Source organism: Homo sapiens, chromosome 20, assembly GCF_000001405.40.
Source record: "Homo sapiens chromosome 20, GRCh38.p14 Primary Assembly".
Taxonomy (NCBI): domain Eukaryota; kingdom Metazoa; phylum Chordata; class Mammalia; order Primates; family Hominidae; genus Homo; species Homo sapiens.
The window spans coordinates 62459471-62703263 of record NC_000020.11 but is presented as its reverse complement, the minus strand read 5'-3'; the positions used below and the strand labels follow the sequence as shown (position 1 = coordinate 62703263).

Genomic DNA, 243793 nt, shown 5'->3' with positions numbered 1-243793 from the left:
AGAAGCAGGCCTTCCCAGGCTCATCTCCTGTCCTTGCTCTGAGACCCCGCAAGAGGCTCTGTCTCCTCTCCCCAGGGCTGGCATGCACCTGGCAAAGAAGGCTGTGCCCAGCGGGGAGGGAGGAGGGCGTCCTCTGCCTGCCCCGCCATGCTTTGTGTTCTCTCTGCTTAGACGCACAGAGCGGTCTCCTGGCTGCAGCTCCGGGGAACGTCTCCTCCTGCTTGCAGTTGGTTTCTCAATGTGAATGAGACTCTGCTCCACCCGACCAGGCAGAGGGCTCGGGATCTGCAGTCCGACCCAGGGGCTTCAAATCTTGGCTCTGCCACCTCCAAAGTGAGCGACCTTAGGTGACCCTGAGCTTCAGTTTCCTCATCTGAAGTACGGGGATGTTAATTGTGCCTCACATTCATGGGTGTGGATGAGATGGGGCAGCCCACATGGTGGGCAGAGTAAGGACCCCAAGGATGTTCATGCCAGACTCCCCAGAACCTGTGAATTTGTTGGGGTGCCTGCCAAAGGGGATTAGGGGGCAGGCAATTAAGGCAGCTCATCAGCCATGAAATGGGGAGGCTGTGCTGGGCTGTCCTGGGCCCAGAGGAGTCACAAAGTTCCTTAAATGTGGAAGAGAGAGGCAGAAGGAGAACCAGAGTGATGGCAGCCTGAGAGGGTCTGGCACATTGGACACACAGGGAGCCGCAGTGCTGTCCTCACAGCAGGCCAGCTGTGAGCATCCCACACTGGCCGTGTCCAGAGAGCCTGGCTGAATGGTGAGTGAATGAAGGATGGCTGAAGTGGGCTGGGGAGGTGGGAAGAGGCTGCTGGGGCCCAGTCCCTGCCGTGCACCAGACCTCTCCCCTCCAAGACAGCACGAAGGGCCCAGGGTCCCCCAGGCTCCCTCTGCCCACCCTGGCACCAGACCTCTCCCCTCCAAGACAGCATGAAGGGCCCAGGGTCCCCCAGGCTCCCTCTGCCCACCCTGGCTGCACCCGTCCTGGCCTTCATCTCCAAGCAGAAGGCGCTCAGGACTAGAGCCCGGCTCCACACGGCTCGGAGACCACTCCCCTCCTGTCCAGCTCTGGTGTCTCAAGCTGTGCTTCGGGGAGTAAGGACAGACGGGGCCTCTTAGGACAGGCCAGCCCGGGATGAGGACAGAGCATGCAGAGGCCACAGTCCAGGTGGCTGCAGCTGCTCTGCACCTGGAGGTGGGTGTCCAGGAGACCGGGCCCGGAGAGCGGCTCTCCATGTGGAGCAGCGGGAGGCACAGTTAGGGAGAAACCTTGCCCACGAAGCTCCACGTCCCTCCCCAGCTTGCTGGACTGTGAACAGGGGCAAGGACTGGCGCCCTGCATCCCGGCTCCCTGCACCCTGGCATCCTGCACTGTAGTGCCCTGCACCCTGACGTCCCTGCCCTGCACCCCGACGTCCCTGCCCTGCACCCTGACGTCCCTGCTGGCGCCTTGCTGGCTCTTGGGACTCCTACCTGCCCAGCCCACTGGGTGCCTCCGTGCCAGGTGACAGGCAGGGCTGCTACAGCAAGCACGTTCACGAGGAGGGCACTGGATGTCTGGGGGAACTGGCAGAGGTGGGGCAGTTTGGGAAGACTTGTCCAAGGAGGACATGTTCACTGAGTCCTGGAATGTGGTGTGTGAGCAGGAAGGGTGGCAGGCAGGAGGGGGTTGGGCCAGTGTGTGGCCAGAGGCCAGAAGACAGCGGGGTTAGGGACGCGGCTCCCTCCTGGACCTCTGTGCCTGTGACATGGAGTTTTATTCCTGGAGCTGGTGGAAGATGCTGCTCATTCAACCTGCGTCCCGGGTCAGGGCTGGTGGCTCTGGGACCCTGCCTGAGACAGCAGGCATGGGGTGGTGGGGGGAGAGGAAGGAGGGGCACTCGTTGCCACAGCTCTGACTTGACTCCTCGCAGAAGCACAGGCCTGACTCCTGTCCACCCAGCAATCTCGCCGTGCGCCTTTCCAGGCCTGCTGAGGAGAACTGTGTGGAAGGGTGAAGCAGAGAAGGCCTGGAGTCACCTTGGATCGTGAAACCCATCAGCAACTTTAAAGAAATCAGCCAAGAGACACACAAAGAAAGCTGATGTTTTGGAGGAAACAGGGAATGAGGTAGATCATCTTCTGAGGAAAGAAGATCCATTTCCAAGACATGTTTCAATGCAGCCCAGTTTCCTAGAAATTATTCCTGGGAAGGGCTTGCTATGACACGCACCTCAGGCCGATGGACACAGAGCGTGTCCCTTAGAATTTCCTGTGATGTTCCCACCGATTTCTCTGGACCAGAAGGTTTGAAACTGATGAATAGCAGCCCCCAGCCCCCTAAGCCCATTCCCTTTTCTTCTCATTGCCCTCCCTGGCCCCACCTATACCCTCCTCTCTGCCTCCTTCTGCTGGAAGGAGGGTTCCTAATTGCTGGGCCCCCAGCAGAAAGCCATTTTCTTTTTGCAATTTGCTTTTGGGAAAAGACAACATACAGGCAACACACGCAATGCAGAGGGCCAAGCCAGCCCATCTGTTCCATCTGCAAAAAAGAAGTAGCATTTTGTCTGCTCTCACCCAGAAGCTGCGGGCTTATGGCTCTTATGAATGCACCAATTTGTGATGAACTTTCCAGGCGTGCTTGTGAGCATACCAGGCGATGTAAAGCTAAAAGGGTTGCATTTGGCTAATATTAGTCTCCCATTTATTGTCACGAGAGAAGGGACGGGTGGCTCTTGCATTCTCTTGAAGGCTCAGCAGCCCGGCCCCCGAGCCTGGAGGGGATGAGGAGACGCGTGAGGCAGGGTTGGAGTTGGAGCAGGAAGCTGAGGGTCTTGTCATGCCCGCCCTTCCTTCCACGTGGCTCCACCAGGCTGCCCTCTGGGAAAGGTAGGACTGGGCGCCGTGGCGCGGGCATCTCTTCCCTGTCTTCTAGGCTTCTTTCCTCCTTGGGCTAAGGATGGAGTTTGCATAAACATGATTTCTGCGTCTCCAGAGATCCAAAGCGTATGCCTTTATCTGCAGTCAGGAGTCCTCCCTGCTTAGAAATATTGAAATAGGAAAAATGTCTTCCATTTTGTAGTTGCTTCCTGGGAGTTCCAGAAGCAAAACCTTGAAACCGTTCCTCCTTTGTCATTCTTGCCTTGGAGCTGCAAAGGCCCGTTTGAGACGCTTTCTTTAACAACGTGAGGCCATGCCAAGGGGCAAGGAACTCCGGGGGCAAGAGGGGCTGAGGGCAGGTGCCCGGCTCACCGAGGGTGGCCCACTCCCTCCATGATCCTCAGAGAGAGCAGAGGGTCCACAGAGGTGCCAGCATGGGCCTGGCCAGCCTGGGGACCCCAAGCCCAGTCCACACAGCAAGTCTGGGCTCCCGTGAGCCACGGACACAGCCAGGGCCGGTCCACAGCCGCCTGTGGATCCTCCCTCCCTTTCACCCCAAGTCTCAGCTAAGGGCTCCATCTCCCACTTCCCCTGCAGCTAGACATGCCACAGAGTAAGTTCTGGCCGGGGGTGTGGAGAGAGGGCACCCTTGCCGGTCAGGCCGCATCTCCCTGGCTTCCTGGCTTCCCTCTGGCTGGGAGGTGAGGGTGGCGAGAGACGCAAGCTCCCGGGGAGACATCCCAGCAGCAAGAGAGAGGGAGCCTGTCCCGGTCCACTCGGGAGCCTGTCCCGGTCCACTCGGGAGCCTTTCCCGGTCCACTTGGGAGCCTGTCTCCAGTCCACTCGGGAGCCTGTCCCGGTCCACTCGGGAGCCTGTCTCAGTCCACTTGGGAGCCTGTCCCGGTCCACTCGGGGTGCTGACACACAACACCAGAGGCTGGGCGGAGCTCCTGAACAACAGAAATCCCTTCTCACAGCCTGGGAGTTGCAAGGCCAAGATCAAGGGAAGGTTCAGGGTCTGTGGAGGGCCTGCTTCCTGGCTCACGGAGGGCGCTTTCTTGCCGCGTCCTCCTGCGGTGGGAGGGGTGAGGGAGCTCCTTGGGGACTCTTGTGTAAGGGCACTAATCCCATTCATGAGGGCCCCACCTTCACCACCAAATCCCCTCCCAAAGGCCCCACCTCTCACATCTTTGCCTGGGGGGGCTGCGATTCCAGTGCAGGACCTTGGAGGAGCCACAGGCTGCATTTGATTACAGAGCCCTCTCTGGATCTGGACCCCAAGCCTTCCCGGGACTCCTGCCCTCCTGGGACCCCCACCCTCCTGGGCCCATTCCTGGAGTCAAATGGAGCCTGCAGGTTCCTGAGGACACCATTTGAGGCCCTGGCCAGCCCCTGCTGCCCCCTGGACTTCCTGAGGACACCATGTGAGGCCCTGGACAGCACCTGCTGTCCCCTGGACTTCCTGAGGACACCATTTGAGGCCCTGGCCAGCCCTGCTGCCCCCTGGGCTTCCTGAGGACACCATTTGAGGCCCTGGCCAGCCCTGCTGTCCCCTGGACTTCCTGAGGACACCATTTGAGGCCCTGGCCAGCCCCTGCTGCCCCCTGGACTTTCAGTCCCATGGAACCTTTATTCTCTTGAGCTGTTTGACTTGGGTTTTTGCCATGTGCCCCGATGTCCTGGGATAGTCATCTGTGAATTTAGGGGACACCTCCATCATTTATTCACCTCCTAGGGGATGAGGATACCTGGAGGGCAGGCCCTGATACCCTGCTCTCCTGTCAGGGGAAACTGAGTCCAGTGGGCAGAAGACCAGGGCACGGGCATCCGATCCAGGGCCCGACAGAGCAGAGCAGCCAAGCCCAGGAGAGAGGTCAGCCTCTCGGGCAGGCCTCTGAAGGACAGAGTGTGGGGTCTCCCCTCGGGGCCCCTCCGTGGCTGCTCCCCCTCCCCATATAAAGTCACCAGGCGCCTCTCCTCAGGCTGCGGGACCAGGAAGGAGCCCTTCGCTGTACCCAGTGTTGTACCCAGCGCCTTGCCGGTTGGACCCCGTGCTCCCCGAAGGCTGGGCCCAGCTCTCCCTCTCCACTCAATCACCCCCCAACCCCCGCACTTCTAAGTCTTCAGAACCTGCTCTTTCAACCCCCACCAGCTTAGCCTGGTCTCAGAGGACTTCTCTGGGAGAAGAAGCCCAGACCACGGGCCGGGATGCTTAACTGTTGCTCATTTTCTTTTCAGATAATGAATTATGTTGAGCTTGACGTGGATAATTGAATGTAAAACTTTTCTAAAAATAGCATACACAGGTGCTGGGCCCCGAGCACCTCCTCCCACTGTGCTTTCTAGATAGGGAATGAGAGATTGCTCCTCCTTGTTCTAGACACCAGTCCCTGTCCCCAGCTCCCTGATTTTTTCGGGTGTTCTTATTCTCTCTCACCCCCCGACTCCATCGGCAGGTGCTGAGACCACATGAGCTTTTATCCTCTCAGGTGTGTTCTGTGCTGCCTGTAAGACATGTCCCCACCACTGGCCAGGCATTCATCCCGCAGCAGCCCAGCCCCTTTGCCGGGTGAGGAAAGAAGCTATTGGAATAAAGAGCCCATTGTGGTAGGACCAGGGACCAAAAGCCTCCACACCCGGCACTGCAGGCAGCAGGCTTTGCCAGTCACTAGAAGACTATTATCTGTACAGTCCCCAAACATGGTTTATGACTATTTGGCTCATTAAATAGCCTGAATCCCTAGGGGAACAAATCAGACGAGTTCTATTTTTCCTTCAATCACTGCCTTACCCCCTGCAGCTCTGGTGTCCCCAAACCACCCTTAGACTCCGCGATTCTCCAGAAGGCTCACGCAGTGCCACAGACCTGCTGTGCTCACAGTTGACGTTCATTAGAGCGAAGGGGCACCGGCTAGAATCGGTGAAGGGAACTGGCAGAGTCCAGGAGGGTCCAGGCATGGGCTGCTGCTCTCCCCACTGGGCGGCCTGACAGCACTTGCTTCTCCCCGAGCCGATGGCCTGCCTTGGGGTTCAGGGCTTTGCTGGGGCTCAGTCCCACGGGCTCTGCCAAGCGACCACGTGTGGCAGCTTGGTCTCTGATCCCTCCAGAGGTGCAGCTGACACCATGTGGCCCAAAATGCCCACCACAAATCCCATCAATAGCACAGACCATCCAGCCTGGCCCAAGGTCCACAGGTAACCAGGACTGTCTTATCAGGCAGGACAGGCCAGGGCTCAGAGGCCGCCTCCCGTGAGGAGAGAAGTGGCCAGGACTTTCTCAGGGAAAGGAGAACCGTTCGCTGCACCATCGGTCAGTTTCTCTTCCCCTCAGTGACACTTAAGGCAAACCCCAGAAAGGGCAGGTCATGTTTGGACATTAAAGTACACGCAGGCCAGTTAAAAACTTGAGCACCACAACCAATTCCAGAAGCCTCACTGCATAGCTGTGCATAGCACAGCTGCAGTCCACGGCCCCACTCCACACCCCACCCCACACCCCACCCCACACCCCACCCACACCCCACCCCACCCCCCACCCCACCCCCCACCCCACACCCACTCCACACCCCACCCCACACCCCACCCCACACCCCACCCCACACCCCACACCCACTCCGCACTCACTCCACATCCTCACTCTACAGCTGTACCGCACAGCCTCACCGCATGTATTCGTCTGTTTTCACACTGCCACAAACACCTGCCTGAGGCTGGATAATGGGTAAGGAAAAGTGGTTTAATAGACACGGTTCCGCATGACTGGGGGGCCTCAGGTAATTTACAATCGTGGCGGAAGGCGAATGGACGCGAGGACGTGCCTCACAAGGCCGCAGCAAGGAGACGTGCTGAATGAAGGGGGAAGAGTTCCTTATCAAACCACCAGATCTTGTGAGAAAATCATGAGAACAGCATGGGGGTGACCGCCCCCAGGATCCAGTCACCTCCACCTGGTCTCTCACTTGGCACATGGGGATTGTGGGGATTGTAATTCAAGATAAGATTTGGGTGGGGACACAAAACCTAACCATGTCACTCCACAGCCCCACTGCACAGCCCCACTGCACGGGTGCACTCCACAGCCTCGCTGCACAGCCCCACTGCCTGGGCGCACTCCACAGCCCCATTGCATGAGTGCACTCCACAGCCTCACTCCACAGGCACACTGCACGGGTGCACTCCTCAGCCCCACTGCACAGCCCCACTACACAGGCGCACTCTACAGCCTCACCTGCACCATCCATGTAAGAGGCGCTGGAAGCCAGCGCTTCCCCTCAAACGATTGCCGGGTGAGATGCTGCAGCATTGTTAGATGACATGTTCCAATGTGTAGTCTTTTGACAGACAGGCGGGTGGAGGCCTGCCGTAAGCACAGGCCAGTGTGCGTTGCTGCAACGACATGTTGCCAAATGTTGGGAATTACCGTATTTATAAGTGTGCGTGTTGCTCCATTTGCACATTGCCTCATTTGTGTACTTGTGTGTTCCCAAGTGTTCCTGTTGTCCTCTTTGTGTTGCCCCACGTAGACGTTGCTGCATCTGCACGTGGCCCCGTTTGTGTGTGTGTGTGTTGCTGCGTGTGTGTGTCTAGAGAATGCAATGACAACTGAGAGTGGCCATCTCCCTTAGAATTGCTTTCCGAATGCGGACCTCCCAAGCCACCCTCTCCTCGCCCAGCCGCAGGATAGACTGCGGCCCTCCCGCTCTGGACAAGCCTTGATGGGAGTAAATGCTGCCCATCCGGAGCCTCCTGGGGGCCCTGGAGGACGCTGTCCCCGCCTCACAGCTGGTGCAGAGAGGTGGGGGTTTGACCCAGGGATTCAAGGCCCTTCTGACCAGGGCCTTGGGTAGGGAACGTGGCCCCTCCAAGTCTCAGTGCCTGGAATATGGTATGGTGAAGACCATGCTGGCTGCCTTGCCAGGTGGACGAGGGAAGATTAACGAGGCAATAGGGTGGTCTGGTAAACGTGTGTGGGATGGACTTACAAGGTGATAGGCACATGTGTGCCTCTGGGAAAGTGAATCTGCAGCTTAACCAAAAGCTTCCAGAAATTCAGCATGGAAAACGGACATTTTCTATCAAAGGAAACGCCTTGAGAGGCCATGTCCTTATTTCTCTGATTTTGCCGTTGCTCAAGGAGGCCCTGGAATGCCCGCAGCTTCACAGCAGGAAGAGAGCACGGTCCACGTTGCCCACAGGTTCCTGCTCAAATCCAGAGTGAGCCTGCAGGACAGCCAGAAAGCCCACCCAAGGTGCCTCAGCCTGGAGCTCACCCAGGACGCAGAGCAGGTGCAGGTGCAGGTGCAGGTGCAGACGGCAGACGGACGCATCAGGGGCGTGGTGTGAATAACGCCCCGCTTGAGAAGCTCAGGGCTGGATCCTACTGTTGATTTCTGTGGGAATGCCCCGTCCCTCCCGGCCCTGAGGCTTGGTGCCAGCACCACACTTCGCCACTGCATCTGATGCCAGGCAGAGGCGCTTCTCTGCTGTGGAGGACTTGTGATCGAATTGGCCCACCCAGATCATCCAGGATCAGCTTCTGCCATGTTGTGATATAAGAATAAATACGCATTTAAATGGTCTCTGACATAGAGCGACGATAGCCCTTGTAGTTTCTTGACCAATAGGGGTGCTAGGAGAATCTTTTGTTCTGATACTTGGTCTTTGGCCCCAGTTCCTAACAATGAACTCCTATAGCCTTTGCGATTTCCCGAGGAATAGCTGCGTCCACCCAGGGCTTCTCAATCCCTTGGAATTTCTGGGGTGATAGGAGCATTTTTCGAGCTGATGTGGTGGCTCTGGGGGGCTCCTGCACAGCTTCAGGATGGGGGCTGGTGGCCACAGGAACCAACCACATGATTAGAAGGTTCTGCCCCAACCTCTGATCTTCGGGAAAAAAAAAGGGGTTGAAGGTTGAGTTGATCACCGATGGTCAATGACGTAGTCGATCATGCCTGTGTGTTGAAGCCTCCATGAGTCCCAAGAAGGACTCAGTGCAGATGAGCTTTGGGGTTGCAGGACACGTCTGCCTGCCAGGAGGGCGGCCCCCACTGCAGAGGGACAGAGGCTCCTGCACCCGGGGCCTCCCGGACCTCCCCCAGGTATCCACCTGCTGGTCATCTGTGTCTCCTGCAATGTCCTTCATAATAAACCGGTGAGCCTGTGTCCCTACGTCCTGGGTGCTGCTGCAGCAAATCACTCCAGCCTGGGGAGGGGCTCACGGGACCTGGTTTATAGCTGTGTGGACAGAAGCCCCTGAGGCTTGCAGTTGACTTTGGAAGTGGGGGCAGCCCTGTGGGACTCAGCCCTCACTCTATGGGGTCTGACGCCATCTCTAGGTGGACAGTGTCAGAATTGAATTGAAGGACACCAGCTGGCATCTGCTGGAGAACTGCTTGGTGTTGGGAAAAAATCACCACTCTCCGGGTTGGGAGTGCTGTGTTCAGTGCTGTGAGGGTAGGAAGAACAATTTGTTTTTTTCCCATATCTTCTCAGACCTTCCCACCTTGAGGTCTGTACCTTGATCAAACTTGCACTTTACAGGATCAAGGACTGGGGCAGGGACATCTTGAGCCTAGCTCCAGCCAGGACCTTCGGGGACTGTCCTGAGAGCTGCCTTGCTCAACCCAGAGCACAGTGGAGATCAGCCAGGTGCTGCACCCCCGGGGCAGAGCGTGCTGCAGGACCACCCGGTCCCTGGAGGTGGGACAGCTTCTGAGCTGCACCTTGCTCCCTGGGGGCCTGGCTGAGGCGTGGCTGCATCCGGCACTTAACCCTGGGACTTCATCTCGGCCTTGGGGACACTTACCCGAGGGGCTGCTTCTGGGGAACCGGAGCTGAGACGGTGGCTCCTGGGGAGCCTGCCAGGAGGCATTCACTGGCAGAAACACCCCCAGTCCTTCAGGGAACAATGAGATGAGGAGATAGAAGAGCCCACAGATTTTAAGGGACTCTTGGCCAAGGGGGGGCCAGACGCAGACATGTTCCACATATTCAGGCCGATGGGAGGGGTGTCTCGGGCAGCACAGGCTGGCATTCGGCCAGAGTGGGCATAGCAGCGGCTTCCCCTGCGACTGCTGTTGGTGGACTGCGTGGTTTAAGACAACGGGAACTTATTCTCACTGTCACCAGCCACAGGGTATGGAGGAAGCCACCACCTTCTCCAGGGGCTCCACATGCAGCAGGTGTCAGCCCGAGTGGCTCTCGCCCCTGCTCACGGGTGTCCCTGAGGGTACCTTGGGGGTGACTCCTCCAGGACTAGGGACAGTGTGGACCCCCTTTTGGTCACAGTCCTGGGAAGCCTGGGGCGGGGCCTGCGGGATTCCTGTGCCTCCGGCCATGCGCTTCTGCAGGGACCCAAAAACGTTGGCACAGGAGGGCACCGGCTGGTTGGAATCTCTTTTAGCAACCAGCAAGGCTCTGCAATCTGGTTTTTAAAAATATCATTGGAGGGAAAAAAGGAGCATTAAATTAAGGAAAACGTGTTCTGGTAGAAATGAGCAGTTAGAATACAGACCCGCCCTGCAAACCCACAGGACCTGCCGAAATCACACCTTCTCTCTCATGTTCATAAATGACACATGCTCGGCCTGTGCACGCACACATGGGCATGGGGCTGGAGTCTGGTGCATGCCACATGCCTGCATTGCTCTGAATCCTGTTACACGCATTGCCCCTGTTGATACCCACCCTGTTCCTGCCTGCCCGGCCTCCCTCCCTCCCTCTTCCTCTACACACACACACACACACACACACACACACACACACACACACACGAGTCATACATGATATATTAAATATATGCCCATATGTAATGGGTTTGATGGCTAAGAGAGAAGACCTGTTGGCCTGTTATTTTATTTTTCTTTTGAAAAGGGCTGAGGCTGCCGGATATCGCCAAATGAAGAATCTTGCTGTCCACATCCTGAGCAGCCCTCACATCCCAGAGTCTGGCTCTGTAATCCTTTCCAAATGCCACTTCTGTTTCACAAGCATGTCCTCTGGAGGGGAATCTGGTGCCTCTTTGTTGGCCGTCACAGCCGGTCAGGCAGCCCTGCTCTGCAGTGGGCAGCTGGCACCCAGGCATAGGAGGGGCCTTGTGGTGGTTTAGCTTCCCAGACTCACGGGGGCCCCGCCCCAGCCCCGCACCTTCTGCGGGGTCACAGAGAGCCCATCCCTCATGGTCTGGGGGATGGGCTGCCCCCCCCCCAGCAACCAGAGGCCCCATTCCCGAGGCCCCAGGGGTGGGTCTTGGGATGGGGGCATCAGCCAGTGTGGAACCCAGAGCCCTTTCGCTGGGCTTGCTGGGAAGGGCGGCCCCACTCACCGGTTGCCAAGTGGGTTCCTGGTGGCCGTGGGCAGAGCTGGGGATGGAAGAGGCACAGAGGTCTGGGGGTGTTGCTCTAGCCCCTGAGTCCTGCCCTGGGCCCTGCCTTTCCTCAAGCTGGTTTGACTTGGATTTTGTCACCTGCAGCTAGACATCGTGAGCGTGGGCACTGGAACCCAGGTGGCCAGCGGGGCCCTCCAGATGCCCCCCGGGGGTCTCTCGCCAGTGGCTCCTGAGCCTCTTACTCCGCAAGTGAAGGCAGGAAATGGTGGGTCCAGCCCACGGTTTCATTTTCTGTAACCAGTTGGAAAATTCTAACAGCGTCGTGCATGAATAGGTTCTTGTCTTCTCTGGAAATTGCAAGGCTTGATAATAACGACATTAGTTCCTGAGATGCTTCAGTCTGAGAAGAGCCGACTGGAGATAATTTGCTGCTTCCTGTGACAGCTAATGATGAGCTTCATCACAGCAGCATGTCGCTGCCACAGACGGATTTGTCTACACAGCCCAGTCACTTCAGAAAACATGTTTGGGCCGAGGCGGGTGGCTCACGCCTGTAATCCAGCACTTTAGGAGGCCGAGCTGGTGGGATCATGAGGTCAGGAGATCGAGACCATCCTGACTAACACGGTGAAACCCTGTCTCTACTAAAAATACGAAAAATTAGCCGGGCGTGGTGGCGGGCGCCTGTAGTCCCAGCTGCTTGGGAGGTTGAGGTAGGAGAATGGCGTGAACCTGGGAGGCAGCGATTGCAGTGAGCCCAGATTATGCCACTGCACTCCAGCCTGGGCAACAGAGTGAGACTCTGTCTCAAAAAAAAAAAAAAAAAAAAAAAAGAAAACATGTTTGAGGAAATGTAATCCTAGGACCTTAGTATTACTTCTTTTAAAACATTCCGGGGCTGTGGTCCAGCTGGTTTCTACTCTGAATGCTCCTGAACAGCCCTGTATTCGGTTCCTTCCCCGGCCTGGGGTCTGCAGAGGCTGCGCTGAAGTCCTGGGGACTCTGTCATTCCCGGCGGGGTGTACTGGAGACCCCCAGGGGCCATCCCAGAGCTGGGGAGCTTCTCCTTTAACAGAAGCGCCGAGGGCAGCCCCCTGAGACCACTCCTCTCCACTGTCAATCGGCCAACGGATCACTGGGGAATTCTTGACTTTGCCACATAATATTAGAACTATAATTTGGGGAAGACTGTGCGCGGGCAGGTGGGTGAGATGTGGGGGCTGACAGTGGAAGCTGTGACGGCAGGCCCGGGAGGGCGGGTTCATGATCCAACCTCATTCCGTTTACCATGTTCGACATTTCCCACAACCAAGTTAACACAACAAAGTCAATAAAACAAAACAAATGAAAGCGCGTTTATTGAATTGCGGTTCTCTGCCTGGAATAGGATGAACTGTCAGGCCCCGAATTGGAAGCCAGTAGGGTGTTTCCTTTCCATTATTAAAGAATAAATCTCAGAATGCGTCCATGAAAGTATCTCGCTGCAGAGTATGGAAATGTTAATTTCCTTTTGCAGTTTCTCTCCTGGTAAAATGAATGGTAAATCTGAGATAATAGTGAGTAATAGCACAGCCAGGGCTCTGGCCTGCGGCTCGGTGGAGGGCGGGCGTGGAGTGAGAGCATGCAGCTCCCTCCTGTTCTGTGGCTGGGATTCCCGGGGCTCCTGCAGAGCCTTCCTTGGCTGCAGGGTCAGAGCCTATGGTGACCTTGTGCAGGTGACACCCTCTGTTGAGCTCCGTCCTCCCATGGAAAACTGTCAACCCCACTCCCCTGGAGTATCAAAGGACTTGATGAGACGTCGGACACCCAGAGGTTGTCTGTCTCCCTGTGGGCCCCTGAGACAGAGGGGAGACTGGGGTCAGGGGCAGGAGGTTTACTGGGAGGACACACAGGAAGCACCGCTGGAGCAGAGAGGTGGCCGATGCGAGGGAGGGGGCCAGGACCATCGCGGGCACCCGAGGCACCATGCAGCTGGGGAATCCACGGCAGACAGGCCCACTCACCAGGCAAGGGGGCTGGGGTCGTTCACCTGCCGCGCAGGCGCAAAGCAGGCACAGAGGCCAGGGAAGCCCATGTGAACAGGAGTGCAGGCGCTGGCTGCAGGCGTCGACTCAGCCCCTGGGGGTGAGGGTGGGGACGCGGGTCCCCCGCATCTGCTCCACCCCTTTCATGATTATTTCTGCAGGTAGGGGTTCCCTCAGGTCCACCCCCTTCCTCGGCCCCAGACATTCCTGGGTGCCCCGTCCCACACATGGAGTGGGGTGAGGATGATGTGGATCCCCCTGCCAGGAACACAAGGAATCGGGCAGCTTGGCAGGATCCCTACAGCTCTGCCTGAGCCCCCGCAAGTTATTAAGGCATGGCGGTCGCCTTCCGGAGGGTCTGGGGGTCTAAGATGACCAGGGCGTCTTTGGAAAGGGGCGGTCCCCAGGAGGGGCTCAATGCGGGGTGGAGACAGCTGCTCAGGTGAGTGCTGTGCTGGGCACCCGGCTCGCTGGGCCCTGCTGGGGCTGGGGTCCCCTCTGCCACGTCCCCCGTAGGGACCTGCTGCTCATCCAGCCTGGGAGGCCATGGGCCAGCACCTGAGGAGGCTGAGCATCTGTCCGTCTGTCCGTTCGGGCAGCTGGTATCCTCAGTGCCTAGGGTGATGTCTGCGAGCCCTGGCTTCTGCACGAGCACCGGTGTGATGGAGGAAGGACTGATGGAGAGAGGGAGCCACTCTGCCCAAGAGACAGGCCTGCGAGGCACGGGGCACAGCCGGGGACAGGCCTGCGAGGCACGGGGCACAGCCGGGGACAGGCCTGCGAGGAACGGGACACAGCCGGCCAGGGACAGGCCTGCGAGGCACGGGGCACAGCCAGGGACAAGCCTATGAGGCGCGGGGCACAGCCAGGGACAGGCCTACGAGGCGCGGGGCACAGCTGGCCACGTGCAGGCCAGGGAAAAATGGGATGAGGGTTTGGAGATGAGGGCCTGACTTGATTCCTTAGAGACCGTCCATTTATGGGAAAGAATGGGGCGCCTCCGGCCACCTGCTGGCTCCAAGACTAACCACAGGAGGAAATGTCAGAGGAAATTAACTGTGCTCGAGCTTTTGTGATGAGCCTGATTTTCCAGCTTCTAGAAAGCTGTGCTTCCATGCTGAGGCTTGTACTCGTTCGGTTTATTGGGAAGAATTAAAGGGCTTCTCGGAAAATGTTAATGTCTCCTTCCCACCAGCCTGGCCACCCCAGCTTCCCCCAGGCCCTGAAAGTTAGGTCTCCCCTGTGTTTGGTGCTTCTGACATTGCAGAGGGACTCCTTCCTCCTGGCAGCTCTGCCTTCAAGCCCAGAAAGCCATTGCTGGACACAACCCAAGTCAGGGGACCGGGTTTGCTGGAGTGGGTGGCAGGGGGCATGCATCCCCCACCCCAGCCATCTGCTGGCTCTGGAGCCCTGCTCTCACCCAGTTGGTGTCTCCTGGGCCCTGCGTCCATTCCATTTTGCCTTCAAAAGCCTGAGCTGCTGCTCTTACTCACTCAAGAGAGCCTCCAGTGTCCAATGTGAGCCCCAAACCCCGAGAAAATATAGGCAGAATTGTGTTTGCTGTGTGCACACAGACTGAGCTTTTGCTTAAGAACCTGGTGGGGCTACAGGTGAGCGGGGTTGGGGTGAGCAGGGTCAGGGGTGAGTGGGGTCATTGGTGCACGGGCAGGGTTGCACAGGGCTGGGGGGTGCATGGGTAAGTCCTAGCACTGAGTGGTGTAGGGGGCAGCCTCCCTCCCAAAGAGGCCTCGTGGGGGGCCGCGGGCAGGACCTGGGCGAGGTGTTCTCGTAGGGACCCCAGGGATCCTCCTTGCCCTCTGGGATGGGCTATCTCTGCTGCTCAGTGGACGCCCAGCTTCTGCGGCTTGCATATGGGGTGGCGTGTGAGTCAGCCCCTTCTATGTATGTGTGCACGTGTGTGTGTGTGTAGGTCTCTTATGCTGCTGAGAGCCTGGAAGGCAATGAAGTTGGTGGTGCTGGGACCTGGAAAGCAATGAAGCTGGTGGTGCTGGGACCTGGAAAGCAATGAAACTGGTGGTGCTGGGACCTGGAAGGCAATGAAGCTGGTGGGGGTGGGTAAGGCCCGGGGGTGGCTGCAGCGCGGCACTAGTGCCTGGTAGGACATGGCCGGGAGGTGAGTGGGGATCCCCTGGGGTACCTTTTCCTGCACTCCCATGTGCTCAGGGATACCCCTGAGGCTCGGAAGGCAGGTTGGGCCATGGCTGCCCTGGAGGCTGTGCTAGGCTGGCAGCCTAGTGGCCACGCTGACGACATGGGACCCGCGGCCCCAGCAGAGGTACAGGGAAGCCGGTGTCGTCCTTCCGTGTCCAGGAGCGGCCCCCCACAGCCCGTGCACCCCGAGGTGTGGCTTAGGCCCAGCCCTGCCCTTGGGGCGCAGAGTCTGGCTGGAGAGGCCCACCCAGAGCGGGGGATGGCAGGGGCCTCCCAAGGGACCTCCCCCTCTCTGGCTCAGAGGCTCTGCCCCGTGCGCTGCCTCCTGGCGTGGCCCTTGCCGGGCTCATTGTGTGGGTGCCAAGTGCTCCTCAGATGGTTGGTGGAAGGACGTGTCTCTGCATCCCGCCCGGATGACGCACCTGCCCTGCCCTGGACGCCACTGCGTGGTTTCTTCCGCCTCCTTGGCCTGCTGGCTCCTCCCCGGGCCTCGGCTCAGATGGCTCTTCCTCCACATGCCCTTGGCCTTCAGTGTAGACGCCCCAGGGTGGCCACTGTGTCTCCCGTGGCTGTGTGGCGTTTGGTCAACTTCATGGACCTTTGGAACAACGTGGGGCCAGGATTAGGAAGCTGCTGCCACTTGCCTTCAGAGGCCCCCGCTCCTGTTTGGGGGTGCCCTTTCCATCGCTCCTGTTTGGGGGCGCCCTTTCCATCGCTCCTGTTTGGGGGTGCCCCACCCATCGTGCCTGTTTGGGGGTGCCCTTTCCCATTGCTCCTGTTTGGGGGTGCCCTTCCCATCGTGCCTGTTTGGGGGTGCCCTTTCCCATTGCTCCTGTTTGGGGGTGCCCTTCCCATTGTGCCTGTTTGGGGGTGCCCTTCCCATCGTGCCTGTTTGGGGGTGCCGTTCCCATTGTGCCTGTTTGGGGGTGCCCTTTCCCATTGCTCCTGTTTGGGGGTGCCTTTCCCATTGCTCCTGTTTGGGGGTGCCCTTCCCATTGCTCCTGTTTGGGGGTGCCCTACCCATCGTGCCTGTTCGGGGGCACCCTTTTCATCTGCCTGCAATGGGCGCCCTGGCCAGCCACCCCTTCTCTGTGGTGCTGGGCACTCTGATACTCTCTTCCTGTCTCTGCACCGTCCAAACCTGCCCTTGGTAAAATAGCTGATATACTAATTCAGACTAAAGGGCCAACCATGGCTAAGACTTAGTGTACTCTCCTTTTCTTTTCACCTTATAATAAAATATTTTTAAAAGAAAGAAAACAAAACCAAGATCTGACTCTGGAATGGTGTTCAGCTGGCAGGGAAGGTGTCTGGGGTCAGAGGGCCCTCGGGGGCTCAGAAACAGCAGGAGGGCCTGCTCTTTAGGCAGCTGCCGGCCCCTCCCCTCTTCCCCGCTCCTGGCGCCAGTGTCTTCTCACTCTGTCCCCGGCCCTTGGTGGAGCGGAGTTGCATTCATCCTGAAGCTTTAGGACATGACACTCAGTCACAACTGTGACATGAGAAGAACTGCGAGCTCCACGCCGCTCTGCGGTTGACTGTTGTCCTCAGTAAACAGGGAAGTGCCTGTCACTTCTCAGCTGGGGGGAGGAAGGCTCGTTTCCACCCGGTGCTTGGAGATAATGTCCTTATGAATAGCTATTTAGACACCACCTGCCATCCTGTACCAGGAGCTCCGCACTGGGGCGGGAGCTACACGGAGACACTCAGCTCATTATTCTGAGCCGTCTCCATGGGCGGCTGCACTCCCCAGGTACAGAGATTGCCCTGCCCAGATGGGAAGTGGCCGCGATAAACAGGAATGGACGCAGGGGCTCTCGGAGTCCAGAAGCCCCCCAGTCCCCGGAGGGTACCTTCCCCACACTGTCTTGCTAATTCAGCGGCTCTCATCATGGTATGTTCTGTCATCAGAGATGGGAGTGGCCAGGGAGGACTTGCTCAGCCATGGATCCACACCGAGGCTGTGGGGGCGCCTGGCTACCTGTTTACCAGCCCTGTGTCTACAGCTTGGAGGAGGACGGAGGGCTTCCTGGAGGAAGAAGCCGGGAAGCAGCTCTGCAGGTTTCACACCCCTTGCAAGGGCAGAATTCTTAGGAGGGCAGAACCCTTTATTTCCTTAGAACGGGCGCATCTGCACACTTATTATAAGATCTTAATTCTATATGAGTGTGCCATGCTGGGTTTCCCAGGTAGAGAATCCACCCCCTCCACTTCCGTTGTTTCGTCCACCTCTTTCGTGCCCTGGGCATCGGAAGCAAATGCATTCTCTCCCAGGAGAACACAGGCAGTCCACCCTCTAGAGAAAGCCTGCTCTGGAAGACGTTGTCAGAAAGCCGAGACTCCACATCCATCACGGCCTTGGTGAAAATCCAATTCAAGGAGATCTATGTGTAAGGCTCAGATGGGGTTTACAGCCTTCTAAATTCATTCTCTTCTTCCTTAAGAAAAAAACAACAAACAAAGCAAGAAAACAGCCCGCTTGGTCAGGCCACAGCAGAGTGGAAGGGAGCGGGTGCAGTTGCCCCACGAACCCACCCTTGGGCACCGACCAGCTGGGGAAGGTGTCGGGGGGCAGCCAGGGCAGCCAGGGCCCAGCCCCGACCCAGCCCCCACTCCCCACCACCCCCCTCCTCCTGCCCCCACACCCCGCTGCCACCCTCCCCTGCCCGCCTGCTTCACTGCACCCAAGGCCTGCCCGTGCCTCCCCACCACCCCCCTCCTCGGCAGCTGAGTGCCCTGCTCTGACCATGTGTGTTTTATGACCCTGGCTGGTCACACGTGCCCCAACCTCCATGCACTCCATGCACTGTGGCCTCACCCCAGACCCTTGGCCCCTGCTAATCCGCCCCATTACTGGTCTCTCTGAGGTGCTGCAGGAGCCCCTGGCGTGGCTGCCTGTGCATGCTTTGGCCGGGCCTTTCTGGGGAAAGTGGAGAGTAGACAGTGCTGCCATTCTCGCAGCTCTCGTTGCCCAGCTGGTGTGGTCGGGTCGTTGCTGCAGACTAAACTCACCACGGCCATGGGGTGGGAGGTGGAGCACGGGCTAATGAGGTCTTAATGAGCGACTTCCAGGTGTGGGGATTGCTGGGGTGGGGGCTGCCCTGATGAGTTATGGGGACCCCTGATCGCCCTGGCGGGAATGAGTGTGTCCAGGGCAGTGGGGGGGTTTGCTTGCACACTCAGGAAACTTGAGGGAGGGAGTGGGGGGATGAATGAGCTCGTGTCAGTGGCCTAAACTTAAATGACAGCCCAGTCCCTGGGATGCCAGGGAAAGACCCTCCCTAGGGACTGAACTGGTGCCAGGGTGGCCGGCCCTGTGCTGACAAGCAGTCTCCCCTGTGATTGTGGTGGGGGCATTGGACAAATCTAACCCCAGTGGATAGATGTTCTGGGGAGACCGGAGGCTCCCAGAAGAGGCAGCGTAGCCTGGTGGGGGTTGGCTGATGAGCTCTGAGGCCATCACGGGCCAATCAGCTCCTTGTGCCTCGGTTTCCTCACCTGTCAGGCAAAGGTGCTGATGGTTTTAGTGATTTAACAAACACATGTACTGCACTTCCTATAATCCAGGCACCCCAGCTCATCACCCCAGTGAAACTGAGACTGTGGTATCAGCCCCATTTCAGAGGGGAGAAACTGAGGCACAGAAAGGTTAAGTAGAACACCCAGGACCCCTGGGGCTGCCACATGCCCCTGGACCTCCCACTGCTGTTGGGGGATGAGTGTGTGTGGGAAGCGCGTGGTCACGTGAGATCTTTGCGTGAGCGTGTGTGGGAAGCGCGTGGTCACGTGAGATCGTTGCGTGAGCGTGTGTGGGAAGCGCGTGGTCACGTGAGATCGTTGCGTGAGCGTGTGTGGGAAGCGCGTGGTCACGTGAGATCGTTGCGTGAGCGTGTGTGGGAAGCGCGTGGTCACGTGAGATCGTTGCGTGAGCGTGTGTGGGAAGCGCGTGGTCACGTGAGATCGTTGCGTGAGCGTGTGTGGGAAGCGCGTGGTCACGTGAGATCTTTGCATGTGTGGGGAGCGTGTGGTCACGTGATCTTGCATCCGGTGCAGCGTTGCATCACTTACTGATGGAGAGAGTTTTGAGAAAGTCGGTGTTTGGTTGCGAACACCGCAGAGTGCACTCACACAAACCCAGACGGTGTCGCCCACGACACTCCGAGGCCACATGGTGTCGCCCGTTGCTCCAAGGCTACAAACCCACACTGTGTGTTGCCGTGCTGAATACAAGAGGCAACTGTAACGCAACAGTGAGCATTTGTGTCTCTAAACACACCTGAACCTAGAAAAGGTGCACCAACAATAGGTCTCATATTGTACGGGACCCTGTGGTATTACAGGTTCATCACTGGCCTGAACATTGTTCCAGGGTACGTGACTGTATTCTTGCAGTCCTCACTGTCGCCGTCAACCTCAACATCAACTATTCCCGCAGCTTCCGTCCCGCCAAGCGCCCATGGAGCTGCCCCTGGAGCAGGTGCCCCCACCGAGAGTGATGGAAAAGCCCGTCCTCGCCACCTCCAGGCATGGCCAGCAGCGAGCGGCTGGCTCTGCAGGAGAAGTGCTGGGTCTGAGCTCCGTCACGGCCGCTCCCGAGAGCCCGAGGTCCAAGCCCAACACGACTTGGAATAAATGATCAAGTTATGAATTAAACACAAGAGAAATGTAATTACCACAGGAGCCAGCTGAGAATAAAATGGATTACGCACATCACAGTCATTAAACGGTGATCACATGCGCCTTTCTAATGTGCTGCCGATTAAAATCAATCTAAGTGCAAATTATGGTTCTGAGTAATCGCTCCCTATGGTTCATCTTTTGTGTTCCCCAAAGAGCTGACACTGAGAGGAAGCACCAGGGCGCCCTCACAGCCTGCGCAGCTTCAGGGTCCATCCGCGGCCTCGAGCCTCCAGCTCAGCACAGAAAGAGACCACTGTGTGGCCCTGGACTGGCGAGGATGCTGGCCGTCCTCATGCTGTGTCCAGCTGTGTCCCCAGAGCTCTGCACAGGTGCAGCGGTTAACCCTCGCCATGCCCTATGATGGGGGTCCCTGTATGGGCCCCATTCACAGATGGGGACACTAAGTCGGGGGTGACATGATCCACACAAGTTCAGACGACTTGGAAGTGGCACAGCCAGGATTCGACCCCCACTTCAGGATGGGCTAGGAGCCCCCATTCACCGGGACACTGCATGACAACTGTGTGTGTGTGTGTGTGTGTGTGTGTGGTCACATGGTCACATGCACACACATGCTGCTATCTGATGGGATGATGCCTGGACTTTGGCAGGTGCCCCAGATTTCTGCAGACTCATGGAATGTCCCACTATCCCCCTGAGTGGAGAGCCTCAGTCCCCTCCGTGGTCTCCATGCTCATCTGTCCCCTCAGCGGTCACCACGCTCATCTGTCCCCTCTGTGGTCTCCACACTCATGTGTCCAAATGCATGGGCATTTGGGGAAAGTGCCATCTGCCATAGTCGACTCTGTGGCCCCGGCAATTCACAATTCTCCCTCATGCAAAATAAATTCACCTTCTGCCCTGGCTCCCCTATGGTCTCTTTCCATGGTGACATCAAACTCTGACTCAAGCCCAGAGTCTTGTCCCGCAAGCCAGGTCCAGGTGTGGACAAGGTGCTGCAGGCGTACGGCTCCCAGGTGCACCCCCTTCTCCATCTGAAGAGCTGTGAACTGAAGAGTTATCTGCCCCTGACAAGCTAACACCAGTAGTGGGACAGACAGACCACACCGTCGGCTCCCCTTTCAAAGAGCAGGGAGGGAGAGGCACGCAGCAGTCTCCCGGGCATGCGGTCCTGAAATCTGGGTGAGTGAAGTTACGGGGCCCGGCTGAGGGCTCAGTCCTAGCTCAGGGGATGGCTCTCCAGGGCCGCCCTGCTGTCTGAGCTCTCAGTTCCATCCTCTGGGTCAACCTCCCTTTTCCATAAAATTAGTTCATCCTTGTAGCTGAAAAGTTTTTGCAAACTACCAAACTCACCCAAGAAGCAACAGATAAAGTGAATAGTCCTGTATTTATTAAAGAAACGGATTTTTTTTTCAGTGAGACCTTCTGAAAAAGAAATCTCCGGGCCTAGATGTCTTCACTGGTGAATTCTAAGTAACATCAATTTATGCAATCTCTTCTAACAAATATACAAAGGGATGGGGGCACTGCAACTACCACACAACCTGGTGATTTTACCCAGAGAGATAAGCTCTTGTTCACACAAAGCCCGTACATGGATATTCGAGCACAGTCAATACAAGAACCTGCACAGAAGATAAAACATCACACGGATTAACACACACACACACGAGTGTGTACACACGGTTTAATACACACACGAGTGTGTACACACGGCTTAATAAACACGCGCACACATGAGTGTGTACACACAGCTTAACACACACACGAGTGTGTACACACGGCTTAATACACACACACGAGTGTGTACACAAGGCTTAATAAACACGCACACAAGTGACACGGCTTAATACACACGCACACGAGTGAGTATAAGCAGAACCACGGAATCAGAATAAGGTTGATGGGCTGGCTGTTTGTGATATCAAAGTACAGTTTTGTAGAATGTTACCATTGGGGGAGACTGGGCAAAGTGTGCAAGGGATCTCTTTGTATTGTTTATTTCTTACAGGTGCATAGAAGTCTAACATTATTTCAACTTAAAGAAAAGAAGGCCAGGAAGGGTGGCTCATGCCTGTAATCCCAGCACTTTGGGAGGCCAAGGGATCAGTTGAGCCCAGGAGTTACAGACCAGCCTGGGCAACAAAATTTACACAAATTATCTGGGCGTGGTGACTTGTGCCTATAGTCCCAGCTACTCAGGATGCTGAAATGGGAGGATCAGCTGAGCCCTGAGCCTGGGGAGGTTGAGCCTACAGTGAGGCGTGTTCATGCCACCGTGATCCAGCCCAGGTGACAGAGTGAGACCCTGTCTGGAAAAACACAAAGAGGATGAGACATTTCCCAAGTTATTTTATGAAGCCAGCATTACCCATATACCAGAACCAGATAAAGACAGTACAAGAAAATAAAACTAGAGACCAATATCTTTCATGAACGTAGACACAAAAACCCTTAACTCAACACCAGCAAATTGAATCCAGCAACATTTGAAAGCATAGCCCATGATCAAGTGTATCCCAGGGGGTGGGGGGCAGGCTTAACATTCTGAAAGCGACCAGCGCAATCTACCACATCAACACTGAAGATCTACTGTGGGATTGTGTCAACAGACTCAGAAACGGCCATCAAAGCTCAACACCCATTTATGGTTAAAAAAAAAAAAAAACCATCAGCAAACTAGAAATAGAAGGGGAACCTCTTTAACAGATAAAGGGCTTCTATTAAAAAAATACATGCAGCTAACGTCACACTTCACATTGAGAGGCATTGAGAGGTGGACTGTTTTCTCCTAAGGCGAGGAACAGGTAAAGGATGCCTTCTCTCACCGTTCCCATTTGACATTGTACTGGAGGTTCCAGCCAGTGCAATAAGGCAAGAAAAAGAAATGAAAGGAATATAGGTCGGAGAGGAAGAAGAAATTAAAACTCTCCCTCTTCACAGATGACATGGCTGTTTATGTAGAAATCCCATGGCATCTGCACAAAAGTGGGCCTAGCAGGTTTCATGACACAGGGTCAGCACACGGGACTCAACCGTCATCTCTATACACCAGCAGAGGGCACTGGGAAATGAAATTTCAAATACAGCAGCAGTTTCTACGAACGTTGAACTCGATCATTATAAAAACACTGTGGGTCCTATGGCTCTTCCTTGGGTTCACCCCATCAGCCCAAATCTCGATCTAGAAATCTTGTCAAGACGAGCTCTCCTCTCCTGGGGGATTCCTGGGGGTAGCCCTGGAACAACTCCCCAAAGATTCTTAGAAACTCTCTGTTTCGTGTAGAGGGTCTTTAAGGTATACCCTCAAGATCCACTGCAGACCTTTCCTTTATTCGAGAGAGTCTATGAATAATCACCTGAAACTTTTCTGACGTTTTAACAGAGGAGTTTTGAGCCACATCCTTGACTCCCTCCTTAGACTCTCTGCTGCTGCTGTGGCCTGGGCCTGACGTCCTTTCATTAATTTAAGAATCCTTTACCACCTGGAGAATCTTGGAATGAGAAACAGTGTTTTTGATTTTATTTTTTAAGCTATTGTGCAGTAAAACTGGCTTGTAAAAAGTGATTCCATAAACCAGGCATGGTGGCTCACATCTGTAATCCCAGCACTTTGGGAGGCCAATGCAGGAGGATCGCTTGAACTCAGGAGTTCGAAACGAGCCTGGGCAACATAGCAAGACACCCTATCTACAAAAAATACAAAAATTAGCTGGGCGTGGTGGTTATGTGCCTGTACTTCCAGCTACCTGGGAGGCTGAGGTGGGAGGATCACTTGAGACCAGGAGGTCAAGGCTGCAGTCAGCCATGATTGTACCACTGCACTCCAAGCTGGGTGGCTGAGGGAGAATGTGTATCAGAAAAAAAAAAAAGGAATTTGATGAGTTTTGACACATGTATGGATTTGTGGAACCACGTCCACCGTCAGGACACAGATAGCTTCATGACCCAGAACCACGTCCACCATCAGGACACAGATAGCTTCGTGACCCAGAGCAGCTCTGCCATGCTACTTTTTTGTTGTTTGTTTGTCTGAGACAGAGTCTTGCTCTGTCGCCCAGGCTGGAGTGCAGTGGTGTGATTTCGGCTTGCTGCAGCCTTTGCCTCCCAGCTTCAAGCGATTCTCCTGCCTCAGCCTCTGCAGTAGCTGGGATTACAGGCATGCTAATTTTTGTATTTTCAGTAGAGATGGGGTTTCATCATGTTGGCCAGGCTGGTCTCGAACTCCTGACCTCAAGTGATCTGCCTGCCTCGGCCTCCCAAAGTGCTGGCATTATAGGCGCGAGCCACCTTGCCCAGCCCCATGCTACTTTTAAAAGCCACAGTTTCCTCTCCACCCCAGCCCCTGGCAACGGCTTGTCTCCTCTCCATCCCTGCAGCTTTGCCTTTTGGAAGCTGTTGTGTAAGTGAAACCACACACTACTAACCTCTGGGGTCTGGTTCTTTTGCTCAGCGTGGTGCCTCCCAGGTTCGTCCCTGTTGCATATTAACAGTGCCCCCCTCTCACGGCTGAGTCTATCGTGTGGCTGTACGACTATTTATCCTTTCACTTCCTAGAGGACATTTGGGTGGTTTCCAATTTTGTTGATGATTGTGAAAATTCGCTTGAACCCGGGAGTAAGAGGCTGCAGTGAGCTGAGATTGCACCACTGCACTCTAGCCTGGGTGACAGAGCAACACCCGGTCTCAAAAAAAAAAAAAAAAAGAATAGCGCTGTAAGAAACATTTGTGTACAAGATTTTGTGTGAACATAATTTTGCCTTTCTCTAGGAGTGGAATTTCTGTGTTATAAGAAGGTTCAGGTCTAACTTTATAGTAAACTGTCGAGCTGGGTTCCCGAGCGGCCGTATTGCTCTCCACGTCTACCGGCGACGGGTGAGTGTTCCAGCCACCAGAGTCCTCATCAGCACTTGGCATTGTCAACAGCTTTCTTTTAAATTCTGTTAAGTCCTGACTTCTTTAATTTTATCTAAATTTTGCTTGAAAACTGAAGTTAAACAAAACCCTCTCTTCTCCTTCTTATGCACAGCTGCAATAAAGCCTGCTGGCGTTTCTGCCTGGAGTCGCCGCTCGCCCAGGGCATCTGCACGTTTTCTGCCTCTGTGTCCCTGCAGGCCACAGCGCTGCATAACCTACTGTTCCTGTCTTCTGAGGTTTTCCCTTCCTCCAGCTTCCATCAACCTTTGCCTCACTTTCTTTCAAGCCTTTACTGACAGCAGAGGCCCTCAGGCTGAAAACAGCATCCTTACTTCTTTCCTTCCCAAATCTGCAGGTGTGGCTAGGTGGGAAGGGCTGATTCCCTCCCCTAAGGGGAAGTGGGGACAGAGAGCCCAGCTGGGGACTGGAGCACCCAAGACGGCACCCCCATCACGGCGGACTCGGCCTGGCTGACAGCTGGTGCCAGAGCGGGGGCTCCCATGACCTGGGCTTGCTCACAGCGTGGCGCTGGGTTCCCAAGTTGAGCGTTCCCAGAAGGCACTGCCAGTAGAAGCTGTGTCACCTCTGCCACGAGGCACTCCCAATCGCCTGCCAGGCTCAAAAAGAGGGTGCACAGACCCCACCTCCAGCAGAGGAAATGGGACATATTGTGGCCGTTGTTGGAAAATATCTGCCTCAGTGGGGTTGGAGTGCAGGTCTCTACGCCCCCTTCCTGCCTCCTGCCATCCTCTGCTCAGTGGGGTTGGAGTGTAGGTCTCAAGCCCCCTTTCTGCCTCCTGCCACCCTAAGGAAGTGAGCAGGGAGGGAGATTGTGGTACATCTGAACATGGGGCCCACACATGCTCTCCTGGCAGAGTTGCAGTTATGGAACAGACACCAGAAAGTTATGGAACAGACACAGATCCCCCAACAGATCTCCATGGTCTACAGGAGTGAAAGCACAGGGCAGGCAGTCAGCGATGAATGCATGGATGGATGTATTTAATAATAGCTTTACTGAGATATAAGTCACATCCCCAAATATTCACCCTTTAAAGTGTACAATTCGGTTTTTTAAGCATGTTCACAGAGTTGTGCAACCATCACCGTTATCTAACTCCAGAACATTTCATCACTGCACCAAAACGCCCTGCACCCATGACAGTCGCTCCCGCCTCACCTTCCCCCAGCCCCTGGCACCACTAGTCCATTTTCTGTCTCTACAGATTTGTCCATTCTGGACATTTCTTACAAAAGAATCACAAAACACGTGGCCTTTTGTGTCTGGCTTCTTTCACTGAGCATGTTTCAAGGTCCATGCGCACCTGCACACCATAGCGCAGGGCTTCATTCTTTCTGATTGACGGCCAAGCAAGACCCACTGTGTGGACAGCCCACGCTGATTTACCTACTCATCAGCCAGTTGACATTCGGGCTGGTGCACTTTTTGACTGTTATGAGCAACATTGCCGTGAACATTTGTATGCATGTCTTTATGTGGACATATGTCTTCATTTCTCTTGGGTAGATACTAGGTGTGGAATTGCTGGGTCATCTGCTAATTCCATGGTTAACTTTTTGATGAACCGCAAAACTGTTTTCCAAAGCGGCTGTGCCATTTTACCGTTTTACATTCCCACCCATAGTGTGTGAGGATTCCAAGTTCTCCACGACGTGTCGTTTTCTGGTTTTGTTTGTTTGTTGCTTTTGTTTTTGATACGGTCAGCGCTGTGGCTTTGGTTTGCACTTCCCTGAGTGGGAAAATCTTGAGCATCTTCTCCTGGGCTCGTTGGCCTTTTCTATGTCTTTTGTGATGAAATAAAAGTCAAATCCTTTGCCCATTTTTAAATTGGATCATCCTTTCATTGTTGGGTTGTAGGAATTCTTCTTATTATTATTTTGAGAAAGAGTCTCACTCTGCCACCCAGGCCAGAGTGCAGTGGCACATTCATGGCTCACGACAGCCTTGACCTCCCAGGCTTAGGCGATCCTCCCACCTCAGCCTCCCAAGTAGCTGGGACTACAGGCGCACGCCACCATGCCCGGCTAATGTTTTGTATTTTTTTTTTACAGAGACAGGGTTTCGCTACGTTGCCCAGTTTGGTCTCAAGCTCCTGGGCTCAAGCGATCTGCTTGCCTCAGCCTCCCAAAGTGCTGGGATTATAGGCGTGCGCTGGCGAGCCGGCCGAATTCAGTGATAATTTTTAAATGCACAGAAGAATAAGAGGAACTGGTCCAACAACCAGAAAATTTGACGTTTCCAGCTGCTCCTGGCGTCTGACTCTTGAAGAACATTTAGTGCACAGCACACAGGAGGCCCCCGCAGCCCTCATCCCAGCAGCCGTGGAAAATCTCTCGAGGGAAAACCAAGTGGGCTTGGAGGACTCCTGCCTGCCTCTCCCTCTCCCAGGATGCATGTCTTTCTCCTCCCCACAGGCAGCCGGGCCCTGTGGCCGGCACCTTCCTGGCTAATCCCAGGGGCTCCTCCCAGGACGTGGGAGGACAGGGGCTGGCTGTGGGAGGCATCCAGGACCCAGGCCAGCATGCAGCCGAGGGCGTATCCAGGGCCCATGTGCCCACCAGGCTGGGTGCGCCCGTGATCCCGGAGAAGCGGGGGGCCTGTGTGGGCATCTGCAGATGCCTTCTGGCCTCTGTGGCAGGGCCAGGAGCCACACGCTCCCTGCACTGAGTCACACAGAGGCTGGGTCATCAGGCCTGGGGGGCTGGGGCCGGGACCAGGCTGCAACCAGACTGCTTCCTCTCTGCCCCTGTGTCCCAACTGTCCCTGTCAGCCATCTGCTCCTGTCTCCTCCCTGGGCCTGAGTCAGAGCCAGGCGGATTGTCAATGGGGAAGGCAAGGGGAGCTTAGATCGAGGCGAGGGCAGCAGAGCTCAAGAGCTGCAGAGACCCCGCAGCTCTTGGGAGCTGCCTGAGGGGTGGCAGAGCCCGCGTGGGTGGCCGGCAGCCCGGGCTGCCCACTGGAGGGGCCCTCCTGGACCTGGGAAGGGAATCTGGGCTTGGTGGCCTCATCCATCACGCACCACGAAGTCTCACTGCCGGCAGGGAGATGGATGCCTTGCAATGCCGATGAGCAGCCCAGCATACACCCAGTCGCTTTGGGGGCCGCTCCCTGGAATACCTGCCCTCCATCCTGGGCGGGAGCCTCCACTGTGTGCCCTGTGCGAACATGCTGGTCCTCTTCCTTCCCTCTCTCTGTCCTCTCTGCAGCTCGGGGCGTTTCTCTTCCTTCCTGGCATCCAGGGTGGGGGCAGGGCATGGAGCGGGACAGTCCTTGGAGCCCCCAGACCGGAGTCGAAACTCTACAGCCTCCGTCAGCTCGGCGGCCATCACAGAACCATAGCTTGGCGGCTCAAACAACGGACGTGCCTTACCCACATTCTGGAGTCCCGAAGCCCACGAGCAAGGCTGGGCTCCCAGGGAGGGTCCTTTCCTTGGTCTGCAGACGGCTGTCTTCTAGTCGTGTCAGCACATAGAGGAGAGAGGAGCTTGGTCTCTTCCTCTGTTACAGGGCTACGAATCCCATCGGGGGGCCACCCTCACCCCCTCATCTCACCCTAGTCACCTCCCTGAGGTCCCAGCTCTTAACACCATCACACTGGGTGCTGGGGCTTCGACCTACGAACTGGGGGATGCTGTCAGTCCACAGCCCCTGCCTCTGCCCATTTGTCACTGTGAGACATCGGGGAACACACAGGGCCGCTCAGACCCTTGGAATCGTCATCTGTGAGTCAGAGACCATCTTGACCACTGGCAGCAGAGAGGGTGCACCACCCTTGGTGGCCAGACCGCGTGTGCCGCCTCCCTCTCATCCCTTCTCCACCCAGTGTCCCTGGGCTCTTCCCCCCTTTCCCTGATGTGAGGACGCAGCCTCTTCCACCTGCTCAGTCCTGAGGTCCCCGGGTTCCATTTGGATCTGCCCAGCCTTCCCGGATGAGCTCCCCTGACCAATCTCAGCTCAGCCCGCAGGCTGACAGCTCCCATGAGTCTCCCCGAGGGCCCCATGGACACCTCCACACGGATGCTCAGTGCCACACGCCTCTGACAGGTGCGGCCAGCTGTGCCCCAACACCCACACTCCGGTACCAGAACACCTCCTTCAGCTGGGAGCACGGCTGGTTCCTGCCTCGCCCACCACTCACTGGGACCACGGGACGTAGCTCTGAGCAGAGGGCTTGAGGGCAGGCATCCGCCGAAATGGTCTCGTGGGACTCTAGGAGGAGATGGCTGGCACCTTCCACCCTGATTCCCTCCTGCCCCAGCCCAGTGGCCAAGTGCCAGCCACTGCCATAGACGAGCCTGGGGGGTGAGGTCCATGCCCATGGAGAACAGGTGAGCGGCAAAGGACTGGCCCTTGTTTTGTGCTGTTGCCCAGTGTGTTGGTTAGCTATGGCTGCAGAACAAACTGCCCCAGAATTTAGTGACTTTTCGCAGCACACGTTGACTATGTCAAAGCCTTTGTGGGTCCAGAATTCAGGCACCACGGAGCTGGGTCTCTGATGTGTCTGCAGTCCAGGTGCTACAGGGTGTCGTCCCCTCTTGGTTGGCTCACGTGGCCCTTGGCAGGATTCCAGTCCTTGAAGGCCAGGGCTGAGCATCCGGTTTCTTGCCGACCGTAGGCAGAGGCCAGTTCCTGGCCATGCGGGGTTCCCGCCAGGGCAGCCCTTGAGAAGAGTGGCGAGAAGGTGGGCTGGGCAGTGTCGTGGTCTCTTATAACCTGGTCAGAAGGTGGGCTGGGCAGTGTCGTGGTCTCTAATAACCCGGTCAGGGATGTGGCATCTGCCCTGTGCTAAGTCCTGCTTGTTGGAAGTGTGTCCCAGTGACACCCGGAGGAGGCAGGTCACTGGAAGCCGGCACTGCCCAGCATGCCCGAGCCTCATCCTGACCCTAGCTCCACCCACCTCTGATGACTCCTGATGAACCGGACTCCTGATGAACATGGCAAAGGTGGGACCTGGTGAGGTTCCTCGTCCTCCCCACTCCCTTCTGAGTGGCGATCCACTTCCCTGGCTCCCCAGAGCCCCTGTACTCCCTCTAGGGTCTGTTCCTGCACTCCCTTCTGTCACCTCCCTCGGGAAGTTTCTCCCTGCACCCCCTGCTCCCCATCATTTCCCAACTTGGCCCTCTGTGCCCCCCCCATGCCCCTCCCTGGCCCAGCAGTCACAGCAGTGAGCTCCACACAAGCGTCCTGGTGAGCCCAGGTCCCCTCTCCTTATGGCTGTGTTTTATCTCCTTACTTAGCAAATCAAAATGTCACCAGCACCGGATTGTACCCTAATTTGGGGGGGATCTTGACCGACGCATTGGGTTTTGAGAACTCCTGGCAGGCGCTGCAGACTGTGAGCACCGGAGGGCGAGGGTGGCGTCCATCCTCAGTGCTGGGGACCACCCGGGGGTTCTGATCTGACCCACCTGAAACTAAGTCCTCAGAGAGGCCCTGGGGCTGCAGGGCTCAGCGAGTGGGAAGGGTTTGGCCATAAGGAGCTCCGGATGGCAGAGGTCTCTTAAGGACACCAGTCCTGTGGGACCTGCACCCACCCTTATGACCCCGCACATAATCATCTCCTAAAGGCCCTGCCTCCAAACACAGCCATCCTGGGGCCGGGGCTTCAACATATGGCTCTGGGGGACGCAAGGCAGTTGATACCAGCTGTTCACCCCATGAATAACGAGGGAAATGTAACGCAAGATGAGGAACAATTTTACTGTGACACGTTTATATAAGAACATATGTACACTCATGTATGTATATTTGTATGTGCAGTCAGCCCTCCGTACCCTCCAGTTCCATCTCCCACAAAAACTGCATTTTCCATCCAAGGTGGGATGAATCCTCAGCAGGGGAGCCTGTGGATAAGGAAGGCCGACTTACGGGGGAGCCTGTGGATAAGGAAGGCCAACTTTTCATATCCACGGATTCCACAGGGCTGACTACAGGACGTGGGCCAAGGATGGCGAGACCACCAAACTCTGCAAACTCATAGAAATAAAGCACGCGGTACGGGGACGCAGGCTTAAATAACAAAATATATTTCGATATGCACAGTTTTAACTGAGGACACACAAGCCTTCCTCAGGCTGCAGGCCCACCGCCCTCCCAGTGGGATTCACAGCCCCTGCGGAGTTTGTCCTCACGCACACCACACACGATCGGGTATAAAACACATTCTATAAACACGTTCTGATGCAAACTGTGTGTCCATAAATATATATTTATGCAAGTTCCTCCCACCCACTGCAGGGCCGTACAGCTCTGGGGACAGGAGGTCACAGCCGACTTTAAACCACAGGTTAAGTAGAAGGTTGCAGGTCAAATAGAAGTTCCCGTGTGATTGCATCACCCAACGGCACTGTTCTGTCATCAGGAAATGCTGAGTGCCCGCCGTGGCCGGGTGGGCGCGGGCGGTGGTCAGACGCTGCTCTGGAGCTGGCTATCTGTGGCACTGTCAGGGGCTGAGGACTGGCTGGGCAGACAAGTTTCCAGGCCATCTGAAGACTCCGACAGGGGCTTGTATAAGAAGCAGGCTATGGCAAAGAAGAGGACGCCCAGCACCTGGGGAGAGAGGAGCCCGCTGGACCTCGTGGGGAGCTCGGCCAGAGCCTTTGGATACTGGTGGGCCTGTCCCAGTCCTGTCCCTGCCCCAGCCTGCAGCACCCTCACCAGGTCCACGGAAACCCATCCTGCTCTGAGAGGGTATCTTTCCCATATAACCGGTTTGTAGAGCAGACGCCAATATTGTTAAAGAGGGAATGAAACACACCCTTTGACTAAAAACAGAGGCACAGGACTGAGGGGCTTGTCATGGGTTGAACAGTGCCAGACACCAGTGAATGGGACCTTTTTTGGAAATAGGGTCTTTGCAGATGTAATTAAGGATTTGAGATGAGACCATCCTGGATCTAAGGTGGGCCCCAAATCCAATGACTGGTGTCCTCATGAGAGAAAGGAGAGGAAGACTTGAGGCAGGGACAGAGGGAAAGGCCACATGCAGCTGCAGAGAGCCAGAGCGGCGGAAGGAGCCCGCCCTGCCCCCACCTGCAAGCGAATCTGGTTCTGCTACATCAGGCCACCCCGCTTGCGGTCCTTTGTCGTGGCGGCCACAGGAACCTCACACAGAGCCAGTCGCCGGTCACCACCACAGCCGGGGTTCAAGCCCCGGTGCCACCATCATGGGCAGTTCTGAACCTTCAGGGTCTTGGTTTCTTTGTCAACAATGAGGGGCTGCACCGACTTTGCAGGGCAAGAGGACGATGTGGCAGGAATCCCACGTGGGCCCCAAAGGCGGTGAGGTCCAAGCACGGATGCTGCCGCAATGCCCACGCAGAGTACATGTGCACCACTATGATTTCCACGCTGGGCGTGGACCAGAAACACCCACTGTGCCTCCTGGAGTGTCAGCCTGGCTGATGGCCCTGAGCCTGCATTCAGGGAGTGAGGCTGTTTTGACTCGGTGCAGGACAAAGTGGAATGCGAGGGTGTTTATAAGGAGACACCGTGTGCTCCCCCGCTACAATTAACATGGACGCATGCGCTGCTGAGGCCAACTCTGACCCTCTGGATACGGCTCCCGCTGGCTGTGCTGAGCCCAGGGGATGGCTGCGTGTGGAGGGCTCTCAGCCTGCTGCTCCCAGCTAAGGGATGCATCCAACACAGCAAAGAGAGAGTCTGGGGACGGCTCCCTGGGAAAGTACAGCAGCCCCCTCATCCGCAGACACTGAGACCCCTGTGGACGCGTGAGTCTAAGGGTAGTACTAAGCCCAGCCAAGGAACTACACCTTCTCGCTGAAGGAGGCGCCTCCGGCTTCCCATTGGCAGAGCTGAACGGCGGCGTGAGTGCTCCGGTGCTTTGGGGCCATGATTAGGTAAATAAGAGTGGCTTGAACATGGCACTGTGATATGGTGATGGGGGATGTGGGAACCACACCGGCTGCTAAGTGATCAACAGGTGGTGGCATGAATAGCCTGGACACGCTGGACAAAGGTTATGTCTTATGAAGTCAAATGGTCAATTTCCTGATGCTCATGTGCCTTTGGGCTTCCCCAAACACCACCACTCCCTGAGCAGAGACGCGCCTAACAGAGAGTCAACCGTTATTTTATGCCAAAGCGAAAGGCGTATCACAGAGGGCTTGGGCCTTAGTATCCAATATCCCCAAAGCTCCCTGCAGAATAAGTTCTGACCTTGCCTTCTTCCAAAGTTGGACAAAGGGAGAATCCGAGTCCTGGGCAGGACAGATCAAGATCTCACCAGACTGTGCAGAACGGCGCGTGCTTTAAAGGTTATGAACTGTTTGCTTCTGGAATTTCCTATTTAATACATTCAGACTGTGGTGGACCTCTGGTAACTGAAACTGTGGAAAGTGAAACCTCAGATGAGGGGGAAACCGAGGTGTATGTCTCCTTAACCCACTGCTTCTCTCCAGAGCCACACAAGGCCCTGCTCAGACTCGCCTCTTTTCTGCTAATCCGAGGGGAGGTGAACCAGCTGGGCTCCTTCCCTTTCTCTAACCTCCCTCCTGGAAAGCCTGAGGCCACGGGTTCCTGCAGGATGAACTCTCCTGGGTCCGTCACCCAAGGAAGAGCGTCAAGATCCTCTGAACAGCTGGCCGTGGGACCGCATTTTATTTAGAAGGCTTTGTGCTTTATCGTCTAATGGGGGCAAATTCCAAACACAAATACTGCGTTTCCTCCCAGGTAGCATACGCCAAAAGTCACAACAGAAAGTTTCTGTTAGCTTGAAAAATGAGGGCCAGACTAAGAGATCCAATGGAATCCAAGGCGCACTGATCACGGAGAGGCTGCAACCTGCCCGCCAGCCCCCCAGACTGAGGCCCGGAGTGGACCAGCTAGTCAAGCCGCTCTAACAGGAGCAGCCACTTCTTATTTCTGCAAAGCTTTTAGTTAACGGGCATCCCGGGTACGTGCAAGACCACACTGTGGAGGGGCAGTCCCAGGAGGTGGGAGAGGGAGCAGGGCCTGGGCCTGGGCTTTGCTGGAGCTGCTGGGGGCCTGGACAGTGAACCCCAGGAGGAGGCCCTGCAGCCCACCTGCCTCTCCCCACAACCAACTCATGAGGAATGTGGGAAGGGCCTTCTACAAACTGGCTGCAGGAACATCTGTGATGTACTAGGCTGTGGTCCAAGCTGCTGGAAGATCGCGGCATGTTCGGAGCCCCCAGCCACCCTCAGAGCAGACCCTCTGTCCCCTCCCTGGGCCTGCTTACCTTGTACAGGAGCCCCATGATGAGTATGTAGCGGCTCATGGCCGAATTCTGGTACACCAAGCAGGAGCCCTGCTGGCCACACTGGTCCTGCCACAGCAGACAGGCCTTGTCGATCACCCAGCCGAAGGCGATGGGCCCCGGGATGCCCCCTGCGGAGAGAAGCCCACTCAGCACCCACACTCCTGGTGGGTAGGGGCTAGGCAGGGGGCAGGCAGCCAAGAGGCCTGGAATGATGGGCTCTGGGAAGGTGATACTGGCCGTTGGAGTTCTCAGGGGGTGCAAAGAGGGCTTAAACGTTCCTTTCTTTGGGCATTCGGCATTGGGGCTGCGAGTTTCCCATGATCTCCCAGGGAAAGCCTTTGGGCAAATAAATGACGATGGGCCCCTCTAGTGGACAGTTAGGGAATGGACCCCTTCCCAGGCGGGAACAGCCTCCTGCTGGGAAGCACATCCCCTTGGTGGTTAGACACTTGCCCATGCCCTTGTGCAGTGAGCACACTGTGCAACTGACCATGGCTTCCTCACACTGCACAGTACCTAGTATTCTAACTACAATCCACTGGATTCCCAGGGCAAAGGATCTCTGAGGGTCACGGACACATCTGCAATAGAAAACCACAGCGTCAGCACCCACAGAAGTGGGGTTGCATGCCAAGTCACCCCCTAGGCCAGTGGCCTCCTGGACCAGTCCCCAGCCACATCATCACCCCCCCCCAAGTGGGAAGCCCCTCGTCAGAGATCAGAGACAGTGAGGTCTCTCCTGCCACCAGTGACAGACAGGCCCGCTTAGACCTGGGTGTTTCCTGGAGTGCTCCTGTCTCAGGATCTGCAGAGCTCCGCCTCAGGGTGCTGCAAGGAAAGCTCTGGACAAGCGCACACCCGACCCCAGCTTACCGTAGAGTTGCCGTTAGTGCAGGAATGCTGCTGAGGAATGTAAAGAAAATTACAACGAATATGAAAACCAGAAGGAGGGGCTTTCTCTGACAAGTTGAAGTGCATTTCCCTGCAGTGGCATGGCCAAAACCAGAGGAAAGATTCTGAGGGATACAGCTACAGTCTCGGTACACCTGGGAAGCCCAACAATAGCTCCGATTACAAGGGGAAGGCACGGGGGCCCCTTCCCAGGGTCCAGGGGAGGACAGGGGCGGTAGGCAGCGGCTCCACTCACCTTCTGGCCGTCCACATTCGTCTCCGTGGCTGCAGGGCACCCTGCGTGGCACAGTGAGAAGTACATGAGGCCGTCCGAGCCGCACACAGGGCTGTAGTGTTCTGGCTGGCAGCTGCAGGCAGCGTTGCAGGGAGCCGTTAGGTTCAGGTGGCCTTCGGGCAGGAGGCTGCAGAGGGGGGACAAGCGAGTGGTAGGGTCCAGGCCAGAGCCATGCTGGCGCCCAGCAGGCACAGGGTCAGCCATGGGGCTCGTCCCCATGCAGCCTGCATTTCGGGTCTACAAACTTGCCAAGCTTGCACCGCCCCCAGCACGCTGGGCACTCACACTGGGCACTGCCTTCTGGTGATAGAATGGTTTTTCCTCCTCACGCAAGGAAGGCACACCCATGCCCCCCAGCACCGTCCGCCTGATGCACAGCCCCTTTCCCTAGTTCATTTGTTTTTGGACAGGCAACACATTCATATGGATCAAATACAAACATTAGGAAAGAAAAAGCGCCAAGTACACAAAGGCAGCCTCGTGGCCCCAGCCCCACCCCAGTCCTCGGTTCTCCAGCCACAGGCCGGCTGTGCATTTGCAGGGGTCGTCTGCACGTACACGCCCCTCGGCAGTCACAAACATCTGCACTTCTCACTTGAATCAGAGCACACTGCGCCCATTGTCCAACTCCTTCCTTTTTCCCACTTCACAGTATGTCTTGGCAGTGGCCCAGGATGAGCTTCCTCCACTCCTTTGTGGGCAGGGCCTCTGTTGTGAGGACAGCGTAGTGACCCCGTCCACCCTGATGACTCTTAGGTTCCGATAATGCCACAACGGCTGCTTTGTGCTTCTCGGCCTTGCACGGCACCTGCAGGTGCACTCCCGGGGCCCGCAGGGCAGGGCCGAGGTGCAGGCTACCTACGTGTATTTTGGATATTCCCTAATTGCCACCTGACCAGCAGGTGTCCCTCCCACTCCCAGCACATGGCAACTCCAGGAGCACATCCTGGGACACTTTTTATGTCACCGAGAGACCAGCCTCAAGGACCCCGAACACTAGGGCTGTTGTTCCATTTGACACAGCTACAGAGCAGAGTGCTGAGGCCCAGAGAGGCATATGACTGCCCGGGGGCACAGCCGGGACCCAAGCGCAGGCACTGCTGGGGGCTGGCATGGTGCCTTTTCACGTGGATGCTGCCGGGTGCCCTGCTGAGCGGGTGTTGCCCTTGCCGCTGTCCTGTGACGTAGCCCTTTTCAAAACCACCTCTCCCAAGTGCTGCACCACTCCTCCTCCATGCCCAGGGACCGCGGGTGCTTGGGGCCCCGACGCGTACCCAGGTGCCATCTGGCCCTCACCTCCCGCCGTAGCTGGCTGTGACGCCCGCCATGGGCACACTGGGGCAGTGCAGTGAGAAGACGAGGATGCCCAGCAGGCTGACAACGGTGCAGAACAGGCAGAACTTGATGACCGCGGAGCCCCGGAGCCTGAGCTTGTTCACAAAGAAGCCGCCCAGGAAGGTGCCGCCACCACCCGCTGGCACCACCAGGTACCCTGGGGAGAGGGAGGGATTCAGCCAGGGACTCAGGCAGGGGGCCGTGGTGGGAGAGGGTGGTGGATCAGCCGGGTCCACTTTACAGGTGGGGAAACTGAGGCATAGAGGGATCAATTCCTGCCTGCATGGCAGCACTCAACACCACACCTGAGTGCTTAGCTGTTGCGCTGATAGAGCCCTAGGAGGGACCTCTGTCCAGAGCCCACAGCGGGGATGCCTCAGAGGGGAAGGGGAAGGGGAAGGGGAAGGGGAAGGGGGAGCGGGGGGGCGGGGCGGGGCGGGGGGAGGAGGAGAGCCCAGAGTGCTCCAAGGTCAGCGGCCCCTGCCCCAGTGGGAAGCCAATGACTCCTCCACTGACCCCCCTCCAGGGCAGCCACACCCCCTCCTCCCCCAGGGGCCTCTGCCGAGTCCCTGCAGGCTGTGACAAGGACATTTGTCGAAGCCTGAGTGGCCACCAACAGTAAAAAATTGCGATTAGCTGGCATCTAGCTTCTGGGCTGACAAGTGAGGAGGGCACAGGTGAGGGGACAGGTGGAGAGGGGACAGGTTTGGGGGGACAGGTGGGGAGGGGACAGATTTGGGGGGACAGGTGGGGAGGCTCTCCAAGGGGCAGTAGAGCTGACCTCTGGGGGGCTGTTGAGTGTGGGAATGTGGGCTTGTGAGGTCAGCCCAGAGGGGCCAGGCCAGGATGGGCCTGTGGGGGAGGGAGGGGAGCCCTCATCTGATGCCCTCTTCCTGTCCAGATAGTGGACCCTGGAAGGGTAGAGCGCGGTAGATTGGCGGTGGTGGCCCACATGCCTGGCACCTCTGCCATGGCCCAGGGTACTCTGTGAACGCTGGCAGGAGGAGCAGCTCTGAGGAGGGGTCCCCACTTTCTGCAGACCTGCCCAGCCTGGGAAGGCCAGCCTGCCTCTGGCACCGAGAAACCCCCAGCTGCACTGTTCCAGGAGGTCCTGAGGCACCAGTGCCTGGCTCATGGAACAGCCAGGTCCAAACCCTTCCTGCACCAAGTCACAGAAGCCAAGACTAGGTGGCTAGGGGGTGGAGCCCACCGTGGACCCTTCCACCTACGGAGCATGTCCCACAAAGAGGGCAGGACCACCACTCTCCCGGCCTGTGGACAGAGTCGCTCAGCCCCCGTGGCGCTCTCCACACCTGCTCTGGCAGCGGGGGTGGGAGGGCACTCACTGCCATGTGCCCTGTCTGGGTCTTTCTAGAAGATGCCCTTGAAGACTCTGTTTCTGAGAACTGACATAAAAGCAGAGGACCCCCAAGATTCAGTTTTCTCACCAAACAAGGTGGCAGCTTCTGAGGCACTCAGGCTGAACTGGGACTCCAAGAACTTGGGGCTGAACGTGGACATGCCGGTGATGAGAGTGGCCTCGGTGGCCCCGGCCAGGCAGAGCAGGATGAACGTGGGGTTCTTCAGCAGGAGCCAGATGGAGCTGGGCAGAGGTGGGGGTGTGGAGAAGAGACTGAGGGTCAGAGTGGTGGGCAGAGGTCGGGGTGTGGAGAAGAGACTGAGGGTCAGAGTGGTGGGCAGAGGTCGGGGTGTGGAGAAGAGACTGAGGGTCAGAGTGGGCCAGACCCAGGGTGGGAGGAACCTGCTGTTCCTGAGGCTGTCAGCTCCCCGGTCTGATTACAAAGGGCCCCTGTTCCGACAGGGAGTAGAGTGGGGTGCAGGCAGGTGGGGGACACCCACACTTATTCCAGAGAAACCCAGGGGGCGCCAGGCTGAGCCTATGCCTGTGGCCCACTTGTCCTGAAAGCTGCAGTCCCTGATTAGGGAAAAACCTTATCAGTGCCTTGGCCAGAGCTTCAGCTCAGGTGGGGAGAGACCCCAAGTGACCCAGGACCCTGTTCCGTCACTGGCCAGCAGCAGGGCCTGAAAAAGGGAACTGGCTGGGGCAGGCAGAGGCCACCAAGTCCAGGACCGGACAGGCCCTGGGATAGGGGAATGGAATCACGGGAATGGGGACTGTGGCCAGTCCCCAACCGCCAGCCCCTGGGAGAAGTGGGGCAGGAAGCCACTGGGATTCGAACCCTCCATGCAAGAAGCCCCTGGGTAGACGGACCTGGCTAGCTTGGTTTGCACTTGGGGGCCAGTGGCCCTGGGGGTGGTGAGGCCTCAACTGGGGCGAGTCCTTGGTGCATGGGCCTGGAGCCCTGGGGGGAACTGTGGGAACTCTGAGCCGTCTGGCCCTGAGGGCTCAGCCTCAGCCTCCACATCTGCCTGTTGCGGTCCTGGCTGTGGGGTCTCAGGATAAGGACATAGCCCCCTGGAAGCTGGGAAGGCCCCACATCAGGCCTTGCAGTTTCTAACCCAGGAGGTGGCCGACAGCAGTGCGTCGGGGCTGCCTGTCCCTGCACACGAGGCCCTGGGGGGTGAATGGAGGCTCTCCCTGTTTTTGTTAGCATTGGAGGCCTGAGCAGGGCTAACGCCCAACCGCTGCTTAAGCGCATAAGATGCTGAGATGGAAAACGTGTTGCATGGTGTAAACCACGCAAAGCCCTCCCAGCCAGTGCAGTGATCGAGGCAGACAGAAGGGAAACCGCCTCTGCAAAGAGAGGCTCGGCTCTCTCTGGGGTACACAGATCACCCAGACTGGGCAAAGCTCACATTCATCCCAGCTCACAGCTGCCTGCATCCTGTTCACAGCACGCTCCTGTGCGTGACCCTTCTCCCCCACTGAGTGGGGGGCTCTCGGCCTCAGGTGGGGGTGTTTGCAGACACAGCTATTGTCCTGTCCCTGGAACTCATAACATAGACCAGGGGCAGAGACTGTTCCTGAAGCCCCAGGTCATGGCACAATAGCCTCTCACATCAGCCCACAGTAATGCAAATTTTCACAATAAATGACATGTCCATGTCGCCTCTGCTCACACCGCAGTGTCGCTGACTTGAACCCCTGCGTCTGCAGCTTAGTGACATCCTGTAAACCTACACTTTCCAGCCTCTCACCAGAGCAGACTGTCGGCCTCACATCACCCCCACCTGCAGGAGGGCGGCTCTTTCCTCTCGGCCACACCTAGAGCCTGGTTCCGATGAACGCAACTCTGAATGCCTGGAACATTCAAATGCTCTTGTTTGAGGAGGTGGCCAAATGTAAATGGATTCTGAAGAATCAGGAACAGACGGTGCAGCCCTAGTTAGCCTCTGAGCCCCAACAGGCCCACAGGTGCCTTGCAGAGCTGATGTTGGCGTCAGAAACTCCGCTCCAGCCTCACAGGCACTCTGCCTGCTTGGAGGTGTTCGCTGGCTCGCTCAGACTGACCTCAGCAGCCATGAACATGGGTTCTTTCTGTCCCCTTCCCTGATTAAAATGGGAGAGCCCAGTTCTTTCAAAATTTATTTCCTGACTTGAGGATTGAAAAGCCTCTTCTTTCTGGTTAACTACTTGGGTCCCACGTCTTGAAAAAGGCAAGACGATGGAGGACAAAGGAGACCCCAGCCCATGCCCTCCCTTCCCCAGCCAGTTCTGGCATGTGGGGTGACAGACCTGGGGTGGGCACCCTGGGGGGGGTCCCGGCGTGTGGGGGGATGGGGCTGGGGTGGGCACCCTGGGGGGGTTCTGGCGTGTGGTGTGACGGGGCTGGAGTGGGCACCCTGGGGGGGTCCTGGCATATGGGGGGATGGGGCTGGGGTGGGCACCCTGGGGGAGTCCCTCCCTGGGGCTTTTCCCAGACCTGCCCAGGCTCCGGGGTGTGTGGCTGCGTTAGGAGGCCCTGACTCTCTGAAATGCTATGCAAACTTCATTTCTTAATCACTGATTGCTCGGCTGAAATTCTCGTGTTGAATTTGCCCAGAGAATTAGTCATGACTTTAATAAAGGGAACATGTCCCATGATTTATTTCTTCCCAGCAACTGGTTTAGGGAACTAACCCTGGACATAAACCTCCTTATCACCTGATGAACTGAAAGAGCCCCAGGGTTCCTAGGTCCACACTGGGGGCTCACAGCCACGCTGGGAACAGGGCGCCTGACCCTCAGCTCTAAGCCGCTCTGCTGCTGGGTGGAGGAGAGAGGGTGAGCCAGTGCCTACACGATGTTCCCAAGTCCTGGGAACGTGGCCCCGGGTCAGCTTGGCCCATGGGGTCACCCTCCTTAGCAGGCAGCTCCCAGCTCCTTTGGGGGGTCTATCAGGGTCCTAATGAGGCCTCTCTTTCCCATCTTCATCCAGCCCTGCTCCTCTCTGCCGTGGACAGCTTGGGGCTTTCTGAGGGGCCACCTTTGGCCCTGATGCCTTCCCTCCTATCCTGGTTGAGGGCAGGCAGCAGGGACTCACCCATTGCCCACACCCTCCACCCACTATGGCCAGTGAGACACAGCCATTTGTGAGCTCAGGGACCTGCTGCTACAAGGGCACAAGAGTCTCCCCGTGCTGGGGCCTCAGACGCTGAGGACTTGGGTGGTGGCCACCCTGAGGGCCACCTGTGCCCAGCCCTGGGGAGAGCCCCCCAGGGAAGGCATGATCCCCAGGAGAGGCCGGGAGGGCCCGGGCCCCTCTGTTGTCCCTCTAGGACCCCACCGGCTCAGGGCCCCGGGTTCACCCTAGCAGTGCAGCAAGACAGCAAAGCAAGGCCGGACCACACTCAGCAGAAAGGGAAGGCAGCCAAGGCAGACGGCAAAGCAAGCAACCTCCCCAGAGGGTGAGCGGGACACGCCGGGTAGAGGGGGGAGGTCCTCAGAGACTCTGAGGGAGGGAGGGAGATGGGGGGGCAGCATCCCAGGGCCCGGGGGGTACGGCACAGGTGACACCTGATGAAAGGGAATTAGAGTGTGGGGGGTCATGGTGAGGGAAGGGTCTCAAGTCAAATGCAGCTTCCCTGGGGACCCCGGGACACACAGGCCACGGGGAGACTTGCTGGTGTGGAAGGGATTTGCTCCGTGGCCACTGGGAGCCAGGCGCAGCCCACAGGAGTCTCCACACTGTATGAGTGAAGTGATGGCTCCCTGGGTGCGGGCCGAGGCCCCGGCCCCACTCTGGGACTCTCCCACGGCTCTGCAGCCCTGAGGCGGGGTCTGCGGCCCCTGGCCCAGAGGCTCTATCTGTTGCTCCTTAATCTCTTGGCCCAGGGTCACGACAGAGGTTAGGGGCTGCGTCCCCATCATGATCCCGGAGGGGTCTCAACGACTCCCCCAAGATGGGGACCATTAAAGGGTCTGAGGACACTAGGAACCCTCCCGACTCCGGTCCTTACAGAGGCAGGTCTCTGATGGTTTTCCCAAAGTCCGGGTTGCTCGCCTCCCCACGGCTGCTGTCCTTCAACTGGTGCATTTCCGCCGCTCTCATGACCGCGTAGCGCTGGGAGCCTGGAAGGGCACAGAGTGAGCTGGGGCTGGGGGCTGGGGGCTCCCGGAGGTGGACTTCTCCGAGAGAGGCTCTGCCCCCACTCCTCTGCCCCTCCCCGGTCTGGGAACGTCACTGTCTGACATCCCTGCAGCCCTCGCAGCCCCGGGGAGGCGGCACTGGAACAGAAACCACGTGAGAATGCAGCACAAGCCGGGTTTGGAGGTGTGGGAGAGCTGGGGCCCAAAGTGGGGCTGGGGGAAGGAGGGGATGGAGGCCCTGCCCTGATTGGGACAAGCCTGTTCCGTGGCCTGAGGGGGAGAAGCCGCTGGGGCAGAGGGGAGGCCACAGGACAGGATGGACACACAACCTGCCTTGTGCCACAGCCAGGAGGCGTCTCTCCACCCAGATGGGAAGAACACTGAGAATGAGGGTGTGCCGCAGACTTGATCATGGCGGGGAAAAAGACAGCAGAGGAAACGGGGTGCCCCCTTCGCGAAGACTAAGGGACAGTCTCCCAATGTGAAGGCTGGGCTGGGGAAGGGAAACCCACCTGGCAGCTGCCGAGGGTAACCAAGGATGGGAACGGCGGTGAAGAAAGCAGCGGCCCCAGAGCCCAGGAAGCCGACCCACCAGGCGCCGACCCACAGTGGGCTCTCGGTGGTCAGCTCCGTCCTGTGGAAGAGGCAGTGGCACCTGGGTCAGCGTGCAGCCCACCTGTGCCCTCCATGGCACACACACTGGGGGCTGCTGGCCCCTCCTCCGGGCAGACCTCCAGGGTCTGTCTGCACGCTGGTCAACACAGGCCCCTGGTGCTGCTGGCCACAGGTCCTGTCCCTTCCTTGCAGACTAAAGCAAACACCACCTTGGCTTAGCTGTCCCCCAAGACAGATGGCTCCATGCCTTGGCCCACGCTCCAGGGCTGGAGATGCCACCTGTGGCCTGGTCCTGAGACCACGGTGGGGTTGGGCACTAAGAGGAGCAGCCTCTCCAGGCAACAGCGGGAGGAGGCATCCCTCCCCACAGTGCAGAGGATGACAGATGGGGTTCCCAGGGACGCCAGAGGGCTCAGCTGGAGCTCACTGAGAGCTCCCCACGAAGGGACTGTTGTGCACGTGGCAATTTGCACATAAGTGCTTTCAAACGAAAAGGCGAGTGGAAAATAACCATGGGCTGAGGCGGCCGTGGAGTGGTAGAAGCCCATCCAAGCTCTGGGCATCCAGGGACGCGTCTTCACAGTGAGGACAAGCTCTGGGCTTTCGGGGATGTGTCTTCACAGTGAGGCAGCGGCGGGAGGGCAAAAGGCCAGCAAAGGCCGGGAGCAGAGCCGCAGAGACAGACAGAGGACACAGGGAGCGCCAACACCCTGCAAGGCTGCAGCCAGGCGGCACCTGCTTGCTCCAGCGCAGAAATGCTGCGGCCGCCTCCGGGGGCCAGACCCCGCTCTGCCTCCCCACTTTGTGCAAAGTGGGCCCAGATCCCGGAGCCAGAAGGGGCACAGAGACTGAGAGAAGCATCCAGACCCGGGACACGAGCTCCAGCCTACCTCCAGGCTCTGCCCAGAACGCACACACTTGACCCCACATTATCAATCCGAGGCCAGAGGGGCTTTTGTAAGAGGTCAGAGTGCTAGAGACCTCCAGGAGAGGCGCCATCTGCAGAAAGAGTCCCAAGGTGCAGCGGTGCCCAGGCCGAGTAACAGAGGACCTTGGAAACTTCACAAGTGCAGGATGGGCAAGGGATGAATGGGGGGCCCAAACCCACAGAGCACTGGCGGTCAGCAAGGACATGTCTCCTCTGCCTCCCCATCTCCATCTGTCTCTGTCTCTCTCTGCCTGTCGCTGTCTTCTTTCTGTCCCTCTGTATCTCTATCTCCATCTGTCTCTGTGAATTGGTCTGTCTCTACGTGTCTTTCCCTCTGTCTCTCTCTGCCTCTCCCTCCACCCCTCCTTGCTTTCTCCTGCTTACATTTACAGAAACTAGGGTCACACACACAAGATACAAAGAAAGGAAAAGAAACAGAAAAATCTCAGTTTCATTAGGGAACTAGTGGCCAGGGCTCGCTGGGCTTTGCAAGCGCTTAGGCCTCGGGCACTGCCTGCCTGCCCTGCCTCCTGCCCTGGGGCCGACTCCCAAGGCCCCTACAGATCCTCCGAGTCCTCCAGAGCCAAGGCCAGCCTTGACTCCCTCCAGCCCGGGGGGTGCCCAGCACCTGCGCCGCGCCCGGCCTGACTCAGAGTGGGCCCTGCTGACTCTGAACCCCCTTCCAGAGACACGTGGGCCTCTCCAGCGCAGGCAGCTGGGTGCGCGGCCACTCACCGTCGGCCCATTTCCGTGTAGATATTCAGCAGGGCACCTCCAATCAGGTAGCCGGCAGCTGGGCCCAGGATGGCCGCTGTGTAGAAGATGGCTGCGAGAGAGGCAGAGGCGTCAGGGCCGCTGTGCACCACCCAGGGGCTGCGGAGGGCCGTGTGGGGCCCCGTGCCTGGGAGAAGCCCCGCACCCGCCATTCTGCATCTCCGGCCCACTCCCCTCATGGGCCTCTTTAAGTTAGATGAGTCTGTGCAGTTGCCACTGGGCCTGATATGGGTCAGCATCAATCTTTAAAAATCCCCCTCAAAGCCAAGTGCACTGTCTTTCCCTTACGAAAGGGCAAAGGCCCTCGAAGCCCCGTTTGCAGGGCGTCTAAGTAGCCGCACAGATGGACACTGGCAGGAATTAGGGGCCCAGGGTGGGGAAAGGGACCAGAGAGGCCTGAGCCCCTCCGCCCAGCCACGCTCACTCTCCCACAGGCCGGGATTTGGAAGGCTCGGTGTGGTGGGACGTCCCCTCGCTGGAGTGAGGTGATCTCAACACCCGCCTGGGTTCTTGGGACGAGCACTGCCAGGTGACTGGGATGAGCAGAGCTCAAGGAGGACATGAGGAGGCTGAGGTCACTGCAGAGTCCGGCTGGGGCCAGCTGCTCCCCGTGACCATCCTACGATGCCCTTCCCGGGAGAGCCAAGCCAGGCAGGGGGACGCCGAGAAGTGGGGTCAGGCGGGCCGTGCACTGGGTCAACTCGGCCATGTCGGACGGGCCATGGGGCTTCCCTACATCTCAACAAACAGGAGCAGGAAGCCAGTGAGGGGCCCAGGGCTGCCCCAGGGCAGTGAGCTCAGCTGCCTAGCATAGAGTTATAACATAGATCTTTACTCTTAGATAGCTGTGAAGCAGCCATGAGCTGCTTCATGTTATTTTTCCCCTTAAAGTTCTGACTCTCCAGATTTGCTCGGTCTTTTCCACACCCCTATGTGGCTGCCGGAGCAGACACGGTGCTTACGGGCAGACGTGGGTGTGGTCTCAGGGCTCTGTCCCTCCACCTCTATGTGGCTGATGGAGCCAACATGGTGCTTTCAGGGAAACATGGGTGTGGCCTTGGGGCTCTGTCCCTCGTCACTTATCCCACATCAAACTCCTTCCCAGGCAAGTGCCAGGTTCCCAGCCGGAGCATGAGGTCTGCCGCCATTGGACCTGGTGCCACCCAGCGCCTAGTGACTGTGCCCCTTGGTCCTGGCAAGGTGGGCTGGACACCACGCAGGGGTTGCACTGAGGCTCCCGGGCACAGCGGCCTGGAGCCCTGAGCAGGGTCCACATGAGAAAGCCGGAGTCCCTTACATCAGCTTTGGGCCTCAGGGCGGACCCTCCTCCCCTGCCAACTCTTGCAGCAGCCCCAGGGCCATGCAGACAAGGGGTACACGAAGGCAGGGGGCGGGGCTGGCTCCGGCCAGTTACCCTCACTCCTGCAACACTGCCCTCAGCCACCCCTGCCAGCACTTACCCCGCCAGCCCCACTCACCAATGTAGACGGGCGAGCAGCTGGACTTGACGTTCTCATCCAGGTAGGTGACGCCCAGCGTGTAGAGGGGTGTGGCACCCACGCCATGCAGGAACTGGCCCAGCATGAAGACCAGCTGGTAGCGGGACAGGCCCGAGGTGCTGTCCGCACACACCGCGCCGGGGTTGGCAGGGCACGTCCTGACACCCGCGTCCAACTCCACCTCATAGCGGCCAGCCGTGAAGTGGGGCAGCGCGAACACCAGCGACCCCGTGCCCATAAGCAGCACGCCCCAGCCCAGCCAGCGCGGCTTGTGCCCTGAGCCCCCGAAGTAGCTGACGAAGGTGAGGCAGAGGCAGGCGGCAATGTCGTAGGAGCTGGCGATGAGCCCGCTCTGGTAGCTGTGCAGGTCATAGCGGCGCTCCAGGGAGGTGATGACTGTGTTGATGAAGCCATTCACAGTCATCCCCTGCAGGAATGCGGCCGCACACAGGAAGAACAGGATGCCCTTGGGCGTGTTGAGGACCTGCAGGCACGGCGGTGCGAAGGCCCACCAGCCGCACGCCACGCTCTGCCCGGCCGAGACGTACCGCACCTCATGGGTCCCCCGGGCGCCATGCTTCTCGGCCCAGAGCTGGCAGAGGGGCTGCTTGCTGGTGTCCAGGGGGCTATGGGCAGCGGAGCGGAGGGAGCCGGGGCTCAGGGGTGTGCCCGGGGATGCCCTCCTGCTGGGTGGGGTGTGGTCAAGCCCGTTTTCCATGGCTGAGTTGGGGCTGGGGAAGGTGAGCGGCTTGTCCCCCAGCTGATGCAGGGGCATCTCCGCGCCTCCGCCTGGTGACCTCGAGGCTTCAGCCACGCAGTGGGAGTGGCCTCAGCGGGAGTGGCCAAGTGGTATCCGAGGGGCTGGTGTGTCCTGTGAGAAGAATGTCTGGTTAGCAAGCTCACGTCTCTCCACGGGTACAGCACATCCAGGAGGGAACATTCCAGCACACCCATCACGGGGGTGGCTCAAAGCTCTGCCTGCCTTGTCTCAAGAGCCTCCCAAATCCAGGGTGGCGTCTGGCCAGGCCCACACCCAGGCACTGTGTCTCCCAGCCACAGCTCCGCTGCGGAAAGGTGGGGGGCTGTGCCCAGCTTGCTCACAGGGACTCAATTCCTGCCCTTTTTAGAACTGTTGGAAGGAGAAGCTGCCGCTTCAGCGGTGTGGCGTCAGGGCTGTGACGGGGGCAAGGCCTACTGAGATGGGGCCACGCGGTGGAGAGTGGAGCTGAGACGCAGAGGCCGAGTCAGACACTGGGGTCCCAGGTCACCCCGCCCTGGCCCCGCTCGCTGTGTCAGCCACGTCCCCTGCCATTTGCAGCCAAGTGGCCCTGATGGACTCCACCTTGGTCCTGGAGCCTGACCTTGTTCTTCCTTAAGTTCACACCCGGCAGCTCTCTGCACCCTTTGGCGTGAGGAAGGAGCTCCTCTCCGTGCAGAGTTTGGGAGGTGCAGGAATGAGCTGGAAGCAGCCTCCTGGGCCACGTGAGCCCCCAGCACCGGAAACACCCCCGGCCGCCAAGCTCCGGCCGCTGCTGGGTCAGCCTGTGGCTAACAGGAGTTGCAGTCGGCAGCCATGTAGACCAGTTACCAGGAGAACGTGCCCACGTGCCACCTTCCTTCTGAACCCTGCGCTGCCCCTGCCCCACTGCCCTCACCAGCCCTGTTCCCCACCATCCCGAGGCTCCACAGGGCACCGCCTCACTCCCCACACCAATTCCTGGAGCAACAGCTCCCCCCTACTGCCCAAGGCCTTCTGGGGAACCCAGGTGGCTGTAGCCTCTCTGCATCTTAAGGGCTTTCCCCGTCAGAAATAAACCGGCGAATAAACAGGGCTGCTATGATGCGGAACACCTGTGCCGCCCCCGCCCTGGGAGGGTCCTTCCCGGGGCTGCTGTGATACAGAACACCTGTGCCGCCCCCACCCTGGGAGGGTCCTTCCCGGGGCTGCTGTGATACAGAACACCTGTGCCGCCCCCACCCTGGGAGGGTCCTTCCCGGGGCTGCTGTGATACAGAACACCTGTGCCGCCCCCACCCTGGGAGGGTCTTTCTCGCAGACCTCAAGGTGCTTGCCATCTGGGGCACCTCCTGTTATGGCTGAATTGTGACCCCTAAAAGAAGCTGTCTTGGAGCCTTGACCCCAATACCTCCGAATATGACAGTTTTTGAAACTCAGGCCTTTAAAGAGGTGACTAAGGTTAAACAGGGACATTGGGTGGGCCCTGATCCAATCTGACCGGTGTCCATATTATAAAAAGGGAATGTGGATGTGCAGACCATTCCCCTGCCCGGGAGGGAGGCCGGAAGTAGCTCCTTCCCTCACAGCCTCCGAGGGGGGCCGGCCTTGCAGACACCATGATCCCTGATTTCTGGTCCTCAGCAGTAAGAGAGGGCCCGTTTCTGTTGTCTAAGTCCACAGTCTGGGGTCTTTTGTCTTCACTGTGGAGCTAAGGTGGGGTGGGCGGTGGCGTGTCCATATTGGGCCACATTGTATCACATTCAACAGGGACCCCGGCGCTTCTGGAAGCTTATTCAGCCCACGAAACATCACAACCTGGGAGGCTCCAAAACACAAAGCGTGAGAAATGCTGCCCACTGACATCAGGCTGAGGCCGGGGCCACATCAGCCATGCTCAGGGCTCTGCAGAGTCCGAAGCCCTAAGTATCCGGCCTTGGGGTCTCCTTCCAGCCACAGCCGGCGACGCGCAGAGATGCACGGAGATGCAGGGACAGCAGGCAGTCCCGTGGGGACCTGGGCTGGGTGATACCCCAGGATCCTCCTGGCAGCTCCTCACAGAGTCTGCTCACTGGGCCTGCGCTGGGGCTGGGGTGGGCGGACCGGTGCCCCCCGTGTTCCCCGGGCAGTCACGTTCACCTGGGACCTGAGCGCATGACCTTATTTGGAAAAAGCGTCTTTGCAGATGTGACAAGTGATCTGAGAAGAGATCATCCTGGATTAGGGTGGGCCCTAAACCCGGTGACAGGTGCATTTTTAGAGGAGAAGATGACACAGAGAAGGCCACCTGCAGACAGAGACAGAGACGGGCGTGGCGCTCTCAGGACCACCTGGAGCCCCGGGAGCCACTGGGGGCAGGAAGGACCCTCCTCAGAGCCCCAGGGGGAGCACAGCCTGTGTGGACTTTGGGTTCCTGGCCTCCGGAGCTGGTGGGAATAAACTATTTTTTTTTATTATTATACTTTAAGTTCTAGGGTACATGTGCACAACATGCAGGTTTGTTACATATGTATACATGTGCCATGTTGGTGTGCTGCACCCATTAACTCATCATTTACATTAGGTTTATCTCCTAATGCTATCCCTCCCCCCTCCCCCCACCCCATGGCAGGCCCCGGGGTGTGATGTTCCCTGCCCTGTGTCCAAGCGTTCTCATTGTTCAATTTCCACCTATGAGTGAGAACATGCAGTGTTTGGCTGGGAATAAACTATTTTTTAAGCCCTTTGGTGTGTGGTCATTTCTTACAGCAGCCCCCACGGAGGCAAACAGGTGTCACATATGCCCCCGAATTTGGGAGATGACAGAGGCCTGAGGAGGGCCCAGAGAGATGACCTTGGGGTTGAGGCAGAGTTAGAGCTTAACAGACACACTAACTCTAAGGTCAGCGTGGCGGGTGGGAGCGGAGGCGCAGCCGGTGATCCGCCATGGGGCTGCGAGGGGACACAGGGGCCTCAGTGAGAACCAGCCCCGGGACAGGCCTATGCTGACAGACACTACAGCATTTGGGGATGACAAATTGCTGGCTTTTTTTGTTTTGTTTTGTTTTTTAATAAAGGGGCAACTTCATCTGTGAAGGCAGATAAACCGGGCCCAGCATGGTCAGGCCGGGAGCAGGCCATGGGATCTCCCCCAGGTCCAGGCAAGGCTTGTTTTACGTCTGGAGAGATCTGGCGGTACCAGCACCCCTTCCCCAAGGCCACAGGGATCTCAGGATTGAGCCCCCAAAGCTGGGCTCTGGGTCCTCCCGCCACGTCCTCTGCCGAGGCGCGGTCCCCACAGGGCTCCTCTGTGGAATCGGAGGTCTCGCCCTCTCAGCGAATGGATGCCTCAGCCCCAGGCTCCTTGGGACGAAGGCGGGCAGCTGCTGTGAAGAATCCCGCTGGGTGGCAGGGTGCTAACACCCGCTGTGCACACTGAGCACCAGCTGTGTACCAGGCACCGTCCCAGGCCTCACAGTAGGGGAAGAAGGCCCAGGGGGGTCAGTCATTTGCTCGAGGCCACACAGCCCGCCGGTGGCAATGAGGATGCAGCCCCCGCAGTCTGGCCCCAGAGCCAAGCGTCTGCGTCACAGCTGCCTTCTGACACCTACTGAAAGAGCCGTGCACGCTCGTGTGGCACTCACGTGCAGCCGCTGTTGACCTTGGACACTGCCGGGAGGCTGTTTGAGGCCGTATTTGGAGGCCTCGGACAGCAGAGATTCCACAGCATTCATGCCTGGGGCCTGCTCCCTGGGTGCCCGCGGCCACACCCGGGGGTTTATTTACAATGCCAACACCTATCCACGAGCTGGCAGGCCAGGCTGGTTTGGGACCTGCTGCGTCAGAAAGGGAGTGTGCGTGGAAGGAGAGACATTCATATTGTAAGAGCAATGCTCCACGCCTCCCCAAGGGGCAGAGAGCCACCCACGGCCACCCACGAGCCACAGGCTTTCTACTGAAGCGAGCTGTCACAAGGATGACGTCCCAGGAGCATGTGTAACACAAGAACTCGAATGCCAGGAGTCAGCGGAAAAGCCGGAGGAGCAAGAGCCCCGGGGCGGGACTGACGAGGAGGCGCAAGGGCTCCACCGGCCGCCGGCCGCCGAAACAGAAAGCAACCTCAGAGGCCCGGAGGAGGACAGGCCAGGCTCAGAGCCACGCAGACTCCCCAGGCAGCCTGTGGGTGTGTTTCCCTCGCATTGTTTTTCTTAGTGCAGGAACACAGAGCCAAGAACTACCCTGAGGACTGCCTGGAGGTCAAGGTCCACCCACACACACAAACACGTGCACACGCACACACATAAATAGCAGAAACTTGACCTCATTTCCGGGCTGGGCCAGAACATGAAGGGAAGGAGCCTCAACAGGGCCAAGGAACAGCCTGACGCAGGCGGGAGAGTGCTCAGAGGTTCCGCCTAGCTGCACGTGCTGGCACGGGGAGGGGGGCCGAGCGGGGGTGGGGGGTGTGGGGCGGGGCAGGGTGGGGGAGGCGGGGGCAGGGGGAGTGGGTCGGATTCGGCAGCACTTCTGCAAAGGATCTGATGGGGTCCCTGGGATGCTCAATGGTGGGCAAGCCCACGTAAACCATTGCGAACCAAGACGCTGGCTGCCGTGAAACACCCGCTCAACGCCCGGGCACTGGGCTTGCCTCATACAGGCAGTTTGTTCAGCCCTGGCCTCAGGACCAGACGCTGGGGCCAAAGCAGGTAAGGGGGAAGGGGGAGGATCCCGTCTGCATAGCTTTGAGAGGAAGCCAGATTGCTAAGTTTCGTGACCAGCAATGGCCACAGAGAAACAGAAGGACTTCCTTCTTGAAAATGAAAGCCACAACTGAGAAAGAACAGGTAGTTGTAGGTGTCCAAACAGCTCCAAGCTGAAGGCTGTTTTACCTGAATTAAAAGCTCTGACATAAATATGTAAAGCTCAGCCGAAAGTTACCTATTATGCACATTTAAATCAGCAAATTTAAAATCCTCTTTTAAATATCAGCCATGTGGCTTCCGACAGATGCCCATCAGACGGCCGCAGACGATGAGAATTACATGGCACCACTCAGCTCACCAGCTGTGCACCTCCAGGGGCTTCCGTTGGGGCCTCGTTCTGACGTCTTTCTGAGATCCAGCAGCGACCTGGCTTCGGGCCAGCCTCCCTTATCTGAATCTCACGCAAGCAGCATGTGTGTGACAGTACCCATTCCATCTTCATCATGCCCAAGAGTTTCAGCTCCGGGTTCTCTTCTGAAGCTGGAAATCTTCTCTGGGAGGCCGTTTCCCCATTAAAACAGCGGTGTCTAGATTGGAAAGGGGAGGGTGGGCCTTCCATGACTCAGGGCTAAAGGACAACAGGAGCAAACATAAAAGCTGGCTATGATGGGGCGTCTGGCCTGGCTCCTGCCATCCAGGGGACAGATGGGTTGTGGAGTGACGCTGGGCAGGCAACACTCTGGACTCTCAGGGCGATGAGGAGGGTCCCACATTCATGCATTTCCCAAAGGAAGTTTCCAGGATTGTACCAAGACCTCACATGGATACGTCCTAAGCACTGGCATTTACTGAGCGTGCCGTTCTGAGCTGGTGAGCCAGAGGGATGAGAACTCTGCCTGGAGAAGTGGGTGCCCAGCATGTATGTCAAGGCTTGGCCCGGACCTGAGGGAGTCCTTGCTGAACGTGCGGTGCAGGACTTACATTTCAGGGCTAACGTTTGCCACGAAAACCAGCCCAACGTGGGACATGAAAGCATCTTAGCCGCAGCAGCCGAGTCCAGCAATGTGGACAGCCAGACGCATGCTTGGTGGAGGCAGCCAGCGCCCCCATCCTGGTCTCGGTCATCAGTTCCATCAATGACAAATGCTGCTGGGGCCCATGAGGACCACCCGCGCCACTCACATGTTGCTTTCCTTCTGCGATCTGCTAGCTTCCGAGATGGCCAAGGCAGATGCACTCATGGCTCAGTGAGAAGGTGAACGTCACCTCTGCGTTCACTGCTAATGGAGACTGGAGTAATGATGTCTGGTCCGCGTTAAGGCGGGCAGCTCGGCAGCCCACACCTTTGGTTTTCTGGTCTCAGGCCCATTATGGATAAGCTGGTGTGGGGTGGGGCAGGGGAGTTTCAGGGGCTGGAAGGGCCTCATGGCAGCCCCACGTAGAGGCTGCCTAGCCCCTGGACTGGCCCCACCAAGGGGAACAGGACATTGCAGCTGGGCTTGGGGAAGAAGGGAGGCCTGTCCTTTTGATTCTTCTTTCTGGCATCCTGTGTGTGCACGTCTGTGTAGGTGTGTGTACACATGCACACCTGCCTATAGTTTCTTTCCACTTGGAATTGGTTTTGACAAAAAGGTGCGTCAGCTTCCCAAGCTGGTCCCTGTAACAGTGAAGGATGGAGCCTCATCCTCATCCCAGAGCCACACCCTCAGCTTCCCCTGGAAAAGGCAGCGGCTTCTTCCGATCCACACCCTCAGCTTCCCCCGGAAAAGGCAGCAGCTTCTTCTGATGCATGGATACAGCCCCCACTACGGAGCTGGGGAGGGAGCTGCAGGCAGCCTTGACCCCAGACCAAATTCAAAGGACCTGCCTCTTCCAAAGGCCTCCCTCCAAGGGCCACGGGGACCCCATGACCGTCCTCTCATCCCAAGCTGGCTGCATGGGGTGGGCTGGTTTATACGCAGATAAGACTGCACCTGCTGATGAGGCCAGATGCAGGTGAACCCCGGTGCTGCAAATGAGGAGTCTGCAGATGGGGTGAGGCTGAAAGGCAGTTGTGGAAGGCCGGGCAGTGGCAGCCACGTGGCAGAGGAGGGGGTGGGAGACCCGGGGCAGGGATGGGACAGCCATGGGGTGCAGGAGACTGCACCCCCTGTGAAGGACAGGCCAGCGGCCAGCCCCCAGGCCACCCTGGCTCCTGTCAGCATCCCAGGTCGAGTCCACTGTCATCCTCATCTGAACACCCTGACTGCATCTAACACCAGGGCATCTGCTTCCTGGCCTCTGCAGGGCCCACTCTACAGCCTCTGACGCTATGTGCGATGGTCTCAGGGTCAGGGCCAAGAGCACTGTGATAGCGAATTTCATGTGTCAACCTGAGTGGGCCTTGGGTGCCTAGACATTTAGCCAAGCATCGTTCTGGGTGTGCTGTGGGTGTTTCCAGGTGAGATTAGCATGTGAAGGGTGGCCCTCCCCAGGGTGGTGGGCCTCGTCCAATCAGTTGGGGGCCTACATAGATCCAAAGGCTGAGTGAGAGGGCCTCCTCCTGTGACAGCTGCAGCTGGGACCTCGGTCTTTTCCTGCCTTTGGGCTTGGACTGAAATGCCAGCTCTTCTTGGGTCTTCAGCCTTCAGGCTGGAACCTGCAGCAGCATTTCTCTGGTTCTTGGGCCTTCAGACTCAGACTGGACCGAAACCATCAGCTCTCCTGGGCCTCCAGCTTGCCAACGACAGGTCTCGGGACTTGCCCCTTCCATAAGTGCTTGAGCCAGGTCTTCAGGATAAATCTCTTTCCACCTATCCTGTTGGTTGTGTTTCTCTGGATAACTCAGACTAATACAAGCCAGTCCTTCCATACTTTGGTACCGACTTCCTAACGCCTGCTATGTGGGAAACCTGGGCTTCAGGGACTCCCAGGACACTGTCGCACCCACGAGGAGCCCAGGGGCGGTCACTCGAGAGCTGGGTGCAAAAGCTGCCCATGGCTGCGAATCAGAACCGCCTGGCCGGTGGGGACAAGAGGCCCGGAGCCTGGAGTGAATTCCAGTCATCAGCCAAGGCCCTGGGAGCCAGGCTTAGGGAGGAGGCTCTGACAGCACACCACCACCATCGCTGCCCAGGAACCTTCTGGAGGCCTGAACCAGCTGAGCTCTCCTGTGCACACACAGTTACTGAAATCTGCCCCATCACGGGAGGAGGGTCCATCACCTCCATGGAGTAGGGTCCTCTCCCATGGCCTTGTACTCCTGACGGCTGCTCCAGAATGAGGGACAAGGTCTCCCCTGGGGCTCCGGCCACACGGCTCCCATGCAGCCGGCAGGTGGGAAGGAGCCCCTGGAAGCAGAGCCTGCCCATGTGCCCAGGCCCGGAGCCCTGACTGGTGGCCCCGCCCGTGAGCCACTTCAGGCCCCCTGTGGCTGCCCCGCCCCAGGGCACCCACTCACCTCTCGGCCCATCCTTTCCCCACTGCCCTGATGCCTCTGTCCATGGGAGAACATCTGAGGCGGAGCCTTAGGTGGCTCTCAGCCCGAGAGAAACGCAAACCACCCCGCCCCTCCGGTGCATCTAGAGAGCCAGCTGCCCTTTCCCTGGGAGCTTAGCCCCCTCAGGCCCTGTCCCTGCTCTAACCCACAACAACCCCGCAGGGGAGGAAGGGGGGATGTTGCTGCCAGAGGCCTTGGCAGCCAGGGTGTGAATTAGGCCAAGGCGATCAGCCGGGGGATAATGTGTCCCTGGAGCCTCCGGCTGGGGGCAGGCCTGGGGAGGGTGTATGCGTGCGTGTGCGCCTGTGTATGGGTCAGTGCCCGCTATTTTAGGAGGAGGCCATGGGGGCCAGAGTTCTCTTCCGATTTCCTCATGCTGGCCTGGTCAGTCAGCTGCATCTCCGGGATAGGAGGCCCTGACTCCTCTGCTAGGGTCTTTTAGAGGCGAATCCGGCTGACCTCTTCCTCCCCCTCCTCTCAAGCCAGGACAGTGACCTGGGAGGAGCTAGTGGCCACGTGCGGGTGGCTGGCACAGCCCAGACTGTGGGAACTGGGGTGCCAGCCTGTATCCCCGTGTGTGGGCAGCTGACACAGCCCGGCCTGTGCCACTTCTAGAAGCCCACCTACTTCCCTAGGCCCCATGCACTTACTTCCCAGCCTGGCTCCCTGCAAAGCGCTCTCAGCGCAGTGCGTGGAAAGGACGCAGGATCTCTGAGAAAACTATTTTAAGCTTGCCAGCCCCTGGGCCTGGCCTGGCTGACCTACTGTGGCCCAGCAAATGTCCCCAGGGAGGCCTGGAGCTGGGCTGGGTGGGTAGCACCCCTCCACATTAGGGGATGTCCCAGTCCCGGCTTCCAGGCCCCACTCAGAATTTGGAGGCCAGGCAGGACCATAGGGTCTCAGTTCTCCTTTCTCTTCAGATTCCAGCCCAGGCACTGCCTGGCAAAGCCGAGTCCCTCCTCCTGGCACCTGACGGCTCTGAGGCTGCCAGCCACAGCCACATGCCTGCCCTGCACCCAGCCCCGCCCTGAGCACCTGCCTGCTCCCCACACCATCTTCAGCTGCCTCCCCTGCCACACCAGCCCCCCAAGACACCTGGGACTCTCTCCTCTATCTCCAAATTCACTCCAGGGTCTCTTCCTCAAGCTGGATGAATGAATGAAAGGAGCTTTCACTTCTTTAGCTTGAGGCACAGACTCTGGGATCAGCATATGGGGGCCTCAGCTGTGCCTGGTACACCCCAATTTGCATACCTGGTGACCTCGCACAGGCGAGCAGGCAGGAAGCCATTGCTTTGTATGGGGCCGACAATGAAGGATTGTCTGAGCAAGAGGGAGCCAGGGTGCGGCAGCAGGGCCAGCCCAGAAGGACCTGTCCCTCAACCTGCTTGCACCCAGTCTCCACCCACTGAACCTGGGAGCGTGGGGAGGACGGGTGAAGCCACGGGTGTGTGCAGGTTTACTCTTCCTTCCGACTCATCATCCCATCCATGGAACTGAAAACTCTCCTGCCATTCAAGGGCATGTTTGAGAAGAAGACGGAGGCTGGCTCCAAGCCACGCAGGTCACGGGCCTCTCTCTGCCTCAGTTTCCACCCATAACAGAGACATCATGAGAATGAGAATGAGCCACTGAGCGTCCTACTCAAAGTGGGCCCAGTCAGCACTGGAGTTCATGGGAAACAGACTCAGAATGGAAATCCACCCTGTCCGGCCCCGGAGCCCTGCAGGCCCTGCCTGCCGCAGGTCCCCACTGCTGCCCTGGCCTCCTCAGCCTCCTTCCATGGCTGGGGTGGAAGTGGCTTGCCCTGCCCATGCTCAGGACCCCCGCTGTGCCTCGGCTACTGGTGAGTGAAGGCGTAAGTGATGCCACAACTCATGTTTTCCTGCATGTGGGGGGACCCCTTTACAGACCCGTGGTGTTCACAGCTCTCTTTGTCCTCTGGGGAAGAGGAAAGGACCTCCCCAGTTCTCAGGCTAGTCCTTGGGCACAGGGCCTGCTTCCCAGCCTGCTGTGCAGAGCAGCCAGGGCTCTGGGACTCCTGAGGGTGAAGGTGAGGAGGCAGGGGATGCCCAGGACCTCCCTCCTCCAGGAGAGCCCTGTGCACCACAGGAGGCAGGGCGGGTGGTGGGAGGGAAGGGCGGGCAGCTCAGAGGTCCGCCAGCAAAGGGGCTCAAACCTGACCCCCAATGTGTGGGAGAGACAAGACCCAGAAGGGCCCTCGGGGAGCTTGAGAGGCTGCAGGGAGCAGGTTCTGTCCAGATGAGGAACCTGCCTGGCACAGCTGGGCCACTCTCCTCCCAGGTGGCCTCCTAGGCCCATGGGTCCAAATCTCAGGTCCACAGCGCCTCCCGAAAGGCAGAGTCCAGTGGCAAATGCAAGGGCCCCAAGTGAGCCTGGGGCAGACTGGACGACACACGCCACCCAAAGCATCGCAAGCTCTCCCTGCGGCTTGGGCCAGAGGGGCAATGCCTCAGGTGCCCCCCAAGGCTTGCCAGATTAGAAAAACCACCAAGAAAAGGCAAGGTCCGTGGGCAGGAAGGGCCTGGCTGCGCGTGGGAGGGAGAGGAATCTGGGCTCTCTGGCACCCAAAAGCGACCCCAGCCACTGGTGCCAAGTCTCACCCTACGCTTGGGCTACGTGGGGAGCGGCTTCTGCAGAAGGCACGTGGTTTGAAAAAGCAGTCACCTTCCGCCAGAAATGTAGTCCCAGGGTCTAATTCTGTGTGATGCTGGTGGGAAGGAGGCTACTGAAAAGAACTGAAGGGTTGGAGACAGCCGGAGACCCCAGTGTCTGAGGACTGAGGGTGAGGCTGCGGGTGAGGATGAGGGTGAGGGTGCGGGTGTGGGTGGGTCCTCACCCGCACCCTCATCCTCACCCGCACCCTCACCCTCACCGTAGCCTGAAGGGCCAGCAGGGGCCAGAGAAGGCAGCAGGGTCCCCAGGACCAGGTTGTTCTTTGTAGTCCCAGTCTGCTTCCTCTGCAGAGGCCCACAGGAGGACACGCCCAGAGTCTGTTGTCCCAGCAGCAGGGCCAGTTTCCTCCTCACACCCCTGGCAGGGCCAAGGCTCAGAGTCACCCAGAACCTGTTAACCTAGCATGTGAGTTACTGGCACCTCCCTCCCTGTTCAAGGGGTGCAATCCCCACGTGCCCATTCCAACAAGTGGGCAAGACCCAGATCCTGCCTGAAGTCAGCTGACACTCAGCAAGCTCACTGGGGGGCCAGACAGTGGTCCATGTCCCAGAACGAAGGCAACAGCAAGGTCTGAGGACTGTCCCATGTCCTTGTCCAAAAGCCAACAGTGTGCACCTTGCCACTTGCAAATGAGGCAGTCATGTGGCTCGTGAGGGAACGTTTTGTGGCCTCTGTCCACAGCCCGCTTGAGGAAGCAGGAGGGCTGGCCTGGCGTGGCTCTCTCCCAGAGCTCCAAGGGCCCTGCTCCCTCCTGCCCCCAGCACCAGGCTGCACGTTGGCTTTTCTGTGGCTCATCTCTGACCACCTACAACCATCTGCTGGGGAGAGCACCAGGACCCAACACGTTCCAGTGGACGAGTCCAGGAAGCCAGGAATGTATATTGGCTCAGCAGTACCCACCCCAGAAATGGATTAACACTCATGGAGACATCCGGATCGAAGACCTTGTAGGCACAATACTAAGCTCGATGAGTTAACTTTTCATTCTACAATGGGCTGAGAAAAATTTTGCCATTTGGAAGTCAGACCGACCTGGAGCCAAAACTGCAATGGGGCTTGGTCAAGCCAAGGGGCCCATCAGAGCCCCGAGGAGAGCCGGCCTCTCTGGGCTTAGTCTAGCAAGGAGAGCATGTCCATCCACCTGGCCACCCTTCACCTGGCCCAGCCTGCCCTGCCTGCCACGTGCCCAGCCAGCTCTCCACCATGGGAGGGACTTGCCCAGCACCTGCTTTAGGGGCCACACCCAGTGAGCTACAGATTAGGTCACGGCCACTCGGGAGGGAAGCTCCCTCATGAAGAATTTTCCAGGCACCACCTGCTGACCTTGCCCAGCAGGAAGGCAGGACACAGCCTGCTGAGGGCGGTCAGGGCAGCCTGGCTGTGGTCAGCGTCCAGGTCTCACCGAGTGGCCGGCCTCTGCCCTGGCTCCCTCCAGCAGCACAGAGGGAAGTCGGGCTGTGTGGTCTCGGCCCGAGCAACATCCTACTGGTGTCCTGCGATCACTGACAACCCAGAACAGACACTCTGGCCCAGTAACCGCAGGCCCAGCTCTTGGGACGCTGTTCTGGGTCTCCGGCCTGACCCTGCAGTCGCCTTTTGCCTCTTTAAGAACAGAGTCGTAAAACAGGAGCCCAAGCCTGGATCAGACAAACCTGGAGTCAGACCTCTTCAGCACTTACAAGCTGTGTGGCCTAGAGTCAATCACTTAACCTCTTGGTGCCTCAGTTTACTCATCTATAAAGTGGGAGTGATAATGGCCACCTCGTGGGGTTGCTAGGGACTGAATGAGACGATGCTCAAAGCAGGGGTACCATGCCCGGCACATTCCAGCACTCAACACCTAACCCCTGCTGTCACTGTCCTTGTCATTATTACCAGATTCACAAGCGGAGCCGGCTAAGGCCAAGGAGCTGTCCTCTGAGATCCATTTGCTCCCGCTGCTGGGAATGAAAACGTCGCTGACACCGGGCTCTGCAGAGCCAGTTTCTGATTAGATGGAGGTAACCCAAGTTCCAAAAACCACAGCTGAGGAGCAGCAGCTGACAAGCTGGTTGCATGGATGTGGAAAACTACCGCGTTCCAGCCGCCTCCAGACAGAAACAGGACGCATAGCCAGGTCCCACGGCAGCTCCAAAGAGGGCCTTGCACGCCAAGCGGGGCACCCCCCAGCCTGAGGGTTCACCAACCACGCGGACCACGCGGAAACCTAGCTGGGCTTCTCTCTCCCCTCGGGGCGCCAGTGCGGGAGGCGGTTTCTCCCTTGGAAGTGGAAGTCAGATCTGCTTCCAGGTTCCCGGTCTAGGGCCGGTCTAGGGCAGCTAAGCCTGCCTGCTCCTTCCTTTCCATCCTCCCTGGTCAGGGGAGCCCAACAGCAACGCGAGGGCACCCGACCCTCTGCCTGCACCTGGAGGGCGCCCGGGTCCCCCCAAGCCACGGCCAGGACGTCGCGTGGTGGGGCAGGGAAAGGGGCGCCGCCGCTGCTGGAAACTAGCCCTGTGCGCTCCGCCCGCGCTCCCCTCCCGGAGATGTCTCGAGCGCCTCTGGCGCGAACAAAGCCCGGCCGCCCCCGAGAAACTTCCGTGCATGAAGGTTTCCTCCTTGACTCGGCAGCAGCGGCCGCCGCAGGTGGGTGACTCCGCAACTCTGGAGCTCCGCGGAGGCGCGTTCGTCCCCAGCTGGATCTGTGGGGCCTGCGCCTGCGCGCGCTCCGGGCCACCTGCCCAGGTCACCTGCCCCGGCCACTCCGACAGTCCCTGCCAGGGCCGCAGCCCCTGCTCACCCGCTTCCCCCCGGCACCCGCTGCAGCGTGGGGCCCCTTCGCCTCGGTCCTCCTGCGGGCGACTCGGGAGCTCCTACCTGCGCAGCCGGCGGCGGGAAGCGGCGAATTTGGCCTCCGATTCCGCTCGGTCCTGCCCTCCCCCGCGGAGAGGCTCGGGGCGCTCGGCCGGTGCCCAGGCCTCCCGCCCCCGCGCGCATCCCCCCGGCGCTCCAGCCCCTGCCCACGATGGCGGCACCTGCCGCGCTCCTACGCCAGCAGGTCGGGCCCTGTGCACCCGCGCCAGCTCCCCGCTCCCCGCGCACTCACCGTCCCCGTCTCGAGGGCCCGGCCGCCGCGCCGCGCAGCGCTCCACGCTCTGGCCTCCCCGGCAGCCACGCGCCGCTTCATTCATCCGCTGGGGCCGCCCCCGCCGCAGAGGGAGGGGCGGGGTTTCCTGCGCGGGGCCCGCCTCACCCCCCACGGCCAATGGCAGCGGCGACCGCCCCCTCCTCCCCCCCAGGGCACAGAGGCGGGAACGCGCGGCGGGGGACCAGGGCGTCTCTCTCCGGAGCGCTGCCGCCTCCTGGACTCCCCGCTCCAGCTCCAAGGACCGGCATCGCTGCCGCAGCCGGGAGGCCGAGAACGCGCGGTGGCGACGCCGCCCCAGGCCACGCGGCGAGGCGGTTCCGAACGGACTCGGGATTCGCTCCTGGGCGCTGTGGGGCCGAGTGGAGCCAAGCGGCCGTTTTTCAGCTCCGCCCTTCCGAAAGGCTGCCGCAGGGTCGGGGCCACGTGGGGCCCGCGGCAGAGGGGCTGGGGGAACGCCACGGGCGGCCCTGGTGAAGGTGCCCGCCGGTCTCGGCCTGACCCCCAGGCCCTGTTCTGGCACGCGCCCCACCTGCGCGCACAGTGAGACCGGCGCCCTAGCCTGGGAATCCGGGGAATCTCCAGCCCGTTGCCTTTTCCATAACCCCGTCTTCTTTTTCACACTAGCTCTGAGGGTGGAAGGCAGGGAGGTGCCAGCCACGTTCCCTTCCACAGAGGGAACTCCCTGTTGGAATTCCTACCCCGGCTTCCTGCCGTCTGTCCTGGAACACATTGCTCCAGGCCTCCGAGCCTCAGTTTCCTCGTTTGCAAAATGGGGGCGATAACAGAGCGTCCTCAAAGGGGATAAGACGGAAGAAGTTGGCTCATATCAGGGCTCATAATTGTTGCCAAGTATTAACAGGTAACCACAATCACACTCCACAAAGCTTCCCTTTTAGTGTCAGTGAAATTAATTTAAAAGAAGTTTCCGAAAGTCAAGTGTGTGTGTGTGAATCCTGAGATAAGTCAGGTAAGGGGGGAAATGACCACCTCACGGCCCCAGGCTGGTGAGGAAGTCCTAGCCACGGAGGCGGTGCTGCAGGACCTGGCCTGGTGGCATAGCGTGGCGGGCGGGTTCACCGTGGAGAGACGAAGGAGGTGCTGCGGCTTGTGAGAAAAGGCCCACAACCCCATGCAGTTATTTATGAAATGGTTTTCCTTCCTCCAGGGCTTGGGGCTCCTGCCCACTCGTATCAGGTCCCGGGACCCCCCCGGTGGTGTCCTCAGGGCTCCCGCCGTCCCAGGCCGCCCTCCACTTCTGGAAGCAGACACGAGGCCACGAGACCCACTGCTTTTGGGTATCTGCTTTCATTCCTGACACTGCCCTTTAAGAGAAAAAAGTACCCACATTGTTCCCAGATGGAGAGGGTCCCTCCCAGAGGGTGAGGCACTGCCACAGGGGCTCACGGCCCTGCCAGGAGTGGAAGGTGCACACCCAGAAGTATTTCTCCTGTGAAGGAAGGGGGCTGAGCTTCGCTGCAGACCTGGCCTCAGGTGTGGATGAGCTTCGCTGCAGACCTGGCCTCAGGTGCGGAGTCTGCGGGAGCAGCATTTCCAGGCAGACCTGACAGAAGGTGCCTTTGAGAGGTGGTGAGCTCCGTGTTACAGGAGGCTTGTGAGCACAGGTAGCCCATCTTCTGGTGATGATGCTGGAGAAGCAATTCAAATGTCAGAAGCAGGACTGGACTCTGTTTCCAAAACTCACGTCTGGATTCTACCCCCTGAAAACATTATTTACACAATGTTTTTCCTTTAAACAATTCACACATTTGATTAAAAGGGTAAGTTTATTTTTTAAAAAGTCAGTGTCAATTACCACAAAGAGGTCACCATAAAAATAGATAAAAAGAAACAAAATGGCATTAAATTCTAGCCAAATATTGCTGCCTGTGGAGGGCTCCCGGCCTGAGACCCGCCTCAGACCCCACCAGGCATTCTTTGGGATTCCTGCATAGGCACCATTGGAAAGGTAAATCCAGAGCAAACATTTCAGGTACATTCGTGCAAAATGCAGGCCCTCAGTCCTGTCCTCAAAGGCAAATGCTGGTGCCCAGGCTCCTCAAGAGGCCCCTAGGAGCACCAGGAGGCCTTGACCCAGGTGAAGGGTCCTGCCGCAGGCCATCAAGGGGGTCTGCAGGTCTGGCCCAACTCCAGGCCCTGCGTGGTGGGGTCCATCTGCACCAGCTTTCGGGAGCCGACTGTGTCCTTACTCTTGCCCTAGAGGACTCGGGGGTCAGCTACAGAGCACAGCAGTGTCTTGGAACAAGGGCAGCCTGATTATGTGCCCTGGAACATTCTGAACTCAATAAGTTCTATCCCAGCAGGGCTTTTTTTCTTTCTTTTCTTTTTTTTTTTTCTTTTTTGAGAGGAAATAATTAAAAGAAAAAGAAAGCGAGAACCCCCTGGCTCCCCTGTGGCCTTGCAGGGTCGTACTGCTGCCTGTCCGGGCGGCTTCAGGAGGCTCGGAACAGATGCTGCACATTTGTGGGCCACTTACTGTTCTCTGACATCATCTTTAGAGGCACCTCAAAGAGCTGAAATGTGACAGCCTGTATTTCCACCTCCCTCTCTCTTTATGGACATTGTCACTTGGAGGAAAATCGATCTAAAGATCAGAAGAGAAGTGTAGAGAGAGAAGAGAGAGAAACGCTGTCAGGTCAAGGGGCAGGTTAATGGCCAACCCAGAAACAGCGTGGGATCCCGGTGCCTCTGCCTGGAGGGTCCAGCCTGGAACACACATCATTCCTAGCTTTGACCAGGAATGGTATCCAAAAAATGACCTCACTTAGCTATTAGTACTTGATTGGGATAATACTTAAAATCCTGCTAATATTTCTGTGGTTGCTTCCATTCTGTAGTCATAGTTCATTTCTATTTTCTATGAATTTGGCGTATGTCTTAGCCAACTCATTTGAAACTGCCTGTCCTTCCTTGACTTATAAAAAAATGGCCATTTCAGCTTCGTGATAATGGGCAAGTCTCAGAAATGATGAAAACATCATTTAATTGTTTCATTATTTCAAAGTCTCAGGCTGTGGCCATGTGGTGGAGGCTCTAGAGAAAGTTTCTAAAAAATATTTTAAAAGTTACGACTGCACTGTTTTGCATGAGAAAGAGGATTTTGCTAAAGATTGAAGGCGATCGGGCTGCAGGCGAAATGTGGCTTGAAGTCCCCAGCTCCAGAGTGGCACGTTTCAGTCTGTTAAATGCTGTGTTCAGGTGAGGAGTTAGGATCATGGTACAACCCAGATGTGGGCTGGCGGCTGGCACACAGCTTAGCAAAGAAGAGACGCACAAGGCCAGAGTGGCCTTAGGAAAAACTCAGCCTGGAGTTGTCCAAATGTCCGCGATGGAGGAGTTTCATGGGGGAATTAAGATTGTCAGGTTAGGGAAGGGCACAGGTAGCTGGGAGGCTCTTTGGTAGCAAAATTCCATAGAAGATAAAAAGCATGTTCTCTCTTGGAAATCATCAGTCCATCCTGTCGGAGCCCCTTTGGAGCAGGGTGTGGCTGGAGGGCCTGGCTTGCTGGCCACGCCTCAGTCACAGCATTGGCTTTCCTGCGCTTCTGCTTCCTGCTCTTCCCGGTGATCTGCGTCCTGCGGGGCGCACAGCAAGCCCTCCGTGGGACGAAGATCTTCGTCTTCCATCCACGCTGCTTTGCTCACCTGCGACATGACCTGAGGCTCTGGCCCTGCTGAGCTGGGCCCTTGGCCAGTGCTGTACAAACGCCATCCACCATCTGGTGACAGCAGCCTAGCAATTGACCAACAGAGGCCTCCCACTGTCCTCCCTCCTGCCGCCCTCCCTCTGCATCTCCCAGAGCAGGACGACTCCAGGGAGACAGACTCAATTCAATCTTTTTCTGTTTCAGAGAATCTGTCACCATTAAAAGCAGCTACCAGGGAATCTGATTCCATTGCACCAGGTCTCAGGTCTCAGGTCTCAGGCGTTCTTCCAAAATGCTGGTGGATGGTGGGCTCTCGCCCTGGGATTATAGATGCCCAGATAAACCATATGTAAATAACACTGCATTTAACCCGCCGACAAAGGGTGGCCTTCTTGACGGTGGTGAAGGAAGTTTTGACCCAGGAGAACAGAGGTCGTCATTCACAAGCACTAGGGTCCGGTGAAAGCACAGGCTTCAGCGTCTGGACAGGCAGCTACATGACGGTATCATGTTCTCTTTAGAAGCCACCAACTGATTCCTGTGTGTTCAGAGCCTGCTGTTAGAGATTAGGTGTGGGGTAGAAAAAATTGGAATCTGGACTTCCCTGCCTGGCGAGATGGCCCTGAGCTCTGAGACATGACCTGAGGACACCTGGAGTGCCCTGAGTTCCAGGGGACACATAGCAGCCAAGTGGGGAAGAGGCCACTGAATGCCGGTGGCTCCGTGGCAAAGGCACATGGAGCTGTAGGAAGAGACATGCTGGGGCCCCCAGCACCTGGAGAGCAGCAGCCCTGTCCACACCTGGGGCCTTGGCTGCCCACAGCCTCTCTAGAAGGGTCATCTGAATTTCACTGGTGATCTGCTTGTGAGGTCTTCTGCATACACTCTTACTTACAAAGAGGCAAACGTCTGCCAGCCCAAGGGCTTCTGGAACTGCCTCGGTCTGCCTGGCTCCTGAGCCTCCCCGCGGGTCTGGGGGTGGAGGTGTTCACAGGGTTCACTTGGCTGAGACCTCACATTCTGGAAGGGCCTCGTGTTAGGTGAGTGATTATCTTAGCTTCCAATACAACTGTGCATGCAGTCCGGACCCGCCGAGGCACAGACCCATCAGGTCTTCTGCTAACTCTCATCCCGGCCCACCCAGCATGACTAGCAAGATTATATTGCATTGAGAGTGTTTACAGTAAAAGCGTTAAATGTAATCATTTACCTTGTTGGCGATTGTTTGCAGCCCTCTTTGAGCATTCATTCCCTCATGTTTCATTTGCTGAGACTTTGGCAAATGGAAGTGGGCAGTCCCTGTCCCCATCTCCAGGGCCCTGCCTTGGCACCTTCCCCACCAAGCTGACACCTCTGTGAGCTTCAGAGAAGCTAGAAGCTTTGGAGCTTTGTCCAAGGACATGGACACCCCATTGCAGCCTCACTCACTTGGGGGTGAAAGGAAGGTGACCTGCCCAGCCCTTTCAAAGTTCCCTGACAATGTGCAGAGCTCCCTGGCTGTGTGCAGAGCTCGCTGACCGTGTGCAGAGTTCCTGGCTGTGTGCAGAGATCCCTGATGGTGTGCAGAGTTCCTGGCCGTGTGCAGAGCTGGCTGACCATGTGCAGAGCTCCCTGGACGTGTGCAGAGATCCCTGGCCATGTGCAGAGCTCATTGTTGGGGGAAGTCAGGTGATAGAACCCAGAGGCACAAAAACAGGGATGCCCACAGGTCCCTGAGATTCCTTCTTGGGCGGTGTCTGCTGTCCCCAGGGTCCCGTGACCGTGGAAGGCACCATGACCATGTCCATCTTGTGCCAACCTGCTCTGCCCTGGAACATGTTGCCCAGGGCCTGGGTGGACTGTCAGAGCTAGTGAACGATATTTAAGCCTACACAGGGGCAAGGAATCTTCCAGAACTTTCTGTGTTTAGGTGCCACGCAGTCAGCATCCTGCAGGCAAGCCGGACCCTTTCCCACGTAGGAGACTCACAGAATTTTCATCTTCCCCATCACAAGGTAGAAATGGGCTTTTCTGGCTCACTGAGAGGCCTGGATGTTCTACTTAAACCCCAGGAACGTGGAGCTCTAGAGGAGATTAGAAGAGCCAGCTCAATTTCCTGACCCCAGATGGTTTGTTCCATCTGCAGGAAGGGGGTGGCTCCTGCGTACGGGGCCCAGGGCTGAGTCGGCGGCGCGTGCTGCACCTCCCTGGGGTGCCTTCCTGGGCTCTCTCATCCCCCGGCCACTCCTCTGGCTGGCGCTGGAGCCAGGCCTGCTGGGCCCCTTTGTGCCGTCACCCGTCACAGAGCCTCGATTCCCCCAGACATGCTCCCCGCAAATCCTTCCAGACGCTCTAGCCAAGCGGCTGAGGTTGTCAGAAAACCTGGGCACTCCCAGCGTCTGTGGGGCCACCTCCCCTCCCTACCCGCACTGCCCTCCCCTCCTCCGCTGCCCTCCTGGGCAGACGCCCACCCCGGCCCCTGAAGAGGCAGCCACATCCCCCTTTCCTTCCCAGGGCTTATCCTGTTCCCTGTCTTTCCATCCAAGCCCCCACACCAGGTCCCCCGTCCTAAAATGCCGTGAATTCAGTCTGTTCGCTCCATTCGCTCTGCTCCACTGAGGCACCCCTGGGAGAGCAGCTTCCTCTGGAAAAAGTGTCCCCTGCTTCTCAAGTCCTCACCCCACCGTCACCTACTCCGCCTCGGCAGCCTTCAGGGCAGGCCTAGCCCCGGCCACACCCTGGCTTCTGTGGCCGTCTGTGTCCTGCACAGCCCCCGGTCATGTCTGCAGCGAGGCATTCTCCACGTTCTGGGCTCAGAGAATCCCATGCCCCAGCCCCTCCTCAGGTCCAGCCCCATCTGCAGCCTTCCCCCTGCTGCCTGCAGGCGCCCTCCTCTTCCCCCACGGGCTGCGGGCTTCGGGCTGCGGGCTGCGGGCTGCGGGTGGACTGTGGGCTCTGTCTCTCCCTCTCTCTCTCTCTGCCTCTGTCTTTCTCTCTGCCTCCTCTTTTTGTCCCGGGAATTTTATTTTCGCAAAAGCAACATTACACAGTATTAAAGGAAATTTTTAAAGGAGAAAATTTGCTGAAGGCCCAAGGACATGAGTCCAGCAGCGATTTTCCTATTTTCCGTATTTTCTTCTGGCCTTGCCCGATGGTAGCCACATTGATGATGCCAGCTCTGGAGACGGCCTCGCCTCTGTACTGTGTGGTCTGCGTTTTCCACAGAGCTACAGCCTCACACCGACAGCCATGGCCACACTCCTGTGTGGGCACACGGCTCGCGGCCATCTTCCCGGTTTCATCCACGCAGGCTGACATGTTCGTGCTGTTCCTTGTCCTGGAGAAACGTCTCAGAGGTCCCCGGAGGGAGCTGGCAAAGGTGACATCAGCAAGGATTGGGTGTGGGGTAACCTGCCAGGGCCTTTTGGGAGAATAACCTGACATTGCCTGTCATCAGATGGAATGCACGCGACCCTGGCTCAGCAAACTGCAAACAGCCTGGAGTCTGCCTGTGGGGAGCGGTCGAGTGAGTGACAGGTTGGGAGTGGTGGGCATTATTGAGGGAGAAATGCTCAGCCTTGCTGCCATCCCAGAGAGCAGGCTGCACCGCAGCTTGGGGCCCTGAAACCGTGGTGCTCTTTCAGGGAGGGGGGCACCAGCCGACAGCCCAGTGGGGAGGGAGGGACACAGGGCAGCGGGACAAGGTGCCACCTTCTAAACGCTCCTCACTTGGTCCACTGAGCACCTATTTCTTTGTCTTAAAAAGTCCACCGAGAGAGAAGCGCTGTTTCTTTGGATGGGCCTGTCCTAAGGCAGGGTGCATTCCTCCCGAGTGGGTGCCGGCTCCCCGGGTGGCCCCTTACACCCAGCAGGAATCACCACAATCACAGCCCAGGGCACATCTGTCCCGAGCCAGGCCCCACCACACCAGGCATCTCCCAGGATGGTCCGTCAGGGGCTGGGAAGACGGGGCCTCCAACCCGCTGGTGCCTCCCACCCTCACTATCCGTCTCTGTCTCTGTCTCCCGCCCCTCCTCCACCTGACCAGAGGTGTCACCATCCAACACACAGCTCAGGCCCTCCCTCTCTGCCACCCCCCAAACCCCGCTGACCCCTGTCCAGGACTGCCCTTGGCCAGCATGCCCCTGGGTTCCCCCGCTCAGTCCAGGAGGCTCATGCCCCCAGCACCCCTACTACCACCAGCAGGAGGACGCCGCTGAACCCCAGGCCTGGAGCCCCCAGAGAAGCTGACCCACCCCTCACAACCCCGTGGCTCTGGGTAGGGCCTCTGGATGGGGGTGGGGTCCCAGGAGAGGGAGGCTCCCGGCAGGCAGGGCAGGCTAGGCCAGGTGACATGGGACAATTTCCGGGAGAAAATAAGGGGGTACGCTAGGAGCTTCAGGGAGACCGTCCCGGGGCCGGAGGCTGGGGGCCTTGGCTGGGCCTGGTTGTTCTCAGCCAACTTCCCCTTCTCCTGGGCTGGTTCTGAGTGTCAGACTGGGGCACTTGGCATTTGGTGGTGCCCCAGCCTTGCCTCTGCCCCCCCTCCCTTGAGGACCCCACTCCCCGAGCCTGGAAGCGCTTCCTGTGTCTGAGGAGCTGCAAGGGTCTTGGTTCATTCTCGCCTCCTGTACTGACGGCACATCCTCTTGATCTTAGCCAATGACGCCTGAGTGGCTGCTGCCTGCGCCAGAGCTGCAGGGGAGGCTCGGTGCTGGGAAGAATGCACGTTCCAGGGCCCTCTTTCAGCCTCTCTCAAGCCTGAATTTGGGAAGACTGCGGCCAGTAAGGGCAGCCAACAGGGCCGCCCCCGCCCCCCGCCTCACAGCCCCCGACTCCCTGCCTTCTGGGAACTTCAGGTTTCAAATTTTAATTAATTCATTTTTTAAAAATCCACAGGTAAAAATGCTCCATAAAATGTTCCACATGGTTTCCGGCGCGCGTGCGCTCTGTGAAATGGCTCGAGAAGCGATTAGCACGACCATCCCTCACATACTTACATTTTTTTGTGGTGAGAACATTTAAAGCCCACTCTTTCCAGTTCTTAAGTATGCATTAATAGCTGTAATCACCATGTTGTACATCAGAGCTCCAGAACTTACTCATCTTAGAGCTGAAACTTTGTGCTCTCTGGCCGGCGTCTCTGCTGCCCCCTCCAGCCCCTGGTAAACACCCTACCGCTCTGGATTTCATGAGTTCAACTTGAATTTTAGCGTCCACGTGTAAGTGAGAGCACGCAGTATCTGTCTGTCTGTGCCTGGCTTATTTCACTTGGCATAATGTCCTCCACGTTCATCCAGGTTGTTGCAAATGACTGAATCTCATTCTTTTTTGTTTTTTGAGACGGAGTCTTGCTCTGTCACCCAGGCACCATCTCAGCTCACTGCAACCTCCGCCTCCCGGGTTCAAGCGATTCTCCTGACTTAGCCTCTGAGTAGCTGGGATTACAGGCATGTGCCACCACGCCCGGCTGATTTTTGTACCTTTAGTAGAGATGGGGTCTCACCATGTTGGCTGGTCTCGAACTCCTGACCTCAGGTGATCTGCCCGCCTTGGCCTCCCAGAGTGCCGGGGTTACAAGCATGAGCCACCGCGCCTGGCCTGAATCTCATTCATTTCTATGGCTGAGTAGTACTCCGCTGTGTATCTACACTACATATGTAAAATTCACTCATCTGCCATCGGACTCTTCCATATCTTGGCAGTTGTGGGCAGTGCAGCAGTGAACACGGGGGTGCTGATGTCTCCCCGAGGTGCAGAGTCCACTTCCCTTGGGTGCCTCCCCAGCAGAGGGATTGCTGGATCCTAGGACAGTTGTATTTTTAATTTTTTGACGAACTGCCATAGTGTTTTCCATAATGGCTGTACTAATTTACATTTCCACCAACACTGCACCAGGGTTCCTCTTGTCCACATCCTCCCCAACGCTGGCTGGCTTTTGTGTTTTCATAATTGCCCTCCTAACAGGTGTGAGGCAATAGCCCATTTGGTTTTGATTTCCATTTCCCTGATGAGTGCTGATGGGACACTTTTGTCATATGCCTGTTTCCCATTATCCTGTCTTCTTCGGAGAAATCTCTGTGGAGGTCTTTGACCTGCCTTAAAATTGAGTTCCTTATTTTCTTGCTGGTGAGTCCCACATGTATCTGGATGTCCATTCCTTATCAATGTATGACTGGAAACATTTTCTCCTGCCCGGAGGAAATATTTGTTTTCCTCTGCTTGTTTCCTTTGCTGTGCTGAAGCTGTTTAATCTGATGCTGTCTCGCGTGTGTGCGTTTGTGCTGCCTTTGTTTTGATGTCATATTTCCAGGGATTTCTTAAAAGTGCACCTGCACTCACCGTTGATGGGAACGCATGACGGTGCGGCCACTGTGGAAAGCATTAGGGCTGTTTCTCAAAAAATTAAAAATTAAATTCCACTTCTGGGTATATACCTCCCAAAACTGAAAGCAAGGGCACGAAGAGATATTCGTCCATCCCTATTTGTAGCAGCCATATTCACAATCACCAAAGGTGGACACAACACGGTGTCTCCTGACAGATGCATGGTCCATCCACACAAGGGGATATCACTCAATCTTAAAACCAAAGGAAGCTCTGACACCTACTACAACATGGAAAGACCCTGGGGACATACTGCTCAGTGAAGTAAGCCAGTCACAAAGGGACAAGTACTGCATGATTCTACTTACAGGAGGTCCCTAGTCAAGTTCACTGAGCCAGACAGTAGGATGGGGGTTGTCAGAGGCTGGGGAGAGGAAAAAGGGGGAGTTACTGTTTACTGAGTATAGAGTTTCAGGTGTGCAAGATGGAAAGTGTTCTGGAAATGGATGGTGGTGATGAATTCACGTTGTGAATGGGCTCGGTGCCACTGAACTGTACCCTTCAACATGCCAAAGGCAGTGATGGCTGCAGCATGTGGAGTGTCTGGAGCGGCTGCTGCCATCACACCAGCTGCAGCAGGAAGGTGCCGGCAGTGGTGGCAGGAGTGGCTGCAGGAGCAGCAATGGCGGTGATGAGATCCCCGTGCCCCACGTCCCCGAGGCAGCCGACTGCACCACCCCCACCCTCACACAGCCGGGCAGGACCCACTCCCAGGCCCAGGGCCTCCACCACGGCCTCAACCTCACTCCCCACTGTGTCTCGGGAACCCCTGAGCACTTGGTGGAAGGCACAGCGGGACTTGCGGGGCCGGCCCCGAGTGTGTCGGGTTCATTTGTGCAAAGGTGGTTGAGACCACCTCGCCACCTGCACTTTGCCCACTGCCACTGCAGGGAAGACACGGAGAGGAGGCAGGCAGTCCCCACTCCTGGGACCCCCCACCCCACCGAGCCGGCTGCCCCTGGGAGCCACCGCAGTGGGGCTGGGCCAAGTCACCCACTGGCAGGAAAGCAGCATGGTTGGACATGGAGGGATGGGCAGAGAGGGGTCCTGAGGCACAGCTGGCCCCCAGGGTGGTGCCACACTCCACAGAGTTGGCCAGAGCTCCCCAGGCACAACTGCGGCCACCCAAACCGCAGCTGCAACCTGGTCACCCCGTGCTCTGGGAGCTGGGAGCAGGCAAGAGCTCCACCCTCCCGGGCATAGCTACGGCCTCCCAAGCCATGGCTGTGGACCCAGGCATCCCTGCACTCTTGGGAGCCCGGGAAGGCCCCCCTGTCCCCACAGGCCCAGAAGTGCTTCCCACTGTCTGACTTCCCACTGTCGGCACCAGCCCTGATCATGGAGGAAAGCTGAGGCTGAGCCTGGGCACTGTTGCAGCCTGGCCAGTTGTGCGTGCATTTGGGGCAGCGCTCACATGCCAGCCCCCTGCCACCTCAGCCCCCTCCAGATTTTGGGCGCCAATGAGCATGTGAGGGTGGTCGAGGGAGATGCTGAGGGCAGCTTGGTGCTGAGCTGCAGGTGCCCCTTGGCACAAACAGCCTGGGTGCAGTGAACAGCAGCAGACAAGCTCCCTGGTGGAAAGGGGTGAGTCCCTGGTGAAGACCCACCTTTAAGCAAGGGAGGGCCTGAAACCTGGGGGCTGGGCTGCTGGTTCCATGGACCAGACTGGGAACTTGTGGTGCTTTTTCCAGGCCCGTCCATGGCCACCCATGGACCAATCAGCATGCACTTCCTCCTCTTTGAGGCCCATAAAAAGTCCCAGACTCAGCCAGACCAGAAAAGATGATGGGACAACCAGCTGCAGAGAGGACCTGCCCACGGCGGGTCTCCTCTGAGCTGTGCTAACACTCAGTAAGGCTCCTCCTCATCTTGCTCACCCTCTACTTGTCTGCATACCTCATTCTTCCTGGTCGCAGGACAGGAACTTGAGACCCACCAAATGGCGGGGCTGAAAGAGCCGTAACACAAAACACCCCTGCTCAGCACGTTGAGGGTGACAAGAAGGAGAGAAGAGAGAAGGAGAGAAGAGCTGTGGCCTTCCGGGGAGCCCAGACCTAGGCGCTCCCGGAGCCAGGGCTGTGACACCCTCTTTAGGGCTCTGCAGTTCCTGGTAGCTCCAAGCTTCCAGGCACCACTGCGTTCCCTGGTGTCAGCCATGGAAGCTGATTATGGTCCGCCTGGTCCAGCTGCAGCCTCACAGGGAGCCGGTGCCCATGCTGGTGTCTGGAGCTGCCCGCCCCGCCACAGCTGGCATGGCTGGCTGTGAACAGTGGCCGGATCCCACGCTCACTCACACACCCCTTGCCACTCCATGCCCGGCTCACCCTCAGCAGGTGTGGGATCCAGGCTGGTAGCATGAGCCGAGTGCAGCCTGCCTGGCTGAGTGGATGGAACAAGCCTAGCAGGCCCCAGCAAAACTCGGGCAAAGTCACCAGCAGTCACAGAGGCTTCTAGCTGGCAAAGCGACACCCCAGGATCCCGTAACAGTAGGAACTTTTACGTGATGTGTTTTTAAAAAACATTTTATAGTTTTAAAAAATACGCCTGAAGACAGGGCTCCTCCACACTGCTGGTGGGATGCAGAAGGTGCTGTGTGCGGAAGTGTGGCAGCTTCCTCCCAAGTGGAACAGGCACCTGCTGTAGGATCCAGCAAACCGGCTCAAAGAAAAGTAAGACCTCACATCCACACAAAGCCTGAACAGAAATGTGTACAGAGGGGTTATTCGGAACTGCCCCAAACTGGAAACAACCACACGCCCTTTCCCCGGGCACGGATGGAGAAACAGGAGCATCCACACAACACAGCAAGACCCTGTTGCTCTGTCACTCACTTTGCTTACACATTTATTTGTTTATTTAGAGATGGAGTCTCACTGTGTCACCCAGGCTGGACTGCAGTGATGTGATCTCGGCTCTCTGCAACCTCTGCCTCTCGGGTTCAAGTGATTCTCCTGCCTCAGGCTCCCAAGTAGCTGGGACTACAGGCATGCACCACCATGCCTGGCTAATTTTTGTATTTTTAGTAGAGACGGGGTTTCACCATATTGGTCAGGCTGGTCTCAAACTCCTGACCTCAGGTAACACACCTGCCTCAGCCTCCCAAAGTGCTGGGATTACAGGCGTGAGCCACCGTACCTGGCCTTACACCTTAATTTAAATACCCTGTATATATATATAGCTTACTTTATATAATACCCTGTTTTTATATATATAAATAATATCCTATTTATATATATATACACACACATATAAGTATATTTGTGTGTGTGTGTGTATATACCTTACTTTAAAAATGATTTTTAAAAACTGCCTGCAATGGGCACTTGCTTTGTGTGGCACAGGCTGGAGCAGTGTGTGCAGCTGCTGAGATCACAGGCTTGGGATTAGCAGACTTGGATGGGATTATTGACTTTGAGAGATACCTGCTGTGTGACCTTGGGCAAGTGTATTAATTTCTCTGAGCCTCAGGATTTTCATCTTTAAAATGAAGTTAATAAGAACATCAAGCTCATAGGGCTGTTGGGAGCACCGATGCCACGACACATAGAAAGGGTTCTGCCTGGCAGGCTTGGGGCCAGGTAACCGTAGTGATCCATTCACTCCGCAAAGTGCATCAAGCCCTGCAGGGGGCTGGGTCTGGGCTCCAGGAATGTGGCTCTCCCAGGGCACTCGGGGAAGATGGATCAGAAAGATAAACATGCAAATAAACAAGCTGACTTTAAGTAGTGATGAGACATACAGGGAAATCTCACAGACCTACCTGGCCGGGGTGGGGGGTGGGTAGCACAGGCCTCTCCTAGGGGATGGCATTTAGGCAAAGACCCCAGTCATCAGTGGATGACTGGCCAAAGTATGCCCTAGGAGGGGGCAGCAAGAGCAGAGGCCCTGAAGGCAGGCACAGAGGCCACTGGAGTGGCCAGAACAGAGCAAGGAAGGGCTGAGGGGAGTTCCTGATCTCAGGGGCTACTGCGGATTTCGCTGGGGGGTCAAGTGGCCAAGAGGTTGTCTGTGCCTGGATCTTGGCCCTGGCCGGATGGCAGGTTTTACGCTTGGCTGAGTGAGGCAGGGGCCACTTCCTGGGCCTGGCTGACGCAGCTCCTAGTGGCAAATTATTCACAGCTGCATCAGATCAGGGAAATGGAAAAACCCCAAGAGTGCTAATAAACACTGTCATCATAACCCTCATTATTTATATCTCTAAATGGTCTGAGAGGTGTTAACTCGTGCAGTGGTTTGGATATGTCCCCCCATACGCTTGTGCTGGAAACTTAGGCCATGAGGGCAGAGCGAATGGATTAATGCCATTACCTTGGGAGTGGGTTCCTTATAAAAGGACGAGTTCAGCCTCCTCCTGCTTTCTCTCTCCTGCCTTCTCTTCTGACTTCCCCCATGGGGGGATGCAGCAAGAGGGCCCTTGCCAGACGCCAACCCTCAATCTTAGATTTTCCAGCCTCCAGAAGTGTGAGTCAATGCACTTCTGTTCTTTATAAATTATCCAGTCTGTGGTATTCTGTTATAGCAGCACAAAACAAATGTGGACAATTCCCTTTGAACAGGCCTCATTCCCAGTGATAGAGGCACTGTCTGGGGGTGTTCCTGCCTCCTGGGTCTTGGCTTGCCACTTCTAGGGGGTGAGCTTGGAGTATCAAAGCCTGTTTACACTGAGCCAAGACCCTCTCTTGCTTTGTAGGCAAACTACGATGATGATAGTGATGATGCTGGCAATGATGGTGATGGTATTGGTGGTGGTGATGGTTGTGATGATGATGGCTACCATGAGAATGGTGGTAGTGGTGGTGATGGTGATGATTGTGTTGAGGATGATGGTGGTAATGATGGTGGTGATGGTTGTAATGAGGGTGGTGGTGGTGGTATTGATGGTGGTGGTGATGGTTGAGATGATGGTGGTGGTGATGATGGTTGTGTTGAGGATGATGATGGGATTGGTGATGATGGTGATGGTTGAGATGATGGTGGTGGTGATGATGGTTGTGTTGAGGATGATGATGGGATTGGTGATGATGGTGATGGTTGAGATGATGGTGGTGGTGATGATGGTTGTGATGAGGGTGATGATGATGGGGTTGGTGATGGTGGTGATGGTTGAGATGATGATGGTTGTGGTGGTGGTGATGGTTGTCATGAGGATGGTGGTGGTGGTGATGATCATGGTGATGGTAATAGTTGAAATGATGAGGTTGGTGGTGGTAATGATGATGGTGGTAGTGATGGTGATAAGAGTTATGGTGATGATGACAATGACAATGATGTATGAAGGTCTTCCTCATGCCAGCCCTCCTCCCAACACATGGTAAAGAGCTCGAACTTTATCTAAAGAGCAACAGAGAACCGCAGAAATTTTAACTGCGTATGACATAATTTGATGTGTGTTCTTAGGAGATCTTGTGGCATGGAGAGGGACTGATGGAGACAGGAGACCAGGTAAGAGGTGATGGGCAGGAGGGGTGGCAAGGAGGCCACAGACTTGAGAAAAGTTTTGGAGCTAGGGCTCAGGACTCACTCTTAGGCCAGAGGTGGCAGACGAGGGAAAGAGGCCATTCTCGAGGTGAGGAGGACAGGTGGGGCAGGGAGAGCCAACTGGGGAAAAGCCGAAAAATTTCTGAGTTAGACAGGAAAACTCTGAGACACCTGCTGGGTGCCAGACGTGATAGTGGATCAGCAGCTGGACATGGAACTCTGGGTTTTGGGGGCAATTAGGCTTAGAGGTGAGAAATCCAGGGTCATCTGTGGAGGTGAGGTGGCATTTACCTAGACCAAGGCTGGTGCCCTCTGGGTGAGGCTGCTGGTGAAAGTGACCGTGGGCTGGAAGAGCAGGAGGGGGAGGGGGTGTTGGCACATTGCTTGTACCCTGGGGCTGCCAGCAGTGCCCAGGGAGCTTGAGGAGAGGCTATGACCTCTCCCTGGTGCCCCTCTGCCTGGGAGGTCAGTCCAGAGGCCAACACATGCTCAACGTCAGGAGGAAGCCCCTGGGTCCTGCCAACCCCACAGGCAGCCTGGGAGGCTGCACCCCGGGTGGTCCAGTGGATGAGGCAAGAGTGTGGGGGCGCCTCCTGCCCTGGGTTGGGACTGCGGTGGGGAAGGCCAGCTCGGTCTGGGAGCAGGCACAGCAGGCGGGAGCAGTGGCACCGCAGGGCAGGACTGTTCAGGAAGACGCCTGCCGGGTCACACCTCGAGGGCACCCGTCCCTGCCCTTCCTCTGGTTTCCCCCCTCAGAGCCTCAGCTTCCTAGCTCTGAAGGCAGCGGGACTGAACTGTGACCCAGAACCCCAGTAAGTAAGACACATATGAGCAGAACCACTGTGGTACACAACCCTGCCGGCCCCTTCCCCAGGCCCACAGACCCGCCCCAGGCACTGCAGGGCCAGTCTGGAATCCCTAAGGACCTGCACACCCAGTGTGAGGCCTTGGCGGGTCCTGAGGTGTCTGGAGCTGGAGGGAAGGTGCTGCGAAGGGAAAGGCACCCAGAGGGGGCTCCGGGGACAGAATGGGCTGCCTTGCAATTCACAGTGCCACCCACTCCATTGTCCGTCGGCTTGTCGCTCTGAACCAAGCAGCCCCTATGGGACCCTAGTGCGGCTCCACTGTGCCCTTGCTCATGCCTCGTTCCAGCTGAGATGCCCACGAGGGGCCGCCGCGCCTGCGGGACATGGGGTCCGGCCAAGTCAATGCTCCACCTGCCTCCAGAGGGTGAGACTTCCTGGGGATCCCGAGGCTGCTCCCATTTCATGGAGCCATGTTTTTCTTGTCTCTTCCGACGTCCCACATCACAACCCGTGTCCAGGCCCAGATGCCCCCGGCAGTGTGCGCACGTGCCCTGCTGAGGCTGGGGGCCGCTCCTCTCTCCGCGGCTTGGCATGGCTCTCCCGGGCTGACCACACCCTGGGCAGGGCCGGGCCCAGTGGTCGCCTGGCATGGCAGCTCACTCAGCCTGCAGCATGGTGCCCTGGCACAGCAGCTCAGCCTACAGCACGGTGCCCGCCACCCTCCATGGCCCCCTTGGCTGTGTCTTGTCTTGGTTCACGCAGCATTATCTTACAAGCTAAGGAATGAAAGGGTTGGAATTTCGCGGGGCTTGGTGGTGTGATGTGACTGTGATGATGAAGGAACATGCTCCTTGGCCACACGGAGGACACGGGAGAGCCACCTCTGGCCTGCGCCCACCCGCCCATCCTCGTGCAATGGCCCTGCTTGACTCAGCATTCGGAGGCCCGGGCCGCGTCGCTGCAGCCTCGTGCCAGTTCTTCCTCCACATCCCAGAGCATCACTGTGAACGGAAAAACCGAGCTCATCCCTGGGCCTTGGATTCACGTGTTTTTTTGCCGTCATTTGTGGGGAGGGAAAGCAAAGGCTGAGGTCTCTGTGTGCCTGAACCCGGAGCCCGTGCCTGGGCACACGCTCACCTGCCTGGTCCGGTCACTGCAGGCTCCGTCCAGGCCGACTCAGGTGACTCTCGGGAGCACAGGCTGCTGTTGTTCCCAGGACCCTGGCACTCCTTACAAAGACTTACTGAGTGGACAGCCTTGTTCCTCCCTCGAGTGGGGCGGACGTGCCCTTCCTCTCTGAGTAGACTAGGGGTTTGCTCTGTCCTTTTAAGCACCGAGTTCCGGCACAGTCTGCTCTTTCGGTAAAACTGGCAGAAGTGTGGTTGGATGGTCGTTTCCCTTTTTTGATGATGACATCTTTGGATAATAAAGAGCTTCTCCTAAAAATATCCAAATACAGAAGTACCTGGAAGCTGCTTAGGAGACAGGCTGGGCTCCTGGTCCTTCTGGGCCTCATCCTGGCTCTGAGGTGTGTCCATCAACACAGACAGATCAGGCCCCACAGCAGCCAGGGCCCTGGTCCCGCGTCCCTGCACGGGCCCCCGCGGGCACCACCTGGAGGCTGCAGGTGTCGCTGCCAGGGCCAGGGTGCACTGCACACTGGGTCCCAGGGGTCTCCACTAGAGGTGACACGCGGCCCTTCCAGCCACTTTCCATGGGCCCAAGCAGCCATGCGTGCCCCCCTACCCCTGGGGGAAGTCAAATCCTGCCCCTTGCTCTCAAGGAAGGGCAGGAATATAGGATCAATGTGGGAGGCTTTTGTCTTGGTTTGGGTCTGGTTTCATTTCAGGGGAAGCCACACTCCCTCTCATCTCCACAGTGGCTGGAGTCCTGCGACCTCAGGGCCGAGAGGAGACCCGGGCGGGATCATCACAGCTTCCCAGGTGCTCCTGCCAAGGTCAGCGGGGAGCGGGTGGCCTCCTGCAGCCCCTGCCCCTCTGGCGGGGATCCTGAGTCCTTGGCCTGTTGTGCTGCCTGCCCTGGAACGTTCTGTCCCTTGCAGATGCTGGTGGGGCGTGGCCAGACACACCCCTGATCTGCAGGTGGGAGGGGCCCCGACCACTGCTCCCCACAGCCCCGCCCCTGAGGCTGAGTGAAGTCATGCTCTGGGCGGTTGTGACTTCTGGTCCGGTAGAAACATTTCTGGTTGAGCTATCAGTGGCTGAAGGTCCTTCCTGCCCTGGAGAGGAAAATTTCAACCCTGGAAAATTACCAGGGCAGGCGGCCAGGGAAGTTTCTGCCCTGGGGCGGTGGTTTGAGAGTGAAGTTTCCTGGGCTGGTCTCAGCCTGCAGGGGAAGCACTGGCTCCCAGGAACTTTGACAAGCCCAACTCCCCTGGTTCTCTGGAGGCCAGGAAAGCTGTCCAAGGCTTTCCCGACGTGGGCAGGAACCAGTCATTGTCACAGGGAAGCATGGCCTTTGGGACAGGTGCAGGCTGTTAGCTGTGTGTTCAGAAGGCACGTAGACTCCTTCCAGCAAGCGTAGCCTCACCCACCTGACTCACGCCTTCATGGCGCCAGCTCCCCTCCCCCAGCCCCTTTAGGGAAACTTTTCAGAGCACCCGGAAGCCAGGCAAATACCAAGGGAGGGTTAAATACCCATTAAATCATTAAAGCAGAAAACACATCTCCTCCTTCGTCCCACCCCTCCTCTTCACGCACACCCCCTCTCTGTGGGTGGAGGGCACCTGACCCCCTCCGGGTCTCTCTGCCGCTGCTGGGACTCCCAGGCCTGTGCCACACGTGCCAGCACACACCTCAGGCTCCACGGGCCCTGGGAAGGCTCTGAAGTGCTCCAGAGGAGACACAATTAGGAAGCCATGCCCAGCTCCGCTCTGAGTGAACCACAGAAAACTTCACTGATGGAACCAAAACCACCCGGGCAGCCCTTTGGCTGTGGAGGACGGTGTGAACGTCCGCGGCCTCGGAGGCTGTGGAGGGAGGACGGTGTGTACGTCCGTGGCCTCGGAGGTCCCAGCTCAACCAGGTCAGGCTGCTCTTCCCGCCTGTTGGGACTGATGGGCCTGCCATAGGCCCTGGAGCCAAGGCCACCTCCGAGGCTGGGGAGCGTCACACGGCAGGCACTGTTGAGGCCGCCTCCCCTGGTGACCGAGTGGCGTCCCCGGGAGGTGACCGCCCAGGAGGCAGCACCAGCCTGCCTGGCACTTACATGGCCCCAACCCAACCAGTTGGGCCGTCGCAAGGGCCAGCACCCAGGCAGCACTGGGCCTCGGCTTGTTCACCTGTAAAGCGGGGGACACCAGGACTGTGAGGAGCAGGGGGACGACTCTATAGAGAGCCCAGAGCAGCGTGAGCCGTGGGCCAGGGCTGCCTCCGGGCCGGACTCCCACGGTGGCTTCTAAGTTAGAAACATGCAGGAGACCACGTCGTTTCCTGCTGGGAACCTCCCGAGGCTCCTGGGGCCTCAGAGTGAGACCTGCACTCCTTTTCTCGAAGGCCGGGTGAGTTTCGGGGGCTGCAGTAACAGCCCCAGCGAAGGGCCGACACAGCTCACAGGTCACCTTACAGTTCTGGAGGCAGAGGACTGAACTGGGGCACCAGGAGCCAGCAGGAATGAGCTCCTTCCGGAGGCTTTAAGGCAAAATCCATGTCCCTGTCTTTCCCACCTGCATTTCCTTGGCTCAAGCCCTTGCTTGCAGCCCTCAGACCTCTACGCCCCTCCTCTGCCTCGGACCTCTACGCCCCTCCTCTGCCTCGGACCTCTACGCCCCTCCTCTGCCTCGGACCTCTACTCCCCTCCTCTGCCTCGGACCTCTACTCCCCTCCTCTGCCTCCGACCCTCCTGCCTCCTTCCTAGATGGCCCTGGTGATTATACTGGGCTCACCCGGATAATTCAGGCTCCTCTCCCATTCTAAGGTTCTGAACTCCTTTGCCAAGTAAGGTGACAGTCACAGACTTGGGGGATTAGGACATGGTTGTCACGGGGGCTGCCATCCAACCTGCCTGGAGGGCATTCCTGCTCGGAGGACCTCCTCCCGTGCGTGGTCTCCCCTGATGCTGGCTTTTGCCCCCATGGTCTCTGCTTCCCAAAGCTTTCCCTCCGCCTCAGCCCCAGCTGTCCTCCCCACTCTCAGGGTCCTGGCCCCAGGTCCTTTCCCCAGAGGCCAGCCTGGCTGCCGGGACTGCTCCCATGAGCTCCTTGTCAATGCAGTGTCTGTTGGCCTGCAATCCACCCTTTCCCCATAGACTGAAGTGGCACCCAGGCAGGACAGCCCCCCTCATCCCCGAGGAGTGCCAGGGTTGGGGCACGTGTGCCAAGGAGCCCAGACCTGCCCAGAGCCAGACCGGCTCCTCTTCCTGCCCCTGGGTCACGGCTGCCCTGAGTTCTCCAGGCTGGGGTGAGCTCCGCGTCTCAGCCGTGCTCGGGAGCAGGGCACTCAAAGCTTTTGTCACAGTTTTCTGTCTGTGGATTCATTCTTTCATCTGGTTTCTTGGGCTTTGACTTCATCCTAGCACTGGGACGCGGTGCAGCCAGACAGGGTCCTTCCCGACGCCACAGATACCACGGGTGAGACAGCCACGGAGGCACAGCCACACAGGCGTGGTCGCAAGCCAGCATGGTGTGTGTTTGGGAGCATTTGGCTGTCACAGGCTCTGACCTCGGCAGGGCCAGGGGCTTCCTGGGAACATGACTCTGAGCCGGGATCTGAGGATTAGCAGGTCCTGCCCAGTCGAGGGAGGGCGGGGCATGGTGAGCGGCCGAGCAAGGGCCCCGTGGCAGGAAGGAGCTGGACACACACAGAAAAATGCCAGGGGGTAGTAGGAGGGCATCGGGGTGGGGAGGCGGACCGTGTGGGTGATGCCAGGCTGGCCGGCGGGGATCGGGGTGCGCAGGACCTGCCAGGCTGCGACCCCAGGGCAGCGGAGGCACGGGAGGGGTGGAGGGGGAGGCACGGGAGGGGTGGAGGGGGAGGCACGGGAGGGGTGGAGGGGGAGGCACGGGAGGGGTGGGGGAGGCACGGGAGGGGTGGAGGGGGAGGCACGGGAGGGGTGGGGGGAGGCATGGGAGGAGTGGAGGGGGAGGCACGGGAGGGGTGGGGGAGGCACGGGAGGGTAGGGGAGGCACAGGAGGGGTGAGGGAGGCACCGGAGGGGTGGGGGCACAGGGTCTGCCTCTTGCACTTGAGTGCTCTTCCCCCCACCCCCAGGCCTGGACGTGGGCGGTGACGGCTTTTGCATGGGTCCTCCGGGCAGCAGGCAGGGCTTGCACAGGGGTATGGGGCTTGGGAGGGGCATGGTGCTGCCATCTGTCCAGAAGAGGGGTCTAGGGCGAGCAGAGCCCCCCGCCCCCCGAGTGCTAACAGCCTCCTGGGGAGGAGACTCTGTGCCCACAAGGGCCTGGACGCCTGGGCTCAGTCAAGTCCGCCCCTCATGGTGGGGCTTCCCAGGCTCTTGTGCCCTCGGTGTGCAGTGCCCACCTGATCCTTCGCTCGCCCAACCTCAGAGCCCCTGCTTCTCCCACAGACACTGATAACACTCATCTCGTGGCTGTCAACCCAGAAGGGATGCCTGCAGGTGGGGGCCAGCAATGAGGCCTTCGAAACCCCAATGCCATGACTCTGTGGGGGATTTGGCACAGAGGGTTTTATTGTATTGTCTTAAAAATTTAAAACCAATACCCATTTCCATTATTAAAAACTTTCAAGTTTGTTTGAAACAATTTGGGTGACAATATACTTTTTTACTCTACATTTTATTAAATCTAAATACAATCAAGGATTTCTGATAAAAATTTAGTGTCTGATTGAGATGGTCTATAAGTGTAAAACAAACACTAGATTTTAAAGACTTAGTAGAAAAAAGGGAGAGTAAAATCACTCTTTAATAATTCTTTAGGCCAGGCATGGTGGGTCATGCCTGTGATTCCAGCACTCTGGGAGGCCAAGGCAGGTGGATCACCTGAGGTCAGGAGTTCGAAACCAGCCTGGCCAACATGGCGAAACCCCATCTCTACTAAAAATACAAAAATTAGCTGGGCATGGGGTGGCACACGCCTGCAATCCCAGCTACTCGGGAGGCTGAGGCAGGAGAATCACTTGAACCCGGGAGGCAGAGGTTGCAGTGAGCCGAGATTGCGCCACTGTGCCCCAGCGTGGGTGACAGAGCGAGACTCCATCCCTCAAAATAATAATTCTTTGTATTGATTATCCAAGTGATAATATTATGGCTCTATTGGATTTAAATAAAAATAGTATTGGCTGGGTGCCGTGGCTCATGCCTGTAATCCCAGCACTTTGGGAGGCCGAGGCGGGCGGATCACCTGAGGTTGGGAATTCGAGACCAGCCTGACCAGCATGGAGAAACCCTGTCTCTACTAAAAATACAAAATTAGCTGGGCGTGGTGGCGCATACCTGTAATCCCAGCTACTTGGGAGGCTGAGGCAGGAGAATAGCTTGAACCTGGGAGCTAAAGTTTGCAGTGAACCGAGATTGTGCCATTACACTGCAGCTGGGGCAACAAGAGCGAAACTCCGTATCAAAAAATAAATAAATAAATAAAAAAGTATTAAAATTAATCTCATTTGTTTATTTTCCCTTTTGTCAGTATGGCTGCCAGCACAGGTAAACTTACATGCGTGGCTTTGCTACATTTTTACTGGACTCTGCTCTTCTAGATGCTCAGAACTCTTCGAAGCCTGCAGGTTTGAACACACCACCTAGCAGAAGCTCGGAAAGGGCGGCTTGCAGCCACACAGCTCCGCAGCTCCATTATCTGGTGCCCAGCAGGGGAGGGGGTGTGGCGTGTGAGTGGGCATGAGCGTGCACAGGTTTGTCGGCGTGTGTGTCTCTGTTTGGGGGGACTGTGTGTGGGTGTCCATGTCACTCTTCTGAGGCAGGGACAGTCTGGGCCGTGGTTCCTAGGATGGGACCAGAGGCCTCTCATCTCGCGCCGAAGAAACCCTGCAGATGAACAATCTGGTCTGGCATTTCAGAGACAGAGTGGCCCATCCCCCGACTGGCCCAGCATTTTGGGGATAGAGTGGGCTGTCTCCACTGACCCCCCGCTTTGTGGAAGGAAGCTCTGCTCACCAGCCAGGGGGCAAGAGGAGACGCTGCTCCCCGTGCAGAACCGGGGGCTGCTTTAGGTTCTTGGGTAGTGGGGCCCAGCCTGGAAGCTTCCTCTTTCTCTGGCCCCACAGTCAGCCCACACAGGATGGAGCCTTCAGGGAGGTCCCTGGTGGTCCTCCAGCCCTGGTGAGTCAGGAGCGTTGGGCGGGAAGGTCGGTCTGTGTGGCTGACCTGACACCTCCACCTGGGTGCATTTACCCGGGGGAGAGAATTCCTCCCCTCAGAGCCCCGGGGAGGGGCTGGGCTCTGGGGTTGCTGGCTGCTCCTGGCCTTAGCTGCCCGTGTCAAATGCCACATCCTGGGACCTCGTGATCTCAAAATTACTCAGACCTGGGACCCCCTTGTACAGGAAACGGCAGGTCATGTGGGGTCACCGGGGTTTCACAGTGAACTGTCATGGGGAACCAGAGTGGAAATATTTGCAAAGCCATCATTCTTTTCTTAGACAAAATCTCCCATCTTCTGCATGGGTGGGGCAGTTTTCCAAGGCATGACCTACGGATGTGGAGGGGGTTGGGGTTGTGACCTTTGGCTGGGGGCAGGTGGGGGTCAGGTGTGAGGCCAGACCTAGGCCTGGCCTCGAGTCTCTGCCCTATGCCATCTGTAAAATGGGCCCACGGATCCCTCCAGCCTCCTGGTCTCTGGGGGAGAAACAGACGAACCCTGTGGGGCTCTCAGGGCTGGCCGTGCAGGAGACAGGTCCTAGTGGGGCACAAACAGGAAGCCTGCCTGGGGTAGTGTCGGCTGAGGAGCCGCCACCCCTTCCTCCTCGTGTCTCACAGTGGGCCTGGCAGGCCGATTCGGGGCCTTCCCGGAGCTGCAGAGCCCTGGCATTGCTGAGTCACATCCGAGAACAGGAGGGTGGAGAACTCCCAGGCGGGGACAAGTGTCCTCAGGGTCTGCTGTCCCGCTGTGTGCCCGGAATGGCCTGACCCACCCACCTCCGGCTTCTCTCCCGGTTGTCACGTGAGACTGTGAGACCCCAAGGAGGCGCCAATGGCTTTTATTTCATCAAAATCTCGTGGATTTCAAGAAAGCAGAAGACCTGGGCCACTGTGGGTGTCACCCCTCCGGGTGCCCAAATTGGCTTTTCCTGGAGCCCCTTCCAGCGCCTCAGCTGGGCTCTGGAGTGACACGCAGAGTCACAGGTGCCCCAGGCTCACATCTTCATTGCTCAGTGATGTCTTGGCCCCAGGCAAGGCTGGGCCCCTAGGTGGCCTTGGGGCAGGGGACCCCACTGACCTCACTGACCACTGCCTCCTGGGATCATCCCAGTATGTGCTGGTGACTTCTGCATATGCTGCGGGCATTTTTCTATGCATAGACATATTATATTTTTGAAAATATAAGAAGGAATAAAAGGAAACACTCACCCAGATCCAGATCTCTGTAACTGCTGCATAAGCTGCCCCAGGCACTGTGGGGGCCCACCTGGTTCCTGCTGCCCATGAGGGAAGGAGGTCACCTGCAGGCCCACCTGGCCATTTGTCAGTCTTGGGGGCAGAAAGCCAACACCCTCGGGGTCTCATGAGAGCAGGGAGGGCCTCTAGCAAAGCCGCAGCTGACCACGGCCACACTTGTGTCCCTCGGGGCTGGCTGGGATCCGCAGCCACTGCGTTGCCCCATGGGAGGGAAAGACTCTTGCGGGCCCCGCTCCAGGGACGATGTCTCCATAACTCGGTGTAACTGGGAACCATTGAATCAGAGCACTTCTTTTTAAACGGTTTTCAGTCATGCTTGAGGGAAGGAGCCTGTTCTTCCACCGGTAGGTACAGCTGCCAAAGCTGACATCTCAGGGTCTTTTTTTAAAAAGTCTTTCTCGTAACTCTAATCAGTTCTGCATGCAGGAAGTCCAATTGGGCCTCACGTCACCACCAAATGCGTGGGGTTCCGGGAGGCACAGAGGCCCCAACAGCCCAATCCCTGCGTGGGGTCCACTCCTCTCCCTGCGGGTGTGGACCTGTGAAGTCCCCGGGGCCTTCCCACTGGCCTCCCAGGCAGTGCCTCTCCTGGCCATGAGAGGGCAGCCTCGCCCCTGCTGAGCCCAGGCACCCAGCGACCCCAGCTGGAATCTGCTGCTGTGTGGATGTCCGTCGGCCCCTGCTGGGAGCCCTCCTGGGACTCCTCGGAAACCAGCATCTCTGAGGAGGAACAGGAAGGTCTCTGATGAGCTATAGTCCCCACGGCCCTTGATGGGCACCCTGAGCAGGGTGGAGCAGCGGGGTGGATAGATTTGGGATCCCAGAACACTAAGGTGCAGGGAAGCTCAACTTCAGCATCTACCTGCAAGCTCCAGGTGCAGAGGTCAGAGGAGGCCCCCAGCACACGGGTAGGGGAGGCCCAGGTGCCTCTAATCAGTTCTGCATGCAGGAAGTCCAACTGGGCCTCACATCGCCACCAAATGCATGGGGATTACAGACGTGTGCCACCACGCCCTGCTAATTTTTGTATTTTTAGTAGAGACAGAGTTTTGCCATGTTGGCCAAGCTGGTCTCAAACTCCTGACCTCGGGTGATCTGCCTGCCTCAGCCTCCCAAAGTGCTGGGATTACAGGCTTCAGCCACCACCGCGCCTGGCCGGAAATACATTTTCTTTCCTTTTAAAAAACCAACACAAGTTCATTATAGAAGTTTAGAAAATAAGAATAAGTCAAGAGGCTGGAATAAAAGTTGCTTCTAATCCCACAGACCCTGAAAGATGGGGGCACTGGTTACCCAGGTGAATGAACAGCCTTACCACCATTTGAAACCATGACAGCATGTTTAGATTCTACTCATCACTTTGCCCCCTACCCACCAAAGGCCAGGACCCCTAACCCAGGAGGGCAGGAGAAGGGGGACTCCCTGACCAACTGGAATCTTGGGGGTAAGGGGCAAATGAAAGCATTGTTCATGCCTTTCAGAATGGGGACCCCTCCTCACTCTTACCCACCACGATCCCCAAGAGATCCAAGCCCAGCCCCAGGCAACGTGCCGGGTCGGCTGGTCGGTCTCTACTCTGCAGCCCCCATGATGTGACAGCGACCTGAGCCCGCACAGTGCTCAACATGTGATCGAGTGAAAGATCATAAAACACGCACCACGTTGGCTCATTTGACAGACATGTGCAGCATGAACATTATAAACACACTGGCGTGATGCAGATTCATGGCCTACACAGACAACAACATGCAGGAACATGTACACAGACAACAACACACAGAAACAACATGTACACAGACAACAACATGCAGAAACATGTACACAGACAACAACACACAGAAACAACATGTACACAGACAACGACACACCAAAACATGTACATGGACAACAACACACAGAAACACGTACATGCAACCGCTACCACCACCCACCATCTGAACTTTCATCATCCCAAACGGAGGCTCTGTCCCCATGAAACAGCAACTCCCTGCCACTCCTACCCCCACTCTACTTTCTGTCTCTACGCGTGTGGCCACTCTAGGAACCTCGTACGAGTGGAGGCACGCAGGACCTGTCTTTCTGTGTCTGCTTATTTCACTCAGCACAGTGTCCTCCGGGGCCGTGCAGTTCGTAGCCGGTGTTAGCAGTCCCTTCTTTTTTAAGGCTGAGTAATATTCCGTTGTGTGAATAGACCACATTTTGTTCATCCACCGAGGGGCGCTTGGTGGCTTCTACCTTTGGGCTACTGTGACTAAGGCTACTGGGAACACAGGTGTACAAGTGCAGAGCCAGCTTTCAGGTCTTCGGCCACATACCCGGTTTCCAGAAGCGGCACTGCTGAATCCCAAGGTGATTCTACTTTTGATTTTTGAGGACGTGCCACGCCGTTTGCCAGTTTGGCCTGTTCTGTGCTTCCGCTGGGCAGAGTCACTCAGTTCGCGTCGTGCGTGCCAGGCTGTCTCACGAGACGTTAGGTTGCGAGATGCATCCAGGTTGTTGAGCACAGCTGAGGCTGCTCCTTCACGGGGCCATAGTGCATGGCAGATCCCACAGTGTATTTACTCACACGAAATGGTTGGCAGGCGTCTGGGCTGCTTTCAGCTTGAGATAATTATGACCGGGCGCTGTCAACTCTCTAGCACACACATTTTGGGAACGACGTATGTGCTTCTGATGGACTCGGTGGTGCAGGGCGTGCACGTGCCTCAGCTGGATGTTCATAATCTCCATCCAAGCCAAATGCTCTTGGAAAGAGGCCGTGTCTGCTTGGTTGTATGCAGTAACAATAACAAGGTTAACAATGGCCACGCGCATTTATCGGACGCTTCCTTCGTGAGCGGTGACCCTATGATAACTCGTATGAACCTCACACCAGACACTACCATGTCCCACATTCGAGATTAGGATAAAACAATGAGGAGCCGTGGCTGCCCGGGTCCCATCGCCAGTGAGCGTAGAGCTCGCACTCAAACGCAGGCAGACGCCAGCAACTGCTGCACACAGTCTTCCTCCACGTCTGAAAGGTGGCTGAGCGAGGCCGGCCACGCTCCTGCACCTCTCCGTCACTCGCACGACCTTTTTAACAAATCAGTTTTAGCTGAAAAAAAAAATGGTGATGGCAGCTGCCCCTGCCACCCTGCTGCTTCTGCCTCCTCCGCTGCACCCAGGGCTCACTGGGTCTGGTGGCCACTGGCAGAGCGTGCAGCCTTCCCCGGGCTCTGCACTTGCTTGTGAGTCCCAGGATACCCCTCCCACAGGATGCTTCGAAATTACTGTGGAGAGCGATCCACGGGACAAAATCAGTGGGGATGGAAGGTGGTGAGTCAGCATGTTAGATAAGAAACTGACCCGCTTCTCTAGTAATCTCTTCTGATTGACAGCAAGAAAGTTCACATGGTCCCTCAGTTCCCCAGAGAGTGTTTTTGGGGAGAACCAGGACTCGCATGCCCTTCATCACCTACTTCTTTAATTCTTCACCTTCTTTCTTACAGAATAGTACACACGTGATGTTCACCATTTGTGCAACTCTCTTTTATTCTACGTGTCAGCCTAGCCTGGACACCATTCCATGTCAGTGAATAACATGTCAATGAATATTCTACAACACTTTCAGTGGCTGCGTGCCTTTCTACCATGATTTATTTAACTTTTGAGACCGTTTCCAGCTTTTCGTATTATATGTAATGACTGTTCTTCCATGCAAATTTTTGTGCAGAGACTCATCCTCTTAGGACACATTTTAATGAGTTTTATTGGGATTGGGTACATTGTTCCAGAATGCACCATTGCCCCCACCCCCATCCCCAAGAAGATGTGCCCATTTATTTCTGCTAGCAGGTATTTTCCCAATTCTTAGGCCAGAATTGGTTTTACAATTTAAAATGGTATTTGCTAGTTTGACAGAAGATAAATTGAATATCACGGATGCTTTCATTGCATTTCTTTGATTCAAGAGAAGTCAGGCATTTGTCATAAGCTTATTGGTTAGAGTGTAATTGGCAAATATGCCTGTTCACGTCTTTTGCCCATTTTTCTAGGGGTGGGCTTGTCTTTTAAAAACTATATTGCTTTATGAGAACACAATTAACTCTTTGTCTGTAATGTCTATTGAAAATATGTTCTCTTAGTTTGCCATTTGCTTTTAATTTTGGTTTATGGTATCTCTAACTATACAGATGCTTTTAATTTTCATGTAGTCAAATATATCAATCTTTTCCTTTGTGATGCTTGGAAAGGCCTCACTCATTTCAGGGCCATAAAATGATCTATATTCATTCCAGTTATTAAACTGTCAGTAGATTTAGGTACGTGGTGACATAAGACTTCTCATCTCCACTTCAAATAGCTCATTTCAATAATTGGTCGAGTGAGTAGAGATCACAGATGGAATATAATTATATGGTTTGAAAATGGATAGAAGTGGATATTTCCTGTATATTTCCAAGGAACTCCCCTCATACAAACTTGTGAGTCTCCTGTCCGTGGGGAGGACTGTTTTTCCTCTATCAGTCACCTCTCCGTCCACTGGGACATGACTTCCTGAGGCCTGGGGCCAGTTTCAACCACTGCTGACCCCGGAGTACAGACTCCTGATCTTGCTGAGGATCTGCTGGACAAGCAAAAGTGATACCCAGGGAATATTACTCAGCCACAAAAAAAGAATAAAATCCTGTCATTTGCAGCAACACAGATGGAACTGGAGGCCATTATGTTAAGTGAAATAAGCCAGGCACACAAGGACAAATATCGCACCCTCTTACTCACACATGGGAGTGAAAAAAAGCGGGTCTTGCTGAGGCAGAGAGAAGACTGATGCTTACCAGAGGCTGGGAAGGGGAGGGGAAGGGGAGATGAAGAGAGGCTGATTCACGAGGGCAAACACCCAGTTCGATAGAAGAGAGAGGACCCAATGTTTGACAGATCACTAGGGTGACTATAATTACAATCAGCTATTGTCTATTTCAAAATAACTAGGAGAGAATCATTCTAAATTGGACAAATATTTAAGCTGATGGATATCCCAATTACACTGATTTAACCTTTACAAATTACATGACTGGATTAAATTATCACACGTACCCTGAAAATGTGTACATCTATTATGTATCAAAGATTTTTAATTAAAAAATTTAAAAAGCACAGAGAGAGTGTCCCCTAGATATGGGGGGTGCAGGTGTGATGATTCCTTTGGGAGACACCCCGTGCTTGTGTCTGCTCATGTTGCGTTTGGACGTCAGCACGCGAGGGGCCTGGGGTAGGGTGGGTGTCCCAGGGAGGATCTCCGACGAGGCTGCCCAAGGCCCCCTGTGCCTGGAGGTGCTGTTGAGGGGAGCGTACCTCTTCACTGCTCACAGCACACGGGCAATAGAGAGAAGATCTGACTTGTGGAATTTCATCAATCACGACTATTTTAGTTTCAAGGGTTGAAAATTGATTAAAGCTGGAGCCATCATGCATCGTATGGATCCAGGAGGCCCATCTCTCCTCTCTCTCAGGCGTGCTCCCTCCCAGACCCGCGTGTCAGCAGTTTTCCGGGAAAGCAATCTTTTTATGTGTAGCATTGCCGCGGTGGATTACTGTAATGACGCTGTCTGGCTGGTCTGCGGGCAGCTGCCAGCCTGGTGGGGCGGGAGCTGGAAGGAGGGCATCTGCAGGCCCCTCCGCCTGTGCTCTGCGACTCGGGCTGGGAATTCGGGAGTTCGTTCTCCCTCCTGAGCTCCTTCAGGGAGGCGGTGGTCCTTCCAGGGCCTCTTAGTTGGACGGCCGCTCAACCTGCCCATTTTCCCACCTGAACTGTTGATCTCGCCAGTATTTCTCCGTGTGTTTGGCCTAGGTTTGCACTGGCATTTGACACGCCCAGGGACAGGGGGCCTTTGAAAAAGATATTTTCTCCTTAATGGACATTTCACCCAAAATGATTCCCTGTCAAGGGCTCCACCTTTGTCAAAGTCTTCTTCCTTTTACCTGTAGTATAAGTTTTGTTGGCATGTTTCTCTCCACAGAGTCACTGGGAAACGAGAGCACACTCCCGGGTGGACTCTCAGCCACGGTTCTCCCCTCCCCACGGCAGCAGCATGTTCCCACACCCTCGCGTGGGACCTCAAGGCAAGAAGAGTCTTCTTCCACCTCCTGGACTTGAGCTCCACCACATAACTTCCATTGGCCAATGGGATCTTGGTGAACATGGCACAAGTGAAGGTTTGAATTGCACATGGGCAGTCAGGCTATGTTCTGGCACTTCCGTCCTCACCATGGCAGGAACTGGCCCCAGGCAGCCTGCTGGTCCCAGGAGGACAAGAAACAGCAAGCAGAGCAGACCCTTGCCCACAGCCAGAACCAGCTGGATCAGCCCGTGGACATGGGACTCAGAAAGAAATGTTGTCTACTGTCTGCAGCTGATTGTGGCTGTTTGTTACACAGCTGTAGCTGACTGATACAATAAGGAACTCAGGTGACAGTGTCTGGTGTTGATCTTATTGGTTGATCTCCCAAATATCTTTGGTGTTCTTCATTCCCCATCTCTGTCACCCTTCCCAGGTTCAAGCCATCACCTTATAGAACAGTAACAGCCTGATACTCCCTGCACCCTGGAGCATCCCTGCTTCCTTCCCAGCCAGCCCCTCCAATCCAGTCCCTTCTAGCATGGAGCCCCTTGATAGCTCTCTCCTGCTCTTAGAAACCGACCAGACCCCTCTCCAGGTCTCCAGCCTCCTGCCCCTCCCACCCCCGTACCATGTACGTTTTAACCACAGCAACATCCACGCCATGCTCTTCCCTCCCAGACAATCTCCAGTCATCCTCCAGTCTCAGCTAAAATGTCACCTCTTCCAGGAAGCCCTCTGGTTAAGCCCAGACTCTCTGTCATATTCTAAGCACTTATCATGTTGCATGTTCTGTTAGTGGGTGATCATCTGATTCAAGCTGGCCTCACCCACTGGACAGTGGCCCATGAGTGGGGACCCTGCCTTCTTGCTCATCTTCATATCCCCACACCCAGACAGGACCTGGCCTAGCACTGGCACCCCATGGAGAGCTGACAAATGGACAGACGGTCCAGATGGCCAGTGAGGGACAGCAGGGCAGCCCTGTGGCTCTCTGCTTTCAAGGGGTGTGGCAAAGAGTCCTGGGTGGAGCTCAGCCAGTAGCCTCTCCCATGAGGTCCTGGAAATTGCTAGAAGCCTGGCGGAGGCACATTCAGCACAATGGAGGGATGCTGCTGGAAGCCAGGGGGCAGCTCAGACTGGCGCACCCTCTGCCCCAATCTGTTCCATCTGCCCCAGCTGGGGTCCTGATGATTCTGGGGGTCTGTAGGATGCTGACCCTGAGCCCCCGTCATCTGACTCTGAGGGCCGTGCTTGGGAGATGAGCTCGAGAAATCTCAGCGGCCGCCTCTGAATTTAGCCTTGGAGGGTGCAGGGTGCTCCACGCCTCCCTCCTCTGCCAGGGCCCGTGGGCAGTGTTGCTGGCCAGCCACAGCCCGGGACATTCTTCCAGCAGGGCGGACAGCAGGCGGCCCCCACAGCAGGGCGGGCAGCAGGCGGCCTCCACAGCATTTCCATCCTGGTTTTCTGCTGATCCTGTTAGATCTTTCTGGGATTTCCAGGCTCCCTTCACACAGAGGAAGGAGCTGGCCTGGGACCTACGACAGGACCTCCTGGCACTGGGGCTGCACCGGCATCCCGGGCCCCTCGCTGGCCTGTGGCCCCTCACGCCAGCAGGCCTGTTCCTGCCGGGAGTTCATGCTCCTTCCAGCTTCTGTTTACCTGGAGAGACCTCTTAATGCCCCGGGGTGGGGAATGCCACCCCCCAAGTCCCCAGCCTCTGCATTTCCTCTCTGCCTGTCCCCTGTGGCTCTTCTGTACCTGGTGGGGCAGAAGAGGGACAGTTGTCCCCTGCGGGATGGGAACATTGCCTCCACAGTGGGCAGCTCCTTGTTGCTCAGCGTCTCCCCCACCAAGTCCGTCAGCGGTTCAAGGCCTTGGTTTCTCCCAATCCCGTATCTGCACCCAGGCTTGCCAGCATTATTGCTCAAAGCCAGGGCTGGGGGTGTCCCTGATGTCACACACATCCTCCCCCATGTCACTCCCACACAGCAGCTGCCAGGAGCCTCTGACTTTTAAAAAGCTCATCTTCATCATGGCTGCGGGGTCTTACATGGGGATTCTGAGCCCTTGCTGCCCGCGCAAAAACACCAGCGTCCACTCAGCCAGCAGGCCAGTTAAACCCAGGGCTGGGCGGGGCATTTTCCACTCTGGGACTTCATCATTGCCATCAACTGCTCTTGGCTCTCTAATAAAACCATGGAACCCAGGCACGGTGGCCACGTGCCTGTCAAACCTGCTTCCTCATCTCCTTCCAGGGTTCTGACCAAAATGTGAACAAGTAAATTAAATTAAAGTGCAGTTCGTTTCTGAAAAAACATTATTTTCCTCAATGAATGTTCAAATTGTGTTTTATTTTCCTCTTTTTAAAATACTTTTTTTAAAGAATTGTTTTAGGCCGGGCATGGTGGCTCATGCCTGTAATCCTAGCACTTTGGGAGGCTGAGGTGGGCGGATCACTTGAGGTCAGGAGTTTGAGACCACCTGACCAACATGGTGAAACCCCGTCTCTACTAAAAATACAAAAATTAGCCGGGTACTACTCAGGAGGCTGAGGCAAGAGAATCGCTTGAACCCGGGAGGCAGAGGTTGCAGTGAGCCGAGATCACACCACTGCACTCCAGCCTGGGTGACAGAGCGAGACTCTGTCTCAAAAAAAAAAAAAAAAGAAAAGAAAAAGAGAAAAAAAAGCCAGGTGCAGTGGCTCACGCCTGTAATCTCAGCACTTTGGGAGTCTGAGGCGGGTGGATCACCTGAGGTCAGGAGTTTGAGACCACACTGGCCAACATGGTGAAACCCCATCTCTACTAAAAATACAAAAATTAGCTGGGCGTGGTGGTGAGCGCCTGTAATCCCAGCTACTCGGGAGGCTGAGGCAGGAGAATCACTTGAACCCGGGAGGCGGAGGTTGCAGTGAGCTGAGATCGTGCCATTGCACTCCAGCCTGGGCTACAAGAGTGAAACTCCATCTCAAAATAAATAAATAAATAAATAAATTGTTTTAAATTTACGAGACAGTTGCAAAGATAGTTCAGAGAGCGCCACACACCCACGCCCAGCCCCCCGGGGTGCTAAGGTCTCACGTCACAGGCGACATTGGTCACGGCCAGAGTGCCAGCATTGTCCACGGCAAGGAGCCGGATGCTGCACTTCCCTGACGCCCTCCTGTCCCAGGGCCCCGTCCAGGACCCCAGGAAACATTTGCTCCTCACTCCGTGGGCTCCTCTAGGCTGTGGGTTTCTCAGACTCGCCTTGTTTTTCATGACCTTGGCGGTTTTGAGGACTGGTCAGGACCCTGGTGGAATGGCCCTGGGTCTTCCCAGTGTTGTGCCTTTTCAGCTGCCTGGTGGGAGCCTCCTGAGGGTCCCCTGCATGGCCATGCTGCCCCCCATGGAACCCGAACACCGGCAGGTCTCCAGGGCATGGTAGCTGGCCAAGGACTTAAGATTAGAAAGGTGTTGCCATGGCCTGATTTCTCCGAAGGGTCCCATCTAGTTTGCCTTGTCCTTGCAGGCTGGCCTCTCCCAGTGCCAGGACAGCAGCAGCAGGACAGCAAGCAGCAGGACTGGAAAGAACCGAGCCTACTCCTCACTTCCAGGCATGGACTCGCCCGCCTCACCGGGTCACGGGCCCGACCCCCGACCATTCACTGCAGCTGGGCAGCCTCATCCGGAACACAGAGGGATGGAACAGGGCAGGGCTGGGTCCCCAAGGCAGGACTGGGGCCACCACCTCAACAAGGGGTCCCTCCGCAGTGTCCCAACAGACACCATCTCCCTGCTGGCCTGAGGATTCTGGAACTCGGCTGGGAATGGCCCCAAGAGGAGGAGGTGTTCTTGAAACATCTTTTCGAGGTTTATGAGACATTCTATTAGCCCAGCCTCAGACAACTGTTCGTGGGAGATGCAGCATGTGCACCCCTGCGATAATTTTCTAGGCAAGAGGCAATAAAAAGAAGTGGACTCTAACACGAAGGCACTGCCGCCTTGGTTTGAAGGTTTAAGGCAGGCCCTATATTTGGGGGCCAAGAGACAGTGAGCACATAAGCATTTAATCGGCAACATGGGCAAGGATCATTTCAGAGCGTGCTATATAGACAAGACCCACTTTAATCTATTGGAAACTTGTTTCAGGAGGTGACAGTTTGCTCGTTCCCTTAAACGCTATTTAAAGAGGAAACCAAATTATCTAAAATCGGTGTGGACAGTGGTGGACACACAGCTGACCCTCTCTGTCCTCAGTTTGCAAATACATAGGATTCTGGCTGGGGCGCAGCTCGAGACTAGCCCACGATGGCGACGTGGCAAAGAGGTTTCCAGGTGCAGCCTTCACGGGGCGTGGGTCACATATGAGGGGGCCAGACTCTGGGTCAGCCATTCGTGCACAGGTGCTTTGATCTTCGCAGCTGGTGCAGATATTATCGCCCCGCCCCCGCCCCGTCTCCCAGTTTGGGATTCCAGATTCCCCAGGGAGCGAGAGCTGGCAGCCCGCCTCTGCAGCAGCCCCGTGGGCAGGGCCAGGTGGGGACAGTGTGTGCGCTGCAGGTGCAGAGTCCCCAGGGAGGCCCCGTGGTGTAGCAAGGAAGCTGCTGCATGTGGCTGTGTGGGGGCACTGGCTCTGTGGAAATGGGCACTGCCTGGCCTGGAGCCCAGCACCCCCTGCACCCCTCTAGCCACAGAGGCAGCCGTGCTGGGGCCCTGCCAGCAGCTGAGTAAAACTGCTAATGAAATAGCACCGTTAAAAATGGGCCTGCCGTCCACGCCAGAGTGCTTCGCTGGCCCCCAGCCCAGTGCTCCCTAGCACGGGGTCAGGGTGTGGGTCCCCAGGGAGCAGCTACAGCTGAACACTGCCCCCGCCTCGCCTGGAATGTGGTCCATTCGGCCTCGCGGCCGTTTGCTGTTTGCCTCGCGGCCGTTTGCTGTTTGCCTCGCGGCCGTTTGCTGTTTTCATGCTCTTTCTCCATCCAGGGGGTTTCTTGATGCCAGGAATTTCACCAGCTTTGGCCCCTTCCTCTCCTCCCTTCCTGCCTTCCTCTCCCTTCCTCCCACCTCCAGCAGCGTCTTTTTCTCCTTTCAGAATTTCAGATGGTGTCTTCCATTTGCATTAAAACCAAACAGTTTAATCATCATATTTAAATAAAGGCGTTGCCTGGAACTGCTCTCTTCCTTAATAATGAACCTTGGCATGAGGAAGGAGCCTCTATTTGTATTTTTAAAATTGCTTTTACAAGGTGTGGGGAGGGCCCTTCTGGAAGGAGAACTTTCTTTGCTATTTCTGAATGAGGAAGAGTTTGCATTTCTCTGGGTTGCCCGGCCCAGTTGTTCGTGTTGTCTTGGAGTAACACGGGGAACAGCTGTTCATGATAAATGTGTTGCTCACATGGCCTCAGTGGTCCCCACCAGTGGCTTCTGGGTATTTAGCATGGCCTGGAGGCCTTGAGTTACGAGGGCTCCCCTGTGGGCTCTGCTTTGTGCACCACTGAGCTTCAGGAAGCCGCTGTGAGGTGTCAAGCCATGCCCCCTGCTCCCCCCAGCTCAGCACGTCCTGAGCCCCTGAAAACTCTCACCTTCTCCAGACAGACAGGACTTGCTGGCTGCTTTAGATACTAGTACAATATTGTGGATGGTCGGGGGGGTCCCCAGGAATGGCCAAGGGAAGGGGGTGTCCTTTAAACCCCTGAAGCTGGGTAAGGAGGCCTTTTAAAAAATAGGGCTGTTTACAGGGGGCAGGGCCAGCTGAGGCCTTGGACCTCCAGAGACACTTCCTCCCCCAACTTCCTCCACCCCCAGCCCCATGCCACCCATCAGGCCTGCTCTGGCCAAGGCCCTGCCTTTCACCCAGCTCCCTCTCCATCAGCCAGAGAAAGGATGCTAGAGAAAAGTGCACCTTCCCTAGAGAGGCTACAGGAAGATTCCCGGTCCCGGTCAGGTGGGCAAGTCTGGTGGGCAGTGCCAGCGGATGCAGGGCTGAGCTGCGCCTGGCAAGGGCCAGCCAAGTTCACGGAGGGTTGAGCTCAGCAGGCGCACCACAGGCCTGCCTGCTAGAAGAGGTCATTGCGGTGGTTTCTGTGGGTCCCCAAGGCTACAGGGGTGTGGGTGAGGCAGGAGGGTTGGGGGAAGGGGCAGGCTCTGACCTGGGGCACCGGCTGGGAGGGTATAGCAGTAGGTCGGCTCTGCTAGGAGTGTGTGCACTTTCTACACCTTCAGGTTCTGAGCAGCGAGTCCTGAGCCAAATCTTGTCTCTCAGGAAAACCTTGGAGGTGTCTGTGTGTGCATGGAGGTGGGGTGCACCTGCTCCCACAGGTGTATGCTCCCGGGGGGTCAGGGTTGGTGGAGCATCCAACCCTTGCTGAATGCAGACCTGGGACACTGAATGGGGCAGGAAGCCCCCGGCTGACCGGACTGCAGCAGAACTCGGGGCTGTTCTGGGGCTTGCCTCCCTCCCCTGCAGCAGACAGGGCTCCAAAGCTATGGGGCAGGTCCTGGCAGGTGATGGGGCAGGTCCCGGCAGGTGATGGGGCAGGTCCCGGCAGGTGATGGGGCAGGTCCCGGCAGGTGGCATGCACGGGTGGGCTGTGCATGACTCGGGGCCTTGCTGGGTGGCCACACGAGTGACTGGAGGCATTTTCAAAAGATGCCCCATGGGTCTCCCAGCCCCAGGCTCTTCTCTAGCATGACCAAGGCTGCTCCCATGGAGGGGTCTCTGTCCCCTCTTCTGGAATCTGAGGGCCTCGTGACTGTCGGAAAGGATGCCAGGTGGCTCCGCGTCTCGGCTTCCACCTCTCTCTCAAGTGCTGGCCTCGGGAAGCCCACCCATGTCACATGTGGGGCTGCCGGAGAGGCCCAGCCCGAGATCCCGGCTGCAGGTCCCACTGATGGCGGCATCGTCTGTAGGAGACTCCCTCTGGAGTCTCCAGGCTCTGGCCCCAAGGCTTCCCCGAGGAGGCTGCAGACCTTGGGGAGGAGGCCTGGGCCATCCCAAGTGGCCTGTCGGAGTCTCTGACTCACAGGCGCTGTGAGCAGCAAGCATGGTCGTCCCGCAGCCTAGGCCTGGGCGCCTATTGTGCATCCCAGAAGCTGGAACGCGTGCTGGGCACAGACAGCTCCTCAGAGCAGAGTGGCCAAGCTGTGGCACGTCTGGGGGCCGATCCCCGTAGGGCTGAGTCTGCCAGGGGCACCAGCCACAATCCTGAGTACTGATTATGCACTGGCTGAACAAGCTGTCCCCAGCGGCTCTGCTGTGGTTCTTTGGTTGAAGCAAACGCTGGCGCTGGGTCTCACCTGCCTCCACACTTGCCCTGGCTCCTGGAGGCTCCAAGGGATGGGGCATCTCGTGAACAGGTGGGGCCTGGGTCTGGCCAACTGTGTTTGCCTCTGGCGGTGGCCAGGTCCAGCACCAGCACTTTGCTCACTCTGGTCCCCAGAGGGCTGGGCAGGTGCTGCGGCAGGAGGTGCCCCTGACCGCGTGGCCTGCTGGAAAGGAGCCTCCCAGCTCAGCGGCAGCCGGAGACAGTGTCCAGAGTGCCCGCAGTGCCACCCGAGCTCAGAGCCTCTCCCAGCGCCAGCACGATCAGAGGATGCTTTAACCGAAGCCATTAAGCTGTCACGGCCCATCCGCCTCCCGCCCCTTCCTGTCAGTTACTGCAGGCGGGGGGGACGCGGGGGGCAGCAGCAGCGGGGTGGGGGGAGCCCCTCCGCTTCCCTGAGTCACCGCCATCCGGCCAGACTGCCCACCACCGGCTCTGAGCTCATCGGCTCTGCGGTCAATCACTTCCCTCTGGAGCTGGGCAAGGCACTGGGGAAACGTGGGCCTGAGCAGGACTTTGCAGCCAAGGCCACTGGACTAGCTTGAGAGTCCTGGGCAGCATCCAGGCACGGGCTCCAGGCCTTCTGCCCCAGCTCGAGGTGCCATAGCAGGTGCCTCTCATGGGATTGGGGCAAGTGGCACAGTCTTGAGGCTCCCCCAGTCAGACCCTTCCCCCTTCTCCCCAGGCCATGGTGGGCAGGTGGCCACTTCCGTTGCTGCCTGTGTCTGAGGACATTGGCCCAGGGTTGGCAAGAAGAGGAAGGTGTTGCATCAACATGCAGCACATTCACCTGACAAGGAGCTGGCCGCAGCCTCCGCTGCCAAACGGTGACGGTGCTGGCTGGTGCCCCCAGGAGCTGTTCACCACCTCCCGGGCTAATGGCGCTTGCTGCCTGGCACACAGCAGGTGACTACACTGCATGGCTTATAAATGTGGCCTCTGCCAGGAAATCCTGGGAAAGAGCCAGGGAGGTGACGTTTTATCCACGAGCCTGCTATGGCTTAGCCTAGCCCTCCCCTAACTGTGACCAAGCTCTGGATGAGACACAGACAACTACTGAGGACCTGCAAAGTAAGGAGACTGCAGGGCGGAGGCGGAACTTGGAGGAGTGACCTGCCGTGGAGTTTCTGGTTTCCTCCTTGTGGCTTTGTCTGGAGGGCAAGCCCCACTCTCAGATCCACATGGCAACACAAGCAGCTAAAACGCAGATAGAAACCCCAACCTGGGAAAAGGAGTCCTACAGGTAAGAAAGGGGTGGAACCCCAGAATGGGGAGAGCCGGGGAAGAAGAGAGGGGTGGAACCCTGGAAGGGGGAGAGCCGGGGAAGAGAGGGGGCAGAACCCCAGAAGGGGGAGAGTGGGGGAAGAGAGGGGGCAGAACCCTGGAAGGAGGAGAGCAGGGGAAAAGAGGGGGCGGAACCCTAGAAGGGGGAGAGCCAGGGAAGAGAGGGGGCGGAACCCCGGAAGGGGGAGGGCTGGACACGGCAATTGCCTAATTCTGTGCATGAATCCGCATAAGTCTCACAGTGCCACCCAGCAGTGCCAACCCAGCAAAGGTCTTGAGAACCACACTGAGAGAGGTGGGGTTTGGGATGAACCTGGCTGCTAAAGTGGAAACAGCAACGTTCCCCGAGGGCTAGGACAGCACCCAGAGTCCACACGGTGTGCTCAGACGTAAAACAAAATTACTCAATAGACACAAAACTAGGAAGGTGTGATCATCCTCAAGAGAACAGACAATGCTCAGATGCCAGCCCCAACTGACACAGATGCCTACAGCAGCCGCGGTAACTGCTTTGCGAGTTGCACGCATACACAGCACACGCACACACACCTCAGAAAGGAGCATTAGATGAAATGAATAATAAACCTCACAGAGAGGTAGGAAAAAAAATAAACAAATGAGTATTTTTGAACTAAAAGAATAGAGTATCTGCAATTAAAATTGTACTGATGGACTCAATAGCAGAATGGAGACAAAGGAAAGCCAGCGAACGTGAAGACAGATAAATAGAAAATATCCACTCCGAAGAACGAAGATAAAGAGGAAAAACAAGAACAAGCATCACGGGCCAGCTGGGGTCGTATCGAAAGGCCCAGCACATACCTGGTTCCAGAAAGCAAGGAGGAGGTTGGGGCAGAAAGTTATTTGAAGGAATATTGGCTGAAACATCCCAAGTCTGGTGAAATACATAAATGTAAGCATTCAAGAAGCTCAGTGAACCCCAAAGAAGATAAACAGAAAGGAAAATAGACCCAGACATAGCATCATCAAATTGCTGAAAACTGAAGAAAACATCTGGAAAGCAGCTAGAGAAAAACAACACATTTCGTACACAAAAGCAGTGACTCCAGTGACTACAGAATTCTTGCCAGAAACCACGGCAGCCAGGAGACAGCAGAACGATGTCTTTAATGCATGAAAGGAAAGGTTTCTCCTTGCAAGGTGTTTGTTCATTTCTTCCAAGTTGTGGAATATATGGGCAGAAGATTGGACACCATCCCCCTCGACTCTTTTTTCCCATCTGTAGGGTCTGCGGTGATGTCCTTTTTAGCCTCCATGTTTGTAATGAGGGTCTCTTTGTTTTGGGGTCAGTCTGGCCAGCAGCTTATCAATTGTATTGATCTTTTCAAAGAATCAGCTTGGGTTTCATTTATTTTCTCTATTTTCTGTTTTTGTTTTTTGTTCAGCTGATTTCCACCCTGATCTTTATTACCTTCTACTTTCCGCATGCGTTTTGTAATTTATTTTTCCCTTACTAGTTTCTCCAGGTGAAAGCTCCTATCATAGTTGGCAAGGGTTTTCTGTAAAGGGCTAGAGAGTAAATATGTTTGGTTTTGTGAGCCACGTGGTGTCTGTTGCAACCACTCAACTGCTGTTGTAGCGTGAAAGCAGCAACAGAAAACACATAAAATACCAAGTTGTTCTCCAGCATAACTTTATTTTCAACAGCAAGAAGGGGCCAGACATGGCCGGTGGGCTGTAGCTTGCTGGCTCTTGGCTTAGAGTGATTTGTGATCTCTTCCTTTTTTATCGTTTCAGCAATTACTGCTGTAAAATCTATCCTAAACACCAGTCAATCTGCATCCCACAAATGTTGATATGTTGTTTTAATTTCCATTGAATTCAAAATAGTGTCTAATTACCTCTGCATTAACCCTGTGCTTCTGCGCTTTGACATCTGGGGTGACCCAGGAGGGGCTCCCCCTCCAAGGGCTTCCCAGCAAGATCACCCTTCATAAGCAAATCAAGGATTCCAGAGCCCACACCCCAACCGCTCCCCAACTGGGCCACACTCTGGGCCAACGTCCCCCTGCCCTAATCACCCCAGGGCCAGGAGCTACACCCAGACCAGCTGGCATTAATGCAACCAGCCAGTTCTCCACCTGTCCACCCCCTGGCCTGGTCCTTCCCACACCACGTTCCTCGCACCCTCTGCCTCCTGGCCTACCTGGTGCTTGCCCTGTGCCCCTTCACCGTGGTGATGCGGCCAGCTCTGTCCTCTTGGGACCCGTGACAAATCATCTTTTTGATGGTGGTTGTCTCCTGACCTGTGGGCCTCACCCTACCTGAATAACAATGAAAGTTACATTTTAAAAATACCAGGTCACCTCCTCTGTTGATATGTTGTTTTAATTAACAACTTCTAAACAACTCATGAGTTCTTTTGGTTTTTTTGAGATGGAGTCTTGCTCTGTCAGCCTGGCTGGAGTGCAGTGGCACAATCTCGGCTCACTGCAACCTCTGCCTCCTGGGTTCAAATGATTCTTGTGCCTCAGCCTCCCGAGTAGCTGGGATTACAGGTGTGGGCCACCATGACCAGCTAATTTTTGTATTTTTAGTAGAGACGGGATTTCACCATGTTGGTCAGGCTGGTCTCAAACTCCTAACCTCAAGTGATCTGCCTGCCTCAGCCTCCCAAAGTGCTGGGATTACAGGCGTGAGCCACGACGCCGGTCGCTCACGAGTTATTTAGAATTGAGTTGCTTAATGTTTCAGGATGTTCTGTATTGGGTTCTCCTTTCATTCTAATTCTGGGATAGTCAAGGAACACAAGTCTCAACAAATCTTGAGATTATTCTTACTTTGTTCTCTGCACGACTTGAGTCTTTTAAGATCTACTGAGACTTGTGCTGGGACCCAGCGCGGTCGGCCTTGGTCACTGCTCTGCGTGCCCTGGAGAAGCATGCACCGCTGCTGGGGTGCAGTGTCTGGCACGTGCCATGGTCCAGCTGGCCCCCGATGTTCTGTGGGGGCATTGCTCCCCAGCGTGTCCGGACAGGTTCTTGCTGAGCACCGGAACCCTGAACATCCAGGGAATGAGGCGTCAGACACAGTGGGGGAGCTCCAGCCAGCGAGCGCCTGCTCCCGCTCCGGGAAGCGCTCCTGGTCCATGGCATCACCGTCCTCAGGCGCAGTCAGGCCTGGGGATGTTTCCTGCCACCGGAAGTGCCCTGAAGGTGTCCTGGTGGCCGCCGTGTGAAGGGATGATGTGACTGTGCACCACAGTCCCCATTTCAGGAGCACGATTCACCCCGGGACGCGGTCCTGAGACCGTCCCACTCTTTAGGGGCTGTGGGGGATGGAGGAGGGGCTCATGAGAGTCACCCAGACCCACAGTTCACCCTGCATTTTCCCAGTGGTCCTGGGCAGGCCACACTCTCGGCCTCCAAGAACTCGCACCCCTCCCATGACAGAGGAGCCTGGGATCAGGGAGAGGGGATCGTGTGCTCGGGGGCACCAGCCCCATGAGAGGACCTGTGTGGGAGGTGTGTGGTCCTGGCACAGGGCCTGGAACTGCCAGGGCAAGGGAGGGGAAGGACACCCAGCACTACTCTGATGTGCAAACCCTAGAGCTGCCTCGTGGCCACCCCGGGAGGAGAAGGAGGGAGTGTGCAGGGCTGGAAGGGCTGACAGCGCTTTAGACACCGTAACTCCACATTTGTGTTTTTCATGCTTGGAGCTTCTGTAGGAAGATGGAGGTTGGCCAAAGTTTCAGTGACTAAAAGTGTGAAATTCATTTAAGTCCATCAAACTCAAACTTGTGCAGGCACCAGGCAGTCACCCTTGATGAAGGCAGCTGGCCAGGCATAAGGGACACAATCCGCAGAGCCAACGAGACCAGAAATGATGCTGGACCACAGAGCGCGTGGACAGTGAGGAGCGGTGAGGCCTGTGCAGAGGGCAGTAGCCAAGCCCAACACAGCTGAGTGCAGCCACGCACAGCCCAGCCACGCCACACCACGCCCAGTCACATCCAGCCCAACACAGCTGAGTGCAGCCATGCCCAGTCCAGCCACGCCACACCACACCCAGCCACACCCAGCCCAACATAGCCATGACCAACCACACCCAACCCAGCCCAGCCTAGCCACGCCCAGCCCAGCTCAGCCGTGTCCAGCCCAGCCACGCCCAACCCAACACAGCCACGCCCAGCCCTTGGAAGCCACACCCCACTCCCCACACCACACCTGAATACAGGCCTAGTGTTACCAGAACTTCTAATTTTCCAACAGAAATGTGCAATTGGGGTCATTATGTTCAGTTTCCCAGTTTTGAATATAGTTTCAACTATCTTGACCAGCTCTACTGAGGATTATTTGACACAATCAACTGCACATGTAAAAGTGATGATTTGGAAAGCTTCGACCTATGTGCACACCCACGAAACCCTTCCCATGGTCCACGGTGAACCTCGTCACCCACAGCATGTCCTCCTGCCTGTGTCCTCCCACCCCTGTCCCCAGGAACCACCGATGTCACTACAGACAACTGCATTTTGCAGAATTCCATATGAACGAAGTCACATGTATACACGCCTTCTTTCACGCAGCATAATTATTTTCACGTTTGATTTTGTCATGTGTTTCAAAATTCCACTCCTTTTTATTTCTGCGTTGTATGGATGCACCATGATTTGTTCATCCAATCACTTGTTGGTAGACATTTTGGTTTTTCCCCCAGGTTTTTGCTATCACAAATAAAACTGCTATGGACAGTCATGCATAAGTCCTTGTGTGAACGCGTTTTCATCCCTCTGGGAAGAATTCCTAGGAGTGGAACGGCTGAGTCTCTGGTAGGGGTGTGTCTAGCTTAAGAACCTGCAGGACAGTTTTACAGAGTGGCCGAACCATCTTCCATCCCCCCCAGCAGTGTACGGCAAACTTTCAACAGCACTGCACAGCCCTAAGACGCACATGCCTGTGGGTGCTGCCCAGCCGTGGCTGCCAGCTTGTCTCTGGTCCAGATCACTTCTTGTTCAACAGATGGGGAGGCCTAGGGAGACCACAGGCCATGCCAAAGGTCATGCAGCAGCTGTCAGCTGAGCAAGGCTGGCAGTGGCCCAGGCTGGTCATGCCCCCTCCATGCTGGCAACTGTCTCCACCAAGGCACACTCTGGTGGAAGCTGGAGGCAGGGGACACTACTCTAAGTGGAGTCATCTGAGAGATGCACCGACCACACCTCTTCTGTGTTTCTATCCCCGAGCTCCCAGGGGCCAGGACCACCTGCCCAGGGAGTGCTCATTGTGCCAAGAAGAACATGACCCAGCACAGGGTCACTGCAGGTCCCTAAGCAGAAGGGCTGGCCCGGGCAGGACCCCAAAGGCTCGGTAGCAAGGTGCTCCTCCCGAAAGCTGTGATTCCCGGAGTGATCCGGGCTCCGGGGTGGGACCTCCTGGTGCAGGGTCCTGAGCTTCGCCTATGCCAGGCTTTGGAAGCATCCTCTGAGGGCCCCTTCGGAAGGAGCATTGGGATGAATTAAACAGCAAGGCAGGGCTCGCCTAGTGCATGCTCTGCTGACAAATGCGGTCATTTTTCTCGATTCTGGGAAAGAAGGGATACGGACTTGTTTCGTCTTGCCATGTCTAGAACTCCTCTCGGAGTCTCCAGTTAGTAGGGAGAAGGGAGTGCCGTGGTCTCTGGGTCCTGCTGGCACGTGGAACCCAGTTCTGCAGGGTCTCACACCTGTCCTCTTCTTGTCACCCTCTCTGTCTTTCTCAGCAACTTTTCAGAAGCTTCAGAAGAAGGACGCCGGAGAATGCCCGCCCGGGACTCCGAGGTGCCCTGTGCTCATGGATTGGTCCTCCTGGCTCCATGAGTGTGAGTGAGTGTCTGCAGGTCCCTGGCACAAAAGCTGCAGTGCTGAGCAGGTGGCTAATGGCCCTGGCTGGGTGATTTTGGACAAGTCACCTTTGCCTCTCTGGCCTCCATTGTCCCTCTGTCAAACAGGCCCCACGACAGCAAGCGTTGGTTATTGTGTCTATGGTCAACATCCCACCTGCCTTTCTGGGCAGAGACGTTTGGGAGCAGTGGCTGTATCCCTGAGCACGTCGTAAGGGCACTTTCCTGCATGCCCTGGCTGGAGGGACCTGTTGCTGGGAAAACTCCCCAGAGTGTGAACCGGCGGCGGCTCCACCATCTGGGTGCCGTGGGCATGGTGCATGGCGGGAAGGAGGCCGGCACCACAGAAGGGTGGCAGCTGTCCCCGGAAGGCTCTCCCCTGAGGGCGCCCAGGGCTCCACCGCTAGCCAGCCATCTCCTTGCAGTAAGGCACGTTTCCTCCAGATCCTCTCGGAACTGCCGGGAGTGGCTGCCCCACCCGCCCAGCTCTCCCTGGGTCCTGCCAGGCAGGGAAGCGTGAACCGAGACGGGCTCGGGATGGCTCTCAGGCCCTCCCTGCTCTCAGCACCAAGGGAGGCACCCAGAGACTGATCTGTGGGGGCAACGGAGACTCCGGGTCCCCCCACCAGGATACGTCCCCTTTCTTTGCATCTGATGCTGACACACACATACGAGGAGCCCAGAGGCAGAAACGGGACTCAGAGCCTGACGCTGAGGCTGGTGTGTGGGGCTGCCTCTCCCAGTGCTGAGGCTGGCGTGTGGGGGCTTCCTCTCCCGACACTGAGGCTGGCGTGTGGGGCTGCTTCTCCCGACGCTGAGGCTGGCGTGTGGGGCTTCCTCTCCCGACGCTGAGGCTGGCGTGTGGGGCTTCCTCTCCCGACGCTGAGGCTGGTGTGTGGGGCGGCCTCTCCTGGTGCTGAGGCTGGCATGTGGGGCGGTCTCTCCCGACCTTGAGGCTGGCATGTGGGGCTTCCTCTCCCGACGCTGAGGCTGGCGTGTGGGGCTTCCTCTCCCAACCTTGAGGCTGGCATGTGGGGCTTCCTCTCCCGACGCTGAGGCTGGCATGTGGGGCGCCCTCTCCCGACCTTGAGGCTGGCATGTGGGGCTTCCTCTCCTGACCTTGAGGCTGGCATGTGGGGCTTCCTCTCCCGACGCTGAGGCTGGCGTGTGGGGCGGCCTCTCGGGAGCAGGCGGCCTCGGGGATCCTGGGGGTCAGCAGCCCCTCCACAGCTGCACCTCCCGGGACTGACCCTGCAGAACCCACCTCCCGCCAGCCCCTCCACAGCAGGACAGCACCCGCCTCCTTTTCCAAGGCCGCCTCGCCCAGTGGAGGCTGCAGCTCTACTGGGTGTGAGTCAGGAGGAAACGCTCGCAGCCAACACAGGCAGGACACGCCCACGTGACATCGGATCCCACGGGGAGGAGTCCACTGGGCAAATCTGAACAATGTGGGGGAAGATATTGATGAGATGTTAAACATAACCCATAGAAGAAGAATCTACAAGTCCGTACTGACGTAAATAAATAAACAGGCATTGGGGAGAGACAGCTTTTCCTTACCATAGAATTCCAACTCAGCCGCAGAATCCTGGTGGGAACCGTCATCAAAGTCAACGGGAGCAGACACCACCAAACCCCAGATCAAAGTCAGCATCGCCAGCAACGGGCACACGGACACCAGGAAACTCCATCAGCATTGCTTTTGCTGTATTCTTGACAAAATTGTACAGTTTAATTTTTTTTCTTTTTTCTTTCCTTTTTTTTTTTAGAGATGGGGTCTCACTGTGTTGCCCAGGCTAGAGTACAGTGGTGTGATCACAGCTCACTACAGCCTTCCGTGGCTGGGACTACAGGCACACACCACCACATCTGGCTTGTTTTTTTGTTGTTGTTCTTGTTTTACTGTTTACTTTGTAGAGATGGGGTGTAGCTATATTACCCAGTCTTGACTTCTGGCCTCAAGTGATCCTCCCACCTTGGCCTCCCAAAGTGTTGGGATTACAGATGTGAGCCACTGTGCCCAGCTGTATAAGTGGAATTTAATTATGAGGAAATCTACAGTGAATCCAAATTAAGGGATAGTCCACAAAATAACTGACAATATTCTTTAGAAGTGTCAATGTCATGAAAAAACAAAGACTGAGGATTCGTCCCAGATTGAGAGACTAAGGGGCCACGAGGACTAAACACAACATGGGACCCTGGACTAGGAAAGGGTGGTGAGTGGGACGGTCAGCAGGGGTGAGCGGGACGGTCAGCAGGGGTGAGTGGGATGGTCAGCAGGGCGTGCATGAGGGGTTTGCTGGGTGATCCTGTTGTATCAGTGGCCATTCTCTGATCATTGTACAATTGATCACTATCCTCAAAGCTAACTTTTTTTTTTTTTGAGACGGAGTTTCACTCTGCCACCCAGGCTGGAGTGCAGTGGCGCCATCTCAGCTCACTGCAGCCTCCGCCTCTTAGGTTCAAGTGATTCTCCTGTCTCAGCCTCCCAAGTAGCTGGGACTACAGGCACCTGCCACCACACTTGGGGAAATTTTTGTGTTTTTAATAGAAACGGGGTTTCACCATGTCGACCAGCCTGATCTCAAACTCCCGACCTCAGCTGATCCACCCACCTCGGTCTCCCAAAGTGCTGTGATGAGTGCCCGTGAGCCACCGCGCCCAGCCTCAAAGCTAACTTTTGGGGACGTTGGATGAAGAGTCCACAGGAACTTTTCTACTGTTTTTGCAACTTGTTAAAACCCTGTAATTACTTCAAAATGAAAAGTTAAAAAATGATCTTTTAAAAAAGAGTTAATACTTGCAGTATATAAAGGACTCTTGAAAATCAATGAGAAGATGAATGTCCTGTGGAGAGCACATGGGCCGCGATGCTCCGGGAAAGAATGGCACAGAGCACAAGAGAAACAGCTCACGGGCACCACTGATTAGAGAAATGCCAAGGCACTCAATGACGGCCAATGATGGCGTTTGAAAACATTAGACTGCAAACTAGTGTTTACACCGTAAGGGTGCTCTCGTGTTGCTGGGGAGAGGGGGACGAGCATAGCTCGCCTGCAGAGCAGTTTGGCAACTTATCAAAAGTCCAAGCTGTGACCTTTCTCTTTTTGACCCCTACGCTGGATGTCTCCACCCCAAAGCCCCCTCCCAGTTTGTACCTGGATACTGAACTGTAGGGACCCCCAGGACCTCTGGCTCTCAGCTGGTGCAGCCAAGGGGAGGCTGGGCAGGAGACCAGGTGGACGGCTCCCACCCAAAGGATGCCCCAGGTTGGGGGACAGGGCAGGACACCCCCTGATCTTGGAGGTAAAGTCATGTCTTACCCCAACCCCAAAGGTGCCCTACATGCCACCCATGGGGTGAGAGTAATATGGCAGCCACTGCCTGTCTCACTGATGTCCAGCCTGGACCATCTGAGGGGAGGGGAGGGAACTCAGGAAGCAGAGGTCGTGCTGCTCTCTGGATCCCCCCATCCTGTCTCCACCCCTGTGTCAGGGGGTTTCGGGTACCCTGGGGCCCTGACAGCCAATCCCACCAGGAGCAGGGCCATTTCCTGCCCATGAAACTCCTACTAGGACCTGTGGGACCCGAGGGTGACTAACAAAGCTGTCCCAGATAACACCACCATGGAAGGGGTTGGAGAGCAGGGCCGCCGCTTAGTCCAAAGGAACACAGACATCTGAAGGATGGATTCTAGGCTGTGTGGGCTCCGCGACCTGAAAGGCAGCGCATTGGATAGGCCTGATTCTGGTTCTGGTTAAAGGTGGAGAAGTCTCCCTGAGCCCAGGAGGCTGAGCGGATCACAGGGGCACCTTGAGAGGGAAGATCGATTTTTAGGGTATGGCCCAGCCTTCCCTCAGGGCTGAGCAGATCCACAGTTTTGAGAACACGGCTGAAAGGCGGGCACACACTCACACACGCATGCACACACACACCCCCATACATGCATGCACACACACACACATGCACGCACACACACCCATGCATGCACACACACACATGCACACACACCCATACATGCATGCACACACATGCATACACACACTCACACATGCACACACACGCATGCACACAACCCATACATGCATGCACACACCCATACATGCATGCACACACACACACCCATACACACACCCATACACACATGCGCACACACACCCATACACGCATGCACACCCACACACACCCATACATGCACGCACACACACACCCATACACGCATGCACACACTCACTGCCATGTGCACCATGAGGGCTCACTCTCCCCAGCCCCAGTGGGTGACCACATCCCCTGCCCCCTGAGCAGGATCCATGCCCCTTCCTCATGGCGAGGACCAGTGTCCTTTCTCCTTGGGGAGGATCACAACCCCATTCCCCTGGGGAGGATCACTCCCCTTCCCCCTGGGGAGCACCACCATCCCATCTGCTTTGAGCCCTGTGCGTCCAAAGCTCCTCCTCCCTGTGCAGGTGCCCATCACCCCTATTCCATCATTCCCATCCTCTCTGATGAAACCCAGACACCATTTCCACGTGCTCCTCCCAGGCACCTCCCACTAGAATGTGGGCCACCTGGGGGCAGTGGCCTCGTCTGTCTATTCTCTGAGCCCTCCTAGAGGCCAGGGCTGCCTATATCCTAGTGAGGAAACTGGGACACTAGGAGGCCAAGGTGAGTCCCAAGCACACAGTTGAGAGGGGTTGAGGGTGTCTGAACCCAGCCTCAGCAGACAGAGGGGCTGTGCTCCAGGCTGCCTGTGGACTGCTCACAGGGTGGAGTCTGCTGCCATGGGGTCCATGCCTGGCCCTGGGCAGGCATGGGGGCTGTCTGCACCAGCTGGGCTGCCCAGCTGCCAACTGGCCTGCGGACTCCACCAGAATGTGCCTCTCTGCCACCCAGCCCTGAAGTCAGCCCTCCCAGCTCACTCTCTGCAGGGCCACAGCGGGCAGACGGGGATGCCTGCATCTGAAGAGCACCTGGGGACGTGGTGGTCCCTGGCTCCAGAGGTGGGGGTGTTGCTGATCTTGGAGGGATCCTGAGGGCATCTCCTCAATAAGCCTGAGGCCAGGCCTGGGAGGCAGATAGAGACACTGTGGCCAGGGAAGAATGAAGTAACCCCCACACGCATTCCCAGCCTTTACTGCCATGGAAGAGCTCTGTTTAGAAACAAACACCACTCCTCCAACACAGCACCCACACACGCGTGCACACCCACACACACACAACCGTGAACACACACACACATGCACACCACTCTTCCAACACAACATACACACACACAACCGTGAACACACACACACACAGGCACACCACTCCTCCAACATGACACACACACGCACATGCAGACATGCACACATACACACACGTATGCAAATGCACACACACGTGCATATGCATGCGGGCAGACACACAAGCACACACGCACATATGTGGACACATGCACAAGCACTGTGCCCATGCTGGGTGCTGCTCCTCCTGGGGTGTGTCCCTCTCTGCCATGTGCATGGCCCCTGTGATGGAGCCGCTTCCACTGGGGCTCAGCTCTGGTGGGGGCCTGGGGCTGGTGCAGGTGCCTCTGTGGGCTTCCTCTGAGGGCCCCAGGATGCACCAAGGTCATAGCACAGAGCCCTCCTCATGTCCACCTGAGCCCCATCAAGACAGTGACGGTGGGGGCTGAAGTGGAGTTGGGCTCTCCCTGTAGCTCCCCCTCACCTCTCCCAGCGCTTCCCCCCAGCCCCCGTGTGGCCTCTCTGCCCAGCTTCCCAACATCCGCAGGGAGCTTCCCCAGCTTTTCTGAGTGGCAGGGCTGTGGGCTGCCCTCCTGCACCGGACCTTGCTTCAAATGCCGAATGCCACCAGTCCTGCAGAACCTAGATCCCAGCGGGGGCCTCGAGCACGTGCGCCTCGGGGTTCTGTGTGCAGTTGAGTTTGAGAAATGCCCTTGGAGGGTAAAGGATGGGACAGCAGGTCAGAAGGGGGTGGGGCGGCCTCTTCAGGGGTCTTCAGTATCTAAGGACAGCCACCTTCAGAGTGGTCACAGCCCAGAGCTCTGATGCACGCGGTGCAGGAAAGACAGCCACGTGGGTCTGGCTGCCAGTGTGCAATGCACTTGGGGACATGGGAACCCCAGCATGCAGGGGAAGAGGGGACGGGGTCCATGCCCCACACTTTGCTGACACCCCGGGCTGCTGCTCAGGGAACCAGAATGAGGGTCCTGCCCTGAGCTCCTGGGTGGGGAGACGTCACCCCTCCACATGCAGCCACCACACTCAGCCCCACAAGGGCCTGGGAGTGCCAGGCAGGGCACCCGCAGGATCAGGAGGCAGGGCCAGTGCGTGCAGGGAAAAGTGAGGGCATGCGGTCAGCAGGGGGTCAGCAGGTCCCTCCTCTCATTGGGGGACCCTCAGCAAGTCCCTGGGCCCCCAGGTCCTGGTTTCCACGGCTCTCCCCAAATCCATCAAGCAGAGGCGGCCACTCCGCCTACCTATGTCCTGCCTGCCCTTTGCCTGGCCTGAAGCCCGCCCTGCTCACTTCCTGTCTGGGTTGGCCTCTGCTGAATTATTCACCGGGCATTACTAGGGCAGGCCCTGCCGGAGGAGGCTGGGTGAGGCTCTCCTGGACCGCGTCCCATCCCTCCGCACTCCCTTAGTCATCTCTGGCTCCAGCTTGGAGATGGCTGCTAATGGAACCATGTGGCTGCCTCTCCCGTGGCTGCCACAGCCAGCCGGGACCCTCCCTCTCCCGCAGCCCCTCTCTCTGACTGGAGTCCTCATGCCCGCTGCCTGCTGGCTCTGGGGCCAGAGCTCCGTGGCACATGCGCTGTGTCCAGCAGTGCTTGGCACAGTGTTTGCAAACACAGACCCCAACCAGTCACCATGCTGATACCCAAACCCTGTCGTCAGTGGCATGAAACTGGGGGAGGTGGGGTGTGCTCCAAGACTCACCAGGCTCCAGCTGCTGACACTTTTGCTTTGCTTTCCCAAAAAGTGCTTCCCAGGGGCCAGCTTTGCTTTGGGCTTTGTGTGTACGTGTGTGTGTTTGTGCAAGTGGGTTTGCATTGGACCTGGAAGCGTGCATGCTTGTCTGCATGTGTTCACAGGCGTATGCATATGGGTGTGAGATGTGTACAAACACATTTCTGTTTGTGTATGCATGCGCTTGTGTGCACGTGTGTGTGCATCTGTGTACAACTGTGTCACATGTGCAGTACTTTACACCCAACACAGCTTCCACTGCCTTCTGACTCTTGTGCACGACCACACTCCCACATACCCACGTGTGCAGGCCCAGAAGATCAGGACTCGCAGTGCCGCAGGCCGGGGTCCGCCTCGTTGCTCCCAAACATGGTTTTTGGCTTGTCTTCGCTTGCCGCTTCCTGGCTTGTTCAGCCAGGGACCCTCTCCCCTGTATTAGGGTCCCCCCTAAATCTTTGATGCCAGTTCCTGTCGAGAGAAGGGCCCGTACATCCCCAGGTCTGTGCCAGCCCTGTCCTAACCCAGTTCCTGCTGGTAAAGCATAAGATGTCTCCCCCCGGACCTCCCCAGGCCAGGCCCTCAAACTTCAGCTGGCAGTGCACCGCCCCCCTTAAGTTCAGGCTGGCTTGGAAAAAAAGCGAGTAAAGGAGAAAGGCCGCCCACCCAGGGCATACCTCTGGGCTCCCAGCTCCAGGCCTCGGGGAAGACAGTGTGCCTGCCCCCTCGTGCCCTTGCCCTGCTGGGCAGACATTCGCTGTGGGTGCTGGGAAGCTTATGGGAGGAGCTGGCCTCTCCCCAGTGCGCCTCAGGTGGCAGGAGCTCACTGGTGGAAGTGCTGGGGAGGGGACTCCAGGCCGACTTGGAACACCCCGCTGAGGCTGAGGCTGAGCCTGTGAGGTCGGGACCACTGCACTCCCAGAGGGAGAGCTGCAGCTTCAGGGCCAGCTGCCTGAGCCCTCACCCCTACCATAGCCTCTGACCCTCTCCACCTCACACAGATACCTCTGGGCCTCCTGTCTGATCACCAAGGTTTTATTAAAAGAAACTTCATTTGGAAGCCCTGGGGAGCTGAGAGCTCTGCCGGGCGATCTTCCTCTGGCCTGTGAGTCAGGGTTTCCTTAAACAGAGCAGCTGAGAGGAAAGCCAGGTGGAGAGGAGACGCTGCAGCCTCTAGGCCTCCCCGGCACTGGGCCTCTCCTGGGAGGCAGCTCCAGGGGCTGCAGTGGAGGAACTTAGGGCCAGGGTGGGTCCTGTGTCTGATGCCTAGACAGAGGTCCGGGATCACCAGCCATAGCTGCTGCACAGGCCAGGGGTGGGCAGGTGCTGTGGTGGGGCTCAGCTCCTAGCCCTGTCCACGCCTCACCAGCCGCCCCAGGCACTCAATTATGTGGCAGATTTTCCTGATTTGGAGCCTTCTCCTGCCCTCAGATGGCCCCCGGCTACTGGCCATTTTCCCACAGGCTGAGTAATTCTCACGGGGATTTTATGGCTGGCATCGGCTGTCCACACATTTCTCTCCCCATTAGTGGTCAGAGGGACTCAAAGTCACAGGGACTCAGCCCCATCTGAACACGGGGCTTGTCCAGCACCCACCAAGATACCCCAGCAGAGGGCTGGGGTTTGAAGGGTTTGGCGAGTGTTGGAGCTGCCTGAGCCGGGGTCTGGAGACAGCCTGGTGGCCACACAGGTGTGGGCACTGCAGCAGGTTGTACTTCCCAGCTCCAGAGGGCCGGGCGCTGATCTCTAAGCAAGCTCACTCCAGTGACTGCCATGCTATAAACCCCACGACGCACTGGGGAGCTGAGAGTGTCCCATGAAAGGCCCCAGAAGATGGATTTGATTTGTTCATTCTTATTGGGAACCCTGATTCACAAACCCCGGCAGCTTTGAGGAAATTGGTTATTCATGCCCAGAATGAATCAGCAAAGCCTCCCCACGTCAGTCGCCGCCCGGGAAGCTGTCACCTCCATGGCCGCAGCACTCTCTGCCTTGGCAGGCAAGTGGCATAAAACACTGCCTTCAAAGTGATTCCCAGAACCAGGCCAGGCCAGCCCACTGCCTGCCTGGGATCCGTGCTTCCGGGAACAGGCACGGACCCCAGAATGGGACCAGCTGCAGGTCCAGAGAGCACACGGGCCCCCAGGAACACAGGAGCCCCTCAGCTGCTCTCCTTGGTGCTGAAAGAGCCTGGTGGCAGAGCTGCAGATACCTGCGGCAGAGACGGGGTCCCCACCCCGGCACCCCACAGGCCTCCTCAGTGCCTGCGCCCCCCACCCGAGGACATCTCTGGGTGTGAGTGTGTGGTGTGTGGGGCTGGCTAAGTGTTAGGACTTCACTCGCCCTGGAGAGACCCCCACCAAGAGGGGCAGGAGTTGGCACACTAATTCCCAGGGTTCTCAACACCCAGGGGGTCCCTCTGGATCTGAGCTCTGGTCCCCAAGTGGTCACCGGCTCCCTAACTTGCTCTCTGTCACCTTCCCTCCCCCGGGCCTTGTCTGCCTGTGCCCATGCTGCCCCGCAGCTGATGAACCCCAAAGCGGCCCACTCTGATCTTACACTCAGGAAACGTGGCTCGCTGGGCTGCAGCGTTCTAGGACATTCCGCTCTAGGAGGGGCTGGAGCAGAGCCCCGGGTGCTCCACATGCTCCTCTTTATCTCAGGGGCTTGTGCATCCAGCATATTCCAGTTATTCTTGAGAACTACAAGCAAGAAAGGAGGGAAGAGCCGGGCCTCCAGGGATCTGTTTTACAAGAGGGTCCTCAGGAAAATGACCCTCTTGCATGGCTCATGCAAGGAAAATGAAGCTGCGGTTGTTCAAAGTGGCCACCTGCCCCTCACTCACGCTACCCCTTCCCTGCCTCCCAGTCTCACCTCCCCACCACGCACCCTGCTTGCTGGAATCACCTCCCGCATAAACCCTGTGCCCCAAACCCTCTCCCAGGGTCTGCTTCTTTGGGGACCTTGAAGGAAGACACCAGCGTTCCCCACTTACAGCAGGCTTGGGGCCCAGACTCGGGATCAGCTTTGGAGATGATGTCACACCTGATTTTCTGTTGGGAGAATCCCTGCCTCTGCCCTCTGGCCTCACAGGTGTTGCTGGCTGCACCGGCCAGGGTCAACCCCAGCTGTCCTGTGTGAAAGTCTGGCTGAAGCAGATCTTTCCAGAGCACGTGTCCCCAGAACACTTGGCCCCACCAGATGCTCCAAGAGCCGTCTGGGCAGAGCCGTGCAGGCTGCCTCCCTGGCTGTCCTGAGGGCTGGGGTACGTGCTGCCTCCCTGGCTGTCCTGAGGGCTGGGGTACGTGCTGCCTCCCTGGCTGTCCTGAGGGCTGGGGTACGTGCTGCCTCCCTGGCTGTCCTGAGGGCTGAGGTGTGCACAGCCTGAGTGACCAGCTCGGGAGGCTGTGTGACTGGCACCAGGTGTCTCCAGGAAGAATTTACCAGAAACCCTTATTTACTTATTTTTTCTTTTTGTTTTTTTATAATTAGATACTGGGGCTAGACACGGTGGCTCATGCCTGTAATCCCAACACTTTGGGAGGCTGAGACAGGTAGATCTCCTGAGCCCAGGGGTTTGAGACCAGCCTAGGCGACATGGCAAAACCCACTCTCTACAAAAAATACAAAAATTAGCCAGGCATGGTGGTGTGTCTGTAGTACCAGCTACTTGGGAGGCTGAGGTGGGAGGATCACTTGAGCCCAGGAGGTGGAGGTTGCAGTGAGCCGAGATCACACCACTGCACTACAGCTTGGGCAACACAGTGAGACCCCATCTCAAAAAAAATTAGATACTGTGTCTCGCTATGTTGCCCAGGCTGGTCTCTAACTCCTGGGCTCAAGCAATCCTCCTGTGTTGGCCTCTCAAAGTGCTGGGATCACAGGCGTGAGCCACTGCACCCAGCCAGGAACCCTTATTTTTGCTAATGCCTGTGAGCTCGTGGCCCGAAACCTGTGCCCCTGAGGCCCCTGGTGTGAAGAGCTTCCTAGCAGCTCTGAGCTCACCTACGAGGCGATCAGATTTGCTCTCAGCAGCTGATCCCACCGTGCATCTAAGCAGCGTGAAGTTACCAAAGTCAGTTTCCACACTCCGTCCCAGGAACACAGACGTGACATCCTGGAAGCACAGGGGATTCAAGGTGTCCTCACTCGTAGTTCCAGAGCCCACAGCAACACAGGACATGCAGGCTGCAACTGTGAATTGTGTGTGAATTGCTTTCCTGAAAGAGGCCCTTCTGCAAAGCTGCCAGACCCGGGGGTGGGTCGGACCCGGGGCCCTGCGAGGCTCGGCCACCTCTCTGCCTGGGTCTGAGCTTGACCAGGCGGGTGTCAGTGGAACGTGCCTTTGCAGAGCGGCGCTCCAGGGCTCAGTGCACCACACTGGCTCTGCCGTCCCTATTCCATAGAGGAGAAAAATGAGGTCCCGAGAGGAGCAGCAGCTTGCCAGGGTCACATGCTGGAAATGAAGCCAGGCCTAGCCCCGTCCCCCCGCGCGTGTCCGGCTGAGCTTCCTGAGGAGCAGTGGCCACATCCACACTGCACCAAACCCTCCTGCAGCCGGTTCTCACCGGAGAGACAGTCCCCATGTCAGGGCGGGTGAGCAGCCACCCGCAGAGTGTGTGTGTGTGTGTGCACGCGTGGGGGATGTGTGTGTGTGTCATGTGAGGGACGTGTGTGGGTGTGTGTGTCACGTGAGGGATGTGTGTGTGTCATATAAAGTGTGTGTCACGTGAGGGATGTGTGTGTGTGTTATGTGAGGGATGTGTGTGTGTCATATAACGTGTGTGTGTGTTATGTGAGGGGTGTGTGTGTGTTATGTGAGGGATGTGTGTGTCACATGAGGGATGTGTATGTGTCACGTGAGGGATGTGTGTGTCACGTGAGGGGTGTGTGTGTCATATAACGTGTGTGTGTCACGTGAGGGGTGTGTGTGTCATATAACGTGTGTGTGTGTTATGTGAGGGATGTGTGTGTGTCACGTGAGGGATGTGTGTGTGTGTCATGAGGGACATGTGTGGGTGTGGGTGTGTCACATGAGGGATGTGTGTGTGTGTCATGTGAGGGATGTGTGTGTGTCACATAAGGGATGTGTGTGGGTGTGTGTGTCACATGAGGGATGTGTGTGGGTGTGTGTGGGTGCATGAAGGATGTCATCCCTGTTCCGTGGCCCAGACATGCCTCACCTCACGCAGCCCTGTGCTCCGGGAAGGTGGGTCTGGTCCCGTGGCCCTAGCTGGCACTCCTCTGTCCCCTCCCATCTTGGGGTTTAATCGCCTCCAACTGTCCAGGTCCAGCTGAGGAGCCGCCTCTCCCAGGGCCATTCCTGATCCCCAGGGACCACTCCCCTCTGACCTCCCTGAGCACACATCTTTGTTGGAGGCATTTGTCACCCTGTCATCTGGAGACAGTGACTTCCTCTCATGAGAAGGGGAGCTCCTCGAGGGCAAGGCCTCTCTGTCCATGCGCCCCGGGAGCTGTCTCACGCTGGACCCAGCACGCGGTGGGGGCTTGGTAAGAATGGACTGACCCGGGTCTCTGAATGAGTGAAATTTAAATGTCTGCCTTGTGAGTTGGGTTTTGAGTGTGGGGCTCCGGTTCACATCCCTGTTGGGTTAGCCCAGGGCAAAGCGAGGGTCACCCCCCAGGATCAGCTCCACGCTTGCCCTGAACACAAGAGCCACTGGTGTTCGGGAGAACACACTGTACCCCAGAGGGCACCCAAGTCCCAGGCAGCCAGCAGTTCTGGGGACAGCCTGGAAGGAATTCCCCTGCTCAAAGCTCCTTTCCATCATTTGGGCCTCATTTTACATGTTCCTTCCTCCAGGAAGTCCTCCCTGACCACCCACCAAACCAGGTAAGCAGCAAGTTACTTCTCCCCTCAAACTCAAAGCTGTCTCCGGCTTTCCAAGCCCCAGTTTCCTTGGGTCCCTCATGGCCAAGAAGCACAACATGAGATGTTCCCCATCGTGCCCCAACACTCGTGTGGACAGTCCAGGGTTGAGCTGACCTCTGCTGAACTGTGCGCGCTGGGGCAGGTGCTGCGCCTGAGCTGTGCGTGCCGGGGCAGGTGCTGGGTCTCCCGAAGCCTTGGGTTCCTGCCGTGTCTGAAGCTCACGATGCTGGGTCTTGGGCTTCCTTGCCAAATTGGACAGAAAATCTGTCCTAATTATTGGGAATAATAAGGCCCTTGGAATCTCTTTGCTGTGGAACTTGAAAGACCATCCCCCCCCACCCCCGCACCCATTGCCACGAGGGTGATGGTCACTTTATGTGTCCACTCGGCTGCACCACGGTGCCCAGCTGTTGGCCACACACCTGCCTCGGTGCTGCTGTGCAGGTGTTTTCTGGCAGGATGAACACTTAGCTCAGCAGGTTTTGAGGTAGGAAAGTGACGCTCCACCATGGGGGTGGGCCTCGTCCCAGCAGCTGAGGCCTTGAGAGCAAAGACCGAGGTTTCTGGAAGAAAACGGGATTCTCCTCCACAAGATGGCAATGTGGAAGCCGTGCTGAGTTCCCAGCCTGCCGCCCTGCGGAATTTGGACTCAGATGGCAGCATCAGCTTCCCTGGACTTCCAGCCAGCTGGCCTGCCCTGCAATTGCCAGTCCCCACAATCATGTGAGCCAATTCATTAAAACCAATCTCTCTTATTCTTGATAGATAGAAAGAAAGAGAGAGAGAGAGAGAAAGAAGAAAGAAAGAAAGAGAGGAAGGAAGGAAAAGAAAGATAGAAAGAAAGAGAAGGAAAGAGAGAGAGGAAAGAAAGAAAGAAGAAAGAAAGAAAGAAAGAAAGAAAGAAAGAAAGAAAGAAAGAAAGAAAGAAAGAAAGAAAGAAAGAAGATGGATAGCTAGCTAGCTAGCTGGATAGATGGATGGATGGATAGATAGATGAATAGATGGATAGATAGATGGACAGATACATAGATGGATGGATGGATGGATAGATGAATAGATGGATGGATGGATGGATAGACAGATGGATAGATGGATAGATACATAGATGGATGGATGGATACATAGAATCAATAGATTGATTCATAAAGACAGAGAGAGGTGGACATGGATCCTACTGGTTCTGTTTCTCTGGGGAGCCCTGACTGACGTGGCTGGTCCCCCACACTGACAAGTAGACTGGCTGTTCGGTCAGGATTGGATGTGGCAGGGTTTGGTGCAATGTGGATGTGGCTGGCTCCTTAGGAAGCTCAGCCAGACATGCACAGGGGGGTGGGGCTGGGCCTGGCACCATTTCCAGTATGTGACCCAGGCAAATTCCTTCTCTCAAACTCAAAGCCATCTCTGGCTTCCCAAGCCCCAGTTTCCGTGGGTCCCTCATGGCTGAGAAACACAACATGAATTCAGAGGGAAGAGAAGAGCTGAGAACTGGCTCAGAGGCAGAGGCCACCCCCCAGCCTCTCGTGTTCCACCCTGTCCTCAGCGATGGGGACACAGAGGCCAGAGAGGCCCCTGCCTTCTTCAAGGTCATGGCTTGGAACAATGAGCAGTTCCAAAATTCACATATGTCCTTCTCCAGGCTCCCCAGCTGCCCTTCAGAGTGCTGGATTTCTCCACCTTTCCACCGTCTTCACCGCCTTCCACTGCCTTTCCACTGCCTTTCACCCCACAGTCTCTCCCGTCGGGGCTCCTTCCTCTCCGTCCCTCCGAGGGTCCGCTGCCCTTCCGCGGGATGGGATGGATCCTTCCAGCCCGGGGGCGGCAAAAGGTGCAGGTGGGGGCGGGGCGCGGGGGCGGGGCGGGGGCTACAATTTGTTAGGCTCCATGTGACTGTGTGCTGAGCTCCTCTAAGAGGCCTGGGGGCTGGGCAGTGACTGGCGTGTGCCCCGGAGTGCGGGGGCAGGGGGCTTGCCTCTCACTCCACGCCCAAGTTCCTGGGTGAATGCGTTCTGGGCAGCCTGGGTTTGTGGGTCTGAATCACAGAACTTCAGATCACACCTAGGCTGGAGGCCAACCCCGGCTGCAGACTCGGGGGAACGTCCTGAGCGCTTTCTTTTTAAACAGCTTTGACATGTGCAGCAAATAAGAGTTGAGTGAGGGATCCGCAGTGCCCTTGTGACGTCCTCCTGGAGAAGGGGCATTCACCACCCTCGCGGGCTGGGTTCCTGGCCACGCCTGCCCACCTGCCGGCCCGCCTGGGGCAGCTCTGGCAAACCCGGGGTGACCTGGGGGGGCGTGGAGGAGTGGCCCGATTTCTCCCGACCTGGGATCTGTACCTCCTCGCCTGAGACTTTCTTTCCAAAATTTCTAAATAAGAGCAGCCCTCACAGCTAGTTTCACATTCCCACCATCAAGAAAAGTGTGGAATAAAACTAAACCTACTGACTCCTCCTGTCCCCACCCCCAAATAGCCTCATTCAGCAGTTTCTCCGAAGCCTTCAGAGCAGTTTTCATTCAAACTTGCATGTAATTGTTGCTGCTTTAAAGAGAATCGCCCACAGCACGTAACACACAGCCTCTGGGTGCACGCAGGCCCAGGGGACGCTCGCAGGCCCGGCATGGGGTGGGGGGCATGCAAGCCCGGGGGGTGCCCGCAGGCCGGGTGCGGGGGGGCGGTGGCGCACGCAGGCTCAGGGGACGCACACAGGCTGGGTGGTGGTGGTGGGGGGTGATGCACGCAGGCCCGGTGTGAGGTGGGGGGACCTGGCGTGGGGTGGGGGAGTACGCAAGCCCAGGGGGTGCGCGCAGGCTGGGGGGGTGCATGCAGTCCCAGCGTGGGGTGGGGGGCATGCAAGCCTGGAGGGTGCATGCAGGTCCAGCATGAGGTGGGGAGCATGCAAGCCTGGGGGGGTGCGCGCAGGCTGGGGGGGTGCATGCAGTCCCAGCATGGGGTGGGGGGCATGCAACCCCAAGGGGTTGCACGCAGACCCTCCGCAAGCGCTGCAGCTACTGCTGTCCCTGGTGTGGCTGTGCCAAGATTTACTCACCGGGTCCCCACTGTCATTGCGGACACCAGCCGAGGGAGCCTCCTCAGCCCAGGAGCTCCCTCCTAGGGATGCGTCCAGGCAGGGAGGGCATGCCCGTGAGGGGGAGGCAGCTGGGCCTGGGCATCCACAGGCCTCAGGGTCAGGGGTTGAGGAGGGACTAGGCTTCCCTGTCAGCCCCGTGCAGAGCTCCCCAGGTTGACTGGCCCATCTCTCCCTCCTGCAGGGAGCTGAGCGCCATCCTCCCTCCCCTGTGGACAGCCCGCGAGGGCGCCTTTCCCGCCCATGTTCTAGAGGTCACCTGCACAGCAGGGGTGCCGGGGCCCAGCCAGGCGCCAGGCTGCAGGGGTGCCACCCTCAACCCTGGTGGTACCACCCCTGCTCTCACCCCTGCTACCATGCCTTGCCCATTCCTGGAGGGCCTCCCCGCTCCCAGATCCCACCCGTCACTGGGATCCCCAGATGGCTCTCTTTGTCCTGAGCCCTCCCACCTCCCTGCTCCACAGCAAATTTGCCTGTTATATTCCCACCCCCACAAGGTGTGGAACCTCAAGGGCAGGTGCTGCCTCAGGGGCGCAGAGCCATGCTGCCCACCGCCCCATGGTGCCCACACAGCGTGAGTGAGGCACAGGGTTGCTGGGCAGGGGCTCTGCTGGTACTGGGATGAGCTGATGCTGCCCCAAGGCCCCTCCCACTGTGGCAGGACTGGCATGGAACTGGATCTGTGCAGAAGCCCCCCATGGGGGTGGGCCTGGCAGAAGCAGCCCCCTCCCCATGTTGACAGCATTAGCCTGAGGCTTAATTTCGTGGAAATCTCTGCCAAGGGCTGAGGTTAAAAGTGTCCTCCAGGGACAAGCCTCTCCTCTCTAAATGAGCCCAAGTCCTCCATGGTCCCTCCTTTCCCCAGCAAACCTCACTCATGGGACAAAGGCTGGCAGGGCCCACACCACTGCAGGGTCTTGCCGAGATTCCCGGGAGATGCGCTCAGGGGCGAGAGGCCCAGTTCTTGGAAGCTGCCAAAATGGAATAAAAGCAGCTCCAAAGACTTTTGTTCTCCAGCTCAGCTCGGGGCCAAGTCACGCCACCCAGGAGAGCCCCTGAAGGTCGAGGACATGAGGGTGTGCAGTAAGCCGGGGGCTCCGAGGGTGTCCCAGCGTGTGTGCAAGGGGGACAGGGCCCTGCAGATGTCCCAGAGAGGGACTGAGGCCATGTGCTCAGGGGCCTCCCAATAAATACCCGGGAGTCGCTGAGACAGAGACAGAGACAGAGACAGAGACAGAGGGAGACAGGGACAGAGGGAGAGGGAGACAGAGACAGAGACAGAGAGAGACAGATACAGAGGGAGAGGGAGACAGAGACAGACAGAGACAGAGGGAGAGGGAGACAGAGACAGAGACAGAGGGACGGAGACAGAGACAGACAGAGACAGAGAGACAGAGACAGACAGAGACAGAGAGACAGAGACAGAGGGAGACAGGACAGAGACAGAGAGAGAGACAGAGGGAGAGGGAGATGGAGACAGGGACAGAGGGAGAGGGAGACAGGGACAGAGGGAGAGGGAGACAGAGACAGAGACAGAGAGAGACAGAGACAGAGACAGAGGGAGAGGGAGACAGAGACAGAGGGAGAGGGAGACAGAGACAGACAGAGACAGAGGGATGGAGACAGAGACAGACAGAGACAGAGAGACAGAGACAGACGGAGACAGAGAGACAGAGACAGAGGGAGACAGGACAGAGACAGAGAGAGAGAGACAGAGGGAGAGGGAGATGGAGACAGGGACAGAGGGAGAGGGAGACAGAGACAGAGAGAGACAGAGACAGAGGGAAAGGGAGACAGAGACAGAGACAGAAGGAGAGGGAGACAGAGACAGAGGGAGACAGAGAGAGAGACAGAGGGAGAGGGAGATAGAGGGAGACAGGGACAGAGAGACAGAGACAGAGGGAGACAGGGACAGAAAGAGACAGAGACAGAGAGAGACAGAGGGAGAGGGAGACAGAGACAGAGGGAGACAGCAATAGAGGGAGAGGGAGACAGAGAGAGACAGAGGGAGAGGGAGACAGAGACAGACGGAGACAGAGAGACAGAGACAGAGGGAGGCAGGGACAGAGGGAGAGAGAGATAGACAGAGATAGACAGAGAGACAGGGACAGAGGCACAGGGAGACAGAGACAAGGAGACAGAAGGAGACAGAGACAGGGAGAGACAGAGACAGGGAAACAGAGACAGAGGGAAGCAGAGACAGCGACAGGAAGAGAAAGGAAGGGAAGGGAGCAGAGCTGGGGGGTCAGAGGTCTGGGCTGGTGAGGGCACTTAGAGGCCCATGTCCAGCCTCTCCGGCTGTCAGGTGGAGGCTGGCTGCCTGGTGGCTGTGTGCTGGTTCTGGAATCTTCTGCCTGAGTTTGAAGCCCAGCTTAGCCATTTCATGGCTACGTGACCTCAGAAGTCACGAAAGTTGCCGTAGCCTCAATATCCTACTCTGTACAATGGGCTAATAACAGTGACCTGCATGGAAGGGTCCCCGTGGAGGTGGAGTCTCACACATGTGGGGGGCTCTGGGCCACACGGCCGTGACGCCTGCCACTCCCCTGGGACCTCTTCTGCTGGGCTGTCACGGTGCGCTCCGAAAGACACCCCCTGCAGACCTTCACTTGTGCAGCAAGCTCATGGCCCGCCCCAGCAGGAGGCGGGGCTGCAGGTCAGGCTGTGGAGTGGCGGTCTTGCCTGAGCTGCCTGAACCCGCCTCGTGGACCTGCCCCGCTCTCCTGTCCCCCGGGGAGGCCCTTGGTGCTAATGGGCACCAGACACCAGAGGAGGTGCTAGAGAGACTTTTCAGGGCAGGTTGGGTGGAGATTCTTCCGGGTTTCTCAGAAAAAATTAATTCTCCCAAGCTCCACTGTGCGGTCTGCAGCTGGAGACCCGCTGACACCCCCCGTGGACGACTGCAGCCAGCGGGTGCAGTGCCAGGCTTCCTAGGGGTGCTGAATCCGCCTGGCTCAATGCAGCCCTCAGGCTGTGGAGTTGGGGCCGGGAGCGATGCTTGGGAACGCAGCAGTGTCTAGAATTTATTCCAGCACTTTCCAAGGAAAGAAATTAAGCAAAACCCTTAGGGGGCAATAATAATAACAGCTACTCTGGGTGCCTGCTTTTGCCAAGTGCTGTGTGCCTGCCCGTCCCAGCTCCCCTGCAAGGTGACGGGGCTGCCGCATCCATTCTGCAGATGACAAAACCAAGGCAGAGCCCAGGGCACAGAACAGCTCGGGGCCTGTCACCAGGAGAAGAGGACCAGCCTGAGCCGTGGCCCCTTTCCTGGGCTGCCACTGCTAGCGGCCCAGAGCTGTCCTGTGCTCTGTCACCGCGGGGACACCTCTGCACAAGGTCTATAGCCGCTTCTCTGCTCAGGTAGACGCCTGGCTGGGCCCAGCCCTCGTACTCCCTCCTCCACACACAGCAGGTGGGGGCGGGGCCTGCATCAGGTGCCACCGGGTGCTCAGGGCCTGCAGGGCGGAGGCACCTTCTTTGGCGAGTTGCACGTCACCCCAGTCCCCAGGGACCGGGCACCAGCCCCAGCCCTGCTGCCCTCCAGCTGCCCTTGGGCGAGTTGCTGTCCCTTGCTCCCCGAAGGCAGGACAATGCCACCTCCCGGGAGGACGTGTGTGAGCAGCAGTGACGTAGCCACAGGGCAATCATTAGCATATTGTTGTTAATTATTAACATATCAATACAATTAATATGATGCGGCATTAATAATTCATGTGTCGGAGCTCTAGTCTGTGGAGGGCATATTAGAAGCTTGGCAGCTCCATTTTCAGACCAGGGAGTTCCCGAATAGACCAAGTCTCTATGTTAACACCCTCATTCCAAATTGCACCCGGGACCATTAGCAAGTCAACATTTTAATGAACTTGCCGAGGCGCATGACTTAATTGCCCTCATCTTCTAGCTCCAGGTTCTTCAGATGTAGCTGATTCTGTCCTCGTGTGGCCAGAGACTCAATTCCTATGGACTCAGAAGCACGGAGGCGAGAGCCTTCCTGACCCCCAGCCGGGGTCTAGGGTCTCCTGGAAGCTTGCCATGCTGGGGTGCACCCACAGGATCGTCCCTGTACTTTGATCCAGCCCAGGGCTCACTGAGGGTCTGGGAGTCAGCTGGGGCTGGGAGTGAGCTGCAGCTGCTGGGAGCTGTCCACAAGCGGGGTCCTGGAAGGACCTCACAGCCACTGCGCTCTCGCCACTCTGCTTAATAAAAATGGTGTGTGCACTCTGCCTGGTGTGGGCCATGCTTCCTGGGCAGGTTTCCCATGGGTGCAGAAGGTAAATGTTGTGCCCAGGATCCCACATAAACCTGTACCCAGGCCTGAGAAAGATCGGCTGCCTTCCCAGACTGAGCTGTCATTGGGGGTCCTGTCCAGTCTCTTCCCAAACCAAGAGCTCCTTGCACAGGGTGAGAAGGACTTTCCTCTAGGGAACGGCGAGGAAGGAGAGGCAGCTATGGTGTTCGAAGCATCAGGGAGGCTGACGGTGGCCCCAGGCAGGCGGGACCCAGGCACACTCAGGAGGCCTCGGCCACACATCCAGGAGCGGGAGATCAGCACTCTCCCAGCATCTCAAGGGCACGGCCTCCTCCGGCACCCCCTGCCTCAGACTCCCCGCCCCACAACTACCCAGGCCAGGCTGGGAGAAGGAGCAGAGGTGGGGACTAGGGGCCTGCAGCCAGCCTCTGCCCAGGCCGCTTGTGCGGGTGGCGAATGTTGATGTCTTTCAACTGCATGGCCCCACCTGACCCTCCCATGAGGAGGTGAGAGCAGGCTTGAGACATTGGTGGCTTCTCCAAGGCCCCACACCAGGACTTTGCTGAAGGGCTTCGGACCTGAGCCCCGCCACCTGTGGCCTCCAGCTAAGGGTGTGGTGAGGGCTCACAGCGCTGTCCTGGACTCAGTTTTATTTGGTGTGAGCCATGACAGGGCCATCCCACACTTAGACTGGGTTCCGTGAAGGGGAGTGATCTGATGTGGCGCCCTGGCCCGCCCCTCGCGGAGCTCACCTCCCTGCAGCTAATGGAGTGGGTGCAGGGGCGGCGGGCTGCAGCCCCCACAGCATGAGCTCATCCAACTGGGCTGATTCACAACAGAGAGTGCCTGCTCTCCCAGGCTGACAGCGGCGTCTAACAAATGAGAAAATAAGACACTTCCTAGGGGCCATTTCCTCCCACTCTTGGTTCCGGGAATGAAAAGAACTCTCCGAGGGGCTGCGGGGCTTTGCTGCTACTGCTTTGCTGTCTGTCCTCAAGTCAGCTTTGCTCTCCTGAAAGACCCTACACATCCACAACCGCCCCGGGCCCGGTCAGGAGGTCCCTGTGTGCACAAGCCAGTGTGCGTGCAAGAGAGACTGTGAGAGAAGACCCAACACCTGAAACTGCAATTTGGCTCGTTCTGAAGGAGCCTTTGGCCGTGGATGTGATGGATTTATGGGTGACAGGCGCACTTTGCAAAAAAGAAGCGATGAGCAGATGTGCATGCATTATCCACAGAGTGCCACGTGCAGCCTCACGTCCAAAAGATGCAGATGATTTACTCACTGCTGCGTCCACCTGCTGGTGTGAAAAATATGGAAACGCTCCACCCAGAAATTCCCGTGTGGGACTGGGTCTCCCCACCCTGCCCCACCAGGTTCTTTTCCGGTGGGGAGAGCTGAGGAATGGGGTTCCCATAGCAGGAAAAGCCTTGTGATTTGTCAGTGAAACATTTTTATGAAATCACATTCGCCATTTGCTTTTCTCTCAGGTTTTGAGTTGGAGCTCCCTTTGTCTCCCTCATTGCCCCTGGCCATCTCCCGAGAAGCTTATTGACGAAGCTTCACTTAGGTACGGAGGCCCTGGAGGGGCCCTCCTCATGCCCCTGCCCACCTTCCTTGGAAAGCACCCCAGGTAGTCAGGCACCTGCCCCGAGTCACAGGAGGCACCCCCCAGCCCCCCACCTGGGTTCAGTCTCCACTGAACGCAGCATTTCTCCCAGGGGTCTCTTTCACTGTGTCCACAATGCAATCCTGGAAAATGTACAAAATTGACTGTGTACATTGACACACAGATGGTCACCCAGCGTGTCTTCTCCTCCAATGAGGAAACGTGTATTACAGCTGCTATAAAGATACACCCTCTATAGGAAAGTGGCCCCAAACGTCCCAGTCTGCAGTCCACAGCGCCATACCTGCCTCACGTGCCTGTCCCCCGGGCAGCTTGGGCAGTGCCAGCCTTGCCTCTGCGCTGTTCACAGAGCCTGCTTTCTGTCGCTGGCGTTGGCACTCACGTCTTTCTGTTTTCACTCTTAGAAATAAAGTAAGGTCAGAGCACAGGAAAGCAGCTCACCACCCACCCACCACTGTATCGAGACGGCGGGGCTGCGGGAGTCGGCCCACCAGGTGGGAGGGCAGTGCACGGTGGGTGACAGACGCTCACGCGGGGCCTGGCATCAGCACACTGTGGAGGCAACGGTGCAGGGTGGCCTCACTCTGCCTGCCCAGCGTCCCTCCTCCTTTCATTATCAGGTCCCTGGTTTCAATCCGGGGAGCCTGGGTAGTTCTAGGGGATGGCTTTCTCCCACCCCAAGTGGTCAAGTGACCCAAGCCTGGCCAGCGAGTGCCCATCTTGGGACCTTTGCTGGGTTTCTTGAAATGAATCTCTCTCGTGCTTGCTCTTTTGGTGTCTTTTTCCCTCTGTCTCTCTCTTTCTCTTTGTCTCTTTCCCTCCTCTCTGTCTCTTTCTCTCACTCTGTCTCTTTCTGTCTGTGCGTCTCTCACTCTCTGTCTCTTTCTCTCTGTCTCTCTCTGCATCTTTCTCTCCCCCTCCACCTCTCTCTCTCTCTCTCCCTCTCTCCTCCCTCTCTGTCCCACCGATTAGATATATAAGCCTGAAATCTCAGTGTCCATTTTGCTCCGCCTGCAGACAGCCTGCCAGGAGTGAAGCTAGCCCCAAGGAAAGTGGAGCTGAGCTATGGAGAAAGATTTCTGATGACATGGTTTGGGTTCTGGATCCAGCCCTATTTTCAGACCTCTTGGCCACATAAGCAAGTTGATTCATCTTCTGAGTTGAGTTTCTATCCCCAGCCAACCCAGCATGGCAGGAGTGACAGCAACCAGCCCCATGTGGCTCCTGCAGCCCTGCCTCTGCCCTCTGCACCCTGTGGAGGCTGAGACTCTCGAATGCCCATCAGCAGGCCAATGGTGTCGTCATAGAATGGAGCCCTTCTCAGCAAAGAAAAGGAACAAAACCTATGGAAACACACAACAGCGCAGAAGAGTCTTAAAATGATGTTGAAAGAGGCCAGGCACACAGCCCACACACTGCATGATTCCATTTAGAAAGTTCCAGCTGAAACAGATCTGATCCATGCTGGCTAGTCCATGATTGCTGGGACAGAGGAAGGGGATGACTGCCAAGGTATATGAGGGAAGTTTTTGAACTGATGGAATCTTCCAGATCTTGGTTGTGATGGTGGTTGCATGAGTGTAAAACTCAACATTTGTTAAAACTCTACAAACTTCACACTTAAAATCTGTGCATTTTTTTTGTATGTAAATTATATGACAACCAAGCTGACCCTGAGAGAGCACGCAGGACGTGGGGTCCACCCGATGAGACACACCTGGCCAGAGACAGGACGATCTGAGCTGCAAAGATGATAATAATTGCAGTGGACTGAGACCTACCAAACACGTTTCGGTTCATGAATCCATAATGATACATATTTCTTTTAAATTCAAAGGCAGTCACCATTTATTAACTTACCAGATTACAAAAATAATGATGTAGACCTGAGTTCATTCTGCTAGAAAGCCTGCTGGTCTGGTCTTCCTGGCTGCCAGCACCCCTACCTTCTACAAAACGAGTGGGCTTTTTCTTCATTTCACCTGGTGGAGAAGAGAACTTCAGCCCACAGGAGGTAGTCTGCTTCTTTGAAGTGTTTTCCAGCAGCGTAGATCTCATGCATCAGACCCTCCACGCAGACGATGCCGTATTGACCAGGAACTCCAGCAGTGGAAGAGCGCTCTCCAAGGTGGCCCGCTTCCTGTTGGTGTTGCCGGAGCCGTGCCTGGAGACCTGCTCCTCTACCGACTTCGTGTTCAGGCCCCCGACACAGTGCGGTGTCTGCTTCCACGTCCTGAAGGCACGTTCACTGAAGCCTTGCTGAGATGGACAGATGTGCCCCTGAAGACACAGTAAAGGTGAACAAGCTGCAAGCCCACACCGGGGACCCCCTGCTGCCAATGGCCAGGCCAGTCTGGGCTCCCAGGTGCGTACGACGAAGTGCCTCTGTCCCAGTGCCACAGTGACTCGGATCCCAGCTCTGGGCTCTGTATTCCTTGCGGTGGTGCAAAGCTTTCTCATAACTCAGCTTCCCCCTTGGCTTTCAAAGCATCTTTTTAAAAACTCCTGTCTCAGGCACCTGATCTTTAGTTCTGTGAAATCCTTCACTGCTCCATAAGGGGCTTCTGGTGCAGCAGGAACCTTCTCTTCCCTTCGATGCCGTCCACAGTTCCTGCTGGAAAGGGGCCTGCGCGCACAGTGGTATCGAGCAAGCCAATCCTCAGGAGGGCTTCGGGGACCTGGTGCATTTTCCTGAAAAGCGGCGGCTGCAGGAGAAGATTTGTGCCTTTATCCTGCTTCCTCTGGACAGTGGCACTGGGGATGAGACTGCGTGGAGGAGAAGAGTTTCCATAAAGGTATCCCGACAAATAAGTGAAAAAGAACTTCCAGACTCAGGACATCACCGTCTTGCAACCTTGATGGATTAGTGGCTTGAGGCACAGAGCAAGCCTGGCCACCATTCCAGGAGTGCACAGCCCTGACCTGTGTCCTCCTGATGGGGGGACAAAACAGAACCTGGGTTCCTGCTGCAGGGATGCAGCCTGAGTGGGAGGAGTCTCCGGGTCCAGCCACCAGCACACAGGAAGCTCAGAGGACAGAGGAACAGGCAGAACTGCACCAAGAGGGCGCCACCAGCAATCCTGATGCATGACACACCCCAGGCCAAACGACCTGGTCCTTCAGCAGACACATTATAAAAAAAAAAAGAGAGAGCAACAGGAGGGACCTACAGACTGAAACAGACTTGAAACATTTTTAAAATCAAGCTGTTATAAAAAGTTAGGCAAAGCTGGCAGGCTGTCGTGGCTCCCTGCCTCCCCACAGGCCCCACTTTCCCACAGGCCCTGCCTCCCCACAGACCCCGCCTTCCCACAGGCCCCACTTTCCCACAGGCCCCACCTTCTCACAGGCCCCGCCTCCCCACAGACCCCACCTTCCCACAGACCCCGCCTTCCCACAGACCCCGCCTTCCCACAGGCCCCGCCTTCTCACAGGCCCCACCTCCCCACAGGCCCCACCTCCCCACAGGTCCCATCCCACTTCCTGTCTACAGGAACTTCCACAGGGTCTCATTGAGGTGCCAGGGCAGAGGGGTGGTGAGGGGCCATAGCTTTGGGGAGGGGAACACAGAGGGAGAGGGAAGGGAAGGGGGAAGCACAGGGTTCACCTGGGAAAGCCCAAACAACCCCCCATGTGACTGCCTCATTCTGAGCTTCTCAGGGAAGCTCCCTCAGCCACCTCCCACCCATCCCCCTCCCCCACCTCAGGGACCCAACCTCCTCCCTCACTCAGCCTCCCCTGTCTGCCTTAGCTCACACCCAGCCCCTTCTCCAAACTGCCTGCGTCTGCTGCCGGAACCCTCTGTTGGCCCCTAATCCTACTGATGGGTGGTCTCACCTGCTGCGAGGCATTAGGCGTCTGTGTGATTGTGTGGTGGGGGGATGGGAGCGTGTGTGCATGTGAGTGTGTGCACATGTGTGCCTATGTGTGTGTGTTGTGCATGTGTGGGTGTGTGCATATATATGTTTGTGCACATGTGTGTGCCTGTGTGCATGCATGTGTACTCATGTATACATACATGAGTACCTGCATTGCTTTGTGTATCTGTGAGAAGCTGTGCATACATGTGCGTTTATGTGTGTGTGGAGGGGTGTGCCTGCATGTCCGTGTGTGGGAATGTGCAGGTAAGTGCATGTGTAAGCATGTGTCTGGGTGTGCACGTGTGTGCCTGTGTGTGCATCGTGCATGTGTGCATTGTGTGTGCCTGTGTGAGAATGTGCATGTGCCTCTGTGTGTGTGTTTGCACGTGTGTGTGTTTGCACATGTGTGGGTGTGTGCACATGTGAGCCTGTGCCAGTGTATGGGGTGTGTATGTGCTTGTGTGTGTTTCCCCAGCTGTAAGTGCTTGGCATTGGACTGAGCCAGAGGCGCACTGACGAGGAGAAGCACATGCCAATGCTGCTGGTGCTCGGTGGCATGACCGCTGTCATTCTGAAGTTTTTGTCTGACAGTGGAGGGATCTCCCCCAGAACACACTGGGGAGCTGGGGAGGATAAACAAGGTCTGAAACTGGGAATGAGCAGCTCATCTTTATTAAGGGTGGGCCTAGATACCCGTTCAGGGGCCATTGGTGGCATAGGTGCCAGGTGGAGTCCCTTCAGCAGTGGCTCCAGCCATAGCAGAGGAGGCGTTCCCAGCTGCACGGACTGGCATCGCCTCCAGCCCTGGTCAGCACAGATGTGCTGAACTTCCCCGTCAGCTGTTGCCCTTCACACACTGGAGCACTGTGGGGCTGGGGCTGAGAGAATGCCTCAGCATTGACAAAGAGAAGAATTTCTTTCAAATGAGCATTTTCCTTTTCTTTGTGAGTAATGGACATTTCAGGGCTGACCTACAGGAAAAAAAAAAACCCAGGGCAGGAGCCAGGACCAGAATTCTGTCCTAGAGCACCAGCCTCGCCCCCAGCACGCTGGGACAAGTGGACACAAAGTGAGGAAGCAGGAGACGGAGTGGCCGGGGTGGGAGCAGGGTCTCTTCTAAGGGCTCAAGATCCAGGACTGAAACACACAAACCCAGGTGGTCGGCCCAGGGGTCCTGGGGAGGGCGTGTGGGTGTTCCCACTGGAGGCAGCAGAGCAGGGATCTGGAATCCTTGGTCCAACCCAGGTCATTGCTCCTTGTCTTCAAGAGTTTCCAAAGCTTCCAGATCACGGGTTGTTCCTGAAACTTGGGAGGCCGCATTGGCCATTCTGCCTGGGACCCCGCCTCCTGTTCAGGCCCTCGGAGGCTTGTCCACACCCTGCCCCCGTTCTCTGGCTTCCTCCACAAATACACCTGGAGGAAGTCCCAGGCCACGGACACGGGAGCAAGGGGCTGGGAGAGACAACCTCGACAAGCGACCCCACAGCCTAGCGCTTGGTGGCCCGTGTGCCCTGCTGCAGACCAGAGGCCGCCCGGTCAGCAGGACCTGAGGAGGGACAGGGTGCTGGGGTGGGAGATGGACAGCGCCTGAGCGAGCTGCTGAGGAGAGGGAAGTAGGGCCCTGCAGAGGGACGGGAGCCACGGCAGGGGCGGCAGGTGTGGTGGGTGCAGGAGGTGCGGTGGGCGCAGCAGGTGCGGTGGGCGCAGCAGGCGTGGTGGGTGACCCACGGGAGGCTGCTCAGGCCTTTGCCTCCATCCCATGCTCAGGAGGAAGGAAGTCAGGATGTTTTTGGTGATGCCATGGAACCACAGGCATGTCAGAGCCAGCAGAGTTTGGACAACGTTGTGCCCAGGGCTTGGCACAGGAGCATTTGTGGACAGCAGTGAGGTTGCTCGCATTGGTCATGGATGGCGTGTTGGCACTGCATTGACCCCAGGACCTCGGGCAGGAAGGTGGACAGAGCCACTGATGATACAGGAGGGGGCCCAGGCACTGCTCTGCAGAAAGGGCTGTTTATCAGCCCTGTGGCCGCTGCCTTAGTGTGTGTGGTGGGAGGTGGGATGGGGATGAACTGAGCTACGTATGGAAAAAAAGTCTGGAAGGAAGTGCCTGGCATCTCACCAGGGGCTGCTTGGGGTCGCAGAATTTAACCTTCTTTCTGCTTGTTTGTGGTCAACACCACTTTCTCCCAGAACAAGGAGACGCACACACACACACTACGTTACTTCATCCCTTGACATCTGGGAAACTGCACACACCTCCCACCCTCCACCCAAGGCTGCGGGGAGAGGGGAGATTCCACAGTGACCCACTGCAGCCAACAGGGTCCCGAGTGTGATGGCGGCTGCTAGAGTATAGAGGAGAGAGACGTACTGCTGAGAGGCCGGGGGGCTTTCCAGAGGAGATGGCCCGCTGAGGGGTAGGGAGGAGAGGGAGGGGACCTGAGCAAGGTGTACGCAGGGCAGGTGCGGGGCCAGCAGGCATCAAGAGGACCAGGTTGATGTGGCTTGTTCATAAGACTCACCAAACACACTCGGTAAAAATTCAGGTTCCCAGGCCCTTGCTCTGGAGGCTCTGACTGGGGTAGGGGTGGGTACGGGGCCTGGAATCTGCATTTCTAATGAGCTCTTGGACTTGTCTTACAGTGATACAGGACCCAGGATCTGCAGATCCTCAGCCGAGGTTGGGATGGGCCAACTCCTGTCACCTTTGCACCTGGTGGGGAGAGGCTTTCCCACAGCACCGGACACTTAGACCCATCCTCTCGGTCACTGAGCTGGCAATGTCCACTGCTCACTCAGGTCCACATTCTCACCCCTCCCAGGGAGATGAAAAGACAGATGGCAGAGCGCCAGGAAACATAAAGCCCGTTCCCCAGCATGGGCCCCCCTTCTGCTGCCCCCTCTCCCCTTGAGCCCCTAAGGCAAGATGCTCCAGGGACCCCCCACGCAGCTAAACACACAGCAAAGCATGGAGACCAGGCGCGGGCACTGAAGGCAGGAGCCCCCAAACTCAGGGTCCCAAACTCAGCCCAGCCAAGTCCAGCCAAGTCCAGCCAAGGGCCGCTCATTCCTGAGGGGAAGACGCAGCCCTGGGGCAGACAGCCCTGTGTTCCCATTCTGCTCTGGGCTCGCCCAGGGCTGGCTGTGTGACTGTGGTGAGCTCCTCACCCTCTCTGATGCCCAGGCACTCCGCAGCATGCCCAGCCTGGCAGAGCTGGCTCCCGTGCACCCCAACCCGAGGTTGCTGGGATCCTGGGATCCGAAACTGCGGTCCTCCAGTGGGCTGTGTCCCATCCCTGACCCCACTTCCTTGACCCTGGGGAGTAGCCTTGGCTTGGCTGGGCCCTGTTCCCAGTGGGCACCTGCTCCAGAGATGGGCATCTGCTGGGGGCAAGTTCAGCCCAAAGCCAAGAGGCTGCGGGGGGGAGCAGGGGATGTGGCATGAGACAGCCCCACCCCAAACCTGGAGGCTCCAGGCTCTGTCCTGCCCCAGCTGCCTCCTCCTGGTTTTTCTCTCCTGCTGGGCAGGCTGGGGCTGTTCATAGCGGTCCCACCACTGTGAACACTAGGGCTGCCCTGGGGCCTCCACCTGCACACTGACCAAACATGCAGCAAGGAGCTGGGAGGAGCAGTGCCGCCCTCGGTGACCCTGTGTCCCCGGCCCTGTGTGCCCAGCACCTGTTGCTCATGTATCCTCTTAATCTAGCCTGGAGGTGGCAGCTGCAACCAGGGCCAAATCCCCCCTGCCACCTGCTTTCAGACAGCCCCGAGAGCTCAGGACAGCGTTCACCTTTTTAACGACTAGGAGGAAAAAATCAAAAGACCCATTTTGTGACCCATGAAAATGATACGTATTCAAATTCCCGCGTCCGCCAATAAAGTTTCACTGGGACACCCGGCCGCGGTCATGCATTGCCTGGGGCTGCTTAGGGTCAGCGCCCGTGTGGCCCCTCGTGCTTGGCCCGCCAGGCATGGGGGCTGCTTCCAAGTGTTCCCTCATCTCCATCCACATGCCCTGTCTGTCCACACTGTGCGTGGCCTTGTGCCGGGCTGCACTGTGATTTCAGTGGACGAGGCCCCGTCCTGGGGATGGCAAGGCGGGTGCAGTGGTTTTTACTGGGGACCCCATGAAGATGCCCCGGGTGGGTAGGCCAGGAAACAGCCACAGTGTCCTACAGTCATCTGGAGCTGATGTCCTGACCATGGTGGAGCACCGGAGATGGTCTTAGCCTCATCTCATCCTTTAATTTACAGGAGAGACGGGAGGCCGGGAGCAGGAGGCCCTGGCTCTCGGCTGGCTGGGACGGAGCCTTCATTCCCCTCCGTTCCTGCCACCCTCCTCGGTACCCCGAGGCCCTGCCTGGCAGGGCAGCTCCCACACAGCTGTGGGCTTTCTGCAGCTGCATCACTGCCCTCAGCAGGTGTCAGTGCCAGAGGGTCGGGCTGGCGGGGCCGTGGGTGGCGAGGAAGGGCCAGGCGGGCAACACGGAGCAGGCGTCCCTGTTCACGGCCGGCGTGGTGACCAACAGGAACCCCAGGCTGCACTGGAAGGGACTCCAGTGGCTCCAGCCTTCCCTGGCGGGTGCTGGGTCAACAACAGACACTGTTCTTGGCATGATGTTTGCACAAATCCCTCCCACAGGCCCGGGAGTGGTTCCCTGAGTCCTCACCCGGGTGATGTATTTGACAGAGGACCTCAAGCTGTTGCACCCCAGCCACCTCACCGCCCTCCAGGTAGGAGGGAAGGTTGAGGGCAGGCCGACCAGGTCCTCGGCTGCGTGGATGTCCAAAGTCTCCCCTCCAGGACAGGACCAGGCCTCACCCAATGGACAGATGTCCCTGGCAGGAGACCCCGGCACCACACAGCTTGGGGTTGGTGGGGTTGGGGTCAGGCCACCCTGAAAGGCACGGCCACACCCAGGCCATCCGGCTGCCCCCTGTAAAGGGCTCAGCAGTGGAAGCCCCCGGAGGCTCCCAGGAGGCGGCGCCTGGCCAGGACCCCCAGCAGGGGCTGACCACTCTGCCCTCCACTCAGAGAGGCTTGAATAAAGGCTGAGGCCATGCAGCCCTTCGGGAGCAGAGCCCATGGATCCCGCACACTCTGGTCTTCAAACTCCAGCCCCAGCCCTGTGCTGAAGACTGGGCTGCCGTCCACTACCCCAGCCTCTCGGCCACTCCCACTATCTGGGGACATAGCGACTCTGTGTGAAGAGGGGTGGTAACACGGTGCCAAGGTTAGGGTTAAGCTGACCCTAGGAATTAGAGGCACTAAAGCTGGGCAGGGTGTGAGGAGGGAGCCGTGGCTTCCTGAGCCAGGGCCACTGTCTTCAGACCTGGTCTTCTATCCGTCCATCAGTCCAGGGGGTGTCTGCCCTTCTGCCTACCATGCCCCTTCCCTCTGCTCATCCCTCCCAGGGTCCTGACCCTCGCCTCACCTGCCCTGGGGCCGGCAGCTGGTGGCCCCTGAGGGGAGGCCCCACGTCTGCAACTCTGGGCAGAAGTCAGGGGTCACTCCTGACAGGCCCTGGAACCCCAGGCCTAGAGATGCCCAGCAGGAGCCCCCGTGCCTGCCCAGGCCTCCAATCTGCTGGCGCCCAGCAGCCTGAGCCCCTTCATGCCAGCCCCTGCCAAGGGAAGGGCACATGGTCGGGGACCCCCACAATGGGTCCTGGGTGCCACCTGGCCTGCAGACCCCCTTGCAGATCTCTGCTCACTGCAGCTGTGCCCGTTGATGGCCCAGCTTCCCTGCACATGGGCGTCACTGCCTCCCGCAAGAGGGTGGGGAGATGGGGAGCCCCTGGGGGCCCCAGCAACCTTCACAGGCACCTCCCCAGCCACGGGCCATGCTGAGGGGCTCCTGTTTGGTAGTCTCCCTGCCAGGCCCAGCACCCCTCAGGCCATCTGGAGAGATGCCACCGGCCCAGGCCTCCCCACTGAGGACACAGACCCCCACAGGTCACCAGCGCAGCATCCGTGCTCACCCCTGTGGGTCCCTGGAGGTGCCTTAGAGTCCAGGCCATTTTAAAGGAGAAATCGAAGAAGGGTCCTTGGGAAGAGGACAGGGCGGGGCCAGCCCAGGCCCCCGGCAGGCCCAACCCACAGGGCCCAGCTCCTAAGCCCACATTTTCAAGCAAAGCTCTTGTGTGAGCAATGAACATTGGTTTCATGGTGCCCTGGCAAGGAGGAACAAGCAGGAGCACCCAGCTGTGGGGATGACCCCGTTCCTCAGCCACCCACTTTCAGGGGGAAGGGTCTCGGGCTCTGCACTGAAGTGTTCCGGGGGCGGGGGCGGCACTCAGGGCTTCACTTACTTGGAGCTGACCACGTGCCGAGCCGGGCTCTCCCCGCGCCACCTGCTGGGTCCTCTCCACGGCTGCGGGACCTGCGGCCGGGCCGCACGGCGCCATCAATGCACAGCTACAGCTGGTTGAAGGGGACCAAATCCATTGGACAGTCGATTTGGTTCCATTTTACCAGCTCTAGCAAAGCATTTGGCTCCCAGATCCGAGGAACAGCGACGTCGGTGAAGAAGGCGGCTCCACCAAGCAGTCCCGATGGAGATGGGGCTTCGCGGCCAGCATCAGGCCCTTACCCCAACTCCCGGAGGGCCCCCACCCCGTGGAGTTTCCCTCAAGCTCTGCAGGGACTGGTGTGAAGGGCCACACGCCCCAACACACACACACACTCAGACATACACAGACACACACACCCGCTCACACGCAACTCACCACCCTCTCGCTCTGCCCGGGCTCCCCCATCGGGGACCCGCAGGGGTCTGGGGAGGGTCGGGGGTGCCAGGCGGCCTCCATGCTCTGGAACTGACACTCACTGCTCTCTGCCTGTCACCGCCCGATTCCTCCACAGCCCTCGCTTCACCAAGTGCCCACTGCCCCCAGCACTAGCCTCAGCTGTGGGATACAGCTCAGACCATCGGGCCCCGCCCCAGGGGGCTCACATCTGTGGGCACAGTGATCTTGCAGGTTTGAGGCCCTTATTCCCCTGCAAACTCCTCCCAGACCATGCTCATAGCTGGAGCAGAGGCAGGACAGACCTCCCAGTGAGCCTTGGGCCCTGGCTAACCATGGGGCAGCCCACCCAGGACCCCGTCCTGCCTGGCTTGCCATGGCCTGGGTGGGACGGGATGGACTCTGACACCACATGGTATCTCTGGGTAGGCAGGACGGGAAGATTCCAGGGACGTCCACATTGCATGGTGGTGGGAGGACAGCCTGAGGGGGCCTTCGTGGCCTGACCCTGGGCCCCATGCCCCAGACCTGCAGCCCTGCCCGCATCTTGCTGAGGGGCATTTCCATGCCCAAGGGAACTGTGAGGATGGAGTGTCAGGACGGAGGTCCGAACGTGACATCACTCTTGCCTGGCTCCCGCGTCCCCCACACCAATGTCACCTTCAGTGCCTTGAGAGCAAGTTCCCTTTTATAAAATGAGTCTCCCTGCAGCCCCCGTTCATCAGGAGCCGTGACAGGTGAGGGAGAGTGTCTCCGGCAGTGCTGGGGATGTGGCACCCATGTGTGTGAGCTTCTATCCGGGAGCACAGGCCGTCCTGGGCAGCACAGGTGAACGCACCTGCTCCTCGCCCACCAGGTTGGCAGAGTGGGCGCTGCGCACTAGGGCCTGTGCCACCTGCCTGCCCGTTGCACACCTGGGGCTGCCCTGCCTGCCTGTCCTCTGGCCTTTCTGTCCCCCTCCTGACATTGCAGGGACAGAAGCTCAGGCCCCTCAGGCAAAAGGGACGGTCGCACAGCACCATGCCCACGCTCCAAGTCCCCTCTGGGAGTGACTGAGCTGGACGACCCCCCACCCCAGCCTCTGCCAGGCCTGCTCTGACCCGTCCGTAGCTGCCTTCCCTGACTGTCCCTGCCACGGTGCCCTCCAGAAAGATCTGTGCCGTGTAGGAGGACCACCTCCTCAAAGTCCCCTATAAGTCGGGGCTGGGCCCCAGCCTTCTCAGCCTCGCGCCCCAAAACAGAGAGGCTTCCGGGCCATCAGCCCACACTCTGCAAACCTCTCTCCTCCTTACTCCAGTAGCACAGAGGGTGCAGGGCAGACCTCAAGGCTCCCAGAGTCCACCCCTCCCTGGCCCTGGAGTGAGGACGGCTCAAAGACCTCGAAGCCGGCACACACTTGTCCATTTATCGCCTGTCAATATTCCTAATGGAGCAGAAGATTTGACAAGATCAAGCCGGGGATTCGAGTCCCAGCCGCGATTCTATCCCATCAGGAGCTGGGAGGTCTGGCATTTGCCAATCAACATAGCAAACAAACTGGTCATTTCACCCGAAAGGCAGCAGAGCACTGGGGCAGGCTGCAAAACCCCCACGGGGAGGCCACTGCGGCCTTGGATGAGGCATCAAGCTTGGCGTTGCAGCCGCCACGGTGGTGGGCGTGAGCTGTGAATAGACACCGAGCGGCCAAGTGCCAGGTGCGGCCCTGAGCACCGACAGCCACCGTCTTCTCCCATACACCCCACTGTACCTCAAGGCCAGTCCTGTGCTGCCCCTCAGGAGGACACTGGGGCTCACAGCAGCGTCCCCTGCCCCGGGGCCCAGGCCCTTCTCTCTTCATGCTGCCCCATGAGGTGGCAGCCAGCCTCCAGGTACCCTCACCCCAATGTGGCCTGGCTTAGGGAGGTTCCCAGTCATTCTTTGCCAAGGGTGTGATCAACACCTTTTCTTGCAAATGTGAAGGAACAGGCCCACAATTCGTGTTCTTGGGACGTGCCGGAACTAGGTCCATCCTTCGGGCAGGACGTCGGGGACCCCTGTGGACCCGGGCACCCCCCTGTTCTGCTCTGCTCCCTCAGGCAGCAGCTCCCACTCACTGGCAGATCCTCTAGCCCCTTCCCCTCTGAACCCTGGGGTCTCACCAGCATGGGGCGAGGGCTGACAAGGGAGGTCCCTGAGGCTCCTCAACTTCCTTGTAAGTATTTTTTTCTTTTCTCTCTAAAAAGGCCAAGAAACCAACACCCCACAAGCCCCAAAACCTCCCCAAGGGCCCCATGGCTCAAAGGTCAGGTGCTTCACAGAGCTCACCCTTCCTAGACCCCCGCACCCCACGCTCTCCGGCCTTGGAGCTTGCCTTCCCCAAACTGAGCTGTGCTGCCTCCCGCCTCCCAGGCATGGGCTGCCTTCCTGCCAAGACCCATCCCCTCACCACAGCGACCGCCCCTAGCTCCTGGGGCCTCAGATCCCCGGGCCCCGAGGGCTCCAGCAGCCTCCGGGTAGGGGAGGGCCAGCCCTGCCTGGCCTTCTCTGGGGCCAGCTGCCACTGTGGTTTCCTCATCGAGTGAGGAGTCCCTGCGCCCCCCGAGTAAAGGCAAGCTCGCCAAGGGAGGGGCAGCTCCTGGCTGGTCCCCTCTGTGTCCCCGGCTGGGTGCCCAGACCTGGCAGAGAGGTGGCCCAGGCGTTTCTGGTGACTTTACCGTTCACCAGGACAGCAGAACTGGGGTTGGAGCCTGGGATGTGGATTCTCCGGAAAACCCACTCTGGGTCCTCCTGCCCCTCTCTTGACTCCAGTGCTACAGAGAACAAGGCTGCAGCTCCTACCGCTAGTGCACTTTATGAACCAAACAATTAAACAGGTTTTAAAACATCTGCTGATGGAGTTGTCCCACACAGGGAAGTACACTCAGCATTTTTAAGCAGCGACGGATACTAGTTGCAGGCAATCTCTGCCGAAAGCACCGGCAGCCCTGTTAAAATCAATACAAAATTAGATGCCATGAAGATACAGTACGTGTCCAATTAGTTATAATTGGAGCAAATAGTGGTGTAGATAAAGACCTGGTAGGAAGTGTCACTGAGACTCACGGCTGCAGCAGCCTCACCCACGGACCCCCGAGGGGTGAGGACACAGGGGAGCAGGAGGGCCAGAGCCACGCCTGCCATCTTATCCCGGAAGCCCCTCCTACCTTTGGTAGGGCCCCAGCCCCTGCGCTGGACCCTAGAGGGGAGGCAGCCCCACAGCCCTGGAAGGCGGAAGTAGGAGCAAGTGTGAAACGCACCGCCGGGCCCTCCCCTGCAGCCGCAGCCGTCCCCAGGTCGACATCTGGTGGGGCAGAGGGGGACCCCGGGCACAGAGTGCCACACACCTAGCCAGGGGTTCTTGGGGACTTCTGCAGCCCCTCTGCGCCTCAGGTCCTCCATGTGGGAGTGTGAATGACCATGTGTAAGCACCAGCCCCGTGTGGCCTGAATCTTGGTCATGCCATGGCCGGGTCTGAGCTTGGCCCGGGGTCCCTGGGCACTTGCCCCTCAAGGGCGGTGGAAGCCAACAGTCCCTCCTGCTGCACCCAAAAGCCCTCACCCAGGACCTCGGGGAACGGTGGCCATTTTGGGCAGAAACCACACAGGACCCCCAGGGGAAGGTGTCTCTTGCCCCAGCACAGGGGACACTACAACCAGCGTCCTTGGTGAAGATGCGGCACCAAACGACTTCCCCTCAAGGACAACCAACACCAGGTCACACCCGCAGCAAAGACACTGCCCTCAGAGACTGCAGAGCACAGCCCTGCCCCTGCCAAAGCCCCCACAGAGACTCAGGGACCCAAGATGAAGGCAAGGGTGGCCCCTCTCCTTCTCCCCCACAATCTCAGGCACTCACCGGGGGGCAGGACAGGGGCCCCTCCCCTCCTCCCCCCTCAACCCCAGTTGCACTCACAGTGGGGCAGGACAGGGGCCCCTCCCCTCCCACCAGGGGAGGACATTGCTAACTCCCATCTGGATGCTTTTTTTGTTTCTTGCTATGAAGCTTTTAAAATTTAAATGTCAATAACCTAATATTTCTCCATGCAGCACCATTACCTATTAGCACTCAGATTCACCACTGAATTAAATTTTAATTCCAGATTTTGGTTAATTATTAAAATAGATAGCAAAGAATTACAGTGAGCCTGGTGTGTGTGGGCAGCCCCCGTTGGGGTTTCTGCAGGAGCCTTTGGGGTTCTGGCTCTCACAGGGCAGTCTGCAGAGAGACCCCTAATTAAAAGGCAAGAGGAAACCCTGCACCCCAAAACGGCTTGTTTCTTATCATCAGCAACGCTGACTCAGCCAAATGCTGAACAAGACCCGCTCAGCCCAAATCCATAACTTTTCTATCTATTCAAAAAAAGAAATGTATTATTTCTCAACACTGATAAAAGTTTAATACAGAGTTGCCCGGGTTTTTAATAAACTTGTCAACAAAAGAGCAAGGCAAATTGATGGGTCCCTTCCTAGAGATAAATTTCGCCTCAAATAGACCCACAGAGCAGGGGGCAGGCTGGGGGGAGGCAGGGCGGGAGGGGACACATGATTATTTAGCTGTTCTTTGCAAAAATGGCAAGATAGACTTTTGTGTCTTATGATCTCAAAAATAGGGCCGCGGTAAAAGCTGGTTTAATTTGAAGAAGGCTGTTGGCTGAGAACAGGATCAGAGAGACCCGAGGTCAAGAGAGAGGGCTTGGCAGCTCGGGGACAAATGAACGGCCACGTGTCCCAGGATAAGGAAAAGCCATTTGGTGCACAGAGTCTGATTGGAGCCCCCTCCTGTGGGTGGGAGGGCACCTGCCCACCGCTCCTGCCCACCTGCAGAAACAGATCCCTAAGCCAGGACCTCAGGGATGGCCACAGATGAAATGACAGGGGCATCCATGTGGCCACCGCAGGCCTTGGGACACCAAGGAAGGCCCCAGCTCCACGCACAAGTGTGTGTCGGGCTCTCGATTCTGCCGGTGTTCCCTGCCCTCCCTCTGGCTCAGTGAGGCCACCCAGTGTGCAGAGACATTGCGGGACATGTCCTCATCAGTCCTCAGGTGGGGTGCAGCACCCCATGTCTAAGGAACACAGGATGGGCCTTTCCTGCCCACACTCAAGGGCATCAGCTCCACAGGCCTTGGAGGTGTTTGAAATTCTACCATTAGAGAGTCACTTCTTGAGTTAAGGGTGGAGGGAAAGCCAGTTCCCCTGGGAAGGGGCCTGGCAAGCTGGTGCTCGGGCCTGCAAGGCCTCTGGAGTGTGTTGCTACAGCTGATGTGGGAGGAGGGCCGGGACAGGTGAGGAGGTACCCGAGGGAGGGGCAGCAGGGACCCCAGCGACAGTCTCGCCTGCTGCAGGCCTGAGCCCGAGGCCAGGGAACCAAGCAGCTCCCTGCACCCACTCCCAGGGTGGGGATTCTTGTCCCTCTTCACTCTCAGTGGGCAAAGTCCCCGCCATGCCCTGGGGAAGGGACGACAGAAGGTAGCTGGGTCCCTCCTGGACTTGACACCCTCCAAGGGGGCAGGTGAGGAGGGAGAGACAGAGGCAGAGCCCAAGAGCCCAGAGCCTCACCCGGCCTCTGTCCCGCTACAGCTGCTGGCCTCAGGCACTTAGGCAGTGGGCGGGGTCGGGGGCACTCCTAGAGCTCCGGCAGAGTCATCCGAGTTCAGCCTCTCCATGGGACAGCTGAGAACGCGGACTATTTATACTGGCGTGGTGGGCGGGCGGGCAGCTGGGGAGACACATGCAGCCCTGGAGCCATATCTGGGCATGACAGAGGGCATCGGCTTGCCAGGACAACAAGCGCCACACGGTGCAACTGTCCTGGGCGTCCTTCAACCTCAAAACATCCCCACGGGGCCCCCCGGGGACAGGTTCCAGGGACAGCTGCCTTCTACCCCCTCTCCTGCCGCTGTTAAAAATATTCTGGGTCATTGTCCCAGTCATCCCAGAAATCGTCCTCCGTGCATGCCCATGCAAACACACACACACACACACACCTGCCTCCAGTCCCAGCCAAGGAGTCGCTCGACCCTGTGAGGAGTGGACCCCAGTCTCCCACCGCCAAGGCTTCTGGGTGACCACCTCCTGGCCAGGGAGCAGCCAGTGACCTCTGCACCCAGCACTCCTGAAACAGGGCTCTTTCTCCCATGTTCTCTCCCTGGGGTAGACACAGGAGGCCTGAGAGGCCCAGTGTCCCCCCCAGCATCTCTGTCCTTCAGCATCACACACTTGCACCCCAATGGGGCAGCCCGCCTGGTGCAGGGAGCAGACCTGGCCTGAGGCTTAGTGGTGCCTCTGAAACCTGGGTGAATCAGTCGAGCTCACAGTGCCTTTGCAGTGACCGCTGTGTGGGAACCTCGGCCCTGTGTCCCTCTATCTAAGGGAGCCAGCGGTGGAGCTGCCAGAGGTGGCCCTCTGATCCCTGCCCTTGAGACGCGCAGCCCTGCATGCTTCCTGCGGTGTTCTGCAGCATCCCAGGCGGCAGCTCGGCAGCAGCCTGCCCCACTCCTCTGCTGCAGTCACCGCCCCTCCCCACTCAGCAGGACGGGCTTCCAGGGGTCAGAGCCGGCTGGGGACTCTGAGCACTAAAGGCAGAGTCCTCCCCAAAGGCAGAGTCCTCCCTGGGCACCCAGGGGCCTCCGGGGAGGGCCCTCCCAGCCCCAAGCTCTGGCCAGCTGGGCCTGGGACCTCAGGAAGGAGCAGACAGCACGAGGCTCTGGGAGCTGCTGATACTGTCTGCGGGTGCCTTCCCTTCCCAAAAGCCATGCCCAGCTCTTCCTGGGTGCGATGCCTCCAGTTCACAGGGACAGAGGCTGCTGGTTGGCCAAGGACAGTGGGCAAGGCCAGGGCCCCTCACAAAGCCCTGTGCTCCTGTCCAAGAGCCTCCCTTGCTGGGGCCCAAGCCCAGCCACCCCGAGGTCAGCATCCTGCCCGGGGGCATCAAAGGCAGGAGCAGGGCTGCAGAGAGCACGGGAGGCCTCTGCAGTCGGACGTGCACGGCGGGGCTGAGTCAGCACAAAATCCCTCAGGTTGCTGGGTTACCCTTCATGCGAAGGTGGCAGCGACTCACGGCATTGCACCGCCCCGCCCACCTCTGGCCATCCCTGCCCAGAAACCCTTCAGGCCAGCACTGCCCAGCCACGCCCTGGCCCTGAAGATGGCTCGGGCCACTCAGGTTCTCTCATTTTTACTTTAGAGCATTTTTTGGGTAAAATTTGCAATTCGAGTGATGTTCATTTTGATTGACTCCGGCTGCGGCATCTAAAATATCTGTCCTGTGGGTCAATCTAATCATGCTTGATAGCAGTTTATTCTTCGACGCAACGTTCCCCATGTGAGCCCGACAGTTTCACAGAGACTGCCGACGCACCTCTCGCGAATGCTCTCACCAGCCGCTGCGCCTGCTTTGAATGCTTGTGCAATAAAACACTGTATTGCACTTGAATGCACTACTAAGCCAGAATCACCAAAGGCCCCCTCTTTAGAAGGGGGTGCCACTATGTCCTCGGCCCCCTGGCTGCAGAAATGCAAGACCACTCATCGTGACACACGCGTGCAGGCACAGCAGCGGGGCCGTCCCTTCCCAAAGACCGTCCTTCTCCTGCGTGCAAGCTCCAGGACCCAGAGCCGGTCTCACTCACGGGTGGAAACAGTGCCTGGAGCATAGCTAGCTTTTGTGAGCCATAGGATAGAAAAAGGTAACTAATTTGGTCCGCTGAATTTATGAGCTCCACAATTTCTGCAGCGGCTGTTTCCACGAGCGGGAGCCTGGCCCAGCCTCTGATCACCGTGGGGCAGTTTCCAGAGTGTTCTGGGAAACCCAGAAGCCTACACCTGGTGCTACCTGCTCTAGGGAGTGAGAGACACCGGCACTGGCCACCTCCTCATGGCCACACAAACCCACCTGGGTTCCCGAGCTGGCAGGCGAGGGGGTGGGTGTCCCATGTCCAGCCCCCTCAGCCCAGTCCAGGCTCATTTCCCTCTGAGAGTCCCGGCCCCCATGGTAGCGTGCCTAAGCCGTCTCAGGAGAGTCCCTGCGGGCAAGACATAGCCAGTGAGGGTCTGTGCCCCCGCCCTGCCTGCTCTCCCCTCCTTCAAACGGACAGGCACAAAGACCCCCACAGGGGAAAGTCCCAGCGTGTCCATGCCCCACGCCAGTTTGGGGTTCCCGTCCTGGCTGCTGCCCGGGAGCCAAGCTTTAGAGATTCACGCATGGGAGACTCCAGCCCCGGGTCCCAGTGTCTCCAGGAAAGCAGCAGGATCCCCAGGGAGCACCATCAGGCCACACGTGCAGGGGAGAGGGGCTCGGGCTGCCATGGGCGGTGTCCGTGCAATGCTCATTTTTAATTCAGCAGATCAGAGACTGGAGGTGATTTACCGCCAAGCAGGCCGCAGCTCTCTCCCTGTGAACTCTCCAGTTTTACTGCTCAGTCAAACCTAATTCCAAAACACTAATGCTTTTATTTAAACACCACATCCTGCAATAAAGCTTTAATGTACAACAGCCGCATCTAGGGGAAAAGAACGGTGTGTCTGTGGCCACCGGCAGCCTCGGTGGCCACACGCCCGGCTACTTCCCTCCCTGTGGCCGGAGCTGGGAGCAGGCAGGGAAGAGATGACGTCAGCGGATGCTGGGCACTGACCCTCCGGGTCCAGAGGCCGAGAGGAGGCTGTGCCCGAGGTCAACACCCGCCCCCTTGCTGCTACGCCAGATGGGGCTGAGGCTGGGAGAACGAAGTTTCCAGAAGGAAGACCTGAAGGCCAGGAGCCCTGACTGCCAGGCCCTCCCCTCCAGTCACCTCGAGGCTCCCTGAGGGGTGGGAGCCACCTGAAAGCTCAGAACGGCCCCCAATCCCTTTATCCAGCGCTCCCTATGCTGGCCCCAGCTGCTCAGGTGACCTGGCTGCCCCCAGACCCAAGGCCTCCAGCCGCTGCAGGAGGGGGCTGCCTGCCTGTCCCTTCCCGCCTCATTCCTGCCGAAGGCCAGGGTGCGGGAGGTAGGGCACAGGGGCACCGCTGTGGCTGGAGCAGTGCCAAGGCAGAGAGGACACACACCCCAGAAATTAATCCTGAGGCCTGTGGCAGGGTGGGGGTGCCCAGGCAGGGACCTGGCCTCATCCCAGGTGGCAAACGCCTCCAATCTGAGACTCAGAAACGAGCCGGGCAAACGCCCCTCACACAGCAGCCCAGCCGCTGCCTAAGACCCCAGAACCCGCCGCCCATCCTCTCCTTGAAGGACCAGCACTGGGGAAAAGGGTTTCACGGACGGATCCGGACCTGCCCTCATCCCCTGGGCCCCAGGACATCCTCCCAGTCCTTTCTCGGGTCAGGACTGGGATGGCGGCAGAGCAGATGGCTCTCAGGCCCCCGACAGGTGGGGCAAGGGGCCCTGGGCCACACGCTGCTTTCTGCCAAAGCCTCACCTGCATTCACAGCAAAACATGCCTCAGGTTGGATTCGGCGGAACAGAGAGAAAGCTGAACCGGGGCTTTGGTGGGGGTACAGGTTGGGGCGGCATGAACCAGACATTTGGCAAAATCGAACGGCTCCCAGGCCCCTGGGGTGGGCTGTGGGTTCAGGGCTGCACAGACTCAGCTCCTCTGACCCTGTCCCAGGTGCCCTCGGCAGAGGAGTGGGGCCTAAGGGCAGTGGTGGCCCTGACCCTGCCCGCGTCCCCAGCATCTCGTGTGGGCTGCGCCTTCCTTGGAGGCTACATGCCTCCGAGTTCCTCTGCCTTGCCCTACAGCCGGGAGGGCTGGATGCAGGTGCAGGAGGTGCCTTCCCTCCGCAGACTCTACCATGTGCTGCCCAGCCTCTCCCTCCTTTCTGCATCCAGCCACCTGCCCTTTTCCAAACTCGCTCTTGTCTTGTGCCTCTGAGCAGTTTCTGCCCTGGCCACACGTGGCCCTTTCTGCCGGCTGATGGCCTCTTCCAGGATGGCCATCAGTGGAGCCCCCAGAGCCGCCGCCACCACTCCGTGCTTTCCAGCCACGGCCCCGACCCCCCAGCCCTCACCAGCCCCGCGCTGGACCCCGCGCCTGCCGGAGGCCGCCTCCCCTCTGCCGCAGTCAGCAAGCTGAATATTTAATGTCTGGTGAGCACTTCCACCTGCTGACACAGGCAAAGTGACAGAACAATGCTGGCGGGGACACGACCGTCCACCAACGCCCAGGCAGCCTGCCGCCCCAGCCTCACCCCCACCACAGCCGCCTGGCTGGCTGTCGGCCGCGGCGGCCCCCGTGGTGTGGAGTGCCCCTCAGTGCGGCGAGAGAGGTCCCGGCCTGAGATACATACTTCTTTACATTCCATAGCTTAGCAGGTCCATATGGGCATATAAAGAAGTATGTTTCCCAAGCAGGCAGTCTGCATGCAGTTCCAAGACCCCGGGACGCCGCCCCGGTAGAAGCTGACCCCACTGCGATGTAGAGAAGGCAGCTCAGAGGCAGTGTAACTTCTTCCCTGGAGTCTACTGCCGGAGCCCTCTCTGTGTGAGCAGGACAGCCTTCCTGCCACTGCTGCCTGGTGTCCAGCCACCCCCAGGGGCCCAGGACTCCCTGCCCCCTTCTGACCTCGGCGCCCCTCCATCCCTGAATCCATCTCTCTCTGTCTGTCTCACACACTCACACGATCCAGAAAGGCAGAAGTGGACAGTGAGCCCCAGAAAGTCTCGAGCGCCTGTCCCTGGCCCCAGCAGTAGCTCGGTTTTGCGTCCATGGAAGAGACAGGCTGCCCCTCCACCCTCACCCCAGAGCAGGGAGGCATCATCCATGTCCCAAACTTTCAAAGCCAACACTTTCCTGTCCCCCTGGGTCACCTCATCCCAGCCAAGCCCAGAGAGGGCTGGGTGGAGAGAGGAACCTTGGGGGGCGCCCTGCCCAGCACCCCACTCGCAGGACCAGCCTCCTCCTTCTCCGGGAGCTGGACAACTCCTTGCTCCTGAGGCCAGACGAGGAACTGCAGACCAGAGACCCGAGAGGTGTCCTGGGGGCTTACCTGGGCATCTGCTGGTTTCCTGGGCAGGTCCCTGGTGAAGGCTGCCTCCCGGGACCCCGTATCCATGAGGAAGGGCTCAGCACCTCTCTCCGAAGATGCAGGCGAGAAAGACGATGCTTGGAGGAGTCCAGGTTCCCAGAGGGTGGTCAGGATCTCCTGAGAGGCCGTCCACTAGGGGGGCAACTCCCTAGGTGCCTCAGCCTGGCCACAGCAGACACCCAGTGGGCGAGGGAGCGTCGCTCCCCCGGTTCTCTCCCTCCTTCTCTCGCTCTTCTTCACCCTCTCCCCCGTCCCCGCCTCGCAGCGTCACCACCCTGAACCGCCGCGCAGTGCGGCCCACCTGAAGCGGCAGCTGCGCAGAGCCAGCAGCTTACATGGGCACCGGGGGTCAGCAGCCACCGTCACCTGCCCAGCGCCACTGCCGTGGCACCCCCGGGAGGCTGGTCCCACACCTGGCTCTTTGTGGCCAGCCGCCCAGCCTCCACCAGCCCCTGATCAATACCAATTTACAGTCAAATGCAGGGGGCCGCCTTCCTGTTAATGAATTTCCCGGTGCTCACCAGCTCCTAATGAGCCTGTTAAAGAGGGTTTAAGTAAACTTAGCGAGTGGCAAACTAAGCACTTTGGAATACTTAATTGTATCGATATGTTTTTCATTGCGTTTAAAAATGTCTCTGAGTGGGAAGCAGAGGCTGCCTCCTTCCCTGCCAACTTCTATGACCAGCCGTGAAGCCAGACTCTGAAAAATGTGGAGAAAGAGCCAGAAGGAGACCAATGGGACCTCAAGGTTAGGCCCTCACCAGCAGGAAGGGAAGCCGCCCCGAACCTGCTGGGAGCGGGGAGAGGAGGAGGAGGAGGAGGAGGAGGCCTGCAGGGTTTCGAGGCCTCGCAGTGGCCCAGGGCGAGCCTGGCACGTGCGGTGGTGAGAGGTGGAAAGAAGGCTTTGCAGGTGCCTGGGGGGGACGGGGGCCAGGGAGGCGCCAGTTGGGGGTGCAGGCCGGGCACAGACACAGGAGGCTTGCTAAGCGGTGGGGTCCAGCTGGGCCCTGGCCCCTGTCCTGCCACTGACCCTGGCGTGGGGTGGGACAGCAGCCCCGGGACATGAAAGGACCTCCCGTTGTCCTCATCAGGAAGAGAGGTCCAACATGACTCTGTTGCTCCTCCAGGCAGCCCGTCCATGCGAGGGGACAGCCCGGAGCGAGTTGGTTCTCTCTTACCACCCAGGGCAGGGCAATGTCTCCGCAGAGCCTGCAGTGTGCAGAGGCCACTGAGCATGCTGTGGCTGTGTGGCAGTGGGTCTGCAGCTGGGCATGGCTGGGTTGGAGTTTCACGTGGGGGTGGGTGGGGGCGGGGGGTGGGGGTTGTGCTTAAGGCTCTGGAGGCATCCCCTCTACAAAGGAAGGAGCAAATGGCAGACAGAAGCAGAAGCTGATGTCCCATTTCCACGTAGCTGCTGTGATTTATCATTTTCACGTAGCCAAGGATACAAAAAGGGCACCCGACACCGCAGCCTGAGCTTCAACTTCGGGGGCACCTGGGTTCCGCCGCTCATCTGTGCCCTCCCAAGACCTCCGCAATAACCGTCCCCGGAGTCCAGGGAAAAGGCCTCCTCAACGTCCCCAGCTCCCTGGCACATGAGCTCTCAGAGCCTGGGACACTCCCGCAGCCTGGCTCAAGCCCCCACGACCTGTGAGGCATTCATCTGGACGGGGTCTGGGGGTCAAGGGGAAAGCTGGGAGTCCCAAAGGGCAGGAGAGTCACCCCAGACCCAGCCAGAGTCCACAGGACTTCTGCCCACTCACAAATGAATTGTAGTCACTTTTCAAAAAGTTTCCCGTCTGCATAGAAAAAGAGCACCCAGCCGCCTCCAAGCAGACCCCACCGTGAGCCGAGCTGGCTCCTGTGCCCGGGGCCTCCTCCGGGGCTCTTCAGCGGTGAATACCGCCCGGCCCCCGGCATCAGCGCCGCGGGAGGCCACGCGGGAAGTCAAGCTCCCCAGCAGGGACCTGCACAGACGCCGACCACCAGGGCTGCTCTCCCCGAAGCCCCCCTAGTCTCCGCCCACATGTGCCCCCCGCCCCCCACCTCGCCGCCCTGCCCCTGTAAACGCCTCCTGACCCTGACGTGGCTGGGAGAGCTGCAGAAGTGCCGAGTCCCGGCCGGGGGCAGCCTCGCCGCCGCTCAGCTCGGGAATCCCTGCCCCCCACCAGCACCTCAGTGGGGGATACTGCAAGTTCAAGGTAAGTTTAGCCCCACGCCCGGCTGCCGGGGCTTTGTTGCGGAGCGGCAGGTGAATCGCGCCCCCAGCCCAGCCCCGAAGCCCCCATGCCATCCACTGCCCGCGTGGGGGGCCGCTGCTTTCTTGCAAAATGCCCGCAAGTCAAAGTTCCTGCCTCCCAGCTGGACGCGCCCTCCAGGCCCTGCCGGCTGCTGGCTCTGCAGTTTTCCAAATGTGGATGATGCCGCGAGCCAAGAGAAAACTCCACGGCACCCCCGCCGGAGCCGCACGGCGCCGGCACCCGCAGCACCCACCTCGCTGGCAGGCACACCCCCCACCGCGGTGCCCGGCAAGTTTGCAGGGGCCGTCCCGGCGGCCCAGCGGTGGTGATGGGCTGAGCAGGACTCACCGCGGAGCCCAGGGCACCCCTGGGGCCGGGCTGGTGACAGCGGCAGCGGCGGCGGGCGCAGGGTCGCGGCTCCCTAGGAGATGCTGCAGCGGCGGCAGCACCAGCCACCTCCTCCGGGAGCCAATCGCGAATGCAGGGGTGGGGGCCGAAGCTCGATGCGTCCGCACTTGGTGGGGGCAGAGAGAGAAAGAAGACACCAGGCACCCCCTCTCCACACCCCTGCCCTTCCCCCAGCCCTCCTGCAGCAGCGCAGACTTAGCAGGAGGGAGATCTTGAGAGAGAGAGAGAGAGAGAGAGAGAGAGAGAGAGAGAGAGAAGGCGCTGGTGCAGAGTTAGGGAGAGGCGGCCGAGCTGCACACCTTGAGCCCCGGCCTCCTCCGAAGGGAACCCCTGCACCCCAGCGGGGTCAGCACAAGGTAGAGAAGGTAGAGGTCAGGGTGGAACAAAAGGGAAGGTCCCGCGGGTGTGCACGCTCTCGCAGGCACACAGCCGGCTCGCGGAGACACAGGGGCGGGGGAGGGGAGGGGAGGGGAGGGGAGGGCCTGACCTGAGAGGCCAGAGCGGGCGTGGGGGCCCCCCTCGGGTCAGGAGCCGGCCTCACCTTTGCAGTTCTTATATACCCGGCCAAGCATCCCAAACACGCGGCCCTGGCCAAGTGGCCCCCTCGGGCTGCGCTCCCTGACCATATTTAGTCAAGCAGGGGAAAAAATAGCCTGTCAGCTGGGCCGCGGCTGGCCCGGCCACCGGGAACAGGGTGGGAGCACCCACGCCATTGACGGCGGGTCCCGGGCTCAGGCTGCTGTCCTGCCCCTCCCGGCCCCTCCCTGACAGGCCTCCCACCGGCTGTCCCTGCCCGAGATCCCCCCGCTATTTTTAGCCCAGCCAGTACAGAGGCGCCTCCTCAGTAGCCGGGCAGCAGCCTCCATGCCATGCCAGCCGGCTCCTAGGGTGCCCTGGGGAGACCCGGGCATCTCCCAGGCTGCAGGGCCGGGGGTGGGGGGGGCGGGCAGAATGGTACGGCCTCCTTCGCTGCTCTGAGCCTCCAGTGGGCTGAGCCCACCCAGGCCACCAGGAGTGGGTGGCCCCCTCCACAGTCCCATCGGCTCTGCCCTTTTGCCTAGAATTGGGGCCAGGATCAGGTGGTGACAGAGCCACCTGGGTTTCCGGAGACTCTCAAGCCAACCCCAAGTCATGACAAATGCCAGTCGCCTTGGACAGAGGCAAGGTCAACCTGCTTGCCGCCCCCAGCCAGGCCCTGCCACCAAGGGTGTGTGATGGGGAGACCCCAATCCCGGGTGCTGGACGGGCTCAGGAGCTCCCCCTTCCGGGATTTCACGCCCGAATTATGTAACAGACGAGGGCCTGGGACGGGGCCTGACGGGGATCTGTCCTTGCAGGGCCTGGACGCAGAGACCAGAGGCCTGAACTGGCAGACTGTCCTCACAGGCTGTGTGACGCTGGCTGGTCGTCCCATCTCTCTGGGGCCCCACAGGACTGGGGACCAGGTCGTGGAATGACAGTGGACCACAGTGGTCCGGGGACCCCGCTCGTTGGTGGCAGGCACAGGCCCGTGTGATGGGGACAATGAGCTTTGGTATTTGTGAGTCCTGTCCAGAGCATAGGTCCTCCTGTTCAGAAGCCACCTCATAAATGTCCCCAGTGCCTCCCGGACTTAGGAAGGCATCCCCTTGTGGTTCTGGCCAGTTAGGGACACAGGGCCGGGGAGTCTATGCCGCTCAGAACAGGCTCAGCTGCATCTAATCCCAGGGGAGCCCCTGAGGAGCCTGCACACCCCCCAGGCTGGCCCACAGGAGCTGAGGCAGGGCTCTCCTCCAGGTTCACCTCCTGGGCTCACGGCCCCTTCCCCACATCCCAAGGCCGGCTCTGCAGAGTCATGGGGAGAAGCCGGAGCCCCAGCCACACTCGCCACACACGCCGACACCCACTCTGGTGTCCTCCGGCCAGCGACAGCGAGGGACAGAGGGACGCCCCCTGCACCTGCCCAGTGCAGAGGCTTCTTGAGTGATGCCAGGCCCTTCTCCCAGCCCTGTACGCCCCGCTAAAGACCCCATGTCTCACCATAAAGGAGGCCAGGAGGTTTTAAGCTTCTACCTGGTCTGAGCACTTTTCTGGAAACTAAATAGCCACTCGGCTTCCCACTGGCAGCGGGAGAGCGTGGTGTGAGGTGTGGTGTCCAAACTCCCCCTGCAAGGCCCCTCCCCTGCAGCCCACTTCCTCCTGCCTGCCGTCTCCAGGCAGGGTTGAGGGGGGCAGGCCAGGCCTGCAGCTGGGGTCAGGGGCATAGACAGCCACAATGGGGGAGGTGGGGAGCAGTCTGCAGGCCTGGGCAGGCGGCTCTGTAAAGGATGCGGGTGCTTTGTGGTGGTGAGAGAGAGGGTATGCAGCAGACGTGGCCATAAATCACCCTCCTCACGGCAGCCCCACACCCACGGACCAGGGCACGGGCACAGGGCCATCTCCTTCCAGGAGAAGGGCTGGTGTGGGTGGCCAGATCTGACAGCCCCCAGGCCGTAGGACAGAGCCAGAAGACAGAGCAGTTCCCCCGTTTACCCATAGCACCAGCCTCACAGTAACAGCCGGCACACAGCACTTAGGCTGCCTGGTGTTCCAGAAGCTTCTGCAGGGGCTCTATGCTGCACTCAAGGCATCCCTAAGAGGAGAGCATTTTGCTGTCCCCACTTTACGGAGAAGGAACGTGGGCTCAGGGTGGGTGCCTCACTCTCCCAAGGTCCCATACCAAGCACTGATCGGAGCTGGGTGTGTTCTGGCCCCCACCATGTCCACGGCTGTCCTCGCCAGGGCAGTAAAGTCAGAGCCCATAGCCCTCGCCCCTGACGGCCCAGGGCCGTGCTGCCCGTGGCCCACTCCACCATGATTTGAAAGGGAGACCGCAGTGGGTAGGAGAGACGGGAGGGAGGGGAGAGGGGAGAGAAGGGGGAGACGGGGTAGAGGGGGCAGAAGGGGAAGAGAGGGGAGAAGGGCCTAGGCCCCCGAGACTTTCCCCTTGGTGTCTGCAGGTGGTTTAAGGCGTGAATGAATGAAGGAGCAAGCAGTAAGCCCCGACAGCAAGGCCACCACAGCCCTCGCCCCACAGGGACGCCTGAGCAAGGACCCAAGCAGGGGACAAGCAGGCTCACCCCGCCCTTGCGGGGCTGACCACGAGGCCCCGTCCGGTGGAACACGCCATGACGGTGAGTGCTCTGCCCTGTCTCACACGGCTCCCACTGGCCACGGTGGCTGCCAAGCTCTCAGAAACGGGGCTGGTGCCCCTGCAGACCTGGATTTTTTAGTCAGTGCAGCTTTGATTTGTTTCAGCTTCAGGAGGCTCATGTAGCTGGCGCCGTATGGGACAGCGGGGGAGAGAGAAAATGCACAGCCCAGGGAATGTGGAGACAGGCCCAGCGCCAGGCATGGGGGCCGGAAGGAGCAGCCGGGGAGCAGGGGGCAGGGCCTGGAGTCCCGCCTTGCAGGTCAGAGGTCAGAGGTCAGGGAAGGCCTGGGTGGGGGTGAATGAACAGGCCCCCCAGTGATGTCAGAGGGGCAGGCGGGGAAGGGTCCCGGAAGAGCACCCCGGGGAGTGTGTACAGGAAGGCAGGAGCCCGGAGGCGGGAAGGGGGGCCTGGTGTGTCCAGCGGGCAGCAGGAGGCCAGCATGGCTGCCACTGGGGCAGTGGCAGTGGATGGGTGGCCTGGGGCTGGGCTTCGGGCAGGGTCAGACCACGTCAGGCCTTGTAGGCCAGTGCCAGGGCTGCAGGTGTCCTGCTGAGGGGCACAGGCCTGGGCAGGCTGGCACGGCTATAGCAGGGTCCTTATGGCTTATCTGCTGAGGGTGAGGGTGGAGGGCAGAGGCTGGAGCATCAGGGGCCCTGCCCAGCTGCGGTGCCCTGGGGAGGGCTGCCCAGCTCTGGCTGTGCCTTGAAAGTTTGCCCGAAAGATTCACTGTTGGAGCAGATGTGGTCACAAGAGCAAGGGGGGATGTCAGATGGCCTGGGCCCTGAGGAACAGAGTGCATCCCTAGGAGGGGGACGGCCCGTCACCAGGGAGCCTTCTGAGACCATTTTGTAGGTGGGGAAACTGAGGCTCAGGAGGAAAAGCCAGTTGCCCAGCACGCGAAGACCCAGAGCCTATCTTCCTGCCCCTACATCCTTGTCTGTCCCCAGATCTGAACCTGCCCCAGCCCCAGGACTCTGAGTGCAGCAAGAGGGGAGCCGGGCTGGAGAGTGGGGAGCACGGAGACTGTGGCCTGGATGGTGCCAGAGCAAACAGGAGAGAGGCTGCCCAACGCAGAGGCTGCAGCACAGACCAGAGGGTCCCGGGGCTGACTGGGTGGGGGCAGCTCCCAGCGAGAGGCCCCTGGGATTTGGGTAAGTAGAGGCACATGCAGACTCTGGCCACAGGGCACCTCGCGCACGAGGGGAGTTCACCACACAAGCTGAGCGGAGGGCGGACGCAGGAGAGCAGCGGTTTCTCGGAAGCCAAGGGCGGTCATGGAGCCCCACGCCACAGCGCTTCCCACGGGGCCACACCATCCGGTCTGCGGAGGGGGCTGCATTGCCGGGAAGGACCATCTGATTCTGGATTCCAGCCTCACCCTGGGCCACCGCTGAGTGTCCCAAGTGGCCCCTTAGCCCCCAGGGCCAGGCGGCATCCCAATCCCCTAGGGATGTCTGTGCTCAGAATGTGGCACACACGCCCCGGCAGGGCCATCCTCCTCCTCCTGCACCCGCCACAGCCGTGGATTCGGGGTCTCTATCGTGGGCAGAAATTCACACAGTCAAGGTGAGGGTCCCAGGAGCAGCTGTGACCAGGCCCCGGCTGCCAGGGAGAGGGGGTCTTCAGCCGACGGGGCAGACACCCTGAGATGGACCCTTGTCCAGGGGAGGGCCCTGCCACCCACAATTCCTTGGCATTCCTGCACCAGCAGGACGGGCTGAGGGAGGCGCCTCACCAGTGCCAGCGCCCAGCATCACTGTGCCCCGGTGGAGGGGGAGGCCCTTCCGAGCCTGGGCCTGGGTGTGGATGAGGGCAGGTCTCTCACCTCTCTGACCTCAGCTTCCTCAACTGGGAAGGGGGGCCACAGCACCCCCTTAGGGGTGATGAGGAAGTGGGAGCTCAGGGAGGACCCCGGGCAGGGCTGCCTCCTCACCTCTCTTCGGCCTTTGGACACTGGAGCTCAGAGGACCAAGTGAATGAATGAATGACTCGATCAATCAACTGATCCATGAATCCATGGACCCCTGAACAGCTGGACAGCTGGGCTGTGGGCAGGACAGGGGACTCTGGCTGAAGCCGCGTTCATATGTGTTCAGCTTTGTGAGTGGGGCGAGGTTGAGGGCTTATTCAGTGGGGGAGGTGCACGGCAGGGCCAGTACCCTTGGAGGGTCAGGCCACAGGGGCGGGGACACCTGCCAGGATGCCCAACCCCAGAGGCAGTGGGAGCTGTTGGGGAGCCGTGGTCCCAGTCAGCGGTGGCTTGATGAGGGCTGCTCCCACTTCATCCGCAGGATTCCAGCCGCAGCTACCCCACACCCGAGCTGTCCCTAGTCGCCCACCGCGGCCGGACAAAGCCCCAGCAGCCAAGGTGCTCCGTGGGGAGGGTTTCTTGGGTTTCTTGAAGCCAGTATTTCCCATAGTATCTTACGTCCCAGCAGAGGCCTCCACTGTGCCCGGACCAGCGGCCCACTCAGTGAGTCGAGTGTGCACCTGGCACCCCTCTTTCTGGAAATCCACGAACAATGGGCTCCCAGCAGAGGACTGAGGCTGAGCAGGCCACTTCCCTGGAGCTGACCCCACAGCTGTGTAGGTACAGGGTGGCCGTGAACACTTAGGGCTCTCTCGGGCTGTGCGCTTCTTGTTCACTGCAAGGAGCAGGGTGTTGGCTCCTGACCAAGCCCTGTCACTGCTGCCCAGCCACACGTGGGGCCCCTTCACCCACCCCTGACCACCTCATGCAGGTGAAGCCACTGTGGAAACAGCCTGGCAGTCCCTTGAAAAATGAAGTCATAAACCCCAGCAATTGCACTCCTGGGCCTCTGACAGAGCTTGCACGTCCCCTCCAAAGCTCGTGTTAAGCTGTGAGCCCCAGTGCCGGAGGTGGGGCCTGGTGTGTTTGGGTTCTGGGGGTGGATCCCTCATGGCTGGGTGCCATGAACCCACTCACCACAGTGAGTTCTCACGAGATCTGGTTGTTGAGAAGTGTGTCATACCTCCCCCACAACTCTCTGTCTTTTGTTCCGGCTCTGGCAATGTAACAAGCCTGCTCCTCCTTCGCCTTCTGCCATGACTGTAAGCTTTCTGAGGGCTGACCAGAAGCCCAGCAGATGCCAGCACCATGCTTCCTATACAGCCTGCAGAACCGTGAGCCAGCTAAACCTCTCCTCATAAATCACCGAGCCCCAGGTTTATCTTTACAGCAATGCAAGACCTGACTAATACAGCACCAGCTCCCCAAAATAAAAAGAAATATTCAAACAAATAAGCGCACAGAAGTGTTCCCAGCAGCACTATTCACAGCAGCCAAAAGGCGGAGGAGCCACAGGCTTGTCAGCTGATGACAGATAAAGAAAGCATGGCCTGTCATCCCAGCACTTTGGGAGGCCGAGGTGGGTGGATCACCTGAGGTTGGGAGTTCAAGACCAGCCTGGCCAACATGGTGAAACCCAGTCTCTACTAAAAATATAAAAATTAGCTGGGTGTGATGATGAGCGCCTGTAGTCCCAGCTACTTGGAAGGCTGAGGAACAAGAATCGCTTGAACCCGGGAGGCAGAGGTCGCAGTGAACCGAGATCATGCCATTGCTCTCCAGCCTGGGTAACAGAGTGAGACTCTGTCTCTAAATAAATGAATAAATAAATGAAGTGCGGCATATCCATGTGAGGGAATAGCATTCAGCCCTAAAAAGGGATGACACGGGGACACGAGCGGTAACACGAAGTGCCTGAAAACCCTGCTCGGCGGGAGAAGCAGACACAGAGACCGCCGGTTGCAGGATTCCGCTGATAGGAGATGCACAGAGCGGGCAGCTCCATGGAGACAGAAAGCAGATTCCGCGGTGCGGGGGCGGGGAGAGGAACGGGAGTGACTGCTTAATGGGCTCCAGAGCTCCTCGGTGGGGGATGAAAGTGTCTGGGAAGTAGACAGAGGTGGCGGCTGCACAGTGTGGCAAATGTGCTACATGCCACCGAACCACACTTGTTAAAGTGGTCATTGTATGTCGTGTGAATTTCACCTCTGTTTAAAAAAAAAAAAAAAAAAAAGCCCAGCTCAGAGTCCAGCCCCAAACCTCTCTCAGTGACCTCTGCCCTGGGACACAGGGCCACCCAGACCGTGAGCTTGGGGCCCTTCAGGCTGCCCACTGAGGAGGGGCAGCTACTGCTGAGGTCTGACCTTGCCTCTCCTGATGCCCCAGCCACAGTTGGGAGAGAGGCAGGGTGGGGGGTGGCTGCCCTCCTGGCCAAGGACACTGTCCCGGGGCCAGTCACAGGTTTGCCAGGGAGGGCCGTAAGACAACTCAGCATTAGCACTGCCCAAGCCAGTCTGCTGCTGTCATATTCCCTGTGTGGGGACACAGTAATGCCCACTCCCCCTAAGGATGTACACGTCCCAGTCCAAGAACCCGTGGCCGTGCCACCTTATGTGGCAGCAGGGACTCTGCAGGAGGGACGGAGCAGGATCACACTGGATGCTCTCTGTGGGCCCAGTGTCCTCACAGGGTCCTTAGGAGAGGGGGTGGGAGGGTCAGAGTCAGGGGGAGCCTGGAAGACATAGCACAGATGGCTTTAAAGGAGGGGCCACGGGTGAAGGCGCGGGAACCTCCAGACCCCGGAGAGGGCAGGACCCGGATTCTCCCCAGGGCCTCCAGCAGCCAGCCCTTTCAACACATGGACTTTAGATTTATTTCACTTTTGGGACTGCAAGAGAATAAACTGTGACTTTTGTTACAGCAGCCATGGGAGACTCATGACCTCGCCCCTCCTTCACACATCTTTCCAGGAGACCCTCCCAGCCCAGACGAGCGTCGAGGGGGGACAAGCAGGGCTCCCCCGGGAGACTCCCTGTCACTGGCATGGAGGATGGGCCTCCTCAGAGCCTTTAAGAGGTCCCCGTGGACTCGTCCGAGCTCCCAGCAGGAGACGTAGCCTACAGTGGTCTGCCATCGTCCCCTCTGCCTGCCCCACACCCCAGCACACAGCTCACACAAACATGAGGTATCCTGGGAAGCTCCCAGGAGGCTGTGCACACCTGTGTGCCCCACAGACCAGAGCTGTGTGTGAAGTGCCCGTGGGCATCCAGCATGTCCCGCAACACTACAAAAAGGAACGGGACCTCACCGTCCTCCTGCACCGTGCCTGGGAGGCCGCCTCCTGCCCAACCTCAGGGTACACAGGTGCACACGGAGCCAAACAAATACACACGCACTACCTGAGGGGCAGTGGGCAAAGCCTCTCTGACAGCTCATAAAGTTCTATTTCATTGCCATGATGTTAGGGGAGAGCAATTTGCTTCCAGCCACAGACATCCCACTCAGAATGGTGACAGCTTTGCTGTCGCAGACTCCAACACTCCTTGAGGCCCACGTGGCACTGCTTGGAGCCTCCAGCACGGGTCACTCAGAGGCTCTGGGTCAGCGCAGGGCGGCCTCCGGTACAACTGCACCATCCTTGAGTCCAGCCAACCCAGAACCCCCCGGGATGTGGGGAGGACCCCAAGGGGCAGGGGACATACAACAGGGCCCTGGGGGCCCAGGCTGACCTCTGATCTCTCCATGTCCCCGCCCCAGGACGCCGAAGACTTGCTCCTCCCGCTCCGTCCCTCTGCTCGATGCCCCAGCTCAGTGTGGGTGTGTGCGTCGGGTGGGGGCGATAAGTGTTTCTGTGGGTCTGCCTGCTTCTCCTCTGTAGAGGACTCACACTGACCCATCCTAGAAGCAAATAGAAGTCATTTCGAGCCGGCAGAAGTGGGCAGCCTGGGCTCCTCTGAGCTGCCCGCCCCAGCCCCTTGGAGCTGCAACTTTGCTCATCTTTGCAGGGGGTGAGTGGAAGAGCAGGGTCAGGGTTGGGGAGCAGTGCTGGGGCTGAGGGAGGAGCCCCCCTCCATGGACATACCCATGGTGAGGACCCTCCCCAGTCCAGCACTGCTGGACAATCAGGAATGGTGCCCAGCCCCCAGCCACTCAGGGCCAGTCCTGCAGGGGACAAGGACCACAGGCAGGGAAGGGAGCTAGCAGGTCCCTCACCCCAGCGAGTTCACCAGCTCTTGCAGAGTATTTTTCTGGGTTGAGACAGATTTCCATTTCCAGGGAGAAAGAAGGGCCTGATCCTAGCCACCCACTTCTGTTCCCTGTGTCCTAGGCCACAGCGATGCTGCCAGCAAAGCCCCAAGGCTCAGAGGGGACCTCATCTCTGCAGATTTCACCAGCATCTCTTGCAGCTGCCTATAGCTCCAGAACCAAACGACGCCTGGTCCCACTCTGGGCACCTATTCCCTGCCCCTCTCCCAGGGACTGCACAGAAGGAGGTGGCTGGGGGAGAGCTCAGAGCTTCTGCTCTCCAGGGTGGACAGCAGGGGTCCTGGGCTGTCCTGTCCAAGACACCCAGATGGACGCCCACACTGGGTCTTGCCTCCTCATCATCCACCCCACCCGAAGCTTGTAACAGCTCCCAGCAGAGAAGGCCCAATGGCAGCGGCCGAATTCTCAGCTCCCGGCAGAGGAGGCCCGATGGCAGAGGCTGAATTCTCAGCTCCCAGCAGAGGAGGCCCAATGGCACTGGCCAAATTCTCAGATTCTCATTTTGCCCTTAGCCTTGGCCTCCCACCTCCTCCCAAGGGCCCTATTTCTAAGAACATCCCCAGCCCCTGATGCCCTTGGTCATGGCATTAGCCTATGATCTGCTAAGGGTTAGAGGGTTCCTTCTGGGTCTCCACCCTGCACCCGGAGCCCAGCCCTGAGCCCAGGGATGAAGGGAACAGCTTTAATCTCCTGTGCACATCCTCTGGGAGCCGAGGAGTGTTGATCCGGCAAGATCTCAGCCACAATTAGCCGGTTCCCTCATCCCTGCCCTATAAATATTCATTCTGGGATTGTTATAAAGGTGCTTTTTATAAAAAACGCCAAACTCATTTGGAAAGGAGCTGAACGCTGCGCAGTGCAGGCTGCCAAGCTGAGTCCTATTGCGGATGGGACGCCAAGATGGCTTTTTCTCGTGGGCCCAAGCAGGTGCTCTCTGGGGTTTTGTTTCATTTGGGCCGGGGACTTTTTGGTTCCCTGCGTGTAGCATTTACAAATATGGCAGCAGGCTCAGGGTACCCGTAGGGGGCGGTGTCCTCCTCCTCGGGGGTGCAGGCCACAATGGCCCCCTGGAGCTGGCAGCCCCAGGCAGGGTGTGACAATGGCCCATGGGAACGTGCCTCGGGCTGCTCACTGTGAAGCACCCCTTACCCCGAGGGCCCTGGGCTCCCAGCACCTTGGTCCGGAGTCATCCTGGTGCCAGCCTCCACCAGCCCTGCTGAGAATCAGGTGATCGAGACCCCTGGGCGGTCAGTGGATCTGGGACTGAGCTGGATGTCATCTGGTCCAGTAGCCCTCCTGTCACTGAAGCTGGATGCTTCGGTTAAATGCTTATGCAGGTGGGGAGCTCACTACCCCAGAGCAGCTGTAGGAGGATTCAGTGTACCCAGGCGTACCCAGGCGGTGTACCCAGGAATCTGCATTTTCACAAGCTTTGGTGGGGGGTGGTTCCCATTGCTACTGCTTTCGGAGATTCTGAGATGGTGGCCACAAAGCCACTTGACAGATTAAAACATGTGCCACACATGGGGGAGGTTGCCGTTCTGGCCCCCAGACCTGGCTCAAATGGTCAATTCTGGAAGAACCGTCTCCTACCCTCCTCCTCCTCCAGCCCTCGCTCCTGGGGCACAGCAGGAACGAGACCCCTCAGGCAGTTTCCTGATGTGAACCCCATTCCTGGGCCCAAGGAGGCTTTGGGCTCCATGGCAGATGCAGCCCTCACCCCACCTGGGAGCCCCAGAAGCCCTTGGCACAGTGCAGCACCCCCCACCCAGGGGCCCAGCGAGGTGCGGCTGCCTCTCTGCACAGCTCGCCTCGTGTCCCAACGCTGCAGGCGCCTCCTGGCTCTGCTGAGCCAGGCTCCAGCCAGCTCCGGGACGGGATGTTCAGAAGGCAAGGAAGCTGCTGTTCCTGCCTTATGATCTAACCCCCACATTCTGCAGCTGACGGGTGCCCACCACAGGCTGCAGATAGTAGGGAGGCTTGGGTGACCCTTTCTCCCCTCCAGGGTCAGGGCCCTGTGGGCCGAGTTTCCCTCCAGAAGAGGCCTGGTGGCTGGGATATGGGGGTGCTGCCCTGAGCAGGGAGGCCTCCGGCAGCTGCGTTTGGCTGCAGCTCAAGCCGGCCAGGGTTTCTTTGCTCACAGTTACTTGGCTGCAGCTCCCCACCTTCCCCTACCCCCCGGCACCCCCATGTGCCCCTGCCCTGGCTGAATTGCTAATCATCCCAAGAAACAAACTCTCAGGGGCCACACTCTGGTCCCTGGAGGACACGTGGCCTCCTGACAGCACCAACCTCCGTCCCAGCTTTGCTTTTGCCAGGAACCTCCCTCCCCGAAGGGCGCCCGCTGAACAGATGGAGCCGTCTGCCCTGACAAATGGCTCCTGCTCCTCGTAAAACTCCCGAGGAAGTCAAATTTGAGCTCTTCAAACCTTGGAGGGCTGCCTTGAATTTATGATGGGACCTGATAAATGATTGAATTGGAGTCTTCAGGTAGCTTAACTGAGACAGCCGGCCTCTCACGGCACTCGTCCCGTGGATCCGGGGCCTCAACGACCGGGGGCAAGGCTGCCACCAGAAATGCTCCCGCCAGGCACGTGGGCTGGGCATGGCTGCCTGGAGCGGGGCAGGGATGGGGGCTGGGCATGGCTGCCCAGAGCGGGGCAGGGGTGGGGGCTGGGCATGGCTGCCCGGAGCGGGGCAGGGGTGGGGGCTGGGCATGGCTGCCTGGAGCAGGGCAGGGGTGGGGGCTGGGCCTGGGCAGGGCTCATGGGCAAAGCTTCTGTCCCCTCAGCCCGGCATCTCAGGCATTTGCTGAGGGGGCGTCCATCTCAGGGGCCTCCCGGCTCTCCCTGTAGAGCGAGAGGCTCAGAGTCTCCCGACTTCCTTTGGAAGCCAAAGCCTGCGGAGGCAGAATCGGCCAATTCTGGCCGTGGGGTGCATCCCGCCACCATCTCTCCCCGAGTGAGGGCAGGGCCAGCAGGCAAGACGGCATCACTCCCGGGGAGGGAACTTTGACCTCAAGTTACTCAAAGGGAAGGTGGTGCTGGCTGGGCCTGACCCCATCAGGTCATCACAGGGACCAATCCTGCTGGTCTCCGAGGAGGATGCCACAGCCTGCTGTGAAACGCTCCCCGGCACATGTGGCAGGGTCTCCGGGCAGCCTCTAGGAGCTGCGAGCACCCGGCCCCAGCCACAGAGAACAGGGACCTCAGCTCTCCAACCGCGAGGAGCTGGGGTCGGCCAAAAACCTGGCAAACCTAGAAGAGGGCCTGACCTCCAGGGAGGCTGAAGCTGGGTCAACACCTGAATTTCAGCCCAGGGAGATGCTGAGCAGAGAGCCCTGCCGCGCCAGGCCGGGATTCCAACGCACGGAAACCGTGAGGGCGTAAGGTGGTGTTTTCAAGCAGCCAACTGTGTGGCGATTGGTTACCCAGCGCAGAACACTAGTACAAATCTGCCCCTGCCTGTGGAGCGTCGGAACACACAGCCCAGCCTCACCCCCGTAGAGGTGGCTGCTGGTGTTCACGGACACCCCTCTGCCCTGCACCACTCCTCAGGCCAGGGAGGGGCGCCGTCACGGGCTGGGGACCGCCCCGGTGGTGACTAGGGAGCGTGGCACATGGGCTGGGCTTTTGGGGCTTGGGTTCGCCTGGTGGCCAACGTCAGAGGAGCCACGGCGGAGTACTGCGGAGCTTTCCGCCCCAGGCGCTGCCTCTTTACCTCCCACTCCAAGGTGGGAATTCCTGGATCCGTGGTCTCCAGGGCTCCTTGAAGCTGGGAAACACCATGCCTCACATGGCCTCGCATCCCCATCGAGACCATGGGCCACGGCGGCCCTGCCTTCTGCTGGAGGAAACCCCATGCCTCACGTGGCCCCACGTTCCCATTGAGACCATGGGCCACGCCCGTCCTGCCTCCTGCTGGGGGCAGATACCACACTGGAAGCCACAGCCCAGGTGGCTCCACCCAAGAGCTGCCAGGAGAAGCCCCCACTCTAGGACCCTCTCCTTCCTCCCTTCCCTGCTAAAGCCTCATGAAGCCTTCTTCGAGACCCGTGGGCCCCCTGGCCCCTCCACTCCAAGACCTTCTCCTGGGCCACCCTTCCTGCCTCCCCTCCCTGTCCCACCACCATGAGCCAGCTCTTCACTGAGCCAATCCCACCTTGACCTCAGGACGCAAAGTGGGCAATCATGTTCGGGCAATGGCTTCCACGGGGCAGCGTTCCTGGGGCCTGGCAGGGGTGGGGCAGCATTCCCAGGGCCTGGCAGGGGTGGGGCAATGTTCCCGGGGCCTGGCAGGGGCTCTGCGGCAGTGGTCAGCCCCAGGAGCACTGCAGCTACAGTGGGTGGTGTGGGGGGGTTAACCCTGGGGGTTCTGTGCTACACTCAGCCCAGGACCAACGACAGCCCCCAGGGCCTGCCCGTGTTTGGGCTTGGCCTCCGGGGACACTGCTGCCTGCCAGGCGGCCTCCTCTGGGCTCCTGAGTGACCTTCCCAGGGCTGCCAAGCCGGCGGCCACTCTGCGGAGGCACTCGTGTTCACAGTGATGAGCTGTTTTATTGCCCAGTCAGTAAAAGCCTTCTGATTATGTCATTGCAGAGGCAGTTGGAAGCCAAAACACATACATTTCCCTCTGTGCAGCACTGCCCCTCCGCCTCCACACAGGCCTCCTCCTGGTACCTCCGAGTGCCTGTCAGTGATCGAGACCTGGAGACCATGCAGGGGCACCTCCAGGCCCCGGGCTCATTCCTCATGGCCAAGAAACAAGAGGCTGTGGGCAGGGCCTCTGTGGCTGAGCGGGGGCAGGGGCCAAGGGTGGCTCTGGGGTGGGGACGCTGCCTGCCGGCGGCACCTCTAACTCCAACCCCTCTGAGCCCAAGGTGGAGGCCCAGGAGATGGCCCTGGGCCGGGTCTGCCTGTTGGAGTGTGGGCCCCTCCCCAAGAACCAGGGGTTCCAGAAGTGGCGCCAGCCCTTTTGAAATGAGTCCTCGGTCCCACCCTCTGTAGGAATTGTGGCTGAGGTGGGCACACATTCCTTTATTCAGGAGCTACCTGCTGAGGCCACACAAAGTGCCAGGCACACTGCTGAATGCTAGGACAAAGCATGAGCAGGATACAGGGCTGGAGCCAGGCTGCCTGGACAAGGCATCCAACCTCCCAGGGGCTCCCCGCCTCCCCAGGAGGGTCACAGCACCCAGCCCTTGGGAAAGGACTTAGCACAGGCCTCGTGCAGAGTGGCATCCAAGTGCCAGCTTGGACACAGCCCTGTCCTCCCCTCACCAAAAGCCCAGCTCAGAACCAACAACTACATAGTAATGGGGCGCAGGTACAGAGGGGGCCACCCAGGGCCAGGAGGGCTTCCTGGAGGAAGGGGCATCGACCCCCATGTCAGGGTTGTCTTTTCCCCTGGAGGGGAGGGAAGGGCACTTTCCAGCCCTCGCTCTAGTCCCTGGATAAGGGTAACAGCCCCAGCCCGAAGCCACCCCTCCTCGGAGCCAGCCCAGGATGTACCAGCCCCGGAAACGCTTGTCAGTCTCGGGCCTTGGGCTTCTCAGCACTGCTGGGGGTGGAGGTGGCCTCGAGGCCCAGCCAAGACACTTTGGGAGGCTGACATCAGCGCAGACTCATGCTCCGTGCTCGGCACCTGTTGGGAAAACCCGAGAATAGCCTTTCTCCAGAAGCAGAGTTGGGAGGGCACAGGAGGGGCCATGGGGGCCACAGAGCTGCAGAGTCACCCTCCCTTCTAGGCCTGGGGATGGGGGCTCCCTGACCTGGAGCTGAAGCCCCCATTTGTGTCCAGCCCTGCTGCCACTCTGAGTGACGGGACAGGGGCCTCCGCCCTGGGCCTGGGCCTCCCCACCTGGAAAAGGAGGGTGTTTGCGCGCACCCTTCTGTGGCCTGGGGCGGTGGGGCTGGCCCAGCAGTGACAGTCCAGGTGACAAGGCATGCAGAAGTCACATGTGAAGGGCATGCGACTAGTGAGTCAGGAGCCCCCTGACCCCCACCCCCTCAACTGCAATTCTTGGAGGTCAGAGGCTGCAGCAACCGTCCCTGCCCCAGAGCCCTTAGTCCTGTGTGGCTGACTCCCCAAGACTAGCACACTCCCTAGCACATAGTAGGCGCTCAAATCCATCTTCAGGCCCACAGGCAGACGCAGGACAGCCTCGGACGCCATCTGTCTCCCGGTCCCCACCCCTCAGCCACCCTCTTGGGGAGCCTGGCCCCACAGCTGCCCCGGGCCTCTCTCTGGGCTGGAGATGGATGAGTGCCAGGCTGGGGCCTGGGGGCTGCTACTCAGGGAGGGTCTGCGCCCTGGTGCAGAGCAGGGTGTGGGGCGTGAGACTCACCCAGGGCCAGCCTCTCCTGCAGGTGCCGCCTCCTCCCCACCAGCAGCAAGGCCCTGAAGTGATTTCTAATAACCAATTCATGATTTCTAGAAGGGAAAAGAACGAGCCTTCCTTCCCTCCCTCCTTCCCTCCTGCATTTCTTCCCCATGCTCTGCTTCCCTCCCGCCTTCTCAAACCCCTGCAGGCCCTCAAGGGGGTCCAGGGTGTCCGGCCTGCCTGTCCCCACCCTCCCCCCCGTCCCCAGCAGTGCCCCCACCACTGTGATCTCACCCCACCCTCTGCAGGGTGTTGAAGGGCGCTGCCACCCTCCAGCCCAGTCCCCGACGTGGGGCGCCGGGCCGTCCTGAGCCTCCGCCTGGGGCGTTACCTCACCAGCTGGATAAACCTGATGGCCTCACTGCCCCCACACTCCACCATCGGGTCGGGCTCTTTAACTAGCTCCACCAATAGATACATCAGAAGGGCCCCTTCAAAATATATGTGTGTCCTGATGACCAACTGGACGACAGAAATCGGCAGGCACTTAAAATGATGGCAACATTGCCTCAAGCTTCTAACACCGAGTGGCATTAACTAGCCAGGTAGAAGTGTCCCCGCCTGGCTCGAGGGGCCCAGTGTCCACGCACAGCCTCAGGAGGCCAATGAGCCGGTGTCCCCGCAGAGGCGAAGGCTGCTGTGACACTGAGTGTGTGGCCGCCAGGTGCCCGTCTCCACCGGGACAGTCGGGAAATGGGAGCCATGGCAGGCCGGTTGAAGCGTCCGTTTCTGCAGCAGCACAGGCCTAGCCCCATCTTAGTCCTAGGAGACTGGGGGGTGAGGGGCAAGGGCCAGGCAGTAGATAGATGCTCACTGCCTCTCAGTCTCTCAGCCTCCATCTCGTCATCTTAGGAGAGTGACATCCCAGGGAGGAACCCCTCTGCTCCAGCGAGCAGCCCCGGGGGCTGTGGGAAGGGCACCCACCTCTCAGAGCCATCTGCTGCTTATGGCCAGAGGCCTGGCTGATACCCCAGGGTGCTGGCTTCCCACGCCTGCCCAAGCCAGGGAAGTGTCCCAAGAGCTGCCTCCAGCCTCCAGCTGTCAGTGGGTTCCATCCAGTCCCACGAGCCACTGCAAGGGTCAAGCGAGAAGACAGATGCAGAATTTCACGCCAATCCCGATGTTCTAGCCCCTGTTGTCTGTGGGATGGGAGCAGGGGTCACCAGAGTGGCTGTTTTGACTTAAGAGTCCCCAGGAGGCAATTTCAAGAATGCTCTCTACCTCCTGGGAGCAACCGGACCCCCCACCTGATCCCCCACAGCCAGAGAGCTACCTGTTCTGGCCAAGATGTGCAGCACACGTTCAGGCCTAGTGTGAGCTCCATGACCCAGCCTGGGGCTCCCGCCCCTGTGGGTGTCACCCTTCTTGTCCCTTCCCATCCGGTTTCCTTCTCTTGTGGCTGCCCCTGCCGGTCCCCCTGCCCCCACCCACAGACACTGCACCCTCCTCCCCTGCCCCTGGAAGCTTTATCAGATCCCAAGCAGGGATGCCTCGTCACTCCCAGCCTGGCAGCTCCCACCCGCCTCCTTCTTCCCCCATGACTGGACTGTTCCCCTGGCCCTGCCACAGCCCTCTCCCTTTCCTAGATGGGACCCTTCCCTCAACCACCCCTGCATCTTCAAACGTGGGACCCCATGAGAGCCCCGGGATCGCTTGGCCAGGCTGAACAGGGCAGGGGCAGGGGCAGCAGCTCATCCAGGCCCCGGTGCCTGCTCTCAGCACCCCTGCCCCTCGGTGAGAGGCCCACCCCTCTGTAGGGTCGTCACCCAGACCAGCAAGGAAGGAGCAGGGTGGCCTTCGGGGCTTTCGACCGCCCTCAGTGCTTTACCCGTGGGAACTCCCTCCTCTGACCTAAGAGGAGACCTCAGGGAGGCAGAAACCAAGGGAGAAAGACCCTCCTTGGGGTGGGGAGTGAGGGCTTGTTTCCCGCAGGCCTCCTTGGAACTGGCCTCTCTCACAAGCAAGTCCCCTGCGTCTGTCTGGCATCCTGGAGAAACCAGGGAAGACCCAGGCGGTGCCGGGGACCAGGGGGTTCTGGACAGGCTGGACGTGGAGGGGTCCCCTGCCCTCTGTCAGCTGCCCTGGTGACTGTTCTAGCTCACTGCTGCCATCCTGGACGCACACAGAAGGGTCCAGCCTCCGCGGAACCATCCGTGTGTCTCTCGTCAGAAGTCGTGGGCACTGGCCATCTTTTGGGGCTGTCAAAAAATGTGGCTTCGCTCCACCCATGAGCCCAAGTGCACCAGCCCTGGAGCCCAGCCCCGGAGCCTATCTGCGGCCGAGGGAGCCCCCGCCTCCTGTGTCTTGCTTGTGAACCCAGACTGCAGGAGACACATCAGCCCCCACCTTCAGGCCTGGGGATGGGGGCTCTTCTGGGAGGGGAGGGGTCCCCAGAACCAGGCCAGGGCTCAGTGGTTGCTGGATAGATCCTCCGCTGTTACTGGAGGTCTCCAGCTGGATGGGCCCCTGGGTGCTGCCTTGTGCCAATTCAGGTCCTAGTCCCCCAGACATGGGTACGACTCATGCGGCACCCAGACTGGGGGCCCCGGGCCCTGTGACCTTGCACCTTCAGCCCCCCAGCCTGGCTGCCCTGTATCCCACTCCATCAGCCCCACCCCCAGGCCCTCCTATGGCCCCCTCCACAGCCCTCAGCCCATCTCCCCGGATTCCGGATGGGTCACCCCGGCTGTAGCCTGCCAGCTGGGTCCTGGGCATAGGGGCCCTGCCAGCCGAGGCCCGAGCTCCGTGCTCTGCGAGTATGGTATGGGGGGCTGTTTCATTCACTTGCCAAGTCTCTACGCTGTGGGGGCCCAGTAGACTTTCTAAGTGAATGACTGAATGAGCCCTGCAGGCTGAAGGCGGGGGGCCCGTCCTGGTGGCGCTGAGGTGCTGGGCTTCCGTGGGCCTCTCCCTGCTTGCTCCTCCTTGACCACCTCACTCTCTTTCAAGGGGGCCCAGCCCCCCATGAGCACTGACGCTAAGTGGCAAGGCTGCGAGCCTGCAGCCAACTCGGTTCCTGGGGAAGGAAGTATGGAGGTTGTGACTTACTCGAGGTGGGGGCTGAGTTCAGGCTGGAGGAGCCATCTCCCCCGTCCCACTGTCCCAGCTCCTGTGTGTGTCTCTAGCCATGGGAGGAGGGGCGTTCATGGGGAAGAGGCGAGAGAGGGTCAAGCTCCCGGGAGTGGAGCTGACGGAGGCTGGCCAGGCATGGGAGGGCCAGCTGAGCACTGCAGAGAGCGAGGCCCTGGCTGTCCCACAGGCCCTCTCACAAGAGGGGGCTGGATCTGCTCCAACCCCTGGTGTGCTTGGTCTCCTTGAATCAGACCCTCCCCCGGCCCTAGCCCCTTTGGAAAGATCTGGGGGTACCAGAACCGCTGAGGTCCACTGAACCCACCCAGAGGCCACAGCTGGGGCGATGTTGAGGCACGTGGTGACAGCTGTGTCACCATTGGTACGGCCATGGCTATGGGGTGTTTGCTGTCCACTGGGCCTGCGCATCTCGTACCACACAGCATCTTCCAACAAACCCGTGAGCTGTTTCTGTTTTTTTGTTTTGTTTTGTTTTTTTGCCATTTGGAGAGGAGGAAAGAGTGGCATGGAGGGCTCAGGGCCAGCAGGCAGTGCCACCTGGTGACTCCCCATGAGGACAGAGCCCCCAGGCAGCCCCCAGACTCTGCCCCGAAGGGGTTCCCTGCCAGGGCTCCCAGGGCCCAGCACTGCCCCCGACCCTCTCGGACACAGCCCCACTGTCCCCTCCCAGAAGCCCCCATGGTGGGTCCTACCAGCCTCGCTTCCTGGGCACCAGACAGACAGCCTGCTATTGACCGCACGGACTGGGCATTGACTGGCTGAAAGGTGAAACCTGAAATAGTCCCAGTTGCCGGTAAACAGGATTTTTAATTGTTTAGGCAGCTAATCTCTGGTATCGGTCACCTCCCAGGAAGGGGGGTGGCGGGGAGCCATGGGGGCTTTGATCGGTCCACAACCACAAGGGCAGGCTCAGGGAGGGGCAGGCTCAGGGAGGGGCAGGCTCAGGGAAGGGCAGGGCCGTGGTGGGCAGCTGTGGGGGAAGGACAGGACCAGCGGTGCCGGGCATCACCTGGGCTCTGTGTGGGCCCAGCAGGAGGCCGTGGCAGACACTGTAGGGTCTTTCCAGGCCCCTCAGCCAGGATGCCCGGCCCCAGGGCCCGGCTCAGGCCCAGAATGCCGTCCCCGAGGCAGCTGTGGGAGCGGCGCCGCCTCTGAATCCCAGCGTTTGATCCCCTCTCTGCCACTTTCTCTCTGTGACTCCTTGAGCATGTTGCTTACGCCTCATGTGCCTCAGTTTCCTCCTCTGGAAACAGCGTGATGATTGCAGATGATCAGCCGGCCCAGTAGAGCGAATGCGTTGGGTCGCTCAGTGGAGCTTCTGACTCAGGCGTTTGTTCAATAAAGGGCGGCCACGACTTTGAAGGTAAACCGCAAACACATCCCACTGAAGTCATTAAGAATCCTCCTGAGTGTTTCTCTAGATATGCTGAGAGGACACAGCAGCCCCCGGGGGTTCTGCTGCAGAGGCAGTCGCGAGGTGGCCTTCCCTCGAACCCCTTCAGGCCAGCAGTGCGTCCCTGCAGAGGGCATAGAGATGGGAGGTCATGTTGGCGGGGCGTGCTGCTGGGTGTGAGGAACCCAGCCTCTGGGCACCACCCCCAGACCCAGCCAGGCCACGGAGACCCATGCAAACCATGACAATGACGGGGTAGCCAGTGGCCAGGTGTCACATGGTGCTGTCAGCCTGCAGCCAGCACGAGAGCTTCGGTTTAATTCTAAGGGGGCGAGAACCCCCCCTGGAGGTTTGAGGGGAGATGATAGTTTCTAGAAGGAGATGATAGTTTCTAGGAGCAGAGCCAGAGGGAGGCCCTGGGGCCTGGGCAGGGGCAGCAAGGAGCTGGGCCTGGAGCTGGGCAGAGCTGGCTGCTGGCCGCAGAGCCTACAACCTCCCGCCACGCTCTGGGCCTGTGGGCCTTAGCACCCCCAATCCACGAGAGCAGTGACCTCCCACCCCACCCCACCACCACCCCTAATTACCAAACCCACCAAGGTCTGGGGCAAGAGCCTCAGACACCCTAGGACAGCCTGCAGAGGTGCCGGAACTGAAAACAGAGACGCAGCACCCCCATCCCCGGACTTGGACAAGCCCAGACCCCCAGGCCCCCCGAGCATGCTAAGAATGCGGGGAGGAGCTCTGTCTCCACGTCTCAAACTCACGAGGGCCTGGCTAACATTTCTCATTTTGATAACACACAGGGCGTTCCCTGGTGGCCAAGGTCATGACAGGGCTGGCTGCAGCTGTCCTGTGCGCTGTCCCCCTCAGCCCGACCGCTCTGACGGCTGGCGTTGTCGAGACGTGGCTGCATAATTGAAGGAATAAAGAGAGAGAGAAAGCTGCTTTTCTTGCAGAAATAACTATCCGCGCCTCATCAGCGGCAGGGTGGCTGGAGGAGGGTGGACAGGCTACAGGGCGGGAGAGGTTCGCAAAGCCCCACCTCAGCTCCAAATTTCTGGAAGCCCTCGGGAGCAGCAGTGGGGCCGTGGAGAGTTAGGGAGGCTGTGCGTGTGTGGGCGGGGGGTCACCTGCCAGGGTGAACCCCAGGCTGCCGCTGTTTGAGCACAAACTTTTCATGGTCTTCAGCCGGGGCGGAGGTGAACATCACGGGTGCTGGCAGTAAGCGGATGAGCCACGGAGCCCTGGGCTGGGACCACCACCTGGGAGGCAGCCCGAGCACCAAACACAGGGACACCAGCACCTCCCTCCCAGGCAGTTAGAAGCTGCAAGGAGATCCCGTGTGCAAAGTCCTCCCGTGCTGCCTGGCCATGGCCAGCCCTAAACACACAGGCCCACTGGGTGTGTGAGTGTCCAGGGGCCACCAGGACAAAGGACAGCAGACTGGGCAGCTGAACACCAGAAATGCATTGTCTGTTGTTCTGGAGGCCAAAGTCCCAGATCCCGGTGTCAGTGGGGTTGGCTCCTTCCAGAGGCCACGAGGAAGACTCTGTCCCAGGCCTCCCTCCCAGCTCCTGGCAGCTGCCAGCACCCTGGCGTTCCTTGGCTCATAGAAACACCCCCTGGCTCTCTGCCTCCAACTTTCCGTCACCATCACACGAAGATGAAGACGGCCTTCCTGCGTGGGTGTCTGTGTGTCCAGATTTCCCCTTTGTATCAGGACGCACTCACATTGGATCAAGGCCTACTCTGGTATGACATCATCTTAACCAATTACACCTGCAATGACCCTATTTCCAAAGAAAGCCACATTCCAGGGTACTGCGGGTTAGAAACTTAACACAGGAATTTTTTGTGGCCATAATTCAACCCATAACACTAGGACTGAGCACACTGCATCGTTACAGCAAAGGCCTTCCCTGCCGCAAAACAACCTGCACTCAGGTGCTTGCAGCAGCTTCATTCAGAGTCGCCAAAACCTGCAAACATCCAAGATGTGCTTCAGCAGGTGAACAGGGTTAAACGCATAAACAAACTACGGCCCATCCAGACAATGGGATATTATTCTACAATAGAGAGAAATGAAGCCCCACGACGTGGCTCACGCCTGTCATCCCAACCACTCAGGAGGCTGAGACGGGAGGATCGCTTGAGCCCAGGAGTTCACGTCCAGCTTGGGCAACATAGCGAAACCCAGTCTTTAAAAGTAAAATAATCGTAACCAACTATGATATTTGAATATGATGAATCTGATCAAGAATAAAGGGAAACGTGTATCAAGGTCTGAAAAGATCTGAAGGAACTTTGAAGGCATATTGTTAAGTGAAAGAAGCCAGTCTAAAGAGGCTGCATGACGCATGGTTTCAATGAATGATAGCAGGTCCTTGAATAATGTTATTTCCTTTTTTTTTTGTTTTTGAAACGGAGTCTCGCTGTGTCGCCCAGGCTGTAGTTCAGTGGCGCGATCTCGGCTCACTGCAAGCTCCGCCTCCCGGGTTCACGCCATTCTCCTGTCTCAGCCTCCCGAGTAGCTGGGACTACAGGCACCAGCCATCACGCTCGGCTAATTTTTTGTATTTTTAGTAGAGATGGTGTTTCACCGTGTTAGCCAGGATGGTCTTGATTTCCTGACCTCGTGATCTGCCTGCCTCGGCCTCCCAAAGTGCTGGGATTACAGGCGTGAGCCACCGCACCCGGCCAATGTTATTTTCTTTAACGTTGTTTCATCATAATGTTGAGAAAAGCAAATCTGCTCCCACCCAGGGCCACTGTCCGGGGAGCCTGTGCATCGCCCCAGGTCCGCGTGGGTTTTCTGTGGATGCTCCAGTTTCCTTCCGTGCCCCAAAGATGTGCACGTAGGGGAGCTGGCGTGTCGAAGCTGTTCCCGTCGGAGTGCCTGCCCCAGGACGGAGTGTGAGTGCCCACTCCAGGACGGCAACTCCCATAGCGGCGTGCGCTGTGTCCAGGTGGGTTCCCGCCTGGTGCCCCGAGATGGGGGCATGAGCTCTAGTCACCCTGAACTGGAATAAGTGGGGAAATAGTTATCTTACTTGTTTTTAATAATCCTTCTTAAATTCTTGATTAAAAACGCACAGTTCACATTTGTTTCCATGTTTAATATTAGAAGGGCTTTGGACTTTATTTAGAAGTTTGGTGATGTTTTTGTGACCAGAAATATGCCATAGGAACTTAACTCTTGTTCATGTTAATTAGCCTGTGGTCAAATTCATTTTGTTATACGTCATTTTGCTTAAAGTCCCAGTTTCCAAAAACCTATCAATGATATGAAATGAAGCCTTACTGGGTATGACACTCTTGAAAAGACGAAACCACGGAGACAGCAGAAAGACCAGTGGCTGCCAGGGTTAGGGCGAGGAGGGGTGAACAGGAGGAGCCCAGAGGGTGTGAGGGCAGAGGGCAGTGGAGCTGCTCCATGGGACGCAGCGGGAGGGGGAAATCTGTGCCGTTATAAACAAGTCAGACCCACAGAACACCCAGCGCCAAGAGCGAGCCGTGTGGTAAAGGGCGGACTCCGGGTGATAAGGACATGTTGACATGTTGATGCCCGGTCACCTGCTGCAGCCACTGCACCTGTGGTGGGATGTGGACCGTAGGGGGCGGGGGCGGGGGGGCCGTGCACATGCTGGGCAGGGGGCATAAGGGAACTCTGTACTTCTACAACATTTTTCTGTAAAACTAAAACTGCTATTATAAAAAATAGTCTCTTAATTTTTTTAAAGCTCACCAGACGTACACAGTAACTCTCTGTATTATCGCAAATTTTCTGTAAATCTAAAATGGTTGCAGAAGAGGTCTCCTCCTGTACCACCTTCCTAAGCCTGCAGCCTGTGCCTGCTGGCGCACCCCGCCCCCACTCCTCCTTCTCCCCATCGTCCAGCCACTGGGGCCAGATTCCAGGAAGAGTCGCTGTAGGGACTTCCCTGCAGCAGAGGAGGGGGCTGAAGAGAAACCCCTGGTGGCCCGGCGCTCAGAGCCTCCCCAGCTTGGCTTCACCTAAGCAAAAGTGGAAAGGAGCCTCGGGGCCTGGCCCACCTTCATCATCAGTACCAGCGGCTAAAGCAGGGTTGTTGGGGGCCGTCCCTCCACTCAAAGTGGCCCCAGGGAGCCACCTCTACAGTGACAAGGGTTGCCCCAAGGAGAGGAACTTGGGTCCGATGCCCCCCACCCTGAAGCTTGGGAAAGGAGCACGGAGGAGGGACAGGCCGAATGGCCCGCTTGGGGTAGACATTAAAGGGAGCCAGGCTGCAGCCACTGCCCACCCCACCAACACCTGCTCCACAGTGGCTGGGCAGGGGAGGCTGAGCGAGCAGAAATGCAGCATCACGCAGCCAGGCCTGGCTCCCCAGGTCCCCAGAGCCACCCCATCATCCCGGCTACCTCTCCGCAGACCCTCCCTGTGGGGTCAGCGCTGGCAGCACCTCCTTCCTGTCAGGAACCAGCAGAGGAGAGACCTGTAGCAGAAGCAGTGATGTGGTGAGATGACATCCAAAAGGGACATGGCCCTTCCACTGAGAGGCTTCCCCAGAGGCACAACAGGAGACTTGCCAAGGTTTGCAAAGATGCAGTGAGGCTCAGCATGTCGCCAGGGGTGTGTTAGGGCGGGGGTCCCAAGAAATGACAGCCACCCGGCCGTCCCATCATGGTAGCCAAGGCACTGCTACCCACTGAAAGTTCTTCCCTGAGTGGAAGGAAGAATAATGGCTCCAAAGATGTCTTCATTCTAATCTGCAGAACGAACAGGTGGCCATGTCACCTTACATTGCAGATGGGATGAAGGACATGGGATGGGAGGTGACCCTGGGTGGGCCCAGTGCAGATCATCGCAAGGGGCTCAAGCGGTCAGGGAAGGTAGGAGGCGTGCAATGGAGCAGGGAGCATGGGCCATGCTGCACAGCTGGCCTTCAAGATGGAGGCGGGGCCACGAGCCAAGGGACGCAGGCACTTCCAGAGGCAGGGGAGGAGGGAGCGAGCCTCCCCTGAAGTCTCCAGAGGGAAGCAGCCTGGCCCACACCTTGATTTTGACCCAGGGAGACCCATGCAGACCTCTCCAAAACTGTAAGACAGTAAAGCCAGGTGGCTTCGAGCCACTAAGTTTGGGTCCGTTTGCCACAGCAGCCACCAGAGACTGACAAGCCCGGGAAGTCAACCACTCGCGTTGGAGCTGAAGAGACACAAGCACTAATCAGCCACCCACAACGACCACCGTCCACTCCCAAACAGTAGTAGAAACACTGGGGGAACCCCAGGTGACTTTCCCGTCAGAACGGCCATCCGAGCTTCCACAATGGGTGTGTCTCTTTCTCACTGCTGGTGGGCCGTCCCTGTCCCTCATCTGCGTCAGGGGTGGCACAGGACGCTGCCACAGGGACCTAGCAGTGGCTCTCGGATGGCACCCAGGTGACAGGGTGCAGGGCCCATGGATGCCCCCTTCTCCATCGCCTTCCTCTTTATCTCCACCTGAGCAGGGACCCGCTGGGTCCTCACTGCCTTGCATGACATCCCCCGAGCCGGGAGGATCTGGCCCCTGGGACAAGTAAGGAAACGTGCGAGAGAGCCCCCCCCACTCCCCCCGCCATGGCCTGCAAGCACCAGGGTCCAGGGCCCAGCTCCTCCGCCACAGGCAGCCTTGCTGTGGGTTTAGGGGCTCTAAAGGGCTGGCTCGGGGCTGGCTGGTCACTGCCGGGTGCTAGCTGGGGTTAGGGGATGCTCGACCTCTCTGCTTCCCGGAGATTGTGCTTTATTTAACAGTCTCAAGACCCTGGCGTCCCTTCTCCACAAAGAAGGCAAAGGGCCACCCCAGCCGGGGTAGGAGGCCGCAGGGAGCCAGCTACCGGCCGAGGCCCACTCGTCCCCGCTCCATTCCTGCGTCGCGTCTCCCGTGGGAAGGTGCCGTGAAGACGTTGAGCAAAGAGCATCTTGCGGCTCACGGGGATTTCCCTCGCGTCCAGGCGAAGTTTGGGTTGGAAGTTGCCAGATGGAAACTTCATTTTTCCTCAACATTTCCTGCCCAGTTCAGTGTGTAATTGGCTCACACATCCCCTTGGCGGTTTAGCAGAGAGTCCAGCCCAGCGCAGCTTATAAAGAAGATAAATCTAAACAAAGCTGGGGGAGAGCCGTCTGCAGCCACTCACCCTTCTGCTTCTTAAAGAAAAAACATCTCTTCTCTTTGCTGTGAGGCCACGAAGCGGATGCCCCTCCCTGCCCCCAACAGAAGCCTCCGGAGACTTACAGCAGCCTGGGGGAGGGGGGAGCTCCTGGGACCCTCCCCCAACACAGAGAATCTGCAGCTGACAAGGGTGAGCCTGAGCAGATGCTGAAGCCCGGGGGGCTTGTTCCCACCCAGATGGGGCAGGTAAGGGCCACCTGAGGGGGGCTGAGGCAGGCGGGGGGTGGGAGTAGGAGCGCCCCAACTCTCCTACTGTTTACAGTGGGCAGATATTAATTTTTTAAACTGCTTTTTTTAAATCTCCAAAATATTCTTCAATAGCGCACCCCATCTAAAAGATAACAAAATAATCTACTGAAAATGAGAGGCCTCCTTGTTGGGCTTATATTTTTTTATTGAGAATCTTGGTCCCATTGTTGAAAATCAATGAAAGTCCACAGGAGCCAACAACAAACTTCAGTCACTTAGTTTCTTGAAATAATGCAAATGTTTTTCTCCATTTACTGTAAAAAAATTTTAAAGAGAGACTGTACAATTCTGTTAAGCATGCCGCTCATATGTTCCAGACGGGTGGCGGGTAGGGAGCATCAAAGGGAGGGTGGAGCTGCGGTGGGGAGGTGGCCCTGCCTGGTCCCCGCCCCTCTGAGGCCCCTAGTTCCTCTGACTCACCCCCAGGGACATCACCTTGTCACTCGCCCACAAGGGCGGAGATCAGAACGGGCTGGATCCTCGCTCGCCAATGGTGTGAGGCCGAACAGCCGATCGGCTCGTGAAAATAGAGGCTGGAATTCTAAAGAATATTCAGAAATGACCCCATTCCCCGCCATGCCTGCCAGAGAAGCAGCTGGGCAAACAGCAGTGAGCAGGCGGGGTCTCTGTTTGAGTTCATTCCCCAAGTTCCAGGCACCCAGGGGCTCCGGGCACAGACATGGGGGGCTTCCTGCAGCCGGGCTGACACGGAGAGCTCTGTCCAGTGCAACCCTCTCCATCGTGCGGACTCTTACCAGCCCACTTCTCAGATGAGGAAGCCGGTTTCAGAGAAGTGGCAGTGCCCAGCATGGCAGAGCTGGGACTCCAGAGGGTGTCAGCGTCTCCGCTGGACGCCTGCACTCACACTCCCAGGAGGGCTCTGGGGAGGGCCGGGGGCAGATGGAACCTAGAGGGCCTGAGTCCACATCTGCCCAGGTCTGCCCCCAACCCCTCCCACAAGGACTGGCTAGAAAAGTGAAGGCAGCCAGCCATTAGAGAGCATGGGGAGGGAGTGAAATGGGGTTCCAGGAGGGTCTGGGTGGGTGGACCTCGGGGAGGCCTTCTGGGACTCAGCAGTGAGAGAGAGACAGAGACACAGAGAGACAGAGAAGGGGCAGAGGGCACTCTTCCACAACTGGTGGGGAGGCCGCTGAGCTGCTCACAGGACTCTCATTCATGTGGCCCAGGCAGCTCTGACCTTTTTTACCCTGGTGACATTTCAGCGAGTCATGGTGGTGGCCCCAGGCGGGGCTGCGTGAGATCCGGGGCTGCGGGAGACCCAGGGCTGCAGGAGGCAGGGGGCATAGACGGTGTGGGGGCATTGCTAGAAAACCCAGACCACCTGTCCCAATCACTGGACGGCTGTCCAGACAGGAGGTCACAATAGTCCATGGTGCCAGCCTGGCTGGACCAGGCTCTTATCTCCCCGTGCGTCGTCGTCCAGAGCCCCGATTAAGACCGAGGCCACACACCCGAGCTGGAGTCAGGGGCTCCCCCAGCCACGCTGATAGCCCTGGGAATCTCCAGGGAAACCACAGAAGTCACCGTCTCCCTTACTCACTTGGACTTTCAAGGTAGATGCTGAGCAGATGGAGATTCATGGTAGGGCTGACCTGAACCAAATCAGAGTCAGTCAGCCTGGGGGGACCATCCTCTACCCACTGGGTGGCAAAATGTCTACCTATTAGAATTATTTTAGATCCAAGAGTATGTTAATATTTTTTGTGTTAACCAATTAAAACTTTATGTAAAGCTCAAGGTTGTTGTTTTTTTAATTAAAAATTCCAACTAGAGAACTTGAGTTCTGGGGGTCACTTTTCAGATAAACCAGCAAAGAAAAATCTATGAAAGAATTGATAGCTGAACTTCATTAAAATTAACAAATTCTACTCTGCAAAAGACACTATGAAAAGAATAAAAGCCAGCCACAGAATATGCAAAGAGCTCTTAAAACTCAACAATAAGAAAATAAACAACCAGCTGGGCGCGGTGGCTTACACCTGTAATCTCAGCAATTTGGAAGGCCAAGGCCAGTGGATCACTTGAGATCAGGAGTTTGAGACCAGCCTGGCCAACATGGTGAAACCCTGTCTCTACCAAAAATACAACAATTGTCTGGGCATTGTGGCACATGCCTGTAGTCCCAGCTACTCAGGAGGCTGTGGTGGGAGAATCCCTTGAACCCGGGAGGCAGAGGTTGCCGTGAGCTGAGATCATGTCACTGCACTCCAGCCTGGGAGATAGAGGGAGACTCTTGTCTCCAAAAAAGAAAAAGAAAACTAACAACCCTATTAAAAATGGGCAAAAGGCCGGGCATGGGGGCTCACGCCTGTAATCCCAGCACTTTGGGAAGCCAAGGCAGACGGATCACGAGGTCAAGAGAGCAAGACCATCTTGACCAACATGGTAAAACCTTGTCTCTATTAAAAATACAAAAAAATTAGCTGGGCGTGGTGGCACGCACCTGTAATCCCAGCTACTCAGGAGCCTGAAGAACCCGGGAGGTGGAGATTGCCGTGAGCCGAGATGGTGCCACTGCCCTTCAGCCTGGGCAACAGAGCGAGACTCTGTAAAAAAAAAAAAAAAAAAAAGTGGGGGTGGCAAAAGACCTGAACAGACACCTCTCCTAAGATCTACAGATGACAAACCAGCATATAAGAAGCTGCTCCACGTCCTACATCACCAGGGAAACGCAAATTAACAACAACCAAGAGATGCCACCACACACCTACTAGAGCGGCCAAAACCCAGAACACGGACAGCACCGAACGCTGGCGAGGATGTGAAGAAACAGGACCCTCAGCCGTGGCTGCTGGGAAGGCAACATGGCGCGGCTGCTGGAAGACAGTCTGGCGGTTTCTTACAAAACTAAACGTGCTCTTACCACACGGTCCAGCAATCGTGCTCCTTGGTATTTACCCAAAGGAATTTAAAACTTACGTCCACACAAATTCCCACAAGTGGATGTATACAGCAGAAGTGCTTCGGGTGGTAACTGGATAAACCCGAGTCATATTCGGTGCTGAAAAGAAATGAGCCGTCGAGCCGCAAGAAGTCACAGAGAAACCTCAAACGCTATTGCCAGTGGGAAGGAGTCAATCCAAAAATGCTCCATGCTGTGTGATTCCAAACATACCACATTCTAGAAAAGGCAAAGCTATGGAAAAGATCCGAGGTTTCCAGGAGTTTGTGGGGAGGGAAGAAAGGGCTGAATAGGAACACAGGATGTTTAGGGCTGCGGAAATATCCTGTATGATGCAGTAGTGACGGTGGATACAGGACTTTACAGAGTTGTCCAAACCCACCGAATGGGCCGGGCGCGGTGGCTCACACCTGTCATCCCAGCACTTTGGGAGGCCGAGGTGGGCGGATCACGAGGTCAGGAGATCGAGACCATCCTGGTTAACACGGTGAAACCCTGTCTCTACTAAAAATACAAAAAATTAACTGGGCACGGTGGTAGGCGCCTGTAGTCCCAGCTACTCAGGAGGCTGAGGCAGGAGAATGGCGTGTACCTGGGAGGCGGAGCTTGTAGTGAGCCGAGATGGCACCACTGCACTCCAGCCTGGGCGACAGAGTGAGACTCCGTCTCAAAAAAAAAAAAACAAAAAAAAATAAACACCACTGAATGTGCAGTGTTAAGAGTGAAGTATGACCTCTAGTTAATAATGATGGGTATCAGTATTAACTCATCAATTGTCACAAATGTACCGCACCAACATGAGACGCCAATAGTGGGGGAAGGGCACACGGAGGCTTTCCATACACTCGATTTTTCTGTAAACCTAAAACTGGTCAAAAATATAAAGTCTATTAATTTTTTAAAAATTAGAAAATCCAGCCAAAGTTGTTACAGTTTTTTGTTTTGATTTCTGATATAGAGTCTTGCTCCGTCACCCAGGCTGGAGTGCAGTAACGCAATCTCGGCTCACTGCAGCCTCAACCTCCTGGGCTCAGGTGATCCTCCCACCCCAGCCTCCCCAGTAGCTGGGACTACAGGCGTGCGCACCACGCCCAGTTAATATTTTGTATTTTTTGTAGAGACAGGGTTTCGCCGTGTTGCCCAGGCTGGTCTCGAACTCCTGGGCTCAAGCAATCCTCCTGCCTCAGCCCCCCAAAGTGCTGGGATTCCAGGCGTGAGCCCCTGTGCCCGGCGCAGTTTTTATGTTATCTTCAGGATTGAGATCCTCATGTGTACATGGTTTGGGATCCAGAAAGCCATAGTTGTAATAAAATAACTAGAATATGACAGGAGCAAAGCAGGAACGGCCCTGAGGCCCATCACCATCCCCCGCTGGCCGAGAAAGACCGTGTTCTGCCCTGGGGCTGAGGGGCTGCACCGAGGGCTGCGGGGGTTGGGGGTCTGTTTGCCTCATTCCCCAGACATCCCCAATGGACACGTGCACTTGCCCATCACACCCAGACCCAGCTGCCTGTGCGTGGCCAGTGGGACGAGGCCTGGGGGAGGCAGAGGGCAGTGTGTGAGAGTCAGCAGAATTCTTGTGGGGCTTTTACCTCGGCCTCCGGAGACCCCACCCGGTGTGCATGGGCCTCCACATATGGCTCCAGAGAGGCCGAGGCTGGTGTCTACAAAAGCTGAAGGGCCCCAGGTTCTTGGGGACTCCTGCTCCCAATCCACTCTATACCAGGAACAGTCCCCCAAAATCGGAGGTGAGGCTCCTGGCGGGGCTCGAGGGGTCATTGAGGGGAAGAGCCCGGGGTTTGGACTCCAGACCCCAACACTCAAAGGGGTTTCAGGAAAGTCCCTGACCTCTGGGGACCCCATCAACAAAGCGGAGCTGAGGACCCCTGCCCTCCGCCTCCACTTCCTCCAAGACTCACAGATAATGGAGGGGGTGGGGGTGCTAGGAGATACCCAGCCCTCAGCCACAGCTGATGGCCCCAGAAAGTCCGTCCTCTCCACCGCATCCACCAGGGCTTAGGGTGGCCAGCGACAGAGGGCTCTGGACCTTAGCAGAAATGGGGCCTGGCGCTGGGGACCCCGGCAGGCTAAGCCCCACCCAAGTCAGTGTGGTTAGAGTTTTGGACCCCTAGAGACTCAATGCCACCCCCAGCACCAAGAATAATTTCTCAACTGGCCCCGCTCCTCTGGGCCAGGCATCCAGAGCCATGGGTCCCAAGAGCCACCCAGGTATGCGTCCGAGTTCTGGCACAGGAGGGGTTGTGGGGAGAATCCGGCCCTCTCCACTTCGGGACGAGAGGCAGGGGTGTCCACGTACCAAGACCCATGCACACCCAACGGCACAGCGGCTGTGGAGGGCAGGGCAGGGCCCGCTCCTGCTGGGTGACTCAGGCGCCACCCTCAGAGGATTAGAAAGCCTCCTACCAGCCCCGTCACAGGCATTCCCACTGGGCATCGGCCAGGGCAGCTATCTCAGGACCCTTGATCCCAGAAGCGCTTGAGCGGCTGAGACAGGTGGGTGGGTCCAAGTCCCGGCCCTTCCTGCCCACTTACAGCTCAGCGAGCACTCGCCCAGCTCAGCCTCGGGACAGAGCCAGAGCAGCACCGGCCCAGGAGGCCCCACACGCCTGCCCCGAGGTCCCCAAGGGGCTCTCGGCGTGAACCGCGGGCCTCAAGGCCCCAGAATCCTGTTCCTGGGGCAGGGGTGCAGTCAGTCCTCAAGAGAAGACTCTGGGCTGGCGCCCCCCACCCCATCCTCTTTCCGGTGCTCAGGGAGCTACCCCGGGAGGGAACTGGAGAATGTCCAGCCATGACCTGAATCTTGGGGTCCTCAGAGGGACTCAGAATCTTCAGACAGAACCATATGGTCTCAGAAGGGCCATGCGGCTGGGACCCTGCCTCCTCCAAAGTCCTATGGTGCCCGGCTGGGGGCCTTGGTAGGAAGCCCTGATCTTTGCCAGCACCGCCAGGAACAAAGATGACACCTGGGTCCCCCCTCACAGAGGCAGAGGACACACACTCCTGGTGGCTCCTTGGGGAATGAACACTTGCCGAGAGCCCTTGGGGGGCCCAGCCCTGGATGCGGGAAACCCACAGCTGCTGCCTGAGCTGGTAAACCCTCTGATAGGAGCGTTCAGGGGCCAAGCACCAAAACGAAGGCTTGGGGACACCTGGGACACCTCCTAAGGTGGGGTGCAGTGGGGTGGGGTGCCCTGGCCACCTGCCTTGGCGTCCATGGCTCCCCAAGTACAGCTGCAGGATCCGAGCTGGGAGGGGTAGCTCTCCTTCCTGAGCAGGCGCTGGGGTCCGGGGTCAGCCCACAGGCCTGCCTGTACCTGGACCATAATGTCCTCTTCCCCTGACAGCTGAGCTGGCAGCTGCCCTGGCCGGCTTTTGTGTGCTGTGCTGGGGCGGCCCCACAGGACACCCACGTCCTGTAGTCCCAAGGAGACCTCACTGGCTGGGGGCCCAGGGATCCTGGGGCGGACCTGCTGTTCTTCCTGGGGGCATGGGGGAGGCTGTGCGGGGCAATGGAGGAGGCTGTGAGGGGGGTGTGGGAAAGCTGTGTGGGGGGCATGGGGGAGGCTGTGGGGGGATGGGAGAAGCTGTTGGGGGTGCATAGGGAGGCTGTGGAGGTCATGGGGGAGGCTGTGCGGGGGGCATGGGGAAGCTGTGTTTGGGGCATGGGGGAGGCTGTGGTGGGGAATGGGAGAGGCTGTTGGGGGTGCATAGGCTGTGGGGTCATGGGGGAGGCTGTGCGGGGGATGGGGGAGGCTGTGAGGGGGTGTGGTGAGGCTGTGAGGGGGGCATGGGGAGGCTGTGGGGGGGATGGGAGAGGCTGTTGTGGGGGCATGGGGGAGGCTGTGGGGGGCAGGGGGAGGCTGTGTGGGGAGCCGGACCTCATGGCACCAGTTCTGCAGGATGTGGGGTGACTTGGCTAGTTTTGGAACCCCCCGCCCCGTGGCTCTCGGTGAGGGGTGAGTGGAGGGGAGGCAGTGAGGACCCTGCAGCTGAGGCGTGTGCCCCACAGGCTGAAGGTCACCCAGGGCAGCCACGGAACAGAAGATGGCCTGTGATGGCCGTGGCACAGGTGTGGCTGTAACAGCCCGGCCACCTGAGATCAGAGCTCTTCTCTGTGGGAATCGGTCTAGAAGGTCGGGGGTCGGGTGGGCGCTGCCTCCTTCTTCTTCCTTCTCCCAGGACCCCACCCTGCGACCCCCGCACACAGGCACAGGCCCCACCCTCCCCACTTCCCAAAACCCACTCCTCCCCCGTTCAGCGCCTGTCGAGCCACCGTGAGGCCCTGGCTGAGCACTGCTCGGGTGAGGACAGGCTCTCAGCATCAACCCACTTGCAGATCAGAAAGCTGAGCCTGGCACCTTCTCAGAGCTGAACGTGGGGACAGGGCTGGAACGCAGAGGGGCTGTTTCCACAGCCCTCACGACGAACCTATCCCTGCTGCCCCCACTGCCCCACTCATTCATTCATTCCACCAGGCCTCCGCCTGCATCCTTGGTTCAGTCATTCACAAGCATTTTTAGGTGCCTGCTGTGTACCTGGCCCGTGCAGGGTGAGTGGCTCTGGTCCCCCTGCAGCTTCCAATCTGATGGGCCCTGATATCAGAAGCCCATGGCCTAAACCAGCTCTAGACGGGCCTGCTCTGGCCTGCATGGGTCAGTGTCTCTGACCTCCCAGGGCCCCTCAGTGGGCACCGAGGGCCATGTCTCCAGATGGGCAGATGCTCTCCGGCTCCCCACAGTTCTCACCACTCCCTGCCCCTCGTGCCAGCCAGCGTGCTGGTCATGCCTCTGTGGCCTTTGCATCTACAGTGTCCTAGGCAGGACCCTGCACAGGGCTGGGTGTAGCCAGGGCTCAGGGGTCTCAGGCTGGAGGACAACAGGCCCCCATAGTCTCCTGCTGGGTGGGTGTCAGAGGTGGCTGTGAGCGTCCCCAGGCTGCACGCCCAGCACTGATGAGCCCGCAGATTGGTGCTGCAGACAAGCCTGTAGTGGCAGCGGTCGCCATGCATGCACCAAACCTGCTGAGTGGCCGCCACCTGGAGTCTCCACCCAGCGGTCAGCAGAGGGACCGACTCCAGGATGGGGCAGACTCGGGCTCCTGGCTGAATTCATCTGGGATGTGTTTCCCTTCGCAGCGATAAGATAAATGTCTACAGATTTACTCTTAACTTCGGGACCTGGAGAAGCTCTCGGTTTAAGCGGAATTATATCATTGGCTCAATTAATGCCCACCAAAAATTTTACGCCACGTGCGACAGTCACACAGCACCTGTGAAACTAACAGCTGAGGCTATAGCCCGGGAAACCTCAGCTCTCGTGGGCTTGCCAGGTAGTAAGTACCCAAAAGCTGTGACTTTATTCTCACCTGCCTCTGTGGAGGGGGCAGCGCCCCAGGCTGGAGACCCCAGGTCCTAGGAGCCTGTGTGGGCACCAGCAAGGTGGGGACAGGTGGGCGCGGGGCCGCCCCCTTCAGCCTGCGCCCGCAGCTCTGTGGGCCCCGCACCCAGGGCTGCCTTGAGGGAGCACTGGCTCTGTGGCCATGCTTGGCTCTGCGCCTCTCCACCTGGCTTCACTGATTCAGTACCTCACTTCCTCTCCCTGACACGCATTCTGCGTGGAGCTGAAATGATATGGAAGGTCCTCCCCATCCCCAGGCACCTCTGAGCCAGTAAATGTGGGTTCTTCTGGAAGACTTGGCCCCGCCAGTGCACCTACGGAATCGCGACCATGGGGTGGAAGCAAACATCTCCCCTGGGGACACCGAAGCCCAAGTCAAGCCCCAGCACTGCCGACTCCATGTGGGTGACCGTGGACAAAGGGCTGGGCCCCTCAGAGCCTCTGAGATGCAGAGTGGGTGACGTCCAGGTCACAGGCTGCAGCGAGGTTGATGCCCAGGTCCAGCACTGACGCCCAGCCCGCCCAGCCCAGGTGACCACATCCCCACGGCTCTCGTGGCAGAAGCACCTTCCCTAGCACCCCTACACCCCTGGGGTGAACCAGGCCCACCTGCGGGTTTCCAGGTGGACGGGCAGAGCCAGTGAACAGCCTCGGATAAACGCGTCACACTCAGACGCGGGCCGGGGCCAGGGGTCTCTGACGGGGGTGGACCCCCATCTGCAGAAGTTTCTGCACAATCTGTGTCTTGACCTGGGCATCTGTGAACCCTAGGCCATTCCATGGGGCCACCAAGAGTCTCAGTGGTGATTTTAAACTGTCGCCCTCGGCAGCTCAGTGTTCACAGTCAACACAGCAGGCTCCCCGGCCCCGGGGCCTCAGGGTCCCTCTCCCATCTTGAAGTTCAGCCATGCCCTGGACAGAAGCCACATCCTGACTTCCAAAAACGCAATTTCCACTCTTCTGTGAGCCTGGTGACAATAACAAAAACCAGCTTCGGTTTCACGTGGACCTGGTGTCTGGGGTCAGCAGGAGTGAGAGCACTGACCCAACACCGTTCATCTCCCGGCACCTGGCGACCACCCGCCCTGCCTGGTGCATTTCCTGTCTCCTGAGCATCTCTGAGCTCAGGACCCTGGGCAGGGTGTGGGGCATCCGGTACAGGTGGCTCCTCCCGACTCCCCTCACCTCTCCCAGGGAAGGGACCTCCAGCCAGGAGGAACCGGGAGCACCTGTGTGGGTCCCAACACCGAGCAGCCCACAGTCTCCCCAGCACCGACAGGCCCCCACGATGGAGAGAGAGCAGGGCCAGGGTCGGACAAAAGCAAGTCTGGGAATGGCCGGGGCCGCCAGCCTTGACCTCCAGAGCTCTGTTACCGTGACTACTGATGCCATCGTTGTTCTTGTTACTGGTTTTATTTTCATTTTCTTCAAAGACAGTATATCCACGTTTGTTTTTCTAAAATCTAACTGCGCCAGATGGCATAAAAAATGAGTCTCCCTCTCAGCCCTGGAGGTTCACGGCCCCTCCCTAGTGGTCCTCACTGTCACCAGCCTCTCCTAGGCCCCTGGGCATGGATTCAGCTCCCCCAGGTTCCCCATGATGACGATGTTGTTGTACACGTTGATGCCGTCACCCCCACAGAAGCCCCAAGAGGCCAGGGACACTAGGGCTCACAGGCTTTGCTCACCAGGGCACAGGAAGGACCAGACACTGTCTGAGCCGCTGACTCAGTGTGGCCGAGGCCTGGCCAACCCTTCACAGGCAGGTGGATGGTGGTAACCCAGCCCTGCCTCCTTTCCCCGGCGGGCCCTGGGCACCCTTCCCTCCCCTGGCCTCAGCTTCCCCACCTCAGACCCTGCCTCCTCTCCCTGGCGGGCCCCAGGCATCCTTCCCTCCCCTGGCTTCAGCTTCCCAACCTCAGAGTAGGGGCTAGATGGGGTGGCTATCACGTCCCAGCTCCGAGGCCTGGCAGAGGGTCCTCAAGCCTGGAGAGGCGGCGTCCCTGCAGCCTCACGCACCCACGACAGACACGTCCCTTCCCCTGTCCCATGTGTCATCGCCCACGGGATACTGCAAAAGTTAACATCTTTCCCAGCAGAAGGTCACAATGTATTTGCCTCCCTGTTGAGATCAACTGAGCCTCCAAGGCCTGGCTGGAAAATAAAGACCCCAAATGAAACTGCCTCGCAAATCATGTCAAAGGTCACAGGCACACCCAGGAAGGCATGGCTGATGTACCTGTGCCAGCTCAGCCTCCCCCCAGGGAGCCTCAGGAAGGGCCACACGGGGATGGGGCTGGGGCTGTGGGCCAGGGCTCCTTCGCCGGCTCTGATCCAGTTCCAAGGGATGAGGGGTGACACAAGGCCATCCCTGCTCCAGGAAAAAGCCCTCTCCTTCCTCCATGAGCCCTCTCCCTCTGCGGGGCCGTGCCCACCACACAATGCCAAGCAGGGCAGGGAGCTTCCCGGTGGCCCCAAGTGACACCACCCCCATGCTCACCAGAGCCTCCTCTGGCCAAAGGGCCCTTGCCCCGATTCCCGGCTCCCGTCCTTCCTATCCCAAGAGTCCTACTGCCTTCCTTGGCCGTGGACCTGGACCTGGTCTGACAAGAGAAACGTCAAGAGCCTCTTGATGTGCAGAAGACCCCGGGCAGGACACACTGGCAGACACGCAAGCAGACACGCGGGCAGGACACACAAGGAGACAGGGAGCCACTCCCCATGATGACGATGTCCTGGCCTGTCCACGGCGGCCACCATGGCTCCGGGATGCTCAAAGTGAGCAAAGAAATCAACGTTTGTTGTCTGAGGCCACGCGGACGTGGGGCGGGTGTATCTGTTGCTGAAGTGTAGCCCGGCCTGTCCTGACTGATATGCCGCCCTACACCTTCTTCTGGAACATTCTGCACATACTTGCTAAGCTGCTACTCTGTACCCAGCACTGCTCCAGGCACCGGAGTAACATCCATGAACGAGCCAGCCTCTGCCCCGGCAGAGCTCCTCGGGGGAGAAGCAAACGGCAAAGAAACCAGCGCGAGTGCAAAGTGCAGCTGAGGAGGAGGACAACGGGAAGGAAGTGGGGGCAGAGAGTGCTCCAGGCGGGGCCTGCAGACCAGGAGGGTGGGGAGACCCTCTGAGCAGGTACCAGGACCTTCCCTGCAGCGTCGCAGGCAGCCGGCAGACAGGCACCTCGGACTGGGGCCTCTTTACCTCTTAGTTCAAGGATCCCTTTGAGGATCTGACGAAAGCCAGCTCTCTCCCAAAATCCCCCATGAGTTCAGCCCCGGGGTACTTTGCAGGCAACCTGAGGGGGATCATGGCTCTGAGTTAACCCCCAGCTCAATGGTGCCAGGACACTGCCCCAAGACAAGCCCCCCTCACTCCCTGCGAGTGAAGCCTGGGGCTTCACGCTCCTGCTCCAGCCACCACCACCCTGTGCCCCCAATCACCGGGGAACCCAGGCCCAAGTTCTCTTCCCAAGCCATCCTCTGAGCACTAGGCATGACTTCAGAGTTATATTAAGGAGCAGCAGGGGGTGGGTGGGGAGGGCTGTCTGTCCCCAGAGAAGACCAGCGAGAAGCAGTTGTCAGAGGAGCTGGATTTATCCCTCCCGGTCAGCTAATGGGCTTCGGTTACAGTCCTCAGCAGCCTGGACAGGAGCAGACAGGCTGCGTGTGAGCCCTGCCATCCATGCCGAGCAGCTGCAGGGATTGATCGAGGAGAGTGGTTTTCCTGTAGAAATGCATTTACCATACTCAGGTTAAAAATAGCCACGGAGCCACAGCACTGAGGTGCAGCCGCTGGAGAGCAGCCTCGGCTCACTCTGCTCGGGCACAGGGAGGGCCACAGAGGATACTTCCGAGACAGGCCTCGGCCGGGCTCCATGCTCGGCTCCGGGCACCCTCCACCCTCACCCAGACCTGGAGCTGGGCAGGAAACCAGCACAGGCACTAATGCGGGGCTCTACGGCTGCACCTGCCACCTGCCCATGTGCAAAGGGCTTAACCACCACGGCCTTTTGGGGGACCATGGCACCAGGGACTCGGTAGCGGCTACTGCCCAGGCTTCACAGACAGGCCACTCCACTACCATGAGAGCCACCGCCCCAAGCCCTGCCTCTCTGTCCTCTCCAAGGTCGCGGCAAGCCTGGCCTGGACCAAGGCATCCCGGCTCTCCAGCCATGCTGAGTGTCCTCTGGCCATTTTCCTGCTGCACCCAGGACTGGTTGGCCTGCCCATGGGCAGTGGGAAGAGGTGGCATTTTGGGGAAGTCTGTGCTGGCCCCATCAGCACAGGGAGGAGCTGGATAGCTCGTCATGGCTATTTAAAGCCAGGAATGGACAGGTGCAAGGCGTGGGGTGGGGATCTGAGCCAGGCTGGAGGAGGGGCTGCCATGGGAGGCTTTACACCCTGGGGCAGAAGGCACCCCAGAGGATCCCGGACACCCCTGCACTGGGGCCAGGGTGGTCCCACCGCATGCTGCAGTGGGAGGGTGAAGCCTCAGCGCCAGGCAGTAGGGAGGTGCCTGGCTAAGTGGGGGATGGGCTGGGGCGTGGCAGAGCCAGGACAGCCTGACCCTCACAGAAAGCTGAGTCAGACTGCAGCCTGCTGGCCTGGGCCGGCCTGGGGGCCCAGAGGCCATTTACAGGGTCCCTGAAAAGGCCAGAAAACACTTGCTCCCTGACATGGGAAATTCCATCTGCGAGGCCAAGCCTTTCATGCTGTACCTTTCCAAGACATCTTCATCAGCATCAGGGCCCCTGCCAGAGGTGGGCCTGGCCCTTCCTGGGTCAGGTTGTGGTTACTTCACCCATCTCAGCCTCGGTTTCCTCATCTTTAAAATGGGGGCATGGCAGCACCCAGCCTGCCTTTGTCAGGTGTTGGTGGCATCAAAGGGCCCTGGACAGACAGGCATGCTGGCACACAAGTGTGAACAGAGGCTGTATCTCCCCCAGGAGGGGTGGAGGTCAGGAGGGCGAGAGGGCATCGGGAAGAGCGAACAGAGAGGCTTACGGGGGACAGCTTTGCTCGGGCACCGTGGGCCTCTTCCCTGCCTTCCTGCCCCAACTCAGGCCCTGGGGCAGCAGGGGGAGCTAAGGGTTCTGCCTTGCCCCTCTGGCACACCCAGCCCGGACTCCCACCTGGGCCTGACCTTCCTCACCATCAGGGCAGGTGAGAGGACCCACAAGAGGGGATATTCCTAGGGAACGTGCTGAGTTCTGGGAGTAGTTAATCAGCAGAAGGATGGAGGAGTGGAGGGGTAGAGGATGGAAGGGTGGAGGGAGGGAAGGATGGAGGGGTAGAGGATGGAAGTGTGGAGGGATGGAGAGGTGGAGGATGGAGGGGTGGAGGGATGGAGGGGTGGAGGGGTGGAGGGTGGAGGGATGGAAGGGCGGAGGGGTGGATGGGTGGAGGGGTGGAGGGTGGAGGGATGGAGAGGTGGAGGGTGGAGGGATGGAGAGGTGGAGGGATGGAGAGGTGGAGGGATGGAGAGGTAGAGGGATGGAGGGGTAAGGGGTGGAGGTGTGGAAGGTGGAGGGGTAGAGAGGTGGATGATGGAGGGATGGAGGGGTGGAGGGGTGGAGAGGTGGGGGTGGAGGTGTGGAAGGTGGAGGGGTGGAGAGGTGGAGGATGGAGGGTGGAGGGGTGGAGGATGGAGGGGTGGAGGGGTGCAGGGATGGAGGGTGGAGGGGTGGAGGGGCAGAGGATGGAGGGGTGGAGGATGGAGGGTTGGAGAGGTGGAGGATGGAGGGGTGGAGAGTGGTGGGATGGAGGGGTGAAGGGATGGAGACTGGAGGGGTGGAGGGTGGAGGGGTGGAGGATGGAGGGGTGAAGGGTGGTGGGATGGAGGGGTGAAGGTATGGAGGCTGGAAGGGTGGAGGGTGGAGGGGTGGAGGATGGAGGGGTGGAGGAGATGGAGGATGTAAGGGTGAAGGGATGCAGGATGGAAGAGGGACGGGTGGAGGGATGGAGGATGGAGGGGTGGAGGGGTGAAGGATGGAGGGGTGGAGGGGTGGATGACGGAGGGGTGGAGGGGTGGAGGATGGAGGGGTGGAGGGGTGGATGACGGAGGGGTGGAGGGGTGGAGGATGGAGGGGTGAAGGGGTGGAGGGTGGAGGGGTGGAGGATGCAAGGGTGGAGAGGATGGAAGATGGAAGGGTGGAGGGTGGGCGTGGAGGGCGAAGGGATGGAGGATGGAAGGGTGCGGGGTGGAGCAGTGGAGGATGGAGGGGTGGAGGGGTGGACAGGTGGATTGTGGAGGGGTGGAGGATGGAGGGGTGGAGGGGTGTAGGATGGAGGGGTGGAGGGTGGAGGGATAGAGGGTGGAGATGGAGGGGTGGAGGAGTGGAGGGGTGGAGGATAGAAGGGTGAAGGAATGGAGGGGTGGATGGGTGGAGGTGTGGAGGATGGAGGGGTGGAGGGGTGGAGGGGTGGAAGATGGAAGGGTGGAGGTGTGGAGGATGGAGGGGTGGAGGGGTAGAGGGGTGGAGGATGGAGGGGTGGAGGGGTGGAGGGGTGGAGGGATGGAGGGTGGAGGGGTGGAGGGGTGGAGGTGTGGAGGGGTGGAGGATGGAGGGGTGGAGGGATGGTGGCTGGAGGGGTGGAGGGTGGAGGGATGGTGGCTGGAGGGGTGGAGGATGGAGGGGTGGAGGGGTGGAGGGTGGAGGGGTGAAGGGGTGAGGGTGGAGGGGTGGAGAGGTGAGGAGTGGAGGGTGGAGGGGTGGAGGGTGAAAGGTGGAGGGGTAAAGGGGTGAGGGTGGAGTCGTGGTGGGGTGGAGAGGTGAGGAGTGGAGGGTGGAAGGTGGAGGAGTAGAGGGATGGAGGGGTAGAGGGGTAGAGGATGGAGGGGTGAAGGGGTGAGGGTGGAGGGGTGCAGAGGTAAGGGGTGGAGGGTGGAGGGTGGAGGGTTGGAGGGGTGGAGGGTGGAAGGTGGAGGGGTAAAGCGGTGAGGGTGGAGGAGTGTTGGGGTGGAGGGTTGAGGGGTGGAGGGTGGAGGGGTGGAGGGATGGAGGGGTGAAAGGGTGAGGGTGGAGGGGTGGAGAGGTGAGGAGTGGAGGGTGGAGGGTGAAGGGGTGGAGGAGTAGAGAGGATGGGTTTTTGAAGACAAAATCAAGCTGTCAATCACAGCCAGCAAGGCTGTAAACACAAGGTGTAGAGCAGAACCACCTTGGATGAAACAAAGTGTCACCCATGGGTCACCCCACAGGCTCCGGGGTGCTGAGCAGATGGATGGAGCTGCCTTTCCACAAGGTGGTGTGCAGTGTTGGCCATGGTCCGGGGCAGTGATAGGACTCCCGAAGTGCTGGCACAGGACACAGGCAGGTGGCTCTCAGCTCAGGCGAGCTTTGCCTATGCCGTGCACCTTGCCAGCCCCAGGCTGGTTAGCGCCACCCCTCACCCCTGTCTTGGATCAGCTCTGGACAGTAGTGCTGGGAGGAACCTACTTTGAGAATCCTGGGGTGCTTTCTCCCCCAGCTTGTCTCTACATGAGCCTGCTGCCTCGTCCCCCACCCCGCGCCCTGCCTTAGGGCCACCAGCTGGTCTGGCTGGGTCCCTGCATGTCCTGAGCGTACTGGACTCCAGGTACGTGGTTGGCCTGAGGCCCTCAGCTCCAGGGGGGTCTGCCCCCTGATGCAGGGGCAGGAATCCTGCCAGGTGACAGCCGGATGACAAGCTCGCACCCCGTCACACCAGCAACCCGTCATGAAATGTCCAGTGGGTGCTGCCCCCAGGCCAGCAGATGCACACAGAGCCCTCTCCCCTGCTGGGGCCCGTTCTTCCCCCTCCTGCAGGTCCAACCCCACCCACCCCCTCTGCTGGGGCGGACCTGCTCCAGGGGTTCCCCTGCCTTCAGGAGCAGATGCTGGCCCTCGACTCCCTCCTCCACCTGCAGGGCTGGGGTACTCCAGGCAGGGCCAGCACACGGTCGGACGGGCTCCTCCAGCGTCTGCCAGCGACTGACCCTGTGGCAGGGAGCGGCGGCTGGAAAGTGCCCCCACCTCACTGGGCTCCGCCAGGGCCCCTGGGGCAGGGAGCAGCTCTGTGACCAGCTCCCTGGACGCCTCCTGGAACCAAACACACTTCCATCATGGGTCGGTCCAGGAACACCTTTGCGCTGTGGGAACACAGGCGGTGTTGAGTCGGGGCCCTGCTGCAAAGCTGTTGTCTGGCCGCTCTCGCCCCACTTCTGAGCTAATTGAAGGCCGGGACAAGGCTAGGGAGCCGAAGGCCCTCTGGCCACACCGCATCACAGGCAGGGGGTTGCTGAGCGTCCCCATCATTCATCGCAGGGACAGTGGCCAGGGCTGCCACCCAAAGACTGGCCCTGCCAGGATGTGTGCCCAGCCTGTCCCCAGAAACCACTCACTCAGGTAGGGCCCCACTCAGCAGCCCCCATGCCCCACAGTCTGAAAGCAAGGCAGGGGTCCTGGAAGCCTCCCACCCCTACTCAGTACTGTCCCCTGGCTGTTTGTGGCATGGCCCCGGAGGCCAGCTGGTCCCATCATGCAAGAGGTGGACACCATGACCCCTAGATGCCCCCAATCCCCGGGCGTGGTGACAGCTCCAGCTCTCAGCGGAAGCTCCGCCCCTCTCCTTCCTGCTGCCGCCATCAGGCTAAGGCCACCCAGGAGGCCATGCTGGGGGAGGCCATGATGGGGCTGTGCCCACAGGCCAATGGGCCAAAGGGGCAAAGGGGCAAGCAACTCCGGGCAGCCCCATCACTGGGACCTCCCTGGCCCAGGGACTCATTCAGCCAGCAGCAAAGGCCCAGCTCTTGGTCCAACCCCAGAGGGAGGAGGGGGCAGCTCCATGGGCTTTTAAAATCAAAATGTGTCAAAAGCGATTCTTTTATCGTAACAAACGCACCACACTAATGGAAGATGTTAGTTAAAATAAGGACCTGCCGAATCCCATCCTCTCCAACGCTTTGTGTAGCGTGCACAGGGTTTTAAAATTATTTTAATTCGTTGCCAACTTTAAAATCAGGAGACTGAGCATAAAGACCTGGATCCGCCTCCCCTTGGAAGGCTGAAAGACCAGCCGCATGGGGCCAGGTCGAGGATCCGCCGCTCTGGGTGGCTGCGCTTTCCCCAGCGGAGCCCCCACGGCCGCCATCCCCGCCATCCGACACTCCTGGCCAGTCACCTCTGGGACATGTGGGCCTGTCCTGGGTTGGTGGCCTCTGCACTAACCCAGCTCTCGCTAAACAGATGGGGAAACTGAGGCCTGGGGAGGGGTGAGGACTCCCTGAAGTCACCCAGCAGGCAGGTGACCAAGCCAGGACAGGAGGGGGTGGGAGAGAAGACAGAGGGAAGGAACATGAGGGTATCTCAGGGCCCCCCATCTCCCTGGCCATCACAAAGGGCACTGCGTCCCCCGCTGACCCCGCCGCCCCCTATCTCCACCTTGGGAGGGAATCTGCCGGGGAAGCCTCAGAGACTCCTGGGCCTGCTTGTTCCAGAAGCCCCGATCCACAGCCAGAACGACGCCTCTGCCAACTTTTAAAAATCAGCATGGATAAATTTTCAGAGAAACTACATTTCTTTTTTTAAAAGAAAAAAAAAATGTATTGATGGGGTAGGAGGAAGAAGGACCGTGTAATCGCCCCCGATGTATTCCTTCCGGTCGTGCTTGCCGTGGAATTTCAAGTCCACCTGCCATCCTGGCCTGTCCCACCTATTTCTGGGCCCAAGGCTCCCAGGTGGCTGCTCCTCCTGGCTGAACCACAGGGTCTGAGCCCGGGCAGGCACAAGGCCCAGTGGCCTCTGGGGCCCTAGAGCGCACCTACTGGCCGGGCTGGAGCCCAGCTCTATACCTGGGCAGTAGGGGAGGCTGGCTGGGCAGACAACGCCACACACTGGGAGTCTCTTGGGGTCAGGGAGTCTCCCCACAGGACCCTGGGCCACCCTGGGGCCCTGGCCCCCTCATTCAGCACTATCTGGAGAGTCTCTGAGACCCTTGGAATCAGCCACTGTGTGGGCTGCATTTTTTGAAGATAGAGTGTCCCTGACGAGACCTACCTGAGGCCAAATCCGCATGACACGGGCACATTGCAGGGAGCTGTCAGAGTCAGCCTGGGGACGGGGTCTGCCCGCCCAGCGGCTCCAACATTGCGGGGAGTGTCAGAGTCAGCCTGGGGCCGGGGTCTCCCTGCCCAGGGGCCCCACTGGGCAGGTCAACGTGGAGGGGCAAGTAGGAGCTGGCACTCAGCCTCATGTCGGCCAGCCGGGCCCTGTGACGTAGGTCCACCCTTGAGATGAGCCAAACCTCATGTCCAGGGCATGTGGCGGGGACACAGGGACCAGTCCACAGCTGTTCTGCCTAACAGCATGAGCGGCCAGCCCCTGCTCACAGCAAATCCACTCTCCTGGGTGTGGCAGAAGGAGAAGCACAGCTATGGAGGTGAACCTCGGGTGGCAGCTCCTTACCCTCAGAGAGTTTGCTGACAACAAGGGTCGTGGCCCGTCTGTGTGGAGCCGCAACACAAACGTGGCTGGGTTTGGCCTGGGAATCGCTGCGTCAAGAGGTTCTCGTGCAGCCTGGCAGGGCCCATGCGGAGCTGCAGCCAGTGTGCTCTGTGGCTGAGCGTCCCCGGGGCACAGCAGGGGCCTGAGCTCACCCTGTGCTCTGGGGTCCCCACACGCACCTTGAAGAGGAGCAGGGGACACTCAGGCCAAGTGCCCACCTGCCTGAGACAGTCTTTCAGTTGTTACTTGCCTACTTTAGGGGGTAGGGCTCACCCCCTCCCTGGCATACAGTCAACCTCAACCTCCCACTACTCTACAGCGAGTTCCTAGCCCTCCCCTCTGGGGGCACTGAGCAGGTCTGTGACGTCCCCCACACAAGAAGACTGCTGAGCTTGAAACCACAAGGGCCTGCCTCAAATCCCTGGGCACCTGCTGTGGTTCTTGAGCTCTGGAGGGAGTCCCAGCTTCCCCAACTTCACCACCTTTGGGGTCATTGGGCCAATGCCATGACCCCACTGGACCATGAGCCCACGAGGGTGGGAACTGTCTCCTTAGCCCTTGGCCAGTGACTGACCATAGTAGGTGCACCTGCAGCTGGCTTAGAATAGGGCGCCCACCAAGTCCCACCCAAGATGGGGCCAGGCCCAAGCCCAAGATCCCTCATGGCCCTTGGAGGGTGATGGTGGAGGATGCAGAGAGGAGGGGCCCAAGCCCCCACCTGGCACCAAGGAACAGTAAATGGCAGTGACTGCTCCGTGAGAAAGCCCCCAGCCCACAGAGCCATCATCCAGCAGGTGAACTGAAGTTGTAGGAGGGTGTCTCATGGAGTTCAAACATACCTCAGGAAGATGAAGAGGTCTGCTCTAAAGGCACAGGCAGGAGGTTTCGAAGGCAACCAGAAACTAAAGGGTAAAGAGGAGGGTTTTTTTCTGGAATTAATCCTCAGGCTCTGTTCTGACCTTCTGCTATTCAAAAGGCAAAGGGACAGGACAGAAAAGGGGCCACAGCACTTTCCCATGGTGGGAGTGGGTGCTAAGATGATGATGATGGTTGTGATGATGGCGGTGATGGGGATGATGAAGATGGTGATGGTGATGATGATGACGGTGAAAACGGTGATGGTGGTGATGATGGCGAAGATGGTGATGATGATGATGACAGTGAAAATGGTGATGGTGATGATGGTGGGGATGGTGATGGTGGTGATGGTGATGGTGATGATGGAAATGATGGTGGTGATGGAGATGATGGGGATGGGGTGATGATGGTGTTGGTGATGATGGGGATGATGATGGTGGTGGTGGTGGTGATAACCGCGATGTTAGGAAAAGGCTGTGAGGGACCAGGGACAGATGCTTTTTCTCCTACCTGTTTCCCATCTGCTATATGAGGGGGCTGGGCTGGATCATTCTGGCGTTCTATCAGCTCCCGTGATCTAAGACTAGCCAGAAGGAGCTCTCCCCCTGAGCCTAGAGAATACTTCAAACCCTCCAGGCAGGCGAGTGGGCTGGCTGCGGGGCAGGTGGACAAATGAGCAGGTCAGGATGCCTTAAGGACAGGAATAAGACAGAGACTGACAAAGCAAAGTGCAGGTGCCCCCTCCCTTTCACACGATGCCAGCAGTGAGTGTCACGTGGGGAGCGTCCCCATGACACAAACCTGCCTGGGAGACAAGGAGCCTTCCCTGGACTCTCAGAGGCAAGCAGCCCCTGGTGCCTGTGCCCACCTTGGCGCTGCCAGCCCCATCCTGGCATCCAGGAGCTTGCTCTGGTGCCCGCATGGCCGGTGCCTGCTTTGTCTGCCCAAGAGTGGGGGAGGTGACCAGAGCACCTCACGTTCCACTCACCCGTTCCCTCAGGGCCTCCCTGCCTCCCCAGAGAGGATGCTGAGCCCCTCCAGCTGCCAGATCCAGCCTGTCACAATCAGGCCACCACTGGTAAGCCTGGGCCAGGAGCGAGCAGACGAGACGCAACCCCCACCAGCCTCCCCTTCCCCTCCCCACTCTGTCCTGGCTCCTGCTGTCTGTGTCTCCCGCCTGACATCTGACGCCTTTGGTATCAGAGGGGTCAGAGGCTGGGGAAGCCAGGAGTCTGCTGATAAGGGTGTGCTCCCCACTCGGGGCTCTAAGGTCACAGCCCCCATCCACAGCTTGTGGGGGTCTCTGATAAGGTGGCGTTGGAGCACAGAGCTGAGGGAGAAGAGGGGGAGAACCGGGACATCAGGGTCTGGGCATGGCAGGGAGGAGGAGAATATGCAGAGTCCTGAGGCAGGAGCACGCTCATTAACGAAGTCCTGCCGGGACCTCTAGGTGCAAATTCACCTTGGCGGTGTCAAGGATGCTGCTGAGGAGGGGTCACCTGCCAAGGCCAGATGGCCGGTTTGTCAGGGGCTGGGGGAGGCAGCCAGGGCACCCCATCCACCCCGGCTACAGGATTTTGGCAGCGCCGGGCGAGAAGTCTGAGAATCGCCCTCCACAGCTTGGAGAGCTTGGTTGTTTTGAATATTTTCACTTAAAAGGATTCCCACCTGAAGGTTCTCTAGGAGACATGTGGGGACAGCCATCCTCATCCCTTGCACCCAACAGAGGGTCTGTCCTGGGACCCAGGCACTCCTGCAGTGTCTGTGGAGCAGCCCTTCTCAGAGGCGGTTTGCTTCCACCTGCCCATGATCAGGTCCAAGGAGCGGGGCCGGCGGCTCCCTGCACCTCCTCGCAGGTTGAGCAGCTGTTGGCAAAGGCCAACGTAGGGGCAGATGCCTGGGGTCCCGACCATGATCAGGAAGGGCAGCTCCGGGCCAAGGCTGCTCACAGGCCGGGAGGTGGGGAGTAGGGCGAGGTCAAGCACCAGAGGAAGGGGCTGGCAGGGGTGACCAGGAAGAGGAGGAGCAGGGACGTGGAGAGCCAGCGCATAGGAGCTCACAGCCCCTCTCATCTGCTCGAGAGCTTCCATCTGGGAAGAGCTGAGGCCCAAGGCCCACTGCTCTGTGGGAGCCCCACCCGGCCCTCCGTTGAGCCCATGGGTCAGGGCAAGGCTGCGCCCCAGAAGCATGAGCTGGCCCCAGCAGACCTGCTCTCCCTGCCACAGAGCCCCAGGAGCTGTCAGGGAGCTGGGCCCTCTCCCTGACCCTCATGTCCCCACCCTCCATGACCCAGCTCCCGAGAGCCGACCCTGCTGGGAGCCTCCTGGCTGGGCCACCCCTAGCAGGCCAGCCCAGGGCACTGCTCCTTCCTGTAATCCCACCCCACACACCAAGACCCACACCCAGGCAGGGGGATGAAATGGGCAGCATAACCGCGGGTGGCCTAGCCCACCACACTCACTTGAGACCCCTGAGCAGCCTGCGGCCACCCAGCCCCACCTCAGGGTCTGAGTCTCGGTGCATCTACGAAGTGGGTCTTTATGAGGCCTCTCTCACACTGCTATGAAGAAATACTCAACTGGGTAATGTATAAAGAAAAGAGGTTTGGTTGACTCACCGTTCCGCCTGGTTGGGAAAGCCCCAGGAAACTTACAATCATGGCGGAAGGCACCTCCTCACAGGGTGACAGGAGAAAGAATGAGCACAGAGCAAAAGGGGGAAAAGCCCTTATGAGACCATCAGATCACATGAGACTCATTCACTGTCTTGAGAACAGCATGGGGGAACCGCCCCCATGATCTCATCACCTCCACGAGGTCCCTCTGCCAACCAACACATGAGGATTACAATTCAGTTACAACTCAAGATGAGATCTGGGTGAGGACACAGAGCCAGACCATATCAGGGTCCATACTCGGGGTGGTGAGGGGCCCATGCCACATGCTGGGAGATCTCAGCCCTGCCGGGCACAAGCTCAACTAACAGGGTCATTGCCAAGTACTCACAGCCATCCTCAGAGCCACAGGCTGCCCCTGGGCCCAAGGTCCCGCTGCCACACAGAGACTATCCTTGACCTCACAGGTGCCCTCATCTCTGCTCACAAACCCTCTGGAGATGTCAACACAGGGCCAGGTGCAGGGCCAGTCTGCTGGGGTCACCTGGAGCCAAAGAGAAGACCCTGGTCCTGGAGCCTGCTGGGGGATCCCCACTACACAGCCAAGCCGCCTGAGATGCCGCCGTCACAGGCCAGCTGCTCAGAAAGCTGGGGCTTCGGGGCTTGCGTGGCATCCACGGCTCCCAACTCACGACAGTACACGCAGACACACGCTCACCCGCACACATGAACACCCACACTAGCAGTACACTCAGACACACACTCACCTGCACACACACTCACACTAGCAGTACACGCAGACACTCTCTCACTCGCACACACGAACACCCACACTAGCAGTACACGCAGACACACACTCACCCGCACACACAAATCCCAACCCACGACAGTACACGCAGACACACGCTCACCCGCACACACAAATCCCAACCCACACTAGCAGTACACACAGACACACGCTCACCCGCACACACGAACACCCACACTAGCAGTACACGCAGACACACACCTGCACACACAAACACCCACACTAGCAGTACACGCAGACACTCTCTCACTCGCACACACGAACACCCACACTAGCAGTACATGTAGACACACACTCACCCGCACACACAAATCCCAACCCACGACAGTACACGCAGACACACGCTCACCCGCACACATGAACACCCACACTAGCAGTACACGCAGACACCCGCTCACACACACACACGAACACCCACACTAGCAGTACACGCAGACACCCACTCACCTGCACACACGAATCCCAACCCACGACAGCAGAGGCAGACACCCTCTCACCTGCACACACAAACACCCACACTAGTGCAGGAGGCCAGGCCTGCACACACCCTCACACGTATGGACATATGTATGACACAAGTTCACAGACACCCTCACACCCACACATACACAGTAAGACATGCCTGCACACACCTTCACACGCATGGACACACACGCTGGCTCACACCCTCACACACATATACAGTAAGACACACAAATACACCCTCACACTCACACATATACACCCCTGCACACGCCCTCACACGCATGGACACACCTTCACATGCACAGACACGCTCACAGAGACACCCTCACAACTACACGTATACAGTAAGACATGCCTGCACACACCCGCACACGCACACAGGCTCACAGACACCCTCACACCCACACATACACAGTAAGACACGCCTGCACACACCCTCACACTCATGGACACACAGACACGCTGGCTCACACCCTCCCCCCGCCCTCCCGCACACCCACGTTGGACACGGCCTCGGACTCCCCCTGGTGGTGAAGCTCCGCACACACCGGGCGTTTTCTCCGGGGACCGACGGGCAGGGGCAGCCCTGGGCCCACGCTCTGGATTCTGACCGCCTGGGGGTTGGGGGACGGTGCGGCTGTGACCCTTCCTGTTCACTCTGAGCTTCACTTGAGTCTGAGCTCCTGACTCCCCCGGGCTCCGGCCCATCACACACACACAGCCGTTGCAGGAATAAGGCTTCTCCCACAGACGCTCAATCACATTGCTGAGTTACGAATGGAGACACCTAAATTTATTTTCCCAAGCACCTTGTGAATGGAGCTGCTGGGGCTCCGGGCTGGTCACGGCATCTGTCCAAAGTGGAGGGGGTGTGCTGGTGTCTTCTACGCCAAGGGGACAACTGTCCAGGTTAAGCGTCGGCCCACATCCCGATTTCGGTTCCTGGCCTGGCTCCCTGATGCGGGACAGAGCTGAGCACGCCCGTGCGGGGCTTACTGAACGCTCCTCTCTAGATCCCCGCACCTTTAACTTGGGGGAATCTATTGTGCACGATCAGTTCTTCCTGTTTCTTCTCTGTCTCTGCGTTTGAACGGGTATAACCCCAGGAAGATGAGACCTCCCTACGCCAGGTTCTCAGAGGCAGCTGCTGCTCAGTTTCTTTGACGTCCTTAAATAAATCTTTCTAAAGGAACCCACCATGGTGGCCACAAGAGGTGAAGCAGCATCACTCTTGACCTGCACAGCGACCGCAAAAATAAACCAGGACCTTCCTGCAGAGGCTCGCCCATCCCAGCCTGCGGCTCCTTGATCCCCAGGACCTGAGCTGGGCGTAGAAAAGCATTAGGGACCCATGGCCCCAAGAAGGCTTCCTGCTTGACAAGGCAGAGACGGAGAGAGGACTGGGATGTGTCCATTGCTCCCACATCGGGGGTCCCTGCCCCATGCCGAGACCAAGGACCCCCCTTCGTTCCTGCCCTGCCCTTCCCCAGGCAGGGGGATGGAATGGGCAGCATAACCGTGGGTGGCCTAGCCCACCACACTCACTTGAGACCCCTGAGCAGCTGCTCTCAGCTCTGGAAGCTGCTGGAAGACCCCAGCCCACCTTCCTGGCACCTTTGCTGCCATAAAGAGATGCCTTCCCTACCTGGAAACTGTTGGTGACTGACTTGTAATGACATCGCAGCTGTCTCTCTCCCTCCCTGTTTCCCCAGCCTCACTTCCCTAACTGCTCTCCTCTGCTGCCCGCTGCATGCCAAGCCCACCTCTCTCAGACTGTCAGGGTCTGGGGAGGGGTCAGCCAAGGTAGGTCCCAGCTGCCCCCACCCTCCAGCGGCCATCCCAATACTGACCCATCCCAACACCGACCCACCCCAACACCCACCCATCCCCAAAACTCACCCACCCATTGCCAACACGGACCAACCCCAACAACCACCCATCCCCAACACTTACCCACCCCAACACCCACCCACCCCAACACGGACCCACCCCAACACCCACCCATCCCAACACCCACCCACCCCAACACCCACCCACCCCAACACCCACCCATCCCAACACCCACCCACCCCAACACCCAACCATCCCAACACCGACCCACCCCAACACCCACCCACCCCAACATAGACCCATCCCAACACCCACTCAATGCAACACTCACCCATCCCCAACACCCACCCATCCCAACACCCACCCACCCCAACACCCATGCACCCCAACACCCACCCATCCCCACCACCCACCCATCCCAACACGGACCCGCCCATCCCCAGCACCCACCCATCCCAACACCCACCCACCCCAACACCCACCCACCCCAACACGCACCCATCCCCAACACGGACCCATCCCAACACCCACCCACCCCAACACCCACCCATCCCCAACACCCAACCATCCAAACACCCACCCATCCCCAACACGCACCCATCCCCAACACAGACCCATCCCAACACCCACCCACCCCAACACCCACCCATCCCAACACCCACCCATCCCCAACATGGACCCATCCCAACACCCACCCACCCCCACACCCACCCATCCCCAACACCCACCCATCCCAACACATACCCACCCCAACACCCACCCACCCCAACACTCTCCCATCCCCAACACCCAGCCATCCCAACACCCACCCACCCCAACACGGACCCACCCCAACAGCCACCCATCCCAACACCCACCCATCCCCAACACGGACCCACCCCAACACCCACCCACCCCAACACTCTCCCATCCCCAACACCCAGCCATCCCAACACCCACCCACCCCAACAAGGACCCACCCCAACAGCCACCCACCCCAACAGCCACCCACCCCAACACCCACCCATCCCCAACACTCTCCCATCCCCAACACCCAGCCATCCCAACACCCACCCACCCCAACACGGACCCATCCCAACAGCCACCCATCCCAACACCCACCCACCCCAACACCCACCCACCCCAACACGGACCCACCCCAACACTCTCCCATCCCCAACACCCAGCCATCCCAACACCCACCCACCCCAACACGGACCCATCCCAACAGCCACCCATCCCAACACCCACCCACCCCAACACCCACCCATCCCCAACACCCACCCACCCCAACACCCACCCACCCCAACACTCTCCCATCCCCAACACCCAGCCATCCCAACACCCACACACGCCAACACGGACCCACCCCAACACCCACCCACCCCAACACCCACCCATCCCCAATACGGACCCACCCCAACACCCACCCACCCCAACACTCTCCCATCCCCAACACCCACCCATCCCAACACCCACCCATCCCCCACACCCACCCCCCCTTCCCCTGCTACACAGGATGTTCCTCCAGAGACCCCAGAACCACCCCCTGGGCTGACACTTTAGGGCTCCACAGACAGAATGACACTGTGGCATCGCCCCCTTTGACGTTTCCGACTTTCTGAACTGTCTCCAGCCAGCGCATCCTCGGAGCTGCTGTGGAGACGAACACGCTCCTCTGGGTATGCGAGGGCAGCTGGGGTCTGTGCTCCGCTCCCGTGGCCCCTCCCCCTGGTGCTTTTCTCCAGAGTGATTTGGTGGCTGTGGCTCTGCGGGAAGTTATGCTTGGGAGACCCGTCCCCAAGTATCAAATACTTCAAGACCTTCCTCCTGGCCCTCCCCTGAGGCCCGGGTCCCTGGGGGCCTGACATTGCAGCCACCTCAGAGGTTGCAGAGACTCAGCAGCAGCTTTGGAGGACACAGCACTGAGCCCCTGGCCCCACAGCAGATCCCAAGGCACCAAAGGCAGCACTCGTGCCAGGTGGGGACAAGTCACACGGACGACCAGGGCCCGAGCCCGCAGCTGCGCCTCCCACAGCCAAGGGTGGCAGACGGTGCAGCCCTGCCCACTGGGGCCTCGCCCTCCGCCAGCCTCCCCGAGGCCGTCCTCTGACCCTCTGACCCGCACACCCCCGAGGTGGCTGCATCAACAATTTCTCCTCGTTTCGTGTGAAATAAATGGTCGTTTGTGTCTAAGCATGCTGGCATTTGCCTGGATTTAATTTGGCAACAAGAAATGAGAGTTTCGGGGCCCATCCATGCTCTGTACACGCTCAGGTGCTGGTGGCCCTGGGAGAGGAGATTCAGTCTGTTTGCAACGAGCTGGAGTCATATTGGGTCGGGGAGGGGGGCTCCTAAAGCCCTGGCGCTGTCTGGGTCCCGAACGCCCGGCGCCTCCTGGAGACCCTCGCAGACCCAGGTCCCAGAGAAGTGCCCCGCGAGCCACCAGGGGCGCGCATCGCCTGTCAGCCCCCACCCCCACCCTGCAACCCTCCAACCCATCCAGGAGGGTCGGGCGTCGCCTGCCGGAACCGCCACCCCCACCCCGCAACCGCCCATCCCTCCCAACCCACCCAGCAGGGTCCGGGGCTCGGGAAGGGGGCTCAGGTGGAGGACGCACAGGCCCTGCGTGTGGCTGCTCAGACAGGGAGGGCGGACCAGGATCTCCCTGGTTCTGGCCCTGCGGGGATGGAAATACGCCACTCAGCCGAGGCCCCACAAGCCCAGTCCTCCACTCCCCAGGCAGCCTCCCTGACCCCCCTGCACCTCTGCGAGACCACCATCCAGGCACCGCTTGAGAGCCCAGATGACAGAGGCAGGCCAGCTCCCAGAAAGCCGGGAAAGCCCTGCGGATGTGCTGAGGCCACTGGCCCTGCGCTTGACCCCACCTGTGTCCACACACCCAGCCCTCTGCATGGAAATCGCCACTGCTGACCCATGGGACGGGGCCAGGTGGAGACACACGGGTCACCCGGCCCTCCCTACAAGGGGGAGTGGGCGGGAGGAGGAGCGGGCACGAGGCCTGAAGGGCCAGACTCAGGAGCAGCCGGGAGACGCCAGCAGCCAGGGGCTGGGGCTGTTTCTTTCTCCTCTGCAAACTGAGCTGAGCTGTGGGCAGCCTCACCCCCACCTGTGAGAAAACAGCCTGGGGAAGGTAAATGGCCTTCTGGGAGCCTTTGGAGTAATCACCTTCCTGGGTGCCAGGTGAGTCCAGGGGCCGCCAGCTCCACGGGAGGTGCCGGGAGCCCGGGCCGGGGCTGGGAGGAGCAGGGAGGCCACAGGGGCCAGAGCCTAGGGAACCTCTGTCTGTACCCCTCCCTCCAGAAGCCTCCGTCTGTCACCCACACGTGCTCAGCAAACCTCCCTCTGTGGCAGGTGGTGAGGGAGGTGGACGAGGCCTGGCCTTGGTGGGCTAATCTGCTTGGGAAGATGGGAAGGGGCCTTCACCAGACAGACTGGGTGGGGTGAGGGCCCCTCGAGGCCAGGGCAGGCAAGGAGAGCTTCCTGCAGGAGGCAGTGATTGCCCCACAGCAGAAAGAGGCCACGGCTTCCCTGCGGCCTGAGCTCCCGTCCGCCCACAGCCTCCTGAGGACGGCCTGATCCAACAGGAGGGTGCCAACCTCAGCCAGTCTTGGCACTTCAGGGGGCCAAGGACGTGCTCGCCCGCATCCATCTGTCTGCCCTGCACGTCCATCAGGGACCCCACATGCCTCCTCCCGGTGACGACCCCCCGCCCACCCCACAAGACATTCAGAGTGGATTCGGCTTTCTGGAAGACACTGTGTGTTGTTGAGCATTAATTACTGGACACTTGGAATAATGTGTTCCGGGAAGTTTCACAGCTATATTTAGTCTGGCGGTTTTTCAAGCCAACTGACATCTCCCTGAGCCTCAAAGGAGAAGAATTGAGTGTCAGGCCCCATCCTGGCGCTCGATCTGCACCCAAGGCCAGCGCCAGCGTCCCGGGGCAGGGCCCTCCTGCTAGAGACCTGGTGTGTACTCGGTTTTCCTGTCTGTGATGCTCATGTCAACCTGTTGGTTCCAACTGCAACCCACCAGCGCCCCCAGCATTCCTGCACCCAGGAGGCCGGTATCTGAGGCTCTGCAGACTTCCCAGGGCCTCTGTCAGGGGTGCTGTGTGTCCTGTCCCAGGGCCCAGGTCGAGGTCTAACCATTTTAAATCTCCATCTGAACAGCACTCACAGGGGACAGGAGCCCTCAGTAAACTCCTGTCGCAAACGACCCCTGCCAACTTCCTGTATCTGTAGCCCGGCCCTAAAAATAGTCTTGGGATGGGGGCGGGGACTGTGTGAGGCAGGATTTCACCTTGAGAAGGCACAGTGGGGGAAGACAGGAGCGACCATTTCACACACTTGGGGGGGTGAGCTCAAGGCCTGGGCTCCCACCCTTGCACTGACCCTGGCAAGCTCACAACCTTAGGTTACCTGCCTTCCCTGAGCCTCAGTTTCCCCTCTTTGGGTCTCCAGCAGAGGTCTCGTGGCCTCATCAACTCTGCCCTGGTCTGATGGGGTTGAGGAGCTTTGGTTTCAGGATGTCCTGGGCTCAGATCCCAAACCCATCACTCCCCGCTGGGGGACGCCTGAGCAAGTACCGTGGCCTGTCTGTGGCCTCCTGGTTCTCATCTGTAAAGTGGGTGGTGATGATAATATCGCCTCCGTGGGAGACAGAATAGCAGCTCCCCAAGATGTCCACATCCAGAATAACAGCTCCCCAAGGCGTCCACATCCTAATCCTAGGACCTTTCAGTATGTCCCCTGAGGTGGCAAAAAGGACTTTGCAGAGATGGTTAAGGACTTTGAGATGGAGAGATGACCCCAAATTATCCAGGGGGGCCTACATGAGACCACAGGAGTCCTTATAAGAGACAGGCAGAGGGAGATTTGACACAGACAGAGGAAGAAGAGGCCCCATGGAGACGCAGGCAGGGACTGGAGCGACGCAGCCTCAAGCCCGGGAGCGGCCGGAGGCCCCAGCGGCTGCAGGAGCAGGAAGAATCCTCCCCCAGGGCCTCCAGAGAGAGCAGCTTTGACTTTAGTCCCTTAAGGTTCACTTAGAACTTCTGACCCCCAGAAGTGTACCCTGAGGAACTGGTGTGCTTGAGGGCCCTGAGTGCGCGGTGATTTGTCAAAGGAGCCTGGTGACTAACACAGCCGGGGCTTCTGGAAGGTTCCACAGAGGCCCTGCGCAGAGGCACTCAGTCCATGCATGGAGGTCCCTGCCTTCCACCTGCCGAGGCCACCCGGGGAATCTGGTCCACCCTCACCCTGCTGGGTCCAAGCAAGACACCGCCCCCCCCACACCTCCCTGCCCTCTTCCCTGCACAGCGCTGCTGGGACCCCTCCAGGGCTGGGGGCCTCACCACCTAAAGCAGCCTGCCCAGAAAGCAGAGCATGACACCAGCGTGGGGTCACCTGGGGTCAAGGTCACGGGCCCCCGAGGCCAGCCCTGCCTGGGAAGCTCCAGAGTCAGTCCTTGAGCTGAGCCTATGCCAGCCTCGCCCCACGCACCCACGTGGCATGGGAGTCCCTGGCAGCCAGCTCTCTGGTCCCCGACCTTCCCTGGCATGTTCTATCTCCCCACCCACTCCTGGCTTTGTTTCCAGAGCTCTGGATTCCTCTGATTTCCCTCCCAGGGTCCTGGCGTGTGTGCCCGGGGCAGAGATCCCTATCTGATGCCACAGCCACTGGGCACCTGCTGTGTATGGACACAAGAAGGCACTGCCCGGGCCTTGGGGAGGTGGTCTCCAGGGCCCTGGGAGCTGGGTCTCCACTGAGGTTCCAGGGCAGGCAGAGAGACTGCCTGGAGGGGGTGCTGAGCGGGCCTGGCACAGCTGCTGCAGGTATGAGGGGGCTGCCCAGGACACCCTTGGCAACGGCACAAGAAACCCCAACGAGAAGGGAACAGGAGGAGCAGCTCCAGGGAGCCGGCGGGAGGCAGGGCTGGCTGGGCCTTCGGAAGCTTGGCTGTGCCTAGAGAAAGTGGGGGGCTCTGGGGGTTCCAGCGAGGCTGGCAAGAGCTGTCCGCCATCCCACTCTGCAGGCCCCAGGGGCTGTGGGGTTTGGGAGTCACATCAGGCCCTGCGAGGCAGCCTCTCCCCAGGAGCCAGATGCTCCACTGGGCGGGAGCCCCATGCCAGGCCCCCCACAACTGTCCTGCCCAAACAGGAGGGGCTCAGCACCCCCCAGTGTTGCACGGCCCCCGTGCTCCAGGCCTCTCTTGCAGCTGCGGCCCCTAGAGGTCTTATGTCTCACCAGTTCCCCTGCTCGGGGGGCCTGCTGCGCTGGGAGAAGAGACCCTCACCCACAGCTGGCCTGGCCCAGGAAGCCCTGTGGCCCTGTGATCAGCAGCTCCCTCCTCCCCACCGCCTCCATCCCGGCCTCAGGCGTGAGTGGCTACTGTGCAGCAGCTGGGCTTGGGCTGTGCTGGAGCTCTGGGCCCTCATCATCTGTCCTCAGCACCCGTGTCACCTTCTCTGGGAGGCCTCCCTGATCACCCCTCAAATGTCAGCCCTGAGGCTCTGCTGTTTCTGCCGTGCCCTCCTAGCCATCTATCCTTCTTTCCATGTTTATTCTTTCCCCGCCCATAAGCCCGGGGACAGGGGCTTCTCTGCAGGTCTCTGCCCCATCCGTCTGCAGCACCCAGCCCACCACGAGGTCCATACCTGGAGGGCCTCCCTGTCACCACCACAACTGTGGACGCATCCTGCTAACCCCACCACTCAAGTCCTGGGTCCCGGAGAGCTGCAGGGAACCTCAGAAGACTCAGGCCTCCACCTACAGCAGGAGGGGCTTGGGAGAGGGGCCATCTCCTCCATCTGCAGAAATGACAGATAGATTCCAGGGCTGCAGGAACCCCTGTGCCACGAGAGAAAGAAACTTGGCACTTTGGGGAAGAAAGAACAGAGGCTGGAGCAGTGAGGCCATCAGGGTGGAGGCCCGCCCCGCACAGTGGCCACTCTCCCTGCAGGCCTCCAGGCCTCCGCTACTGCTGTGCCTTTTCCAGGAAAACTCCTACTCAGCCTCTGAAGCACAGCACAGAAGCCCATTTCCCTTGGGAAGCTCCTCTAGATCCCCCCCGCCATGTCACACTGGGAAAGAATCCCCATCCACACCACAGCAGGGGCACAGTGGGCACCTGGCAGGGCCAGGGAGAGGCTCCCCTGGGAGCCTGGTGGGGGTGGGGTGGGTGGGTGAGGGTTCAGGGGGCCTTCCTGCAAGAGAAGGGCCTGCAAATAGAAAAGGGGGCAGTGAGGACGCCTGGCACAGATTAGAGGCTCAAAGTTGGCTCCAGGTAGGCAGAGAGGAAGGAGAGAGGGAGGGAGACAGGAGCGTAAGTGCAGGCGGTGGGTCCCCAGGTCATACCCTTCAGAAGAGCAGAGTAGTGTGAGGGTGGGAGTCGGGCTCACAGCTGAAGTGGGGAGCAGGCACAGAGAGGAGGTTGCTTACCAGCCGCAGGCCCTAAAACCCATCTGGAGTTTCAAGACACACGTCTTCTCACTGGCTGGGCATCCCCTCCTCCAGAGCTCTCTGGGGCCACTGTCCTGGGCACTGCACCTGCACGCAGGCATTCCTTCCAGCCTTCCTCTGGGGTGGGGGTTCAGAGTCACACAGCTCTCCAGGCTACGCTGCTCCCCCCACCTCAGGACTCAGTTTCCCCAGAGGTGACAAAAAGGTTGGAATGGGCCAGTTTCTGTGATCACTCTGTGTCCAGAGCTCCCTGTGGCATGGGAAGGAACAGGCAGGGGCGCTGGGCACAGCAGGAGCAAGGGGGACAGGGCCAGTGTGAGGGTGAGGGGCGTTGTATTCGTCAGGGTTCTCTAGAGGGACAGAACTCACAGGACAGATGTATATATAAAGGCGGCTTTATTAAGGAGTATTAACTCATGTGATCACAAGGTCTCATAATAGGCCGTCTGCAGGCTGAGGAGCAAGAAGAGCCAGTCTGAGCCCCAAAGCTGAAGAACTTGGAGTCCAATGTTCGAGGGCAGGAAGCATCCAGCACAGAGAAAGCTGTAGGCTGGGAGGCTAGGCCAGTCTAGCCTTTTCACGTTTTTCTGCCTGCTTTATATTCTAGCAGAGCTGGCAGCTGATTAGATGGTGCCCACCCAGATTAAGGATGGGTCTGCCTTTCCCAGCCACTGACTCAAATGTTAATCTTCTTTGGCAACACACTCACAGACACACCCAGGATCGATACTTTGCATCCTTCAGTCCAATCAAGTTGACACTCAGTATTAACCATCACAGGAGGGGAAGGGCAGGGCAGGTGCCAGGGGCGGGATAAGGGGGCAGCGTGAGGGTGAGGGTGAGGGGTGGGCAGGGCAGGTCAAGGAGGCAGGGCAAGTGTGAGGGGTTGGGGGAGGGAGTGACAGGCGGGCAGGTTGCACAGGCGTCACTGCCCCAGGGTCTCTATAGTTAGAGCCCCGCAGTTCAGGGTGACCCTTGAACTACAAGGACCCCAGGCCCAGTGGCCCTATTCCTGGCCCCGCAGAGCCTGGGGACAGCGTCAAGGGATCCCGCCAAGGCTCTGCACAGTAGGGCAGCGCCCATCCCTCCCACCTGCTTAGTCCCTGGGAGACCCCGCTATCTGGTGAGGAGTCACCCCTCAGGGCCCTTCCCGTCTCTGGGAGAACATACAGGCACCCCGTAAATCATGATCCTGCCCCACGGCATCACTCACCAATCCCCAGACAGCCCAGTCGGGAAGGAGCTACTATGAATCCCACTTTACAGACGAGGAAACTGAGGCACGGAGCGGCTCAGCAAGTTGCCCGGTGTCAACAGGGAGGAAGCGTGGGTTGAATCGGACACCATGGCCCCAGGGCCCATGTTCTTGGATCTGTCCCCGCAGCCCCCAGGAGCGTGGAAGGCCCTGGGCTAAGCAGAGAGTACCCGCTTCCTCCAGATCGCAGCCTGGACAGGCCGAGCATCCTGGCCCTGAGCTCTGCAGCCCACACTGGGATCCCCTCCCGCAGTCCACACTGTAAAGTGGGGGACAGATGACCTGTGGACTCTGACACTGTTAGTTCTCCATCTACCCTTGCTCCCCCTCCCTGGCACTCAGTCTCCCCAGCAGTAGCAAGTGAGTTGGAATGGGTGGGTCTGGAATGGGTGGATGGTCCCAGAGTGGCCCAGGCGGCCCCCCTGGGGAGGGAGCTCTGCCCAGCGCAGGCTGCAGAGAAGGGAATGACGTTGGGGCAGGGACTCCAGGGAGCACGGCTGGGACACTGAGCCTATCACCCTGACTTTATGGCTGGATGAGCAGTGAGTCACTGCCTGTTATAGGCTGTGTCATGCACCACCTCCCTGGGGCGGCCCCTTGCCCTCCTGCCCCAACCCTTGGGGCACCCAACTTTCAAGGCTAGCACCCCCATCTGCAGTGGGGACGTTGCTAAAGGTTAGGGTAGTGTGTGCTGGGGGTCGCCCTCTCCCTGGCTGTCAAGGGCCCAGGCTCAAAGTCCAGAGGTGCCTGCCTGCTGCGCCAGGCTTCTGTCTCAGAAGTGCTAGGCTGGCAGGAGGGGCCCGGAGCCCACTGGCCACGCTGGGCCAAGCCCAGGCTCAGGTACAGAAGGCCCAGATGAAGCCCGAGGGCCGAGCCACTTCAGGACAGTGAGAGGTGCAGGGCGCGCTCAGTCAGGATAATAAAGTGCCTCAGGCACAGGTGAGTGTCTTCACCCCTCCAGTGGCCAAACATTTTAAACAGAAACTTCAGGTGTGGAGGGGGAGGAGCCAGGCCTGCCAGGGCACGGCTGAGATGTTCTTCACTTCTGGAAGGGGATCTGCAGCATTTGTTAAACGACATGTCTGTAACTGTCCCCCACACGCCCCCTTCGGGGAACTTATAAAGGCCACTCACTGCACCCATTTAAGTGGGCTGGGGAAACTGGACACACCAGCACGTCCATCTCCAGGGACTGGCCAAAGCCCCTCACACCCCACCACAAAACATCCTGCAGCTGTCAAGGGAGGGAGAGCAGACCCCCAGCCTTCTGGGGGCTTGTGGGGAAAAGGTGGGTGTGGGAGAGGCAAAGGATCATTGCTTTTCTTTTAGAAACTGTATTATCTAAATGGTTACTGTCAGTGTGCATTACTCTTTCAAAAAGAAAGTCCAAAAGGAAATCCTATGGAGGGCTTTGCTTTGGCAAAAAGAAAAAGGAATTGGTTCTTCTTGCCTTAGCACCCACCATCTTCCAGATAAATCCCCAACTCCTCTGGCACCCCCGACCCCCAGATGTCCTTCCCCATCTTCAGTCACGCCAGTTCCAACCACTCACTCATAGCAGTCACTCTCTATGGGCCTCAGGACCCTTCTTACCACCCCAACCTGTTCCCTCTGCCCTGAAAACCCTTTCCTCTCATTTCATTCAGCAAACTCCTACTCATACCTCAAAGCCCTGCCCAAATGCCTTCTCCTCTGTAAGGCCAACAGACACATTTCCATGGTGGGTAAGCTCCAGGCTGGGGCAGGCTGACGTGGGGGGCCTCTAGGTTCTTCCTTATGGAGCTTGAATTCTTTGGTTTCAGCTATAAAACAGGGCATGATGGAGGGAGCTGTCTTCATGAGCTCTAAGTGGTTGACAAGGAGGAGGATGATGATGATGATGATGACAATGATGCCATCATTGTAAGGACCACAAGCCAGACCAGGGTGAGCTCTTCCCACCTCCCAGCTCCCTGCGAGGCTGGGCTCATCAACCCACTTCTTGGATGAGAACTCTGGGCACATGGGGTGCTCACTTGCTCCAGACACAAAATGAAGGAAGGGCTGGAACTTGCACCAGGAGGGCCTCCTGCCAAGCCTGAGTCTATGTGCCCAGAAACCTGTGTGGAGGACCTGGTCTCAAACTCCTGCTGAGCCTGAGTGTATGTGCACAGATGCCTGTGTGGAGGACCCGGTCTCAAACTCATTTCCTAATGTGGAGGACCGGGTCTCAAACTCATTTCCTAAGGTGAAGGACCGGGTCTCAAACTCATTTCCTACTGATTCCCAGGGCTTCCTGGTCAACTGGTCTGTGGCCACAGGGCCAGTGCAGCTCAGGGCCACAGCTGGGAGGTGGGCAGTGGAGGATGGCTCCCACTCACCCGTGCCCCAGGTGAGAGGTTCCTGCCCAGAGGGGCCTCTTCAACCACCGGCACCCCTTGCCCTGTTGGAAGAGAAAGAGCAAGAGGAAGGGGGTATTCACTCCACCTCCCTCTCCCTCCACCCCCAGCCCCAACGGCCTGCAGGGGCCAGGGAGGGGGTAGGGAGGGCGGACTGGGCAAAGCCCTGGTGTTCTCCAGCCAAGGCCAGGGGATTAGGCGGCCAGATAAGGCCTCTGGCTGGAGCAGGGTGCTTATCAGACCTCGGGCAAAACCAACAAAGGAAAATGCGGCAGCAGGGGTGGGTGAACGCCCCATCTACCCTCCCCCGGTGCAGCCCTCTGTAGCCTTCTGTCCTCTCCTCGTCCCCGGGTGGGGACCAGCCCTGACTTCAAGGCTAATCTCCAGGGAAAATGTTCACCTCCTTGAATCAGGTGCAAATGCTGCCAGCTGCGTGACTTATCAGCCCCCCAAGTAAAGAAAGTGTGAACAGCCTGGGGGGAGACACCAGGAGATCTGTGGAGGCCGGGGAGCCCCCGATCTGCCTGGTGAACAGGCTCCGCCTCACCCAGAAAAGGAACCCGCGCAGGGAGAGCCCCACTCCTCCCTCCCCGCGGCTCTGAGACCCCAAGTCAGCTCACAAAGATCCCGTCCCTCCCCCAGCTCTCAGTGGGGAGGGGGCAACAGATGGGGCGGCGGGGAGCGCAGAGCCACAGTCAGACCTGTCCCATGGCTTAGTCCAGCGCCGCTGAAAGATGTCTGTCCGGAGGAACACTCCTCCTCGCAGAGCCACGGTCAGCGCCTCAGAGAACGTAAAGTATCCGAGCTCTCGCTCCCAGCCCCAGGCAGTGCTCCTGAGCCCACGAAAGATGGAGGGCAGACAGGCCTCCCAGAGAGACCCTTCCTAAGCCTAGTTCTGTTTATTTCCCGCTTGGGTTTTTAACTCCACAGCCCTTTTCCAGGAATGCCTGTGAGGCCCCACCAGTCTTGCTTTGAGAATCCTGCCCCACGGATTCCATTCATCCAGGCCTTTAAGGGTGAAAGAGGGACCTCCGAGGTCTGTCCCCAAGAAGACAGAGATAAATGTATCCCCTCACATCCCGATGGCTCTCTAAGCCATCTCCAAACCTCCCAAGCACCAAAGCTATGGAGAACTTCCCCCACCAAGGGAGGGGCTGCCCTTCCGCCACAGGCCGTTGGAGAGCACACATAGAGGCCCGCGTTCCAACCCAGGCAGCCACCGTCAAAGGCTGTGCAGTTTACACATTGCATCCACAGCACAGACATGGGCACACACAGCGTTGCCCTCTGCAGCGGGAGTTGGGCACACACAGGGACCTGTGGCACAGGGGCCACCCCCAGCTGTGAGCTCTGTGCTTAAGCATGAGCAAGCCTACTGCTTCTGAGCGCCTCGGGACAGTCCCACGACACAGGCGTTAGCCCCTCTTAGGATGGAGAAACCGAGGTGCAGAAAGGCAAAGTCCTGCTCCAGTCACAGGGTGACCAGTAATGAGTGTCCAGTTCCGAGTCCAGGCCAAGCGACCTTCCTGAGAAGGATGGCCTCCCCCTGGGGGGGTGGGTCTTTGAATGAAATATCTGAACCAGGGGATGGGCCACAAAGAGGCCCAGCAGGGACCGGGTGAGATGACAGGGAGTGGGGGGCGTCTACGGCAACTGAGAGCACTGCCTGTTCCGAGGGAAGAGCCCCCAATGCGTAGAAACAAGCCCACTGTGGTCACAGTTGGCTGTCAATTTTTTTCAAGAAAAAATGAATCTGGGCTTTTACATGAATTGTTCCAATTTTAAAAAACATGGTGGGGTAACCGCAGCCACAGGTTTGCAGCGCTGACCTCAGACAGGAAGGGATCCCTAGCCAGGGCGCCCATGGTGCTGGAGGTGCCAGGGGCCAGGTGGGGGTCTCTGCCTCCGCCCAGGGAGCCCCTGACAGTCTCTGGGAACTCCCTGGCCCTTTCTGCATCGCCTTGTACCTCGGCGAGACTCCAGGGTTTCCCTGTGTGCCTCTCCACACCTGCCATCGCGCCCTGGAAGGCTCCAGAGGGCAGCCACGTCCACTCGCTCACTCTCGTGTGCCCCTGTCTGGCCCATGGCAGATGCCATCACAAACTTGGAGAAGGAGTCAAGGACAGAACACGTTTGCTCTTCCTCGGCTGTGCCCAGCTCCAGCCTGCTCTGACTGGGAGACGGTGCCCCCCGGAATGAGCCCTCCCTATGTGCTGGGCACGCTTCGGAGCCCCTCACTCCCGGGTTGGCTGGAGTGGGCCACAGCTACAGAGCAGTCCCCTGGCTGGGTGGGTCGACCTTGGGCCCTGAGGGCTTCTTTCTGCAACAACAAGAGGGGAGGGGCTGCAGGGGCTGAGGCCGGTCTGCGGCTGCCTCTGGCGCCTCCCTGTCAGCGTGCTGGGCGGGTTCTTCAGCCTACAAGATGTCAGGAGCCCCTTATCTCCCCTCCAGAGGAAGCCAAGCCAGGGCAGGGGATCCAGGGCTCGGACGCCAGCCCATGTCTGCAGGAGGAGACAGGAGACGCTGGTTTCCCTCGGAACGACCCATCTGGAGACAAGTTCCAGCTGCAGCAGCTGTGGCTGCTCGGGAAATTCTTTGTACATGAGGAATGGGCTTGGCCATCTCCAATCAGGCACTTGGAGGCAGGCGCAGCCTGGGACGGGTAGATTCAGGGTGGAGCAGGGCGGCTATTGTGGGGGTCAGCCTGGGAAGGCGTCCACAAACCTGCCAGCCCTGCCCTCCTGACGAGGGGACAGCCCAGCCAGCCTGGGAACTGCCCAGTGATCTCAGCGGCCCTGGGCCCCTGAGCTGGCTCTTGGCAGGGGTGTGGCCAGGGCTGCTGCCTCTCCCGGGCTGCTGCCTCTCTCCAGGACAGCGGCAGCCGTGGACTTTCTTACTGCCCTGCTGGTGCAGGGCTGGGGACTTTTCCAAGAGTGACCATGGTGGCTCCCCCTTGCTGCCCTGCAGCGCCAGCCAGTGCTCCCTGGGTGCATTTCTCATTTCCTCACGTCAACCCCACCACAGATTGGGAAACTGAGGCTCAGAAATGGCAGGACCTGACAAAGGCAACCCTGCCCACAAGCAACAGGGCAGGTCCTGATCCCAGGAACAGAGTCACATTCCAGCAGGGTCTGGCCGCCCACCAGAGCAGCCCCGAGAGGCCGCCCCTGGACTGTACTCGAAGCACCTGGCAGGCCTGGGGCCCTTACCCTTGAGATGCAACCATCGTCCCCGGAGATGGACAGCACCGCCCTCCTCCAGGGTCACAGACCTAGGCACAGAGCACGGAGTGGCTCCCCCAGGGTCCCAGAGCCCAAGAGGCAGGGCTGGGCTTGACCCCAGGTGGCCCCCAAGGGTCCCGCACATCTCACAGCCACTCCAAGGTGACACCCCACTGCCTGCTCAAAACTGCTCTGTGCAGCCCCCAAGCAATGGATGGCACCTGCAGGCAGGTATCCTGTGGTGTTGGGGGCAGCAGCTTCAGGCCGGGTCTCCAGCCACCCTCTCCAGAGGACCTGGGGGTCCTGCTGCCTGCAAAGTGCCCTGGAACACAAAGGCCCTGCTTGGTCCATCTGCCTCCACCTGCCCAGACCCTGGGCCTTCGGGACATCGCTCAGGACCGCTCTGGCCCCTCAGCATCAAGGTGTCAGTAGGCCTGGCCCCAGCTCCTGATCACTGGGAATGCCTGCCCTTTGCTCCACTCAACCAGGCCTCCACCTGCCATGGAGAAGTTTCCGTAAGGCCAGACCCGCCCACAGGTGGAGCGTTAGACATTCTTTTGCCCTCCGGGACCCTCACTGGGCACTGAGTCAGGGACTCAGAAGATGCAGGAAGGGCTCTCGTGGCCCATCTGGAGGTCAGTGCCCCAGCTGGCTGCCCACCTACGTGACCAGGCCACTCCAGGCTACTCACCCTCCCACCCTGAGCCTGACGAGGGTGAGGAGTGACGGCCAGACTGGGGCACGGGAACAGGCAGCAACGCGGCTGCTCCCACCGAGCACGGCAGCCATCGTCGCGTGGAAAAACAGCACCTTCCAGGCCTCTGTGAGCACACGTGCCCATGGGCGTACACGTAGAGGCATGTGTGCGAGTGTGTGGGTGCATCTGGATGTACACACGTAAGTACACACAGGTTTGTCATGAGCACTGGGTGGGTGCATAGGAATGTGTGTAGGTGTGCATGTGCACATGTATGTGCATTAAGTGTGGGGGCACAGAGGTATGCATGCATGTGAGCACGGGCCTGCATGTGTGCACATATATGAGCATATGCATGTGTGTGCACAGGTGTATGTGTGTGGCTGCACACAGGTGTGCATGTACAAGCTCAGCCCTTGCTATCCCCACTCCTTCGTTGCTGAAGGAGAGTGGCTTTCCCTCTTTGCTCAGGCCCAGCCAATGTGTGTCTGTTGCAGATCCTCAGAGCTTGGAGCCATGGCTGGCTCTAAGGTGCCTCTGCGTTCTCACTCCCTCAGACAGGTTTTTGCATAATCCGCAGGGCAGCTTCAGCCAGACCCTAGAAAAACGTTATTTCCCTTTTCAGATTATCTCTTTGAATCATCCATGAAATATTTCAGTCTCTATTATCAATGAGCTTTGTTCATGGTGGAAAATACAGAAATGCAAAAAAAGTTAAAGGATGAAAATAAAAGGCTTGCATCGTCCCAGCCCCTCAACTATCCTTTTTTTCTCTATACTTTTGGATGCTTTCCGAAGCCTTTTAACTCCCCTGGATTCACATCTCAGGTCCCCTCCCGCCCGCAGAGTGGGGCTGACTCTTTGACACTCACCAAAAGCTGAACATTGGGCAGACATAACTGGAATGTGACAAACTCTGCTCCTGGCCAGGAAACCCCACTGTCCTACTCAGAGGCGGACAGACGGCTGCAGGGCTCCTGGGCAGGAAGCGGCAATGCAGCCCACAGGCAGGCTGGGCACTCCCAGCTCCTCCACGCTGCTCCTCTGTGGACAGCCCAGCGCAGGACAGGTCCCCTTGACAGGGCTCCAAGACTGTCAGTGGCAGACGTCTCCAGGAAGACAGGAGAGAAAGAGGAACATGGGGTCAGGAGGCTGCGGGCTCCCCAGGCTCCTCTATGCGGGGGTTAGGAGCAGAGAAGGAATGAAGGAGCGGGCAGGCCAGAGGAGGGAGGGAGGGGAGGAGTGGAGAGATGTTGTTAAAGACGAGAGCAAAAGAGAAAGCAAAGGCGAGAATGCAGGGGGTGGGGGGTCCCAGGCACCAGCAAAGCCCTCCCCCAGCTGCCTGGGCCAGGCTATGAGCCTCCAGCCACCCGCTGGCTCTAAGAGTCTCGAGAGTAAATCCCGCCCCCACATCCTAAGGAGGTGGCGTTGCTGAGGTGGTGGCCGGGCTCCCGCAGACGGGGCCACAGTCTAGTCGTGCCCAGCCCAGCCCAGCTGACACCTCCCCCGGTCCCCGCATCTAGACCTGAAAGTGAGTTGAGTGCAGGCCCCATCATAAACGGCCACCCCACCGCACAGGGCCAAGGTCATCACCAGCCCTGTTTGCATCCCCAGGTAAGTCTGTCATGTGGGAGACCGAGGGTGCCGAGGGGGTGTGACAATGGGTGTCGCCAACTGCAGGGACACCAAAGCAGCTCACTAAGATGCCCTGCAGGCCCCTTGGCTTGCAGCCCTAACAGCCCAAACCTGCTTCCCCTCCCTGCCCCACGGAGGGCACGCCTGCGGTGGGTGGGGTTATCCCAGCACATGGCAGGACGTTTGAGAACGCTGCAGTCACGGGGACCTTGAGTGCAATGACCTCCTCCCCGAAAACAAACTCGCTTTGAGCTCCTCCCAGAAGACCCCCTGAGCAGTCCTCGGGGATCTGGCGGCGAGTGCCTGCCCTGCCGAATGCGGAGCCCGCGTTGCGAGGGGCTTTGAAAACAGATTCGGTTACACAGGCGATGTGGCCGAGAGCTGTTTTCCTTTCCCGCTCCCTTTTCTTGGCAGCCAGTTTGGGCCCGGCCGGCCGGGTCACCTACAGTGCAGGCTGTTTCCAAGGCCCAGCATCTTCCGTTGGCAGGACCTGGCTGCCACCTCTAACACGAAGCCTGCACAGAGGTCGGAGATGGTGCTGGTGGATGCGGGGTGCTGAGCTCTGTCCCCACCCCACAGACCCTCTGAGGGCTGCAGGCGCCTTAGACAAAAGGAACACCCACAGAGCAGGCGCCAGAAGGAGCTGACAGGAGGCTGCGGGGCCCACAGAGCAGCACTCAAGAGGCACGCAGCTGGGTTCAAATGCCAACTCCGCCCCTGCCCAGCTGTGGCCCGGGGACAGGTCACTTCTGTCCTGGCCTTGGCTTCTTCACCATGAAACGACACGGGAATCACCCACCTCACAGGACAGCTGTGAGCTTTCAAATGTCAGCTTGCTGGGCTGAGCCAGGCGCACAGGATGCTCCAGAAATGCCCAGACTGGAGTCAGGCAGAGGGGGGACACTGCCAACCTGTCCTTGCCCCTGGAGACTGACCCAGAGTGGCAACAGCCAAAGGGGCGGTGAGCCTGGCCTGCCCTTGGGCTATTGAGCTCAAAGGTTCCGCAGAAGGGGACACACACTGTGTCCAAAATGAATTCTTATACCCGTATGGTGCCCCCAGGCTCCCCAACCCCACCCAGTTGGGACCACCCCCAAGGCACCCACCTCCCGGGCCCCCCTCACCATTGATGAGCTCTGCAGTCCTTGGCCTTCGGGCGAATGGAGCCCCCTGTGTAGGAGAAGCCCTGGAATGCTACCCTGTGGGTCCCAAGGGGTGGCGAGGTCCTGAGGGTGCTGTGGGCCCAGTGGGCTCAGCTGATGCCCCGGGCCCCACAGCCCTGCCAGGGTGGAGACTGGGGGGAGGGGCAGTGCTGAAGGTGGGGAGAGGGCCATGAACTGGCTTTTCTCCCACTCTGGGGGCCCGGGGCATGCGGTTTACCTGAAATAACCAAGGAGAAAACAGACCTCCGCCCTGCGCTGACTGCCCTGCACTGACCACCCTGCTGGAAGCAGGCCTGCCCCTCCCTCTAACCTCCTGCCCGTCAGACCACAGGGAGCAGCACAAGGCCTCCCCCTTCCAGGCCCCAGCACAGCCCCCAGGCCTCCTTCCCTGCCCTGGGGTCTCTGGGGCCTTTCCCCACAACTTCTCATGGCCTCCCCACTTGCAGGGAGGGACAAGAGCCAAGGAACCCCAGGACTGGGATTGATAGGGGTCATCCCAGCCCCCTCCTCAGGCAACTCTGACAGCCCCCTTCTCAGAGGCACCCTCCCCCTGGCTGGACAGAGGGTGGCCTCGCCGGAGCTCAAAGCCTCAAGTGGGACCATCCCCGGTGCCCACATGTGGAGCATCCAGCACCTGCAGGCAGCGTACAAGGCGAGGACCCACCTGCCAGGGCTGCTCCTCAAGGGGGCCCTGCCCAGGACTGCTTCTGGGAAGGGCCCTCCCTGGGGCCGTTCCTGGGCAGAGAACAAGGCCCCTGGGGGAGGCCATGTACCCAGGACTCCACCCACAGGGGCCGTGTCTGAGGCGTCTCCTGGGAGCTGGTCCTTATCCTCCTGAACAATGAGACTGTTTTCTTTCCCTTGATAAGTATGTCTGAGTTAAGGGTTCCCAAGCTGGGGGCGGGCAGGATGGGGGTTATGTGGGCACTGCTAGGAAAATGACAGCAGGAAACGAAACCCAGAGCCTGATGGTTTGAGCCTTCCTCCCCCAACCCCAATGCCAGCCCCCCCAACACCTGCCCCCTCTCACCCCAGCCCCACCCAAACACCTGCCCCCTCTCACCCCAGCCACCCCCCAACACCTGCCCCCTCTCACCCCAGCCACCCCCCAACACCTGCCCCCTCTCAGCCCAGCCGCACCCCAGGCCACTCAGGCCCCCAGAAGCCCCTCACAGCCCAGGACTCATGGAACTTAACTCTGTATGGTCACCAGGGGGTTAACATGCCCACCCTCTTATCTCACTGGGGGTGGGGTCCCCGCCTTAGAGGTGTGTCTTCCCAGGCCAGCCATGGCAGGTCCCTGGGTCCCAGTGAACCAGGGAAGCCTTCAGGAGAGAGGGGTCACCCATGGCAGGGCCAGAAATTCCTTCCTGGTCTTTGTCACTTCCCCTGGCTCCCCGGCTCTCAGGGCCCTGGGCACACAGCTCAGAGCCTCCATCCCTGCACTGGGTTTTATCTCAGACAGCATTAGCCCAATGCCTGCTGCATGCCCATCCCGGGTCAGACGCCCTTAGTACCCAGTCCCACTAATGCCTCCCCAAAGCCACCGTGAGAGGCAGGCACTATCATCACCCCCACCTTACAGAAGAAGCAGCTCACCCAAGGCCACACAGCCCGGAGATGCCAACGCTGAGTCCCAAAGTTCTGACTGTGCCCGCTCGATGCCCTGACCCGCTGTTCCTGAAGCTGTTCTCCTGACTCAGCTTCTGCTAAGGTGACAAGACGGAGGCACACAGCCATCTGACCACACCGCACAATGAGGCACCAGGAAGGGGAGAGCAACGTAGGGGAAGGGACAGGAAGGGACCTGCAAGACGGGCCTTGAAGGATGTGTAGGAGTTTGGCAAGAAGAGAAGAGGGCAAAGGGCCCATTCAGGAAGCAGCATGGGCGGGGTCCAGGGGAGAAGAGGGCTTGCTGCTGGGTGGGGTAGCCTGGTGGACTGGGTCACCTGGCTCAGGGGCCACCTCCTTCCTGAGGGGCCCAGAGCACCGGGAGTGGAGAGCTGCACGGAAGCATGGTTCGTGGGGATCGAGGACGTCGGGGGCACCTGGGTTTTGAGGTTTGAGCCGAGACTCCTCACTTTTTGGCTCAAGTAGAAACAGGTCTGAGAGGGGGTCCAGATACTGTCACAGACAACCCCCACGGATGGGTGCCCACCCCCACCAGTCACTGTGGAGGCAGCTGGATCCACGTGGAAAACACGCCACCAGTGGCTTCTGCTGCTGCTGCAGAGCAGGTGAGCTTGTGACTCGCCTAGCAGGGCACCAAGTGACCAGAACAGCCCCGGACCCCCAGCCCTGTCCTGCCTTGTGTGGGGCGCCGCCTCGGAGGAGCCTTCGAAGGGTAAATTTTCCCTTCCCCGCCCTTCATGGAGGCCCAGGGTTTAATACAAATGTCCATTGTAGATATTTATTAACTCAAGAAAGCAACCAACCACTATCACTCAGAGACTCCCTTCTTTGTTTTAATTGGCTTGTTTAATTGCTAGCTGTGTGGCCTGGGGCAGGTTAGCTCACCTCTCTGCGCTCCATTTCTCCATCTGTATATAGGAATGATAATGTGATCTGTTGCATAAGACTGATGTGAGGACTAAATGGAAATGTCAGGACAAAGCACAGCACCCGGGCAATGTTGGTGTTTCCTATTCAAGAACTTTACAGATTTTATTGCAAGTAAAAAGCACGAATCCCTCCCCGATTCGTCCTGCAGGGTCCCAGGTTTGCTGTGGTTCTTTTCTTGTTCTCTAGACTTTTCTTGGGGTTAGCGGTGGCTCAGCCCCCAGCAGGTCACAAGTGTCCCTTTTTACTTCTCTTCGTTCTTGGTGCTCATGAGGGCTCGGTAACCCGGGCTTTGAGGGCAGAGGGGTCAGAGCTTGGGTCCAACCAGCTTTGCTGCGCTAGAGCCCTCTGCAGCCGCTTGGACTGCACTGCGCCCTCTCGCCCGCACCGAGGCCCCGGCACCTCTCCACCCCTTCGTGGAGTGCACTGCCATCCACAGACAAAGTCTGCACGTGTGGGGTCAAAGAGAGACCCTCGCGGAGACCCAGAGTGCCGGGAGAGCAGAAGGCAGGGGAGTCCACACAGGGCAAGCAGCAACCAGGCTTCTGAGGACAGGAAAGGAGGGAGCATCTGGTGGGAAGCTGGCGAGGAGGGGCTGGGAGCTGGTAAAGGGGTAACGGAAGGTCGCCTAGCTCCCTACCCCAATGGCAGCCGACCCCCACCCCAGCCTGCCGCGCTGCACCCTCTCCTGCACAGGCCTGAACCTGCTGCGGAACCGTCTGTGGGGTCCCAAGTCCACCACAGACCAGGGGCTTCAGCCTGCTGCCTTCCCAGACGCAGGGACCCTGGACGCCTCCACAAGCACCCTGAATCCTTATCTGCTGTGGGCGAAGAGGAAAGGCCAGGAATAAGGGCGCATGTGGGGCACCCCAGCTCTTCCCAGACGGACAGCGCCGGCTGTCCAGACCCCCGTGGGGGGGATCCAGTGACACCCACCCCGACGGCCCCACATCGCCGCCTTCCTGCCTTCCCAGGTCTTCACCCTTCACCAGCGTCCTCTCCGAGCCCTGACTGACAGGAGTTGAGGGCCCGTTTCTGCAAGGAAGAACTTTCATGCGGTGGCTCCCGCCTGTAATCCCAGCACTTTGGGAGGCTGAGGCGGGCGGATCATCTGAGGTCAGGAGCTCGATGAGACCAGCCTGACCAACATGGTGAAACCCCGTCTCTACTAAAAATACAAAAATTAGCCGGGTGTGGTGGCGGGTGCCTGTAGTCCTAGCTACTCAGGAAGCTGAGGCAGGAGAATCGCTTGAACCTGGGAGGCGGTGAGCTGAGATCGCGCCGCTGCACTCCAGCCTGGGAGACAGAGCGAGACTCCGCAAAAGGAAGGAAGGGAGGGAGGGAGGGAGGGAGGGAGGGAGGGAGGAAAGAAAGAAAGAAAGAAAGAAAGAAAGAAAGAAAGAAAGAAAGAAAGAAAGGAAGGAAGGAAGGAAGGAAGGAAGGAAGGAAGAAAGAAAAAAGAACTTTCATGGCCACCACGCCTGGGTCCACCCGGTGTGCTCCGAGAAAGAAAGAAAGAAAGAAAGAAAGAAAAGAAAGAAAGAAAGAAAGAAAGAAAGAAAGAAAGAAAGAAGGAAGGAAGGAAGGAAGGAAGGAAGGAAGGAAGGAAGGAAAGAAAGAAAGAAAGAAAGAAAGGAAGGAAGAAAGAAAAAAGAACTTTCATGGCCGCCAAGCCTGGGTCCACCCGGTGTGCTCCGAGAAAGAAAAAAGAAAGAAAGAAAGAAAAGAAAGAAAGAAAGAAAGAAAGAAAGAAAGAAAGAAAGAAAGAAAGAAAGAAAGAAAGAAAAAAAGAAAAAAAGAACTTTCATGGCCGCCAAGCCTGGGTCCACCCGGTGTGCTCCGAGCCCGCCGTTCCGTTTCCCGCAACCTGCGGAGCTGCTCCGCGGCAGCGGCGCCTCCATGCAGCCCTCACCGGGAGTGCGAGCGGGACACGGTTCCCTGACCTGGGTCGCCTCCTACCCACACGCATTTCTGGCGCCTGGAGGAAACTCTTCCCGAGTCCCCGAGAGCCGGCTGAGAGCCCCACCGGGGTTGGGGCCTTCGAGCCTGGCACCCAGATCGGGCCTTAGAGGCTGGACCCTGCCCACCTCCCACTGGGACCCCGAGCCTTGTGGCCCCGCTTGCTCAGAAACCGAGGAAATCGCGGGGCTCCCGCCAGTGCACCCCGTCCCAGTCCAGCGACCCGAGCCGGCCGTCCCTATGGAAGCCGGTTCCCTGCACCGAGCCCCGGGTGCGGCCACGCAACGAGGGGGCCCACGGGGTTCCACCGCCGCGTGTCCATCGGTGAGCGGGGCCGGGATCACCGACTCAGCCACCAGACACGGAGCCCGTCTTTAGGCCAGCCTTCGGCGGGGGCCGGGGCAGGGAGGCAGAGGGCTCGGGACTCGCACAAACTTGGAGAAGTCTCTGCGCCCGACTCCCCGGGGCCCACGAAGCCCTCGGCCCGCCCGTCTAGCTGCACTGGTCCGGGCTCCGCGCTGGCCGCCCCGTGTCGTGCGTCCTTGTCGCCAAGCCCCGCGAGCAGGGCCTGCCAGGGTCACGTGGCTCTACGGCCGGAGCCCCAGCGCTGACCCTGCGGGGAAGAAGGGGCGGGCGCGGGGAGGGAAGGGGCGGCGCGGCGGGGGCGGGCCGGGGCGGCGCGGAGGGGGCTGCGGAGCCTCAGCGGCCCGGGCTTCCAGTCTTCGGCCCGCCGGTCGCCGACCCACCGCCACCGCCGTGCCCTGCCGCCCTCCCTGCCCGCTGGTGAGTGCTCCAGCCCGGGCTGCAGCCGCGCGCCCCTCCCCACCCGGCCCCTCCCAGCGCGGCGGGGCCCCGCTCTCCAGGCCCTGCGTCCTGCGGCCGCGCCAGGCCCGTCCTTCCCAGGCCCCCACCGAGCTCACCCCGGGGACCTCCGAAGCCCGGTCGGGGAGGAGGTGGGCTCGGCGTTGTGACTGCCCCGGGGATGACGCGCTGGCCTCTCCCATCCCCGCGGTTCCTCTCCCTCGGGTTCGGGGACCCGCCCCGCGAACGTCCCGGGCTGGGGACTGGGAAGCGCTGCCCGAAGCGGCGGCACCTGCCCGGCATAAGCTCGGGCGCTGGCGGAGGGCGCAGAGCTCCCGTGACCTCCACACCTGTCCCTCTTCCCTGCAGGTCAAGACCACGCCTGGGAGGATGTACCAGAGCCTGGCGCTGGCCGCGAGCCCCCGCCAGGCCGCCTACGCCGACTCGGGCTCCTTCCTGCACGCTCCGGGCGCCGGCTCTCCGATGTTTGTGCCGCCGGCGCGCGTCCCCTCGATGCTGTCCTACCTGTCCGGGTGTGAGCCGAGCCCGCAGCCCCCCGAGCTCGCTGCGCGCCCCGGCTGGGCGCAGACAGCCACCGCGGATTCGTCGGCCTTCGGCCCGGGCAGTCCGCACCCCCCAGCCGCGCACCCGCCCGGGGCCACCGCCTTCCCTTTCGCGCACAGCCCCTCGGGGCCCGGCAGCGGCGGCAGCGCGGGGGGCCGAGACGGCAGTGCCTACCAGGGCGCGCTGTTGCCTCGAGAACAGTTCGCGGCCCCGCTTGGGCGGCCGGTGGGGACCTCGTACTCCGCCACCTACCCGGCCTACGTGAGCCCCGACGTGGCCCAGTCCTGGACTGCCGGGCCCTTCGATGGCAGCGTCCTGCACGGCCTCCCAGGCCGCAGGCCCACCTTCGGTGAGTGCGGGGGCTCCACAGTCTCGGGGCCCAGGAGCGGCCGAATCCGGGTGCAAACCCGCACCCTGCGAAACGCTCCCCTCATCCTCCCCCACGGTCCGAGCCTCCCTGCCAGGAGCGACACCAGCAGCCCCGGGGCGAGACGAGTAAACCTGGGTAACACCCCGCACGGGAAACACCCATCCAGAATTCTGTTTTAACCTGTTAATGAGAAGGAACATCTATTTCCAAACAGCATTCCGGATTGTGCCAATGTGGAGCCTCAAAAGTCTTAATCGTTTTTGTTTTTGTTTTTGAAAAGTTTTGGAAACGATTTTTATAAAGCCCAAAACATCGGTTTATTTAAGTGGCCACATTCGTCTCGGTTCTAGGACGTTTACTGATTTTAATTTGAGACCTGGTTTCAGTCGCTTCCCGAGTATCAGTTTGGAGAATCGGATTCTCGGCCTGTGAGGGGAGCGGCTCTTCCCGGTTGCAGCGTAGTCACTTTCTGGCGAAGGCGGCTCCTCTGAGCTCCGCAGGGGCCCATCCCGTCCCTCCGGGACCTTGGAGGCCTCGACACCCAGCTCCGGAGCTGCCTTTGGGACCCCGCCGGCCCTTTGGCGCAGGAAGCGGGCGCAGCGGCATCCGCAGGACCCCTGGCCCCCGCCTCCCTGGACAGCCCGGCTGCTGGCGCCCACCCCCGGCGGGGCGATGATTGATCCCTGCCCCACCCCCACTCGGCGCCCGGGCCTCCCTCGCGCCGGCGCCGGGCCGGGCCTGGAGGGGACCAGGAAGACCTCCACCCCCAGCCGCACAGTGTGCGAAGCCCGGCCCCAGGGGGCTGTGAGGCGGGGCTGGCCTTCTAAAGGAAGGACACTGGTTGCGACCACAGCCAAGCTGACAGAAGGCACCTCCTCCACCCTCCCAACCCCCCACCCCTGTCATGGACCCGCTTTGCAGAACAGGAGGACAGCGGGGTTAGCGTTCCCAGGAGAGCCCAGGGGCGCCCAAGAGTGTCTGCCAGATAAAGCCCCTTCATCCCTCCCCTGCCAGTGTAGACACCACTTCATCCACCTCCCCCGCCAGTGTAGACACCCTGCTTTCCCAGCAGGTCAAACAGGCAGAGGCCAGTGCTGGCCCCCGGTCCCGGAGCCGGGAGTCCCAGGTGTCTGTCTTCAGGTTCTGTTTATTAACACCCCATCCTCGAAAAACCAACCCTAGCGAATTTTATCGTATGTGAATTAAAAATTTAAAAATAAGATGAAGTAAGCAAATAAATTTTAAAATAAAATACATCTAAGGCACAAGATTTGTGCCTTAAGTTTATTCGTCTGACGAAAGCCGCCAGGCTCCTGGGGAGGGGAGGGTGCCGGCCCATGAGCTGGGGAGGATCCTGGGGAGGGGAGGGCCCGGGCCCACCAGCTGCCTGTCCCCTCAGTGTCCGACTTCTTGGAGGAGTTCCCGGGTGAGGGTCGTGAGTGTGTCAACTGCGGGGCCCTGTCCACACCGCTGTGGCGCCGAGACGGCACCGGCCACTACCTGTGCAATGCCTGCGGCCTCTACCACAAGATGAATGGCGTCAACCGGCCGCTCGTTCGGCCTCAGAAGCGCCTGGTGAGTTCGGGCTGGGCAGAGGGGCGCCTGGGCGCAGTGCTCCCCCGAGGGGACCTCTTGCAATCCACCCAGGTGACACCAGAGCCCCTGGGGTAGGGGGTAGGGAGTGTCCCAAAAACAGCCTGGGTGCCCGCCCCGGTGGGTCAGGTCAGGCCGGCTCAGGTCTTCTTTGAGAGCGCTCAGGGCAGGGCAGGGGATCCCAGTGGGGATGCCAGGGGCCACCAGCTCATAGCGCCCAGCCCTGGAGCGCTCTGGGGGCCAGGAGCCCAGGCTCTGGAGCAACGGTGTCAGCCAGGCTCAGCTGAGTGCTGGGTCCAAGAAGGCCTGCTGCCAGGAGCCAGGAGCTCAGCCCTACGAGTCGGTGGTGGCTGGCTGTGGCCTGGCCCTGTCTCGGAGGCCTCAAGGTGACCCTACCTGGGATGAGGCTTGAGGGAAGGTGGCTGCTGGATACTTGATTGAAGGGCCTTGAAATCTGAAACTGGAGAGTCTTTGGGTCTGTAGTCCCCTCGGGGAGCACTTTCTACCCATATTTCAGGGACCGCAGGGACACCAGGTTTATGCCTGTCCTCTGCCTCATGGGCTAAACTTGTTTTCACTTTTGGTTCTTCCTGGCTTGTGGCTGAGCAGGGAGTGGGGGACTCCGGAGCCTGGACTTTTGCCCCAGGCAGGGCACAGTCCCCAGAGGCTGGAAGAGGCTGAAAGTTGCTTTGTTCTATACGTTTCCCCAGGCAAACCTTTACTTTCGAGTAATTGTACAAATAAGGATTTGGGGTGTTGATGTCGTTTGCAAGTTATCTAAAATTGGGGAGGCCACAGTGGCACCTGGGTCAGAAGGCTGAGCAAGGGTATGTTCCTGGGCACCAAGTCCTCCTCCGCTGGTGGTGTGGACTCCGTGCGGGGTCGATCAGCCAGCTCCCGCCGTCACCCTGGGTGGAGGCCAGCCCTCCTGCCGCTGTCCTTGCCGGGTGGCTGTTCTAGATGCCTGGATTCGCGTGCTATGCCGGTGCAGCTCTGAACATCCCTCAGTTACAGGCTGAGGGGAAATCCTGGGGCCCTGGGCTGTGGGGGACCAGGACCTGAGCGTGGGAGGTCCCAGTGGAGCAGGTGGTGGGAAGCAGGACCACAGGCCGGGGGCGGCCGTCACTTCTCTTCCTTGGAGCTGGCCTAGGGCCTGGGGCTCTGCAGGCCCAGCCTCCTCCCATGCCTGCCTCTCGGAGGGAAGGCTCCTAGGAGTCCATCCCCCTCTTGGCTTGTGTGCCGCTGTGACTCTGCCTGTGCTCCCAGGTGTGCTGTTCCAGCCTGGCGTCCACGTGGCCCTCACTGAGGGGTTAACCACTGAGGTTAAGAAGGGGTTAGGGGCCAGGCACGGTGGCTCATACCTATAGTCCCAGAATTTTGGAAGGCTGAAGCAGGAGGATTGCTTAAGCTCAGGAGTTCGAGACCAGCCTGGGCAACATAGCAAGAACCCATCTCCACTAAAAATTTAAAAAAAAAAAAAAAAAAGAAATTAGTCAGACATGGTAGCACACACCTGTGGTCCCAGCTACTCAGGAGGCTGAGGCAGGATGATCACTTGAGCCCAAGAGTTCAAGGGTATAGTAAGCTATGATCACACCAAGGCACTCCAGCCTGGGCAACAGAGGGAGACTCTGTCTCTAAAAATAAATAAATTGGTCCTGTGCAATGGCTCATGCCTGTAATCCCAGCACTTTGGGAGGCTAAGGCAGGAGGATCACTTGAGCCCAGGAGTTCGAAACCAGCTTGGGCAACATAGGGAGACCAGGTCTCTACAAAAAATTTAAAAGTTAGCCAGTCACGATGGCACACACCCATGGTCCCAGCTACTTGAGAGGCTGAGGCAGGAGGATCTTTTGAGCTGAGAGGCTGAGGCTGCAATGAGCCGAGATGGCACCACTGCACTCCAGCCTGGGCAACAGAGCAAGACCTCATCACAAAAAAAAAAAAAAAAATTGTAATTGAAATTAACTTCTCTTTAATTTAATTACATTTTAAGTTAAATTAAATTTTTTTTTAAAAAAGAGAAGTGGTAGGGAGCTCAGCCCAGCTCCCGTGAGACTGCAGCCCAGACCTCCCTTCACCCTCACCCATGCAAAGGGCTGCCCCTCCTCTGGCTGTATCCACTCTCCCCACTGCCAGGCCTTGAACTGAGCACCGGGACACTCTGGTGTCAGGAGGAGCTGCTAGGAGGGAGCCCCTCCTGCTGCCCTGCCCTGCCCTGGGTCTTCCAGCCGGGCAATACCTGTGTCCAGTTGGATCCCAGACTCCTGGGCTGGGGCATCTCGTAGACAGTTCCCCAGCTCTTTGAGCCTTTGTCTCCTCATCTGAGAAGTGGGGAGAGGAACTTGGAACCGTCCACACCTTGCTGTAAAAGTTAAATTAGCTGGTGTTGTGTGCTTGGGCCTTGGCTCTGAGGACGGGCTAATGGGGGCCCTTGGCGTGATGAGGCCTCCATTCCCTGGTCTGGGGTAGACAGGGTGGGCTTTGGGGTGCCTCCTGGGGGAGGACCCTGTTTACTGTCCATCTTGCCAAGACCAGAGGCCTCGGAGGGTAGGGACCACCGTGCCCTCTCCCCATGGTCTGGCTCTGTGCTCGGACACGGTTGGGAGCTCTTGGGCCCCAAGCAGCCCACCCCCAAGAACACTGAAGCCTCGGCTGAAGCCTGGGGCCCGGCAGCCAAGGGCAGTGCGGACAGCAGACCTCCTAGCCCTGAGCCACCTCTGGCACCAGCTCCAGGAAGTAGCCCAGTGTTGCATGGAGCCAAGCGTCCCTTCCCGCTGAGCAAGACTGGTCCTTACCTGGAGTCAGGCACCTAACACCCACCCAACCCCAGGGTTTCCTTCCTTCGAGCCCTTCACAGACCCACGTCCCCAAGTCAGTTTGTCCTCGGCCAGCAAGGGGCATGGGCACTGTATCAAGTGCTTACTACATCCCCCCTCCAGGAGGGGACCTGTTTGAATTTGGAGACATTCCAGCCACTCACCCGTCCCCAAGGCTCAGACTCTGCGGCACAGCAGCCTCTGGTTGTCCACGGCCCAGTCTTCCATCTCAGAGGAGGCTGCTGCACTGCGGGTCACTGTGACCTGCACCTTTACTCCAAAGTGTTTCCCGGCGTGTGCGCTTCATCCCTCCAAGCCAGGCTCGAACCTCCTTCCCTCTCCCGCCTTCCTTGAATTTCCGCCAGCACCGGCCCGGGCCCTGCCCTGCCCAGAGCCTGATTTATTTGGATGTCTCAGATGCACACAGAGCCTGGTGCTTAGAGCGGCTCTGCTGCGCGCAAGGAGGCTTTGAAGTTTGACTTCTTTTGAAAAGAACCGACAAAAAAGAAAAACGAAATGCAGCCGGGAGAGAGGCCTGGGGGGCAGGGTGCTGAGTGTGGCCAGGCTGGGCTGCTTGTTGGGCAGTGAGGAGGGGACAAATGAAGGCATCGTCGCGGTATGGTGGCACAGGGAGCCCCAGCGCGGGCAAGCTGCTGGGAGCGTGTCCCCTAAGTACCTGGCCGAGGGGGGCGGTTCTGTCCACCCCGGGCCTCCCCAGTTTCCTCTGGTCCCGCAGCTCCTCTGAGCCTCAGCCTCCCACTCGTACAATAGCGATCTGGTGAAGATTTAGGAAAGGGTAGGTGAAGACGCACTTTGAAAAGTGTTGTGAGGTCCATGTTTTTCCCATTGTCTTAATTTGATAGACATGAAACATGCTCACTGTGAAAACATTCAAGGTGGGTTCCAGGTGTTTCCCTGGCACTCGCAGGGGTGCGGGGTGAGGGGTGTGCCCGCTGCTGGGGGCTGTCCCAACCCACGCACGTCCTGCGCGCCCCACCTTGTTTCTTTCCACAACCCGTGTCTCAGACGTGGCTCCGTCGGGGCGTGCTGGCAGCTGTGCGGGGACGTGTGGAGTGTGCTCATGTGTGTGCACCCCTATCTGTGTGTGCTAAGGGGTGATGGCCGGTCCCAGACCCGAGGGTCCCTCTGGTTCAGGGAAGAGGATGGGCCTTGGGCCATGGATGCCCCTCAGTCTGAAGGCGGGGACTGCTGGGGCACAAGGAGGGAGTCAGCAAATAAACTCCAGGCCACACACGGTTCCATGTGATTTCAGATAAACACAAATATTTTAGCATTCATGTCCCAAATACTGCAGGAGACAAAGGATTCATCATGTATCAGAAATTCACATTTACCTAGGCAGAAATTCACATTTACCTAGGCATCCTGGGTCAATCCGTCTGGCAGCCCTGGGGGAGATTTCTTTCCACTTCAGGAAGACAGACGGATGGGTGGGTGTCCGAGAGGTGGGAAGGAGACCATGCCTCATGCTGGACAGTGGCCTGAGGCCACCAAGAAAGCAGCCACAGCACCTGGCACCTGACGAGGATAGAAGAGAGGGAGGCTGGACCAAACTCAAATCCTGTCCAGTAACAGTAGCTGCTTCTAGACCCATCAGGGTGTGGCAGGGGGCATCCCAGGGAGAGACACCATCTGGGGGCCCTGGGTGACCCCAATTGCTCCTGCACGAAGGGTGCCCACCATCCAGCCGGGGCCAGGCACCATCTCCCTCCCAGCTCTGCTGGGGCCTGGGCTGGGCCCTCCAGCGTGAGCAGAAGTCTCACCCCCAGCATCCCCCTAGAGAGACCACTGGAGACCCTGAGTGGCTGGATGCTGTTGGCCCAGGGTGGGAGACATTGTCCTCCGCAGTCAGGCCAGGAGCTGCAAGCTGAGGCACCTCTCAAGCCTCCCCGGCCTCATTGGCCTGGCCCCCTCCTTTCCTTTCTGCCCCTTTGTCATGGAGCTCAGGGCAGGGTCCTGCCTGGAGACAGGAGGCCTGGCCCCAGATGAAGCAGGGGCAGCGTTCCCAGAGCCTTTGGCAACTGCCTGCAGCTGTGGCTGGGGGTTGAGGGGGCCTTGAGTTTGGGGGCTGGCTGGTACTCAGGGCTGCAGGGAGGCCCCCACTCTCCCACTCAGGCCTTCGACAGGACGGCCTGTGCCCTTGGCAGCAGCCTGGGGGAAGGGTAGGCAGGAGATGGTCAGCAAGGCCGGCCCTCATCTGATCATAGAGGGCAGTAACAGATGGGGAAACCGAGGCAGGCTATAACAGATGGGGAAACCGAGGCTGGCTGTTTCTGCCCATGGCAGTAACAGACGGGGAAACCGAGGCAGGCTGTAACAGACGGGGAAGCCGAGGCTGGCTGTGTCTGCTCATAGAGGGCTGTAACAGATGGGGAAACCGAGGCAGGCTGTAACAGACGGGGAAGCCGAGGCTGGCTGTGTCTGCTCATGGCAGTAACAGATGGGGAAACCGAGGCGGGCTGTAACAGACGGGGAAGCCGAGGCTGGCTGTGTCTGCTCATAGAGGGCTGTAACAGATGGGGAAACCGAGGCAGGCTGTAACAGACGGGGAAGCCGAGGCTGGCTGTGTCTGTTCATAGAGGGCTGTAACAGATGGGGAAACCGAGGTGGGCTGTAACAGACAGGAAAACTGAGGCTGGCTGTGTCTGCTCACGTAAGTAACAGACACAGACGGGGAAGCCGAGGCTGGCTGTGTCTGCTCAGCCCTCGTCCAGGATGGATTCTTTTCCCCTAGTGTGGCTGGCTCACTTGTGCCTGCTGTCTGGCTCTGTCCTGGCTAGAGAATCTGGGGGCATGGCTTTGAGTGTGGGGGGCCCATTCTCATGGGCTGCGTCCTGTGCCTGAGGCACACTGATGGTCTGGCCCTGGCTGCCGCCGGGAGGGCAGGAGAGAGCTCCTGCAGAGCCACCACTGTGATCCTGGCAAGAGAGGCCGGGGACCTGGACCAGGCAGGGGCTGTGCAACCTGAGGGAAGGGGACCGATGGGGTCAGGGTAGGGGCTGGGGGTAGAAACAGCAGCCCCCCAGGAGAACCAGGTCTGGGGACAAGTGGCTGGGAAGGGTGGTGCCACCAGCAGAGCTGTGCTCTGAGATTCGGGAAAGGGCTTCAAGTCTGAGGTGCCTCTGGGGCCCTGGGCTGGAGCTCCCGAGCTCCCAAACACCACCTCCCTCCAAGCACCAACTTGTGCGGCCAGTGGGAGAAAGGCTGGCTTGAGCTGGTGGGAGGCCCCTGGTCCACCTTCAACAGGGACTCCCCAGGCAGCCAGCTCAGAGCCTCCCAGGCCTCCCTCAGTTCAGATTCCTGAGCCCCAGCTGAGCTCACGGACTGGGGCCCTGGAGGTTTGGGACCTCTGATTGGACCCGGGCCTGCCAGATTGGGGTCAGTCTCTACTGAGAGCCACGGGAAGGAGGGAGGCAATGTTGGAGCCTCTGGAAGGTTCCAGATGGGTCTAGTCTTGCTCCACCACCAGGCGCAGTGCACAGCAATGGGGAGACATAGGCAGGTGGGACCCGGAGCCCTCAGCCTCTGTCCGGTGGGGCCCCCCGGCCTGGGAGGCGGGTGTCCAGGGGGACCACAGGCCCTGACGCTTGTTGTGTCTTGGCCTCCGGGGGACCCTGTGGCCTTGGAGTGCTGCTGCACTGCAGAACCGCGGGGTCCAGGCGCAGGGTTGGTGATAAAGAGACAATAGGGAAACCGTTGCCGTGTCTAGGTGCCTGGCCCCCACGGGCTCTGAACCCCACAACTGGCCTGTGGTGGGTCTGTTATCACCCCCTTTTTACTTGGGGGGAAACTGAGGCCCAGGAAGGTAAAGTTACCTTTCCCAGGGCTCGAGAGCGTGTCCAGGCAGAGCTGCCAGGCGAGGCCATTGCAGAGCTCACGACCTTCTCACCGGGTCCTGCGTGGCCGCAAGGCCGACCTGAGTCTCGCTTCCGTCCCCCTGCTCCAGCCGCGCACCCGGCCCGGGGCTCACTCCAGTCTCCCTCGCCCCCACAGTCCTCGTCCCGCCGCGCCGGCCTCTGCTGCACCAACTGCCACACGACCAACACCACGCTGTGGCGGCGGAACTCGGAGGGGGAGCCCGTGTGCAATGCCTGCGGCCTCTACATGAAGCTGCACGGGGTGAGTGTGGTCCCCGGGGCAGGGCGGGGAGGCCTCTGTCCAGCCTCCTAGCGAGCGCCGTCCGCACTCTCAGACCAAGAGGCTGGGGAGGAGCGGGCAGGATGGCTATTGTCCCCTGGGCTGTTGTACACACATGTCCCGGCCGGCCGACTGCGGCACCACCCCCGGGGGCCCGGGCTATTCCTGTTACACTCACGGCACAGACGCGCTGACTGAGGCTCACCACAGCCATTCGGCCTGGGCCAGACAAGGACACTGCTCCTGCCCTCTGGGCACCCCTGGTGCCTTCTGGCCCCTGGCAGCTCTGTCGGACGGGGGAATGGGAATCCAGCTCCACGGGCTCCCCCTCACCCAGCCCAGCTGGCAGCTGACCCACCAGGGCTGTGAGGACACAGCCAGCTCCAGGAGTGACCGGCTCTGGGGGGCTGGAATGAGGGGGTGCTGTGCAAGGGGCCCGGGGTGAGCAGGGATGGGACCAGCCTCCACCCTCGCCACCCCTGCCAGGTGCCGCGGCCTCTGGCTATGAAGAAGGAAAGCATCCAGACACGGAAGCGGAAGCCAAAGACCATCGCCAAGGCCAGGGGCTCCTCAGGTGCGTGGCCAGGCCCTGCAGTCAGCCCCGCTCCTGCGGAGTGGCCTTCGGTGCCTCCAGTTCCGTCATGAGAGACCTGTGTGTTTGGTTCAAGCACAGTCCTCTGGAAGTCCAAATGCCCCCAGCTCTGCCCTGTGGTGACCTTGCTGGGGGGGGTGTGGGGTGCCAGGGTGGTGACAGCATGTGGGCAGCAGGGGCAGAGGTGGGGCCAAAGAAGCCACGCCCGGCCACACCACCCACGCCTGCGGTGTGACCGTGAGGAGTCTCCAAACCTCTCTGGGCCGGGGCCAGAGGAGACCCGCTACATGGCAGGAAGGGGAAGTGAGGCCACACCTGACCCCTCTGTAAACACCCCCTCTTCGCTTCCAGGATCCACAAGGAATGCCTCGGCCTCCCCATCTGCTGTCGCCAGCACTGACAGCTCAGCAGCCACTTCGAAAGCCAAGCCCAGCCTGGCGTCCCCAGTGTGCCCTGGGCCCAGCATGGCCCCCCAGGTAAGGGGGTGGGCTGGGGTGGGGTGCCCAGAGCTGGGGCCCCTGTGCTTCCTCCGCCAAGTCAGATCCCATCAGAGCCCCTCGGAGCCTCTTCCAGCAGGTGGGCTGGACACACCGGCTGCCTTCGGCCATCAGTATGGTGGCCCTTCCCCTAGAGCTGGCTCTGTGCCAGATGTGGGAGAAACCCCAGTGCCTCACGTGGGGTCCCCCATGCCATTCCAGGGCATCAGGGGGTCCCTAAGGGCAAATACCGGTCATGGGAGCTCCTGACCTAAGAGGCTGCAGCTTCCCCCAGCCCCCCACGCCCCACGCCCCACCCCACATTCTCACGCTCTCCTGTCCCTGCAGGCCTCTGGCCAGGAGGATGACTCTCTTGCCCCCGGCCACTTGGAGTTCAAGTTCGAGCCTGAGGACTTTGCCTTCCCCTCCACGGCCCCAAGCCCCCAGGCTGGCCTCAGGGGGGCTCTGCGCCAAGAGGCCTGGTGTGCGCTGGCCTTGGCCTAGGTCCCCAGGCCAGCCCATGTCAGGGGAACAGCCTGGAACAGACCACCCACTGAGTCACCTCCGTGCCTGCTTTGCTCCAGCACAGCAGAGACCAGCAGGCCCCCCAACCCAGAGACTGGGTCTGCTGGAGTCTCCACACAGTGGTGGGGAGGCCTTCTGGACAGACGGCAGTCGGGCCCCAGAGCAAGAAGGCTGGTGAGGGAAGGGCTCAGCTTCCCACCCCACGTACAGCAAGGGACTCCCCAGGTGCGGCCCAAGGCTCCGGACCACACTGGCCCCCTGCGGCGGAGGCCAACGCAGGGCACCACCACCACCAACTTGAATTCCGTCATCAATGCTCACCGTCAATATGTTTACAAGTTGTAGCAGTTGGGGGAAAACAGTCAACCTCCCAGTGTAAAACCAAGATTCCCAGTGAAGCACCTGAGGCCAAGCAGGGGAGAGGAATGAGGGGAGCAGCTGGACATGGGCCTCCTGAGGCCTCGGGGCTGTCCTTCATTGCCCACATGGATAGACGGAGCTGTGGTGCAGAGAACTTTTCCCGCAACAGGTGCAGGACTGCCAGGGATCGGAGTGCGGGCCGCGCACGGTGCCAGGATTCCGCCGAGGGGAAGCCGCTCACATTGCAGTCATCACAGACTTACGCACTTGTTTGGACAGTTTTTCCAGAGGGGATGGGAAAGGGCCTTGTTCTAGCTGAATCTGTGTATCATGACCATTTCTGACAGGCAGAATGAATTGTCTGGTAGCCCTGTCCTGACCCATCCAAGCGCTGTTGGGGCTGGTGGTGACGTGGTCACATGTCCTGGCATATCTGGGGCCACGCAGTTTAGTCTCTTGTCCCAGGAGAATTGTTAGTGACCCCTCTTTCTCTTGCAAGCCCCCTCCACACTGGGTTGGATGATACCTTAATGAGTGACGCTGGCGAGAGGCACCCTACCCGACGCAGCTGTGAATGGCCGGTGATGTATGTCAGGAGGCCACAGGGAGCAGAGGAGCGGGGCAGGCAGCCACAGGGCCCTGCGGGGAGCACATCCTCGCCTCCGTCCGGCTGCTGCCCTTCAACAACAAGCCCTGATTTTTCCAGCAATGCCAGAAACCTGGATTTTAAGTCTTCCAATTTGATTCAAAAATATTTTTAACATTGTGAGCCAGCTAGACCCCCAGTGCACCACCCCATATTGAAAAACAGTTGTCTGGCATCAGCTTCAGGAGCGGGTCCGGTCATTCTGAAACTGTCCCTCCAGAGGTTCTTCCAGCCCCACTTCTATGCGATGTCATCTTTTCTAAAAGAGACAAATGAAGCCACAGGGAAAGTGAAATAAAGCCTTGAACCTCACTCACTCTCCCTTCCCCCGCCCATCACCCATGGGGTCTCCCATCTCCCCCTGCCCATCACCCGGGGGGGTCTCCCATCTCCCCCTACCCATCACCCAGGGGTGCTCCCATCTCCCCCCGCCCATCACCCGTGGGGTCTCCCATCTCCCCCTGCCCATCACCCGTGGGGTCTCCAAGTCCTGCCCTGCCTGCTGGTCACCACCCTCCTAGCGATTTCCGGCTATCCTCTGCGTTCTGAAACATCCCCGGTCCCCTGCGTCCCCCCAGGTGCCCTCAAGGACATCTCCAGGCCCTGATGGTGCTCAGGACCACCAGCATCCCCCAGGTCCCCAGCGGCTGAGAGAGGGGTGCCAGGCAGGGCAGGTGTGAGGCTCGGCAGTGGCACTCAACAGGCCTGGGGCCTGGCCCAGAGGCGCAGCAGAGGGGCTGGGCTGGTGAACGCCTCCATTCCCACAGGCTGGGTCCCTGCTCAGAACCTCCTCCTAGCCAAGCCCACCTCCTCCTGGAAGCCTTCCCTGTCTGCTCCCAACCTCCTGCATCCTATTAGGCACTGGGGTGGGGGCTGTGAGCAGCTCTAGTAACTTCCTCAGCCACCTGCCCCCCACTGGACCTGTCTCAAGAGAGAACTCAGGCAAGGCCCCTCATTCTAGCCCATGCAGTGGGAGCCATGCTGGGAGATTTTCAGCTCCGTGGGATCTGAGGTGGGCACGGGAGTCAGCATTTTAAACATGAACCCCTCAAACCTGCTGGGTGCCTGGGGGCCCACACTTTGAGAAACCCTGCACTATGATGGCTTCAGGGTCCGAATCCAGTTCAAGTTCCTGCCCTGCCCTGCTCATCTGGCCTGGGGATGGGGGACGGGGAAATGGGCTGGGGCAAGGTGGCACCTGTATCCCCATAAGGGTCACATGTGGCATCCGGGCACCATTGGGGATCACTTGCTACTGTCCTGTTTCCAAACCCAGAAGCCTCAGGCTGCCTTCCCGGGTGCCCGTGCACAATGAGGATACTGAGGCACAAGGGACTGAGGGTCGCCCCCTCAACCCAGCTCCTGCACATCTGCCTCAGGGCTCATGCTGGGCGTTGGGTCCCTGAATGGGAAAATGGGTGACAGTGACCTCCCAGGCCTCACCAGTGGCAGTGACCTCCCAGGCCTCTCCAGGCCAGGCCACAGCTGGGGAAGGACAGTCTGTCCCCCCGCAGGTTGGACGGTTGCTGCCTCTACCACCTGAAGGGCTGACCTTGGGAATCCACGTCTCTATGGAAGGTAAGGCCAGCCCAGCCTGTTGTCAGCACCCCAGACCCTGGGTGAGGGGGTGAGGGGGCCACAGACCCAGAAGGAAGGAGGCCTGAGGACGGCCTGGGGGAGAAAGCGGGAAGCTGCAGAGCTGCCTGGGCTGAGGACCTGGAGCAGGAGGCAGCCAGTGACTGTCTGCGTCGTGGTTTTCACATCAGCGCCTCCCCATGCCTGCTGCTGGGTGGACACTGCGCAGCCTCATCCTCGCACTCCCCGCTCCCAGGAAGCAGGCGTTGGTTTTCCTCTTCCCTGATGAGAAAAACCATGGCTCAGAGAGGTGACTCAAGGTGCCAGGGTCAGAGGGCACAGCACGGCGTCCCCAGACCACAGTGCTGGGTGCAATGGAGCTGGCCACGTTGCTTCCGTTCCGGCCTCGGTTTCCCCACCTCTGCTGGGGAGGGGGTGCCACAAATCCGTGGCCATATCTGTAATCCATGCACTTGTGTAGAAGGCGGGTCCCTAGGAGGCCCCAGTATAGGGAGGTGGCACCAGGCACCAATCCCTACCTGGAGAGGCTTCCTGGAGGTGTTTGTGGGGGTCGTGCAGGACAGGCAGGGTCCCCATAGGTAGAGTGGAAGGAGTCCAAGTGCTGACCCGACTGTGGCCCTGGACACACCCCATCCATGAAGGGAGGTCCCCAAAGGGAACAGGGGGATTTGCCCATGGGAAAAGGGGAAGCAACCCTTTCCCTGTTTTTATTCCATTTTTAGGGATGTGTCCGGGATGACGGAGGCTGACAGCTCCACCTCTGGGCATGGTCACTGCTGCTAAATTTAAGCCTTTCTCCTCTTAGGGCGGAAGCCATGAGGACCAGAGCCTTAATATAGCCGCCAGGCGCCCTGCACTCTCCTTCCCACCAGCCCTCCCTGCGCTCTGCCCAGCCAGCCATAAACAACCAGACGAGCCGGAGGTTGGCAGGCAAAGTGGCCCGGCCCCTTATCAGAGCGACAGGACTAAAAGGAAAGTCACTTTACCTGCACTGCCTGGACCTGGGCATACTGACTTCCCATCACCTTTTGAACTAAAGCAGATGCCCAGGCAGCCTTCAGGAGGAGGGCGCCGCACCTGGAAATCCCCAAAGACCTTGCAGCGGCCCCTCCAGCCTGCAGAAAGTGTCCACCAAGACCCTCGGTGCTCGGTCCTGGGCACCCTGGGGGAGGGAGAAGGCCCTGGTGAAGCCCCAAAACAGTATGGGCAGCATAGAAAAAGAAGAGAGACGCAGAGCCCCGTCAGCTGGGGCTTCCTGACCCAGAACCATTTATAGAGCCCTCCCGCTTCAAGCCCTTAATTTATGGCTTCATTCAGAGCAGAGCAGCAAGGCTGAAAGCACCCCAGGCCCTGAGCCTGCAGCCCTCACTCCTCAAAGCAGGCCCGGAGGCTGGCACGTCCTCACTCTCCCACCATTCCTGGACCTGGCTGCGGCCAACCAACGGGGTGCTCCTTGACACCCGTAGGTGTGTCTTGGCCAAACACGGACACTGGATCCCGAGAGCCGCCCTGTACAGGCATAAACCCGACCGGGCATCTGAGTCCTGGGGACACACCACATCTCCACTGTGCTGGGACCGCAGCTTCCAGGGGTGGGCTCAGGGAGAGGGTCAGTCTCTCCTTTGCTGTTGCAAAAGACAGCTCATGGCTAAGTGACCATGATGCCTCTAAGGTTTGTCTGAAACATGCAACGTGCTCATTAAGGAGGGAACATGGGAGGATCACTCGAGCCCAGGAGTTTGAGACCAGCCCGGGCAGCATAATGAGAGCCCATCTCTACAAAAAAGTATAAATAAATAAATAAATAATCCAGGTGTGGTGGCGTCCGCCTGTGGTCCCAGCTGCTCAGGAGTCTGAGGTGGGAGGATCACTGGAGCCCAGGAGTTTGAGACCAGCCCGGGCAGCATAATGAGAGCCCATCTCTACAAAAAAGTATAAATAAATAAATAAATAAGTAAATAATCCAGGTGTGGTGGCGTCCACCTGTAGTCCCAGCTGCTCAGGAGTCTGAGGTGGGAGGATCACTCAAGCCCAGGAGTTCGAGACCAGCCTGGGCAGCATAGTGAGAGCCCGTCTCTACAAAAAATAATAATAATAAATAAATAAGTAAATAAATAAATAATCCAGGTGTGGTGGCGTCCGCCTGTAGTCCCAGCTGCTCAGGAGTCTGAGGTGGGAGGATCACGTGAGTCTAAGAGTTCAAGGCTGCAGTGAGGGCTGACTGCGCCACTGCACTCTAGCCTGGGTAATAGAACAAGACTCTGTCTCGAAAAAAAAAGAAAAGAAAAGGAACACTGTTCACGAAAAGTGCCTCCTTATTTGACCAAATAGGGACATCCCTCAGAAAAAAACAGTTCCTATTGTCACCATCGTCAAACAGGTCACTCTGCCGCCAGGAACACGGGTGGCATCTTTACCCAGCTATGCTGGTGCCACAGCCTCACAGGCTTGGGCTCACAGTTCGTGGGCTCCGGGCTGCCTCCTCCAGGGTGTGTGGACAGCCTTCGGGGACAGCCAGTCAGACGTGGGCTGAGTCAGGGCCTGGTGTGCTGTGGGGAGGGCAGGGCAGCCGAGTGAGCAGAGAGGAGAGAGGTGGGGAGGGCAGGGCGGGAGGGAGGCAGGACGGCCTTCAAGTCCAGGCTCTCACCTGAGAGCGAGGCCGGATCCACAGCCTCAGGGGCCGTGTTTCTGGGGACATCAGACTTGCCTTCGGAAGTTGGCCAGTACCCGGTGTCCACCCCA

General features: G+C 58.7%; 2 protein-coding genes, 10 long non-coding RNA genes, 2 other non-coding genes and 1 pseudogene across 31 annotated transcripts, besides 47 other annotated features; 8 read left to right on the top strand and 7 right to left on the bottom strand.

Annotated features, from left to right (window-relative positions):
- Positions 1-12523: 12523 nt before the first annotated feature.
- On the bottom strand, positions 12524-60761 carry SLCO4A1 (solute carrier organic anion transporter family member 4A1). Of its 7 annotated transcripts, XR_001754251.3 has the most exons (13): positions 60711-60761; positions 46014-46905; positions 44497-44587; positions 42731-42852; positions 42089-42200; positions 38176-38330; positions 36689-36884; positions 35354-35519; positions 35080-35252; positions 34723-34787; positions 34186-34334; positions 17615-17823; positions 12524-15986 (listed from the first exon to the last, which is right to left on the bottom strand). XR_001754251.3 is itself a non-coding variant. In XM_005260203.4 (12 exons), the coding sequence occupies exons 2-12, from the start codon at positions 46807-46809 to the stop codon at positions 17794-17796; spliced, it is 2055 nt and encodes a 684-aa protein (XP_005260260.1). In that variant the 5' UTR covers positions 46810-46905; positions 60711-60761; the 3' UTR covers positions 12524-17793. The 7 variants fall into 7 exon arrangements, 5 of the variants coding, with proteins under 5 accessions (XP_005260260.1, XP_011527094.1, XP_016883316.1 ...); XM_005260203.4 differs by having other exon boundaries at positions 12524-17823; XM_011528792.4 differs by lacking the exons at positions 12524-15986; positions 17615-17823 and adding an exon at positions 25925-30808.
- Positions 18683-19225: an enhancer, noted in NCBI's record as "H3K27ac-H3K4me1 hESC enhancer chr20:61315391-61315933 (GRCh37/hg19 assembly coordinates)". NCBI's record gives its function as "activates a minimal SCP1, AML or CMV promoter by ChIP-STARR-seq in primed H9 embryonic stem cells {active_cell/tissue: H9 hESC(primed)}" and the evidence as "EXISTENCE:reporter gene assay evidence [ECO:0000049][PMID:30033119]".
- Positions 19226-19769: an enhancer, noted in NCBI's record as "H3K27ac-H3K4me1 hESC enhancer chr20:61314847-61315390 (GRCh37/hg19 assembly coordinates)". NCBI's record gives its function as "activates a minimal SCP1, AML or CMV promoter by ChIP-STARR-seq in naive H9 embryonic stem cells {active_cell/tissue: H9 hESC(naive)}" and the evidence as "EXISTENCE:reporter gene assay evidence [ECO:0000049][PMID:30033119]".
- Positions 30923-31881: an enhancer, noted in NCBI's record as "H3K4me1 hESC enhancer chr20:61302735-61303693 (GRCh37/hg19 assembly coordinates)". NCBI's record gives its function as "activates a minimal SCP1, AML or CMV promoter by ChIP-STARR-seq in naive H9 embryonic stem cells {active_cell/tissue: H9 hESC(naive)}" and the evidence as "EXISTENCE:reporter gene assay evidence [ECO:0000049][PMID:30033119]".
- Positions 36643-40237, top strand: SLCO4A1-AS1 (SLCO4A1 antisense RNA 1). Its single transcript, NR_024470.1, has 4 exons — positions 36643-36879; positions 37254-37404; positions 37767-38340; positions 39777-40237. It is a non-coding gene; the product is annotated as an SLCO4A1 antisense RNA 1 (long non-coding RNA).
- Positions 47895-47944: an enhancer, noted in NCBI's record as "active region_18213". NCBI's record gives its function as "activates an Ori minimal core promoter by ATAC-STARR-seq in GM12878 lymphoblastoid cells {active_cell/tissue: GM12878}" and the evidence as "EXISTENCE:reporter gene assay evidence [ECO:0000049][PMID:35858748]".
- Positions 50597-50786: an enhancer, noted in NCBI's record as "active region_18212". NCBI's record gives its function as "activates an Ori minimal core promoter by ATAC-STARR-seq in GM12878 lymphoblastoid cells {active_cell/tissue: GM12878}" and the evidence as "EXISTENCE:reporter gene assay evidence [ECO:0000049][PMID:35858748]".
- Positions 50967-51096: a silencer, noted in NCBI's record as "silent region_13118". NCBI's record gives its function as "represses an Ori minimal core promoter by ATAC-STARR-seq in GM12878 lymphoblastoid cells {active_cell/tissue: GM12878}" and the evidence as "EXISTENCE:reporter gene assay evidence [ECO:0000049][PMID:35858748]".
- SLCO4A1-AS2 (SLCO4A1 antisense RNA 2) lies at positions 51078-54303 on the top strand. Of its 2 annotated transcripts, none has more exons than NR_183965.1 (2): positions 51078-51454; positions 51756-54303. It is a non-coding gene; the product is annotated as an SLCO4A1 antisense RNA 2 (long non-coding RNA). The 2 variants fall into 2 exon arrangements; NR_183964.1 differs by having other exon boundaries at positions 51738-54303.
- Positions 51207-51386: a silencer, noted in NCBI's record as "silent region_13117". NCBI's record gives its function as "represses an Ori minimal core promoter by ATAC-STARR-seq in GM12878 lymphoblastoid cells {active_cell/tissue: GM12878}" and the evidence as "EXISTENCE:reporter gene assay evidence [ECO:0000049][PMID:35858748]".
- Positions 51567-51656: an enhancer, noted in NCBI's record as "active region_18211". NCBI's record gives its function as "activates an Ori minimal core promoter by ATAC-STARR-seq in GM12878 lymphoblastoid cells {active_cell/tissue: GM12878}" and the evidence as "EXISTENCE:reporter gene assay evidence [ECO:0000049][PMID:35858748]".
- Positions 51667-51966: an enhancer, noted in NCBI's record as "active region_18210". NCBI's record gives its function as "activates an Ori minimal core promoter by ATAC-STARR-seq in GM12878 lymphoblastoid cells {active_cell/tissue: GM12878}" and the evidence as "EXISTENCE:reporter gene assay evidence [ECO:0000049][PMID:35858748]".
- Positions 54550-55123: an enhancer, noted in NCBI's record as "H3K4me1 hESC enhancer chr20:61279493-61280066 (GRCh37/hg19 assembly coordinates)". NCBI's record gives its function as "activates a minimal SCP1, AML or CMV promoter by ChIP-STARR-seq in primed H9 embryonic stem cells {active_cell/tissue: H9 hESC(primed)}" and the evidence as "EXISTENCE:reporter gene assay evidence [ECO:0000049][PMID:30033119]".
- Positions 60324-61273: a silencer, noted in NCBI's record as "silent region_13116". NCBI's record gives its function as "represses an Ori minimal core promoter by ATAC-STARR-seq in GM12878 lymphoblastoid cells {active_cell/tissue: GM12878}" and the evidence as "EXISTENCE:reporter gene assay evidence [ECO:0000049][PMID:35858748]".
- Positions 60927-65619, top strand: LOC124904949 (uncharacterized). Its single transcript, XR_007067711.1, has 2 exons — positions 60927-61611; positions 61918-65619. It is a non-coding gene; the product is annotated as an uncharacterized LOC124904949 (long non-coding RNA).
- Positions 66768-67267: an enhancer, noted in NCBI's record as "H3K4me1 hESC enhancer chr20:61267349-61267848 (GRCh37/hg19 assembly coordinates)". NCBI's record gives its function as "activates a minimal SCP1, AML or CMV promoter by ChIP-STARR-seq in naive H9 embryonic stem cells {active_cell/tissue: H9 hESC(naive)}" and the evidence as "EXISTENCE:reporter gene assay evidence [ECO:0000049][PMID:30033119]".
- Positions 67268-67769: an enhancer, noted in NCBI's record as "H3K4me1 hESC enhancer chr20:61266847-61267348 (GRCh37/hg19 assembly coordinates)". NCBI's record gives its function as "activates a minimal SCP1, AML or CMV promoter by ChIP-STARR-seq in naive H9 embryonic stem cells {active_cell/tissue: H9 hESC(naive)}" and the evidence as "EXISTENCE:reporter gene assay evidence [ECO:0000049][PMID:30033119]".
- LOC124904948 (uncharacterized) lies at positions 67350-70818 on the top strand. The gene is made up of 2 exons (XR_007067710.1): positions 67350-67922; positions 69056-70818. It is a non-coding gene; the product is annotated as an uncharacterized LOC124904948 (long non-coding RNA).
- Positions 78425-78474: an enhancer, noted in NCBI's record as "active region_18209". NCBI's record gives its function as "activates an Ori minimal core promoter by ATAC-STARR-seq in GM12878 lymphoblastoid cells {active_cell/tissue: GM12878}" and the evidence as "EXISTENCE:reporter gene assay evidence [ECO:0000049][PMID:35858748]".
- Positions 78605-78694: a silencer, noted in NCBI's record as "silent region_13115". NCBI's record gives its function as "represses an Ori minimal core promoter by ATAC-STARR-seq in GM12878 lymphoblastoid cells {active_cell/tissue: GM12878}" and the evidence as "EXISTENCE:reporter gene assay evidence [ECO:0000049][PMID:35858748]".
- Positions 78735-79094: an enhancer, noted in NCBI's record as "active region_18208". NCBI's record gives its function as "activates an Ori minimal core promoter by ATAC-STARR-seq in GM12878 lymphoblastoid cells {active_cell/tissue: GM12878}" and the evidence as "EXISTENCE:reporter gene assay evidence [ECO:0000049][PMID:35858748]".
- Positions 84593-84642: an enhancer, noted in NCBI's record as "active region_18207". NCBI's record gives its function as "activates an Ori minimal core promoter by ATAC-STARR-seq in GM12878 lymphoblastoid cells {active_cell/tissue: GM12878}" and the evidence as "EXISTENCE:reporter gene assay evidence [ECO:0000049][PMID:35858748]".
- Positions 86310-86459: an enhancer, noted in NCBI's record as "active region_18206". NCBI's record gives its function as "activates an Ori minimal core promoter by ATAC-STARR-seq in GM12878 lymphoblastoid cells {active_cell/tissue: GM12878}" and the evidence as "EXISTENCE:reporter gene assay evidence [ECO:0000049][PMID:35858748]".
- Positions 97242-98031: an enhancer, noted in NCBI's record as "H3K27ac-H3K4me1 hESC enhancer chr20:61202440-61203229 (GRCh37/hg19 assembly coordinates)". NCBI's record gives its function as "activates a minimal SCP1, AML or CMV promoter by ChIP-STARR-seq in primed H9 embryonic stem cells {active_cell/tissue: H9 hESC(primed)}" and the evidence as "EXISTENCE:reporter gene assay evidence [ECO:0000049][PMID:30033119]".
- Positions 98032-98822: an enhancer, noted in NCBI's record as "H3K27ac-H3K4me1 hESC enhancer chr20:61201649-61202439 (GRCh37/hg19 assembly coordinates)". NCBI's record gives its function as "activates a minimal SCP1, AML or CMV promoter by ChIP-STARR-seq in primed H9 embryonic stem cells {active_cell/tissue: H9 hESC(primed)}" and the evidence as "EXISTENCE:reporter gene assay evidence [ECO:0000049][PMID:30033119]".
- Positions 98823-99612: an enhancer, noted in NCBI's record as "H3K27ac-H3K4me1 hESC enhancer chr20:61200859-61201648 (GRCh37/hg19 assembly coordinates)". NCBI's record gives its function as "activates a minimal SCP1, AML or CMV promoter by ChIP-STARR-seq in primed H9 embryonic stem cells {active_cell/tissue: H9 hESC(primed)}" and the evidence as "EXISTENCE:reporter gene assay evidence [ECO:0000049][PMID:30033119]".
- Positions 99355-99504: a silencer, noted in NCBI's record as "silent region_13114". NCBI's record gives its function as "represses an Ori minimal core promoter by ATAC-STARR-seq in GM12878 lymphoblastoid cells {active_cell/tissue: GM12878}" and the evidence as "EXISTENCE:reporter gene assay evidence [ECO:0000049][PMID:35858748]".
- LINC02970 (long intergenic non-protein coding RNA 2970) lies at positions 99823-108999 on the top strand. Of its 3 annotated transcripts, none has more exons than NR_184037.1 (2): positions 99823-100286; positions 106046-108999. It is a non-coding gene; the product is annotated as a long intergenic non-protein coding RNA 2970 (long non-coding RNA). The 3 variants fall into 3 exon arrangements; NR_184039.1 differs by lacking the exon at positions 106046-108999 and adding an exon at positions 101012-105052; NR_184038.1 differs by lacking the exon at positions 106046-108999 and adding an exon at positions 100562-105052.
- Positions 110494-110994: an enhancer, noted in NCBI's record as "H3K4me1 hESC enhancer chr20:61189477-61189977 (GRCh37/hg19 assembly coordinates)". NCBI's record gives its function as "activates a minimal SCP1, AML or CMV promoter by ChIP-STARR-seq in naive H9 embryonic stem cells {active_cell/tissue: H9 hESC(naive)}" and the evidence as "EXISTENCE:reporter gene assay evidence [ECO:0000049][PMID:30033119]".
- Positions 110995-111495: an enhancer, noted in NCBI's record as "H3K4me1 hESC enhancer chr20:61188976-61189476 (GRCh37/hg19 assembly coordinates)". NCBI's record gives its function as "activates a minimal SCP1, AML or CMV promoter by ChIP-STARR-seq in naive H9 embryonic stem cells {active_cell/tissue: H9 hESC(naive)}" and the evidence as "EXISTENCE:reporter gene assay evidence [ECO:0000049][PMID:30033119]".
- Positions 113927-114434: an enhancer, noted in NCBI's record as "H3K4me1 hESC enhancer chr20:61186037-61186544 (GRCh37/hg19 assembly coordinates)". NCBI's record gives its function as "activates a minimal SCP1, AML or CMV promoter by ChIP-STARR-seq in naive H9 embryonic stem cells {active_cell/tissue: H9 hESC(naive)}" and the evidence as "EXISTENCE:reporter gene assay evidence [ECO:0000049][PMID:30033119]".
- Positions 124163-125114: an enhancer, noted in NCBI's record as "H3K27ac-H3K4me1 hESC enhancer chr20:61175357-61176308 (GRCh37/hg19 assembly coordinates)". NCBI's record gives its function as "activates a minimal SCP1, AML or CMV promoter by ChIP-STARR-seq in primed H9 embryonic stem cells {active_cell/tissue: H9 hESC(primed)}" and the evidence as "EXISTENCE:reporter gene assay evidence [ECO:0000049][PMID:30033119]".
- Positions 126559-127058: an enhancer, noted in NCBI's record as "H3K4me1 hESC enhancer chr20:61173413-61173912 (GRCh37/hg19 assembly coordinates)". NCBI's record gives its function as "activates a minimal SCP1, AML or CMV promoter by ChIP-STARR-seq in primed H9 embryonic stem cells {active_cell/tissue: H9 hESC(primed)}" and the evidence as "EXISTENCE:reporter gene assay evidence [ECO:0000049][PMID:30033119]".
- Positions 127059-127560: an enhancer, noted in NCBI's record as "H3K4me1 hESC enhancer chr20:61172911-61173412 (GRCh37/hg19 assembly coordinates)". NCBI's record gives its function as "activates a minimal SCP1, AML or CMV promoter by ChIP-STARR-seq in primed H9 embryonic stem cells {active_cell/tissue: H9 hESC(primed)}" and the evidence as "EXISTENCE:reporter gene assay evidence [ECO:0000049][PMID:30033119]".
- RPL7P3 (ribosomal protein L7 pseudogene 3) lies at positions 129879-130593 on the bottom strand (annotated as a pseudogene).
- Positions 131027-131156: an enhancer, noted in NCBI's record as "active region_18205". NCBI's record gives its function as "activates an Ori minimal core promoter by ATAC-STARR-seq in GM12878 lymphoblastoid cells {active_cell/tissue: GM12878}" and the evidence as "EXISTENCE:reporter gene assay evidence [ECO:0000049][PMID:35858748]".
- Positions 131347-131436: a silencer, noted in NCBI's record as "silent region_13113". NCBI's record gives its function as "represses an Ori minimal core promoter by ATAC-STARR-seq in GM12878 lymphoblastoid cells {active_cell/tissue: GM12878}" and the evidence as "EXISTENCE:reporter gene assay evidence [ECO:0000049][PMID:35858748]".
- On the bottom strand, positions 132500-152811 carry MIR1-1HG (MIR1-1 host gene). Its single transcript, NR_171007.1, has 4 exons — positions 152226-152811; positions 149599-149799; positions 138164-138275; positions 132500-132820 (listed from the first exon to the last, which is right to left on the bottom strand). It is a non-coding gene; the product is annotated as an MIR1-1 host gene (long non-coding RNA).
- Positions 133459-133960: an enhancer, noted in NCBI's record as "H3K4me1 hESC enhancer chr20:61166511-61167012 (GRCh37/hg19 assembly coordinates)". NCBI's record gives its function as "activates a minimal SCP1, AML or CMV promoter by ChIP-STARR-seq in primed H9 embryonic stem cells {active_cell/tissue: H9 hESC(primed)}" and the evidence as "EXISTENCE:reporter gene assay evidence [ECO:0000049][PMID:30033119]".
- On the bottom strand, positions 138251-138352 carry MIR133A2 (microRNA 133a-2). The gene has a single exon (NR_029676.1). It is a non-coding gene; the product is annotated as a microRNA 133a-2 (primary transcript).
- Positions 140588-141105: an enhancer, noted in NCBI's record as "H3K4me1 hESC enhancer chr20:61159366-61159883 (GRCh37/hg19 assembly coordinates)". NCBI's record gives its function as "activates a minimal SCP1, AML or CMV promoter by ChIP-STARR-seq in primed H9 embryonic stem cells {active_cell/tissue: H9 hESC(primed)}" and the evidence as "EXISTENCE:reporter gene assay evidence [ECO:0000049][PMID:30033119]".
- Positions 141106-141624: an enhancer, noted in NCBI's record as "H3K4me1 hESC enhancer chr20:61158847-61159365 (GRCh37/hg19 assembly coordinates)". NCBI's record gives its function as "activates a minimal SCP1, AML or CMV promoter by ChIP-STARR-seq in primed H9 embryonic stem cells {active_cell/tissue: H9 hESC(primed)}" and the evidence as "EXISTENCE:reporter gene assay evidence [ECO:0000049][PMID:30033119]".
- Positions 141625-142142: an enhancer, noted in NCBI's record as "H3K4me1 hESC enhancer chr20:61158329-61158846 (GRCh37/hg19 assembly coordinates)". NCBI's record gives its function as "activates a minimal SCP1, AML or CMV promoter by ChIP-STARR-seq in primed H9 embryonic stem cells {active_cell/tissue: H9 hESC(primed)}" and the evidence as "EXISTENCE:reporter gene assay evidence [ECO:0000049][PMID:30033119]".
- Positions 143931-144802: an enhancer, noted in NCBI's record as "H3K4me1 hESC enhancer chr20:61155669-61156540 (GRCh37/hg19 assembly coordinates)". NCBI's record gives its function as "activates a minimal SCP1, AML or CMV promoter by ChIP-STARR-seq in naive H9 embryonic stem cells {active_cell/tissue: H9 hESC(naive)}" and the evidence as "EXISTENCE:reporter gene assay evidence [ECO:0000049][PMID:30033119]".
- Positions 145673-146544: an enhancer, noted in NCBI's record as "H3K4me1 hESC enhancer chr20:61153927-61154798 (GRCh37/hg19 assembly coordinates)". NCBI's record gives its function as "activates a minimal SCP1, AML or CMV promoter by ChIP-STARR-seq in primed H9 embryonic stem cells {active_cell/tissue: H9 hESC(primed)}" and the evidence as "EXISTENCE:reporter gene assay evidence [ECO:0000049][PMID:30033119]".
- On the bottom strand, positions 148888-148958 carry MIR1-1 (microRNA 1-1). Its single transcript, NR_029780.1, has one exon. It is a non-coding gene; the product is annotated as a microRNA 1-1 (primary transcript).
- CRMA (cardiomyocyte maturation associated lncRNA) lies at positions 151703-160194 on the top strand. Its single transcript, NR_033263.1, has 7 exons — positions 151703-151838; positions 154803-154952; positions 155264-155437; positions 155562-155716; positions 156406-157558; positions 157897-158044; positions 158501-160194. It is a non-coding gene; the product is annotated as a cardiomyocyte maturation associated lncRNA (long non-coding RNA).
- Positions 151849-152724: an enhancer, noted in NCBI's record as "H3K27ac-H3K4me1 hESC enhancer chr20:61147747-61148622 (GRCh37/hg19 assembly coordinates)". NCBI's record gives its function as "activates a minimal SCP1, AML or CMV promoter by ChIP-STARR-seq in primed H9 embryonic stem cells {active_cell/tissue: H9 hESC(primed)}" and the evidence as "EXISTENCE:reporter gene assay evidence [ECO:0000049][PMID:30033119]".
- Positions 160195-166555: 6361 nt separating the features above from the next.
- LOC105376995 (uncharacterized) lies at positions 166556-169256 on the bottom strand. 2 transcript variants are annotated; one of them, XR_936978.3, is made up of 3 exons: positions 169190-169256; positions 168841-168987; positions 166556-167177 (listed from the first exon to the last, which is right to left on the bottom strand). It is a non-coding gene; the product is annotated as an uncharacterized LOC105376995 (long non-coding RNA). The 2 variants fall into 2 exon arrangements; XR_007067708.1 differs by lacking the exon at positions 166556-167177 and adding an exon at positions 167880-167966.
- Positions 191010-191819: an enhancer, noted in NCBI's record as "H3K4me1 hESC enhancer chr20:61086501-61087310 (GRCh37/hg19 assembly coordinates)". NCBI's record gives its function as "activates a minimal SCP1, AML or CMV promoter by ChIP-STARR-seq in naive H9 embryonic stem cells {active_cell/tissue: H9 hESC(naive)}" and the evidence as "EXISTENCE:reporter gene assay evidence [ECO:0000049][PMID:30033119]".
- Positions 201002-201231: an enhancer, noted in NCBI's record as "active region_18204". NCBI's record gives its function as "activates an Ori minimal core promoter by ATAC-STARR-seq in GM12878 lymphoblastoid cells {active_cell/tissue: GM12878}" and the evidence as "EXISTENCE:reporter gene assay evidence [ECO:0000049][PMID:35858748]".
- Positions 202697-203197: an enhancer, noted in NCBI's record as "H3K4me1 hESC enhancer chr20:61075123-61075623 (GRCh37/hg19 assembly coordinates)". NCBI's record gives its function as "activates a minimal SCP1, AML or CMV promoter by ChIP-STARR-seq in naive H9 embryonic stem cells {active_cell/tissue: H9 hESC(naive)}" and the evidence as "EXISTENCE:reporter gene assay evidence [ECO:0000049][PMID:30033119]".
- Positions 206173-206679: an enhancer, noted in NCBI's record as "H3K4me1 hESC enhancer chr20:61071641-61072147 (GRCh37/hg19 assembly coordinates)". NCBI's record gives its function as "activates a minimal SCP1, AML or CMV promoter by ChIP-STARR-seq in naive H9 embryonic stem cells {active_cell/tissue: H9 hESC(naive)}" and the evidence as "EXISTENCE:reporter gene assay evidence [ECO:0000049][PMID:30033119]".
- Positions 206680-207185: an enhancer, noted in NCBI's record as "H3K4me1 hESC enhancer chr20:61071135-61071640 (GRCh37/hg19 assembly coordinates)". NCBI's record gives its function as "activates a minimal SCP1, AML or CMV promoter by ChIP-STARR-seq in naive H9 embryonic stem cells {active_cell/tissue: H9 hESC(naive)}" and the evidence as "EXISTENCE:reporter gene assay evidence [ECO:0000049][PMID:30033119]".
- LOC124904947 (uncharacterized) lies at positions 207250-208439 on the top strand. Its single transcript, XR_007067707.1, has 2 exons — positions 207250-207401; positions 207779-208439. It is a non-coding gene; the product is annotated as an uncharacterized LOC124904947 (long non-coding RNA).
- Positions 208269-208338: an enhancer, noted in NCBI's record as "active region_18203". NCBI's record gives its function as "activates an Ori minimal core promoter by ATAC-STARR-seq in GM12878 lymphoblastoid cells {active_cell/tissue: GM12878}" and the evidence as "EXISTENCE:reporter gene assay evidence [ECO:0000049][PMID:35858748]".
- A 3626-nt stretch (positions 208440-212065) lies between the features above and the next one.
- On the bottom strand, positions 212066-222812 carry LOC105372711 (uncharacterized). 7 transcript variants are annotated; one of them, XR_007067706.1, is made up of 4 exons: positions 221995-222812; positions 220108-220344; positions 215300-217818; positions 212066-214783 (listed from the first exon to the last, which is right to left on the bottom strand). It is a non-coding gene; the product is annotated as an uncharacterized LOC105372711 (long non-coding RNA). The 7 variants fall into 7 exon arrangements; XR_007067703.1 differs by having other exon boundaries at positions 212066-214741; XR_007067705.1 differs by having other exon boundaries at positions 215300-215361.
- Positions 212416-212623: a silencer, noted in NCBI's record as "fragment chr20:61065697-61065904 (GRCh37/hg19 assembly coordinates)". NCBI's record gives its function as "represses an EF-1alpha promoter that drives an FKBP-Casp9 reporter gene in an ReSE screen in HepG2 liver carcinoma cells {active_cell/tissue: HepG2}" and the evidence as "EXISTENCE:reporter gene assay evidence [ECO:0000049][PMID:32094911]".
- Positions 216978-217858: an enhancer, noted in NCBI's record as "H3K4me1 hESC enhancer chr20:61060462-61061342 (GRCh37/hg19 assembly coordinates)". NCBI's record gives its function as "activates a minimal SCP1, AML or CMV promoter by ChIP-STARR-seq in primed H9 embryonic stem cells {active_cell/tissue: H9 hESC(primed)}" and the evidence as "EXISTENCE:reporter gene assay evidence [ECO:0000049][PMID:30033119]".
- Positions 217859-218740: an enhancer, noted in NCBI's record as "H3K4me1 hESC enhancer chr20:61059580-61060461 (GRCh37/hg19 assembly coordinates)". NCBI's record gives its function as "activates a minimal SCP1, AML or CMV promoter by ChIP-STARR-seq in primed H9 embryonic stem cells {active_cell/tissue: H9 hESC(primed)}" and the evidence as "EXISTENCE:reporter gene assay evidence [ECO:0000049][PMID:30033119]".
- GATA5 (GATA binding protein 5) lies at positions 227269-239767 on the top strand. 2 transcript variants are annotated; one of them, NM_080473.5, is made up of 7 exons: positions 227269-227334; positions 227722-228265; positions 229686-229861; positions 236713-236838; positions 237343-237430; positions 237800-237924; positions 238273-239767. In NM_080473.5, exons 2-7 carry the CDS (start codon positions 227743-227745, stop codon positions 238426-238428), a joined length of 1194 nt encoding a protein of 397 aa, NP_536721.1. In that variant the 5' UTR covers positions 227269-227334; positions 227722-227742; the 3' UTR covers positions 238429-239767. The 2 variants fall into 2 exon arrangements, with proteins under 2 accessions (NP_536721.1, XP_006723762.1); XM_006723699.3 differs by lacking the exon at positions 227269-227334 and adding an exon at positions 227444-227504.
- Positions 229001-229661: an enhancer, noted in NCBI's record as "H3K4me1 hESC enhancer chr20:61048659-61049319 (GRCh37/hg19 assembly coordinates)". NCBI's record gives its function as "activates a minimal SCP1, AML or CMV promoter by ChIP-STARR-seq in primed H9 embryonic stem cells {active_cell/tissue: H9 hESC(primed)}" and the evidence as "EXISTENCE:reporter gene assay evidence [ECO:0000049][PMID:30033119]".

Excerpts from the sequence above, each read along its gene's own strand:
- SLCO4A1 (XM_011528792.4), bottom strand. The coding sequence starts at position 46,809 with ATGCCCCTGCATCAGCTGGGGGACAAGCCGCTCACCTTCCCCAGCCCC. Across the intron at positions 34,788-35,079 it reads GCACTAACGGCAACTCTACG|ATGTGTCCGTGACCCTCAGA; the intron begins GTAAGCTGGGGT and ends TTTCTATTGCAG. Across the intron at positions 34,335-34,722 it reads GATTGTAGTTAGAATACTAG|GGGGCATCCCGGGGCCCATC; the intron begins GTACTGTGCAGT and ends TTCTCTCCGCAG.
- GATA5 (NM_080473.5), top strand. The coding sequence starts at position 227,743 with ATGTACCAGAGCCTGGCGCTGGCCGCGAGCCCCCGCCAGGCCGCCTAC. Across the intron at positions 237,431-237,799 it reads CAAGGCCAGGGGCTCCTCAG|GATCCACAAGGAATGCCTCG; the intron begins GTGCGTGGCCAG and ends CTTCGCTTCCAG. Across the intron at positions 237,925-238,272 it reads GGCCCAGCATGGCCCCCCAG|GCCTCTGGCCAGGAGGATGA; the intron begins GTAAGGGGGTGG and ends CTGTCCCTGCAG.